The sequence below is a fragment of the Thermobia domestica genome, chromosome 13, assembly GCF_964235325.1.
Source record: "Thermobia domestica chromosome 13, izTheDome1.hap1.1, whole genome shotgun sequence".
NCBI lineage: Eukaryota > Metazoa > Arthropoda > Insecta > Zygentoma > Lepismatidae > Thermobia > Thermobia domestica.
In genome coordinates, this window is record NC_137466.1 from 89,578,835 (window position 1) to 89,845,565 (window position 266,731).

The 266,731-nt window shown below is 35.9% G+C and overlaps 1 protein-coding gene across 4 annotated transcripts; it reads left to right on the forward strand.

The window, feature by feature from the left end:
* The first annotated feature begins 65,438 nt into the window (after window positions 1-65,438).
* On the forward strand, window positions 65,439-213,116 carry LOC145668318 (uncharacterized). 4 transcript variants are annotated; one of them, XM_081736045.1, is made up of 11 exons: window positions 65,439-65,636; window positions 69,120-69,227; window positions 84,241-84,369; window positions 86,012-86,178; window positions 133,575-135,326; window positions 152,162-152,299; window positions 153,973-154,094; window positions 168,012-168,265; window positions 176,969-177,041; window positions 185,612-185,673; window positions 206,536-213,116. In XM_081736045.1, exons 3-11 carry the CDS (start codon window positions 84,276-84,278, stop codon window positions 206,760-206,762), a joined length of 2,889 nt encoding a protein of 962 aa, XP_081592171.1. In that variant the 5' UTR covers window positions 65,439-65,636; window positions 69,120-69,227; window positions 84,241-84,275; the 3' UTR covers window positions 206,763-213,116. The 4 variants fall into 4 exon arrangements, 3 of the variants coding, with proteins under 3 accessions (XP_081592171.1, XP_081592173.1, XP_081592172.1); XR_014128011.1 differs by lacking the exon at window positions 168,012-168,265 and having other exon boundaries at window positions 65,440-65,636; window positions 206,536-206,612; XM_081736046.1 differs by lacking the exon at window positions 185,612-185,673 and having other exon boundaries at window positions 65,441-65,636; window positions 206,536-206,675.
* Window positions 213,117-266,731: the final 53,615 nt, after the last annotated feature.

Genomic DNA, 266,731 nt, shown 5'->3' on the forward strand with positions numbered 1-266,731 from the left:
GTATCTTCCCGAATCGAAGGAAATATTTCTTTCTTTCTTGTTCTGTACAGTAAATGGTTAATACATATCGTAAAGTAATACCAGGGAATTTTCACACAATGCCTAAAGTTTAAAAAATCGCCAGTATGTCTGAATTCGTGTGTTGAAGGCGTCAAATTGTCGTATTTTTCACGTCATATAGTTGTTTACCAAGCAATAAAAAATAAAATTCGTTAAGCTGGGCTCAAGCGGCAATGTTCCTAAATTTTATACGTAAAATGAATGCCAAATGTCGGCTTTATTCAGTGAAACTATATAGTTATCATTTTCAACGTCTGTTTCAATAACTTGTATTTTTTTGCCGAAAAGAACAGCACAATTATTTTATGTGTCAATACACAGAAACCATTCTACAGGTTTTTTGTGTTGTTTTGCAAACTCAATATGAAGGACACTCGTTTATTCGTCAGGTTATGGGCATTCAATCCAAGGCCAAAGTCTGGCAACCATCACCTTGTTTGTTTGTCCGAACAGCGTAATGTAGGGGGAAGGTTGCTCCCAGAACCAACCACCAAAAGTGGTTTGAGAAAAAAGAAGTAAACATCCTTTGTGACAAGGAATGTATGTCAGTTGTCGCGGGGTGGGGAGAGAGGGTATAAGCCTGTTCACACAAGAAACTTTAACATTGATGAGGTAGAGGAGGGAGGGTGGGATCTTCCGCTCACTCAAAACTAGAGGTAATGATTGGCAGGTAACTATCTCCCCTTGGTTAAACATTGGAGGCGGAACAAACTGGTCTTTTCTAGCCAATCATATCGCAAGGTTGTTTGCATAGGGTGTGAGAAACTGAACTTCATTCTTTCAACATTCAGTCATGCAATGGAAGTTGGAGAAAGAACACATCAGTCTGCGTATCTGCGAATTTTGTACTGAGCAGCGCAAAGTTAAGTCTGTCATTTTAAAAACCAAGCAAACTAAACGAAAGGAGTGCACTTCGCAACAAAAAATAAATGAAAATAAATAAATATTTCTTCCTTCCCTTTCCTTTTTCCATCTCAATACTTTACGCAGTAAAACAAGCACCATTAAAAGTCATTGCTAAACATAGGAGCGTAAAGGGTGTAATCATATTCATTATTCATAATTTTCTAGTTCAAATAAGAGTGTTCAATTAGTTACGAGCTTTACAAGTAAGATCATAATTAAATTAATGGGGAAAAAGCTTGTGGGAGCTAGGGACCACGTTTTAATCCATATACTGGAGTTCTAATTATCTAAATCGTAGTTTTAATTTTAATTTGATTATAATTGTTAAAATTTCGATTCAAGAAACGTATAGGTTCATGTTTAAAGCTAGGAACAGCGTTCAAAGCCGTATCCTGAATCAAGAATCGTGTTGGATCGCTTTCAAAGCCGTATACTGAAGTACTAATTATCTAAATCGTAGTTTTAATTTTAATTTGATCTTAATTGTTAAAATTTCAAATCAATAAACGTATAGGTTCATGTTTAAAGCTAGGAACCGCGTTCAAAGCCGTATCCTCAATCAAGAATCGTGTTGGATCATGTTTAAAGCTACGAACCGCGTTCAAAGCCGTATACTGATGTTCTAATTATCTAAATCGTAGTTTTAATTTTAATTTAATTATAATTTTTAAAATTCCGATTCAAGAATCGTATAGGAGCATGTTTCAACAAGAAAGGAGGTCATTCCACTTTTCCAAAACAACCTCTATTGCACAACTAATAAAACCACTTCCCCCAGAAACCTCCCCCAAGGCCGGGGCAGCCTCCCCAAGGACGGCACGGCCATATTGACATCAAAACTACACAGTCATAAAGCAATTAAGAAAACAATAGCCCTATTGTGGTGTAGAATCCTAGACATACCTACTGTACGCCACGCGCCCTATTACGTAACTTTTCCTTATGCGCCTTATTAAGGGTTAAGGAACTAATATGTTTTATCCAAAAATACATGGTTCTGAAACCTGCAGTACTTCCGCAACAATTTTCATAGAAGTAGTTAGTGACTACTTCAGATTATATGTCCGTAATCAAACTGCCTGTACAAAAATTGTTGCGTGAGAACCTTCAGGGTCTTCAATTTTCAAAATATGGTTACTTTCCACATTTTAAATGGAATCTCCCCTAGAATTTTAGATTACCCCCCAAAACCGAGGGGACTGGATAAAACACTGATTACAAATTAACGTAGGCTTACCATATATCTTCATATAGTGAGGTTTCAATAATAGTTGGCGTTGTTTAGGAAATAAAAAAAATATCAAAGTAATAGTCTTGTATTGTTTGCAATTGTTGAACTTCAAATAAATAACCAAATCTCGCTAAATATAGCGTCATCCTTTTTTTTCAATTGTTGAAATTTAAAGTAATTAAATGTGACTTTTTCCCTCTATGAGCAAACGTACAATAATTTTTGTAATATAACAATTAGTTGAATAGAAAAAAAAATAATAATAAAAACAAGTAGAAGTGTCAGGTACGTACACCACGTCAAGGAATTTGATTTGTATAGAGTGAATGATGTTTTCTTAATTAACCCCTTGCGTTCCAGGTGTTTGTGCGTGCTGTAATACCAGGTTTTCATTTACTGTTAAAAGATTGTCTAGACCGTTATATAGAGCATAGCTATTGTGCGCGCGTGAGGAGAGTATTCACACTACTCATAAAAGCAATTATTTGCATTGTTGAAAATTTGGACTCAAAATGATGTTCTGAAGAGATTTTATGCTGCTTCAGGTTGGCAACAGTGACCAGAGATCAAAGACAAAGTTTTTTCTTTTTCCGATCTCGAAGTTGCTAATTGTTGATCGTCAAAACAAAGACATGCATGTTGTAATTGAATGCTCCCTTAGGCCTGCCATCTACTGAAACAAAATGTTTTTTCTTCTCTGTCAATCAGGTGCTATTCCCTAAGAAGAAATGGGAGGACTAACTCTTGCCTTGCATCCACTAAGAAAAAAAAATCACCATCTCCAGGACTAATACGATTCTTAATAACGGATATGTTTAATGACATCCACATAGATGTCACTAGTAAGCAAGGGGGTTAATATTGAAACCGGAAGTGGTGGTAGATTTCTACAACTTCCAGTTTTCAGCGGAGATGGATATTCCTGGGTCATTTAATTGATTGCACAAAACCACTTCTCGCTATCTATGACCGTTTTATTCTATAACGATCAACGTTAAAACCGGAAGTGATGATCTTTGCTACTTCCAGTGTGAATAGAAGGTTAACACGTTCGCTGCTGAGGACGCCCATCGGCGTCCAGTACTGAATTTGGCATATGCGCCGGACGCCTCTCGGCGCTTGTCCCTGCAGCTGATTCACTTTCCCGCCAGCGCTAGCAATACCTGCACTAGCGCTGGCGGGAAAGTGAATCAGCTGCAGGGACAAGCGCCGAGAGGCGTCCGGCGCATATGCCAAATTCAGTACTGGACGCCGATGGGCGTTTTCAGCAGCGAACGTGTTAAGGGAGAAGATAATACATATTCTTAAAACTGTCTCTCGCTATTCCTTATCGTTTTTGCTCTATCTTGTAGGGATGGCCAGAATCAGATGCTTAATTGATTATACAGAAATCCGCTTCTCATTGTCTAGTACCTCGCTATTTAATCTAGAGTTCAACGTTAAAACCGTTAAGTAGTTGATTTCTGACACTTCTAGCTAAGAAAAAGAGAATTTTGAGAGACTTTATCGATTGCAGGAAATCAGTTCTCTCTTTATGCTGCCGTTTCCCTTTCATAGTGATCAACCGAAAATAGTAATTTTTTACCATTTGTGATGGATGGATCGAGCTCAATTCTTAACTGTTGACTTTATATTCTAGCTCAAGTTGATGGTGATCCATCAGATACTTGTTACACCTTTGATATTTGTATATGTGATGGAGGCTGCATTATACACTTTAGCCGTATCGTTCACTTACAACGTTAGGCTTACTAGCTATGCCTAACTACATATAAATTTTCACGCTCCTCCTGACCCTCAACTGAGCGCACACCTCCGATATCTGTATAGGATTTTTGATTCTTCAGATACTATCTTTGGCTACATTTAGGCGAACTAAACTTTACTTATGCAATTGTCTTTGCTTGATCTTATCTGGGAGGTGTCGATCTTTTCCAAGATTGCGCCATTTGTTACACCTGTGATATTTATATATGTGATGGTGGCTGCATTATACACTTTAGCAGTATCGTTCACTTACAACTTTAGGCTTACTAGTTAGGCCCAACCACATATAAATTTTTCACATATATAACATTCCACTAAACTAATGATTGCTAAAATGTAATTTATGAATGTTTAATATAATCTATAATTCCAATTAAAAGCTGATCTAAACATATTTATAAAATATAGAACCATGAACAAATACTCAATACATTTAAGCAAAACCTACATAATCTGAATCTAAACAATCCACATAATACAATCTCATTTTTATGTTCTTTAAAACATTTTCATTTCTACATGTGTGTACTTATTGCAACACTTATTTCCCAACAATAGTAATTAAGATATTCGTCTGTCCTTGGCAGCACAGGTACAGAGTAAATATGGAATATACGTTTTCGTAAACTCCTTACAAGTGATCGTGAATCACAAGTTATGCCAATCTGAGATCACGAATAGTTAAAATGGTCACTTTCACTTATTTCTTTTTATTAATAAAATACTTCAGAGCTAGCTGATTACGGGAAACACTTTCTTTCGCTCATTCGTTGGTTCTAACTAGTCGAAATTTAAGATCGAATTTCTGTCTGTTACTCGTGCGTTTGAAGTACTAACAAGATACTTTTGTCTCATATTGCATTCTGCAAGTACAATCAGAGCTTGAAGTCCCTTACGGTACCATCTATCATTATTCAACTAAATTGTTTCATGGACTACTTTGGACTGATAAGAAATTGTTTTATGGGGAGAGACTCAAAAAGTTTGGAAATCGAAAAATAAGGACCACGCAGTATGCCTAATTAATTCATAAATACCGTCAGAAATTTGGAAATGAAATACAGACACAATGTTGATGATATACTGATATCATTTTGCAAGATGATGCATGCAGTGGGGAGCATTAAGAGCACGAATCAGTTTTCAATATGTCTTACTTGAACCTGATATAGGAGTAGAATTTGGCGGGCTATTCGTCATTGTGATTACAAACTGTGTTGATGGGGAAGTGTCGGGCTCCCTGGACCAGAATGCTCTTCAGGGAGTCCAAATTAGTGATCACTTCTTGGAAGAAATTAATTGAAGCACTAACCATAGTTCGTAGTCAAGCTGGTTCAGATCCGGGTCGCTAGATGCCAATCTGAAGTGGAGATGAAATTTGGGACGTTGACACGTAGCAAATCCTGTGTAGACTGTGCGTTCTGAGTAGGAGCAGAATACTGTTGAAAGATCCAATGTTGGTTGGGGAACACTGGAGGTTAGGTGGTGCTCAGTAGTTTCACTACACACTAGTTGGCTATGTACACGGAAGCCTTGCTCACGAAAATTGAGCTGTGTTTTATCGTTGACACTCAATCCCTACCACATGATTGATGCTGAATGATGAGTCCTATGAACCCTACAAACACGTTCGGCAGGATGATGTGTACACACGGTCATTTTGAGCATTAAAGAACTGTTCAACTGTAAACAGTTTCTCGATGGAAAAGAGAATTGTCCTATACCATTTTCGGTGTAACGCTTAAGGAGACGTTTGGCTTTCACCACGCTCTGCTGACGTAACTAACGCATGAATCAGGGAGTGATCTGTACGTTTTGTAGGCTCTGAATCTCATTTCCAGTTTGAGCCCTCGTGACATGGTCGCGAAATGGATATCTCTCGGGACATCACTGATTTAGTACTGACGGGTTTTCGTCGAATCCTTGCAGCTACGCCTTTAACTGCCTTTGGTGTCCTCACTTTGCGCGATCTGGCACTACACTGCTGTCATTAACACTTTAACAGTTCCGGTTTTATTGTAACGCTAAATGATGCGGAAAACAAATTGTTTACTGATTTGCAGGGGTTTTAGGCTAACGAAGATCCGTGACTTTGGAAGGTCCACCTTGTGTAGCGCTGTGACACGATTCTCGTTGTCGCCCCACTCCATTGTTACACATTCCCACTGCCACGTGTCTCATCGTGAAATCAACAGCTCAGGAGCCCAATTCTAACACGGGGCAGCACACACACCCAGCATGGTCAAACGGTGATCAAAGTCTATGATTTTTTTTATGAAATAACTGTTCATTTTTCAGAAAAAGCAAGAACAATCATATAATGTTTATAATGTAATAAATATATATTCATCATCAGTGGCGTAACAAGACGGGGGGCAAGGGGGCATTGCTACCCTAAAGTTCTGGTAGAAGTTATTGGGGGCTCCGAAGGTGCCTAATGATTACTTTGCCTTTTTTAAGCCGATTGAATAATGAAAAGTTTATGTACAAAAGCAGTGTTTTGTATGCACTGCCAAATCTTCGACAAAATATAGAGTGCAGTGCTTTGTATTATTATAACTAATTGAAACTTTTTCTGTTCCTTTTGTGTTGATTTTCTAGGGCACCTTTGTCACAATAAAATAAAGAAATAAAAATTACCTATATGACAATCAAGCAGCGATATAAACATTTTCTTAATCCTTTATCGCCTCTCATTATGCCTATGTACGCGCGACACAATCCTTCGATAGAATAAAAAAGGAAATAATGTTACAATGATGGAGCATTGTAAATATGTTAATTATTCCTTCGTCGCCCCCGACTGTATAGGGACGCCTTCGATAGAATAAAAAAGAAATAATATTGCACCAAGGGCGCTGTAGATACATTAATTTTTCATTTTGTTGCCCCTGATTGTATAGGGGCGCCTTCGATAGAACAAACAACGATGTAATATTGCACTAAGGGCGATGTAGATATATTATTCATTTTGTCGCCCCTGATTGTATAGGGGTGTCTTCGACAGAACAAACAAGGATGTAATATTGCACCAAGGGCGCTGTAGATATATTAATTTTTCATTTTGTTGCCCCTGATTGTATAGGGGGCGCCTTCGATAGAACAAAAAGGATGTATGCACCAAGGGCGCTGTAGATATAATAATTCCTTTTGCCTCCCCTGATTGTATAGGGGCGCCTTCGATAGAACAGAAAAGGATGTAATATTGCACCAAGTGCGCTGTAAATATATTAATTATTCCTTTCGTCACCCCTGATTGTATAGGGTCGTCTTCGATAAAACAAACAAGAATGTAATGTTGCACCAAGGGCGCTGTAGATATATTAATTATTCGTTTTGTCTCCCCTGATTGTATAGGGGCGCCTTCGATAGAACAGAAAAGGATATAATATTGCACCAAGGGCACTGTAGATATATTAATTAATTTTGTCGCCCCTGATTGTATAGGGGTTCCTTCGATAGAACAAAAAGGATGTAATATTGCACCAAGGGCGCTGTAGATATATTAATTTTTCCTTTTGTCGCCCTTGATTGTATAAGGGCGCCTTCGATAGAACAAACAAGGATGTAATATTGCACCAAGGGCGCTGTAGATATAATAATTCCTTTTGTCGCCCCTGATTGTATAAGGGCGCCTTCGATAGAACAAACAAGGATGTAATATTGCACCAAGGGCGCTGTAGATATATTAATTTTTCCTTTTGTCGCCCCTGATTGTATAGGGGCGCCTTCGATATAACAAACAAGGATCTCCTCAGGTACCGCACAGGAGACAGACCCAGAAAAGACTAGAACACTCGCAGACATCCGCGAAAAATTACCAATTCAACACCGCAGGAGAGAAATTACGCGCAACCTATTATGAATGTTTGGACAATATCATTTGCAAAATTTAGTCGATTACATCAGCCTGAACTGAAGAAGTATCGTGCAATGGAAGATGGAATTCTCGAAGGTAACTTTTCTCGCTACATTAGTGACATTTTAAAAGAATACCATGTCAATCCGGACCGACTACAACTACAGATGCAACAGTTACTTACCACTATTCCCACTTCAAAAAATCTGAGATACCTGCTTGAGAACTTTAAGAAACTCTGTAAAGAAACAAGAGAGTTTTTCCCTGGTGTTGAAAGTCCTTCGTCTATTGCTGTCATCCTGGCGACATCTGCAACAGCCGAGAGAAGTTTCTCAATGTTGCGGCATCTCAAAACTTATCTGAGGTCCACAATGACCCAGGCAAGACTGAACCATTTTGCAGTTCTCAATGCATACCCAGACAGGCTTGATTCACTGGACGTGAAGGAACTGTCTAGAGAATTCACAAATAGCTCCTACCGTGCAACTGCCATCGGAAAAGTGTGAATTCTGCTCTTTAAAGTGTGTAGTATTTGTGTCAAAATGAGCTATAGGATCACAGTGGCTAGTTATTTTTTTACATTGAACATTTAATCAAATTGAAACTTATTCCGTTCTTGTTAAATATATTAAAAGTTAAAGGTTGCGTACGCAAGGGCTCGAAATCCGGCATTTAAAAGAGTTTCTTCCACCACTTTTATGCCTGTCAAATTTTAAACTTTTTTTTTTTTTTTTTTTAATATTTAAACTTTAATGAAGAAAGTACTTTCCACCTTTGTTCCCCATTATAAGAAGAAAAAGAGACTTTATTACTGCATTCTGAAGAAAAATAAATATGAGAAGTTCAACAATCAAGAATAATCGATCACTCATAAGAAAAAGAAGGGCAAATATATTAACCCCTTGGGGACTTTTGGTACAGATCTGAACCATATCGTAGACCTTCAGAATTTGCTTTATAAATTTCTAGTAAAGCTTTTCACATCGTGTTTTTTTTCATTCATTCAAGCGGGGAAGCATCAAAGAATATGTTTCATGGGCATTTTGCAGTCACGATTGCGATGCCTGGAGGCAGTGACGTCACAAACATGAATGAAGGAAGAAAGAAAAGGTAAATTTTAGAGCTTTTTTTTAAAAAAAAAAAAAAAACTAACACATCGCTTTTAATACTAGGATCATGGTCCATACCTAGTTGTGTTCGCAATAAAGAAATGTTTCCAACTGTACCACTCACATTTCCCTATTGTGTATCAGAAGCGGGAATATCCCGCCCAAAGTGGGAAAAGGGATTATTTCAGATCTTTTTCTTTTTTTCGGGAATTCCTCCCTTCAGGAACATGTGAGTGGTACCGTTTAAAACCTACCACAATTCCAAACAAAACAAGATACAAACCATGATCGTAGGGTAAATAGTGATTTTTCAAAAGAAAAAAGTATAAATTTTTCCCCTATTGCACAATTTTAGTCAACGTGTTTAGTAAAGTAGCTACAGGTAATCCGTATTTGTCGTAGGATCATGGTTTGCATCTAATTTTGTTCGTAATGATGCAACGTTTCCAACGGCACCACTACTATTGCGCTATCATGTACTACCATGAGCAAAATAAATGACGCGTCTCATAATTTTGAAATTTTTTCAAAATATCTCTGTTTTCTTTATATGTTCGAAATTTCGGAAGGTTTCGCCAGTAGGACAGGTTAATAACAAACCCGTTTTTAATAATTGTGTTAGATATTAGCTTAAAATAAATAAATTAGAAGCAAAAAACATTAAATCTTCAGAAATCTCGAGAATTACCAACTCTGCTAAAGTGGGAAATTTTCAAGAACGCGAGGGAATTCTGCAGTTCAACACGAAGCAGCGACATCTATGTCACTGAGAGAAATGTGGATAAAATCTACAAACGAAACTTTTAACGAAATATTTCTAATATGTCTTATTTCGTGCATTATCTGCAAACTCCAAATATATGAATATATGCCAAGTATTAACGTAAAGATAGAGCAAAAAGTGGAAATTGTCTATGGAAAAGGATGAATTGGTAGCGCGACCGTAATGAAAAATCGTCTTTACCGTAGAACAGGGTCAGTTCACGTAAGGAAACAAATAGCTCAGTTAGTTAAAGCAACTAGTTTGTATGCCGAAGGTAGCGGGTTCGAATCCAGATGGAAGTGACGTTGTCATTTTTATTATTATGGTTATTTTATTTATTTTTTTATGTGGGAAAGAATAAAATTGTAGCATATGTGTAAAATTCATGACAATACCAAAAAAAGAAAAAATGTCGTTGTCGCACTTGCATTAGCATCCCTAATTTTGTTTGCAAAAAAGTTTAGTAATTATTTCCCCTGTGCTCACTGCTCACTATACGTAATGCTCGCTGGCGCGTTGTTTCCCAGTAAATGTTAATCCTAATTTGGAGAATTTTATAAAGTTTCACAATATTTCTCACTAGATAGTCTTCTATCTACTTGTTGGGATATTTTGATAACAGATTTCCCTATTAAATGTTTAATTTTCCCTAGATGTTTAATTACGGAAAAGTTTTACAATGTATTTGTATTACATTGAAATTGTTTTGAATTTACCACATGAGATAAGTAGCTCGAAGGAGGAAAACTCAAGTAATTGATATTCTACGTAAAAGCTACCTATTGTAGAATGATGATACTTCTTGCCATCAGCACATAATCTTCACGTTAGAGAGTCAGACAGAAAAAAATTCTGGTTTTTCCTCCCTATGACCACCCATCTTAAACCTCTACATTCCATTGTTCGTCTCACAAAATTTCGGTGCTCCAAAAACATTCATATAATAATAATAATAATAATAATAATAATAATAATAATAATAATAATAATAATAATAATAATAATAATAATAATCCTGAATATGCCATCCTTACATAATGTAAGGATATCTTAGTTTCTTAGTTTAAATCTTAGATATCTTAGTCTAAAGTGCTTTCTTTAGTAATTATTTGAACAACCATGTAGGAGGGGGTACGGCGTTTTATTTTGACCCTCTCATTTCAGTACCCTTCCAACAGAAAGTAATTTCTCATAAGCAGGGTAGACAAAATGAATAAGAAATATATTTACAGCATCCTCTCCCCTTTCATGATTGGAATATCACGTAGCATTTTTTTATTCTACCAAAGATGGCCCTGTGCGGTTAGGGGTAGGTAACTAAAGAAATACCTAATATATAGCGCCCCTTGATTGTAATATTACCGATTCTTTATTTGTACGAGGGAGCCTCAACAAGGTGATAAAAAGAACAGGAAAAATGTCTATTGAATCCAGTGGCGGATCCAGCACAAACTTCTGGGAGGGGGGGTAGTGAAAGATTCTTTTGATTATGTGAAGCTGTCACAAACTACCACTTAACTAAACTAAACATAATAGTGGGGTGAACTGGAACCCAGTCAGTTTAAATTGATGTAAAAGTTTAATTTTGGCTTCATATTAAAGTTTTGGTTTCAAATGAAAATTTCAGTCCCAGTGGTCAAGGATCAAATCTCGTGGAGCTCTTCAGTGTAGGCTAATACGGGCCCCTTATGAGAAAAGGCAAAAATATTAAAATGTTTCTAACGTTCGAATTTTTCGTCTATTTTAAAGAATTGTTGGACTTCGTATTAAAGTGTTGGTTCCAAATGGCAATTTCAGTCCGATGGAGAATGATCAAATCCTGGAGTCGGGGGGCTCATCAGTATAGTGTGCTACGGCTCCATTATGGGAAAAGGCAAAAATATGAAAATGCTTATAACTTTCGAATTTTTCGTCTATTTTAAAGAAATTATTGGCTTCATATTAAAGTCTTGGCTTCAAATGACAATTTCAGTCCTTGTGGACAATTATCAAATCTCGGAGGGCTTCTTTGGTGTAGGGGTTTCGGCTTCTTTATGGGACAAGATTCACGTAATTGATATTGCAAAATTGTTTTGTATACATTAGTGTAAACTTGCACCATTTGGTTAATTTTACCTCTTATATTTTGCAGATTTCAAATTCCAAGCATAGTTACTTCTCAAAGCTAAAAGGCACTTACTAGTTTCATTAAAAGGAAATGTCTTTTATGAAAAGTTGTCATGGAGTAGACGAACGAACAGGCACCCAAACATTGGTTGAATCGGACGGTTGAAACTCGTTAAGCTCACTTAAATTATTATTATTATTATTATTATTATTATTATTATTATTATTATTATTATTATTATTATTATTATTATTATTATTATTATTATATTATTATTATTATTATTATTATTATTAATAATAATAATAATAATAATAATAATAATAATAATAATAATAATAATAATAATAATAATAATAGAGCATACATGGGGTCCGTGGCTCGACTCCACTTCGCGCCAAGTGAAATTTGAGGTAGACAAATACCGTGTGCATGGGTATAGGTTTTCTTGGAATTTTCCATTTTCTTCCCACTTTCTTCATTTCATCATTTCATTCATCATCATTCTCCCTTAGCGTAGGTGCATAATCGTGCAACGTTAAACTAGATATTCTATTTAATTTTCATTTCAATAATAATAATAAACAATTAATTCAACTGAAAGAACTGTAATTTATGTTGACGGCAATTATCATAAATATGCAACCATTATAAAAACAATGCTTTGAGTAGAAAGATAATCCTTCCCAAGTGTTAACGAATGCGCACGAGATAAGACATGTCTCGAGAAAGAGACGAGACGCGCTTTGTGACATCCAAAAGAAGACGTAACAAATGTTTTGGACACAAGATAGCTTTTAAAATGTCTCGTCTTGTCTGGAATGTCTCGAAAACAAAAGTCTAAGTTTTAAAATTATTTTTAAAGATCTAATCTCTCAAAAGTAGCTCTCTGCCTTAAAATTAATAACGGCATTTGTGATTTTTTAAAAGAATAAACAATGTCTAAAGTTAATAGTTAACTTTTTGAAAAGAAGCTTCATTAAGGGTGAACCTGAAAGATGTCCAAAAACTTCGGGAGATGATTCGTGACATCAAAAGGAGACAAATAGCCCTCTTGCAGTTTTCGAGTTCAGCTTCGTTGTCGAGATACAGGGTTGCCAACTGGTCGTGTTTGAGAAACTCACTGGAAATAAATTCAACTCCAAGGATAAGCTACTACAGGTCAATTGAATTATACCATGCTGCAAGGTTAAATATTTGTTTATGAAGTGTGTACAAAATTTGCCAGTGTCCTTTCTGAGAACATCGTCGAGAAAAAGTCACCTCCAAGAATAAACTACCCCTCGTAAATTTTTCTAAGAGAAATATCTGATACTGCAATATAGGGTTGTTAATTAAATATTGATTAATGAAAAATAAACAAAATTGTTAAAACCATTTTGGAGGAAATAGCTTTTTTCGATTTTCGGCTGTTAGTAAACCACACTTATTTTAGGCGGTAGGAAAAAAATGGGAAAATCTCCTGTAGGAATACTATATAAACCCTAAGTTTAAAATTTGGTGTAGATACGTTGAACGGTATGGCCTCTAGGCGAGTGCACAGAAAAGTGTACCGAACGGACGGACCGGAAGGACGGGTATCGAAAAATCACATTTCCGGTATGTAGACGCCATAAAGTATGTAAATCCGTTGAAATCTGAATTTGATATACTATTTTCACAATCACCATATTTTCTTCTCTCTTTTGTCGCTCGAAAAAGAAAAGCCTGAGTTTACCACAAAAAGCTAGGGTGTTTACCAAAAAATATTCAATTACAGGGCCACCGCACTAAACTTTTTCAATTCAATTTCTTAACTGTGTTAGGCCGCAGTTGTTACTGAAGTGTGTATTTGGATAATACGAAAAAAAATATCGTATTCTTCAAATACATCGAATGTCAGATTATCGAATAAAAAACTTCGATTGAAGAAAATCCACACTACAAAACTAACTCACACTTTGAGCACATTTTCATTAGACATATAATAGAGCAATTAATGCAATAATTGTTTATGAAATATGAAAAAATCAAATGAGTCATTTTCGAGAAAGTCGTTCAAAAAGAACACGTCAGGAGTAACCTACCTCTTGTGAATTGTTTCGAACAATGAGTTAAGATATACTTTTGGTTATTAATGAAATATTTATTTGCGAAATTTGAACAAAATCGCCTGTCGTTCGAGAAAATTGTCGGGGAAAAAACCTTGACCCCAAAAATAAACTATCCGTTGTAATTGTTTTTCATAGAAATGACTTATACTAAAATATAGGGTTTTTAATGAAATACTTATTTATGAATTATCAATAAAATTGTCCGAGTAATTTTTGAGAAAATCGTGAGGGAAAAATAACTCCCCGAATAAACTCTCTCTTGAGGATTTTTTCAGGGCAAGCGAGTTATTCCATATTATTAAGTTTTTACTGAAATATTTATTTCTGAGTACGAACAAAATTGCTTGATTCATTTTAGAGAAAACCGTGGAGGAAAAACACCCCCAAGAATAAACTACCCCTCGTATATTTTTTTTCAGAACAAACGAGTTTTGCCATATTGTTCGGTTATTAACGAAATATGTATTTTTGAAATACGAATAAACTCTTTTGAGTCATTTTTGAGAAAATCACCCAGACAACACACTCCACCAAGAATAAACTACCCCTCGTCTTTTTTTAGGACAAACGAGTTATTTATGCCATATTGTTAAGTTATTAATGAAATATTTATTTATGAAATATGAACAAAAACACTTGAGTCCATTTTGAGAAAATCACTGAGAAAAAACTCACCCCTAAGTATAAACTACCCCTTGTAGATTTTTCTCAGATAAATGCCTTATACCACAAAATAGGGTTGCTAATTAAATATTGATTTATAAAAAAGAAAGAAAACAAGATCGTTAGAGCCAGTTATTAGAAAAAATATTTTTTCTATTTTCATCGTTCAGGAAACTACCCTTGGTTTGGGAGTAGGAGGGAAATAAAATAAACTATAGGAAATACTATGAAAATCTTAAACTAAACTTTGGTGCAGATAAGTTGAACGGTTGGCCTCTAGGCGAGTGCACAGAAAAGTGTAGCGAACGGACGGACGAACAGATGGACATGTATCAAAAAATAACTTTTTCGGTATTAGGGGCTATAATACGTGTAAATTTGTTGAAATCTCAAATTTGATTTTTGTTTTTGATCACCATACTTTCTTCTCTCATTTGTCACTTCAAAGTAAAAGGAACTCAGAGCTACAGATAAGAGACACCTACTTTTACACATAGACATTTATTGATTTAAAACTGTTTTAGTTTGTCATTTCACTTCCAATTGAAAGGTTTTACCATGACTAACGGCACACCAATGACGAGACGGAAGTTTTGAGGAAGTAAATGCATTCAGAAGTCTAGACTACATTACGCCTATCAGCCTGTTTTTACTTCTGCAATTGTTGACAGTTGTAATTTCGTCCAAACGCTACATGAAATAATTCTTGGTTGACGTCATTGTGTTACTATTTTAGTATTGTTCTCTTCAGACTTGGTTGAAGTTTTGTCCTAACGGTTATACATTTTTTCTTTCTTATTTCATCGTTACACATAAGAATAAAATGTTCCGGTGAGTGGATAAATTCGAACCTACGAACATTGAGTTTTCATTCTTCCAACACATTACCAATGGACCAAAGTTTGTCTTCACGTTAACGCACGGTTACAGGGTTTATTACCATTTAAATAAAATGGCTGGCTGTTAGAGTTTCCTGCCCAAATATTTCGATAAATAATTTTCATTGCTTCGTAGATACGTAGAGCAATGTTTAGATACACATTTTAGGATAGTGCATTTTAGTGTATATAATAAGTTCATGCCAGATAAAAGCTAGATAAGTTTTGATAAAATGTTTCATATGTAGTTCTAAATAATAGGCTTGCTGTTCGGGGTGAAGTTTCAAGGTTCAGCATTGACTAGCAGTTTTTGCTATTAATATCCCTTCTAACAATATTGGCAGTGGACAAAAGTTAGCCCGTCTTGAAGCTTTTTGCTCCTAATTTAATTATTTTACTTTATTATTTAACGAATATATTGAAAATTGTCAGCAGGCACGTATACAGTAATTTATTTCGGAAGGGGCCCGACTTCAATATTAGGATAAATTATAATAAAATTTTAAAAGATAATCCCAAAAATTAGGCTAAATTTACAGAAAAGTTGGGATTTCAGAGGGGGTCCGGACCCCCTGTACCCACCCCTAAATGCGTCCTTGTTTGTCAGTAACGTTCCTCATTTTGAAACCCTCAAAAATTTCGGATATATAAAGGGAAAAGAGTTATTTTCGATAAAATATCACTTCAAGGAGACGCGACAGTTTTATTGCACATGGTGGTATCCAACGTTCACAAGGGCAAGAATTCCTTCCCTTTTATTATTTTGCTATTGTGCTCTATCGAAAGGTTAGGTTTGTAAAATATTACTCTTACAAACAAGCGTGATTGGCAGATAGGAATACTGAACAGAACTCCACAGAAATGCATGCTGAACTTACGTTTATAGCTACTCTTTGGTGATTTGGCCTCAAGGTCAATCGAGTGGTAATTCAGTTCCGTCTCTGTTCTTGAGCCATGTTCGTATTACTTCGAACAGTTTTGCTAATGAAAAACATGCCTCGTAATATAACAGACTTCTTTCGCGTAAGAAATCGAAACTCAGTTGGTCACAGCAACTTTTGTTACCTAACCATAACGGCCTAGGGTCGTCTTCAGTAGAAAAAAAATGTTACGTGATATTCCATTCACGAAGGAGGAAAGGTTACTTTAAATATATTTCTTATTCATTTTGTCTACTCTGCTTGTCAGAAATTATATACTTTCTGTTGGGACGGTGCTGAAAAGAGAGGGGGGGGGGAATAAAACTTCGTGCCCCCTCATACATTTTAAATTTTGTTACATGGTTGCTCAAATTATTACTAAAGAAAGCACTTTAAACCAAGATATCTTAAGTTACACTATGTAAGGGTGGCATATTCAGGAATAATAATAATAATAATAATAATAATAATAAATGTCTTTGGAGAGCCGAAATTATGTGACACGAATCATTATATGTAGAGCTTTAAGATGAGTGGTCATAGGAGAGGAAAAAGCAGGGTTTTTCTCTGTCTGACCAACGTAAAGATTATGTGCTGAAGTTAAGAAGCATAATAATTCTACAATAGGTTGCGTTTACGTAGAATATCAGTTACTTTAGTTCTCCTCCTTCGGGCTACTTACCTCATGTGGTAAATTCAAAACAATTTCAATTTAAGACAAATACATGTAAGACTTTTCTGTAATCAAATATATATAGGGGAAATTATACATTTAATAGGGAAATCTGTTATCAAAGTGTCCAAAAAAGTAGATAGAAGACAATCAAGCGAGAAACATTGTGAAACTTTATAAAATTCTCCAAATTAGAATTAACATTTACTGGAAAACATTCGTTATGCACCAGTGAGCATGTAGTGAGTAGTGAACACAGGGGAAATTATTACGAAACTGTTTGCAAACAAAAATTAGAGACACTAATGCAAGTGCGAGAACGGCATTTTTTTTTGGTATCGTCATGAGTTTTACACATATGTTACAATTTGATTTTTTCCCACATAAAAAATAAAAATAACCACAGTAATAAAAATTACAACGGCACTTCCATGGGGTTCGAACCCAATACCTTCGGCATACAGACTAGTTGCTTTAACTAACTTTTTTTTTATTTGCCATTTGCAGAAGTGTTACATGAAGCTAAAACAGCTTAGGACAGATATTCAGTACATAGTATACGTAAATAATTTGAAAAATATTTGTGAGCTACATTCACAGAAAATTGTTTACAAGCAGTTTTAAGAAACATCACATATGCATATTCATTTCCATACGGATATGTGTCCATAAGATAAAAAATCGTTTGACCAATTAACCATGTGACGCTATTGTTTTTCGTGATTGGAAAAAACTTATAGTCTGGGAACAAGGCATAATTATGATCAAACTTATGTGCCGGTTCTCGGCAAATCACACTTAACAGGCGTTGTAATTAAGCCCAGATAGAAGAAGAGTGAAGACACAACGTCAATCTGTGTTCTAGCGTGTCTTCCTGATTACAGTGTTGACACATATCCGTAGGGAGTACACTAATACGTTTTAACTTAACATGAGTAGGTACGAGCTCATTTACTATCGTATACCAGACACTCACAACTGCTGATGTGAACGTGGTGTTATGAATATTGAACCAAATTCTGGACCAATTTTTTGTTGGAAATTTCATTTGGATACGCGGAACGATATTATTGCAAAGAGGTGCGTGGAAGTGTGTGGATAGAAAGCGGATATGGGAGTAGTTGGTAGGATCAGAGATAGGAACATAGGACCAACCTTGCACGCAGTGCTGAATATACACCGGGGCCTGTTTGAGTGACATCATATTAGGAGGTTTAGGTGCAGGGAGGGAAGAGATCCAACAAGAAATCCATTGGTGGGTGATTTGGTCAGTAACTTGAAATTGTTTATAATTATTAGCTAGAAAGAATGCAGTACATTTAGCTCTGACTGATATTAGGTTCAAGCCCCCACGGTCAAGGGGTAGGGTAACAGTGTCACGCTTGACACGAAAATAATGCCCTGCCCACAGAAACCAACCAATCAGGGAATTTATTTTACGAACATACAAATCACTAATGGGATATATATGAGCGGAGTACCACAATTTAGCACATAAATAACTATTGATGTACCAAATACGTTGGATTAGGTTTAAGTTGCGCAATTTGTGATTTAGACTGAGCATTCGTAATTTTTGAATGAGAGGATCCCAAATATGTTCATACTGTAAACTGTCTGAATTAGAAAACGTTATGCCCAGGATTTTCACTTTCGTAACCAGTTCAATGTTGGCAAATGGTAGGGGTATGCCTTCCATAGTCCAAGAATGAAAGGGCAACACTTTCGTTTTTTGTAAATTAAGCAGTTCGCCACTAAGAGCACTAAATTGTTGTAATTGGTCAATAATATAGTGAAATTGTTGTAGAGTGGTACAGCTAAGGCTAACATCGTCTCTGAAGGCAGTAACCGATATATTTTGCAGGTCATTCAGATCAGGTTGTATATATGCAGCTAACTTATATATTAAAGGTTCTAGTGCGAGGCCAAACAAAAACATGGAAATCGGCCAACCCTGACGAACTCCTTTCTGTAATGGAATGGGAGCAGTAGAAAAACCATTTATTTGAAGCTTAGCCGTGGCTGTGCTATAAATGTGAGTGAGAAAGTTAAGAAAAACTTCCGGAAAATTATACGCTCGTAGCACAGCAAACAGAAAGGCATGAGATAATCGATCAAATGCATTTTGAAAATCAAGGGATATCAGGTAAGCCGGTTTTCTAGTAAACGTAAAATAACCTACAACATCCCGAATCTTGGTCAGCGCTTAATAAACATTCTTATGTGGATTGAGAGCAGCCTGAAATGGACTAATTTTGTCTTGAAATATTGATTTGAGGCGTCGCACTAGAACTTTACTAAACTATTTGAGATCGGTGTTGAGCAAGGTGATTGGCCTATATTGTGTAACAGTGTTGGCATCAGAAGACTTAGGAATAAAGATCACATGACCATCATTTGAAGGAAGTGCGGAGTAGCATAGAGTTCATTATATAATGTTACCATATCCACGCCTATGATATCCCAATACTTTTGATAGAGTGCATACGGCAAACCGTCACTCCCGGGACATGAGGTAGGATTACATTGCTTAAGCGTGTGAAGTATTTCCGCTTCTGTTAGTGGTGCAGTTAATGTCTGATTATCAGCCGCTGATAATTGTGGGAGCAACAAATTTAAATAATCGTGATACCCTTGGGGAGGGTCCGTAGTGGCAGCATATAACGTTGTATAATGGTCAAAGAAAATTTTCTGAATGTCAGGGAGGGCCGTAAGTTTGGTATTATTATGATTCAGGGTGTCAATCACCTTCCCAACACGACGTTTATGTTTCGCCATATAGTGATAAAATGTAATGTGTTCATCGGGCAGACAGTCTCCGTCTGGCAGGGTATGAACATATTTGCGTACATCATTAGCATGAAGTTGTTTTATCCATGCCTTCGTTTTGTGAATTGCAATCATATTTTGCGGAGAGCTGGGCAGGATCCAAAGTTCATGCAGCGCTCTGTAAAGATACGCTAGGGTGTCACGCTGGTCTCGTTTCTTTTCAGCTCCTTGCCAGTTGAAAAAACTTCTTATTTTAGGCTTCACATATTTGACCCACCAGTCATTTAGTGTCGGGTAGTAGTGACGTTGGCGGAGCCAGTACGTCCATTTAGTTCTAAACAAACATTTCGTGTCGGCGTCGGTAAGTAATTGAGTATTCAATTTCCAAGCTGTTTTTCCATAGGTTGTAGAAACACCTAGCGCAAATTTACATGTCCAGATTACTGCGGCATGATCACTGAACGGAACTAATTTCAAATGAATATCAGTGATGGAGGATACTAGATTAGTGGTTGCCAAAATCCGGTCCAACCGACTGCTCATAGTAGAATTTTTAAAAGTGAATTGGAGATCTCGCCGGTGGTGGACCCAGACGTCCTTGAAAGGTATTGATGAAACTAGCTGCTGTAGGGCAGGTGATGGAATAAACTTTCCCGTGGTATCAATTGCTCTAGAGACAGCATTAAAATCGCCTGCAAGTATTATGTTATTCGGAACATTCGGAAATAATGGTAAGATTTCAGTAGAGTAAAACTGTTCCCGTGCTATTCGATTATTAGTGCCAGAATACGAATAAATATTAATGATCGTAATATTGTCACAAGTAATGCTAATACCCCTACCAGACGGCAAATGAATAACATTTGATACCTCTATACCTCGTTTACATAATATAGCTGTACCCCGATGCGCTGGTCCTATATTGACATATGCAATATATTGGGGTAAAAAATCAAATTCTGCAAACGCCACTTCCTGTTTTCACCATTTGCTGGAGTGAGGGAAGACACTGCACTAGAAGGCCACACGGATAAAGCACTTGTTACGTCATTCCGTTCAGTAGATACTTTTGTTTTCCTTTTCTTTGACACGTTTGCACTTTGCACTGGCTGTATCGGAGGCTCTACTACAACAGGGGGAGTCACATGTGCTTCTTGGTTAATAGACACTTCAGGCTGTTTACAGTCGGGCGAGGGGTCAGATGACAGGGTCGTTGCAGTAGTGGGAATCATCTTGGGGATAGCATGAGGGGCACTGCCCTCTTTACTCTGCTTCTCGGATACAGTTGACTGAAGAGATTCACTTTTGAGGGGCAACTGGGGAAAATTCCTCTCATCCTGTAAATTAGGAGCCGAAGGGGAGGGGGTGCTCTCTAGGACCATTGGTTGGGCAGTAGAAACCGTTGGCAATTGTAAATCGGGTGAAGAAGGGCAATAACTAGGAGTTGTCTTCATCTTACCACTGAAAAGTTCAGTCATCTTAAATGCAGTGGGAGCTGAAGTAGATATCACCTGGGGTTTAACTTTCCGTGGACACGCACTTGCGACGTGGTTCGGGGCCAGACAAATAAAGCAAGTAGGCGGTTGACCTTGATACATGACACTAGCACGACACCCACGAACCACAATTTTAGAGGGAATATGTTTCCCTAAAATCATTTGAACGAGTCTATTACCATTATAAACTGGAAATGGTAACGTACTGGACCACATTTCCTCCGAGACATGTATCACTTGTCCATAGGGGCGAAGCACTGCACTAAGTTCATCATTAGTGATTTCCATGGGGAGATCCAATATGCGTACACGGGTATATTGTATACTTGCACTGGACAACTGTACTTGACTTATTGTGCCATTTTCATGCTCAAAATTCATGGTTTCCGGGTACTGACGAAGAAAGGTGTCCACGTGATCTTGACATTTAAACTTGATGTACAAACTATAATCCTCATTATGAAGTTGAATCGCTGCAATGTCCTGAATATGTAATTGCAATTCGTTAGTTAACCAAGCCTGTATCCTGGCTACACTGGGCCTGATAGTACGCGTCATCTTGTCAAATGCAATTCGAACTGTATTTTTACGTAAAGCATTCATTGTAAGTGGTACAAAACTATCGTAGAGTGACACAACAACTAAGATTCACTAAACAAAACTATGCAGAAATCCGGGTTAGGTTCACTGACAGACACACTACTGAAATTGTATCAAACACAAAGGCCGTCAAGGCGAACGTATAACCTAGTTACAGCGGAGCTCACACACGAGGTGCACTACACCGTATCTCACAACGAACTGAACTAACTGAGCTACTTGTTTTCTTACGTGAACTGAACCTGTTCTACGGTAAAGACGATTTTTCATTACGATTGTGCTAAGAATTCGTCTTTTTCCATAGGTAATTTCCACTATTTGCTCTATCTATACGTTAATACTTAGCATAGATTCATATATTTGGAGTTCGCTGATAATGCATGTAATAAGACACATTAGAAATGTTTCGTTAAAAGTTTCGTTTGTAGATCTAATCCACATCTCTCTCACTGACATAGATGTCGCTGCTTCGTGTTGAACTGCAGAATTCCCTCGCGTTCTTGAAAATTTCCCACTTTAGCAGAGTTGGTAATTCTCGAGATTTCTGTCGATTTAATGTTTTTTGCTTCTAATTTCTTTATTTTAAGCTAATATCTAACACAAATATTAAAAACGGGTTTGTTATTAACCTGTCCTGCTGGGGAAACCTTCCGAAATTTCGAACATATAAAGAAAATGGAGATATTTTCAAAAAACTTCAGAATAAAGAGACGCGTCATTTATTTTGCTCATGGTAGTACCTGAGGAGATAAGATTCCGAGATAGTTAATTTTTGAAAATTTGAATTTCCCGCTTTTCTTTATACATTTTGAACGGAAATTTTTCCCTTCAGGTACATGATAGGGACATGCAAGTGATACGATTTAAAACGCTGGTTCATTACAAACAAAAAGGTGTAAACCATAATCCTAGAATAAATAGTCTTGGTGCTAGAGCTGATTTACTAAATTTCCCTTCCCATTTTTGGGTAATAGTTACTAATGTATTGTTATTCAATAAGCTCTAGCGTCAAGAGTGTTCATTGTAGACCATGGATCGTACCTCATTTTGTTTGTAATGAAGTAACGTTTCGAACTGTACCACTGCCGTGGCGCTAGAATGATCTGGGGGAGGAAATTCTCAAAAAGGTTATTTTTCCTGACATTTTTTTTTAATTTGAGCGGGATTTTTTCACTTCTGGTACATAATGGGGAAATTTAAATGGTACAGTTGGAAACATTCCTTCATTACAAATACAAAGAGTTACGAAATATGATCCTACGATAAGGAGTCTTGACTGACATTAGAGCTTGTTGATAGTAGATATTAGGAAAAAATAGTAAATTAATTTTAGCACCAAGACTATTTACCCCAGTATCATGGTTCATACCTCGTGTTGTTTGGAATGAAGCAAAGTTTTTTTTGTAACATTTGCATGCCCATGTTGTGTACCGGAGGGAAGAAATTCGCAGGAAATTGGGATTTTTAAAAAAAAAAAATCCTTTTTTCCGAATTTGGACAGGAATTTTATTGCCTTAGGTACATATTAGTGAAATTTACAAGTTAGGAAAACACCGTTTCATTCCGAATAAAACGGGGTATGAACCATGATTCTACGATAAAATAGTCTCGACGCAATAGCTGCTTGACTGAAAGTCTAAAATTTAACTTATAAAGTGAAAATCTCAAAAGGGTTAGTGTATAGGGTTTTCTAGTTCGAACGCGAATTGTTTGTACAGTTCTTAGAATAATGTTTAACGACAAAAAAAGGTCTAGTGAAAAGTTAGTGGTGGGAATAATAACTGTTCTGAATAATGATTTAAGGTCTCGAAAACAACTTTTTTTTTTAAAAAAAAAAACGAATATCTTTTCCATGCTTTTTTGGCTTGGGATTTATTTTTTTCAATATTTCATATTTAGCGAAGAAACAACAGTGTGTTCCAGCTTTCTTTTCCCATTAAGGTCTAACTTTAAAAAAAAATGTATTCTGAAGAAAAATAAAAGATAAGAGCCACAGCACTAAGCTTTGTTGCTCCAGTTCCTTAAACTAAATCATATTATGCTGCTGCTATTACTGAAACATTTTCTTCTGAAATATGAACAAAATTATGAAGCCTTTTCGGCTCCAATATTAGTTATTGAAGAGTATCTGAAACAATAATGTTTCTGGAACGGCAGTGATACTTTTTTCTTGTTTGTCAGTTTGACTTTAAGCAACCCGAACAAAACACATTTCAAGATGTATAAATTTCAAGAACTCGATATCATGGTTAGGCAACCAACGTGGGACTTACGAGATCCTAGTTTGTCAAAAGAGCGAAAATTTCCGTTGTCTTTCCTAAAGCCGCTTTTTTAATGAAAATAAAGCACGTCTTAAAAATCCGGCTATTTTGCATCTCTAGTCCGGTATATCAATACAAAGTGCAGTTCAATCTATGTACTGAAATATTTGAAGATTAATGTGTTGTAAAAGTAAAATAAGAAAAATGTGCCTGTAGGTGTATTGTGAGAATCTGTTGATCACTTTAGAAAAATTTTTTGTCGTTGTGATGTCTTCAGCCCATGAGTTCTGGAGAGTGAGAATGTGGGTTTAGTGCCGAACGTATACGGAACAATCGTGTCGTACTATTTAGTGATTAATTAATAGTAAACTGTAATTCATACGTATCCCGACGCAAATCAAATGAGGTCTACTAGTTTTACTAATGTACAACTCTTGTGTTGAATGAATACATTGGGTGGGTAAAGAAGGTGTCATTACTTAAGGTAGGTCTAATATTTTAATTTTTTTCAAATGTATAGCTGTTTTCGTAAATTACAATTATTTTCCCCCACACACGAAAAAAATACATAACAGTAATACTGTAAAGATCAGTGGAAATTACGCGCTGTGATGGGGGGGTGCTGTTGAGAGAGGGGCGCAACAAAAAGACTTGCCCCCTCCTATATTCGAAATGTTGTTACGCGGCTGTTCATCATAATGAATAGTTAATTTTGTAACACTTAATACCCCTCTTTCTTCAACCTTAATTAATCATATCCTACTTTGGGTTTAGGGATGCGCTCGAGTCGAGACATGTCTCGAATCTCGACTCGAATTCGAGTCGAGACACACGTTGTAAATTTCGAGACGAGTCGAGACAAATGTATTTCTCGACTCGATTTTTCGAGTCGAGTCGAGACTGCTCGTGAAAATCTCGACTCGACTCGAATGTCTCGAAAATCTTTCTATAATTTTTAATATTATTTTGAAGAAAGTATTCACTCAGAAACAGCCTTGAAACCAACTGCAGCATTTATTACTTTAGGAAATTATAGAACGCATTATTATTATTATTATTATTATTATTATTATTATTATTATTATTATTATTATTATTATTATTATTATTATTATTATTATTATTATTATTATTATTATTATTATTATTAGATATTCTGCCTTTCGGCAGGTCCTGGGACTAATGAGGATTTTTTTTACTCAATTTTAGATTTTGGCCTGGAAATGTTTCTTCCACTTTTCTCGATCTTCAGCTTCCTCTTTTAACTCCCAATATTTTCTCCTATCTTTCAAATCTTGGATCAGCCGTATTCTTCTTCTTCCTATTCCTCGCTTCCTTTCCGTCTTTCCTTCTATGGCGGTGTTAAGAAGACAATTTCTTCGTGAGATGTGTCCAATTCAATTGGCTTTTCTACGAAGAATGGTGGCTAGAAGTGTCCTTTTCTCTCCTATCCGTTTTAAAACATCTTCGTTTGTTGCTCTCTCTGTCCATTTTATCTTCTCCATCTTCCTCCAACACCACATTTCGAAGCTCTCCAAATATTTCTTCTCTAACTTCCGTAATGTCCATAATATATAATGTAACATTTGTTGTACATCACATATTATGATACTAGACTATTTTACATCGTATATTACAATAAATGGACTGCTTGGATGCCAAGAACTAGTTGAGATAGGTACCTTTCACTTCTATAGATAGGTATTTTTTAAAAGGATTTTGTAAACACTAAATCATAAAACAATAAACTACGTACAGTAGTTACAGTTTTGGTTCTCAACATAAAAGAAACTTGGATTGTCCATGAGATATTAAACTTCAACTTTCACTCCTGGAAAATTTCAATTTTGGACTTAGGCCACTTGGCATCAAAGCAGTTCACTGTAAGATAAATACACTCCTTACTTTACTCTAGTAACATAGTTGTTCAGGAACCTGGGATTTCCATCCTCTCAAATGACAGCTGAACGATTGCTTGATACATAGGAGTAATAGTGTATTAAGTTTTCGAGCTTTGGTGCGTCTCTGTATTTACACACTGATATAACTTTTAATATGAATTCATTTAGCTTTCTTTTCTTATTGACTTAACACCGACTTCTCTTTGTTATCATGGAGGTGTTCATTCGCTAGACATTGATTCTGCGCACTGCTGAAGGAGAAATGGGTTTAGTAATTTTTATTTTCCGAAATTCACGTCCGAAATGTATTTTACTTACTTACTAATCTTTTTGCAACGCTATTTGCTTTTTCTTTCTTTCTTTTCATGACAGTTCCAAATAGTTTTTTTTTTTTTTGTGCTGGGAGTATATTTTATATTCACCTAATAAAATTACGGGTTCACTTTGTAATCAGTCTTACACTTACAGAAACTATTAAGTTCACAATCAAATCGCGCTAATTGTTTAATGCATTTCAAAGGCTTTTGTTTTTATGCAGCTCATTAAGGAAAATCTATTTCATAATCGTAACATTCATTGCTTTAAATACTAAGAAACTATAAAGGTAAAGTGGACTCGACCTAGCCCCGGGGCCGCTGTGACTCAGTGGCACAGCTTTCACCCTTGGTGTGTGAAGACTCTGATTCGATCCCAGCTTTGTGGCATAGAAACACCGTGTGTGTGGACTTTCTTGTGGTTCTTTAGTTCCCTCCCACTTACTTCATTCCACCATTTCATTCATTCTCAACATCACCGTTTTCTTTAGCTTACAAAAGACTGTTTACTTGCCCACTAGTTTTATTATTGTGAACTGATCTTGGATACTTCTGTCCCTTTTTACTTTACAACTTGAGGTGGGATGAGGGTCAGGATAGATCTAATGATATACCGCTGAAAGAAATGCTTCAGTACAGTGTCGGAAGCGGTATGTATTGTTTATGTTACTTACAATGTTACTTCCCTATAAAATATAAATTCACCCTTTCTCCCCTTCCCTTATTCGAATACAGTGAACCGACTCTTTCGATGAAGAAAGATGCTAAGGGAAAATTGAACTATCTGTGTCATAAAATTTTCTTTGAAGTGCAGTCTTTTGTGTTTGTAAGGTTTTGCGAGTATGTTTTCACATCGATATGAAAAGATAGCAAGCCAAATGTTTAACCATGGACTCCTGCTGCGAAGTGACCGTGACTAAACACCTGATCTCGCTCTGCTCATTTTCTCTCGCACACGTGAAGTGGGTTTGTTGTTTCCAAAACAAATGGAAAAACAGTTATCTGGTGCTTTTGGGTATTTTCCCCGCACAGAGGCATCATCGTTATGTTTTAATGATCAGAAGAAATATCAAAACCATCCGATACACATGATACGAAAGAGCGAACAGAGGGAGGCAAATATTATAATAGACCAAGTTTTCCGCGTGGTACCGCGGGGTAACAATACTTCATATCATTTGGTGCACATCTCTATGAAGTTGTTCCCACATAAGTATAGCTTACTTATTTTCGAAATAGCTCCTTCGTGTCACAGCTGTGTTTAGTTTTGTTTCGTGCTAGGATGAAAGTTAGAAATGCAACATTTGTTTCTCAGTGAACTTATCAGGGGCGGATCCAGGGGGGGCGATCGGGGCAATCGCCCCCCCCAAAGAGGAAACTTTCTTATTTTATATATATAAATAAAACCCATCCCAAAGTTTGGAGCCCTTAAAAGTAGCAGTATGACAACCCATCGCCCCTCCCAGAAGTCGATCCTGGATCCCCCCTAGAACTTATACATATTATTAAGATGAGCGGTAATAAGCGAGGTTTAACAAAGAGTGGCTTTCAGATCTACAATTTAACGTGTAGTTGCAGTCCGTGTTGAGAATCAAACAAAATCTATGTAAGACCTGTTAACATTGAGCTCTTTTGTGGTAAAAGTGAACTTCAGAAACACACAAAAGACTTGAAACATCAAGCTAATGTAAAGGAATTGCAAAATGTACTGCATCTTTTCTGTGGCAAGGAACATGCGTGCACAGCAACACAAGAATCGTGTTAAGGCCAATATTTTTTTCTTCTTGCCGAACTTAATATCCCCTTCCACACCATAAAATAAAATATAATGTTTGTTAAAAGAAAGTACACCTAATATTTTAAAATTTTGTTTGTGATCTTATCATGCATAATTATATATAATGCCTTTCATACACCGAGAATGAATTCAACTGTACGTCATAGCACCTCTAAAGCGATATTTTTCAAACTTATTTATTGCTAGATATTGTAAATTTATGGTATCTATCTTATTGGGTGGGAAATTTTGCGTCTAATCGGAAAATTTCATGACTTCGGACAGAAATTCGCAGTTACGAAATTTGCATCATTGTCTTCTGAAAGGATGTCTAGAAAAAAAATACTATTGGAAAATAACTGAAAACACAAGATGAATTTGATAGCCAAATTTACGTCATCTTGGTGCGTCATCATTTTTCTTTAAATACTTGTATTTAGTATTCGATTAGAGTTTAGTATACGTTTTAGCATCGAGGCTATATGAGATGTGAATTTACAAATTAACTGGGATCAGAACCACAGGAGTTCCCACGGAAATCAAGCCTGGGTCTCTCGCAACAAAGACGCGTACGCTAACAATATGGACACAAGAGGGTTCAATATTTGGTACTGTGTACATAAAGTTGTGGAATTGCGCTTGTATAATGTTAGTAGTTCTACCTAGGTACTAACATAAATTTTCACAATAATCAGCTTAATAAAGTATCTTTAAAAAGAAAATGTCACTCTTTATGTTTCAGTTCCTGGTTCGACTGAAGGATGGTACAAATTCCAATAACCTTTTTTGGGATCCTACTTTATGCAGTAGATCCATCATAAACTGGGTATTTGATACAGATATAAACTAAAAACTTACAAATATAAATTTAAGTCACATTCAAATATCTTTAAACTAAAATTGAATGTATACATATGATGTGCCATTTACTAATTCATTTTTATCGTTTGTGTAAGAGTCATGTTAGTTCTTTAATACAAATAATGAAAGTAAGTGATGGCTGGTCTTTAAAATTAGTGGGAAAGATAAGTAAAGAATCTGGCATAATTTAGAAAACTCTATCGTAATTCAGGTGCGTGTTTGGCATCATTGATTGTCTCAAGTGTAGCAACCCTGACTTAAAGGTTTTGCTTCGGGAAAGATGGATTCTCTGTTATATATCAGATATATAGTCTCAAGTTGGAGCAGTATTCTCTATGACAGCGTATCTGTTGAAATAAGTTATTTCGAGTGTATGACTGGAATTAAGAACTATTTTGAGTCAGTTCGACTTGTTTCTAGTTAAGGCTACGTAAATCAATCTCCAGAAAGAGAAATAGATTACTCTTATGTTATTTCTTAGCAGGGTGGGGGGAAAATAATTTTTGTTGATTTTTTTTTATTTAAATCGATTTTTTGGATTTAAATCAAATCTTTCTCCTCGTATAATACAAGTCGCGAACTGAAGAAAAAACATTAGGAATTAGTATTAAATGCTAATTACTCCATTTAAGTGAAAGTATTGGGGTTGAATTTTGAATTATCCCCAATCGTTAATCTATATCAATCCCAAACAATGTTTTTTTAACCCTTTTAAATTATGGCTCTTTTTAAATTATAGACTTCTTTATGGTAAATTATAGACTTCCAGACAAGCAGCTACAGCATCATCCCTACTTATCCTAGGATCATGGTACATACATCACTCTCTTTAGAATAGAACAGTTTTTCAAACGGTAATATTCACATTTCCCTATCATGTCCCTGAAGCGGGAAATTTTGAGAGTAATTGGATTTTTAATTTTTTTTTTTTTAAATCTTGATCCCTCTGGACTCCCCTGTGTTAATGCACAGATCTCAAAATCAACTGGGAAATACTAAGGGGTGTACTAAATGTGTGTACGAAATTTCAAGCTTCTATCTTGAGTAGTAAGGGTGAGGAAACTATTTAACAATGAGCTAAGAACATTCCCACAATGCCCCAGATGACCCAGATGTAATATAAAAATTTCATCAGACATCCCTATTTATTGTAGGATCATGATTTGTGCATTATTCTTTTCTGAATAAAACAAATTTTCAAACAGTACCCTTCACATGTCTCTATCATGTATCTGGGGCGGGTAAATCACGAAAAAAGGAATTTTCGGTTAGAAATATCATTTTTTAAAAATTTTTACCTCTGTGGACCCCTCCCCCTGTTTTAAGGCAGAGATCTGAAACAAATCTGAAAAATACTGAGGAGTTCACTGAATAAATGTGCAAAATTTCAATCTTGTAGGTGCAAAAGTAAGCCCGCGAAAAACAATATTCCCCAAACACCCCAGATTTCCGTATAAAACAGGATCTCAGGCAACAGTTTCCTGAGACATCCCTATTTATCCTAGAAGCATAGTATGTACATCATTTTCTTCAGAATGGAACAGCCTTTCAAACGGTACCATTCCTATGTCTCCATCTGAGGTGGGAAAATCACGAAAAAAGCTATTTTTGTTAAAAATATCTTTTTTAAACATTTTTGCCCTCTGGACCTCGCTGTTTCCACGCAGAGATCTGAAAACATCTCAAATTATTAAGAGGTGCACTGAACGAGTGTCCAAAATTTCAGTCTTCTGAATGCAAAATGTAACCCGCTAAATAATAATACAATAATAATAATAATAATAATAATAATAATAATAATAATAATAATAATAATAATAATAATAATAATAATAATAATAATAATACGCATAACAAAAAATATCTTTTTAAATTTATGATATCACACACTATGCCTCAAAGGCGTGAAAGCATATGTAACCTGTTCTAAAATGCCTCTAGTCTTTAAAAAAACGAAGTAAAAAGTCTTATTGGTACTCTTTTAAATCGAATAATGAAGATTCTACCCTATCACCTAAAACTAGGTGATATAATTTAAAAGGTTAAGCATTAAGAAAAAAGTACAGCAACGTTTATCAAAATGACACTCTTTCTCAATAGCTACTGATATTTGGCAGGGGCCTATTTTTAAAAACTCAGAACTAGCTTGCGGCATGAAATACATAAATTTCGCCTAAAGTTATAAAATTAACAAAAAAATGAAATAAAATAAAATAAAATAAGAATTGGAGAGGGGATAGGACCCCTCTTAATACGTCCTATTATCTGGGAACAAACAAACAGAGGCGCACAAAAACAGATTTTTCGTCTTAAATGTCGATGGTGATTTCCCCGTTGGAATAGTTAACGATTTTAAAACCCAAACCCAATGTTACGAAAAGAATAAAGCAGGATTGCTCCGTTACCTGTTCAAAACGGGATTTTTCCTAATCATCCTCTGCATAACACTTGTTTTCATACTATACTGTACATTTGAGTCTCATTGTATTATGATTATTAACTTTCATAATTGAAATAACAGAACAAAAACGGGATTTTACTTATTTTCACTTTAAATTAATTTATTTCGTAATTCGATTAAAATCAACGATTTTTTTTTAAAAATCAAGCGATTTAAATCTTGATTTAAATCGTGATTTAAATCAGACTTATTAAAATCAATTCACCTTGTTTTTAGCAGGGAACATCTAACATTTTCACGGGTGACAGTGTCTGTTTATGGATATTGACATTTGCACGTTTATTTAAGATTGCTAGCAATACCTGGTTTCCATAGTAATGGAGCAAGTCGTAGGGATTTTAGAGTGAGAGCCTTATTTGAAAATTGAGCAAGGAGGGTCCTTGTTTACGAGGTTCAAATACTTTTTTTAACCGCAGTCTGACTACATTCAACTGAGTGCGAACTTAAAGAATACTGGACTTAGTTTTCGGTGCGAGAACTTGACGACTGTTTTTGTAGAAACTTAACCTTAAACGAAGATTCTGCTGAGGGCGCTTCACTTCTCTGGTGAGAGGAATTTTCTTATATTCAACCAACTCAATCCTATAAGTAACAGAATTAGCCTTTTTGATGGAGCGTCTGTTTATAGACCATTCCATGTTTAGGACTTTAGGTCAGACAGCTTTCTGATTAATGAAATTGTCTTTAAGATGTTGAGGGAGTTGATGTAAGAAAACACATGTCCTGCTCTCTCATGATTAAAGCACAACTTAGCTGCGTTAGAGAAAATCGGTTTGAAGTTATGGTTTTATGAAGGCTTAAGTAGGCGACTTCACTCCGGACTGAAAAGTTGGTCTGTTATTTCATGACAGTTAACTTAAAGAAACTCTTCTCAAATCAGAGTACCATTCTTAAGCACCAAAATATCCTGTATGGACTGTAGAAATGCTTTATTTATCAAAGTTTCCCTAAACGTGTGGTGTGTACTGCTCTGTGCTTGTTAATTACCCTAAACAAACTTACCGAGCCGTTCAAATTTTTTACAGGTAAAGAAATACTATCAAATATCATTGGGCGCCCCCCACCTTTCTACTGATGTCGGACGTCGTAGGCTGGGCAGACTAGTAAAACAGGACAGGCAGTGAACTGTGGCGAAACACAGTGCACTGAACACTCCCAACGATGGGTCTCCGCAACCGACGACCCATTCATGTGCGAATGTTCACCAAACGACATCGGCAACTACGACTGAAATGAACACGTAACCATCGCCACTGGACCTTGGCACAGTGGCAGAGCGCTGCATTGTCTGATGAATCCCGATACCTTCTTCATCATGACGATGGGAGGGTACCAATCCGTCGTGTTGCAAGGGAATAACTCCTTGACACCTGTACTGCGAGACGGAGACAAGCTGGCGGCGGATTAATTAAGCTCTGGGGAACATTCACGTGAGCATCCATGTATCTAGTGGAGCTTGAGCAAGGGACCATGACGTCGAGGGGTATCGCACACTGCTTGCAGACGACGTACAGCCCTTCATGACGACCATGTTTCCCAACGGTAGTGGAATTTTTTGACAAGATAATGCACCATGTCACAAGGCCAGGAGTAATGGAGTGATTCGAGGAACATAGGGGCGAGTTCCAAATGATGTGCTGGCCCTCCAACTCGCCGGATCTGAACCAAATCGAACGCATCTGGGATGTGATTGAACGTGACGTTAGAGCGCATCATCCCCTCCCCGGAATTTACGGTAATTAGGTGACCTGTGTGTGCACATCTGGTCCAATTCTCTCCAGCGACCTACCAAGGATCATTGCGTGCATGCCAAGACGAGTCGCCTTTGTTATCCGTGCCAAAGGTGGACATACTGACAATTAGGTAGATAGTCATGATGTTCTCGTTGATGTGTGCGTATATTTTAACTCGTATATTTTGTCTCGACTCGAATTTCGAGACAGGGGGCGCGGTGGCTCAGTGGTAGAGCGTTCACCTCTGGTGCTTGGGGTCCCGGGTTCGATCCCAGCCCCCGCCAAGTGAACTTTGTGGTGGACAAACACCGTGCTCGTGGGTTTTCTCGGGGTTCTCCCGTTTCCTCCCACTTTCTTCATTCCACCATTTCACTCATCTCTCATCATCACCGTCTCCTTTAGCCTAACCGGCATAACCGTGGGACGTAAAACTTAAAGATTTCATTTCATTTCATTTCGAATTTCGAGACGTCTCGACTCGAATTCGAGTCGAGTCGAGATAGAACATGTCGAGTCGAGACTCGAGTCGAGACAGAAACATATTTTCGAGTCGAGACAGGCTTAAATCTCGACTCGACTCGACTCGTGCGCATCCCTATTTGGGTTTGTTTTAGCATATCACGAAGTAATTTGCTCTCTAATATTAACTTTCACAAGCGCCTTATTCATTTCTCTGGCACATCATAAAGCAGGTATGCAATAAGCAACAAAATTTTACTCACCCAAGAGAAAAAGCTACTAGCCTATATCCCACAATAGAAATAACTTACTTACCTTCGGTATGATATTTAATACTTGCCCACACCGAGGAACCACTCGCCCCGGACGAGTGGTTATTTGGATCCCTGTCATAAAGTGTGCAAGATTCTTCACAAGAGGGGCCGCGGTGGCTCAGTGGTAGAGCGTTCACCTCTGGTGCTTGGGGTCCCGGGTTCGATCCCAGCCCCCGCCAAGTGAGCTTTGTGGTGGACAAACACCGTGTGCGTGGGTTTTCTCGGGGTTCTCCCGTTTCCTCCCACTTTCTTCATTCCACCATTTCATTCATTACTCATCATCACCGTCTCCTTTAGCCTAACCGGCATAACCGTGGGACGTAAAACTCAAAGATTTCATTTCATTCTTCACAAGAAACTTGTATTTTGTTACTTTCCTCTAGTACGTGGTACTTAAACGATTTTTCGTGTAACGCAATATCTTTTCTGTGTAGACGACGTGTCTTATCATTTTCAACATGGATTATTCTCTGCAAATGTATGTTGAATTCTACTGTACATAATGTGTCAAACATTGCGCGTTGTTTGTCTTCGTTGAATTGTCTATAACGTTTTCTTGGACACTTACAAGGCGACTGCAGTCTTTTCACAAGTGTTGTAACAACCCTGTAGTGCACATATACCTGTCCACACACTTCTAATCACATTTCTGGTATATGTTGTAGATGTCGAATTCTTTTCAGACATTTTCTTGGACTGTCGACGCTTAAGTCACTAACACTACTATCGCCCTGGATATCTGCAATACAGGGAACAAAACCTCACACAACAGTTGCCACCGCTCTGCACAAACACATATCACCCTTTACAAACCACTGCTATACACAAACTATTCTTATGGAAATCGCTCGTCTCTTCTTTCAGAGTTGTTAAATTTATTTTCTAAAATGTTATTTCTCTTTCTTTGTAGAAAGGAACCAGTATCCAACGCTAGAGAGTAGCTAAGTTTGTTGCAGAATAGAACCCGAGTCAGTATATCAGGTACCTTTCTGCACTAATGTACTTACAATTTTCTGTGTGGGAGACCGGAGTTCGACTCTCATTGGGAGCTCATATAGTTCAGATCCCATGCTAAGTTGTAGATCTGCGTCTCATATAGCCTCGCTGTTGAAGGGGGCGCTAAACTCAAAATCAGATCAAAATACAATTTCCACTGTGGATTTTCTTCGATAGAATTCCTCGATAGAATTCGCGACGACAAGAGATTTTGAACTGAATAATAACACGAATTCCCTGCTTTTAGTCGACATTTAATTTCTTCGTGAATATGATTTTCCTCTGTTAATATTGATTTCAGAAATTTAAAAGTATCCATTTCATCAAAAGTATTATCAAATATTTTAACTCTTTCATATTTTTTATCGTATTACGGTACCGACGCACTTCCATGTATTTAGTTTTATCTGCATTTATTTCTAAACCCAAGTTACTGCAAGCGTTTACTGAAACTTCTGCATTTCTTTCTATTGTTCTCCTATCATCCCCTATTAAATTTACATCATCAGCGTATGCATAACCTGGTGAACACCGTTCAGCTCTAGGCCCTGGTTGATATCTTTGATTTTTCTTATATCGTATTCCAGGGCAAAGTTAAATAATAATTGTGACAACGTATCTCCTTGTTTCAGGCCATTATCGACGTGAAAGCTCGTGGACAAAAATTTTCCTTCCCGAACTTTAATTTGGGATTCATTTAAACATATCTTAATTAATCTATTTAGCTTTCTCGGTATTCCAAATTCTGTAAAGACGTTGTACAATGTTTCTCACCTAACCGAGTCGTAAGCCTTTCTAAAATCAATAAATAGTTGATGTACCGGGGTATTGTATTTCCACTTCTTTTCGAGTATTTGGCGAATGTTAAATATTTGGTCAATAGTTGATCGATTTCGTCTAAATCCACACTGATAATCTCCAATTATTTTGTCTACGTACGGGGTCAATCTGTTCATTTGTTCTTCCTTACAGCCTTCTGTTCAGTATTCGGAGCAGATTTTATCTTCGTGAGATATGAGACTAATAGTTCTATAATCCTCACATCTCTTTGGGTTCGATTTCTTAGCCATCTGTATCATGATCGTCTTCAGGAAATATTTTGGCCACTCTCCTGTTTCATATATTTCATTGCACAGTCGAGACAATTCATTCTTGCCTTTGTTTCCCATTTTCTTAGTGAATTCGATTGCTATATTATTTATTCCGGTTGCCTTTCTATTCCTAAGCTTGGATATAACTTTCTCAAACTCATCCCGAAAATTACTAAACCCTTTATCATCCTCGCCTACTTCATTTTCCACTTCAACATCCAGAGGAAAATATTACATGGAAATTCGGTGTGGCCATAAATACTGTAGGCCTAAGTTATGAACGCAACAAATTGGATACTTTCAAATATCTAGCACCAGGCCGGTAGCCAGCCCAAAAATGTAGGGGGTCCGATTGAAGTTAAGGAGGAGGGGCGATCCAACCATATTATACATCATCACCATATTATAGTTCATTTGCAAGCATAACGAGAAAATTTTAGGGGGACCGGCTCGCCCTAGACCCCCTGGATACGGGCTTGTCTAGCGCCAACATTGGAAACTACATCCACGAAGAAATTAAATGTCAAAGGACTGTAAGAAATTAGAGATATTATTCAATCCAAACTCTTTGTTTTTACGAATTCTGTCGAATACTCGTAATTTAAAGCTTAAAAGATATAAAACTATAATTATGTATGGATACGAAACATGATTGCTTAGTTTGAGGAAAGAACGCAAACTGAAAGTATTCGAAAATAAATTATTGAGATGAATATTCCAACTTAAGAGTGACAGAAATGATGAAATTTAGACCGTGTCCAAAAGTGCAAAGTGCACACTTCGACCTACACACTTGAAGTATACAAATGGAGTGCACAATAGGAAGTGTACACTTCAAATTAACTTTTGATCCGCACTTTTTTCCAGCGCCTCATCGTGGTAGAATACAGAACATTTATATAAGAAAAGAAAGGAGAATTTCGAAAGTGAAAAAAAAAAAAATGAAATAATGTTTTTTTTTTTTAGATGATTGACTTTCCAGTTATATAAAAGATGGGTTAAATTTAGAGTTCCCCCTCCGCTTTTTATAAAAATCAGGAAAATTTACAGGAGAAATGAGGTAAGGAATGATAATTTGAAGTTTTTGCTTGATGTTTAGGAATGTAAGTTCGGCATGAGAGTTATGTTTGTTATGAGAAAAGATATATGAAAATTAGTACTATTTGCCGGATGCGGAAGCATTCGCGGAAGGTTTCAGCAGCATGGTAGTTGTAAAATATGGCGAATATGGCGAACGTGTAACGGATGCTCAAAAATAATGAAGAAAACCTTTTAAATTTTTGTGAAGCCCACGGAGTACTAAAGTTAAGTGAAATGTAACAATTTTTAGTACTTTAAGCACTGTTTTTTGTATGTTGCAAAGTCCAAGGGCACCTTCAGACTGGAGGGGCAACTCTAAACTTAAGCCTAAAAGATAAATATATCGTACATATTGACAATATGGGACAACCATAAAATGACTTTAAGAGTCCCTATCACTGCGAAATTAAAATACCGCTAATTTTACAGTAATTATGTGATATCTTCAAATAGATAAAAGGTGATCGAAAAGTGGATCAAGACCTCCCTAGACGACGTTATTTTGCATGAGGTAGCGTTATCACGAGTCGCCTAGTAGGTTTGCGTTTGCAGTTATTTAGAAACGCGAAAATAAATGCCGATTTTCTAAATGGCTGGAAATCGAAAGCAGATAAGTGAGTCTTGATAACTACGCAAGATAATATTGTCTAGGGAGGTCTTGTTCCACTTTTCGATTATCTTTTTTTTTATTTGAAGATATCACATAATTACTGCAAAATTAGCGGTATTTTAATTTCGCAGTGATGTGGCCTCTGAAGTGTTTCTTTCATGCATGCCAACAGCTTCAGTTTTGCCGTACCTTTACATATTTGTCATTTCAAATCTCTCACGCACATATTAATATGAGTGGAGCGTAAAGACAATAACTATATACATATGTTGTTATGTGCACAATAAACTGATAACAGTATAAAAACCACTAAACTATTCTCGATCTTCTATTTTATCTGACATATTTGAGAGAGGGTATATTTATTAATACACAGTGAGGAGAGTAGCACTGGTGTTTAGGGTGCTGATAACGATGTTGCGGTTGTCACTTAATTTCTTAGTCCCTAAAAGTAGCTTAGAAAATTCATTGCAAGCGAGAGCAAGCAACTTGAAAGAGTGTTAGAACACCAAAAGTACTGAGGGGAGAGCTATTTAGAATAATTTGGTGCAAAACTACTTTTGGAAATACGTAATGTATCAGATCTTAGAGTTCATATTGTGTAAAATTGCTTCCTGTTCGGAAGATTACACAACAATGACACTGCAATTGTGTTAGCTTTACTGTATTGTTTCAGTTACTGACACTGATAGTCAGGCATACTGATTGGACTATTTCTAACATATTGAGCTTATAATTAGGTTCCTTATGTGTTACTCTTTCTTTGTGAATCTATAGATTTTACACGTAAATCTTTGAAACAGTGTCTCCATAATCTTAATCTGCACCAAAAATCACCATATTCTTAATCTGATTACAAAGATAACAAGGAAAGAAGTGGTACAGTTCAACAACACGAGAACCAAAATTTACAGGAAAAAGCTATTACCGGTATGTCACTATGAAATACCAATATATAAGTAGTATGGGCCCCACTTCAGAACACTTTTTGGCCCCTGGGTCCCTGCCTCAGGACCCATGGTCCCTGGCCCGGGGTCAATGACCTAGGGGTACCATGGCCCACCCCCTAAATTTTGGCAGGGGTACATAGGACCACCCCCAGGACCCATGGTCCCTGGCCCGTGTCAATGACCTAGGGGTACTTAGGACCACCCCCTCTAGATTTTGGCAGGGGTACATAGGACCACCCCTTAAATTTTGGAAATTGCCAAATCTAAAAATTTGGTGTGGTAACCTGGGACCATAGTATGTACCTCTATTAGTATTGGGGGTCTATGTCGTTTCCTTTCATGGATAAAAAATTGCCAAAAATGTAAATTTCGGAGGTTTTTGACCTAATTTATCCCCTTTGATGAGGTATTATTACCCTATATGGTTATATGGGCATATACAGGGGTTCATTACCTTTCATAAGACATGGGTATATTGGTGCACCCCTTTAAATTTTTTGGGAGGTGTACCTTGGCCCACCCCATCAATTTTGGAAATTGCCCAATTTAAACATTTGGTACAATAGTATAGAACCCTAGTATGTATTACTATAAATTTGGGTGGTCCATCTCGTTCCCTTTTAGGGGTACAAAATTGCCAAATTTTAGTACAACCACATGTTTGGTTTTTGGTTCATTTTATTCCCTTGGATGAGATTCTATTACCTTATATAGTTATATGGGTGTATACAGGTGTTTATTTCTTATTGTAAGACATAGGTACATTTGTGCACCCTTTAAAATTTGGCAGGGGTGCCTTGGCCCACCCCTTAAATTTTGGAAATTGCCCAATTTAAACATTTGGTATAATAGTATAGAACCCTAATATAGATCACTATAAATTTGGGTGGTCTATTTCGTTCCCCTTTTAGATGTATAAAATTGCCAAAATATAAACGTAAGCAATACGTTGTACCACGTGTTTGGTTTTGACCTAATTTATTTCCTTGGATGAGGTCCTATTACCTTATATGATTATATGGTCATGTATAGGGGTCCATCCCTATTATGAAACATAAGTACATTTGTGCACCCCTTGAAATTTTTGGGAATGGTACCTTGGCCCCCCCTTAAGTTTTAGAAATTGCCAAATTTAAAACATTTGGTATCATAGTACTGGACCCTAATATATATTACTATAAATTTGGGTGGTCCACCTCGTTCCCTTTTAGGGCCATTTTGTTCAGCTTTAGGGGTGAACATGGATACAGTGGTCCACCTCGTTCCCTTTTAGGGGGCATTTTGTTCCGCTTTAGGAGTGAACACGGATACCTTGGAAGCGTCCCGAGTTTGATTCTTGGAAATGTTGAATTTAACGTCCCCGCGAAAACGGTGAGAAATGATAGGACGAAACATGAACTTACTTGACTGAGGATTGAAGCAGGGACCTCATACAGTAGAGACAAGCGCTGAGCCATCGTACACGTGTGTTGATTACTATGCAATGGTCCCGAGTTTGATTCTTGGTGCTAGTTTCAGGAAATGTTAACGTCCCCTTGAAACGATGATGAGAAATGATAGGAGGAAACATAAACTTACTTCATTGTGGATTGAAGCAGAGACCTCACACATCAGAAAAAAAACGCTGAGCCACCATGCCAACTTCAGTGCGAGCAGTTTTGCGTATGAAAAAGAACATGAACAGATTATGTTACATTACTACATATTTCTGCTCGTTGTTACGCATAGAAGCTTGTTATTGTGAAATTGCAGAATCTGCTTATACTACATCAGCATTTTTCTCAGCTGACGGACTTTTAATGCTCAACTTTACATTTATGTCAAAGACAGTTTTATAACATATCGATGAGTGTTACATTTTTCAATCAAGTTTAAGGAAAATGAATCACATTTTTTAGATGTGTTTATTTGAATGTCGTATTAAACTAACGAGTCAACGGTATGATGTCATGATCAAAATTGCGATACTAGATGTCGTAACGATTGATGTGTAAGGAGAAAAAACGTGAATAATGTCACAACCAATCAGATTGCTTCTTACATCACGTTTCGGCTCATGATACATGATGAAAGCTGTGTTTTCATTGGTTCTCCGTGATGTCATTTATTCATTTTCCTCGTTTCTGATTGGCTGATAGTGTTGTCACTTTATAGTTGAACCGTTTCAGACCTAAATAAAATTCTTAATTTCATTTTCAAATCCTACTTCCACGAAGATCTTGAATGAACGTAGGTGTACCTCTAGTGACAGCGTGACTTTACTCCGTTCCTTGAATTTGAGGTAAGTATCGACCGCGTTTTCTTAACATCAATGGAGTGCTTTTGCATGAGGATAACATTGTTATCACTGTTTTTTATTTTAGCATGAAATATTTAGCAAATGGAAGAATAACCCTCACTTACTTGACCGGGGATCGAATCAGGAATCCCACACATTAGAAGTAGGCACGAGAAATTTGTGGATTTCGGTTTAGCGTCCCTTCAGTAGTGGGGCTAGGAATACAGCTTAATGTTGAATCTGAGCGCATACTGGGTGTTGAACCCGGGCCACATCCCACACATTAGAAGTAAGCACGAGAAATTTGTTGATTTTGGTTTAGCGTCCCTTCAGCGTTAATGCTAGGAATGTTGAATGGGTTGAATCTGAGCGCATACTGGGTGTTGAACCCGGGCCAGAGGTGCGTAACGCTAACCACTTAGCTCAGTTTCTGAAAGTTACCATTAACGTAAACAAAGAAACTACGCACGAATTTGTTCCCTACAACGTGAGACGTGGACTTGCAGTTTAATGTGGGATCTGATCTCCCGCCGAGAATCGAATTCGAGTATTCCTTGTCTAACCGCTTGAAAAAAGCAAGCGCATGAGATTTTTGTTTTCGTTTCATGTTCGTCATACGTTTTAAAGTTCAGTGTCAGAGGAAAAATGCTTACTACAATGATTCTCTTAGCACGCTTAGAAAAACAATTTCATTCATTCTTTTTATCACTACAGAAACTTAGGTCATTTACATGTTGATATTGGTCCGGGTTTGACGACAATAAAACGTTTCAGTAGTAGAACTATTTGAGATAAGATAATTCTTTTAGGATTGATCGTGTAGTCATTTTGATACCATTAAACATGTTAGTGATCTCCGAATTCAATTTTAATTCGTGCTTTTTTTTCTCTTCTCGTTTTAGATATTTGTTTTCTTTGCCTATTCCTTTTTGCTTACCTTACCTTTTTTCCTATTTGAATATGGCTACTTCTGGCTTTACTGTCTTGCGAGAAATCAATAGACATTATCGGCGTTTTAATCTTGAAGGACGAATGCTGGAAATTCAAATTAATGCTCCGGCCAGTGACACCGATATTGTTGAATGGGTTCAGGCCTCCTTTCAACAGATGTTGGATTACCTATTGGAAAATGTCGACGAATTATCGATGGTTGGATTATAGATTTTATCCCATGATGAGAAGAACAAACCGTTTTATTTATCTTTTCGGCGTGCAAGTAAATTGACACTGGAAACTTTATGGGCTTCCTTTGATCGCATCCTTCAAAGTAACGATAGTTTTCTCATGAACGAATCGTTCATTGTACATTTTCATCATGTGGATGTGCCCCGTGGATTTGGAAGAATGCGTCGAGGTTTTTTATCAAACGACGAGTTACTAAAGTGCAAGAAAGGCATTCTACGAGTGAAAAACACCGACAAGAATTGCTTGGCTTATGCGATTGTGATTGCTATTGGCCTAAAGAAATATAAAGGTACAAATCAGAAACTGTACAATCAATATCGCAAACAGCGCAAGTGTGTTGTTATTCCAGACGTACATGAACTTTTGTCTCGATCATCAGTGAATTTAGATCATGGGGGATCCGTGGAAGAATTGCGACAATTGCAACGTTACTTGACAAATTATAAACTTACCGTATACACCAGTTTTTCAGGAGAAGATATTCTGTATGAAGGGCCTGGTGGCGAAGACAAGATTCCAATCAATTTAATGTGCATCAATTCTCATTATGACATCATCACGTCATTAACAGCCGTTTTTTCTACTAAGTACTATTGTGTTGCATGCCACAAAAATATGATCATCTTAATAGACACGTCAAGAACTGTTCGGCCATGAGTGAGAAATGTTTGCAGAAACCGCCATGCAGTAAGACCAACACGGAGAAGCAGTGCCCAGAATGCAATCGTGAATTTTATGGTGAAACTTGCTATACAAATCATCTGACTGTACCATACCATAAAGGCCAACCAATATGCAAGATGGTGAAACAGTGTTCCAAATGTCTACGCATTTATTCGTTTGTCCGTACAGGGGAAAGAAAGCATCATTGTACAGATTATTTTTGTAATGTGTGTCGTAAACACGTTACGTCTACCCACCAATGCTACATGAAGCCTGATACGACTCAATTAAAACCTGGAGTTCCATCAGTGTTACATGCCAAGAAGGCTATGATTGTCTTCTATGATATCGAAGCCACACAGGATACTTTCTTCGATGAAGACACATTCATTCATAAGCCCAATTTACTGGTGGCCCAACAAGTATGTTACAACTATGTTCAAGATGAAGATATACATCATCCGTGTGAAGTTTGTGGACAGCGGGAACATATTTTTCAAGATGATCCGATCAATGCCTTTCTTGCGTATTTACGTCAACCACGACCCAACATCAAACTTATTGTATCTTTGGCACATAATTCTAAGGGATATGATGGTCATTTTATTCTTAAATCTTTAGTGGAAGAACATGAATTGAAACCTACTTTGATCTTGAACGGAGCAAAAATTTTAAGCATGAAAGTGAATCACTTATCGTTTATTGACTCCTTAAATTTCATGCCAATGGCTTTAAGTAAATTATCCAAGGCATTTCATTTACCAGCGACCAAAGGATATTTCCCACACTTTTTTAATACTGCTGCAAATCAAACGTATGTGGGAAAATTACCGGACATCCATTATTATGGTGCAGATGAAATGAAAGTGGATGAACGAGAAAAATTCATGACATGGTACAACGAACACCAGAACGATACGTTTATTTTCCAAGAAGAATTGGTGAACTAATGTGTCCAGGACGTCAACGTACTTCGAATGGCTTGTATATCTTTCATGACCACTTTTGAACAAGAAACTCACGTCAATCCTTTCCTGGAGGCTATCACTTTGGCGAGTGCGTGCAATTTAGTATTTCGACGAAATTTCTTAAAACCCAATACTATTAGCATTCTTCCTGCACGAGGATACCGTCACAGAAACAATCAGTCACGGATTGCTTTGCAGTGGCTTGCCTACATGGAAGAAAAAGAGGTCCATTCAATTCTACATGCTGCGAGAGGAAAAGAAGTTTATGTTGCTGGTTTTCATCTGGACGGCTACTACAAAGATCCCGACACTAAAGAGGAACACGTGTATGAATTTGAAGGCTGTAGATTCCATGGCTGTCCTCTATGTGTCCCTACAGGCCGTGATCAGCCCATTTATGAGAACTCCGAAGAAACAATGAACTATCGCTACGAGAGAACACAGCGTAAAATGAAATTATTACGATCCATGGGATATAAAGTACATGAAATGTGGGAATGTGAATTTCGTCAAGTGTTAAAATCCAATCCAGCATTGGCCTCTTCTTTAAGCACACATCCTTATACTAATAAGACACCATTAAATCCAAGAGACAGTTTCTATGGTGGCCGTGTTAATGCCATTAAATTGTATCACGTCGCAAATGAAAATGAAGGCGAAGAAATAAAATTCTTGGATATCGTTTCCCTATATCCTTATGTGAATAAATGTGGACGGTATCCAATAGGGCATCCACGAATATATCTACAGGGAGATCCAGAAATGCCCGACATTCAAGATGTCAACGGATTGGTCAAGTTGAAGATTTTGCCTAGCAGAAATGTGTTTCATCCAGTACTTCCATTTCGCTCAAATAAGAAGTTGTTGTTTCCACTTTGTGCTGCCTGTGCCACAGCATTAAATCAAGATTCTGAATGTACACATTCGGACAGTGAACGAAGTCTAACAGGAACGTGGGTGTCCTATGAAATTCAAAAAGCCATTGAACTTGGGTATCAAGTCATTGAAATTTACGAAATTTGGGATTACGACATCACCGTATATGATCCAGAAACCAAGACTGGCGGATTATTCAGCGAATACATTAACACATTTTTGAAATCGAAGCTGGAAGCTTCTAGTTGGCCTGCCAATTGCGTCACCGAAGAAGAAAAGCAGCAGTATATTCAAGTGGTACAACAACGGGAAGGCATAACTTTGGATGCAGCAAATATAATGACAAATTCAGCACGTCGTAGTCTTGCAAAACTCTGTTTGAATGCCTTCGGGGACGACTCGCTATAAGAGACAATTTCAGCCAAACGACCATCATTAACGACCCCAAAGAACTGTATCAGAAATTAACTGCTCCAGACATAAAAGTCAACCAAATTTTACCTGTTAATGATTCGTTGTTATACCTTTATTGGCAGTATGAAGATGATGTTCCAGTACAAAATCACAATGCTAATGTTGTCCTTGGAGCATTTATAACGTGTCAAGCTCGTCTGGAACTCTACAAATATTTAGAATTGCTGCAAGAAAGAGTACTATATTTCGATACAGATTCCGTAATATTCACGCAGCGACCATCACAGCCCACAATAGAACCAGAAGTATTTCTTGGTTCAATGTCAAATGAACTGGAATCAATTGGACCAAAAGCATACATTAAAAAATTCGTGTCTGGTGGCCCAAAACAGTACGCCTTGGAAATCTACAACCCCGACACGAAATCAACCAGTTATGTATGCAAAATTCGTGGGTTTACACTCAATTATACTGCAAGTCAAAAGTTAAATTTCAATAGTCTGGAGCAAATGATCATAAATCAATCGAGTGAAAAAAATCTCCATTAGCACGCCTCACAAAATTTACAGAACCCACGATCATCATCTTGTCACAAAACCTGAAGAAAAGAAGTACAGTTTTAACTATAAAAAACGCCGATTAATGCCAGACACATACGAGACATTGCCCTATGGGTATAAAAAAGCCAGAACAGAATAACAGCCATATTTTCAGCTAATTCCACCAACATCACTTCCCAAAGACGGGGCAAAGAATCAACGCAACACGGGACATGCTTCAACGAGGCCACAGCGGAGACAAAACTCAGATGACATCACCTTGCAGAAACCAGTGGGAAAAAAAAGGTATTCAGGTACGTCACATTTGCGTTTCTTTTCTCACCTCACTCTCTCTTGATCAGTTAGTTCGATGTTAATAATCTGTTTTTCTTCTTTCACAGGAAACAAAATAAATATTATCATGCATATTCATATGTTTTATTTTCTCTTTACAGAATCTGTACCCGTCACGGACACGTCTTCCTTTGAAGAAAAAGAAATTCTGTATTCAATTTCACATGCTAAAAATAAATGTACAAAAACATGATTCTGTGTTTTATTTCACATCCTAAAATCAAATTCTTTTCATGTACTGCGATTTCAATTTCTTTTTTCTGAATCAGTTTACCGATAAAATAAAATTTCTAAAAAATGTTTTATGAAAAAAAAATCAAACTAAATTTTTGTTTCAGAACTTTTTTTTCGTGTACGAAATAAAAAAATGTGTGTACAAAATAAAATTCTGTTTCAGAAAAATTTTTGTGTACGAAAAAAAAATGTTTCAGAAAAATTTTTTGTGTACGAAAACAAAATTCTGTTTCAGAAATTTTTTTGTGTACAAAACAAAAAGTTTCAGAAAATTTTTTATGTACAAACAAAATTCTGTTTCAGAAAAAAATTTGTGTGCAAAACAAAAATCAGTTTTCGTCACGAAACTGCTCCGACTAAATGAATCGATTCATTCTGATAGTGTTGGCAACACTGGAAAATCTCGGTAAGTATCGCTCAGGCACTGAGTTACAGCGAACACAACTAGATTCGAACCAACAACCTTAAATGTCTGATTCATCTCTAAATACAGCCAACTAAACAATAAGATTATGTGTATACGTCAATGCTTAGCACTGAGTCAGCAAGGTTTTCTTCAAGGTCTAAGTCGCACACGAAGTAAAAAGATGACAACACAGATTCTTCTATCTTTCTATATGAAACATAAACGTAGTGTAAACTGCTCGCAATGAAATGTGTAATCTATTTAAATCTGCTCGTCTTCTTTTCATACGCGAAACTGTTCGCACTGAAACTAACAAAAAAAAATCGAACTCGGGACCATTACATAGTAATCAACAAACTGAACTTCTCAATGGAGTACGGTGACTCAGCTCTTATTTCTGATGCGTGAGGTCTCTGCTTCAATCCGCAAGCAAGTAAGTTTATGATGTTTTCTCATTTGATCATTTCTCATCATCGTTTCAAGGGGTACGTTAACATTTCCTGAAACTAGCACAAAGAATCGAACTCGGGACCATTGCATAGTAATCAACAAACTGAACTTCTCAATGGGGCACGGTCGCTTAGCGTTTGTCACTAATGTGTGAGGTCCATGCTTCAATCCTCAGTCAAGGAAGTTCATGTTTTCCCCCATGTCTCATCACCATCGTTTTCGCGGGGAAATTAAATTCAACATTTCCAAGAATCGAACTCGGGACGATTGCAAGGTATCCATGTTCACACCTAAAGCGGAACAAAAAATTGCCCTCTAAAAGGGAACGAGGTGGACCATTGTATCCATGTTCACCCCTAAAGCGGAACAAAATGGCCCTAAAAGGGAACGAGGTGGACCACCCAAATTTATAGTAATATATATTAGGGTCCAGTACTATGATACCAAATGTTTAAATTTGGCAATTTCTAAAACTTAAGGGGTGGGCCAAGATACCATTCCCAAAAAATTTTCAAGGGGTGCACGAATGTACCTATGTCTTATAATAGGGGATGGACCCCTATACATGACCATATAACCATATAAGATAATAAGACCACATCAAAGGGGATAAATTGGGCCAAAACCCAAACACGTGGTACAACGTATTGCTTACGTTTATATTTTGGCAATTTTATACCCCTAAAAGGGAACGAGGTAGACCACCCAAATTTATAGTGATCTATATTAGGGTTTTATACTATTATACCAAATGTTTAAATTGGGTGATTTCCAAAATTTAAGGGGTGGGTCAAGGTACTCCTCCCAAATTTTTAAAGGGGTGCACAAATATACCCATGTCTTATGAAAGGTAATGGACCCCTGTATACGCCCATATAACTATATAAGGTAATGACACCTCATCAAAGGGGATAAATTAGGTCAAAAACCCCCGAAATTTGAATTTTTGGCAATTTTTTACCCATAAAAGGGAACGACATAGACACCCAATACTAATAGAGGTACATACTATGGTCCTAGGCTACCACACCAAATTTTTAGATTTGGCAATTTCCAAAATTTAAGGGGTGGTCCTATGTACCCCTGCCAAAATCTAGAGGGGGTAATCCTAAGTACCCCTAGGTCATTGACACGGGCCAGGGACCATGGGTCCTGGGGGGGTGGTCCTATGTACCCCTGGCAAAATTTAGGGGGTGGGCCATGGTACCCCTAGGTCATTGACCCCGGGCCAGGGACCATGGGTCCTGAGGCAGGGACCCAGGGGCCAAAAAGTGTCCTGAAGTGGGGCCCATACTACTATATAAGGGTCACATATACTCAAGGTGGATAAACCTAATTAAAGTAATGTGGTAAAAATACTACTCAGCTACTTATGTAAGATTATTATCTTATAAGCCTACTTAAATGGAATAACATTGTATACATTCCGATATTTGCATGCACTTCACTACGCTTTCGGCACCCTGTATCTCTCTTGATATACACCCGCATGCTTCTCATTGCCAAAACGGTTACTGAGTTACGAAACAAATTCCCCCGTCCAAGTATGAACTTAGAAAGCTACTAACAAGTAACACTTCCCAAGTGTAACACTCCGATTTTGATCAAATTTAGCAGGTAGATACTACACATAAAATACACGAATACGTGTATTTTTATTTTCTGCGGAAAAACGGTTTTAGGGGGCAAAAGCCCCCATCCAAAATTTTGAAAGTTGAGGTCCGACCAGAAGAAGTGATCCAAAGTGAATGAAATTGTACACAGATATAAAACTTGCTTTCCGAATGAATATTCACACACAAAGATATACTATATACGTAAATTTCAACAATTTTTTGTTTAACTGTTTTCAGTATATTACCTGACCAGCGAACGAGTGCGGGCGGCCGGTTTTGAAACTAAAATGCAAGCAGCAGTGTTTCTAACCGGATTACTTGTAATCAATCTATCATAGTTCTTTTTGTCCTGTTCGTAATAAACCACTTCACGCATATACTCAAGTCAGGGGCAGATCCATGGGGCGGGGCGATTGCCCCTCCCCCAGAATGGGATATTTTTTTATTTTAAAAATAAAACCTAAGAATTTTCACCTTTGTATTATAAATGTAAAATAAAACCTAAAATAGGTAGGCCTTACTTTTTTTGTTTTACGTTGCAGAATTCAAATAAAGCAATAAATTGCAAGAAATTACATTGGCGTTCTTGCTCAAAAAAATATCCACCTTTGGAATCGCAGGTAGCCATTTCTGTTCTAGAAATTGCAGACAATAGCTACTTCTCCTTTTCTAAAGTTGCTTTACTTTTTTTTTTTTTTTTTGCAATACACTCTTCCCATGATTTAACTTCGAAACATTCAACCTGAATCCGCCCCTGGCTCAAGTTAAGACAAACAGTTTCAAAAGTTATTGAAGTTATTTGCAGAACATCTTAAGTAACAAGAAAAAAAAATACAACAAAAATACACCCTCCATATTAACTTGCGAACAAACTAGCGAGCAGCGTTTTACACGGTGCTCCTGTTTTATAATGACACCGAATAAAACGTAATAAATTTTTATACAATCTGCTTAATACACGGTAGTAGCTCACTGAATTGTCAATTGTGCTATGTTGTTCTTATATTAGTAATTTCCATTCATATATCACTATTCACAATACATCTGAATTACTGCAGGAATGGTTCACTACAACCATATAACTTACGGCGTTCTTTATTAAGCGGAAAGAGATTATGGAGAGAGCGGCTATGCATAACATCCAAACTGCAACTTTTAAAAGCCGTTGGATACACTGCAGAGTGAAACTCTCCGCTCCCCTGTCCCGCCGCGCTTGCCAAGAAACTGATGTAAACACAACAGCAGCGCCATCCTCCCAAAACTGCACTGATATCCTGGTCAGGTAATACCAAAAATTATTAAACATATTTTATTTTTATTTTTTTCCTGTTCTTGTTTATATTATACCTAATACAAAATATCGTAATCATTGTTGGTAAAACTAGATTTTTTCGATTCTTGTGTCCACTGTTGTAGTTACTAAGAGCTGGAAAATTTAGTGCGGTGACAATAGGCAATCTAGTTATACGTATGAGAGAAACGCTCTGAATTTTATGATGGCTGACTACTTTAAGACTTCCTTTATTGCTCTCTACTCAAAGCAAATTAGATTTCCATTCATCGATAACCCTAGGAATACCATCAGCTGTGACAGGCGCTGCACAGAGTACCAAAGCAAGGATGCGAATGGAAATATAATATATACTTATAAGTATGATGAAGAGGTGGTTACTCGTGTTTTTATATACACCTTGCGTGCTTATTCAATTACATGGTTCTGTGTTAATGACATGTGTGTAAAATGCATGTTGCCATATGTCAGTATCCGCACTGATTTACGATCCTTTGTACTTCATCAGGAGCCTTCCATTGAGTATGTTCCAGAAGATGCTTCCTGCGATCCAAATGCTACTGGAGATGACGAGAGCGAACGGGCCATGTTACTATGCGGCGGTGAAGAACTCGATTTCGTCAACAACATGCCTGAGCATCTAATACATTGCAGCAATTCAGTTACAACAATAGCTTCAGATGATGATAAAAGCGATGTCTCAGACAATGATGCGCTAAGTGACATCCCAGAATCAGAGCTCGATGGAATCATATTCAATTCCTCTCCTGAGAAACAGTGGTTAGATGACATCCCAGAATCAGAAATTGATGCAGTGATACGCAATTCCTTTCCTGAAACTTCAGAACATCCAAGGAAGAAAAGATCGTGGTGGCGGCGCCTACTGTGTTGCTTCACAGGAAATCGATGAACATTAAGAGGCTCTTCAAACAACTACTGAAGCCCTTGCAACAGGGTTGAACTTCAGCTTTTTACACCTTTGTGCTGTCACTGTTTGATATTTCTTTTTAAAAAAACCCTGATTGTGACTAGATGCTTTAACGCACTTTACTCTTTTGGAAAACAAAACAAAAGAAAATTTTAAATGTAGCTTCCGTGCCTTGGCACAAATTTTCTTTAAGAGAAGAGAAGAAATCTTGGAAACATTTTGATATATACTGATGATTATTTAATCACAAAAGGAAAAGAAAGCATAAAGAATGATGAACGAGAAAAGTTTCCAACTACGAAGTGGGAGTTATCAGTTTCTTCTGTTTGAAATTATTAAAAAAAAGAATTGAATCTGGTTACTAGGAAATGGTTAGAATTTCTTCATGAATATATATATGGTCTACCACATGTGGGAATGTTGTATATTATATGTTTTCTTGTACTTTGTTTTATTGTACTCTAATTGTGAAGAAACGTTGTTTCTGATTATTTAATGTATTGATGGTTTAATGTATTACGGATATTTTGTGATACGTCATCACCTGTAAACCTATGTGACTGCCCATATTGAATAGTAGTGAAGCAAGGGAACTTTTGTTTGGAAAAAATGCTTATATTTCGAAGTAATACTAGGACCTAGAGCAGAGGACAAAAAAGAGGAGAAGAAGCTGATATTGTTATGAAGTGTTGATAACTGGATAGAAGTTTTCTGGAAATGTTCATTTATCTTTCAAGAATATTTTGGAAAAGTATTGGATCGAGTTATTCTGTTAGTAGTATTTGGAATATTATTCAGATGAAGAATGAAGAAAGCAAGAAAGAAAAAGAAAGGAAAAAGGAAAAGAAAGAAAGAAAATCAATCGTTACTGCTAGACCCATACTATATTAAATGGAACATCTGTGATAAATTTGTCATAATTTTTGGTGTAAAAAAAAAATAAATAAATAAACAAAACCGTTGCTAAAATTGGCTTATTATTTATAATGCTTTTGAAACGGTAGACAAGGGCCATGTTTGAACGCCATTTTCGGTTCAGGGGAAATTGCTTGCATTGCTCAATACTGAAAAGGCTTAAAGAAAAGTACGAAGTACAGGTTTTTCAAGTTTGTATGACGTTGCTAATAACACAAAGAATAAGAGAAGCAACAGAATTTAAAGTTTCTTTAAAAAGTAAATCCTCTATTGTGAAGTGTGGCCCCAGCGCCTTGCCAAAGTGGCGCCAATGTTTTCACCACACTCCATAAATAATTAAACAATTAACGACAATTATCTTTGCCAATTACGTATAGAATATTATTTTTCTTAAAATCTTAACCTCGCGCTGATTCAGTTCCCTTCAGCTGTTTTATTTTTATATTTTTCTCTCCTGGATGAAATATTGTTTCTACTCCATCCTTCAACAGCCAGCTGACTTTGTCTGGGAAGATAACATTTTTCTTTTTAGGAGAAAAGCAATAGATTCTCACTTTGGTTGTCACAGCTTTAAATAAATAGAATAGACAGGAATACTCTGAATTTAATTTTATTTTACTCAAAGGTGAAAAGGTTATTTTTACTAGCCAGCAATATATTCTGTAACACTGACACAAAATCTCATTTCCTCGTAACAAAACCACAAGTGTTCTATTATAAATTTGATTAGTCGCTCTGTTTTTGACAGTTCTCGTAATACAAATTGTCATGGATCTTAAATTATTATTTTCACTGTACTGTATAAAGTTTGAACTTGTGAACTCTCTAAATTTTATGTGGATCATAATGTATCTAGCTAGCCATAGAGTAAATAAGATTGTCATCCTAAAATTTTACTTTCTGTAACCAGACGTGACTCTTTGTAAACATGAGATCGAATGTCAACCTAAGGATTCTGTATAAAAAATTATCTCATGTAAAGGAAACTTTCAGGAAACGCCTCTTCGTTTGCCTTGCGCAAACTCAGAACCTCAAATTCGTTTTCCAGATAATTGAAATCCAATCAGGTAACACCCAGGCTTACCCTGTATTTACCCGTCACTGCAGTAGTGCCGAGTGCAATTGATAACAACTAAACAAAACTCGAGTGCACCCTCTCGCTTGTGGAGGAACCTCCTTGAAACTTCAAGACGTGGACATACTGTCCGCCTTCTAAGGGGGAAACTTACGCCGGGACGTTGACACGCTGACTTCAAGTCTGTTGCCCGTTCCGGAGAAACTTCTAAGTTGTTGACTGGGACTCACTGTCCGTGACAGCGCCGAACCCCTAGCGGAGGTTTCTTCGAACTCCTACTCCGAAAGATACCGTTCATCTCCCGTAACGTCCATCACCGACTAGTGAAACCTTGTAGTGTCGGTACTGATTCTTAATTCCATCTTACATCATATGAAGCAAGTACTATACTACCACGGTCGCTTCATTAAGAACTTCCATCTCTTAATCTTGTACGAACAGTGCGTGTGTTATCGTCAATTCACTTATTAGTGCTAACTTCAGTTGGACAGTATTATTTGTCTAATTACGAGTATGCAGCCGATTCAGAACTTAGTTGGTGCTAACCAGACTCTGTCCATTGTTCCTCTGACTGTTTAGCTCCTAAACGCTTCCTCTTCCACAGTTCTAGTGTATTTGTGCTAATACTGATTTCCTCAACCCTCGAGACCTCATGTAGGAAGTCACTTGTGTTATATCAAGTACAGGGACTTATTCGAACCAACTAATAAAACTCCTTCTAACTCGAACTTACGTCGGTTACGTCATTTCAAATTCTCAATACTTCCTTATTCGAATATTTCATCATTCTCTTGAGACATCTATTAACGCCTCTTTCATCAACGTGCGAATGTTGTAGTCTACTGGAGAAAACAGATGACCTTTGGAGTGAAATCCCGGTGGATGTCATTCTGTCTGGCGCTGAGTTCTAACATTCGTCTCACCTCTACCCAACATATGCGATCCAGCAGAAGCAGCCTGTGCGAAGTTCCAATATTCCGAAGACTTCTAATCTTGTACGAAACCCAGCGATGGCATCATCCTGTACGATTCCTGGCCGTCGTTCGTCTGTCCTGCTCTTGTGTTTCAGCCGCTCGAAATACAAGTGAAAATTTTAACAGTAGTGTTATTGGGTGTTTTAAGTGAATGTTCTACCCGGTGTGTACCAAATGTCTACAGCAACGTCGAGGTAACACAGAGTCTTCCCATCTCGACTTGGAGTGCCTGGAGGTAGGACCACGGACCTCAGGTGGGTTACAATAGTTTAATATTTTATGTACACTCATGTCCAAAATGATTGTCGCATATATATAATTGTCTTCTTGTAAGAATATAATTTGAGAATGATTTTGCAGGGTACTTTTAATACTGATACTATGTGTATAATCGGGAAATGTATATTTGTGGTAAATTTCATAGGAAAAGAGTTAATACGAAAATTAGAATGAGTAAGACAGAATGTTGCTAAATGGACAAAAAACTTTTATTTTCGTTTTATTGTTCTTATTTACTGTTCTTTTGACATGAAATTTGCCACATACATGTCCTTGCAGATTATACACATACTGACATTATAAGAAATACCGGGTGAATTAGTTATCAAATTATATTCCTAAAACAAAATATTTATAGACCTTCGACAATAATTTTGGACATGAGTGTACCTATCACTTGCATTTCTTTTCTATCAAGTCGCTTAACTGAAAAAAGGATCACCTCCCAAGTAGTTTAGAAGTCACTTTGAAACCTTTTAATGTTTTGATATAACTCACGTGAATGTTGACAAAGCAAATCCTAATCGCTCCTCTCTTTGGTTAATTGTTGTTTATATTTAATTCCGAAGATCTCTTTTAATGCGACCGGTAATATCTTTGTTTAATGATAGCGATATAATGTATTTTGATATGATAATTGTTAAGTGACCTAAACTGGCTGATAGCAGTGGTATTCCAACTCGCCGAAGCCCACACACGAATATTAATTGTGCTTTGAGATCTAATTGGACATATTGTTTAGATGCTAATTTAGACCACCCCTAATCATTTATTCTTTTGCGTATTAACTCCACTTGTTCTAATTCTAACGAGACCACCTCATTCTAGTTATCCGTATTGCTTAGGGACCCGAATTCCGTCCCCTTTGACGAGTGGCCAATCGATAGCCTTATTTCTTGAGATGGACATCTGCGCCTTTGCGCCCTGACTCGATTGTTATTGTAATTGTGTGCTAATAAACCATCTACCACCCGAGCGGAGCTGCATAGCTCGCCCTAGCTACGGACTAACTTAAAGTCCCTAAATAAACAGCCTGTTTCAAGGCTATCCCTTATTCTTTAATATTATTATTTTGTGTATGCGAACCGCTACCTTGACGTAAATTGGTGGCCGACAGTCTCCCCGAGACTGCTCATTCTCATGTTCTTGCGCCCGACGGGCCCTGATATGATTTACGACTCTCCAGTGTGGTAGATTGTTGTGAATTGGGCTTATTATGTGATTTTTATGATCTGGCGGTATACAAATATTTGTTGTTACTGGCTATCGTTCTTGGTCGGTGTCTTAACACCCTGTTAGTGGGTCCATAATTAGTTAAGTATTCGTGTATGTTCAAATCGATACTTTGGGATTCTACCAAGGCTTACTTGGGAGCGTTAACAAACTATTCGCTATTCCTTGAATGCAAGTGATAGAAGCGGTGTTCTTACAACTTCAAAACACTGAAATTCCTACCAGTCGGCCACGAAGGTCTAGTTCCCCTTGAGACCGTTGGCGGGGACGACAATTTATTTATTATTAATTATTTATTTGTATGCCGTAATGTTAACTAACAATAACATTCTCAAAACTAACTTTCGGTAGTTAACACAAATAGAAGTAGTTTGGCAAGGGTTGATGATTATGATAAAAATAAAGAGTGCAAATTTTATAACACATTGAAATAAATTGAATATTAACAACAATTAGAAAATGCAGATATGTGAAGCTACTTCGCTATTTAAACTTCGAATCAAGGCCAAAATCAATCATTTGTTTTTTCTTTGTGATTGTTTTTTTAAAAATAGTTTATTTCGAAAAGTAAAAAGAGATATTTTAAAAATGAAGTTAAGGTCAATTTCATACTCCACCATCCTTATTTTCAAAGTTCGATTTAAAACCGAGGCAAATAGTTTTGTTTTTGTTTGTTGTCTACTGTTCTGAAGTGTAAAAAAGTTTTTTCACTCTGCGTATAGGCTCTATCTATCTATCTATCTATCTATCTATCTATCTATCTATCTATCTATCTATCTATCTATCTATCTATCTATCTATATATATATATATATATATATATATATATATATATATATATATTGAAAAGTTGGTTGCATGCCTTTCAACGTAATAATAATAATAATAATAATAATAATAATAATAATAATAATAATAATAATAATAATAAGAAGAAGAAGAAGAAGAAGAAGAAGAATATAAATAATAATAATAAAATGAGCACAATATATAGCAATTAGCTCCTAAGGTTCAGACTTCAAACCCTACACTTTTGAGTAGAACAGCATTTTCATAAAAGAATTAAAATATAAGCACGTCCCAGGATTTTTTTCGGAAGGAAAAATGAAATGAAATCTTTAAGTTTTACGTCCCACGTTTATGCTTATTAGGCTAAAGGAGAAGGTGATAATGAGAAATGAATGAAACGGTAAAATGAAGAAAGTAAGAGGAAACGAGAGAACCCCGAGAAAACCAACGATCACGGTATTTGTCCACCACATAATTCACACGGCGCGAGCTGGGATCGAACCAGGAACCTCAAGCACCGGAGGTGAACGCTCTTTCACTAAGCCACCACGCCCACTATTTTTTTCGGAAGACTCAAAGGTATTTGAGGAGGGGTTCAGATCTAATTTGAGGATAAATTATGTTAAAATTTGTAAACTTGTCCCTAGAATTAGACTAAATTTGCACAAAAATCAGCATTTCGGGGGGTCCGGACCCTCAAATTTCACCCCCTGTGTACGTCCCTGTTGAAATATCTACGTTTTATAGCCTATTCCAGACAGCAACTTAGCACTCACATGGTCCTTGGCAATTTTTAAAAAACGACTATATTTTTTGTCATATTTGGAGATAACTACTCGACGTACCTCTATACACTACATATTTATACTTCAAGATAAGATTCAATAAAAAATTTCATAATTCAAAAATATTTACCGCTTTCTTGTCTGCCACACCACACAATAAATCACACAACCAACTAAATGAAAGACACTTCATTGCTGAAAATCCATCCCACGACGTTTTAGTCTTCCCGAAACTGAAGCCGCTTGCAAAATGTTCAGATTCACAGGATCTCTTGAGCCACTGTGGTCGGAACTTCAATCTTTTCCACCTGTAATTGAGCACAAACTCGAGAGCGCGACGACTTAAGTTGCTTCTCAATGCGGAAAAAAACTAAGATTTTAGACAGAATGTTTGGTTTACTAAATTGCTTTTCTCAACGTGTCCGCAAGTAACAAAAGTGAGCGGGCTTCGATATCTAAAGAAATTTTTGCCAAAGCATACAAAGAAACAACAGCACAATAGTTTCTATAACATCTGTGTGGTCCTTCGGTAGGCTATTGTAAAATTGGTAGGAGGAAAGGGTAATTTGGACTGCACCCGTGGCCAAAATAAAAGACTCGTAGCCGGCTTGTATAGATAATTGAATGCAAATTTTATATTTAATATGTGCGTATGTGTGAAAGAGAGAGAGAGAGAGAATCTGACTTTTGCTCAGCGTCCGCTTTTCCTTATTGCTTTATTTATCTCAGGGATTCAACCCTCAACTTTCCATCTCTAATGGCCATTGAATTAGCGACAGTCAAATTTGTTGGAATTATTTTGTTGTGAGACGTCAGTCTTTTCAGAAAAAAAATCTGGTCGGTTCAGAGCCTTTATGGTTTATATTACAGTACGAAAAAGGAATGAACAAAGGGAAGCGTGAGGACATACCAGCGAACGAAAGATCCCTGAATACTATTAACTGGCTTCAAGGAGGAACAAAGATTTACAGCTCTTTCTCCAAAAAGAAAAAAGGAAAACGAAAAAAGAACTGATTTTCAATAAACCTATACATTTACTATTTGGTATTTTTTAAAGTTTCTTGTCAACCCATTTTTAAGACAGGAAAGGAAATATTCCGCTACCATTAAAAGGTGCCGGTATGCCGTACCGTTGCGTACCACCAGAAAACTCGATATATATATATATGTATCCTCCCCTTCCCCCAAGTTGCGGGGCTGAATTTGGATTTAAACGGCCGGAAGTGTCACTGTTCATCTCAGCGACCCCGAAACCTATCCATTCGACACTAATATCTGTCATTTGCCCTCTCCTCTTCCCTCAAGTTGCACCTTCAAAGTGAAATGATAAAAACCAACCATCCTGAACCACATCTATGTTGAAAATTTTATCGAGGTCCGTCTATGATTCAAGAGTTATTAACTTAGAAACATATTCACCTTCATTTTGGTTGTAATAGATAATCTGTCGCACAAGAAAACATGTATTTGTTTACATGCAGGATTTTGTACCTAAAATTTATACAAGTGTCTATATTAAAATATTAAATAACAGTAATTATATGTTTTAGTGCATGAGTATTAGTGAAATTTGCCTACTGCTCCTTCTCTTAAGAAGTAATTTGGATAGATTTACAAAACTTCATCAGATCAAAGAGCATATTAAGAACTCGGTTTCATTCAAGAGACCTATTTGATGCAATAGAAACACTTCATGTTGTAGGCTTGTATGTAACTGTAAAAGTTCTGTAATTAATGCATATCCACGAATAAACGACATAAGAGAAACAAGCGCAGACTATTAATTTTCAACTAACTGAACCTGCTCTCTCTATACAACTCATCATTCATATATGAGCCTGAATCTCCTTGTCATTCCTCATAACTGTACATGTCCCTTTACAGATACAAGTGAGGGACGCCTACATAAAAATCGGCAAGGGGTATCATAAAGGGGATTTTTAATTTTTTTTCAATATCTCACCGTTTGCAAGATTTGAGCCCATTTGTGGTTGGAATTTCTAATTCATATATGACCAGTGTTTTCCTTCTTTTGGTATCCATTATGTAATAAGTAAATAAGTTATACACAATTAATTATGTCAGTGATATACGGAGTTCATTAGGCAAAAAATAAATAAATAAAAAATATAAAAAACTCTCCAAACAATGAAGATTCATCTTAGACTGGAAAAATGGTTATCCTTCGTTTTCTTATCATTTGGCCATGAAACAAACACCTGAGAGATATACAACCCCTATATACACCTATGTGATGTTGGAATATATAACTCGTAGGGTATGATGCTTTACTTTTTCAAAAATTTCAGTACTTCTAGTGTATCACTAAAAATGTAATAAAGAACTAATGTCCATGCCTTTTTTAAAAACATTAATTAGAACTGGACAATTTACACAAAATTTGGAATCGACCAATGAAAACAGCACGTTTCTAGCACTTTTGGGTTCAAGATCTCATTGTCGAAAGGACTTGAAACAAACATATAAACTTTTCTATGGGGACAACCATATACGCGTAAATCTAGTATTTCAATATTTAGATATTAACTGGAATAGTTTAATTTTCCAGTGCTATTTTTTAATATTCGCAATATTGAAATTTTGGAACTTATATTTTTCACGCGTTTAAAAAAATGTCATTACTAGTAAAATTAACCTAATACAAACAGTTTTTATTTTTTCTATTTTTCCAATTTTTCCGGAAAGAAATCGAAAACGGTGTTTTACCAACAGGTTCAAAATTTCCGGAAATTTTACAACACTAGTTCAGACACACTTGTACTTTGCCCAGCATTAAACTTTGATGTTAGTTCCGACGCAGTTCGCTGCTGTCCTCCTGTACCAGTCTGCCCAGCCTACGACGTCCGACATATGTAATGCGGTGGGGGCGCCCAACACCTCGACGTTTGGGCGTCGTTTCCCCTTCGTTTCGACACTTGTTGAAGACAATCACCACAGCACCCCTCGAACACCTGACAAGTCCTGCAGTTTCCGAAATTCTCGTGCCGAGTGTTTCTGAGTGAGTACTTTCTTCAAAATAATATTGAAAATTATAGAAAGATTTTCGAGACATTCGAGTAGAGAAATACTTTTGTCTCGACTCGTGCGCATCCCTAATTGTGTTACTTGCAGAACAACTGATTCACCAAGACCTACCTCTGGATTACTATCATGTTTCTTCCCTGTGTACATATCATGTTCAAAGAGGTAACCAGTTTTTGAATCGCACCTACAATACATTTTGAAGCCCTTTTTTAGGTTGTTTTTTACATGTTGATTCATAATGTTATGACCATGTGTTCATCTTTGGTCTGAGTTTTAGTTGGATTCATAACATTTTGGCAATTTTTATTTTATTTAGATGAGTTAGTATAGGACTGATTTTATTAGCATGATCATACGATGCTGTTTTCTGTTTTGTAGCTGAGTTTCGGTATTAGAAAAATGTTAATGTTTCCGAATTTCTTGAAATCGATGTAGTGGCATTACCTAAGCAACATACGGAATAAGCAAATCAGGCTTACTCGACCATTAGTTTCTAATTATTGGCAAAACATGATAACTCATTAGAACGTTAATTCCAAGAAAGGCTTTCAACTCAGGACTGTTCATGATAAATGTCACATTGTGTTGTTGAGCGTATCGCACATATTCTTCAGCCATAAGTTTAAAAAAATATTAACATTTATGACCGATAAGAAAATATCAAAAAGTCTGAGAACACAGTGACTCTCTTCTACATCGAGAATAAGAATTTTTCCAAAATCGAAATTATTATCGAAGAAATGTCTAGGCTTATACTGACGTTTCCACTTGAAATAAAGGAGAACATAACTTTTATCATCTGAGGTATTTGACCATTTCTCAGTTTCCTGCTCCGCTGGGGTAGGTAGCTTGTTGCTTTCACATTCGAGCTTTGATTTGAATGAGCGATATCAGGATTTTCTATAACACAGGCCGACGTTTTTAAACTTTTGAAAAGTTAAAGAAACAGAACTCACTGATTCTGACTTATTTTAGATCCCTGAATATGAATATGATATCCATTTTACTACATTAGCTCGCATTTTTGTGTAACGCATAGTTGCCAGATTTACTATAATAGGAAAAATGAGCTATCATGAAGTGTACCGGCGAATGAGCTGTTTGCGTGCCGAAAGGGAATCAACTTCATGTCGACAGTTGGTCAACAACGACATTCAGTTTTAAAAATTCTTAAAATTAATTTATTGAATCAAACCAGTTAAAAAAAAAAACTATATATTCTGTTTGTGTATTAGCACTAAAAACTATATACGAGTATATTCCGTTAGTATAGGCCTATTAGCATTTACATACACAGAGTAATTTATTAAGTCTAATGTTTAGAGCTGCAAATAACACCATCTGCTTTACTTTTTTTCTTTTATGAAATGTTCGGTCCTCTCTCTTCGCCGACCAGCAATAGTTCCCCATCATTGCAAGGTCCCAACGTCCTTGATATCGAGTTTCCATCGTTCTTATATCCTGGTGAAACCGTTCTCCCATTTCGTCGCTTACATCTGCAAGATTTTCTGAAAAGAATTTGAGGTGGGAGTGCAGAAAGTGGATTTTTAAAGACATGCGACATCCCAGAGCTTCATATGTGACCAGAAGTTGCTGCACTAGAGCCTCGTAATTTTGAGCTTTAGTTTTCCCAAAAAAAACCTTTTACAGCTTGAACAAAAGCACGTCAGGCATTTAACTCTTTGTCGTTTAAACTCTGTTCAAACAAATCGTCATGGATAAGTTTGCGAATATCAGGTCCTGTGAAAACTCCTTTTAATTTACCATCATTTAGTTTTGGAGAACACTGTCTAAGATACTTAAATCCTTCACCTTGTTTGTCCATAGCTTTTAAGAAATTCTTTGAGGCCCAACTTAATGTGAAGAGGTGGAAGCAGCACCTTGGCTGGATCGATCAGAGGCTCATACTGGACACTGTTGGTACCGGGCTTGAATGTCTCTCTGGGGGGCCACTCATTTTGTGAAAAATGTTTTCCTATGGCTCTTGAGTCCCAAAGACACAAAAAATAACAGTACTTTGTAAGTCCACCTTGCAGACCAAGTAATATTGCAATAACTTTCAAATCTCCGCAAATTTGCCAACCATATTCTTTGCAATTAATACGATTTAAAATGAGTGCGAGATTCTGGTAAGTCTCTTTCATCAAAACAGAGTGTGCCACAGGAATAGACGGCAGCTTATTTCCATTATGAAGTAAAATTGCTTTCACACTGTACTTAGACGAATCTATGAAAAATACGCCAATCGGATGGATCATGTAGAATTTTTAATTCATTCATCAGACCATTGATGTCTGTGTATACGCAAAGGGAACCTTCCATTCTGTAGTATTCTGAAAGGGCTCGTTCCTTTTCCTGTAGTGAGTGTAAGTAGTTCCAGGAGCCAGTAAATTCCACTCTTTGAATCTAGCATTCAAAAGTTGAGTTTTTTCTTTCGAAAGTTGTAACTCTCTCACTAAATCATTCAACTCATGTTGTAGGATGAAGTGAGGCTCATCTTTTACGTGGAAAGAACTGTCTCTCGGATCTTCATCTGCAGATATTGAGTTGGTGTCCTCATCGCTTCCTGTAGGCACTGTAATATCGATAGTTTCCCAATCTTTCGGAGGAGTAGGTAAAGGTAAATTTTCTCCATGGGGCACTGGTCTGATCGTGAATTGCAAGTTTGGGTATTCGATGGCACGTTGTTTCTTCTTGTTATTTTCTGCTGTATTCGTCATACAGAAATAGCAATCATCATAATGATTCCGGGGTTCTCTCCATATCATCGGAACAGCAAATGGCACCCTTCGTTTGGTTCCTTTAAGCCAGGCAGTCAGAGTCGCATAACACATCAAACAACACACATGAGGGGCCTAGCTTTTATCTTGGTCACCGATCTTGCAGCCAAAATAAAAATAATATGCGTTCCTAACATTATCATTTATCGATCTAATCTGCGACTTAACCATAAATACGCCACAGACATAACAAAATCTGTCCGGTGAGTTTTTACATCCTCTGCAGGAAGAATTTTACATTTTGCACAGGAAAGCGAAACTTAGAGCAACAGCACAACCAATTATTCCATAAAATCACTAAAAGATACTGAAAACACAGGCAAACAGTTCTAAAAATACGGTAAAATAAAACTGAAGTGACTGACGTAAAAATTCCAAGTCAATTCTCCCGACAAAATACTTATACACTTGAGAGATTACTTACTGCAATGCATAAGAGCAAGACTGAGCCACGCAATAACGGCGCTTTTATCGCCCGCGTCATCGTGCCGTTCATTGTTGCCACATATACCCTATTTTTAAAACCGGTTTCAGTGATCTAAAAACAAACAAACAAAGGAGGGGAGGAACACAAGTGTCAAGCATTTCAATCATCCCCGTCCTCCCGGTATTCATTGTTTGTTTATATATATGCCAACAACAAGGGGGGTCCTATCTGTCGCCAACTGAGTGAAATCTAATTTATTTCTTACTCAAATAGCATTGTCATCAGACCGGTTACTTCGATGACAACTGAGCCGTCCCTACAAAATGGCAAAATTGGCAACAATGCATAAGGCCAAAATACGAGCTAATGTAGTAAAACGGCTATCAATTTCGAATTTAGCATCCTGAAATTAGTCAGAATCAGAGGTTTTCCTTTCTGTAACTAAACTGACGTCGGGCAATGTAATGTGTCGCTTCTTCAATTCGAGCAGGTGAAAATTTTATTCATTGTCACTATTCTTAGCATGTAAAACTTGAATGATTTTCCCATCTTTGACAACAAACTCACGTAATGTTGACATCCCTGAAAAGAGATTAAAAAAAAAAAAAAAAATGTGAGCTTGAGACATATTCAAGTTCAAACTGGAGATCCCGCAGAAATCCCTGTTTAAAGTAGTGTTTAGGACAAGATAAATATTATGGGAAGAGCGATGATTCCTTTTTCAATAAATGGTTTCAAAAGTAAAGGACCTAAAAAACCTAAATTATCACAGCGAGGTACTTTTGAAGTACATAGGGACACGGATGTCCCAACATACTTTTTGCTCTATAGTTTGTACATTTTTCATGAATTTGATGAAATGCCTCATAAATATATTAAACAATTATTAATAATGCTAAATACACTTACCGTAGCTAGAAAAATCTACTGGAAACCAGGGGCGGATCCAGGGGGGGCGATCGCCCCCCCAGAAGAGGAAACTTTCTTATTATATATATATATAAATAAAAGCAATTCCAAAGTTTGAAGCCCTTAAAAGTGGCAGTATGACAACCCACCGCCCCCCCCAGAATTCGGTCCTGGATCCGCCCCTGCTGGAAACCAGAAATAAATTACAGATACGAGGCCAGGAGAACACCATGGAAAGCTAGTACAGTGAAACCTCTACTAACGGACACCTCTATAAAGCGGACACCTCCCATAAAGGACATATTTTGTAATCCCCAAACACTGTAATAGGAATAACATATTGGCAAACCTCTCTAAAGCGGACACTCTCTAGTACGGACACGGACAGTCTTTCTTGTCTTTTATAGGTATTGTTTACCTCCTATTACGGACACTTTCTCTAGAAACAAGTTGAAAGGTACAGTAAAAATACATTTTAGTAACTCATACGTATGTCACCAAGGAAGAACATGAGGGTGAAGCAACATTTTGCCTCCTTAACTGTCTGTTCAGCAATCCTAAGGAAGGGTCTCTATTTCACAACACTCTTATGTCCTTTGCTTGCATTCCACTCCCACCCAACCTGTTCAGAAACAAAAGTTATTGAAAGTTGCCCACTGTTTGGGATAACACATCATTCTACTGTCCCGCTGGAATCTCTAACCAAGCAGAAGACAAGTTTGGTATTTTTGACCAAGAGTACGCATGCTGTCTTAAAAAGAAAAGAAAAAGTCATTACTGGACTGCAATTAACTCACAAATTAAAGCAACACACCGAAAACGTAGTAAGTAGCGGTAAGTGTAAAGTGCAGAGAATTATAATATCTTATTCCCGTGTTGTGCCTCGAACATAGGGAATTGGATGACGCAAGATAATGTAGGTACAATAACATTTTGGTAATATCCATAAATACGTGATTCATGCAAAAATATTTTTTTCTAATTGCATTACCTTGTTTATTAATTTACGTAAGAAAATATTGAAACCTCTCTAAGGCGGACACCTCTCTATAGCGGACAATTTTTGATTCCCCACTGCTGTCCGCTTTAGAGAGGTTTCCATTGTATGGAAAACGATGTAAAATTCAATGTTGGCTACACAATTGTTGCTATTTATCAGTTTCGTCCTTGATAATTACAAAAACGTCCTTAGGAATGATCATTTAAGTATTATAAGAGACCTGTAGTAAAAATTATAAATGGGACAAATATGTCCCATGTACGTGAAAGAGTTAAATTAAAACAAGACAAGACTCTGTTTCAAAGAGCGGAGCGAAACTTTTCGCTTTAAAAAAGGCCAATAGACTAGTTACGGAATTTGGCAGTCAGTTGTTATAATATGGCGTGTAATTGATGCAGGAAGAAAGGCAGAGGTTTTTTCAGTTTTGTTTATTGTTTGGAAAATATATTATCACGTGTATACACAGTGTTTTCAGAATATATTATAAACGCCCGACTCGGGGATAACAAATAAAATGACAAGTAAGTTATGACGTAGTGATGTAAAGCGTTTTTTTCGAAAAATATATGCTTGTTACATCGCATGTTTGATAATTATGTGGAAAAAAATAATTTTACATTATAGAATTACATGCAGGTACGTTGAAGTAAACTATTTGTATGAGAACTCAATCCTGAGAAGAATATTTTATTCTCATTTCTAGAGTGCATCAATATGTTACAGGACTAAATGAAGTCTTCGTGAGATTGAATCTTATTTCTATTGGCGGGATTTCATTTAAAGAAGTGTAGAGAAATTTCATAGAATTGTTTCCATTATTTAAAATGATTACCATTTGTTTACTTGTATATTTTTTTTATTACTGTTAATTGTCTTTGTTTATTTTCACACAACTGCATAACCTATCTGAGTGGCCGAAATGAGAAACTTACGATCTCTGTGTGCAACAAGTAGTTTTGAGTTTTATGTTAGTATTTTAGTGGTGTTTACTTCAAGTATTGGAGAACAGTACAGCATTAACAGTTGTCAGGCTCAGTTATCACATCTTTATTAATGAACCACACTGAAGGAAGCTTCAGTTTATCACAGTGCTGTTAACGAATATTGTTTTCTTTGAGTCAGTTTATGCATCGTTTAAGTGCTGAACGTGCTATATACTTTTTTTTTTTTTTTTTTTAATGTGCTGTAGGAGAGAAGCTTCGAAAGTCAGTTTCCCCGTGCAGTTTTACTATACGGATCCATAATACAAGTAGTAGTAGTAGTAGTAGTAGGAACGGATTAGAAGCCCCGCAGGGATTTGTTGGGTTCTGTCCTCGACATAAAATAGGCAAACTAAAGACTTCCCCAAATTTTTCCGTACATTTTACAATCTGTTGATTCGTATAGTAAAACTGCAAGTCTTTCCCTTCATCCAGAGCACCGTCATCGTCGCAAGAAGCTGGGACAGCTTCGTTTATCATTTGATCATCCTTCATGTTTTTTCCCGTCTCCCATAAAAAACATTCATGTTTTTTATATCTTTTTTTTTAAAGATACAGTTTAAATTTTCCGCATGAAAATTTTTATCTTAAAATTTTACCAGTTATTCTTTAACTAAAAAAAAAAAAGTAATTTCTATTTTCTGGCGTGCTGACCCACTATAAGATTCAATTTATAGTCTCTTGATGCATTTATCTTACACTCTGATATTGAGCGATGGCTCACTGCTAAAGGGCAGAGTTGAATTGAAAATGTCTTTATTTAGAAATGCCTTTATTGAAAAGGCCATAGGCTGCTTTACCACCTAACCTAAAATACCCATTTCTGGACACTGGCCTACATCCCGATTGAGTCGTGATAAAGTAATCAACCTCGTTACTAACCCGCCTTCACTCGCTATCGGTAGCTCAGTATTACTATGTAAATTGAATATTGAGCTTTTGATAATGAATGGAACCAGCCAAGCTGTTAACACATGTTCACCTATATGTGCGGGCCAACATTCCAGAATCTTCTAAAGCGTTCACCTCTGGTGCGTGGGGTCTTTGGTTCGATCCCAGCCTGCACCAAGTGAGCCTTGTGGTGAACTAACACTGTTTGCGTGGGTTATTGTAGTCGAATCTCCAGTTTCCTCCCACTTCCTTCATTCCACCAGTATCATCCATCTCATCGAGAGGGGCCTAAAGCTTTTTGGAAGGTCGAAATTCAATGTAAGGATGAACTGCATTAAAATTTGTATATCACCCCAAAAACGCTAATCATCACATGGGTTCACCAATCCATGATGCCGCATTGTCATGCATTCGTTGCTATCCATGGCAGACACTATGAACATCTCCTGTGATGTGCTTGACGAACGTACATTTGTGTGTCTCTGCACGTAGATATCTGCGGTACGTGACGTTTGGGCGCGAGTTAAATAAAAAAGTCGTTGTGTTAGGCGCTGAATACTAAGTTCGAATCAAGATATCACAAGGTGTCTACTGTAGTGGAAGTCCTTGAATTATACTGGATTTTGTTTTACATACTAGAAATATTGGAATTTCAAAATTCTAAAAACTTAATAACCAATTAAATTTTGTAAATTTAAGTTTCAACCAAAGTTAAGTGTGCTTTTTTTTGATAACTTTTCAAGCCAAAGGTAACTAGACCAGACTAAATATGATTGACTACATTACAAACATAGCCTATTCCATTAAAGAACTTAAAGCAGGCCTACTACTGTAGCTATGTAATCAGTGCGAATGTCAAACATTTTTGGTGGCGTAAACCTGACAACGCATTTTTCTTTTGGAATATGTCAAAACTAGGTCTATATAGACGCAAACAAACTTGGTGTATTTAAAATTCAGAATTTTAAAAATTTATCTAAGGGTTTTCCATAGTTATACTGGGTCTGGGCATTCGTTTGTCAAAGGATACCCACAGCAGGTCTAAACAAATGCCACAAACGAAAAAAAAAAAAAAAAGAAAAACGAACCATAGGCTTACTTTCTCAGAATAATGAATTGGTTAGGGAGCGTGCGATGGGCACAATCCACTTATTACTTTTAATGGCCAGACTAGGCCTAAGCAAACAAATGGTGTAAGCTAATTTTTAAAACTGAAACATGAACACGAAACCTGAAATTCCAAAATGTAGAAGACGGATGACCAGAGTGCCCATGTTCATACTTTGCCTGGACATTTGTCAAAAGGCGGCCATACTAGGCCTAAACCAAAGCCAGAAAAACGGAAGTACTAGCTATTATTTTTAAAATTAATATTACTTTTCAAAATATTAATAAGACGAACATTCATTGCACTTTTTTACATTCAACCGATATCGCAAACTATTTCAATAAATATTACGAACGAATATAATTATTTGTTCATTGATAAATTACTTAATATTGCAATTCAAATATGGAGTTATGTCCTTGAACTATGTGTCAATAACATTTACTTACCTGCCCAGTTCTGGCGTCTGTGTGAACACGAGCTTTACACCTTTCCGCCTTTCTTTCACATCGCCAATTTTTTTTTTTTGTTCCATCCACGCTGTCCTTGTCGAAAACATACTGAAACCCGTTGTATACTAATTTAAACCTTTCCCTTTTTGATGACACTTCCATACTTCAACATGATTTTTATTTAATTTAGATGAATAAATAAGATAAAGATAGAAAATATACAGATAAATGAGGTGAGATAAAGATAGAAGTGTAGGAAATGTATATATATCTTGATTCGCGCTTAATTCTCAGTGCCTAGCTTACTTTATATGTCGTAAATTGCGATTTTTACTATGTACCTCGCGCCCAAATGGCAGCGCCCAAACGTCCTGTCCCAGATATCTGCCACTTCGAACTTAACTGTTCCCACGCTTTCAGCTCTCAGTAACTCTGCCAGTATGCCCAATATGATATATTTTCGTAGGACCTTTTTATTTTGTTTGTGCTTATCTCGGTGTTAGGAACCACCTCCTTTATTGCTTTAATTAAATTACATCCTGTATATATAAACTTTACATGTTTTATTTTCAGGCATGTATTCAAGCTATCTGGAAACATGAAATGAATGGTATTCACCATATCTCTACGCATGGAAAAACAAAGTTAGGGGTTTAAGATCTGTTTCCTGAAAAATTCCAGGTATGTTTAAATTGAAAAGCGTTAGATTATCAAGTAGGACGGGCAACTAATACATAAGAGTATTATTATTTATTTATTTATTTTTTGGAGGCATCTCGTCTTTTTGTAGTAAAAGGGCAAGAACAAGATGAAACGAGACTTACTTATTTTTAAATCACCTTATTTTTGTGTGTGAATTTTGGAGAACCTTTAATAAGTTTCATATAAATGAAAAAGCAGTGGCTGTTACAATTTTTTTTATAGCGTTAGGGGCGGGGCGGAATCGAGAAAACTAGAGAATATTGGCGAATGAAAGGAAATGCGTCATTCCTTCCAGATGCAAAAAGTACAAACTGTGGATTGTTGGGGGGTCGCTGTGGCTCAGTGGTAGAGCGTTCACCTCTAGTGCATGGGGTCCCGTGTTCAATCCCAGCTCGTACCAAGTAAACTTGGTGGTGGACAAACACCGTGCGCCTGTGTTTTTTCTTGTACCTCCTGTTTCCTCCCACTTTCTTCGTTCCACAATTTCCTTCATTTCTGATCATCATCGTCTCCTTTAGCCTGGCTGGCATAACCGTGGGACGTAAATCTCAAAGATTTCATTTGTGGATTGTTGAGTTCTGTGTTTCCAACGAATGGTTTGTACATAGTGCTATGAAACTGGAAATTGCTGTCAGTGTCAGTGTTAACCGTACTAGAAATGTAGTAACGGCTATTTTTGTATTTTATTCCTTGAAAGTATAACTTCAATACGGCTTAAAACTATACTTAGTTCTACATTTCAATAACTAAAATCAGATCTTACTTTAGCGTATAGCCCGAAGTCGAGTATATTCCGCATTTACATTTTTACCAATTGAAAACATCTAGTGCCAAAATGTAAGTGAGGGCCAAATATGTATGTAACGTCGAGGGCATGGGTCAGTGAGGGTAATTATGAGACATATTTCACAACTTTTCCACGTTACTCAGCTTGCATTAGTTTTGAAAGCAGTTAACGTTGGCAGCAGTTTATGGTGCCAATAGAGTAACAATTTACTGCGAAGAAATTTCCTGTCATCTCATTAGTGGGTGAGTAAATGTCATATTTGTGTTGTCTCATAATTTCGCTCCAAAAGGGTAATTATGAGATACTTGTTGTCCCCAGCTCTCTGTGTGATGTTGAGGTATGAAGGGATCCAATTATGAGATAAGGAAGTCTTCGTTATTTTGTGTTTATTACATAAAGATATACAAATATTTAGCTGAGTTACAAGAAAATGACTAAGAAAGAAAGTGGAAATAGCTGCTGAGTAATTCTAACATTTTTGAGTTGACTGTACTAGGCCTATAGGCTAATAGCCTCTATTAGATAGTTCCAGGTTACAAAAGAGGCTTACGAAACAAATTCAGACAAAGTTCAAGGCTAATCACTAAAACACAACTTAGCCTACTTTTATTTCTTTGTTTTAGCGTATTGTTATGCAGCCTAGGCTATTTTCAATAAAATAATATAGGGCTATAGCTTTGAAAGTTACTAGGAAACAAGATTTTAGAACTACCTAAACTACAGAATACAGCGTTTTTGAAACTTAACATACTAAGATACAGAGACAGGTTCCAGTTATTTCTCAAATACATTAATCTAGCATGCATCTCATAATCACCTTCCGTATAAACAAAATGAGATAAAAAAGTAACTGAAACAAAAGCTCAAGGGACAAATTCAACTTAACCTATAACTTGTGACCTACCAGGCTTCCACCAACACCGATTGGTTTCACAATAGTGATATAAATGCAAGAGTAGATATAAAAGTTAATGATAGGATTTAATATTTCAAAGATTTTTTTTGAATGAGTTTGTGGAAAAAAAAAGGTACATCCAAACTTTCTAAACTGAAACTTAAAAATGTAGACAAAACATTATGAAGGATGTTACTAAATGCCCGTGCTCTTAATTTTTTATTTATTCTACAGTGGTTGAAGATCAGTGAGGGGTGTCTCATAATTACCGTCACTGACCCTATATATAGTGTTTTAATATTATTACTGTGTTTGATTTCCAATATGATTATATTTGTTCTGTTATTCAGCTTTAAAAAAAAAGTGATTTAATCTTGCTCAGAATTGAAAAAGCTAAGGAAGCTATAACTGCTCATTAAATTATGGCCATCCCTTTGAATAGTGTATTGTTTCCACTGATTTTCGTGATGATGGGTAGTGGATGGTTCCTGGCTTAGGTAGTCAATAAGGAGAATTCGCTTATGATAGGTGAACATCAACATTTATCAGAGTTTGAAAACATTTTTGAGAAAGTGTGTAAACTGGTGACAACAAAGAAAAGTGATGAGCCGCTGGAAAAACTAAAGGAGGCTCCATAAAATTACTTGTAAATGTCCATGTCACAATCAACAACTGCTAACATGCTCACAGACGCAGCACGTGAATGATATTATTGGCAGTGGAGCAAACTAAGAGGAAAAAAGGCATATGTCGAGGGTTGTTATTAAGTGAGAGATATAGGCTAATTGTTTATTTAATTTACAACAATTCATGCTTATAATATTGATGGTCTTCACGGCTTTTTAAAAATAAACTACCACAGTTTTGTCATGTTTCGATAATAGTGTGTTTAGAAATATCTTGTCAGTTTTTATAGCCAGATTACTTACAGACTGTAAAAATTATTCTAGTTGGTTTGATGGAGTATGCAAGTCGCCTAAAGTGTTCACATAACCACTGGCAGTAATTTGTTCTTTGAAAGTAATATTGTTTGTTTATTGAAACTTAGTGTATATTTTTAGCATAAAGGCTGTTGTGACTTGAACCTACAGTTTGAGGTGAAATCCGAACTTAGGAACTAGGCATTCTGGTACAATACCTCTTTGGACGTCCGCCATTCATAAACCCGGTGTGTTGTTTGAAACAAGGAGAGAGGGCTATAATACTCTCAGTCATTGGCGTCCAGTGTTTTATGTTCTCCCCACGATCTTTTTTTCGCGTTGCCAGATTGATAGCGATCAAAGGTTTCGAAATCGTAATAACCGCAGATGTTAAGGTTATGCATCTTTCATCAGATTACAGTATTAGAAACAGGCTATGCTACAAGAGGCCCCGATATTGATTTCTAATAAGACAATATTGAAATTGAAACACATTCCGGTGGTTCGGATTTCAAATTAAACTGTAAATGGCCTAGGTGCGGAAGTGAATGTTATACTTAGCAAACGACATTTGCTCCAGCTAACCACTTACTCACAATTTACCGTATTTAACAGTGAGTCGCTTTATGTTTCATTATAGGATATTGCATACTTGAATCGGTGATCACATCAGTGCTGCGAAATATATATCGGGTGTTGCAAAATAAGTGTTACAACTCTTGCGAGGTGACTCCTGCCAGTGAAACAAGAAAAAAAGTTCTCCTGAACTTTCGGCTATCGGACATAGTTTCGGATATACAAGGTGCAGAAAGCGTGGGAAAATGACTTTCTGACTCCAATAGTTCGGAAACTATCCAACGTAAAGAGAGCAGGTAAAAAATTCACTGAAGAAGTCATACCTGTTGTATTGAATTTTGCATGTTTCACAATCCTACCATGCACGCGCAAGGGATTCCCCAAAGGAACGTAGGGAGTCCCGGATAAGCTGCCAAATGAAAATTGGTCTAAATGGATATGAATTGATAGGGTTTCTACCAGGTGACAATAATTCGTTTGTATTAAGTCGATATCTAGAACAAAAACAAAATGGCGGACACCTTCATGCCCGTTGTGTGTGGTTGCATAATCGCCAGGTACGGATGCTGGCCAACAGTAACGTTCTGAGTATTAAGTGTAGCGAATTTATACTCAAATGCTCTAGAAGGACATCTGGAGTGTCGGTAGAGCACAACAGATGAAGCAGGGTGATTCACATGTGTGGAAACAATTAACGAAAAATGCCCAGAAATGCAATCATACTCAGTAAACGTGAGTTCAAAGCGTCGGAAATGTAAGGAATAGCATCAAGAACATGAAAGTTATTGCCGATTCACCAATAATATTCCATCAGTATGATGTGCACGGTTGTTTACCAATAAGGATGCAACAACTGAGGCCAAGTTGAAATTGTGCAAGGGAACTCGCAAAGAAACTGGGTAAACTAAATGAATGTCACTAGTGGGATCGCATGTTCGATATTGAAATGTGGCCAATGTGTGTGTTGATATCAACATGTACCTAATGGACAAATGTCAACATGTCCACCTACTGCTGGGACCAGGGTTGATACGTTTAAAACATGTTTAAAACGAGGGCTGTTGTTTTATTCAGTTTGTTTTAAACGTGTTTTTTTTTCGATGGTGGTTGAACATGTTTAAAACAACTAAAATATCAGATTGAGTAAGTTAATTTAATTTTCTGACAAACAACCCATCCTCCGCAGAATTTGTATATGGAGTAAATTACAAGCAGAGTTATATTCTTATTGTAACAGCAATTACTGAACGAAATTCTGCACATCAATGTGAGTATAACTAAACCAACAGAAATTCAGATGAAGTATTTCAACATTTCCTAATTTCCAAGAATAGCGGAGGTTAAACACACTATACACTATTCTAAGATCTAAATTCACAAATTCAAAACTTGGGTATTTTTTGATCACTATCATTTCCATAATAATGAAGAGTTCTCACATCATAAGCTAGAAGAAATGCTCTGACAAATACAATACAACTCATAGAAAAGAGCAGTGACTAGCCTACAAGGAGCAAATGATATCTTTTAACTAAACAGTTTTCAAGATACATCTCTATCTGCAACATAGGTAGCTAATAATGATTATTGTCTACGGCATAACAACACAATTAACTCTAGACGCCCGCCAGGGATTTTAACAAAATGGTAGACTCTCACGTTCGGGACTCTGGTGACCTCCCTAATTATCACAGAGTCATGAGTTATACACCATTGGAAAGCTTATAGACCACAAATTCCAATGAGGTAACATTCGTGAAATTCCCGCCGTATTCGTAGAAAAAGAACAGACATAAAAAATCATTAAAAATATGAAAATATTGACTTTGCGGGGCCCTGGCAACCCTTGCAGCCACCTTACGCTGACAAAATGATGAATGTGTAGGCCACATACTTGTGACAATAATGTAAGAAATGGTATTGCTGCCATTGCGTAATGAATTCGTTTTATGTAGGAAATATTAAAAAAAAATTATGCGTAGAAAACATTCATTGAATTAGACATTCTCTCCCGTCCCCCACTAGTACCACGTCCATATGCAAATCATTTTTGCTGCACACATCATGTATACGAACAAGAATTATGCTTCTAGACCACTTCCGTGAAATATATCTTGTGTTATATGGGACCGTCCCGAAAATAAATGTAAATTAACCAAATTTGACCCCCTCTTCCTCTATAAACAACAAGTACACATACAGGTTACTATCATGTACGGGACTACCTCATTGCTTCACATACCAATTTTTATGGGTGTACCACAAAGGGGGGAGGAATACCCGCCAAAACCTGATGAAAAAAATTTGATGAAAAATTAAAAAAAAACGAACTTCATCTTCCCTCTCTCGGCCGTACATACATACGCCCTATATACATAAAATGCAACTGACGGAAAGCTTCATCCCTCAAAAATACTTTGGTACAAAATCATCTTTCTAGCTTAATTAAGGACTGAGAGGAAAGATTGTTTGTTGTAAAAATAAATGTAATTTACGTCAAGAAACTTAAACTCCAAAAATTGGCTAACTTTGCCACCTCCCTGCTCCCCCATATAAGCAAGAAGTACAAATTTACAATATAACCATGTAGTGGCCTACTTCATTGCTTCACGTAACAATTTTTATGAATCTATTCCCCAAGAGGGAGAATGGCTCCCCAAAAAACTGTTGAAAAAAAAAAAAAAAAACACGATATTTACCCTCCTCCCATATACATAAAATGCACACCAGCAAAGCTGCATCTTTCAGGAATAAATTGGTACCAAAACCTTCTTCCAGCTTTAATTTGAGGTTTAAGACTGAGCCATTGAGGTTTAAATCCCTGACACAGCAGTTGCATCAATGGGCGTTTAAAGATTAAGAATGCAGACGACCACTAAAACATAACACAAAGAAACTAAACTACATATTCCGTGAACGGAGATCTGGAAAATCCCGATTTCTTTCTTCGGAAGTGAACATTTGGGCGGATCGAGATTAGGGAAGTTCCCGAAATTTGATCTAGCGGTTGAATAAAGATGGCAAGCAATACCTAAGAGTGTAAAAATGTAATATATATGCGTATTTAGATTATTGTTTTAAACAAAATAAACATTTTAAACATGTTTTTTTGTTTAAAACAAAGTACTTTGTTTTAAACGTTTAAAACGTTTTAAACCAAAAAAAAGTTTTAAACATAAAAAACGTTCTTTTTTTTTAAAAAAAAAACATGTTTTTTTTTTCCAACCCTGGCTGGGACACCGTCCCAAGTGCGAAAACTAGAAAAAATAACGTTGTACATTCTGCTGTTACATCTGGTGCACTTTTTGGTAGAACGTAACTAGAACACGATTTTATCATTGTCCCTCTTTGTTTGGGACATTGTCCCACAGTCGACACATATGAAAAGAAATTTCTTAATCCATGGTTCAAATTCTGATAGAGCGTGAAAATAACAAACTTGTATCATGTCCCACGTCTTCTGGGACATATGACGTACTTGAAATATAGGAACATACCTGCAGAAATTCGTATCCTACATACAGTGTACATACCAAGACTAAGACGAAAATGAACCAATTTGTCAGATGTAACACTACTGCTGGAACACCATACATATGGAAAATAAAACATGAGAAATAGGAAGAAACGTCTTAAAGCTCTGATTTTGTTTACAACTGTGCAGTAGGAGTAACAAAATGAAACACACAAGCATGTCGGGAGGCTGCAGAAAAGCGCTAGCCAAACAAAGTGGGTACTCCTCAAAGAAATGAATACAGAGAAAGTGAGGCTCCATCGAAGCCTCAGGGCTAGAGTGCTCGCGTGGTCGCAGTTTCCAATCCTACTGGGAGCCCACGACCTCAGATTCAAGACCCGAGTAGTTATTTTCCTATTTTTCGCACGTGGGACAGTGTCACAGCAGTAGTGGGGCATGCTGACATTTGTCCATTAGCTACATGTTATCAACACACACACATTGGCCACATTTCAATATCGATCATGCGATCCCACTAGTGACATTCATTTAGTTTACCCAGTTTCTTTGCGAGTTCCCTTGCACAATTTCAACTTGGTCTCAGTTGTTGCATCCTCATTGGTATGCAACCTTACACATCATATTGCATCGGTTTGATGAAATATTATTGGTGAATTGGCAATGACTTTCATGTTCTTGACGCTAATCCTTACATTTCCGACGCTTTGAACTCACGTTTACTGAGTATGACTGCATTTCTGGGCATTTTTCGTTAATTGTTTCCATACATGTGAATCACCCTGCTTCATCTGTTGTGCTCTAACGACACTCCAGATGTCTTTCTAGAGCATTTGAGTATAAATTCGCTACACTTGATACTCAGAACGTTACTGTTGGCCAGCATCCGTACTTGGCAATTATGCAACCACACACAACGGGCATGAAGGTGTCCGCCATTTTGTATTTGTTCCAGATATCGACTTAATACAAATGAATTATTGTTACCTGGTAGAAAGCCTATCAATTCATATCCATTTAGACCAATTTTCATTTGGCAGCTTATCCGGGACTCCCTACGTTCCTTTGGGGAATTTCTTGCGCGTGCATGGTAGGATTGTGAAACATGCAAAATTCAATACAGCAGGTATGACTTCTTCAGTGAATTTTTTACCCGCCCTCTTTACGTTGGATAGTTTCCGAACTATTGGAGTCCAAAAGTCATTTTCCCACGCTTTCTGCACCTTGTATATCCGAAACTATGTCCGATAGCCGAAAGTTCAAGAGAACTTTTTTTTTTCTTGTCTCAGTGGCAAGAGTCACCTCGCAAGAGTTGTAACACTTATTTTGCAACACCCAATATATCGAGGAAGTGTTTCGGGATGGGTTGCTACCTTTTTTAAAACACGAACTGTCGTGGGAAGCTATGCAATTGGTGGATGATGGAGCACCATGCGATATTGAAAAGCTGACTACCTGCAGAAAGAGACCAAATGAGATTCAAATGCTGGTGGGGCTGGACATGAATCCTATAGAAAGTGTTTGGTTTCTCCTACTACTAAGATTGCATAAATAGCATGCAGAGCCAGAAACAACGGCTTCTTCAGACACAATCACAAACGGTATCACCTATCACAGGTTGTGCTATATAACTTGTTGGATATGATTATGCTATGTACGGTTCAAGCATTTTTTGCCGCCAAGCTTACACCAATTACTACTCAGCATCAAGGATGATTCCTTCTGTGCATTAGCACATAGGGATAGTCACAGGCTCATTTTATTTTTCCGGTGTCTTCGTTATGTCAGAGTAGTATATTTATATTTCTGTTCTTCAGTATTTATATTTCATATATTACGGACAACATTCTGTTGACAAAACAATCCACTAACAAAATGGGTAAAAATATTTTAAAGTCGTAATCTGAAAATTGAGATTTCTATTAAATTAATTAACTTATATTAAAAAAAGAGGGGGGACACGTCTAAGGGTTGAAACTTGGTGAATGAGCACTTTTATATGAGACCTCTTTATCTAGAAAAGCTCAGTTTCTGTTCATTTGCCATCTTCAAAAATCGTTTGCTCAGCTTGGGACTTTTAACGTCAATGACGTACTTTTTCCTGCTATATTTCATTTACCATAATGGCTAATACATACTCTTGTAGCTTATAATTTGCTGGCCATTTTGGTTTTTGTTCCACATCGGTAGAACAAGTAGTGACTGAAATACCTCAGATTCGGTAACCCCTTACAACACCATCAAATGGCGCATCTTCGAAAACAAATACGTCTGCCACTAGAAACCTAAAGTTTCTAAACTTAAAATAATAGTTGTTTTGAACTAACAGCATTTTAAAGTAACTGCACATCAAAAATCAAATGTTTTAAAAATTGTCAAGCAATGATTTATTCCTTTCCTGGTCCACTTGACATGGATTTAACCCTCTCTGAAAACAGATTTATAGATAGTAATTGACCATTTATTGAAGCTAGGTGATGTGAATGGGTATCTAGTCCCATCATTAATTAATTGGTATACCAGTTTAAGAGGGATTTAAGTCCCGATAGAACTGAAACCGACACGAAAGACAAAAAAATGGGCCCTATTGTCTTTTTTTTTTTTTTTTTTTTTTTTTTTCAGATTGATAACTGCATTGAATAAAGTCTATACACAATACGGTTTCCGTGCAGCTTTAAAATGCTCCAAAACCATAGAAAAAACTATTACCCACTTTAAGAGTTCTTACACGGAACACAATGAAAAATCGGGTGTTTACGAAATAAAACGAAGTTTTCATGAAAGTGACATAGACAAAACCAAAAGAAATCTAAAGGTCTGTGTTGATTAGCATATTAAGGATTCAAAAGCGGAAAATCTAGAGTCAGGTTTGTCGAAGCATCTGAAAGAGATACAACACAAGGTAGAAGATTCAAAAATTTTATTGGGGGCCAGAAATGAAGTAGAGAAACTCGTATTTGAAATTTTATTTATTAATAATAAATAAATTTGGACAAGAGATATTTAAGTGATGAATGGGAACCAGAAATTACAAAATTCGCACAGCATAGGTAAACAACAAAAGAAATAACTGCACGAACTGGCAACGTTTCACTAAAGAACAAAAGAGCGTAAAAATTGACTCCGCCATATTGCAACTTACATCATCACCATTTGATGTGTGATCGTTGAACTCAACAGGGTGTTCCAGGACCTCTCCGTTGTGTTCCTTAATATTTTTATTTTTCTTCTTTCTGTTTTTATCCTTCATGACCAAGACTCCAGGGAGAGTCGAAAGCTCAGAAGTACGAATAATATTCAGAATTACAGAAATCTGTACGTAGAATTATCACTAGAACTCGTGAGCGTGGTTTTACATTGTCTGTAGTTGAAAATAATTGGTTAGATGGCAATGGAGCGTATAAATTGGTGAGACAGTTCAAAGAATTGTATCAGGGAAATTTCAGAAAATGTTCTGAAAAACCAGGAAATGTCAGGGAATTCTTCCCAGTAATTTTTGTTGCTACCCTCTTATTTTTCTTCAAAAACATAAATATTACTATATTTTAAAATACCACACGGTTACATTTTCCGGGAAGAAAGAAAAAGACTTTCGGTAACCTGGGAATGATTGGTTTTCGTACTTCTCATATGTCAAGTACGATTAATGCACTGATGCTTTAATACATTTTAAAAATAGATCTTAATTAGTTCGTTTGAAAATTGATCTTAATTAGTTGGTTTAAGTTTGTAGAGATTAAGTTTTAAGCTATTTATAGAGAATTAACTCGGTCGTCGGACGAACAACCAGGGTTTTTATTATTATTATTATTATTATTATTATTATTATTATTATTATTATTATTATTATTATTATTATTGAACAGAAATTGTACTATGGTAACTGTAAAATTGTTCATATTACATGTGTGATGGTTCAGAATTACGAGTTGCTAATGATATTTGATTGTATTGAGAACACATTAGATAACCTGTTTTTCCTGTAATGTAAAGAAAAAATGTGTTCTAAAAAAGAAATTATTAGAATATTGCAAATAATTAGTATTTAATACCGTAACCGTAATATAACACCTGAAACCTTAACTGTAATACACGGTCTGTGAGACCGCTACATTGATTTTTATTTATGAACCATGTATTTTTATAATTTAAGCTACAAAAAGCAACCAATATCTTTACGTTATTCTTTCTACAGTTATACAAAATGTTTAAACTTATTTTGTGAATGAGCTTCTTCAGTATATATCGTTTTTAACTAGTAATTATACATGAAGTATTATAACTCGCAAGTAATTAACGAAAGTATACACAAATGCAACAAAAATAATTAAGTATATGCTTTAAGAATTTTTGTTAATTACAAAACCATTACAAAAAGGTACAAACGCACCATTGTATGGTGGACCATTCTCATCTTTTCTCAATCGACCAAACATATACTCAGAAAGTTTACTATTATCAATAAGTAATCCGGTCTTCTCCGGTATCTCACATTCCATTTCATAATCTTTCTCATTTTTATCTACACAATCACGCACGTAACTTGAGTTTTTTCGTGTTTTTTCTTGTGAAAGTACATAATTCGGATCAGCGTCGGAGTCATCCATAAGATCACTTATTTCACTACCATTGTCACTAAGTTCTTCGTCATATAACATCAACCTGATACGATCTATAGGCACGAATCTGTTATCTCTAACTAAAACCTTTTTACTTGTACTTGGATGTTCCAGATGTCTCCAGAAAAGCATATGTAACTAAAATAATAACAAACTTACATTACTATAATAAAACTAGTCGAAATAGCGTATACGGCGTACAACGTAATATGTGGTACGAAATACCGCTGTGAAAGTGACGTATACTGTAATATCCGGTATCTGAGACCAGGAATGTTTCGAAAAGCAAACTGTAAAAATTGAGTTGCCCACTCAAACCGCGAAACAAGATTATTGTGTAGAGGGTTAAAGGGGGAGAAGCTACTGAGACGTAGAGGAAGCTAAGTGAATAAGGGTTACCGCACGATAAAAATAAATATTGTTGAAGGTCTCACAGACTGGTATTACGGTTAAGGTGTTAAAAGTGTAAAAAGTGTCTCAACCAGGGTTGGCAAAAACCATTCTTTTTATTGAAAAAACAAACAAACAAAAAAAAGTTTGTTTGGGTTTAAACCAGGTTTTTTTTTTGGTTTAAATAATTTGCTTTAGGGACATTCCATGTGAAATCAACCAATGAAATAGCAAAATCTGAGCTGACGATCTTAGATTTTTGTAAAAATTGGTGCACAGCTTTATTACAGTCGGAGATGAAAAAATCCCAAATATTACCTCTCTTCTCCTGAAAGTGTCCCCATACAGGGTGTTCAAAAATGCCAAAAAACGGCATTTTTTTCAGTTACAGTGATTATTAAGAATTGTCATAAAATGGTTAATATGTGCACTAGAGACGCGGAACAAACACCATTGAAAAGGTTAAAGATTGCTCTACAAGTTATACTATATTGAAAAAACCTGTAAAATAAAAAATAACACTTCAAAAATTGAAATTAAGATTTGAATTTTGAATTTCGCATAGAAATGTCCCTCTGAATTTGTTCAAAATTGTCCAGATTGTAGTCTCATATGTGTACTAAAACACCACAAAGTTGCATTTTGGGCACTCAATGGGATCCGATTCAAAATTCAACATAACCGAGCATTGCACAATATTGACCATGTGAATATATGGGTTCAGATCGATAACCATTTGCCTGGAGCTATTTATCTGCAGCATCAAAGGAATTTATATTCAATTTCATTTGTTTCTTGATGTATTCATTTGAATTTACACAATTATCCACCTTTTGAGTTATTTAGAGAGGTATTACGTTTCCAAACAATACTTAATACAGGTCATTATTCTTGTTAGTCAGTATGGATGTTTCTAAATTTATATTGGCTACATTGATGCATGTTATTTTTATTCCTTTGTTTCAGGATTGCTATTACAGAACATATTATGAAAGGAAGGGGTATATTTTCCTCCCTTTCACAATATTTATATCAATTGTGTTATGAAACACAGTGACACTGCTCACAATCACTTCACACACTTTCAGCACAAACAGTTAGTCAATAAATTCTTTTTCCTATTTCAATTATGCACTTCCACATATCTGTGACAGCAATCCTGAAACAAAGGAATGAAAATAACATGTATCAATGTAGCCAATATAAATTTAGAAACATCCATACTGACTAACAAGAATAATGACTTGTATTGAGTACTGTTCGGAAACGTAATACCTCTCTAAATAACTCGAAAGGTGGATAATTGTGTAAATTCAAATGATAACATCAAGCAACAAGTGAAATTGAATATAAATTCCTTTGATGCTGCAAGTAAATAACTCCAGGCAAATTGTTATCGATCTGAACCCATATATTCACATGGTCAATATCGTTCAATGCTTGGTTTATGTTGAATTTAGATTCTGATCCCATTGAGTGCCCAAAGTGTAACTTTGTGGTGTTTTAGTACACATATGAGACTACAATCTGAACAATTTTGAACAAATTCAGAGGGACATTTCTATGCGAAATTCAAAATTCAAATCTTGATTTGAATTTTTGAAGTGTTATTTTTTATTTTACAGGTTTTTTCAATATAGTACAACTTGTAGAGCTATCTTTAAGCTTTCCAATGGTGTTTGTTTCACGTCTCTAGTATACATATTAACCATTTTATGACAATTTTTAATAATCACTGTAACTGAAAAAATGTATTTTTTTTTTTTGACATTTTTGAACACCCTGTATGGAGACACTTTCATGGGGGGAGAGGTAATATTTGGGATTTTTTCATCTCCCACTGTAATAAAGCTGTACACCAATTTTTACAAAAATCTGAGGTGGTCAAGTCTGATGACTTGTTGATTTGATGTGGAATGTCCCTCTATGTATTTATATCACATATGGACAGAAATAGTTTGTTTCGTCTTGGTGTTATTATACAACAACCAGGTTATTCTGGAAGGGGTCACATAAGCCTAAAGCGGAATCCAAACCCCTTCTCGGCTTACATCCGAGAGAAATTGTCCTCCACTTGAACTCGAAACCGGGACTAATTGGCCACATGGGCAATTTGAAAATACTGCAAGTACAGAAGAACTAATTTAGTCCAAGTTAAAGAAATACAACGACTTAATTTGCATATCAGTAAGAAAAGTGAATAAAGGTACGAATTAATTGAGTCCACTTTGGCTCTGACCCATTTATACATAAATAGATACCAAAGATACTTCTGATTTCAATAAATGCCTCTCGTGGGGTTTGTATGACACCCCCCCCCCAAAAAAAAAAGAACGGCATTTCAATGTATTTTATCAACAATAAACATTATTAAAACGAAACAATATTTAGAATTTTCCTTTGATTGCAATTGCATAACAACAATAACAAACTATAAAAACCTCACGAAAGAAACATTCATAAACTTATGTAAAAAAAAAAAATAAATAAATAAATAAATAAATAAATAAAATAAAATAAAAAAAAGTTGCTTTTGTAGTATAATATTTTTGAGTAATGAATGGGGAATTTAGGTCTGAATATAATACGAATAATATACGGGAGTGAAACGTGATGACCCACAAATGTGTGTTCATTACGATTTTACGAACACTTACACTTTGACGAACATTTTTCGTTTTTTGGTTTGAACCAGTTATTTTTTTATTTTTTTTTTTTTTTAACAGCTGGTTTAATCCAGCCAACTCTGGTCTCAACTAATAATAATAATATTAACAAGTGACGGATTCTTAGATAGTGTTTTGTAACTAGTAGCTTGTTGTAAGTTACAAGAGTAATGTTATAAACGCAGCTTTTCATTAACTGAACTTTACGTAGCTTTTTTTTCTTTCTTTTAGATTTATTTATAGGATCCAAAAATTCTTCCCACCTTCTTATAAAGGACACGCTTCCTTTTTTTTAACAGCTATTATGTGTCCTGGAAACCTTAATATGCCATACTGTTATATTCCTAGTATTATTTTAGCAAGCAGTCCGTCTGCTTTCGGCAGCTAGACGTTAATGAAGAGTTTGAGATTCACATATACTTTTATATCTTATTCAGCTTTGCCATTTTTTCACGGAAAATACTGAAATCAGCAACAACGTGTCTAATTTAGGCAAGTGTTAGTTAATCTTAACAGTATGTATTAGATTGAATTTCATTTCGTACAGTGTAATTAAGCACAGTTTACAAGCTTAATAATGCAGTTAATCGTTTGTGTATGATAAAAAGTGTTACATTTTCGTTCCTTTGTTTCTTTTGACTTCCATTTACAATTTATTCTTGTGCAGATGCTGGTGAGCTGGTGTAAGTAATCTATTATACAATGGACCGTCGTGGTGGAAAGCGAAGAGATTCAGGAAATCGGAAATTACAGCCACAAGAAATTGAAGAAGAATTGTTAAATAGGGAACTGGAAGGTATGTTTTCGATTAAATAATTTAGTAGTTTCTTTATTAAGTGATCAGAGGTACTTAATTGAGAACAGACTTCTTTTAGCTTTTCTTTTAAATTTATTTATACTATCTAGAAGTAAGTATCCATCTTCCTATTCGTAAGAGCTATTTCGTGGAAAATATATCCTTTATTTTCAAATAAGTGCTTAGCTTCATTTTCGAATTACCACCGAAGTACAGTATAATATTACACCGACGGAATGCAGGACACTCTTGGCGATGCAATGGAAGAGCATTGTTTTCCATCTGTAGACAATGTATCCACCACATTGGTCATGAATTACTGTGATTACCTGCCCGAAATCCTACAGAAACTCAACAGCGACACTCAGACTGACCTTGGAGAATGACTGCATCCATGTGAGTTACTATCCCATTTTACCTAGTCAATCATGGTCCACTCGAGAACCTATTCCAAGCCACCGTTTTGCAGCTTTGTTCAGATACCCCAAAAATTCCTGAACTGTATCTTGTCTAAATCCAAAACTTCCCAGTCATTTACGACCTATTGTTTCCATTATTGGTTGTTCTTCTTTTTCATCGGTTACCATCTCCAGTCTCTTGGGAGCAGCTCAAAATTTAACGTTTTCACGCTGGTCTTGAAAATCCATTCTTCCTAGCATTGTAACTAAGAACAAAAGAACTTATCTGCGCTCGCTTCTATTTTGCCGATCACGGGAAGAACGATTATGCTTAGGGGAGTGGGAGCTGGTACATTGCATTTTAGTTACCGTTACTTCAACTGCTGTGTGCACAGTATCCTAATTTATGGATTTTACCTTCATATTTTCCATTTCCATTTCAAGGTTTTAGTCTGAACTATATATATTAGTAACTTAAAGTCTAAAATACTCGTATCTTATATAAGAAATTAGCTGTTTTTCATTGTTGAATGTTTCACATAGATTGCAGGTGATGAATCGGATGCTATTCTTTGATTTTTTTTTTTTTTTCTAATTAAAAATACTACTTTGGGGGCTCGTGTATGGTGGATCCATTTTATGTTTAATATCACTTTCCGTTAAACATTTTCGAAGTGATCATTATAAATGCTAATTGTAATTATTTTGAATCGCTTATGTCGTTCACAAAGTTTTCAGTAACAGTGACTATGATGTGGTTTGTTCAGTTAAAGAATGACGTCGGAATCCGTTTACATCTGATTAAGACTTGTTTGTTGGTCGATATTTTATGTATAGAAAAGTATTTTATGAGTATGAAAATATGAGAAACGTGAATCGAAATCAAAGGTGATACATGACAGAACTTAAACTTTGTTGTATTGGATAAGATTTTCACATGAAATTCTCTAGTCAATTAAAAATTGTCAGAATCAAAAAATTCTGTCACTCATTTCTCCGCTTCAGGGATCAGATTTGGTGAGTTTCCTCACTTTCGATTATTATTCTTATCCTAGTAATGAACCATGAGTGCCAGAGATAGGATATAAAAAATTGCTACTTCTCTTATGGTCATCATGCTTCACAATATTTTTCCTACCTGTCTCTTTGGTTTAGTGCGAGAAGAAACTAACACGAAAGCATATACGTCCCTGCTGGAAAATGCAATATGTCAGTCAGTATTATATTAATGTTTTACTCAACAGAGCATGGAATGTTGGAAGAAGGAATGACATTAGAAGACAAAAAGAGTTTGTTAGCTGTTATTAAAGAGTCCGAGGATACGGCGCAGCTGGAAGAGAAAAATAGAGCAAAGCGTCAGAAGCATGAGCAAGGTTCATCGGATGAAGTCGAAGATGTTTCACCAGTTGCGGTAAGTTTTAAGTAATATATCGCAATTACAAATCTGTCATGCAGCACAAAGTTTTTTTTTGTAGAATAAGCACCGAATTACGATTCCAGATAATGTAACCTAGACCACATGGCTTACTGGTTAAGTGCTACTACTTGTTGATATTTTAGTCTGTTTTGAATTGCATAACTTTCAGTGTAATAAGAATAAAAAGTAGAAATGTTGTGATAGGAAATAGGAAGTTGCAAACACATTATGTGATTCTTATGGACGAAAATTTTGTATTTCAGTGAAATTGACATTAAAATGGAGGTAAGTTTTTTTTTTTTTTTTTTTTAAAGAGTTAATGAAGCGTGTGATTACCTATTCATGTCTTCTGATGTGAGTTACTATAGGCCTGTACTACGTTGTCTTTTTGTTAGTGAACTTTTATTTCTGAGGAACGACTTCATCGGTTTTGAGAATGTCGAGGTGGCATGGGGATAATTGATAGCGTACGTAGATGATCTGTAAAATTTACTTGAAACCGTTCAATAAACACACGCTAATTATTTGCTGAGGAAAACCGTTATATTTTCATTAAAAATAAATATGTGTTACAGTTTCACCAACTAACTTTTTGGCTTCATCTGACAGAAGATAGTGTCTGATGAACCAAAAAGTTAGTTGGTGAAACTGTAACACGTATTTAATTTTTAATGAAAATATAACGGTTTTCCTCAGCAAATAATTAGTGTGTATTTAATTATATACAAAGCAAAGCTTCTACTTATGAAAAAAAACCGTTCAAGGCCAAAAGCCGAAACTAATAAATGCCTAAAAATATGTAAAAGTGATATGACCCCAGAAAAATAATCAAATTACCATGCCAATGTTCTGAGACAGACAGCCTAAAGTGGCTAGTTTTGAGGAGTTGCACTTAGTGGAAGCTTACGGACAGCAAAATTTTGTAGTCATAACTTTATTTATATCATAAAGCTGAAAATATAAAATTTTTAAAATCCGTGACACAATGCATCAGTCTCGAGTAACAGTATAGCTGGGCCCTAATTAAATTAAATTAAATCTTGTAGTTTAACGTCTCACGGTTATGCTCTTTAGGCGAAGGGAGACGATGATTAAAATAGGGAATGATGAAGTATTGTGGAATGAGAAAGTGGAAGGAAACGGGAGTACCGAGAAAACCCACGAACGTGATGTAGTTAACCACAAACTTATTTGGCCGGGGATCGAACCAGGGACCCCACGCACCAGAGGTAAGTGCTTTACCACTGAGCCATCGTGGCCGCCTGGGCCCTAAGTAACGTAGGATCATGGTCCATATGCCATTCCCGTCAGAAATAAAGTTCAAGAATATGCCACTCAAAGAATTGAGGGTTGCATCACTTCCCGGGAGAAATTCTGGGTATTTTTTCAAAATGTTTTAAAATTATAAGACATTTTTCGGACTTTCTTTTTTGAACATGTTCCTAATTAACTTAGAGTCAGTTTTATACGCCATTGTCTTTACCATGAAGCAGGCTTTCCTATGTTATCACATACGTATATCCTGAAAGAATAGTGTAGTAGGAAATGCGAAAGTTTTAAATTTGGCTCTAAAACATGACTTTTATCACACATGGCACCCAATCAAGCCTACTAAGAACATGAAATATTCCACAGCTATTACTGTTTGGCGTACTTCATCCCCAGAAAGATATAACGTGAGAATATGCAATTATGTGAATATCACCTGTGCTTTTGATATTATTTTTTCCTCAGAAGCTGTATCGGTCGTTGATGAAATTGATGACTTGCTGAGATTATTTTCCCAACTTGTTAAGCTAATTTGAGATAATTATAATAATGTTGTATTTTTCATCTTGAATTCCCCTGTTTAGCCCCAAGAACCAAATCAAGGGACTTTATTATTATTATTATTATTATTATTATTATTATTCCGGATAATTTCGAGAAACTTCCTCGAATATCTCATGTATTATTTGCGCCTCACTATTGGTAAGTATCTAGACCTGCATCTTTCGAAAGCTTGGTCTGGGGTAAGTATAGCTTCCTAAATGAAATGAATGTCTTGAGAAACAAAAATAAGTCCCAGATTTTAGAAAGGATAACTACCTATCCCAAGACATCCCTGTCCATCACAAAACTGTACCGTCGATGAAATCAGTTCTCAGGAAAAAAGCTTCATATCAAAAACTTATTCAAGTATAAACGAAGGAGAGGGACTAAATTTATGTATTGAAAGTTATTTAATAAAAGTGAACGAATTATCTACGGATAATTTTACTGATAATTGTATTAATAAATTGCGTAGTATTAAGCAGTGTTGCCAATTGAAAGTTATATATCAATTATGGTTCGTACTAGAAGAAATCGCGAACTAAATGTTGTGAAATGTCAGTGAATTGTTGTTCTGAGCAGAAGGAAGACTCCGTACTTACCTGTGAAGGTTGTAATACTGGTTGGCATGTCAGTTGCACCAACATTAGTAAAGAGGATTACGCATCCGGGAAAACACATAGGTTGTGTGAGAATTGCAAAATCAAAGGAGTAAGCATGATTGACATAACTAAACAGGTATCTGTAGTCAGTGATGTAGATTCTTCTAATGCTAGGAGTTAAGGAGCGAATGATACGCAAAGTGACTTAGTTGTATATAGTAATTTCTCCAACAAATCAGCGAAAAATGTTCAATAAACAGTAGAACAGTAGAACCAGAACCAGTAGAACAGAATATATTCTTTGAGCAAATCAGAGCTATTCTCGAAGAAATGAAAAGTGCAAAATCGGACATAACTAATTTAGAGACAAAAATGAATAATGTAGAAACGAAGATCAATAACGTACATACAAAAGTCAATAATATAGAGACAAAAGTTGGTAGTGTACAAACTGAAATGGAGATAGGTATTAGGGATGTTGTTACGACCCTGTTTGCGCAAGTCGTACCATTGAAATAAATAACTATTAATAAATATACGTATTATTGATTTTAGTTTTGTTTACCCCCTGAGCACTAATTATTAAAGTACGTAACATATGTACAAGGTTCGTGTTGAGAATATTTCTTGTGATCCTGGTTAACAGACAGTTTCCCCCTCCTACTCGAATTCAAGTAGTATTGCTAGTTCATACATTAAAAAATACAGCTGTAGCTGCGTGATAGTCTTATTCCAATATCTATGTTTATTGCCACGATTACAGCAACAACTATCATTCACATAAATTGTTATGCATCCAAAGCAAATGTCTCCTACTACGTACAATCTTTGATATTAAACTTTAGAATTTCACAAACTAGTAAACTTTGGTGTCACACACTTAAATCAAGTTTTATTCAATGGGTTGCGGGGATTACTGATGCATGTGGAATTGCTTTCTGCTTTCCAGATGCTTTTCCCTGAAGGAGGAAAAATACTCAATAACATAATGCTCAGCTGTGAAGCAGAGAGTCTTTCTTTGAGGAAGATCCCACGGAACCTGTTCGTTTATCCTTTTTGTACGTGTTTACTTCAGATCGAGCGAAGTTTCAGCATTAAACAGACAATTAACAAAAAAATAGGGGAACCAATTTTTCTTATCTATGACAATGGTCACACGAAGGCCTGCAGCTATAAGTGCCTTTTCGAAGGAGTATTCCGAACGACATGCTTGCCATTTCAGTGTGTGGTTACCATATCAAAATTATCGAATGTCAAGACATTTTTGAGTAAAAGCATGACTTTTCAGTGAATAATAATAATTTTTGAAAAGTTATTTTTTTTTACTTTAAAATTCTGTACATACTGTTGAAGCTATCTCGTTTTAAACGAAAAAAAAAAAAAAAAAAAAAACAACCTTCTTCAGTCTTTGTCTTGGCTCTCTCCGGTTCTAAAACAGAGCGGTGCCAAGTATCAGGTTAATTTTAATACATTAAGGCCTTATATTAGATGGCCACTTCAGTATGCTATTCACGTCGGTTTCTCTGTTCAGTTATTTTGTTGTGGAAATAAAAGTGAACACACTCTTCATTTTTACTATGGGTAAGATATCCTACTGAGCGCAGTATTATGAACTTTCAAGACAGAATATATATATATATATTGATCACCAGTTGAATTAGAGACAGCAGGACAGTTGCAGAAAGCCAGGGTTTGCCCAGCCCGAAAAAAAAACACCGTTTTTTTTTTCGGTTTGGACCCACCTGAAAAAACCCACTTTAAAACCCATCTGGGTTTTTGAGCTTTTTAGTAGTATATTAACGGTACAACTAAGGTGATCACATTGAAAGTGACTTTTATCAGATTTTGGACTTCCCTTGGGCGAATTACTAGCTTTCATGAACATTCAATGTTAGACCTTTATAAAGTTCTGAATGCACTAAATGAATAAAAAAGTTTGCCTTAGCTTGAGATAATTATAGAACAAATTAATGTATGGATTGTGTTTATAGCCTATTTGAAGTAAAATATTATTTTAAAAAATACTTTCCGTGAATAGTGTTCTCGGCGACGCCGTGGGACGTTAGCCGTCATACATTTGACGAATTTAAGACCATAGGTGCCTGTACTACCAGCAAATATGTAAATACACTAGTAAAGTAGTATTATTTCATATATTAGATGGTAACACAAGTAAAATTTGGTTTTCCAACAACAACAGTTTAGTTCAATCATTAGTTGCTACTCTTAAATAAGCATTCTGGAGAATCAACACCAGCAACAGCGTAAACATTCTTGTCAAATTTAAGAAGCTTAACGCTCGGAGTTCCGAAGACTATGTAACCCTACTATTTCAGGTGCTGAATTTAAACTTCCGTACTAGTGGAAATGTCGATGTGCAGTAAAGAAAGTTGCATTATCGGGGAAAACCCGTTATGAGAGAAGTGCTCGGGAAATTCCCGCAATTGAATGCACAAAGCATTGGAAGTGAATTCTTCAACAATAAAACTATTTATTTTAAGTTGGAAGATATTTAATTTCATTTAAGACATTTACCTTATAAAGTATGAATTATTTCTAGTTAATTGTTTTAAAATCATTTTCGAGAAAGAACCATCTTGTTAGTGCTAGGGAACTTCCCGTAATTGAACGCGCAAAGTATCGGAAGTGAACTTCAACAATAAAACCATTTACTTTACGATGGAAAATACCTGCCATATAAGATATTTTGAAACATTTATTTTATACTACGTGAAATATATCTTTGTTTTAAATTAATATATTTGGTATTCATACTGTATTTTGCGAACGTTACTGAGGCTCCTGGAATGATTCGATCTACATTTGTTCGTTTGTCTGCCACTACCACACACATTACAGGGTACAACTTTTGGTCTTTTAAGTTTAAATTTTCAGGGTATTAGCAGAAGATACATTAAATTTCCTGCATAGATTTTGGCGGCATACCAACGTAAAATTTCAAAAAGACGGCATTTTTTTTTTTTTTTTTTTCAAAAAGTGAGTATCCACGTTACAAAGCGCGATTTTCGGTCTTTTAAAAACACATTTTCAGAGAGAAGCACGAGACACTAAATTAGCTGTATATGTATATTGGCGGTGATCCAACGTAAAATTTCAAAATGGCGACCATTTTTTCAACTAGCGTGTATCCACGCTACAGGGTGCAATTTTCGGACTTTTAAGTTGAAATTTTGAGGGTAGAAGCAAGAGACATTCTAAATTTGCTGTATAGATTTTCTCGGTGATTCAATATAAAATTTCAAAATAGCGGCCATTTTTTCAAAACAGTAGTGAACAGAGAATTGTTGCAACTTGCTACAATGACAATCTTAAAATATAAAATCACATTTTAACACTTTTACTAAATATTGAAATATTTCGAAAAAAAAACAATTAAACCCGAAAATACTCGAAAAAACCCATATGGGCCCAGGTGAGTTGATTTTTTTTTTTTCAAAAATACCCGGATTTTTTCAAACCCTGCAGAAAACTCCCTGCAGCCGTCTCAGTGCAGTGTGTGATACACAAGACGAGGACCTGAGTGCATTTGACCATGGTTAAGTCGTAGGGGCCAGACGACTGGGTGACTCGATTTCGGAAGTGGCTGCGGCACTCGGATTTTCAAAAGCAACTGTGTCAAGGGTGTATCTTGAGTATCTGGCTTCCGGTAAAACCAACCCGTATGGGCAAACTGCCGCGATCAGGGGCGTGTTGACGACAGGGGTAGTCGCAGGCTGATTTGCATCCTAACAGCCGATAGACGGGCCACAGTGCGTCAGATCACGGAGAGGTTCAACGCAGAACAACAGCGCCGTGTTAGCAACCACACAATCTACAACCACCTACTCGCTTTAGGGTACAGAAGTAATCTGCCCACGGGAATACCCCTTCTAACCGGACAGCACAGGAAACAAAGTCTAGCATGCTCAGAGGAACATTGCCACTGGACCGTGGAAATGTGGGAAAAGGTTGCCTGGATAAATGAATCACGTTTCACATTGGTACATGCCGATCAACGGGTACATGCCGATCAACACGAGGGTAGTGGATAAATTGTGCCAGCAGGGAATTGTGCAGGCCGGTGGTGGTGGTTACATGGACTGAAATGGGTCCTGTAACGCGTGTGACACGGTCCTTCGTAGATGAACGCTACCGCAATCTTCTGGATGACCATGTCGTGTCATTTGCTCAGCTGCAACGTCTGGATGGTGACATCTTTCAGCAGGACAGTGCACCGGCCCACCACTCTAGGATGACAGCAGACTGGTTTGATGAGCACTCCTCTGATCTAGCAACACTTTCCTGGTCATCACGGTCATCGGACCTCAGTCTGATCGAACACATCTGGGACGCCTTCGAGCTGTGGGTTCTGTGGGAGACTTTGTAGCAGATATGGATTGAGATGCCACGACGAAACTTTAGGTACTTCGTGTAGTCCATGCGTCACTAGAGCGAATGGTGTTGCTACACGGTATTAGAGAGGTCTCTAATTCAACTAGTGATCTATGGGCCGCGGTGGCTCAGTGGTAGAGCGTTCACCTCTGGTGCATGGGGTCCTTGGTTCGATCCCAGCTCACGCCAAGTGAACTTTGTGGTGGGCAAACACTATGTGCGTGGGTTTTCTCGAGGTTCTCCCGTTTCCTCCCACTTTCTTCATTCCACCATTTCATTCATTTCTCATCATCATCGTCTCCTTTAGCTTAGCCTGCATAACCGTAGGACATGAAACTTAAAGATTTCATTTTAATTGGTGATCAGTGTGTGTATATATATTGTATGTTGAAGTATGTAATAAATTCTGTCGTTTCATTCAATACACTGTAAAACCTGCTGTAACTTTGTTTAAACAAACAAGTTCTCTTTGTAAAGGAGAAAGGTTAACACGTACTACCAATACACGTGATCCCTGGTCAGTCCTTGATGAAGGACACAGCCTTAGAAAGAAATTGCAGTACCTCAGGTCACGTTGGGATATTAAATTCACTATTTTTATATTTTCGGTGTTGGGTGAACTAGTGATGATTTCAAGGGGTGCCTGGGGAGGAAATTCTATCACTCCACTCCAAACGCTACGAAATTTTTCTAGGTGCATATCTCCGACCATGTTCAACGTGTATCAGTATTTTCTCATGCTATTTTCACCCCACTTCCCGTATAGAATGGTGGTGAAATCTATCGTAACGAGCATTAAGCCAGCCAGAATGGGCAAAATTATAGTTTTTATGAAAAGTGTTTTTAATATTAAGAAAGTCTCATTTCATCAGAAGGGGAACCATATCCGGCGAACAGTGTTATTTTAGAAGAGACTGAGTTATTCTAGGAATAAACGAGGCTAAAATCAACACAATTCATGGATGTTCCACTAACCGAGAAATTTCTCTGATGAAAAGCGTAAACAGAACATAGTAAGTGCGGAAATATGAACGCATAAAAACTAGGGTTTAGAAAGTTTACTTGATCAGTTAGACCAGGACGATAGGTTGCTCCATCCATGTTGCAGTTGATGTCCGAGGAGTTCGAGCAGCGCAGGAGTTCTACCCATTACATGAGCCTGCAGTCCATGGGATCGATAGTCTGCTAGACCTTCGAGTCCACGACGCAGTCAGCGACTCCCAAGAAGGACGATGAGCTGTTGATATCTGACTCCAGTCCCAGAAGAGTAGTGTCCCAATAACGGCAACGACTAGCCGCGAACCCAGGACACTTGAATCTGGAACCAATCAACAATCTGCACTTCATCGACGATACGAATGAGTGACAGCGTAAGAAATGAGAAGACGCTCTTCCAAGAATTCGATCCCAGCAACTCAACTTGCAACACAAAGTTAAATAAGTTAATTAGTGCTTCGTTAATGTGAGATTAAGTAATGGTTCCTGTCTAGTTTCGAAGCCTGCGGTCTGCTGGATCATTCATGTGAGTAAGTAAACTACAGATTCAGGTTCTCTAAAATTCATATTTGAGGAAAAGGGAAGTTAAGAACTCTGTTAAATTTCCGCACACATAGCCTTACATTGGCATATATAATCAAATTACTTTTAATCAATTTCGATCTAATTCTGAATTTAGCCTTCATCTATCAGAACTTAAATCCCATCAATTTTGCCTGACCCTTCAGGTTAACGAGCAGATGGTTTAATTAGTTAACTTTATTATTAATTTTAAAATTCTCCGATCTCCCAATTTCAGTATCTCTTCAATTCATCATCATCCCTTTTTGTAATAAGACCTATAAAATCCAATTTCTTATCTTTCATTCCTATATAAATGAAAACAAGGCGAAATTTTGATGCGCCGTTTTTGGGTATTAAAATAAAAGTATTAAAGAGATAATTTCTCCCAAGTAATAGATAGATACTAATTGTACTGCTACAAGGTTTCTACTGGTCAGGGAAGTGTGGAAAAACTCAGAGAAAATGGTGCAGGTCAGAAAAGCTCAGGAAAAAAGACTGAAAATCAGGAAAGTCAGGAAAATTTTATAAAATATTTTTTTTAACAGTAATTGTACACCAATTTCAGCTTAGCTAACCGTTGTATGGAACGTTGCTCAGATTTTTATGGGAGGTAAGTAGGATGTACGTATGAGCAATTGATTACTATTTGTCTCAATAGAATAAATGTTATCATACATAAATATTCACCGGGAAAGTCAGGGAAAGAGATTTCTCCACTAGGGACCTTGTACTTTTAAGAGATATATTATAACTACATACTATATAACTTATATTTTATCACAGCGTCTTGTTAGAGGTCTGTTATACTATGATTTCGTAATACTGCTGACGAGGGTGTGTCTGCACAGTCGCGCAAGTGTAGCGTGCACAGCTACATAGTAGAATCTTTCCAGTTGTAGTTATATAATCGTGCGATGATCATGATAAATGATGTGCCATTGTTGCAGATTTCTGCTATATTTGATATAAATACCAAAAATTTTTACTAACATTACGATTTAGGGGGAATACAGGGTGTTCCAAAAGTAATGGTGAAAAATGAAATCACAAATTCCTGACACCAAAACAAGAAAAAAATATGACATAATCCAAAAATGGACATGGGCAGAGCTAGACGGCTTCGTAAATGAAATGAAATGAAATCTTTGAATTTTACGTCCCACGGTTATGTCGGTTAGGCTAAAAGAGACGGTGATGAGAAATGCATGAAATGGTGGAATGAAGAAAGTGGGAGGAAACGGGAGAACCCCGAGGAAACCCACGAGCACGGTGTTTGTCCACACGGCGCGAGATAGGATCGAACCAGGGACCTCAAGCACCGGAGGTGAACGCTCTACTACTGAGCAACCGCGCCCCCTAGACAGCTTCGAATGTAGGGGGAAAAGAACTTCACACCTGCCTACCGGGATAATGATAGGAGCTAGGAAGACAGGTCAGAAATACATAAAAAATCATGTCTGCTTGACCTGTTAAACACATGTCCAAATGTTTGACATAAATGTGTAAGGGATTCCCCATATATCGTTTGAGGATTCTCGGAATGACTCCTGCACGGGTAATACCACGGAGCACTGAAGATGACAAAATATAGTACGAAGTTGCGATCCATGGATGACCAAAAAATGACGATCATAGCAAAGCGCGCCTGGGATGGTTGTACTAACGTCAGGGACAGTGTGGGTACTATAGGATATTATCCAGGGGGGATGAAGTGTTCATCCGAGAAAATTAACATGGGAAAATTCAAAAATTACTGAAAACATCCAGTTCTACAGAGGGGGATATCCAGGGAGGGGATGAAGTGTACATCCAAGAAAATTAACATGGGAAAATTCAAAACTTACTAAAAACATCCAGTTCTACAGAGGGGATTTCCCTCTCATCCTCCCTGGCAATTCGCACACTGTTCAGGGGCAATGGAAAGTGGTATACTTACAGAGATAACTAGAGTGGCTGTAGTTGAATCGGGAAGAGTCAAGAGGTGTTGGCAGAGGCAAAAATTTAATACCCATCACCTCGCGAGTATTGTGAGAAATAAGGAAGAAACAGAAAGAGTAAAGACAAAATAGAAAAAAAAGAAAGACAAAGAAGGAATAAAGGAAGGCAAAAGGAAGAAACAAAGAAAAAGAGAAGAGATGAAAGAACGACAAAAAGAAGAAAGGAAAGAAAAAAGACAATACATAACAGATACGAGAAAATACGAAATGATGATGTACTTGACAAAACTCTTCTTGTGCTTTCATAATACATACATATGGCCCACGTACCAGTAGCGTTGCCTCTCCCAAGTTTACTTTAAGGAACGTACAGAATAAAAGTTAAATTTCACTACCCTCCTTAGCTGTACAAGAGAGAATCTTTTTTCTAATCAGTGTGTTTGTCAGTGGTAGGTAGTGTTGAGTGTCTGTTCCAAATTTGAGTTTGCTGCCACAAAAGATGAGATAGAACACATCACTTCTTAGAGTGCTGGACGTCCAGATAACTTGTTATGTAGTAGTTGAGTGTTCTGTGTTTTAGGGGGGAAATGACGCACCGTTACAGTAACGAATATGCAAACATGCATTTTCTAATTTAATTTTATTTTATGGAAGAGCAAATGGAAATGCACTGGAAGCAGCACGTATGTACCGCATTCCCCAAACGAATACATCCAGAGTAGGACATTCACGAGGATTCATCAACGCCTGCGGGAACATGGAAGCTTTGGATTTGGAGAACGAACAGTATGCCAAACGTCATAACATCCGACGTAGAGGAAAGTGCTACAACGCGTGGAAGCGTCACCGGGAAGTGCAACTAGGAAAATAACGCTACAGGAACATGCTGTATCCAAGAGTACTGTGTGGCTCATCTTACATCGCAATTTATTACATTCATGTCACTTTCAACGTGTACAAGGACTTAGTGCAGCAGATTTTGCCCGAAGAGTTGCCTTTTGTGAATGAATAAGAAACCAGCTTGTAGTGCATTCGCAGTTTGTGATGAATATTTTATCAAATAAAGTCGGGTTCATCCACGACAGTCTATCCACAATACACACATTTGGTGTGACGAGAATCCCCATGCAGTGCATGAATCGCGATACCAGCAACGGTTCTCAGTGAAGGTATGGCTGGGGACAATAGATTACGTAGTGGGACCAAACATGCTACCAAGAAACTTCAATGGGTCGGGATATCTTGATTTTCTTCAGCATGATCTGCTGTATCTTCTCGAGAATATTTCTTTTCAGTAGCGGAAACCTACCCGGTGATCCACTATTATGCCCCTATTTTTATTTTACTGCTATTTTATCACGAACGATGTAATATAAATAGTTCTACCGTTATATTATGCTCTATTCTATGCCATTGCGTATCATTACGTTGCGTTATTGTTGTTTGTTGCTGGTCTAACCAGTAATTAAGTGAAGATGGCGCAGAGACTAAATGTTGCTGACCGTGCTCGAATTGCAGCGAAGATGGAAGCATGGCAGTCGCCTGTAATGGTGCAAAGATGATGGAGACGGGAGAAGGGGAAACACGCTACTCTAGACGTGAAAACAATAAAGAGACTGCATACAAATTTGTTGCGTATGGGTTCGGTTACTCACCAAAATGGTTCTGAGCTCCCAAAGAGAGTTGTCACTTAAGAGGCTAAAGCCAACGCTACTGCGGCGTTTGCGCAAAGTCCCACGAAGTCCCTGAGACAATATCATAGGGAATCTGGTTTCTCATGTGGTTCGGTCCAACGGCTAATGAAGGAGATAGACTGGAGACCATAAAAACCACATTTTGCCCACGTATTGTCACCGGAAGACTGTGATGTTAGGATGGAGTTTGCTGAATCCACATTACAATGGACGGAAGAAGAACCAGATATCTTGAGAACATTCAGTGGTCAGACAAAGCACTGTTCTATGTGGGTTGGTTTATAAATCGCCATAACTGCCATTACTGAGCCCGTAGTAACAACAGTTTTGGAGCTATAATTGAAAAATTGCAGTCACGTCTTTCGCTGACTGTGGTGTGGTATTGTTGATGACACTCTTATCAATCCTTACATTCTTCGTGAAACAATGAATGCGAAATGGCATATACATATGCTACAAACGTTTGTTTATCCCATTGTTTCAACCTGGGACGAGGTGGACAATTTGTACTTTATGCATGATGGGGAACCTCCCCATTTTGCATTGACTTCGCTAGAATGGCTTGACAATGCTTTTGCAGGTGGCGTTATTGGACGTCGCTGAAATGTTGAGTGGCTACCGAGAAGTCCAGACTTGACCTCATTGGATTTTTTTCCTCTAGGGGTATTTAAAAGAGAAAGTGTATGCCAGAAAACTGCGTGACTTGGACACTTTGAAAGCAGTCATTAATTAAGAGTGTGCGCGGGTACGAAATGACATGTTGCAACAATCTGTGAGGAACGTTGGGCCCCGACTGCAACGGTGTACTACTAAAGCTGGTGCCTACGTTGAATGAAATAGCAGGATCCATAGTACATAATAGAATTGGCAGCAAACATTTAACGTTTGTTAATGACAGAATAATAGTGAAATGAAAATACGGATATAATTGTAGATTACCCTGTATGTAGTTCATGTATGATGGAGCACCAGCTCACTTTGCTGTATCTGTCAGACGGTATCTTATGCGTTGCTATGGACAACAATGGATACGCCGCAGCGGCCATGTAGCTTGGCCTCCCAGATTCCCAGATTTGAATCCTTTGGATTTTTGTGTCTTGGGAAACCTTAAAAACGTTTACTGCTCTCCTATTGACATACTTGCCGACTTAGAAAACCACATTGAAGATGCATGTAAACAGTTACTTAACACACTGGGAGTCATGGAACGCATTCGAAACTCATTGCAGTGATGATTAGCACGTTGCATTGATATGAGAGGACAGCATTTTGAACATCTTCTGTAGGTACGTTTATTGTTAGCACACATGACCTAGTAGTTTTTAGTGCTACTCTGTGTAAGATACTACATTACAAATACAATACATCGTTGTATATTCTGCGTGTTATTTCATTACATTACACGCTTAGTTACACTTGTTTTTCTATGTACCCTCTCTGCAAGTTTCTATCTTGTATACCGCTTTCCATTGCCCTTTGAGATTATGCAACCATGTTCAGTGATTTTTCCCCCCATAGTACATGTTCGTGCGATCGTGCCATGGATAACATCTTCTTTCTGTATGGTTTCCATCTTTACTGTACCGTTTCATTACCCCTGCCGTTCAAACATTCTTTGATTCCCTGAAAGACATATGGAGAATCTCTGACGCAGTTATGTAATATGCGTTTAACAGGTCAAGCCAATATGATTTTTATGTATTTCTGAACCCGCTTCCTAGTTCCTACCATTATTCTGGTAGGCAGGTGTGAAATTCCTTTCCCCCATCTTTCGAAGCTGTCTTATCTGCGCCTCTGTCCGCTTCCGGACTTCTTTTTATTGTTTTGGTGCCAGGAATCTGCGGTTTCATTTTTCGCCATTACTTTTGAACATCCTGTATAGTAAATTATTTGGTATAAAATTCGAAGCAAAATAATGTAGAGCGCTGTAGAGTATGATTACAGGTATTCGTGACTGAATGTAAACAAATTGTATAAAGTAGGTCTATATTGATAATTTGAATATGTTACTTAGTATTTTACGGCAGTATGATGAGCAAATCTAAGAAATAATAGGCATAACAAGGTCTTTATTGCATTTAACAAATGAATGTACCAATTTAAATATAGTTCATTATATTTCGAAATAAAATGCTTTGCTAAAACTTACCCGTTATTATCATAATAAAGCAGATTATAGTAAAATACCAGAATAGACAACGTGAACGAATAATTTTACAAAATTAGAATTGTGTAATTGAAAAACAAATGTGAAGAGTAGCTTCCTCTTAAAATAGCAGCTCGACTTAGAAATGCATTTCGTACAAATTATTTCCATTTATAGAGTTGAAAATTCTAAAAGGAATGGTGTTTATGTGATCGCGATACGTTCAGTCGTTAGCGAGTAACAGAGGAAAAAAGATTTTGTGATGACGTCATACGTAGGAAGGCTGCGAGAGCAGGCTTCCCGTACACTCAATGCCAAGCATTTCTTTATGAGTGGTGCGGTATCACGTTTTAAAGTGCTATTTCCTTTTCCAGAACTGAATGCAAAGACTTAGAAATGTCATCTGCATGTAGAAAATAATAATTCCGATGATGGGCTACACAAATGTTTTAATAATTTGTTTTTTTCTGCACTTTTTCCTACAAAGCATAAGTTCGGCGTTTTACAAAAGGAACTAAAAGTTTCGAAACCAATACCATTTAAATAGATGGTGGACGAGATTGCTACAACACCTAAGTACCTTTTCTTTAATCATGGTTTCCTATTCCCAAACATAAGTATGCTCATTTTCATGTTTTGTTGCAATTTTTAATGATGACTCTATAATTTTATGCTTCAAGGTATGTACAGGAGCGTGGCATATGCAGCAAACATGAAATAACATCTTTAAAGTTTGCCAGAATACGAAAAATACTTTATCGGTTAAATTTGTTTTATTCGCATTGCTTTCTGCGGAATAACTCATGTCACCCGTTTCATCATCGACACTTGAAACAGAAAAATTAAACGATGAATCAGTGTCCTGAGGAACATTCACTGATCGTCAGTGATTCCATCTACAAGCCGGTATATGTCACTCCCCAATTCACATTGTATAGCAATTGTATTTACATTTGTATTTACATTGTATACTTGGAACAGCATTTTTTCTCAGTTTGCGGGTAAATGATTCTCCTGGCATTAGCTTTTCTTTCAATAAACATGACTGCTCGAAGTCAAACTCTTCAAGATGTTTGAAACAGACACGAGTGTTTTTATTTTTTACAAAATTTTTCCTATTGATTTTCTTTAGTCATATTTTATATATCGATCTGGTGATTTCTCACGACTTGGAAACGTTAAAAAAAAAAAAAAAAAGTCTCTCGGCTTTAACCGCACGAGAATTACAACCGAAAATACAGCACGTGTTAGGCATTTCTACCTCACTTCACAGACACAGCACGCGCTGTACTAACACGTGTTTTCTGCTTCGCGCCAGTGTTTCTTTCAGAAAAAAATGTTCCCGGAGTGCACATTTAGTATTCGGAGGGGCACATTATTTTCATACGGTACTGTTCAATTTATTATTATATTATGAACGTATTAGTTTTGTTTTGTCTCCTCCGGGAGAGGGCACTCAGAGCTCCAGGAGACAGTGCCCACCAAAAAACATGTATGAAGGAAACACTACTTAGCACAACACTACGTAATCAGTGTTTTTTTTTTTTTTTTTAAGTACTAATGATGTAAGGAAAACAAATAACAAAAACGTGCCTCAAGAATTCAACACAAAGCAAAACTGCCAACGAACCCAAAACAATCTATGTAAAATCCACTGCACTAGGTTTATCAGTTGCGCACAAATGAGTGGTTGCTGACTCACATTAAATTCCTTGCAAGCCCATGTGTGACGTCAGCGTTTGCGAATCATCAGAAACAAACGCCTATAGAAGCTGAGCGAAACGGCCTATCAAGATTTTAAAAAATACTTGTTTTTAAGTCGAAGTGTTCCTTTAATAATAATAATAATAAAAAAAATAGGTATCAAAAATAATAAAATGAAATTGCTCTAAAATTCATGTTTATAGATGTGACTACTATTTACCTCACGAGAGGGCACGATGATTCGCGATGATTTCCGAGGTAGACATTTGTATGTGTGTTTCATCCTCCAGCTAAATGACCCAAAATTCTTTAAAATTAATTAGAAAAAAGTGATAATTCGGACGTGAATGTAATAAAAACTGTTTTTCGAACACCTGTAGTGTTTTCGACGTATGTGGGTACTCAGGATGACGCAGGTAATGAATTTCTAATTTTGAATAATAAGCATCAAAACAAGAACTTATTAAGGGAGCCATTTTATAGTTTAACCTGTTTCAGTTGATTAATTATTATTACCCAATGAACGGAATTAGATGCATTCTGGAACAATTGATTTTCAATTTATGTGTTTTGAAAGAATTGGTTCGATTATGTGTTATTATGGATAAGTAACTTATTTTCGTTCCGTCACATTAATTCAAACCAACTATGAGGGGGGGGGGGCGTGTCCTAACTTATTTTGCTTCAAATGTTAGACTTATTAATGTTATTGAAATTTATAGCTAATATGCTATGGCACATTATTTAGCCTGATTATTTATATATATATCTCAGCTTGAATGAATTCACAAATTTTGATTATTGCAGAACAATAATCGAAATTTTTTCGTGAAGCTTCCGAGTAGCGTAATAATATTGGCGAATATTACTAATATATGAATGATATGCGTTGCTAATAAGGTAGATTAAACATTCAAAATACAACTTCAGACAGCTATAAATGGCGGGAAGCTAATAATAACAATTTATAGTATTTATTAAGCAAAATATTGAAAAAAGAAATAGAATGAGAAGAACATCTCGTGCTTAGTCTGGACGATGCCTATTCGTTTGTCCCTAAATATAGGGACGATGCCTGTTCTCGTAATAGTTCTGGATTAGTTACAGTAATATTTATTAAAACTACTATTGAGCATATGTACCTTCATGACGTCAGTTTTTCTTATTCTCAATAATAATCAGATTAGGTATATTATTAGGTTAGCATGGTTAGATTAGTAGGGTTATTTGTAGGTTAAGTAGAATAGTGTTATTTATTAGTGTTTCATTATTTTTGTGTTCGTAGTGAGATGGACCTTTGACTAATGGTAATAGATAGATATAGCTCTCATTAGAAAGAGAATAGGAAGTTGTTATTCCTTTTTAAAATTAATATAAACTCAATATGTAAAATAAAAATAAAAATGTGTATTTTAATAAATAGGTAAAAATGATGAATTTTCCCATGCATATGGAAATAAGGCTTTGGGTTATTATATAAGCAGTAGGGAGAAAAAGGACAAAAATATTGAAGTCTTTTGAGTTTTACGTCCCGTGGTTAGGCTAAAGGAGACGGTGATGATGAGTAATGAATGAAATGGGGGAATGAAAAAAGTGGGAGGAAACGTGAGAACCCCGAGAAAACCCACGCATACGGTATTTGTCCACCACAAAGTTCACTTGGCGGGGGCTAGACAAAAATATTGAATCTATATTTAAATTATGTTGCTGTTAATTACAATAATGATATCATTATTTAAATGGAGCATCCTAATTTGAATGACTAGCATGAAGATCTAGTCATGAGGGATCGAGCATAGATTCCAATCTATACGTTTAAAAAAATCCAGACTAAATATTTATTTCTTATCAGTTGTTAAATAACTAAATAAATAAACATTTGAGATATTATAAACCTGTATTACACTTACTATATACAATTTGAGACTCCATGAAACAAATTGTTACAATTTGTTGCTATTAAATTGACAGTAACGTTGTATATGTATACTAGTCACAAGTAAATGATGAGTTCTCGTTGATATGCAATGTATTGTCAAATCTATTGAAATTATTACTTACAATACTAACGTATGCCAACTGATTGGATCGAAATCCGGACGTTGACATACTGTACCGTAAGTCAAAAAAAGGAGAATTATAAAGAAATAATGATTAAATTAAAATAGTATCAAATCAATAACTAAAGGAACAGTGAATTCTTAAATCAAATTAAAAGAGTGAAATTAAACGAAGGATTGCAATCTCTTATTGTCATAAATGACAATATTTTATTAATGTAACAATTGATTTACAATGGTAGTATAGTGTATAGTGGATATTTTTGTAACAATATAATTATTCATCTGTGAACATTCAAAGAGTATTGAGTTCATAACCAGACATAGTATGTTAGCTTAACTGTATAACAAATAATTTTTAGATTCACTCAATGCTAAGCCAATTATAACAGAAATAAGCTGAGTGCTTAAGCATTCAGATTTTTGCCTGTCATTCTAAGAGACCTCCTAATATCATGTTATATGCAAAATAGATAGTTCAAGTTCTCTGTAATCATACTTTACCTTAGTGTATATTTCGCTTGATTTTGACCAAACATTGGTTTCTCTTGCGGTATTTGTAATTTCGTATGGATCTTTCCATTTCGATGCTGGATGCAGGATCCAGAATGCAGAATGATTTTTTTAGTTGCAAACTTTGTCATTTTATATGGACTATTGTCCTTGTTTGTCTTAATTATTTTTCCTTTTTACTTTACCAAAAGCCAATATAAAAATTTACAAAATCTTAGGAAAGTCCTAATTACATTTTCTGACAAAATATTGTTGTTATCTAATGATGTAAAAAAAAAGTATTTTTGAACTTTAATTTACCTTGAGGTTTGCTTTCGTCCTTTTCGTGATTTTATCCAAATGTTAATTACTATTGAAAAACATTGTTATTTGACTACAGGTGATTCTTGACTATTTTGCTTCTGCTTCCAACGATCTCTTAATTACAAATACTGTCCTAATGATTTTTAAAAATAATGTTATTAACGTATCCAACAGTTAAGATATTACAAAACACTTCGTTCCATTTTCACCTACCAAATTGCCATTATAATTTTTATGAATAAAAATGATGATTTTTTAAAATTCTTAGTTCATGGTTTCATTACAATACATAATTTATATCCACACAGATAATGTAATAATAACCATGTTAGCATGGGGGCAATTTAAAATGCAGTCTCATAACAAAGTTAACCATTTAATTTTAGGTAGAGCAATAATTTGTTAAGATGGATAGTTTTGATTGGATAAATAAAACTAGAGATATCAGATTAGATAATTAGCCAAAACTGGTGCTGTGGCCTTATGACAAAATCATTAATAACTGTCATATTAAATTAGGAGTTAAATTTTCATGTGAATGAAATTGGTAGTGAAGTTGAATAATAGAAGTGTGTTATCAATTCGTAACCAGCATGTACTCACCACGTTTTGATCGGAGAAGAATTAAGAGGTTGAATATTCTTCTGTGATGGTCACTTCTAAACTCTCTCGAGTTCACTACTCTTTTTGTCCACCTACCTTTTCTTGCTAGTTTTTGGTAGCGAAATTTCTTCCGCTTACAATTACATTTTATAAGAATTTCCTCATGACTCGAAGTAGGAAGTTTTGTTATTGAGTTGACACATTGCTACATAACATAAGGTATATTTCCTGTTAAAATAATGTTTTTATCTAGACATAGTTTTGAGTTGTTACGAGACTTCCGTAATTGCTCTACACATGTGAACGACCTAACAGCATCAGATTGGGAATTGAGTTTTTATTTCCATTTAAAATATGAAAATTTACTCAATATTAACATCAAGTTTGTAAAATATTATTTACCCTTTACCAATTAACTTCAGTCATATTACAATACATTTGAAAATTACAAAAAAAAAAAAAAAAAAGTTCTTTTCGAAAATAATCTGCTTATTTACAATAAAAATAAGAAATATTTATTCATATCTTATAGAATGTTAGATGTAATACAAAGGACATAATTTTTTTCTGTTGCTCTTGAGTAATAAATTGAAATCTCTTTATCGGAGTGTTGCTGCTGCAAATTCCTAGATAGTTCATAAAGCACCTGAAATAACCGGAAAAAATAATTATATAAAAATACATTAAATATACAGGGTGTTAATGAACTATACCGACAAACTGTAAGAGGTGATTCCTCACATCAAAATAAGAGAAAAAGTTTATATGGACCTATGGCGGAAAGTGCATAGTTTCAGAACTAGGGCTGTCCAAAATCGCGAAAAAGCTAAATTTCAATAGGCCCTATTTCGAATTCCAGATACTCTAGATGGCGGTTCGTATCAGCGTAAAGGAAGCCACGCATGCACAGTCCAAAAGTACATATTTCATCAATTGGCAATAGATGTAGAGGGTATTCCTTACAGGGTGTAATTCTCAGATATGTTTTTAATAGAGTTTTCAGATATACCCTGTTTTCAAGAAGGGTCGTCCAAAGTAGGCAGGAGATAAACCTTCACAACAATGGACATCCAATGCTTCGGAGGGAAGGCGGAAGTGTTAGGAACAGGCAGCTCCATGTTTCTTTCTGTTCGGAATAACGTGTGATGATATGTATTTCGTCACGATATATTTCACGTTTTCTTCACTTATAAGGGTGAAAGAAAACATTGCACCATGCGTTTCCCCGAATACGAGAGACCATGCTGCTGATGATCCTTAACACTTCCGACATCGCGCCAAAGGATTCCGTGTTCATTGCTATCAAGGCTTATCGTTTGCCTGCTTTGGACCAATCATAAAATCAAAGCATTTCTCAAAATTCGGTTGATAGCATATCTGGGAATTTTACCCTGCAGGGATTAATCTGTACACCCATTGAACATTAATGAAATATGCATTTTTAGATGCGTATGCGTGACTTCCTTTATGCTGATTAGGACCACCATCCAAAGTCTCTCGAACTCAAAATAGGGCCTCTTGAAATTTGGCTTTTTGGCGATTTTGGACAGCCCAAGCTCTGAAACTATGCTCTTTTCGCCATTGATCCATATGAACTTTTTCTCTTATTTTGATGTGAGGAATCACCTCTTACAGTTTGTTGGTATAGTTCATTAACACCGTGTATATTAATACTCAGTATTATTAATATTTCTTCAATAACTGACAGATTTTTTTCTCCAAATTAATAATCTTTTTTTTTTTTTTTTAAGTTCGTTTCTATGGTGATGAAAAGGGACAAGGTTTGGTAAGATTTAAAATAAAATTTTAATTTATTTATTACAATGTAACGGAGGAAGTTGCCAGTGTAAGAGCGGAAGTTGGTACTAACAAAATTGTATTGTCTAAACAGATAACTGATATAAAGCAAGATTTATCTAAAAAAATGACTGATTTGAACACCCAGTTATCCCGTGTATGTGCTGAGATAATATCAATAAATAATGAAGCAGCGAACGTGAAAGAGAATGTAAAAACAGACCGATAGTGGAGTTGATCAGTTAAGGTTTCTAGCGTAGAAGTAATAATTTAAAACCTACATCAAAATTGGAAATACGTTTGTGATAGGGTAAATGGTACCTTAGCTAATCATGAACGGCAAATGGAATCAGAAATAAACAAAACTACTAATCTGGAAAGAAGAATTTCTAAGTTGGAGGAGAAGGTTATGATAGAAAAGGAAATTATTGTAGAAAGTAATTCGAACTGACGCGTATCAAATAGAAATGACCGGGTAACTCGTGAAAGATCGTTGAGGGAAACACTAATATATTTTCGTTTCTGGAAAACCAAAATGTGTGGTTCTGAGGAGAACTACCAAGACAAGTTTATTCCCACACGAAATACAGCTAATTCCACTGCTACTTTCATACATAAGACAATTCCTAGTTCTACTATAGGCCCAAATACTCGAGCTGTTTTTAGTAGTAATTTTCCCAATTATTTTCAAGATCAGGATGTGTGGCAACCAAATGAGAATATTTATATGCCCATGAGGAATAGTCGGGTTTACGAAAATAGTCCCATGTTTAATAATTATGCTACTAGATTAATCAAGCTAGTTTTAGGTCTTACGTAGAAAATAGGTCTAATTTCGAAGGTTATAATGACCTTAGACCTAGTAATATACGTGAGTTTCCAAAGTTTTCAGGAACATTAGAGAAAGAATCTGCTGAAAGCTATTTACAAAATTTGAGACAAAGCCTAGAATTATTTAATATCGGTGAAAGATTAAAACTTCATATTACTCAGAAGACTTTACAAGGTCGAGCACAAGCGGGGTACAGTCCGCAGCAAAAAACCTTCAACATGAGCATGCAAGTTTATTATGAAACTACACCTAACAGCGCAGGGAATCAACATAACATCTAAGTGGCACGAATCACGCCAGAAGAAACCTCAGCGTCCTCCCCTGCACACTTATTTTGGAGCAAAAGACTTCGTCGTTTCACAATAAACTTACATGCTCATGATGCAGCTTTTTTGCTGCGGACTGTACAAGTCTTGTTAGTCTCGAATAATGACATTCCAGGATTTTGTATACCGTTTTAAGTTACGATTTTTCTCACCACAATTTGAAAGATTGAGTTTAAGTTATTTACAATCTAGAAAAGTGTGAGAGGAATAAACATGGAACATTAACGGATTTTGTATCTTTTTTACTTGATAGATATTATAAATTGGTTAGTAAACCTAATGAAAATGAAGTAATAAATTTAATTCCTGATAATCTGCCTCCAGAAGAGTCAAGATTATTAAAACTTCTAGCACCTAGAAGCGTTAGCGAATTGATCTTGTAAGATATTTGAGTTACAAATACCAGAACGATCAAATGCAGTAATAATGAAAAATGTTCGTGAAAAAAAGCTAATGTACACCGAGTTAAAGTATTACCTAATAAACATACTAAAAGAGAAATTTCAGATATTTCTTGCGAAACTGAAGGATTTATGGGAAATCTTCATAAATATGATGATGGTAATATATTTTTTAATAACAGGAATAACAGATTTTATGAGAGAAGAGAAACAGTGGGTTTTACAATGAAAATAGAGCTAGTTCATGTGATAGTGATAATTCAGGACGATATAGACAATATAATAATAATTTTAATAGAGGAGATAAGAGTTCGTGAAACAATTTTAGAAATGGAAGAACAATCCACGTGACCAGAATAGATCGTATTATGGTGCTTTTCCACCACCAATGCTTTATCTTCCCCGATTTTTCTCAAATTATGCCAATACGCTAAATCAAACTACAAGAACTGGAAGAGAAAATCAATCTGGTATGTCAGGTAAACCTAATAATCAGAATGCTGATCAAGGAAATGTATTTGATAACTGTTAAATGTAGATAAAAAAAAAAAAAAAACTTTTCGTAGAAAGATTTTGCTGAGACAACAGAACCTTTGTGTGATTTGTTACGGAAAGAAAGAATGGTCTAATGTAGTAAATTCCGAAGAGAAAAGGTATTTGGTGAACTATAAAGTGAATTGAAAAAGAGATAGACACTGACCAGTGGAAAAAATGAAGACATGAATATGATTTATACGGAGAATAGTTTCATGGTTGAATTCTTTTATAAAATGTTAAGTTGATAAAGTCTCTAATGTAGAATAAGCAGAAATTAAAGATTTAAAGTTTGTTCTAAAAAATAAACAAATAAAACATTAAAAAAATAATTTTCAACTCATAACTTACAGTTTATTCATTTACAATTTATTTTTTTTTTCTCGGAGCGAGATGAACAGGTAAGAATCCCATTTTAAAAAAAATTTCCTACAGTGTTAAGTTTCATAATGTTAGTATAATTTGTTAAGAATTTCGTGTATTAGTAACATTTATTCAATATTTCGAATTATTCGTTTATGTCAGTTAGTCATGTTTTGATTTGACTAGCTTATATGAGGGTGTAGTGATATTAATGGTCAATTTTTGTTACCTATTTGAAATACATATATTTAGGGATTTTTTCTAAATTATGTGAATTCCTATAAATTTAGTATCGTATTCTAAATATTTGATTTCTTTAATTGGGATAAATAATTTCAAAATTATTCAATCAGTAAATCCTATGATTATTAAAAATAGGCGGATTGTAGTTGTAATCTTGTATATGTTTTAATGTAGCGTTACCATGGAAACATACATGTGAACGTCTGATTTGAGAAACGTTTAGAGCTGTATTTAGAGTAGTGCAAGTGGACGCCAGTCGTATTTAATTTTCGTTCTTGAAAACATTTAGCAATCGTGCTAATTTTAGCGGAAATAAGGTATCAAACACCTGAAGTGAAATTAATAAAGCTCAAAAAGAAGTATTGAACTAAATCTGTGAGAGAAAAACCTATAAATAAAACTATTTGAGAAAATTTCTTTTAAAAATACCTTTTATTTCATCAGCAATTTTAACATGTTTAATCTGCTTGCTAATTATTAAATCTTTAGCATTACTGTAAAGGTAAACTGAATCCTTATTTTGACTTCTTCAGAATAAGTTATAACTAAAAATAACGTTTTGGCAGTTTTAACATTACAGTTCAAATTACTTTGCTGGCAGAAGAAGTTGAAATTTTGAAAGCATAGCAAAGGCAATAAATACGATTTGTGGCTAGTTTTGTTTTTTTCTCTCCTTCCAGAGAATAAAATTACTATATCCGAGCACTGCACTACATATGTAAATTATCAAAATTTTGTTATAATGGAAGAGTTTTGGTGAACAAAAATGTAATTCTGATTTTTAATTCAATGATTTCAAATTCATAGTAACATCAAAATCCTTTAAACCGGCTTTGTCCTATGAAATACTACTTATTTTGCATGTATAAACACAGCAAATTAATATCAATGGAACAGGTCAGCAAGTTAATATCAATATAACAGGTCAGTAAATTAATATCATTGAAACAGGTACAGTTCAATGGACACTTTCATATAAATGAAATCACATAATATAAAAAAAACAAACCATTGATGATTTCCATCAACCGATGTGGCATTAAAGACAGTTCAAAAGTTAACAGTCCTCGATCATTAAGACCTGAAATTAAATCAGCTCAAATATTTTCTCTCCATTTTCATAAAAAATATATATTTTAACCACATACAAACTAAGATTAATAATAGTAATCTAAAGAAAAGCAACAAACTCATAAACGATTATTACGTGCATATAACATTTGAATGAAACGACATAGTTCAAAAGCAATTTATGCAGAATGAAAAATGGATGATCAATCCAAAAGCACACGAATGTTTTTTCTTTCAGGTCTTTCCATACAGGTTACATACAAAAGAATTGCGGTCGCAGAAATCAATAATCAGTTTATCTTACCTTACGAGACGCAACCTACACGATCAACAGCACCATCTATCCCACGTTTCCTGTGCGCTATAAGCACTTAAAATTTTCATTACTTACTTTTGGGCTTTTCTAAATGGTATCGCCAACAAAACCCGACATCCTACAATTGTCAAAATCAGTTATTATAATACAGCATGAATTTCAAGCACGGTTTAGAAAAGATGTATCACACACATAAAACAGCTAGATGATCTGAATCGTCAATATCATTTACATCTAATAAAGTATTTTCTTCAAAATTAATGACGTTTAATAGCAGTCCACTTTTAACGTTTTTACTCTTAGATACGAAATTTGTAGGGTTACTTTCCAAAGAAGTCGACGAATATTCGACGAGATGTGATAACTTGTCGTACAACTTCCCAATCTGTTTCATTTCAACATCAGTACCTAACGTTAAAATTTTCTGATTCTTTTGTACAAATAGTCTTTTCGTATGGCTACTAATCAGTTTAATTTCAATGTTAGTATCTCCTGCCACAAAGTCTTCTGGTTGTTTTGCACAAATAGACATTGCACATGATTCTTCATTCCGTTCCATTTCAGTAATTTTGCCTCCTGCCGCAAGGTTGTATAGTTGTGCACAAATAGCCATTTCGCATGGTTTTTCATTTCACTATCAATAATTAACGCCGCAGAGTTTTCTGTTTGTTGTTCAGAAATAGCTGCTCCACATGACTTATAAATACATCCATTTCCCTTCAGCAGTATAACTACTTCTAGAAACTTTTCTGGTTGTTTTGCGTAAGTAGTCTCTTCCGATGACTTTCCAATCACTTTTCTTTCAATTTCAGCAAAACCTGACACAACCTTTTCTCATGTTTTGCACACATAAGTACTTCGCAAGAATTTTCATTCTGTTTCATTTTGGTGTCTTTATCTCCTGCCCGGAAGTTGTCTGGTTTCAAAGCTGGTTCTGAAGACATTCACTTTTCGTTTCAGTTTCACCACGTGGGGGTAAGATCCCATTCTATTTGTTTCAGATTGTGTAGGTTGCGCATTTTCTAGTAGACGGGAGAACGTTTCCAGTCTTTAAAGCGTCTCATTTGCCTGAAAAATAATTTTATGTAACATATTTTTCCTTAACAGTAAATTTTGTATATCTCAAATGGAAGCCAGCACAAACATGATACTGTCTACATCACGTTGTAATTACCAAAATAAATAAATTGCAATTCACAGCTTCTGAATTAGATTTATTTTATGTGGTTTGTAAATAATAAATATTTTAAATGATATTTGTTTTGCGATCTATACGATAAATGCATTTTAAAAAAATGAACAGTTGAAATAGCGCACAGAGTATTTGGCACAGTTATTCCTTTACTGTGTACATTTTACCATATTCAACAGTTTAAGCTACATATTTATTATTCCTGCGCAATTATTGAGATAGGTCAATAGCTTATTCTGATTCAAATGTTCAGGCTGTGTTGCAGTATTGAATGAATACTAAAACACAACTAGTATAGCAGTAATATTCCGTAAGTAATACCTACAAATTTGAAAGTACTTATAAACAATAAATAAAAAATAAGAAATAGTTCAGGGACATACTGAGGAAGTTAAACCTAATCATCTTAAAACGGTACAGAGAGGTCGAAAAAATATTCCATTAAAAATAATAGAGAGCAACCTACATTTACAAATTATCCCAAACTTTTGTCTTTCCACTCATACTGACACGAATTAATTTGACACTAACATACCATTATTAGGACCCTGAAAATACATACTTTTGAAAGGAAAGACTAATTTAAAAAATACAGTATTATGTCGTGCACGGTAACTAAATGTCCTTGTTGTTTTTGACGTGTCATTTGATGAAGCACCCACAGAGGGAAAAGAAAGTGGCTTATGCACCGGAAAAACTGTGGTTGGTGAGTGGCGAAACCACTGACCTGCACCAATACAGACATTCTGCGCACACAGCAATTACAACGTGTACAGTGCCGAAAAGGAAATGGGAGGTATTGAAACCGTTCACCATTTTGTGCTTTGTGATACAAGGTGGGTCTGTTAGTAGACACATCAAATCGTCGAATACGTCAGGTTTAAGATGAAGTGAACAAACTCACTACCAGACATTTGTTACAGAAGTTGCGGTAGGAATCTGAACCTTTGTAATGAACCCTGCGGTGGGCGACAACGTAAGTTGGATGACGAGGCTCTGAAGACAGTCATAAAGGAGGACAGCAGTCAAACGTGTGATATGAACTTGCCAAATGCTTCTAAGTTTCCGAAGAAACAGACTTCAGCTTTACTGCAAGTTGAACAGGTGAATACCCCATATAGTGACGGAAGTCAACAAGGATCAGTGAATTTGTCGTTGCTTTCTCTTACCACAACACTTGCGTATTTGGTAGAGTGCTTACGAGTAACAAGAAGTGGGACCAGTATGACACTTCCAAGCATACCAGACATTTGTTGTTATCACATGACCCTGTGCCTCACACCTAGAGACTGTCTCTGCACGCACAAAAGATCGTCTGGTGGACTATCGCGTTACCAACTCTTACTAGTGAGCATACCATTACTGCGGACCTGTACTCATAGTAGTTACAATGGGTGCAACGTACATTGCAGCAGGAACCAGCATTAGTTAGTCGCAAGGGTGTGTGGTACTTGCATGAGATTACAAAACACACGTGCCAAGGGCGACAGGGGATACCATTCCGCAACTTGCATGGGGGACACTGCTATCCAGCATATTGGCCGGGTCTGATTGCCCACGGATATCACCTGCTTAATTTCCAAGCCAATAAACAGAGAAGAGCCGTTGCGTGCGGATGGTGGAAAGTGCACTCCGATAAATTCCTGTAAAACCCGGGTCTACCGTGGTGCTGGACTTTGCCGCTTTCACGGATTACGGGTAAGGGTGGTTATTGTGTCAGAGTTCCATGTTACTCTAGTTAACGACAGTTATGATATTCTTATGAATTCAGTGTGGTTCTTGTAACTTCCAATCAGTAAATTTAACTTTATAATCAAAGAACGAAGAAAGGAAGACTCTCTTGAAAAGTAAAAACTGCTGACTAGTTAAAAGAGCGGAAATTGTGAGTATAATGATCTTGCTAACTATTTGTTTGTGTGTGTGTGAAAGACCTGGACAAATAAAGACGTTGACATTGGAGAGACGTAAGTAGAACCTAATCCTGTTATCAGCACACTTTAACAGACTATAGTATACATCATAGTAAAAACACGTGCATGGTTTTAATAAAAACTCTCTTAAGATGGGGATTAGGGAAAGAACATTATAGTAGGTATAATGTGACAATAAAATACGAACTGGTATAAATATTTGGTGAACTAGTAACAACTTTAACTCTTTCCTTAATTGGATTAAAAGACTTCACCAGCTTGGTTTTAAGATCTTTGATCCAACTCTTAGGATCCCTTCTAATAGTTTGGGAGTCTCCACTAGAAGACTAACATGAATCAGTCGGACGAAAGAAGACCCAAGAGTAGGTTTGGTAGTTATGAAGAGATGATTATGGCCAACTTAAATCAACGCCTGCGAACAGCAAACAAAAGAGAAGAAGTGTCAATTTCCCCCCGAACATCACGAGAAGAAGGAGAACAAGAACAAGAAAACTCAGGTGTTCAGAGTGAGGTTGACAGTTGCTCTATAGGTATGAGTAATTATCAAGAAGCACTCAAGTTTATTGATAATACACTCGACGTAGAAGGTAAAGCCAAAATAGATGAAGTTAAAGAAGAACTAACAAAATGGCTCATCTATCAATCCAGGATGGAGGGAATCATTGATCATATTAAGGAAGAAAATCTAAAGGACGAAAACGAGGAACTTAAGACTAGACTAGTCATTGCTGAGGAAAAAATAAGAAATCAAAATACTGTTTCATGCACGATTGCTGATCCCAAAACAAAAGCTTTTGCAGAGATAGTAAAAAATGGCCAAACAAAAGCCAGTCATATTTCTAAAAGGGAAGGAGAATGAGTCCATCAAATATCTTCAAACCAAGCTTGTGAAGTCTTTTAATCCAATTAAGGAAAGAGTTAAAGTTGTTTCTGTCAAGCCAGTGGGTGGATCACTGATAGTTGAAACAGAAACTAAAGAAGATATAGAAAAAATATCAAAAAATAAAAAGGTAATGGAAGGATTCAAAATTGAAGAAAAAAGAAAGAAAAGACCATTGGCCATTATATACAACGTACCGACAGAAATGAAAGACGCAGATATTGTGTCTACAATTATTGAGCAGAACTTGGAAGATAACGATGTGGAATTGGCAAAGAAAGAAGTAAAGCCGAAATTCAGAACAGGACCAAAGAATGACACCAGGTGCCATTTGGTAATTGAAGCACCCAATGAAATCTATAAGAAACTACTTCATACAAATAGGGTATATCATCTATACGAAACCCTGACAATCAAAGATTTCGTTTCAATTCCTAGATGCCTTCGTTGTCTTGATTTAGGACATACCCAAAGGTTCTGCAAGGATAACAACCAACTTGTAAACTTTGTGGACAAAAAAATCATGAACAAAAACATTGTTCGGAAAAAGGTAAACCCAAAATTTGTATACCTTGCCAAAAAAGAAAAAAAAATGTATGGCTTCCAACGAAAAGGAATGCCTAACATACAAAATGTTGTATGAAAGAGAAGTATCCCGAATTGACTATGGATAAGTGTTACTTAGAACTAATATTTAAACTACAAATTAAGATCATCTTAGAAAACTAGAGAAACAAAACAAAAATCGGGAAGACAGTCACTGGGAATCCTAAAGAAAGCTAAATATGGATGAACACGTAGATTTACGTATCAATCTGTATGAATATAGTTTTGACAACATAGAACAGTATGCTAAAAACTGTATTGATTCAAACAATAGGGAAACTTTTTCAATTTTATATTTAAATGCTAGAAGTATACGAAATAAAATTAATGAATTAGAACGACTGTTACATAGAATACATATTGTAAAAGTTATAATTATTGTTGAGACATGGTTGTATTCTGGTGAAATTGAATACTATAAGATTAATAACTATAATAAGTTCTATGTTTGTAGGGACTATAATCGTGGTGGAGGAATACTTGTTTATATCAGTAATGAATGAATTTGTAGACAATTATATATTATAGATAAAGCGTATAGTATACTAGGAATACAGATAAAATTTATGTCGAAAAATGTAATCCTTTTAAGTAAAAATTCATCCATTCTAATGGTAGGGGACTTTAATATTGACACATTAAACAGAGATTCAATAAAGAGTACTACTAGAGTACTATATATACTAATAAAGAGTATATATATATATATATATATATATATATATATATATATATATATATATATATTTAAGAGACTCCTAGAAGTAATGAAACCCACTTGCTGTCAGTTTTGGATTGATGTAAGATTCTCACGTCGAGTTTTTCCATTAAAAAAAGAAAAAAGATACTCTTTATTAGTAAAATTTTCGGTGAAATCAGAAATAAGCTTTGAAAATACACTTTCGGAATATAAAAATAATTATGAAGATAAATTACCATTACCTGGAATGTGTGCAGCTTTCCAGTAAGTTCTACACAGGAATGACGAGAGAAACTCCCCATATGAGCACTTTCAAAGCACTTGCGAGAATCACGACGCATCAATAGAATTGATATCCTATAATGCGTGCTCTAATAACATAGAAAGGAATGTTTTTGAATCGGTTTTCATTAGGACAAGAAATCCTATAATCAATGCAGACGAGGGAAAGTGGATCACCAATGGAATTATATAATCAAAGAGCTATAAAAATATTTATCAAAGATAAATTTTATTCTTCATTTATATACTAGCAGCGTTCACCCCGCTTCGCTGCGGTCACCCCGGAACGCAATAAACTTTGTTACTTAGATAATTTTTACTTTTTCGCTTTCAAGTGATATGATAAAAACCATAGAAGATTGCAGTAAATGTTAACATTATATCGCCTGTCATTTATGTTAACCGCCGAGTGACACGGTCATGCGGGTTGCATATAAATACGTTTATTTTTACCTATGAGAACTAACAAAGGATTTGTACGTTATGGACACTTGAATGGTCAATTATCTCAAGACACTGGTAATTAAAATTAAAGTGATATGATAAAAACCATCTAGGGTCCAAATCCTAATAACCCCAAAAATGAAAGAAATTGGTTCAGCCGTATTAGCGTGATGAGGGAACAAAGGATTGTGCGTTCTCTTTTATATATAAGATATATGTATATGTAAATAGGGTTTTATTTAATTTGTAAATAGTGACATGTCCCATCTTCTGGCAACAGGTGTTCTACAATCAACAAGCACCTGCAATTATTCTGTGACAAACCTCTAAGGAAAAACAAATACAAATTTCATAAACAAAAGAAACTTTTTGTACAGTTCGCGGCAATGCAAATGTCACAAGAAGTCCAAATTACTAACAAACTCTTGCGCCGTGTGCTTATGCATTCAGAAATACACGTCTCGATCGACTAACTCCCTTTTGTATTCAATCCAACTAGTCGTCCTCCTCCTCCTCTCCTTGTCTAAAACAGTCCGTGTAACGTAATATATTCTTTCCATTAATACGGAAAAAACAGGAACCAGGTTTACAAGCTTTATAGCTCTAAAACTGGCTCTTTCATTCGGTTTTTCTGAAATGCCATTTTAGAGCTTGAATAAAAAATCATCACAAAATCTTCCCATAGCTTCATAAACGCCTTTATTTGCATTCTTTCCCTTCTTCAAGGACTGCATATCATATCAAGCTAGAAAGACGCTCCTTGTGAAATCTATGGAAATTATCAATCACGGCAGTAGGTTTTGTGCTTCCCAAAGTCTGTAATGCGGATGCTGAGCTCTAAAAACTACTGAGAGAAATGAATGTTATTCAATGATTAATTTCATTTGTTTCCCAGTAATTGCAAGCAAATTTTCTAGGGGCATCACGGAGGATGTAATTTTTTCCCCTCTCTTGAGTGTGATATCAGATGTACAGTAAAAGACTAATATAAAATGTGAAACTCTTATGTCGGCGGAGAACCCCTTCCCCCGAACAAAATCTAAAATGATCCTGCTTTTGGCAATAAAAGTATAGAGTTAGGATAGCACATTGCTAGAGCACTTACGTTTGGTTTCAAGAGTCAAAGGTTTGATTCCAAGCCATGGATGTTCCTAGTGGACGACATTGAGAGAAAGTATTCAAATATGGAGACAGAAAGGAATGATTTTACATATGCAAGTTTAGAATTGGAGGGAAAAAATGATGGACAGCGTCCATATTCTGACGAAATTTGTTATTTTGTGAAACAGAAGAAGGAAAGTTTCCAAGTTGCAAAGATAACATCGGGCAGATGTCGAATTAAGGTGAACTCTTTTTAGAACATCTGATGATAGCAAAGGGAGAGAAAGATATTAAGATCTGGGAAATTAATTAATAGAATGGAATATTCCAAAAGTTTACTCGGTGGGTGCACCGTTGACAATGAACGTATACCTCTTGTAGCTTAGTAGCAGGGTGCATAATGAACTTTCCCTAGTTCAGGAACACTTTTTAAGGCAGTAAAAATTTGTTACTACTGTGTTGAGTTATATTTGACAGAACTGTCTGATAAAGTAATGCCAAATACTCAGACATAAATCACCTTTTGCGAAGTTCTGTCTCTATATTATACTATGTCGAACATTTTGATTCTGTAATAAAGTGTCCGTGGGTTTTCTCGAAGTATTCCCGTTTTCTCCCACATATCTCATTCCACCAATTCATCCATTATCATTCACTTGCTTTAATCATCCGTCTCCCTTAGCCTAAATTACATAATTGTGGGACGTTAAACTGAAAAATTTCAGTTCAGTTCAGTTCAGTTCAGTTTTTCTGTGTTAAAGATCTCGTACGGAGCCAATAATAACTCCTCCAAGTGTGTTTTAGTCTTGTGTGATCAAAAGTATTTTTGTCTTAAAGGAAGTGTGTGTTAATTAGTTATGTTGTAAGGATTACGTACAGAAAACACGTGTTCACATGCGTTACTAGCCAGAATGGATGGAAGGAAGTATTTCGAACATAACAGAAGTGCATGGAATTAGAAATATTTCAGTGTTCAGTGTCGCTCGAGATCTTTTTTAATTTTTTAAAAAGATTTTTGTGCAACACAAGTTACTAATAAATTCAAATATGAGCGATGTATTGACTGCTTGAAATGGTATTGGAAATCGTGAGACACGAAGAGTTTTTTTTTTCCAGTATATATAAATAGAAGTGTCAAACAGATAATCTAATCTAACCTAATATTCCCTGTATTTGAGTCGAGTGAAGGTTAGTACATTGAATGCAAAAGAAGGTAATGTTTCTGTAAAGTCGTGTGTAGTGTGTGGCTACACATTAATGGTAAGGGAAGGGGAGGGTTTGAAAATATCGCTTCACAGGACGACAAAAATATTTTATATATTAGAACAGTTTCTCTTTCTTTGTGCCAGGGTTGTGAAAAACACAGGGCTTTTTATTTTTAAACAAATCGCCCGCTGAATTTTAATGCAAAATTGGTTTTTATTAAATTAATACCTATATTTAAAGCCATGTTTCTACTTAAGATACTATTTAAGTGTTCATATCCAATTTTACACATTAAACTATGAAATTCCCTTGTGGGACCGCGGTGGCTTACCGCTGGCGTTGGTTTATGATTCGATCCCGGCAAGTACGCTTTGTGGTTGGCTAATACCATATATGAATGGATTTCCTAGTGGTTCTCGTTTCCTACCACTTTCGTCATTCCACCATTATCATCCACCGTCATTCCACCATTATTACCGTGTCCCTTAGCCTCGGCGCATAATTTTGAGACATGGAACTTAAAAAAGAAGAAGAAAATATTAGTGCCCCAATTCTTAGGGTATGAGTCGCAGCGGATCAGGCCTAACATCATTTGACAGCTGACAGTTTAAACTAAGTTAAAAATTCTTATAATTAGACGTAAGATATTGCACTGTGAATATGAATGAACTTTACAATTTTATTTCGATAAAGATGTATATGCTGCGTGAGCAAGATACGTTATAAAAAACAACAGCCAAAAGGTGTTTTCGATGCCCAAGATGCTTCTCGCAGAGGGTGACCAATCACAGCAAAAGTGGCTGATATTCTGGCAAAAACCGAGCAGAACGGGGATGTAAGCAGTCATGATATCACCTTTGACCTAAACATTCATCACCAGGCAGTGTTAAAACATTTGGAAAAAGCTGAAAAAAAAAAAAAAACGACATTCGGGTACCACATGATCTGACTCAAAAAGCATTTACTCGATTAAATATCTATCTGCGAAACTCCACTGACACGTAACGAACTTGAGCCGTTTTTGAAGTAGTTGATCACAAGTGATGAAAAATGGATAATCTCGATAACAATATATGAAGAAGATCGTGATCGGAGGGAAAAGAAGCTCTATCTTTTGTGGCAAAGCCTCTGACGCCGAAGGGTTATGCTATGCTTTTGGGGGGATGGAAAGGTATCGTGCATCCTAATCTGCTTCTGTCGTGCAGAATAGATTGAGACCTGTAATATCCACAATTAGCGCGAATGCAGCCAGCAATACAAAATAAATGACCGATACTTGTCAACAGAAAGGGTGTCATATACTACGCGGATAACGCCAGACCACATACATCTGTAACGACCCGTCAGAAATTGACAGGACTTGGCTGGGAGATTTTAATGCATTCACCGTGTAGACCGGACCTGGCACTGTCAGCCTATCATTTGCTTCGCTGTCTGCAAAACTCCCTGAATGGTGTTAAGTTAGTTTAAAATGAAGCCTGTGAAAACCACGTGTCACATTTCTTTTTTTCCCTTCCTAGAAACCACAGAAGTTACATAGCGGCAGGATTATAGTGTTAGCGGAAAAATGGCAGTGCATATGGAGTTCAAAGTTGTATTTTCAAATTACGATGAATATATTCTCTATTTTGACTTAGTAAGTGTTTTTTTTTTAATTAGAAAAAAAAGAAACTGATAATTTGTAAAATACAGCTAATTTAAAGTGAAATTATTTAAGCTATATAATTATCACAGCACACAGACATGACTATATTAATGACGTAAAATTAACTGTGTGACATGGAAACAAAAGTTCTTAAATTACAAAAAATACAAAAAATTCTTGAAGTTAACCATAAAATCGTAAAAGTATAATAAAAATATTAAGAATACTATTAAAAATTATTGTAGCAGACAGGTATAAGAAAAGAAATATATATATGGTGCAGTAATGAATTTTGGACCACTACACCTTACTTCACGTTCGGACCTATAACACAGCAACGGTGGAGTAACGAGCTGTATATTATGACATGACCTACATAGGTGTGCGGAATTACATTTCGTGTAAAATTTCGTCGATCTGCGGTATGTGGAAGACAAATTGTCCCTCGCACCTCTCGTTAGAAGACAAATTTCAAACAAATCACACATGTGCAAATTACTCTAGAAACTATTGATTTGTGACCCTCGGTTTATATAGGTAAAAATTAGGGATGGCCAATTCCGGAATTTTTACTTTCCGGAATCCGGAAAGTAAAATCGGAAAATTCCGGATTTCGGAAAAATTCCGGAATTCGGAAAAATTCCGGATTTCGAAAAAAATCCGGATTTCGGAAAAATTCCGGAATTCGGAAAAAATCCGGAATTCGGAAAAATTCCGGAATTCGGAAAAATTCCGGAATTCGGAAAAAATCCGGAATTCAGAAAAATTCTTTTTGTAATCCTAAGAATTTTGTTCAAATGCAAACGAACACATTTCCTTTTTGTAATCCTAAGAATGTATGATGCAAGTTAAGCTGAAACTTACATCCTAAAGTATACATCTTCCCACAGTTAATGAGATGTAGTCCAAAAGTACGATGTACTCCTAATATTTAATTTTTGTTTTACTGTGATATTGTCCAGATGTAAGACATGTATCACACTGAGATAAACAACTAAACGACATCAAATTACTTAAGGAAATTAATCCGTAATAATGGCGTCCAAGAGTAGTGATGTAAATTCTCAAGCTGTTGATAGAAACAAGATAAAGTGTGATGAAACCTGCGGTAAGTGTAAGAGAAATGTTAAAAATGGCATTTTGTGTGTATCATGTGACAAATGGTTCCATTTCAAGTGTGGAAATATCAATAATGGTGACAGAAATCATAAAATGAAGGAACAGCTCGAGTGGTTTTGCCCAACATGCACAAAACATGGTGGACCAGTAAACATTGATGCTTCTATTTGCGATACCGATAGTTCGTTAGAAATTATACGTGTTCTACAGGAAGACTTAAAACTACTAAAAATAGAAAATGAAACTTTACATCAAAGAATTAAAGCAGTAGAGCTAAACCTTGAGAAGAAAAATCCATCGAAGTTTGAGTGGTCAAAAGTAAGTACTAGACAAAGGGGGTCTATATCTCATACAGGAATGACGCCAGAGTTTCCATTAGTGTGTGAAAATAAATTTAGTGTTCTACAGAATGTTGACTGTGAAACTATGAACAACTCAAAGTGTTTGAAACAGAACGGAACCAACAGTAAAAGAAAAACAATGAATAACGCCAAACTTACAGTGAATCCGGCCTTCAGTGCGGTAGACAAGAAAATAAGTGCAAGGAATAAACCTGGAACAGAACCTCAAGTTTTTGTATATGCGGATAGCAATGGGAGGGGTATAGCTGAGCAAATGAACCTCAATCTAAAACACAAATTAAAGGCACAAGGAACCATTAAGCCTGGAGCAAAAAGTGCAGAGGTATTAAGTGGAATTAACCCCAAAATTGCAAATAAGGAGAAAAACTATGTTGTAATGTTAACCGGTACAAATGATGTGGCTTGTAACGAAGGAAATGAAGTTATTAAGAAAATTAGAGGTAAGCTTACTGAGCTAAATTACTGTAAAGTAGTGGTGGTAAATATTCCAAATAGGTATGACCTTATGGAGGAATCATGTGTAAATCAAGCTACTAAGGTCACTAACGTGAAGCTGCAATCTTTGTGTAAACACTTCAGAAATGTGAAAATGGTAGATGTGAGTAAATTTGGTAGGGAAATGTTCACAAGGCATTGTTTACATTTAAATAAAAGGGGAAAAGAATTGTTAAGTATTGAAATTTGTGATGTAATTAACAGTGATATGAGTAGTAAATCTAGGTCTCAAGCAGCGTTGCCAATACCTTGGGAAGTATCTCAAAGTAAGAAGAATATGGATGAGGGCACTTCTTTTTTAGTTCAAGAGTAAATTTAACACAGCGAGTAGGCTTACGTATCTTTCATCAAAATGTACAAGGGTTTTCCATTGGGAAACAATTAACGATGGAAATTTTGTTGACGGAAATTCTGAAAGATGTAGATATTATTTGTATAACCGAACACTGGTGTGCACAAAACAATATAGCAACTATAAATTTACCAAATTTCAAGCTAGCAAGTAGTTTCTGTCGAGAAAAGAAAACAAGGGGTGGTTCAAGCATTTTTGTAAAACATAGTTTAAAATTTAAAGAATGCACTAAGTTTAAACATATAAACGATGAAAAAAATTTTGAATGTTGTATTTTGGAGCTCCCAGTGGAAAAAATTGTAATAATCTGTATATATAGGACACCGGATAGTGAAGTTGAAATTTTTGTGCGTAACTTAGAAGTAATACTCTTACATTATAGTTGTACTAAATACAGCCCAGTAGTAGTAGGAGATCTAAATATGGATTTTTTGAAAGATATTGATGTAAAGATAAAAACATTATTGGGTACGTTTAATTTAAAACATTTAATAAATAAACCTACTAGGATAACTCCAACCAGTATATCAGCACTAGATCAGATAATTCTAAACTCTGACCACTTGAGCTCAAGGGCGCAAGTGATTAGTACCGGATTTTCTGATCATGAAGCTCAGATTGCTGAAATATGTGATAAACGCTTCTCTGTAACTCAAAAGTGTAAGAAATATAGTGTAAGAACTTTCAAAGTTACAAGGGTATTCCGTAATCAGAATATCAATTATTTCAATTATTTACTTAGTCACGAAACATGGGAAGGTGTACTTTCATTAAACAACGCAAATGATATATATAATGAATTTATAAAAATTTTTGCTTACTATTTTGATATAGCTTTTCCTAAAATGAAACTCGTGTTAAAATCCCAGAAGAAGGGACAATGGGCTACTCCTGAAGTACTAAAAGCAAGTGCTACAAACATAAATTTACATAAACTTAGTAAGGTTTTTAAAACAGGTTGTGCAAAGTCCTACTATAAACAATATAAAAAAGGTACAAGGAACTAATTAGAACGACTAAAAAGAAGTACTACCAACTTAAACTTGCTTATGCATCGAATAAAACTAAAACCATGTGGAACATTATAAATGAAGAACTAAATAGGGGCAAAGAGACACCATATGTGGATACAATAATACATGAAGGGAACAGTGTATCAAACCCAAGGGAAAAAGCAGAAATATTTAATAATTTTTTTATAAATGTTGTCGCAAAAATTATGGATGATGATAAAGTAAATAAATGTAAACAGAATGGCTACAAAGTAGTTACTGTAAATAATTTTAAACAAAGTTCAAATAAATGTGAAAAAAACAATCTTTCTACAGCCAGTATCAGAAGATGAAATAGCAAATATAATAAAATCTCTCCAAAAAAAAAAAAAAAAAAAAATCAGCTGGAATTGATGAAATCTCAGATAATTTATTGAAAAGATGTTTCAATCAGGTGACAAAGCCACTTTGTCATTTAGCAAATATATCACTTACAAATGGCGAGTATCCAGAAAAGTTAAAAATTGCAAAAGTTAAGCCATTGTTTAAAAAAGGTGAAAAGCAAAACATAAATAACTACAGACCAATATCTCTCCTACCTGTCGTTGGAAAAGTTTTGGAAAAAATTATGTATAACAGGGTAATTAATTTTTTATTGAAAGAAAATGTTATCTCAACAAAACAACATGGCTTCCTTAAAGGTCGATCTGCAAACACGGCAATATTTAATTTCATTGAGAAAGTAAGAAATATTGTAGATAAGAAAGAAAACTGTATAGGAATCTTTCTTGATTTGTCTAAAGCTTTCGATACAGTACAACACAGTTTACTTTTGAACAAACTGGAGAACTGTGGAATACGTGGTAAAGCAAGGGACTGGTTTAGTTCGTACTTAAAAAATCGTAGGCAGGTCGTAGAAATAACGCATAAGAATAATAACATTGTAGAAAGCTATTTATCAAATGAATTATATATAAAACACGGAATTCCACAAGGATCTATTCTAGGGCCATTGCTCTTCCTTTTATATATTAATGATTTTGAAAAAAGCATATCTTCGGCAGATGTTACCCTTTTCGCTGACGATACCACTCTGCTAGTGAGTGGAAAAAATGAAAAATTATTGGAACAGAATGCTAGGCAAACACTAAATGAAGTATCTCTTTGGATGAAGAACAATAATCTTTTTGTTAATGTTGAAAAATCCATTGCTATAAATTTTCATAACAAGTGCAGTAAACCAATATACCCTAACCTATATCTGAACCAAAATAAAATTAACTATACAACACACTGTTCGTTTTTAGGTCTTACTATAGATCATAACCTGACATGGGAATTTCATATAGAGTCAGTTATTAATAAATTAAATAGAATATGTTATGCACTAAGGATTATTAGAAAGAAGGTAAATTTAAAATTAGCTAAAACCTTGTACCATTCGTGTTTTAATTCTATCTTGCAATATGGTATCATGTTCTGGGGAAATTCAAGTCAGAGATTTAACGTTTTCAAAATTCAGAAGAAAGCCATAAGAATACTTTGTGATAAGAAGCCGAATTTTTCTTGTAGACATTTGTTTAAGGAGGTCAATATACTTCCTCTGGATAGTTTATATTTGTATCGTCTCTTTTTGTATTTGAAAGAACACTCATCGGCATTCGTAACAAATAAGGATGTACATAATCATAATACGCGAAATAAGAATGATTTTCATTTGTGTAATCACCGGTCAGCAATATATCAAAAAAGTGTAAGTTATGGTGGTGTTAAGTTGTACAACATGTTGCCTATTGATATAAAGTATGAAGAAAATATGAAAAGGTTCAGACAAAAGTTAAAATTATTTCTATTAGAAAATTCTTGTTATACGATTGAGGAGTACGTAAATGTCATGACAAGGTAATATTACTTTATTTTACTCTTTTTGGAAATATGACGCATGTTACACTTACTTGAGGACATTCCTCGGACTTGTAAGTTCATACAAAATAAATAAATAAATAAATGAAGATGTTATCATACGTAGTTTTCCAGAAAATCGTGAGAAACGAATTTTTGTGAAGTTAAAATATGCGTCGCTTGTTGCCAGTGTGATGCAATTGATAACTTTTGTGCTGGAATAGTCTTATTATTATTAATCGTTTATGTACTGTAAAACTAAAATATGAACCGTTAAGTAGTAGATTTTATCTGTTGTTTTTTGATATCTTCTAACAGTAATAACAAACTGCTTGTAAATACGCAATGATTATCAAGGACAATGGCATATTAATGTAAGGACTACTCTGCAGACTAGCAATCTTATATATAAAAGAGAACGCACAAATCCTTTGTTCCCTCATCACGCTAATACGGCTGAACCAATTTCTTTCATTTTTGGGGGGTTATTAGGATTTGGACCCTAGATGGTTTTTATCATATCACTTTAATTTTTAATTACCAGTGTCTTGAGATAATTGACCATTCAAGTGTCCATAACGTACAAATCCTTTGTTAGTTCATCATAGGTAAAAATAAACGTATTGATATGCAACCCGCATGACCGTGTCACTCGGCGGGTTAACATAAATGACAGGCGATATAATGTTAACATTTACTGCAATCTTCTATGGTTTTTATCATATCACTTGAAAGCGAAAAAGTAAAAATTATCTAAGTAACAAAGTTTATTGCGTTCCGGGGTGACCGCAGCGAAGCGGGGTGAACGCTGCTAGTAAACAATAACAGATAAACAATAGTTGCAAAAAAAAAAAAAATAATAATAATAATAGTATAAGTAACTAACTTGGGCATGTCAGAATGTTCGCGAGAATATAGGGACGCATTGAGACTCTAGCAAAGAGCGTTGTGTTATTATTACTCAAAGGGCCGTACGATGGAGGCATTAACGCTAATGTTAATGGCACTAATGAGCACTTACTTGCTCTAACGGTTAACCTCATTTTTTAGATGATTCTTAGAAGTGGGCGTGTTGGCATGCAGTTAGAAGACTTATATCCATTATTTAAAAAGCACACGTTATCTGTGGAGTACTAACGATTTGCGTCACTATCGAACACTAACATAGCACTAGCGACGTTTAAAGTCGAAATTAGAGTCTGACATAAGTGGCTTGTCAACTTCACGGACATTATATTTTCCTTGAATGCGAGAATTTTGCGCCCGGGAAATTTGCGCCCTACCACAAAAATAGGAAAAAATGCGCTCGCAATATATTTGCACTGGGATGTTTGCGCCCTACCCCAAAAAGAGGGGAAAATGCGCCGGCTATATATTTGCACTGGGATGTTAGCGCCCTACAATTCAACTTATTTTTTTATTGTGTAAAGTAACTTCCACTCACACTTGAACTAGGCTTGCCTCTCATCGTTTCAGTGAGTTACTCCATCCGTTATAATATTCCGAACAAATGAAAAAATACAATTTTAGTTCACTAAAGGGCAATCCATACAAATACAATTTTTCATTATACTACAAAATTTACAATAAAAGTATAAATGACTGATATATAATTATTTATTAATATAATCAAAGAGTATAATTTAATCTACAAAAGGCTGTTTGGCTCTACCCAGATATCTCTGTTCACAATCCTTGCGAGTTGTTTGGCTTTTCAGGACACAAAATATAGAAAAGAAAATGTAAAGTGAATGTAAAATTAGTTCAGTAATATTATCAAGAAAACTATGTACATTGTGTTTACTTGCTGGAATTACACTTCAAACACACAATTGCGTTCAGTCGTTCTTTCAGAAAAAATGTTCCGGGGGACACACAGTATTTTATTATTATATTGTAGACGTATTATTTTGGTCTCCTCCGAGGGGGCACTCTGAGAGCTCTGGGGAGGCCAGTGTTCCCCCAAAATCACCTCTGGAACAAGCAGTGATTGCGTTGATCCGTTGTGTTCTTTTGGCTTATATTGAAGTTTATTCTCCCCTTGTATAGCCACAATGAAAATAAATCACAAATGGCATGGTTGTTGGGGGAGGATTGTTTATGCCAGTGTTTCCCGACCGGTGTGCCGCGAATGGGCCGCTGGTGTGCACATTCATCAGGGAACTCGATTCTTATCTATTGACTCTGTACATCATGGCCAAAATTGATGGTAATCCATCAGATAGTTCTTGAGACTGTTTGTTTCACTGACGGACAGAATGAATATATGGCTATAGAGTTTTGATAAACTAAATTCGTTAATGAGTGATGATGGAACAAATATAAGAAAGGGAACCAAGAGTAGGCCTACCACCGGGAAAATTTTCGAACACAAAATTAGCCATCGAAAACCCACATGTCCTGGGTTAGAATACCATAGATGAAAACTCTACCACTGAGTCATCAATCACCCGCTTATTAGTTTTATTAATCATTATATTAATATAAATTAATGAATGCCTGCTTATGTTAATTATTGAACAATTACATTGTCTACTTCGTAAAGTCAAAAATTATAAATTTGTATTTACTGTACATACAGTGAGCGCAGAAAGTGTTCGTACACCTATGCTATTGAAACGAGAATGCCTGCGAAAAAGAAACAGAAAATTTAAGAAGTGTAATAACACACACAATATGAATAATGAAAACTAAGCTTTATGAATATATCAATAAAGAACCACAAAGACAAGTTTAATGATCAGAAAGTAAATAAATTCCGTAGAAAGTGTATAGAGTAGACGCAGAAAGTGATCGTACACCTGACGTACGAATACGAAACAAAGATACCACAACTGGGGTTCACTAGTATTCACCTGAGTATACACCTGTGTATAGCATGACGAGTAACAGAATGAGTTTAGTTGTGAATAGGAGTGAAAAAACTGCACGGTGGTCTGTCAAAATGGGAAGCAACCGAACAGAAACAAATGAGGAGAAAAGAAAAGTAATTATTAAATTGCATAAGAAGGGTAAGTCTTTGAGAAAGATAGCAAACCTTACAGACAGGCCTCGTTCAACAGTACAAACAATAATTGCGATGTACAGGGTGCGGCACGTAAAATCATCCCTTTATTAGACATCAGATGATGAACATAATCAATGATTAAACAAATTCAACACATAAAATGAAATGAAATGTTTTCAGGTGCTGAAATTGTCCTCCGCCCACTTCAGCACACTTCTGAGCATATGTGAAGAGATTCATACACTTGTCAGCTGATTACATCCTGGATGGAGGTCTTGAGTTCTTCAATTGTTTGTGGATTTGTATCATATAAGCTCTACTCTTCCCTTTAACAGACCCCACAAGTAAAAGTCACAAGTGAATAAGTCTGGTGACCGAGGAGGCAATCGCAACACGCTCGGTTATAGGATACGGCATTACCACACACTCACTCGACTTCACACAGCGAGACCTACTTCTCAACTGGCTTGGACACGTTTTACTGGCTGCAACTGCAGCTGCTTTACACGTGCACCTACACGATACGTGTCTCGACCCCGGCTTGACACGCTTTCTCTTGGTAGGAAGCTGAAAATAAGTTAATTGTCGCCAGAAACGCAATATACCATGACATTACGACGGGCCGGTTTTACGTGCCGCACCCTGTATAATGTTTCTATCACTGTGCGAAAAAAAAACAAAAAAAAACTGGAAGACCAAGAGTGTTGAGTGAACAAGATAAACGTTACATTATTAGGGAAAGAAAAAAGGTTCCGAAAAGTAGTGCTGTACAATTGGCAACGGATCTGGAAACACGCGGTGTTAAAGTATCAGCCAGTACAGTGCGGAATATTTGCAGGGTATCATGGTCGGATAGCCAGGAAAATGTTATGGGTGAACAAGAGAAATCGTATAAAGAGACTAAAGTTTGAAAAAGAGTATAAAGATAAGGGATCAGGCTTCTTTCTGGAATAGGGTCATATTTTCGGACGAAAGTAAATTTAATTTTATCGAGTCCAATGGGAGGCGTATGGTATGGCGCAAGGTGAATACAGAGATGAATCCTCAAAATCTCGTCCCTAAAGTAAAACACGGAGGAGGGTCCGTGCTCGTCTGGGGTTGTATGAGTGCCTCAGGAGTGGGTCGTCTCCACCTTATCGATGGAGTGATGATCCACAAAGTGTATATTAACATATTAAAGGAAAATCTGCATACTAGTGCGCAGAAGATGGTTCTTGAAAACAATTTATTGTTCAGCAAGACAACGACTCCAAACATACAGCGGAAAATACTCGATTGTGGCTACTCTATAATACCTTGAAACAGCTTCACACACCTCCTTAATCCCTAGACATGAACCCCATAGAACATCTATAGTCTGTTCTGGAGACAAGAATCAGAAGGCAGAGCTTCTCTACTAAAGAAGGCCTGAGAAGAGCTATTCAAGAAGAATGGGACATAATCAGTCCCGAAGCTACAGAACTACGAATTACTACTGGTGAAATCAATGCCACGAAGACTACAGACAATCATTAACGCACAGAGTAATCCCACAAAATATTAAATAACGTAATATACTTTATAAGCATTAATTCAAGCATAAGTGTACGGTGACTTTTTGCGTTTACAAAAAAGGAATTCTCTCTTTTCTTCTGAACAAAACAGCGATTGTGTTTGTTTGGCCTTTCTCTTGTATATAGAAATAAAATGTATGGATGTGTAGTCTTAATTCTGGTTATATACCGTATATATTTTCCACCTCCCGTTCTCATGCTAGCTGTTTTCAATATAAAGTATGCACGGTGTACGAACACTTTCTGCGCTCACTGTAGGTATGTTGACAATAAGCGAATGTTATTAGAATATTTGTTGAGATTTCTTTTCCTTCGCTGCCTTTCGCCTGGTTAAAAAGTAGTTTGCAGTGCTTTGGAGCAGCTGCAGGTGGGAACGCGATAATGTTTGAGACATACCGGCGACTTTTTTGTGTGTGAAAATAAGACCTTTCTCATAAAGCAGTAAATAACTGCAGTAGCAATTATCTACGTAAGTGATAAAGACATCCAACTACAAGAAACTAATACAGTATATATATTCATTATTGTGTTTCTCTTTCAACAGCTACTAGCTAGGGATGGCCAATTCCAGAATTCTTACTTTCCGGAATCCGGAAAGTAAAATCGGAAAAATTTCGGATTTCGGAAAAACTCCGATTTTTCTAAATTCCGGATTTTTTCCGAATGTCGGAATTTTTCTGAATTCCGGAATTTTTCCGAATTCCGGATTTTTCTGAATTCCGGAACTTTTCTGAATTCCGGATTTTTTCCGAATTCCGGATTTTTTCCGAATTCCGGACTTTTTCCGAATTCCGGCATTTTTCCGAAATCCGGAATTTTTCCGAAATCCGGAATTTTTCCGAATTCCGGAAAGTAAATTTTCCAATTCCGGAAAACAAAATTTCCGGAATCCGGATTCCGGAAAATTTTGGCCATCCCTAGTAAAAATGTTCGAAAGCACTTATAGAATATCCCCTTGCAAGGAATGCATTGAATTACCAGTCACCATATATATATATATATATACGGGTTGGCTGGTTTGGTTTGGCTTGGTTTAAACCAGCTGGTTTAAAAAAAACCAACTGGTTTAAACAAAAAAAAAAAAAAAAAACGAAAAACGAAAAATGCTTTAAATCGTGTGAACTTCATGGTGACGTTTCCACATATCAAACCATCCGCATTACGTTTATCTACTTTTCACCTCTTAATCAAGGGGTCCCGTGTTCAATTCTCGGTCGAACCACAACCCATCTTTCAAGTGTAAACCAAGTAGCGATTCGAGGTGTCCCTTTAAGCGAAAGTCTTCTCCGAGGTAACCTTGGTATTTCATAAGGATGTTAAGCCTAAACACGAAACGAAACCAAATTATATGTTTCTATTTGTTTTATAAAGAAGCAAGGTTGTTTAAATTATTGATAGAAATTGGCAAAATTTATGAATTGCCTACGTAGCTTCCAACATCAACTTGGATTTGACTATAATTTTATTGAATAATATCTACATGCCAAATTTGTAATTTAATACCTCAGTTTTAGCGTAGTGATTATAATACGTTGACCTTAAAAGTTTACATACAAATACATTTAAAGTAATAACAGGATTTTCCCAATGGTTAAGGCGGGAGTTTCCCGATTTATATATAATTCTGGTATAATGTTTTTACTTGTGTAACTATTTATCTTTTTGTCCTTCTGAAATGATTCTTGACAATTATATTAACAAGTAGACCTATGTAAAGATCAGTACAACGTATTTTTATCAGGAGTCCTTCGTGAGTGAGTCGGCAATCGCATTTGTGACCAATTAGTCCCGGTTCCGTGTCCAAATGGACACTTTCTCTTGAATGTAAGTCGAGAAGCGGTTTGGATTCCGCTTTAAGCTTATGTGATCCCTTCCAGCATAACCTTGTTGTTGCATAATAATACCAAGGCGAAAGAAACTCATTTCTGTTCATATCTAATATAAATACATTTAGTAAATTATTTAAACCAAAAAAACCGGGTTTAAACCAAAAAAACTGGTTTTTTGGTTTTTTCAATAAAAACCATTGTTTTTGCCAACCCTAATATATATATATAATATATATGGGACGTTACTAACTGCACATTTCTTTGAGGGTTTCTCGAAACGAAACAAAATCAGCACTATATTCAAAATGTAAAGCCATCAGCAATGAACATCTAATATACAAAAATCAGTATTTGAAGCATTTCTCCTTTAAAATAAATAAATTAATAGAACTTTATACAAACTGGTAACATTTTAAAAAAATAAAACTGTAGCAAGTTTTAAAGCATTTTCATCCGTAAGTTCCATATTTCCAAGGATCCTTAAATTAGTTGTTTAACAAACGTTGCAATGCTATTATTAAATCTGTAATAAAATGTTACTAGTAACCAGATTTATTTACGTATTTATTTATTTTTAATTTAGGTACCTTCATCATTGCTTCCGATTGAGAAGAGCTTGGTAAAGGAAATTTCAGGTCAACAGAATGGAAAATGTAATGGTAACAGTCAAGCGGCTTCTTCCGAGGACACTGGAGTACTTGATAACACTCCGGATTTAGATGTGGCTCCTGCTTCACGTGATAACTGTGGTGAAGACACACAGATGGAATGTGATAGGGAATCTGAAGCGGCCTCTCCAGTGCATGATTCGGTGCCTTTAGTTCAAATCCTTGAATCTCGGAAGAGTTTCGAGGCTACGGAAATTAATAATGATTCCGACAAAAATTTTGACGTAGCAAATGATGATGATAAAAACAGTGTAGAGTGTTTGTCGTGGTTGGAGAAGGATACAATAGAAGATAAAATAATAGCTAATGATAAGCCAAAGCGGTTTAGTGATGCGAGTAAATTGTCCCTGAAGCGCAAGCTAGAACATGTTTCGCAGGGAAAATGTCGTGAACCAGACGAATCACGAGCTGACGAAGAACAAAAGGAAGAAACTGAAAAGGATAATGCGCAGCTGAGTAGAAAGGAACCTGTTCCAAGTCCAATTAATGAAGAGAGTGACTCTCAGAGTTCCAATGCGTCATCGACGGTGGAGCAGGCTACTTCTCTTAAGATACCAGTTCGTCCGAGACGTGATCGTAAAAGAAATATTAATGTGTTTTTCCGCGACGATTCATTGGTAGAGAGGCCATTAAAACAAAGGAAGTTAAGAAGAATTCAAGAACGAAAGCCTTATTATTTTGCTCCTAAAGGAAATGATATTAAAGAATATTCCGAAATAATCCAAAAAGATATTGATCGATATTTCGAGCAGCTAAGTAGGCTTCAGAAGTTAAGCATAGAGTGTATGCAATGGGGAAATCCTATTCAGATTGGAAGATGCAATGGTACTCTTGATAAAGGAAGAAGGCGAAGAATGAATTATGATGATGATGAGGACAAAGAGTTGACAAACAAACATGAAGATGAAAGCAATAATAGCAGGTCTTGTGCCCTTGATGTCAGTGCACGGTCTAAAAGACGACACGTGAAAATGGGAAGTGTCGATAGTGAGGAGGAGGATATATTTGATTGCAAAAGACCTAAAACAGTTACCAGTGCTGAGGAAAGTGAACGTGACGTGGACTGTGTTGGTGACACCCAAGATGAGACTGATCCAAAACAAAAGGCGTTAGAATCACAACTGATAGATATAGTGAATGATTCCGATGAAGAGTTTGAACCGACATTAAGAACCGTAAGAAGAGGGCGTTTACGTAACAGAAAAGGATGGAGTGTTTCACGTGGTGCTTCCGCTACGTCCGCGCAGGCTAGTGCTAAAAAAACATTAAATGAACAAAATCAGGATAAAGTAACCATAGTTGAAGAATCTGATCCAGAAACTGAGATGAACGAAGATTATGATGCAGTGAGTGCTTCTCAAGATGCATCACAACAGTTAAGTTCTGCTTCATCTCCAAATAAAGAAATTTGTGTACCTGAATCTGACAAAAACTCTTTTGTACCTGAAAATGAAAATACAAAGTTGTCTCGTGTTATATCTGAAGCTGACGAGAGTAAATCACAAGATGTTGAAAGTGATCCATTAAGTATGCCAAGTACAAGTGCAGTTGTCAGTAGTGAAATGCGGCCGCTGAATTCAAATCGGACTCGATTAGGTCTTAATCTGAGGAAGCCAGTGGAACGCACTATTCCAATTGTGTTAGAAGATGATGATAGTTCACAACAGGTAAGAGCTTTTAGTATTATCCATTTTTTTGCACAATGTGTGTGAATTAATCAAAAAGCTACGAATGAGATAGTCGAAGTGTTAGTTATGTAAGTAAGCTTTATTTTCTGTGAATTTTAAGAAAATACAAGTATGTATATGGGTCAAACACACAAGAGCATCTATCAATGCAGATAATGATTTTTGTAAATAGCGAACCTCCCAGTTGGGACAAGTCTAGATGGGCACGAATAATGTGGAGATAATTGTGTACTTCTATTGACTTCGACACGCACCGACACTCCTGCTTCCTTTTACATGCCGGAGTTACTCAGGAAATATCCATTATACAGAGGTTGGGTAAATCCCTCAGCCGCTTTGGGGTGAAGGTTAAACGAGAGAGAAATTCTATCTCCATCAGAGATTGAACCCGAGCCGTGCGGTTAGTAGGTAAACCCTTTACGAACTATGCACACTGGGAGATGTGTTTCTCATTAGCCCTCATTTCTAAATATCTCAAAGGCTCAAGCCAGCTTCCCTATAATGGGTACCTGGGAGTATAGCAGTCAGAGTGTGGTGCTGACTGTATATACAAGCTGTCTCAAAAGTTCTGTGACATAGGGTAACTGTTATTATCAGAGTTACAAGAAAATGTAAGAAAGAAAAAAAAAAGAGTCTCCAAATATTATATTATCAATCTAAAGTAAAGGATTTTTTTTTTTTTTTTTTTTCAAATCAGACCAGCCATTTGGGCGGTACACTCTTTATGCGTGCAATGTTAAATGAAAATGCAACGTTACCATTTAGCTGAACCCACAACATAAGTGAATGAAGTTACTTTCTTTTACGATAACGTGTCGATGGCCACCCCGATTTCAAACAGTAACTTCATTTACTTATGTCGTGGATCCAGGTAAATGGCAACGTTGCGTTTTCATTGAACTTTGGGCGCATAAAGAGTGTACAGCCCAAACGGCTCGTCCGATTTAAAAATTTCCTTCACTTTAGATTAAACACATCATATTTGAAGACGGTTTCCTCTCTCACATTTTGTCGCAACTCTGATAATAACAGAGTTGCCCTATGTCAGTGGACTTGTGAGACATTCTTTGTATATACATAAGCAGGGTGAATTTTTCAATCTGTGACCGTTATCTTGAGAAATAAACATTGGAAGAAAATAAGTACGAACTGGAAAGGTGATACTTTGGAGAGGGAACTTTACGTATGTGGGTGGTGCGGGGGTAACTCAAAAATTAAATGAAAACTCCCATTTTTATTGCAGATTCGGATTCTGCGGGAGAAAATACGGAAGGTTATTCGAAACATTTTTCGATTCGTGATAGATGGCGCTATAATCAATGAAAGCTATCTTCACTGAAGTTTCGTCCGTCGCCGTTATATTAACTTCACTTCTTACTGTTACACAGTGTTGTTTCCTTGTGCTTTTTATTTATTTATTTATGTATTTCGTGTGAAAAATTCTAATATGTTACTAACATTATTCATCTGCTTTTGCTGCTATGTTTTGACTGTTTCTACTAGAATAAAATAATGCTGTGGTCATTTACAAAAAACATTTCAAATAATAGAACATGCAGATTTCATTTTTAAAAATTTACACTTTGTACGATATATTTTACTTGTACAAACTTACTGTTCTTATGCATCATACATATTTGTAAAGCAAACTGCTTTCAATACTATTGCCATATCTTTCCAATATTTGTAGCAGCATGGTAGCAGTAAGCTGATAACAGTATTCAAGTAAATGTGACGATGCTAATCAGAAGTAGTTTTTCCTTATACAGAGGGTGATCTGTTCCCATCCGAACAACTTGCACGCAGTGACACCTGTCAAATCGCGTTTCACACAACAATAAAACTGTACGCACACGTGTATGGGTCTTACCTGTTGTGTAGCAAAGTAAAAGTATTGCAATGAGCAAAGCCACCGAAAAAATCGTTTTTGAGAAGGGTACATCATGGCTCCAAACTCGTAACATTTCCTGCTAGTGTAACAGTATCAGGGCAATAGCTCAATGGTAGAATGGGCCACTGTTAATGTTACAAATTAACGTTATGCTCAGGCCTCCTCTGTAACCCACGCCACGGATGAAATCGCATCCAAAGAGTACGTTAAGGAAACTCATGAGAAGATCCGGGATATGTCAGCTTGTGAGAGTTCACTCCTACAGCATGTTATGGCTACGGTAACATGTGGCTTAATCAACAGAGAGTCGTGTGCAATCAAATACCAGTTAAGGTTGCAAACTGTCCGAAAAGCGAACTTGCATAGGTTAAGACGGCATATCACGAAGCGAAAAAGCAAGGCTATTACAAGTGCCATCTAGCTGGTGACCGCTGGAAATTTGGTATGGCATGGAGGGAGCATAGTTGTACCTAAGTAACTATGGAAAAATTCATGCTATCACCTACAGAGATGATCATGAAAAAACTATAAATTTGTACGTTAATGCAAAACTTTCATGATTGTTACTCTTGGTGTCTGTCGGTCACGAAATCAGAAAAAGGTCATGAAAGTCAAGAAAAAGTCACGGAATTTAGATCATGGATCACGATTTGTTTTATCTATACAAATATAAGTGGAACCTGGAAAATTGTGTTGTATAAAACGTTAAAATTCACTGCCAAAAATGTCTATGGTCGGCTTTAGACGCTACCAAATCGCAAGCAAAGCACCCTCTATCGCATGCATGAAAATTAGGTCTAATTCACACCCAAATTCGCTCTTGAGATTGTTGGCAACGTTTTTAGGTCATAATTGCAAGTGACTTATTAAGTGACAATGACTGTTGTCACTAATAATTATAAACTAATAAGACTGTTATAAACTAATTCAAATATCTATTAATAATCCGAATGTAAATTCGAAGTTCTTAAGTGATTTCGAAAAACTCATCAAAGGTGAAAGTACAGATACAGATGTAAAAGAACTTATTGACGTTGGTACTTGTTCCCTTCCTAAAGTACATGGCTCCTATAAAACTGCGCATATGAAGTATGAATGGAAAATTAATAATTTTCAGGAAGTGTTTACTATTTCTTCAAAGATTTTCCCTATAGGCATTCAGATTTTGTGCGTATCACAGATTCTTGTATATTCCTGTTAAAAATGTGTTCTATTAGTTGGATCGAATATTCAAAGGTAATTGGAAGATGGATCGAGATGTTGCCTTTCTTGAAGAAATATGTCAATCAGGTGTCTTCAAAACCTCCGGACACACAAAATTTCCACGTTCTGGAGTTTTTAGAGGACGACTTGCTACAAGCGAAACTTTCCTTCCTGCAATCAGTAGCATTAGAACTAGAACACTATCTGACAGATTTTCAATCGGACAAGCCTCTTTTACCATTCATGTTTGACGAACTGTATTCTGTGGTCCGCAATATTGGTAATCGCTTCTTGAAAAAGAGTGTAATGTCGTCTGTTAAAACAGCCAAACAACTGATAGCTGCGGATGTGACAAAGACAGAGAATCTTCTGGATGTTAGATCAGTGTATATTGGCTTTGGTGCAACAGCAGCTTGCGAAGGAATACAAAAACTTGGAATTCTTTATTTCAGAAAAGATTGCAGAAATTTTCTCGTTTCTTTGTTTATATCATTATTCAGAAATCACAATTGTGCAAGGTTATGGTGAGAGGACCACCATACCTTTCTCCGAATGTGGTGACAAATAGTTCTTTGAGAGAATCTCGTATTACCATGTAGCTTACGTCGAAACAGATGAAATTAAGAAAAGTTATTTATCGCTGTGTGAAAAACCACATATTCAAGAAGTATGTAAGTCGTTTAATTGGAAGAAAGACAGATTAGATGTGTATTTCTTATGAAAATTTTCAGTCATGATGTAAAACTTCTAGAATTTTCTAAACGTATACTTAACAATGCTTTAGGAAATAGTGCCGTAGAAAGAGGATTTTCTGTTAACAAAGAATGTTTAGTGGAGAACCTCTCTGAACATTCTTTGATTTCTCAACGTATAATAGGTTTTATGGTGACAAGAGAAATTATCGCGATAAGTAATCCCGAGGATCGAACCTGGTATCCACTCAACACCCATGAACAGATAGCTCCGCCAAAATTCAACCTTATAACAAGCAAGAACTATCCATACATAAATGTTGTTTCTCTGCGAGTTACGATGTTATTCAAACAAAACAAAGTTTTGTTTCATTCACCAAAACAACTACAACAACTACTATATCAAAGATTATATTAAGATGGATATGGATGAAACTTAGACTGACGAACTACGCACAAATCATGAAATTTAAGGATACGTATGAAGAAAATGCACATTCATCGGGTTTTCTGTATTTCCTCTTAAAATGTTTTTTTTTTTCTTACAACTACATACTTATGATCAATTAGGTACAAATAAGCATAGAAATTACAATAACAACTTATAATTGTTCAATTTTGTATCACCGGATTACAAGCACAGTTAATGAGTAGGCCATCGCTAGCACAGTGGATGTCAGTTCTCCCGCTCTTGCTGCTCACATCACTAAGCTCCGCCCATACATTTCGTACGCAAGCAAAAGTTCGTCTGCTATAGCACGTCTCATTGGCTGTGGCGTTCTCATGACGTAGCAGCAGTTTACATGAGAACGTGTTACAAAGGTGGTTCTCACGGTAAAGCTTGAAAAAGAACAGTAAGCCGTTGTAACAGGAAAGAAAGATAAATAAAAATTGATAACTAAAATGCACTTATAAGCTTCACTGCTATGATAAAATTGCAGCAAATAAAAATGAATGCTTCCAAATTTTGTTGGAAATAAAAATTAGTATAAATGGCTCCCGACAGGTTGAATGACAAAGTTCAGTCTTCATTCGTTTTCATTCAGAACCCTGGATCACTATAAAATGCATATATATATATATATAAACTATACATTATAAACACACCATTAGAGTTTCATTCAATTCACTTGAACATTCAAGGGTTAACAGAGTAGTGACTGCTAAAGATTAATTGAAATATTGATACACACGTCTAAAATATACCAACAACATTATATATATATATATATATATATATATATAAGACTATCACTGTATATATTCAGAAATTGTAGAACTCGTAATAACTGTTTACTCAGTCACTAACACTGTTCGTTCAATGATGCATCACTTCCGAAGTCAGTTCACTAATGTTCTAAATATGAGTCCTTGCACTTCATCCATCCATAAGTTCCTGTATCTTCTGCTCCCATTCTCTTTCCATACGAATGAGGCTAGGATTCCCACGGTGGATGGTCGGTTTTGCCCTCTTCCCTTACAGACAAAACGCTTCCCACGGTAGATGTTCTTGAAGTTCTCGATGAAGTATAAATAACACGTGGAGGCAAAAATGACGTATCTCCATTTCCTTATATTCTTGATATGTGGCTTCCAGAATAGGATGGCTTAACAAAAATATGCGTGGCCTGCTTCATACGTATTGTAGTGATAACTTAATGTTGAACTGTTAGCTTCAAAGATATACACAAAATATTATTGTCCGTGTGGATATTCTTCTGTATAATAAATATAATTGTGTGCGAAATTTTGTAATGATGAGGAAAATTGAAGTTCTTCCTTATAACTTTCTTCGAGTTCTTCGTGTAAAATAAATATATAGATGTTTATGTGATCATAGGCAGACCAATGTGACACATCATCATCATCAGCTCCCCTTTCATGGCAACAAATATGCGTAGTTCTGAATGAAAATATATGAAGAATATTGGAATATATAAGATATTAGATTGCTGATTTTGAATATATTACGAAGATATGAGTATACATAAGAACAATATAACGATGATATGCAAATAATGGATATACACTATCAATAAAATTGACAGAAGAATGGGAAAATATCGATATGAAACCGAATGATGGGATGACATATCGAAGCGTGCAAATATCCTACGGTCCGTCAAGCCGTATCCACATAGAAGTGTGGTTTGGAAGATAAACTAACCTCCCCAAATATATATATCAACTTGAAAAACCTCCCTGAAGAAATCAACGACCACGTAAGACACATTAGTAGTAAAAAGAGAAAAAAAATAAATACGAAATTCCCTTAGACGATGTAGTATCTAACAAAAAAAAAAAAAAAAAAAAAAAAAAAAATGCACACAGCATACCGTGGCAAGAAGACGTGGTCGGGACTTTGGTATATAATGCTGTAATGGTTCCCTTTTCCAAGAAAAAGACTACCTTAAATAATTATGGTTCTGGAAATGACTAGCAGTCAGCAGTTCTACACATACCAAATCCAACAAGGACTACCTCTGTCACTCGCTGGACCAAAGACCAGCCCCTTTCCTGCTTTCCTCCAGAAACCATACATTCTAATAGGAAAATTTCTCTAAAACTGTAAATAACTTCTCTTTACTAATATATCCGTTACGCAAATAATATATTATGCTATCGTCTACAAAACTAGAGTTAACCTTCACTTCACTATAGTTAACGTCACACAGCTGATTTTCTGCTTCTTCATCTTCCATGGTTTCAGAGCTACTATTAGCTTCCCTTTCAGCTCGTTCGATAATGTCACTGAAACTTTGTTCATCCATTTTTTAAAGCAATTCTAGCCACTTCTTGCGAGTTGCTGGAGTAGGTCTCCAGAGCTTCATTCGTGACACATTTTGGAATCCAAGGTATTCGCCATTCGATGGATCAATCACTTCGAAAACATTATCACTTATCTTTCTCCAGCAAACATAAGGCCCACGAAAGACATTATACAGCTTTGCTATTCGCTTATCCAACAGACTACTTAAATTGTATTGGCGAAGGAAAATAAGATCACCTTCAACTAACACTCTTCTTGGACCTTGATTTGCATTTAACTTAGCATTACGCTTTTCAATTATCTTATTTCGTCTTAAATTGGACATAATCAGTTTACCATTCCAATCGATACCTTTTTGTTCGTCTATTTCTTCATTCTTCGGCGTAATACCAAAATGAGATAACATAAATTCTTCGTATTTAACATTCAAATGTAATTCTGCTGGAGCAACTCCTAAACTAGCACTTATGGTGTAGTTTAATAAACAAGCTTGAACTACATACTCTGGCCACAGTGAATGTGATTCACGACACAACACGTAAAATACGTTCTAGATCTCTATGGAAACGTTCAATAACATTACTGGAAGCGTGGTAAGGTGTAGTGTAATGGATTCTAACGTTATATGATTCCATTGCTTGCACAAACTGTTTTCCAATAAACTGTGGTCCATTATCAACTAGAATATTTAAACACAATTCCATATGCATAAAGTATAACTCAGTAATGCATCGAGCCACTGTAGCACTAGCCTTCCGTAAAGGATAAGCCACTAAGTATCGAGAATACACATCGCACACCGTAAGAAGGTACGTTTCGCCATGTTTACCACGAGGTAACTGTCCTATGAGATCCACTGAGATCAGATATCTCACGTTCTTAGCTGGTACACTTCGCATTAAACAGTTCACAGGTTGGTTGGTTGCTTTTGTACGCATGCATACTTCACAGTCGTTAATGTACGATTTGATATCACTTCTCATGTTCTTCCAATAAAACATTCTGAATATGATGTTGAACACCTTTAGAAATCTGAAATGGCCATAATGATTATGAAAACCAATTAAAATGTGGTTTACCAAACTCGATGGAACACATAACTTTAGTCTGTCCGGAAAATCAAAATCTCGAACCATCAACAACCCATTCTCTTACGTATAGTTATTCTTCCAGTTTCTTGAACTGCTTCGAACTGAACTTTTTTTCATCACTTTCACCACGTAAATGTTTAATTATAGGTCGATAAACATCACACTCCCATTGTAATTTCGCGACAACAGCGGGGTCTAAATCATACACTTCAGACTGTATAGCTTGTATAGGGTTAGCGTTCACCATAACTTCCTCTTCAGCTGGAAACATTCGTGATAAACAATAACACAATACATTGGATTTTCCGCTGATATATATTACTTCATAGTCATACTGTTGCAATTCTAGAGCCAAGCGCATTAACTGTGCATTCCAATTGCGCATACGTTTCAAATGCGTCAAACTTTTATGATCACTATGGATATAAACTTTCGCTCCCTTGAACCAAACGTGAAACTTCCGCATACCCCACACTAAACATAAACACTCAAGTTCTATTGTAGCATAATTCTTCTCATACTTGGTTAAGGTTCGGCTAGCATATTCTAAAACACACTTTTCACCGTTCACATACTGATAAACTATAAAAACAAGTCCAAGGGCTGAAGCATCACTACGTAAAATAGTTAATCAAATTGAGGATGGTGCAACATCACTTCCATCATAATTTTCTGTTTTAACAATTCAAATGCACTCTGATGGATTTGTTCCTATTTCCACTGTTTTCTTTTTTTAAAAGTTCGTAAAGAGGCTGAGGAAGTATTGCGTGGTTTTTAATAGTGCGAGAATACTACTGTATCGCACCTAAAAATGAACGAAGCATTTTTAAATTCCTTGGCACTGGTAGGTTAGCAATAGCCTCTACAGATTTTGGATCTCGCCGAATACCCTTGGATGACACGTAGTAACCTAAGTAATTAATTTCACTAACCCACTTAACTTAGTCAGGTTAAGCGTTATATTCGCATCACTCAACAATGCTAGCACTTGATCGAGTATAGACAAAAATTCAGGAACTGTTTATGTACTAATTGCCACATTATCCACATACCGAACTAAACGCTCCTGCAAGTCTAACGGAAACACCTTATTTAGACATAATTGTAGTACGGATGATCCATTTTTCACCCCGATAACCATTCTTGTATACTCATACAAGGTTCCCTCGAATAAAAACGCTAGATATTGCATTGAATCTTCTGTAATTCCACACTGGTTATACGATGAGGTAAAATCGGGAGTACCAACCACTGTTTTACTGTTAAATTTAGGGAATAAATCAGACAACTTCTCTGAACGCAACGCTGAATTTTTACATGAACATTTAAAGCACGTCAGTCGACCACAATTCGCAACTGTTCAGATTTCTTCAGAACTACATGAATAGGTAGCAGATGACATGATGAACGGGGCCTAATGATACCCCACTTTAGTAACTTGCGTATTTCTTGTCTCTCACCTTCCTTGTATTTCTGAAGTATATCATACGGTTTAGCAATGATTGGTTCACTGGTATCAACTTCCAAATGATACTGAAAATAACGACACTTTCCTGGAAAACGCGCATGTTTCATTAATAACTCGTACAATTGAGCTTTTTCACTATCGTTGAACAACGTAGCACGAGCGACAGCGTCTTTGATTTCTTCTTCCATAAAATACAAATCTGGAGGGAATTCTTCACAATTCACTGTTAACCCATCACTTTCATACTTACATGAGTCAAAACTACTTCTGAAAACCTTTACCGTTTTCTCATAATATTTGCTAAGATCCTTTATATCGGACATAATGATAATAGGCACGAAGTTACACTTTACTTCCTATGCGTTCACAGTAACACCACCTTCACTATTTCGTTGTATGAAAGGGACCACTGCATATGCACCGTCATGTTCAACTCGTAGTTTATTATTGCGAAAATCTACAATAGTATTCAACCTTTCTGAAAGGTTAGCACCAAAAGTAACATCTTCATGAAGTTCATTCAAAACCAAAAATTCTACCAACACTTCTACATTGTCAATCTGTACCGGTAGTACTGCTTTTCCTTTAACAGCACGTTTCAGTTTTCCTAAGAAGTCGCACAACACAATATTTTCACCCTTTTGCAACCGTACATTAGAAATACACTGGGTAACATCTCGAAAAACATCATTACGAACTAAGCATAAATCACATTTCGTATCTAATAAACAAATTTTAGGCTTTTCATTCAACAAAATTTTAACACGCATAGTGTTTTGACCTAATTCACATCTAATGATTTCTTCATTCTTCTCTAATATCATTATGTCATCTTCACTTTGAATATTTTCACTATTACACAAATCCGGGAAACTAACACGATTCGAAAAACAAATAAGCTCCTCTCCCCTTGACGTACAGAGAGAGGACCCTTCTAGTTTAAAGGCACAGTTTGTTGTGAGGGACCCCGTTGTACAAACGACTGTTGCATATTCGGAAACACTGATCGCCTATTTATGTCAATAGTTGAAACGTTATTTACACCTTGTCCGCGGTTGGCATTGGCATTCTTAAAATTACTCTCATCATTCTGGTTAACCTGTTGTCCACTATTGAAAATTTCAGATTTATTTGTGCTACTATCCGCACTTTTACCTTGATCTTGGTATTGAATCTGATTATTATTTAGGCCTTGACTGAAATTTCGATTACCGTTATTATACCTGCGAAAATTTCCACTACGTTTCCTTTTGTAAAATCGTTTTCTATTGTTATCATTATTGTTCCAAAACTGAGCTTCCACCGGTTTAATTTCACAATTTTTGCCTTGGTTTACGAGAATTATCGTAAATTCCTGTTAAGTTTGATAATCCCTCGATCGATTGAACACTGGCGATAAATTGATGGATATTATTGGGAATATCTCCCATCATGGCAAGTTGGTATCTTTTAGGTAACGAACTAACAATATGTGATAATTTTATGGTTGGATCTTCGAACTCTTCCAACGGTTGTATTTGATGGTAACGTTCATTTACAAACTCAACGACACTAAAATATTTCTTGGGATCAGACGGAATACATCTTAAATTACATAAGCGGGTTGCCTTGATAGGAGATTCAAATGCTTGGCAAAATGCTATTACGAACTGCTGAAATGACGTAAACCCCTTTCCACTTAATGCAAACCACTTTTTTGCACTTCCCTTTAATATCATTAGTAATACTTTTAAATAATCACTCTGGGGAATATCCGCGAATTCCATTTGCTTGTTAAAATCTTCAAAAACTTGGCTTGCACTTTCAGCCATTAAATTATCACAAAAGGTGGTGAGTTGATTTATATATGATAGCTTCAATTTTCCTTTATAACTATTCATCACTGTAACTGTTAACACTAGGACGTGTATGCGGAGTACTTAACCTTGTATTATCCTTGCACTTTACAGTCACTTCATCACGGTCGGACGCACTACCGGAAAATTCATCACTAGATGTCCTTTCCCTTTTTACCTTAACTAAGACATCGTCTTTACCATTTCTATCATAATTACCACTCACCGCCATACAACTGAAATGCGTTTGCCTTCCTTCCCTTTTAAGCGATTAAACTTCCCTTGCTAAACTATCATAACGCTCACTATTTTGCACACACAATTCTAAACACTGTTGCGTACGTTCACTTTGTAAACAATCATTTCTTTGCAACTCCTGCAACGTAGTATCGTAGGTGTTCACAACTTGCACTAACTTAATCTCATTTACACTCGACACTTCCCTTGTTTGTTCCACTTCACGTCTTACATTATTAATCATGCGTTCGGCACAAATAGCTGATAACCTTGTACTTTGTAAACTTTCAGTTAATTTATCAACGTTTTGCTGTATATCACTATTCATACACATGTATCTTAAATCACTTGCATTGGTTTTCTCAATCAGTTCCGCACGCACTGTCATAATAGAACAATCCAAGCGTAAAACTTCACTTTCTAATTTCGTTGTAACTTCATCACGCACCTTATTAATTTCTGCTTTTACACTAGCTATTTCTCGCGTAACCAGTTCCTTACAGTCCATTATATTATTGCGACATTCATTGTTTTGTGCTTGAACTTCACTGCGCAAATCGCTTAAATCGTTGCAAATGATATCTACTCTTGAACTAAATTGACTCAGCTGTTCATTCACTTTCGCTGATTCATCTACACGCACCTCGTTCACCTTTTCACTCAAAGTATTCTCCACTATGGCAACACTATTCTTCACTTCTGCCAATGACTGCACTAATTCATTCGAAAATGACTGCTTCATTTCGGATAATTCCCTTCTTGTGTTTTCATTAGATTGCACTATTTCTTGTTTCAACTCGCGTTGTATTGATAATAGTAAGGTTCTAATATCTCCGTCGTCACTAGCCATGTTCACAGATATGAAAACACACACACGTACAGAACTCTATATCACCTTCACAAAAATCACAAGGCTCTTAGGATTCATATTTTTTTTCCTTCGAGAAGCAGTAGTGCTATAACCGGATTACAAGCACAGTTATTGAGTAGGCCATCGCTAGCACAATGGATGTCAATTCTCCCGCTCTTGTTGCTCACATCACTAAGCTCCGCCCATACATTTCGTACGCAAGCAAAAGTTCGTCTGCTATAGCACGTCTCATTGGCTGTGACGTTCTCATGACGTAGCAACAGTTTACATGAGAACGTGTTACAAAGGTGGTTCTCACGGTAAAGCTTGAGAAAGAACAATGAGCCATTGTAACAGGAAAGAAAGATAAATGAAAATTGATAACTAAAATGCACTTATAAGTTTCACTGCTATGACAAAATTGCAGCAAATAAAAATGAATGCTTCCAAATTTTGTTGGAAATAAAAATCATTATAAACGTTCCGTATATTGTGCCGTGCTATCATTGGAGGTTTGCTAAAGTATCAGTAACAAAGTCTGTAATCGTGGCTGTGAGAAATGCATCGTTGAAACGAATGGAAGCTTTGAAGCAAAAACGAGATGACGAACACGAAAGACAAAACAAAATCAAGATGGAAGCAGATTACTTTAAAGAGTTGAAGGAGAAGAAAAGGAGATTGTTACAAGAGACCAAAGAGTAAGTTGAAACACTTGAGGAGATGGAAAAAAACTCAAAAAAGGGTAAAACAATATTATCCAACTTAAAAGAGAGATAGAATCCATCAGTACAACTGTGTACAATCAGTGTGACATTTTAAAAGGATTGTTAAGGATTTGTAAATGCATGTGTATTTAGATATTTAATTTTAAGATTAGTGGATTTGTGATTGTATGCTGTTGGTTAGTTACTGAACAAAACAGACTATATACAGTGAATATACTAGAAGTGATGTGAAAAGACACCAAGTTTTTATTGTTCCAGAGATTGAAATTAGAGATATGATAAAGATAAGTGCTAAAGAATATACGTAGGTACTGTTATTAGTTTTTGAATGTTACGAAATGTTATGGTTTGGTAAAGAAAAGGTCACGAAATTTCATTTTGGAATTTTAGTAGACCCTGTTACTGGCTTTTGTTACGGAAGGAAGCTCAAGATTCGTAAGGTCGGAAAAAAAATGTCAAAATCAATTCTGCTTATTACCAATATGCCCTACCTTCAGTTTACATAGACAAAATGCCATTGTACGGTGACGACGTCCTTCGTTTAGAACTGCACACCAGAACAAAACTCAGCCAGAGCATTACTGACCTTCTACCGATGTGTAGCAACTGCAACTAGTATCCATGCTATTTTGCTCGAGGATAATCTTGTTAAAGGGTCCAGATGCTAGTCCTATGGAGTACTATACTTTTGAACGTCTCAGCTGGCTTCTTTCATCACATTGGGTTAGCACGATAATTGGCCACTTCAAAGCTTGCAAGCAGGAGCGGAACATACTTCTGGTACAGCTGGAAACGTCGGGCATTTGAAAACATACCCAGGTCTTTTAACCTTGTACAGCTAACCTTTGTTGACATTTTTGCCGAATGGAATAATTTATTTACTATGGAATGGCTAGCTGCATGTTTATTCCCTATGACATGTAGCTGTATTGTACTGTTCATGTTTTTCTCGAATTTTTGCTTATATTCGTTTCTCCATGCGAGTGGTAGTACTTGAGTTGCAGTTGACGTGGCGTGTTGTGTTCACATTTATAACCATTTTAGTTCTATTAATATTCGTTAATGTTTGAATTCTGTCTGCAGAATTAAAATAAGTCAAACGTCATATTGTTATAAAAATCTATTCTGTCATATTTAGTTTCTTCTAATATAATCAATTCAGGGACGTCATTTGGGGCTGCAAACTCTTTTCCTCCCCCTTCCCCAGAGTTTGAGAAAAATATACATTTTAATCAGTATATAATAATAACGAAACACGTAAAACACTGCTTCTTTCGAAGAGTCCCTCTCAAACAAAACGTGAAATGATGCTACTAATTCTATTCCCATCTTTCCTCTTGTATGTTCATTAAAGTCACTCATGACCTTAACATCACACACGTTATCTTCCCTTGGCTCCAACACGTCATTAGTATCTAAGATGATTATGTACAACATCCACCACATTGTTTATTGGAATTAAAATTACATTTCCAGTTTTACGTCCCAAGGTTACGCTCTTTAGGTTAAATGGAATGAATGATTATGAATGAGCTGATGGAATGAATATGTGTTAGAAAACGAGAACCTTAAGGAAACCCGTGGACCCGATGTTATCCATCACAAACTTGCGTGGCCTGGGATCGAACCATGGATCCCTTGCATCAGAGGGGAGCACTCTGCCACTGAGCCATTGTGCCCGTGATAGGACTCAAGAATAATAAGCAGTTATACCATCGGATTGTTAACTTTAAACTTACATTTCCATTCAGCTTATTTATTTATTTATTTATTTATTTATTCCCATCTGCCAGTAGTTAGGTCTGTTAACAAATCCGAACTACAATAAACACAGCTTTGTTGCCCCAAAGAATATTTCCTGGAGCGGCATACTCTTCCTTCCCTAAGGTCATGGTTTCAAAATATTTCACATGCCTGTCACAATCTTCTGGAAACAACTCTTGGACATAATAAGGCTTCTGTAATCAGTAATTTAACTCTTCCTTTAGAATAACGCATCTCCACTGTTGCTGCCTATTTTGTGGATTTCGAAGAACTTCGAATATCCCTCAATGTCGTCGCTTGTTCTTCAGACCGTAACGTTGCCGAAGGTTTAACCACAATTACTGGTAATCTTAACTTCTGTGGCGTTTTCTGCTGTTTAGCGTTCAGAAGAGTATGTTTACCATTGGCGTTCAGAAGAGTATGTTTACCATCTTGTTTCCTCCACCCCTTTGCACTTGGCTAACAGACGGCCACATCTCGTATATGCCAAAGTAATTTTAGTAGCTAGTTGACGAACTAGCTTGAAACAAAGAATATAAATACATATCTATCATGAAGCAAATAAAATAGAATACTATGTAAGTAATATAAATAATGCCATACATGCTAAAGCAACTAAGTGTCTGTATAATCTACATAACTGAGCGAGATATAAACATTGGCAAGTAGAAACTTGCTTCACATTCATCTTTTATATATCAAAGACGGTTTGGGTGAGAATTAGTCTTTACGGGAACCCGCCTAGTTATGATTCGCCGCCTTACTATGACTTAACGCGTGCTTGATAGGGCTTAGGTACAGGAACCTAGCATATCATGGTAGAAGGCGTGTACTAAATAAGACTTACCGGATTGTCCTAACGGTATGGAAGTGCCCAGTTAAGGTTGGAGGACATGGACATCGCGAATATATGTCGCACGCTAGACATATTCCTCGGAATGAAGACCAGAGGCAAGCAGAGGTGTACGTATTGGCTTCATACCAGAACTGAGATGTAGGTCTGGATGGTGAATGCGGATGCATGCTCTAGTTTCCCTCTAACCTGCATGTCTACAGAAACTCACACGGCTGTCACTTTGTTTCAGAGAGAAACGAATACCGTCGCCAAAACCACAGTCTTTAATTCTCGTTGGTACTGTGGTATCCCCGACACCATGGAAAACATTCTTTACGATGAGTAGGAATGAGAAGTAAACCTAGCAGTCACATGTTAGGTGTTCATTTACTCATATGAAAGGCCCCTTGGCTCTGATTGCAGTGGCTGTTGCCGTACTGTCAGTTAGAGCGATCCAAACGATCATTCTGTCAGGCTCTCTCCATTACGTTTCGGGGTCCTGTCTTCTGTGAGAATTCTCTGCTTCCCATGTATTGACCACCGTTGGATCACTGACACCTCACGACTCACGCGAGAGGCAATTCTGCAGAAAGTACACCCGAGCTCTTCCAGTCCCAATATACGACCACATTCGAAGTTACTTAAGTGTACGTAGACGTTCTGTGGGAACCTGGCATTACAAATACAAACTGTGATCCATATATAGCTGACAGCCATACTCATTGTGTTTCCCAATGACATACTAATACAAACTCATCCTCTACAATGGATTGTTTTTCTGGAACCTTGAAACTAATATCATCGTGCCCTATACAGACACACATTCCGTGATGTGGATTTTATTCGAATCGGACTAAGTGTACGGTGTAAGTAATGTTGCAGCTTAATTCTGTGTTGACAAATACAGTAGCTTTACTGTGTTGAACGTGGGCTTTTTTTTTTTTTTTTTTTTTTCAGTATTAGGTTTCATAAACCAATAGTATACAATAGAACAACAACCCAGACTTGACTCAAGACTCAACCTTAGTTACACACCATTAAGCAAAAAGCCCAACTTGAATAGTTTCCGTTGTCACAGCTGTCTTTATTATCATAACCTGGTACATCTACAAATAGTGTATCTACCCCCTCAGATGCCACTATTTATACACATAAATCTCTAGCCCACTTACTAAGTGCCTACTACACAATTTTCGTAATTAACAGTTTCTCAGTTCTTAATTTCAATCACAATTCGATATTCAGTTCAAAACATATAAACAAACACTAAGTTATTATTCTTTTTTTCTTCAAGTATGTTCAAGTCGAACTTTCCGCTACGGAATGTTGTTGTTTAATCCGTTTCCATCGATGTAAAATCACTGGGTTTTGATAAGTTATTTGTTTTTTTCATTATAGCGGTGCCGTATTTAAAGTATGCCAAACTGGAAATGTAAAATTGTAATATTTACAGGAAGGAAACAATGTTCAGCTGCTCGGAACCTCTCCAGATATCTTCAGCTTTGAAGAGCAGAGTGCTTCTCAAGTAGAGAAAAAGAATGAAGTAGAGTGTCCAATTTGTAACAAGATGTTTCCTGCAAACAGTATAGAGGTATATATTTCTTTTTAATTACGTCTTACGTTTGTGCCAAGTTGAATGGTGAAGTTACTCATAGTATTTTAATATGTTCAGTAAGAAATCGTTAATCGTGTCGCGGGAAGTTCTGTGTCGTATTCCATAAACCATTACTGAGATACTCGTAGTTAGTTAGTTATATCTTTAAACAAATTACTAGGGGCTATAAATGTACTTCGATAAGATCAAGTATCAGCGTGGAAGTTAGAAACTGAAGTTGATGAGGTCAGTTCGTACTGAACTACCATGAATGTGGACGACTTAGTGTGTTCCAATACAGAAGACTTGCGAACCTTGGCGTAGCTGAGAAGTAAACCGAGGGCAAAAGAGGGTCACCGAAATGTTTGTATTGATGACCGGGAAGCTCTAATTTAGTGTATGAGGTTGACATCACATGAATTTGTCGTTTCATGAAGAGTAAGTGTTAGGTACGCTTGGAAATGACAATTAATAAAGTTGTTTTTGTTAGTTTTGCTTTTTTTTCTGTCTATACCTTTCATAGATTATAGTTTTCGGCACCGTATCGGTAATTGAACATTTTTTTAGCCAATCGCAAAATGGACATTTCTGTTGTTACGTGTAGAAGTTATCAATATGATAGATTATTGTTTAACGTCTTTTTCAGCACCGAATTGCATGCAACACTTACAGCATAAAAGTAGGATCGAATCGCTACTTAGATCTGCTCTCAACGAGAATCGAACCACGCGTAAACAAAGTAAAAGGCTTAGCTGTTTGACTACAAAGGGATGCTGCAAATCAACTGAAATATGTTGTGAACGTGAAGTTCCCTATTGAATAGTTTGTATCTTTCAAGTGTCTTAATATTCTCTACCTGATTTAAAGAAAGAAAGAAAAGGTAAAATGACATGTTTCAGACAAACTCTTATAAGCTTTTCTTATATAAGTGCTTATATGAAACAGATTTCAGTGACATCTTCATTATTACAAGCGCACTATCAGAATATTTTCGTACAGGGGCGTGGTGGCCCTGTGGTAGAGTACTCACTTCTGGTGCATTGGATCCCTGGTTCGATCGTAACTGTCGCCAAGAGAGCGTTATGGTGGACAGACACCACATGCGTGGGTTTCCTTGGGGTTCTTCCATTTTCTTCATTTCATCTTATCATCACCGCCTCCCTTATTCCTGTTGCATAAACGTGGTACATAAAGAAACAAATGAACTGATGATCGTGAATTTTTAAATGCAAATAGAAGAATTCAGACATATAGCAGATGAGAATATTGAATAACATTAAGATAATTGTAGCAGTAGCTATCAGTGTAGACAAATATAAATTTAATATGTTGTGTTATGTGTCGCTCACAAGCACGTTATTGAAGTCAAGTTGAATGATAATAACTCAACTATCTGAACATGCAATTGCTGTGAATATTGATTATGATCTGCTGCTGTTTAAGTACCGAAAAATGCTACTTGTTTCGAATTGTAATTTTGAAACCTTTTGGTTGTTTGATGTGGAGTTTTAGTTGCTCTTTTCAGCACTGAAACTAGACGAGGACCTACAGTTTAATGTAGGATCCGACCCATGTGGGCTCCCACCGGGAACTAAAATCTTTTAAAATATCCATAGAAAAAATTATATTTTTGCAAACAATAAAAAATTTTAATGTTTGACATGTTTCAGGCCCATGCTTCTGAATGTGACCAATTTCCAGGGGACGATGGCTCTGGAACTGATGTAGAGGAAATCAAAGATGACTTTATGACTCAGTTATCTCAGGGAAGTGATCAAGAGACCCAGAAAAGGTAAATATATATTTCATTTTTTGTTTCTAAAATAGTTTTATCAGAAGCAAAGAATCAGTTTTTACCTATGTTTGTATTTGTATTTGTGAGATTGATTGATTGATTGATAGATTGATTGATTGATTGATTGATTGATGATGATGATTATTATTATTATTATTATTATTATTATTTAATAGCAGTCAGAGTTCGTTTCAACAAATAAAGATTTGGAAGAGATTTATGAGGATAAACGAGACCTCTCTTGCCACAACCTAATTTTTAGGTATATCGGTATAATTTTAATTATACTAGTGTCAGCATCTTGTCGCCTCGATGTGGTTTTCTAGTATAATGATTAAAATACAGAGGTTGATTCATTTATACTAAGCTGAATTTGAATGTGCCACTTACCTAAGAAATGCCGTGTCTCCACCACCGATTGTGTCTTATCTGCACAACATTTTTACTGACTAATACTCGTCATCCGAGTCTCCATTGTAAGAGACTGCGTTGCGGCTGGATCGGGTATTGCATTCCCCTATTTACAGGCTTTCCACAGGCCGGAAACGGGACGGGCTCGACGATGGGAGAGGCGCCGCTTGAGGAGTCCGAAGGCACAATAATCAATTGGGCTGGCATCTGGACTCTTGACGGATGTCAGAGAAGGGAATTGCCGAAATTCCAGTTTCCTGTTCCATATGACCATAGACCGTTCAGCGATCTTTTCGCCGTGTGGCTAGATGCCTTGTCTTTCTTGATCCAGTTAGTTCAACCTAGTTCACACCTTGTCCGTACAATGCTGGAATTTTCCTGCTGATACATTTCAGTTAGAACTGAATCTGGTAGTAAGCAGCATTGATTTTGACGTTTCGCTCCACTTTTCGGAGACGCAGTTTACCCTTTACGAAAAACGGACCACAATCATGAATTTTCTTGAGAAATTCTCTGCTCGCTGGCGGAAGAATATGCTTCGTCCATTGGCGTCAGCAGATCTGTATGTAATGTACAAAGTTTACCACAATCTATGAGGTAAATCTACACCTCGTCAAGAGTAACGACAAATTTCCACCGATTACCCGCGAGATGACGTTCATACTGCCTTCTGCAGTTCCTTCTTCGGTCAGCCAAATAACACGATTGCAAGCCGGCGTGCACTTCCCTTGCGTACGACCGAGCCATAAATCCGTTTGAATGGCGTGGTTGGAGGTCGCCTACTATGTGTAGCATTTGCTGGCCATCACATGCTGTGTGTGGGGTTTTCAGAGGTCACCATACGTCAAACTACACGCAATAGAGGTGGGTTGTTTCTAGCTGCTCGCGTAGGTGTGGACTGTTATTGTGCGCCCAGGACTGTTACACTGATGCGCGACGCCGTGAACGTAGCATCGGAAAGGCATTGGTCTACACCTGACCTCACTGCTGCACCCTCAAGGCGATGGGTTGCGCATGCTCGGTAGTTTCACATTGATTTCGGCTTAATATAAATGAATCAACCTCTGAAGTCTTGACCAGTGTGGTTCAGTTTTTCTTGTTTGTTACTTAAGAAATTCTTTACTCATTTTGGATTATGACAGTGGCGTCGCCTTGTGCATTTCGTAAGAGCACGTGAACCGCCAAATATCGTGCGCTTTTTTTGCTCCTTAAGATATTTAATAACATTTAGAATATTATTATATTATCGTTTCGTTTCCATCAGCTATCTACTACTAGAATTTTTGCTAGATATGCGCTGCACCGTTTTCAAAACTATAGCTTATATCCATCCTTATTCCTCCATTAGATCTCTCAATTAAGTATGCTGAACTATTTTTTAAAAAATGATATATTCCGTATACTCTCATATACCCTTCTTGATAGGTTTGTAGTGTTAGGTTTTCCTAAAATACTTTCTCAATACTAGTAAATCTAAGGCCTATTCGATATGGCAGCATTTTTCAGAAGATTTCTTGTAAGCAAAGTCTTATCGTTACCCTATTTTGTAGAGGATTCTGTGAGCAATTGCAAACTACTATATATCTTTTAGTGTACTGATGGATTGTGAAAGTATAGAATGAAGTTAGAATACAATCGACCAAAGTTAACTATTACCTAAAGGTGAAAACTAAGCTGTGTCGAAATTTCAAAGTTAATTTAAAACAATAAATGGCAGATATGTAGATTATGAAATGAAAATATTGTTTTGCTTTTCTCGCGTCTTATATGAAGAGAATTAGCAGTGGACCTGAATTGTATAATATATTTGTAACGTCTGATTAGAAAAGTAAAGAAGTATGAGAACTGGGATAAACACATTATAATTGTGCTGAATGTAACTAGTGTGAGCACCAGGGGCGCACCCACACAGAGAATCTATCTGGTTCGGATCTCCCCTCAAAACTTCTTAACTGGACATACGTTTAGCTATACACTTTCATAATAAAACTATAAGTGTTTAGTAAAGAAATGACTGATTTAGCCTAAAGATCTGATGTTACACTTCATCTGTACTCTTTCCTTTCTTTAAAAAGAAATCTAATTCTATATTTTTTCTTAGAATATAGATGGTCGAAACTTAACGATTAGATATCGTTTTTTAGCTGTAGAATTACATTGGATCAATCGTACATAGATGTAGTGTATTATAGTATTAAACCCCTCTCCCAAACTTCGGCCTCATCCAACAAAATTTTCTGGGTGCGCGCCTGGAAAGTACGTCAAATATTCTTTCACGATTCGTTCGCATAGTCATTTCTATTAAAATTCATAATAATCTTGTAGAAAAAAAAGTCACATTCGGTCACTTTTGATTGATTACATCAGATTTTGGGGTGTTTGAATATGCTGTATGATTCTATTAGGAGTCCGAAGATTCTAGTGGCTCTGGCGTTTTCCGTGGTTTGGTTGATTTCATGAAGTGTCCTGTCCTCATTTCTATAGTGACTAGTGGATGTCTTTGGTGGACAGGCCCCAGTTCAATTCCAGGTAGTAGAACATAAAACACATTACAGTAATCTCCTTTTTAAACTGTAAATCTCGTCTTATATAGCGTAACATCTGACGGAGAACGTAAATACAAAATAACGTCATGAAGTGTCCTGAGACAACAATGCAAAAGTACTTGGACAAAGCGTTCGTAATTAAAGGTGTGTCTGCAGCTGTCATAATAATTTGATACATTGAATGTTTCGTGTATGTTGTTAACAGTTCACAAAACTGCATCCTGGCAATTCAAATATACAAGATAGCAGACGTTTGCAGTCTAATGGAGATTCCATTTATTATATTGTCGTGAAAGTGGTGGTCTGTAGAAAGAGAATGGCACACAGCAAAAGTAATGTTGACTTCAGAAACTGAAAGTTGTTTGTACCATATTAAAGAATGTAAAAGCATTTAAAGGAGTGCCGTAGCTCAACATAGTCTCAGTGCATTAGCTATAGTATCAACATAGAAAAAAAAATATAGAAACTAAACTTCAAAAGAGTTATTGACAAGTTGATTGCCTAGAAGAAAATCGGAAGTGATTTCATATACTAATGAAATGGAGCATTTGTTATGAATGGATACTTCTAATTATATGTAACTATATGTATGGTTATTTTCAGTGATTTTTATGATTTTTCTTATTTTGAATACTGAAAGAATTCTAGAATTTAAAGTTTCTAACGGCTGTGAACTACCAAAAAATTATGTCACGAGACGCCACTAGATTATGAGTGGAATAGATAGGAAAATTGTGATTCTGGTTATTGTTGAAATTAGTCTCGTGTTAAAATGAAACCTGTGGATATTGCCTACATCGATTTCATTGAAAAGTGACCAAGTAGAGTATTTTAAAGTAAATACTATTGTAGACTGTAATATACACATCTTTATTGTCTTCTTGTTCACCTCAACCATAGGTTGGTGGGCATCATGGAAATTTTAAAACTTTTCTCTCGCTTGGGAGAGCTGTTTTATATTTTGATAAGGCTTCTTCGTAACTGCATCTCGGTATTCTATTCTTGATCTTTCTCTTCCTGGTTTTCCTTCTGACTTCCCCTCTGTCAACACGGTGATCCAATCGGAGTGCCGAATAAGATGGCCAAATATGCTGTTTCTTTTTTCCTATTATCTTCATGATCTGTTGTTCTTCATTAGCTTCCTTTAGTACGTTTTCTTGTAATACCTAATTGTAGTATCTTTATTGCAGTAACTAATTATTAGTTTGTACTTTATAATATATATATATATATATATTAAAAATTATTCTTGCAATTTAAACACTCGCACGTAAATATCTTAAGTTTCCCCATTCGTACAATATGATTTAAGAGCAATTTAAACACACGAATTTCTTACGAAATCTACATCAAATTCTTTATTAATTTCTCCCACTTATAAATAAATGAAAATAAGATGGTCAGTTAAAAAGAAATACACGAAGTATTCATACTGTCTGACCCACCTTAATTAGTGAAACATGTAGTAGGCCTTAGTTGTGGTTTTTTAAATAGTAATTGTTGCTAATACGTGTTGACCAGCAAGCTGAAGAATGGAATAATTAGTTGTGTTGTTACTTTATATATATATATATATTATTATTATTATTAAACTTTCCAATATGAATATAGTCAGAAGGGAAAGGCTTCATTTTCGAAAGGTATCAAAAAATATACACAACTCAATAGGTCTGTTTGGACTGGATTACCAAACATTTTGCAATGTAGACTTTGAGTGGAAAACTTCGTCAGTCCGTTCATACACTTGTCACCAATAGATATAAACAGCAGTAAACAGTATCATCGCTTTCTATATTTTCAGAGAAGTTACTTTTTAATTGACAAGTTTTACTCCCCTTTCTTTCTTCGGTCCATTAGCCTTCCGAAAGGCAATAACAGTAATACAAGGAAGAGTCGTAAGACTTGCAGTATTTCCACAAGCCAAACAGTAGACACACATATACACCGTGATTGACTATAGGTACAAGATGAATTTGGCCCAAAAGCTAATAGAGTAAGCAGACTGTTTAACACAGAGGCTGCCACTCAGTTAGTATTTTCAGTCAGTTTTTAGTAGCAGGGACAATAAGTGCTCAACAACGTCTCATAAATGAACTATTACTTTATGAGTTTGAACTCGGTTATAACGCTACGTCAGCAACCCAAAACGTATGTCATGCTAAGGAGGAAAGCGCTGTGAACCACAGCACAGCGACTCGTTTATTCCAGAAATTTCGTACAGGTTGTAAAAATATTGACTATCAGGTAAGGTCTGGCCGCCCCAAGGTAACAAAATTCTGAGGTCATACGACACGCCATTGCGGAAAATCCACCCACCAGTACCAGATGATTGTCAAACAACTCGGCATGTCCCAGTTCACTGTAGTCCACTGTAATATTTAGATTCTGTTAATATAACTACTTGTCACTGAAATACAGAGCAACGTGTTTCGTGAACATTCCAACATTTAGTGGAAAATATTCAATTGTACTTAGGAAAATTATTCTTCTGCTTATTCGATATTGAGTTGGCAATTCCATTTGCCATTCATTGTGATGCTTGGTAATTTCCATCACTCAATTCTTACTAGGAGTTCTGCTGATTCCATATCTGACGTATTTAAGACGTCAGTTTTGGTGAGATTATAGTCATGTCAGTAACCATCACCTGTAATAAAGTGAATCCGTATTGTAGATTTTATTGTGCTCTATAAGTCTATGTTATTTTCAACAATATGTTGCCTAAAATAATCTTAATTCTTCTTGTAGAGATAGTTTATATAATACAATAACATATCCAAATCAATTGGGTTTCCGCAGTCTTCGTAAGTTATACTTTAGATATTCACAATATTGTTCGACATTTTTGACTCAGTCTTGTCGTGTTACTGCGTACACCATTGTTGTTTCCGGTTTGTCTTCTCGCTTTCACACTTGAATCCAAATATCTTTCATGCTTATTTCGTGTAACTAATTTCTATGTACACTTAATTTTTGAAGTCGGAGGGCTCTCTTTCCTGGTCTAGTGGTTAACACGTGTCTAGTCTTTGGTGCACATGGTGCCGGGTTTTGATTCCTGCTGGGAGAGCACAAAGTTTAATTTCGCAATCATTCACTTTCATTAATCGTCCGTCTCGTTTAGCCTGAAGGTCATAAGCATGGGACGTTAAACAAAAAAAAATATGTTTTTTGAAGTTGGAGTGAGTCCAGTTTTCGATTGTCTCATCATGAATTCCTTAACAAAAGGTAACCGTTGCTAGGTGAAGATATTCTTTTCTTCATCATCATCTTCTTTCTTTCATATTTTCCCGTTATTTGTTGTGCTCAGGTTTGAAGTCCAAGGAAGTACATGGTGACTTCTATCTTAACTGTAGGTCCACGCTTCACCTATTCTAATTGTTGAGAAAGAATTTGTCCAGTTATTGTTTTATTTATTTATTTATTACAATCTCACTCACAACATTTATACATCAAATGTTTGTTTTGTTGTCTTTTGTGATTTGTTTTTTGTTTACGATATTACGGTTTATTTTTTACATAATCTCATTCATCTGACTGAAAACTTATGAATCTTTCCGTATGTTCTCCAAAACGAAACCTAACTCCTTTGTTTAGACAAAGTGAGAATTGAGAGAGAGATTTCACGTAAGAACAAAGCCATGGAGATAGATGAGAAAATAAATTTTAATAAAGCGATATTCAAAAGTAGTGCTACAGCTGCACAAGTGGTCAGTGCTCAAGGTTACCGAAGTAAAACAGCGCAGGGTCTGACCATTACTAACATGTGTATTATTGTGGAGCTATTTAAATTAAAAAGTAGCAGACTTCAGTCAAGGAAGCTTATAACAACGACAGTGAATCTCGCAATGTGCTGACTACACGTCCCAAATTTGCAATTACGACTCGCCGGTTTAAACTCTGGGACTTCGTGCCAGACAGTAAGTAAGTAAGTTAGATATAACTTCACAATGCATAGTGAAATACACGCGTGAATGGCAGTGAAACACTTTACATGCTTGCGGAGACTATTGTGGATTTTATATAGGTTGTGTGATGCGATTTAAAGTTTTACAAATATTGAAAAAGATAAATAAAGTCAATGAACATAAGAGACAAATTGAATGAGTGAGTTGAAAAAGGAACACATTCCAAAAACCTCAACTTTCAAACAATTCGATTTTCACTCATACGTTCTCGCAGACGTCAGCAAGGAGGACCTAAAATTAATGAATGCGTTCCTTGCTCCTCTCAAGCGGTGTAGGTATATATAAAGTGAATATAACCATTCCAGTTTAGCTTGCCTATTTTCTGGAATGTGTACCCTTTTCAACTCACTCATTCAATTACACTGGTTAAAAATGACAAACATCCAGAAAGAAATGGGATAGAACACCATATTCCTGTGTGTTACTGGTAGAGGAATGCACACACAATTATCAACGCAGTTGGAAGTAAATACTGACCGTTGTCCACTTTTCATAGCAACCATTTCTGACGTGCCAAAGGAAATTAGTCAAGCATTTTCGTTACCGTACTTTGCGTCAAATTGGGACAGAATGGTGGAGTCAATCCAGAACAACGTAGGCGAGTTCAGTTCATATAGTTAACGAAAGTGGGACGGGGGGAGGGATAACTTGCAACTGTGGGAAATCATGTGGTCATACGACAGAATCGCACATGTTACAGAAGGAGTGCGTGCTGCATCAGTGCTAGGGTTGTTGGTCAGACATATTGCCCGCCCAATCGTAAATAAGCCGTGGATTTCGTATGCCACAAAAACACTTGGAATAACCCATGAATTTCGTTAACAAACTTTGAAAATCTAGAAGATTTTCAAATTAGTATTAGAAAAACTTACCAGAAGAAAGTAAGAGTCGTTTTGAGGCCCAGAATATGTTGCGGAACTGTGAAATTAACCATGAAATTGAAAACTTTCAGACCATGAAAACCGTAAAATGGCGTGAATTTGTGAATTTGATTATTTAGTCTGAGTGGGAAACCCTGTCAGAGCAAGGTGCACACACGGCTTAGTTGCAGGCCAACAACATTCGTATGCACGCCTGATCCAATGCATCAGACAAACTGCCATTTTAGATCACACGCCGACCATTTCACAGATTTGGATAAATGTATCAGACATGTCACATGAAACAATCGAAAAGTGTTTGCTGGGTGCAGGAATATGGTTACGGGCGCAGCTAGCGAGAATTCCCTTCATTCTTCGCCACCACGTAGTCCACCTCCAATCGTGCTACGAAAGAAACAATGAAGGAGTGAGTGACGCAGCATTATTTTAGTGATGAGAGCGTTCTTCTCGGCGCTAGTGATTGTCGTTTGGGGATGTAGTATTGATTGGGTGAACGTCACCCAGTACAATATATACGGCATTAACACATAGGATCGTCAGTCATCATAGTGTGAGGAGCTATATAATACAATGGCCGGTCGCCTGTAACATCATTCGGCCCGTTCTGCTATCGTTCCTTCAACATCTCCAAGAGGTCCGTGTTCTCCCTCAGGCTGTTGATATTATCCAACACATTTGCATAATTTACATCAACTCAGGCCTGTCTGTCATTGACTATATGTAGAACTCAGTTGAGCGGTGTATGGTGCTATCTGCACACCGGATAACAAACCTTGAGTCACCAAGTGGAAGAAGCGTGGACGTAATTCTCTAGGATCAAATTCAACATCTGTGTGACTGTATTCATGTGAAAATACAGGCCTGAGTTACAGCTGAAGGAGAGTGCACAATGTACTGATTTGGTCTTTTGACACAGACTGTGTATTATATCTATAGGTGTAAGACCCTATGATTCATGTTGAGGTACGACCTATAGAGTCTAGTTCAAAATTTCATTCACGTGAGACCATAGTTTGCGGGAATTCGGTTTTTACTTCCTACCGCTGTGTATTTTATAAAAGATCAGTTAGATGGCTAAACTTATTTGCTTTTACGTGAAAACCGGAAGATATGTTTGTAAATTGTCGTATTGTGCAGCGAGTCTTAACGTTTGTATGACTTTACAGGGTGTATGTCGGTTACGGAGCAAGAAAAGTCATTAATTAGATTTCGGTAGAGGTGCGGCGTGGTATAATACCTGACATAATCGTGGATGTGTGACATCCGGGTTATATGGCTTTGAATGCTTGCTCTATCTTTTTTAAAAGATTATTAAGTATTTATTGTCTTAAATTTGAAAGTATACTTGTACAGAATTTAATAAAAACAAATTATAGGTACAAAGATAGTAACAGCTTGTCATAAGAATAGATAATATCTGAAAAAATAATTAAACAAATTGTAAAAAAGCTAACTCTGGATCAGTTTCCCTTTTTCTAAATGATGCTTATAAGAACAGGGATTATACTAATAATTTTGTGGGTAAGGGAACACAGTTTAAAAAAAGAAATGTGATTAGGAAAAAGGAAACTCAATCATGCTTCCCCAGATGATGGGATCGACAAGAAATTTTGGGAAGCTATAAGTTTAACACAATTCAGTGAGTTTGTATGGAAATAAATAAAAAATTGGTAGTGTAAATATTAAAAGTAAAAACTATTTTGGGATTTAGTTCTTTTTACGTTGGGACTGATAAATGTACTGGAAAAGCAACAGTACTTTAAATTTGAGAACGCTTAAAATAAATATTAGAAATGAATACGACACTATCATAGAATTTTAAAGTATTCTCAAAAATACTTGAACATTCTACGTTCTTTCTCAGCCTGGATGACTTAACTTGATAAATATGTTTGCAAGGAAAACTTAAAAAAGTCAGAGGGGGCGCGGTGGCTCAGTGGTAGAGCGTTCACCTCTGATGCTTGGGGTCCCGGGTTCGATTCCAGCCCCCACCAAGTGAACTTTGTGGTGGACAAACACCGTGCTCGTGGGTTTTCTCGGGGTTCTCCCGTTTCCTCCCACTTTATTCATTCCACCATTTCACTCATCTATCATCATCACCGTCTCCTTTAGCCTAACCGGCATACCCATGGGACGTAAAACTCAAAGATATCATTTCATTTTTCATTTGAAAAAGTCAGAGAACACTTCAAATAAAGTTCCTTTGTTTGATAAAGTTCTAGACGAAAGAAGATTGTTGTCCATAAGTATTTCTTTAAGTATAAGTTGAAAATAGCAGTATATATGCACAAGGATTAAAGGGGATGTAAAGTCAACTCAAGTGCACATGGGTTAAAACAACGGACGTACCAAATGGAAAAGGGAACTAAGTGCGTAGCTGAGTTCTTCTCACCTAAGCACAAAATAGAACAAATCTATTACCATAGGATTCGCTTATGAACGTAGTTGGTTTAATTTCTAATGATGGACCTCTCATCATAAGAGTGAAAGAATGAAGTGCACAGTACGGCAGTTAGGAAGCGAGATTCACTTTCTTTTCAATGAGGTGAGGATTGACATGGAGGTTTTTTGTAGTGGTGAATCTTACGTGTGGCTTTTGGAAACACATGCAGAAATTTTCAGCGCGGTCGGTCACAAGTGTAACGTGCGACGCGTCTAAGTTCAGGCTGGTGTGATAGCTCATCACCGTTTCAAAAATGGAACAAATAGTGAATATCTTTTTTTTTTTTTTTTTTTTTTCGCGCTTGAGGTAAACTCCAGCGTTAATATTTGAGATATTTGAAAAGATTTATAGGATCATTTGACTTTCTCACTGCCATATTTTTGAATGGCATAAGAGATTGAGTGCTGGAAGGAAATCGGTGAAAGATGATAAGTGGTTTGTCAGAATAGCAGAAATGATTGACAAAGTTCAGTATATTTTGAATGACCGAAACGCTGGTTTCTGGGTAATATCAGCCTTCAAGGAGAATAAGGAGCATTTTGCCAAATAATAACGGAGGATGTGTGCACGTTTCGTGTCCCACTCCTTAACAGACGAGGAGAAACTGGAAAGAATGAGTGGATCATTGCCCCAGCACACAACGTAGTGATTGTTCTCGAGGTTTTTTAATAATGTTTGTGTGGTACCACATCCATCTCTGTGTCCTGTAGTCACTTTCTTTTCTCCAAATTAGAAACATCAGAGTTTTTTTTTCTTTTTTTGTTCTCGATGTTTCCGCATCCGGACTTTGAACACTATTACAGTATAGAACTTTAAGAAAAGATCTACTAAATTATGCAAAGCTGTGTGTTAATAAAGAAGGTTCTTTGAATATACCAATATAAGTTAATTTTACCTATTATTCATATAGACTCATCTGGTTTCCTAATTTTCTCCGTGTTTATATATTAAATCGAATTACCAGGAACTAGTGAAAACATTGTTACCCACACTGAAAAATGTACATTATAAATGTTAAACGTTTCATCAGGGAGGGAAGGAACTAGGAAGAAAAGAGAGGATAATTAAATAGCAGAAAAGTAGCCGGAAAGCGTCCAGGTTGGTACCATGTTGGAATGCAGGGTTGGTTATACTTTTTTTTAAAAAAAACTTGATGACCAATATGAAGACTACATCCATTCATGTGACAGCTAACAAAAGCATAGTAAACATTTCTGAAAACAAAACATACGAAAGTAGTGAAACCAAAGATACAGCATTTGACATTGTATAACTCATATCACATAGAAAAACTGAGTACTGTATTAATAAATTTTTACGGAGTCTGTATCATTTTTTCATTTTTCAATTCAGCATTTTCTTCAAACTATGTTCTGTTCAGTAACTAGAAAATTCAAACCTTAATCAAAGAGATATTAAGATGCTATCATTCTTGACAGAGTATCAATCACAAACTGGTAAAACCTCTTGGTACACAAAATGTCAGCATTCAACATAATTTTTATCGGACAATCTACAATCAAAACATACATTCCTTCGATTATAAGCATTATTGCTGAAACAGTTTCTTTTCTTTTTTTCTTTTTCTTTCTTTATTTTATTTTTATTTTTTTAATCAGTCCGAGGAGATTAAGTGGAGCTCCAAATGTAGATCGGATAGTACAGTAAAGATGGGAACTTGAACGTCATTATCTTCCAGATGTAGGTTGTTCTAATGTAATATTTTAGTAGCAACTAAAGTTTGCTTTGAAATTTAGAGTATTTTTTTTTAAATCTAAGATATTATATAGACCTGAAAATTCCAACGAAAAATCAGAGAATTAAGTAACACGGTCGCTAAATAGTTAGTAGAGAATGACTTTTTAGACGATATGAAATTTAATAGTCAGAAAAGAGATCACGAAATAGTACAAAATTTCACAATAAATTTTCAGAACTACTGCTGGTACGAGGAGAATTAAAGGGACTGCAGCGAATTGTGACGATAATTTTTGAAAGTATTCCCCATTCTTACAGCTAACAATTTTTATCACTCCATTAGATGTTCAAAAGTCATTTAACAAAATAATACTAAGTTTAATTTTCTTCAAAGTTAATGAAGTGTCCTTTTAGCATCAATTTTGGTTCGGGGAAGAGAAAGAAGTCTTTAGGAGGCAAATCCGGGGAGATGGGGGACTACTACACCAGTGAACCTTTTACATCAGGAATCAGTATGTTAGAGTCACTATTGAATATGTCGTTGCATCAACATTGAGAAGGACCCAGCACCACGTTTTCCCATATTCCTTCAGAAGCTGCAGGATTCTTTTACAGTTGATTTGAATTTTAACTTCCACCATTCGGACAGTCATGTGGCGATCTGAGCTCACATATTCAGGAACTTTCTCCAGAGCTTTCTTTCTGTTGTTTAACAGCCGTGCGTCCATACCTTGAGTAATACCTAATGCCTTCTTTTCCCTCATGAAATCAATCAGACTATTCAAAAAGAGGACTATGAGACAGGGCATTATCTTAGTAAACCGTTTGGATGATTTCGTAAGTTTCCCTAATTTGTTGCAACACTTGATATTATTCTATTCCATATGCGAATCGTGATGATGACAACCAGTTTCTTTGATTATACGTCTTCAAAATTGAACAGATTTTCTTTTTAAAAATCTTTGTGTCCTTCAAAAGAGGGGAGATTTAATTACAATTTGATATGTACGGTATATTTTTGTCATTAATATTAACACCAGCAGTCCTGGAACTTTATTGTCAGACCTTATATTTCTAAAGTCTGGTAAGTACACTCATGTCCAAAATTATTGTCGTATATCTATAAATATATTGTTGTAGGAATATAATTCGATAATGAATTCGCCCGGTATTTCTTACAATGTTAGTATGTGTATAATCGGCAAAGACATGTATGTGGCAAATTCCATTTCAAAAGAGCAGTAAATAAGAACAATAAAACGAAAATAAAACTTTCTTGTCCATTTAGCAACATTTTGTTTTACTCATTCTAATTTTCGTATTTATAATTCTTTTCCCATGAAATTTACCACAAATATACATTTCCCGATTATACACATAGTATCAATATTAAAAGTACTCTGCAAAATCATTGTCAAATTATATTCTTACAAGAAGACAGTTATAGCTTTGCAGCAATCATTTTGGACATGAGTGTACCTTGGGTAACAAACATGGTCTGCTGCTCCGTGGGTTTGTAATGATTGTACTTTTTTTCTTTAAAAAAAAAATACATATGTATTGTAAAAAAGACTAGCATTCTTATAGTTCGTGATTCAGCAAGGTTATGGTGTTTATGGATACAATGTTAAATGTTATGTTTTTTTTCTTTATCATTGTATTTCTTAATCTTTGTATTTTATTCATTCTTGTTATCTGTACGTTGTGTGTTGTTTTGTGTAAAATTTTTTTGAGGAATATTGCTATGTAAACTCTTTACTCAAATATGCAATCCTGTTTAAACAGAGGTAACACAATAAGATAATCATTTTTATTATGAAGTAATTGATACCTAAATTGGAGCAGGTGATGCAAATTTGAAGATATCGTAGGCTCATCTTATGTGTGCAGTGTTGAGATCGAGAACATATGTAATTTTATTCGTTGTCATTTCGATTTACCTGTAACAATAGAATATTATGCCTTTTCAGGGTAGAAGACAATAATTCTCAGTGTTACTTATGTCATACGTTCTTACCTGAAGGTCCAACTTATCAAGATCATGTTGAGAAATGTATTTTGAGGAGAAATAGTCAGGCCGCACAAAGATTCACTGTTACGCGAAGACGTCCACTTCACACTTTAGTTTCAAATAAGTCGAGTCCTGTTATAATAGATACTACTTCAAATAAAAAATCTTCACTATTAGAGGATTTGGATAACTGTGATAGACGACCAGTACAAGGTAATTTTTTTTAATTTAAAGCACATGGAGATACTTAAATTCTCGCAGAAATTAGTATTTGTGTAGTTTAGTTATCTTCTAAGCATTGCTGATAATATATGTGTGTATAATTCAGTTCATTGCAAGTTGTTGGCAATTTTTACAACCCCTAAATCACACATTACTTTAACTTCTTCAGTATTTTATTTGTAACGTGGAATGTTCATATGAAATTCATTTTGCTTTGCAAAGTAACTAGCACACGTGAAAGAAGAAATAGTGTGTCAGGCAGTGTTTCTTTCCTTTTTTTTAATTTTATGTATTTGAAGTTATTCTTTTTCAATTTGTGAAGCAAAAAATTATCTTAAGTTCTAAAATATGTTATTACGAAACCTACACTATACTATAATGTATAAACTGAGATTCCAGGTGAATGCGCAACTGGAGCCAGAATCGAACGTGGGTGTCCTACTTACTTTACGGGTGCCTTAACTACTACTATTCCAAATCCTCTCGCAGGACATTTTCACTTTTTTTTAAATGGTTGTTTTAAATTTTTTAAATGGTTAAATTTATTTCTCAAGTACGTAGTACAAGTTATTTGCATTGATATCTAGAAGATGACAAGAAAGAGGAAGTATAAAAGCATCTTAAACGTAAAATTTAATTGATCATCTAAAACTAGAATTTGCAGGTCGTAGTTTAAAAGCTTTAATTTTAATATTTCTAGTGGGTGAATCAAAACTTGGTGCTCTTGGTTGCCAGCTATTATTCTATTACTTAAGGGAAAACGATGATTACTGCGTGTGTGTGTGTGTGATATTTTTCGGGTATTCCTTCAGTTTCTAAAATTTCCCTAAGGCACCAAAAATAAGAACAAGATATTGATAGTGGTGATCTCACTTGCGTCCGTCGTTCTGCCTCCAGATCCAAACGAAACTTTTTTGTTTCATAAAATGGTTGATGATAACATATTATCATCAATTAAAGTAAAAACATTATGCAAAAATAAAATAAAAGTAGGCAATATACAGGGGAAAGTAACCAACAAATCCACTTCAAAGGATAATCACACTTCGTTTTAAGAAATACATATTTTTAGCTATTGTAATATGCTATGTAAGAAAGTGGCAGTTTAAAATCAAACACTTTATCTTGTTAAGGGGAAAGGCTATCCAAATCCTCTTACCAACAATGTACTGTCCACTCAACGGAACTCTCTGGTGGCTAAGCGGTTAGCGTACGCGCCTTTGGCGTGAGAGACCCGGGTTCGATTCCCGGCAGGAGCTCATGTGGTTCGGATTCCACGTTAATCAGTAGGTCCACGTCTCATATAACCTCGCTGCTGAAAGGGACGCTAAACTAAAATAAATTCAACTGTCCACTCAACGTTTTAGTAAATGCGTTTCCTGATAAAGTCTCAAATAGATAAATTAGTGAGCAATAATACGAATCAAGAGTTAAACACATGCAAGATAGTTTTGAGTACAAACAATAAAATAGACAGTTATCTTAATTGCTTTCCAAAACACAAAGAGAACTAGCCGTTATATTTTATTTTCATCGGGAAGAAGGCGTAAGAGATGTTAACGTACTTAGGTAAAGGAGAGTCCAACAAAGTCAAAAAGTAGTCTAATCATATTTGTGTATAACAAAAAAAAGTCCTAAGATAAGGCATATACCAATCGATAGATCTCATTGAGCTGAACAAAATAATATGGGTGGGTATAAATCTTCATGCGTAGTTTTCGAGGAACTCTGGATACTTAAAAATGATGCTGTACGAGAACGAAGATGAAGCCGATTCTGAAATGTACTCTCATGAATCTTTTCATTATGACAAAGCCAGATGACAGTACACAATATACTTAGTGACATACAGCCTAGAATTATGACCGACTGTAAAGCTTTTAATTTTTGCTTAACTATAGTGTCATCCAAAGGGAAGACGCACGTCGAGCTGATCAAAATAATATATTTGCGGGTAAATTATCATATATAGTGTTCGAGAAATGGCGCCACGGATGTTTATATCGTAAAAAGTGTGTCGTTGGTTGCCAATAATATTTAATAATATTTCTCCAACTGCAACGTATTGTTTATTTATTTGTGTCTCTATATGTACAAAATAAACTGTATCTATTATTTATCTTCTAACGGTGATGCACATAACTTTAAAAAGAATTTATAACTTAGTCGTAGAATTGCTTGGTCATTATTTCAGATGTGTTTATTATGAATTACTTGACTTACAGTGGACGACATTGCGTTTTGGAAAGTAGTTAAGAGTTTATTTTATTTTACGTATATACATATTTATTTATTATTTTTAAAAAAAACCCGCGGTGGCGCGGGTTCGATTATCGGTGGAGGCGGGAATTACTTTCTCGTTTCAACGTAGCTCAGGAATTTACCCAGCCTCTTAGGAAACCTGGGACAAAAGCGCCCAGAGCGTCAACTGCATAACTTGTCTGAATGTGGAATCCTTTACGTTACCATTTTATTCAAAGATAAGCACATGTTCGTTCCACAACTTATGTATTGTTTCAGAGAAGAGAGTTTTTTAAACACGACTGTATTGTATTTGTCGATATAATATTATTTTTTGACTACGTTGGCATATCTAGAACGAATGTATAATTTTAGACAAAATATAATGTGATTAATAGTAGATTTTGTACTTGTTGTATCTTCTAGTTGAATTTTCTTTTCTGTTGTTTTTCTACTGTTTGATTGGTGTCATTATACCCACTATGTCAATAATTATGTATACACAAGAAAAAAAGTGATTTTAATCTGGATATCTTGGTTGCAAACAAAGCTATTTTCTTTTTGACTGATAGAGCATATGGAGTATATGTTTCAAGATTAGAGAAGTACTCACCTGGTTATATTCCTAGAAGCAGGGAAAAATTCTTGTCTTTTTGTTCCTCGTAAAAAGATACTCGTGTACGTATCCGAAATACCGGACGGTCTTTCGCTGCTTCCAGGAATTCAGTTGAGTGAGTACTTTTCTAATGCCTCCTTAATTTACGACAGGCATTATTAAGGTGTTAGTGCATTAGTTGCTTTTCCCCTCAACTTTTCATGTAATAGTCTCATATTGTCATATTTATGTTGAGTCTTGATTTCTGAAATAGGACCTTTAGGTTACAGTGTCACTTATACGTTGCAAAAAACACATTCTTGTGTAACTTCGGCAGAAGTATTCATACACCGGAGTTAAGTATATTTGTGTAATCACATTTTAAAAAGCTTCATCGTAAAATTGTTGAAGTTTTAAGGTACAATCCACTTTGAGACACATTTTAGGTGTATACAATTCTCGATACTGTTAATAACACTTTAGTTGTAAATCATTCGTGACACTGTTAATACTTTCATACTAAATCTTGATGCTTCTCAGTCCGCATACATTATTATTGTCTCAGAGAATTTCATAATAATATTTTGCCCTCGGTCAGGAAACTACTAATTTCTTCTGTTATATACTTCAGTGAGCGTAATCGTAATACTAATGATTCATCTTCTCTTTTTAAATGTAAGTGCTCTATTTTTAATTAACTTGGTGCTTTTGTCTGTAGCTTTTTCCATTGAAAAATGAATAATTAGTTAAACCCGTGTTTCAAGTTCTTATTTATACTGAAAAGAGAACTTAACATATGAAAAATTTCTTACAGAGAGTGTTGAGTAATTGAGATAATCATATAACATTACGGAAACTTGTTTCTGCTACATAAAATGTGTTTATTTTTTTCAATGGTAATTGTGAAATGTAATGAAAGCTGAGTACAATCTATCATTTTAATAAAACTAATAAAATCTTTCATTACTCATAGTTTACTACTAAGAGCGTCGGAACTTTAAAACTGTGTTTTGGCAACACTAACTGGATTGACAAAGGTAAACTGACAGTTGTATGCAGTAGTCTGTGGCAAATTATTATGAAGAGATATACAATTCAGCAGCGCATAAAAATTCTACTATAACTTCAAAAAGAATGTCAATTTCAACAGAAGTTCCCTAGACTTTTCTATCGATAAATGGTAATGTGATCTGGCCGCCCAGCTTATGTGATTTCTATCTCTGGATTATTTTGTACGAGATATCATAAGTTTCAGATCTATTTAAATAAGCCTCGAACAATTCGTGAACTAAAAGGGAAGATTGAACGTACCATTGTGAATTTACCCTACCTTCAGAATCCATTCCACCCGCCAAGGGAAATATGAACGACATTATCTTCAAAACGTAATTCCGTTGATTGCTTTTCAAAATAATAATAATAAATCATTATCACTTGTTTTCATTCTCTTTGATTTTACAGTTCTTTCTTTTTAATGCTAAATCCTATAGATAGATATAAAATTGTAATTGGATCAAAAGAGTTCCCAAGTTTTTTTTTCCTATAATTGCTTGTGCACTATTTTCATTCTGCTTTTGCTGATGATTATTTTTCCATATTTTTTAAAAAAATTTTTTACTTTTTTGTGTTAATTTCATCATTAATTTTCTTTTTTCAATCCTTTTTCCAAATATAAATTTCTCTCTTATTTATTGTTTATTCGCTCTCCTGCACTACTACCAACCTACCCACCCTATCAGGTTATCTTCCTCCATGTCCTAAGAACCTAGTAACATTGTCATGGATTTTGCATTCCAGCATGGCACTTAGCTATGTGTTTTTTATCTTCTTGTCTGTTCTTTAAGTTTTTGTTTCCTTCTGATGTGAAGGGATTTAGCGAAAGTACTTGATAATGTATTTTCTTAGTATGTGCTTGTTTTCACTATTCCCTCGTAATTCATAATACACTCTGGTGGAAATATATGTAAGAAGATCCAGTAGTAAATTCACACATCTGGACTAAAGGTTGTAGACGAGAAGCTGATGGTCCGCGATAGTGATCGCAACATTGCACTTGTGGGATATCCGGAACATGGAATACAGGATATACAAAAATATACAGTACTCACAATAAAAACACTTGTAACTGCCTCAGGAATTCACCAGTTGTTTGGTTAAATACCCAGTCATACTGACGTTGAATTTCTAGAGTATAGCAACTCATGCCCGTTGTAGATGTTAGATTAGCTCCGTAATGGTCGATCTTTGGCGAAGCCCTTCTAGCGGTCAGGATCCCCCACCATGTTCAACACGTGCTTGGTAGGACTTAGATCCGGGAATCTAGTAGGCTAGGGTAGAACTCGTATACCGATCAGGATACACTAGTTTCCGTTGTGGTATTAAGATGCTCGTTATCCTACTTAAAGATGGGATAAAACATAGTGTCCAGATAAGGTTGAAGGAAATGATTGATGACGTTACGAGTAAGTTATACGACGTGCTAGTCGTACTGAACCGATGAATGAAGACTAGAGACGAGCGGGGTCTGTAGCTTCTTCCCCCTTATATCAGAATGCCGCGTGGGTCCTGTATGGTTAGTGGCGGTACACGGTGAATCTTCCCGCAAACCTGCACGTCTAACACAACGGCCATCACTGTGTCGAAATAGAAACGAATCTTAAATTGTTAAATACCACTGTTACCCATTTGATTCGCTGCTGCCGTCTTTTCCAACAAACATTTCCGCTTAAGGTGGTGTCAGAAGTAATAAATGTGATTCGAACGCGGGAACGTAGACGTATCTCTGAACAACCATGGGTGTCACAGTCCTGTCTGTAGTTAGAGCGCCTCGAATTATCCTTATGTCCATGTGTTATCCTATGTTCGCGGGATCATTGGGAGGCATGTCTGCTGTAGGAACCCCGTCCCTCCTATCGTGTATATCTCCGACGTATCACTGACACATCACGATGTACGTGACTAGCTATTCTGCTAAATAACCATCCGACCTCTCATTGCCCAATTATTTGCCCACGTTCGAAGTTAGTTAATTGCACAATAGGTGTTTCCTGTCGTTAAAGATAGATTGTTATTCACGAGATCTACGAATGGGACTGTTATTCACGAGAACTGCAAGAGGATCTTGTTTCGTTCTTCTTTCACATCTTTCCAAAGTCCACTCTCAGTTGTTGTGCCTCTTCCCCGAAGCCCTTTTAAGCAGTCCAAATCCACAAAAGTCTATTGAACCTGGGTCTGGAGACTTAACAGTTATTTCACTCAAAGGTATGGCCTGTATTCCAGTACTCTTCTTATCCTGGTAAAATGTGAGGGATGATCTTGGAGGTTTTGATGAACTTGTTTTGATGGATATGGACTATGCTGACCTCGTTTCTGTACATATCTAATAGATCTTGCTCGTAGATCGGCCTCAGGTCCTTTCCCTGATAGTAATGTGTGTTAATTTTTCAATTCTTCTCCAGCCTTCAAATCAATTTTCCTCGAGGGCCGCGGTGGCTCAGTGGCGCGTTCACCTCTGGTGCCTGGGGTCCCGGGTTCGATCCCAGCCCCCGCCAAGTAAACTTTGTGGTGGACAAACACCGTGTACGTGGGTTTTCTCGGGGTTCTCCCGTTTCCTCCCACTTACTTCATTCCACCATTTCATTAATTTCTCATAATCACCGTCTCCTTTAGCCTAACCGGCATAACCGTAGGACGTAAAACTCAAAGATTTCATTTCATTTCAATTTTCCTCGATGACAATAGTCGATAATTACCATGGACTATTTCGAGTAAGCCACTTTACATGCTCGGACCCACTGTGTAAAGCGCTTCGCGCCTTTGTTTCTGTACATGATGGGTCGTGGTTTGTTGCAGTCGGAAAGGTACACTTACACCCCGTGTTCGAATTGGAGAAAAAGCAGAGGCGGGTATGTTTTATTACAATTTTGACCCGACATACCAGCTATCTAAATGTTGAAATACAGTGAGGATAAAATGCCTAAAAGATTACATTTCTAATTACATAATGACCCAAAACCTGGGATAGCTTCAACGTAGTTAACGCTGAAGGGGCATGGGAAGGTTTCCCACCCCGGCCCCAGCTTTGAGAAAAATAAGAATGTCCCCTTATGTTGTTATATAGAATTGTTATTAAATTATAGAGAATTATATACAAAAATGCTCAAAAACCAAGTTTTTTATATTAAGAATTTTTAAACAATTTCTCATGGGAAAACTTCCGGACCCTCTATTTGACTGAAGGGTTTTCCAGACCCCTGGAACCTCCACCCTACTCCACAGGAGAAAACTCCTAAATCCGCCAATGCTCAAATTTTCAGATTTGACTGCACCCAAAGTTCCCTTCGCACTTGTACATATAGAACAAGAAAGGCAATTTGTATGTCAGCTATGTATGTTCTTTAAATTTAGCCTCCCCTTGTGCTCTAGTAAGATAATGAGGAAGTGCAGCGAAATTCATGTCATGAGGATTACCTTCCTTATTGATAAATGAATTGTCAGTTGAAGTATGTAAGAAAGTTGGAGCTACAGTAGTAGTTTACTTACCTTCCTCACTTTACTGTTTACTGTCTTCTTCTGACATTTTTATTTATTTATTTTTTACTTTTTTTTTATTTTTACTAAAAACTCCATATTGAAAATAGTTACCTTCCATTAACGAACAATACCAGATTGAAATAAAAGCAATCGCCACGAAAATTAGGGGTATACTAATATTAGGAATACACTCACGCACACAGATAATCACCGCACACGCATTTACAGTGTTATCCAATTATTAGAAAGACCCAAAATATGTTTTGACGAAAGTATATAAGCTCCATCAATGTAATTTTGTCACATCACACAATAACCAGACACTTAAGTAAAACAACATTTCTTTTTTGATTGCATAAACTTTTTTTTCCCCTCGTAAATACCGGATCGATTGTGTATTTCTTTATCATTGTAGGCACAAAAGAAATCCCGACAAACTCATAACAATACTTTCCGATTTCAGTTTAAACGAGTCGCCTCAATACACTCCTTTTGTTTGGATTGGACCCATGGCTCATTCCTTTGTCATGTGACCTTTATCTGCAACAAACAGAACTAACACAAATTCTTTCGTAGGGATGAACTTTGTAGACACCTCATTTCACAAGCAAATATAACAAAAATGTCGGTATTAACAATTTAGAAATTATTTCTACATAAAAAATAAAATCTTTGACGTGCAAACATATTCGTCTACTACTGTATACAAAAATAGATTTATTAAAGGTACATTATCATTGACTTTCCAGTGAGAGTATGTCTTGATCACTGAAAAACCAGAGACGGTATGTCTTCGTTACTGAAAAACCAGAGACGGTATGCTATATCACCGCATACCGTCTCACTTCGATCACTGCTTACACCTCATCCAGTGAAGCGACGGACTGCTACCTATGGTTTGCCAAATACCACTCGTACAGTTTCCGAGCATTACACTTAGGTTCACGTCGGTGGCCATCGGTAAGGCAATTTAGTCATGAAGACCTTTTCAGGATTACGTTGTTATAGCAAGATGTGGTTAACAATTCCCCCCAAAAAAACATACAGACGATTCATCATATGTCTTTGAATTGATGAATTCTCTTACACAAAAACGTGTATCAGAAAATTGGGTTACTGTTAATTCGTAAACAATAGCTAATTTTTCAAAGTACTGTTGGTAATTTAGATATGGTCAATTCCGCTGTTAAGTAGTATATTCTCTAAATTTTTTAGAGGCATTTTCTGTAAGATAAGCATAAATGTTGTACAAAAGTCAGAATAGAACTAGAACATCATTCTCTGTTTATTGCATAGAATTAAAAAATATTTTCTATTTTTCACAGCGCTAGTAAAATTCACATCAGCTGAAACCTCCCCATCTCCAGTAAGGACAAGAGCACAAGCAAACCACTATAAGTAAGTAAATTAGTTCTGTTGTTGATTAAATTACTATGCAGTAAATTATTCCTGTGTATTGTGTACGTTATAAGGACTTATGCTAAACGCTGGGGTTAGTATTTGCCATGTATAAAAGTTACATGCGTGTAAGGCAGAATGAGGAAGAAGTGAGATACGAAGTTAAAGGTGGGGTTGGGAAGTGGAAAAGAAAATAGAAAGAGTGAGTCAAGAAAGTTGGCAAAAATAAACAAGCGAGTTTCCTTTCTCATTATGAAACTACTGTAGACTTTCAAATTATAAGGATGCAATATTGCAACCGGAAGTGTTATCACTTCCGGTGAAATTGTAGATTTCTATAGCTGTCAGTTTCGATAGAAGGATTAGAGCGGAGATGTTACTTTTTGTTGGGATGCTAAATCCACATCAAAAACTTGTTTCTCGCTGTTAATGATAGCTTTTGCTCTATTGAGATTTGTCTTGAAACCGGATGAACTAGTAAATTTCTACACCTTCCAGTTTCAGTAAAATGATAACAACGCAGATGGAATATGTTCTTGAGACACAGAATCCATAGTTAAAAACTGTTTCTTGCTATCTCTTACCATCTTTGTTGTACAGTGATTAATGTCGGAACTGAAAATGGTATTTTCTACCAATTTCAGTGTCAGTAGAGTGATAAGGACAGGATGGAACTTTTTTTTTTTGGATACTGAATATCCATATTAGAAAACCATTTTTTGTATCTCGAATTATGTTGTGTTCTGACACCTATTGACGGACAGATGGACGAACGAACGAACAAGTGTCGTTCTGTAAGTCTTCCAATGATTATGCATAGCTTAGGTTGGAAACTAAAAAGAGTACCTATTTATACTGTTCCACATTACAGGTGTTATTTTACAAATTTCTGAGTAATTATAATTGGCTGGCCTTGTCCTCTTTCCCCTCTAATGTTTTCTTCTGTTACTTGATAATTTGATCAGACTTACAATGTGTCCACACGTTCTTCCATCGTACCATTCAAATACAATAATTAATATGGTAGACATTGAGAAACGACGATATTAACAACGGTATAGCACCCATTCATTGAAAATCGTTACTAATCGCATTCTTCCGATCTCTTCAGCCTAATTATGCCAATTATGGATATTATTTATATCATTCCAGGCAAATGTGCCTCCTCTCGATTAAAATAATGTAACTAATTAAATGTTAATTTCCTTGATTAATTGTTGATAAATCATTTCTTCTGAAAAAAGCACCAAAGATAGTTGATACAAGGGTGTTTTTTCTTCTTTTCTTTTAGTGTTAAATTAATGTAGCGAATTAAATATTGGTTGCTAACAACTTATGTGCACAATTTCATTCGCGTTTCATTATCACCATGAAGGATTTGCATTCTTTGGAAATCACAAGGATATATCCTCTTGTCCATTATTTTTCACTTAGTCATGTAAGGTCCATGACATTTGGGCGCAGACATTTGGACGCGGCAGTTTGGGCGCAAAACCTTTTATCCAAATAGGTTTACCTACCCACATATGTTACAATGTATTTCATAACTGGAGCCCGGATGCTTAGGCATTAAAATATCGTCGCATGAGAAGTAGAGGAACGTAACTCGATTTTCGTAGATTTACAGGCAAGAGGATAAAAAGAATGAGATGTGATGTGTTTTTAATAAGATGGTAATTGAGCCACATTACAACAGATGATCGAAAGAAGAACAGATGGCGTTACGTTTAATTTACACCAAGTGGGGCTTTCAAAATTATGTCCGAACATGAAGAAAATGAAAACCGCATTTTTGGAGTTGCGTTCCTCTGGTTCTCATGTGACGATATGAAAATAGGCACTGGAAACTTCTTAAAACTTCCACAAATAATTTTGCAAATCTAAAAATAACATTTAGAACACAGCGAAGTTTCTGCATATTATGCACCAGCTGAAAAGAAATGGGAAGAAACCGTAGCAAACTATTGACTATCCGATCTCTGTACTATGCGGCTTAGTTTTAAAAGAATATTTCCTTTTAATAAAATAGGACATGTAATTTGTGTGAAAAGACATACGTTTTTCGTTAATGTTCAGCTATTTTAAAGATGTGACTATATATTCAAACTGCACTACAATACTGTGCATACTTTCATTTTCACAAAGAAATTATTAAAATGCGTGGTACAAAATATAAGAAGTGTTTACCAAGTACTGGCCGGTACCAAGAGGTCAGAAGAAATGAATAAGAACTGGTTTTGAAATAAAAGTGCTGTTTTTAATGCTTTGGGTGGTTCAAGAAGTGAGTGTTCATTGAATGCCTTTTTGTTATTCGATCTGCGCATTAGGCCGGGCAATTGATACTCTATTGTATTAATAGGAAGTTATTTCAGATTTCATAAAAATAGGCACTTTTAGGCACTAGCTATACCTTAAAATAGTAAGAATAGGACAAATACCTGTTGCAGCCTGTGACACCCCAAGACAAATTTTTGTCCTTTATGATATATGTAACGTAAAGGAACGATACGTAAGAAGAACAGCATTATTTCCTTTAAGGATATGGAATCTGTATGACAGTTTGATAGTTCTCAGTGACCAGTCAAGAACAAACAACCACGCCGAAGCAACTCATCGTGGACTGCTTTGCGCCCAAACGGCCGCGGCTAAACGTCTGCGCCCAAACATCCTGCTCCGGTCATTAAGACCCGACCACGATACTGCTAGCATTGCTAGTAGTAATTGATTTGAACTGCGTTCGACAAAATTACGTATCTGCTGGCATGTCTGAGGTGCCAGCCTCTCTCCAAAGCAATTACAGCACTGGACATTCTGCCGAACTCCCGTATAGACTCTAGTACTGTCTTACGAACACATGAATGCGTGGCGTTTTACGAGTCAGAAGACGGCGCGTGTATTCTTCCATAATTGTAATACTGTTTCTGTTTCACTATTCATAAACAATCATTAAGTAATCGTAATTTCATTTGCAAAGACGGCTGGCATGATTTAGTGCTTGAACACAATAGAAACACTATCAGGATCTGTTTACGACGATGTAACACACGCAACACACAAACGACAATACTGCTTCTCAGTTCTCCCGCACACTGGCGCGCGCTCTTGTGACTAATGAGGATCTAGTGAATGTGGATATGACGAAAGACAGGTTCACCAATTTATTGTCTCAACACTCACCGTAACATGAGTCCTCGGATGCAGGGAGCGGCTGGTCGTAGATACATCACTTGTTTGTTCTGTTATATTTTCTTGAAAGCTAGACTGTATGTTCATGACATTTTTTGATGTATTATTCATGTAAAATACGTTCCCTAAAGTATTTGGATTTTCTATTGATACATTCCGTATATGTTCTTCTTAGCGGCCAACCTTCCCGAGAGTTTTATTTTTCTCAGTTGAACTTACTTCGTTCGTAACGTCTTGTGATTCAGACATCACTATGGTACTAATCGCTAACTTCTTGTGATTCAGACATCAATATGGTACTGATCGCTATTTTCTCTCCTCTTCGTGTGATAAAACATTCAGTGAAAAATAGTAGTTTACCTTTATTCACTAATAGCAACATAAGGAAGGCGTGCCTATTGTTTACTTGGGACGAGATAAAGAAAAATATTTGGAAGATGTACAATATTCTGAATTCAGGATGTTAATTGTCGCAGTTTTGAAATGAATTACCCCAAACAGACGTTAAATTATTTTTGAAAAAAGTCAAATCTAGTTACATTTTCTTGCATCCGAAAATGGCTATATTCACCCTTTCCAGTAGAAATCATTAACCTCTCGGAATGAATTTCCCAAACCCATTTCGAAATAATTTTTCCCAGATTAGAAAGTATTTAAAGCATTTTCTCGTACGCAAGATGGAAGGTTAATCCCATTTAACGAAATTCGTTAGGCAAAATCCTTGGGCCTCCAAAAAAATAAATTTTACCAACGTATTTCATACAAAAATCGAGATCTTGTTAAATTGTTTATGTAGTAACCGAAATCGAAAGATTATTTCAGTTCGTGGAAATTGTGACGCAGATTTCCCAAAGTCACATTTAAATATTTTTTTCTAAGTCAACTCAGTTAAATTATTTTATTGTTTGCGAAGACTAGATTTGCCGCATTCCGTTTAACAATGAAGCAAAATTATTAGCTTTCAGAAACTCCCTGCAAGAAATTGGATTTTACTTGATTTATTGGAAAGTAGCAGAATAGTATTGCCGCACTTGAAAACGCACTTGAATTAGTCTCTTCTAATATCATGAACATCACTAGTCAAAATCAGGTGATTTATCTTCATTCTTTCCAATCTAAACCCATATACTGCATTTATGTTATCGAATGATAAACTCATATTTCTGAAACAGAAAGTCCACAATTACCAAATTTTGTTCCATTATGTTCGAAGTTACGTTTTCTAGTTAAAGAGAAGCGATCGGGTCATCGCTGTGGTTGTCTGAGTCGTTCACATTAAATTTGTGTAAATGTTTTGCAGATGCGTATTCTCAAGGCTGAAATAAGAAGTTCTAAGATACCAGATTTATGCCATTCTGTTCAATGGAACTAAAATTACACCCAGTGATCAAAAGAAGCGTCTCATCCCGCTTATTCCGAAATATAAACTTTCATCTCGTTATGTCCAGCAAGATGTCCGATTGGTCAAAACCGATTTGAACTCCCTTAGGGATTCCAATATTCTTTCCTAGGAAGTACTATGAGTTAAGAATAGTAAACTTGTCAAACTGTACTTCATTTTATCACATAGTTCCGAAGGTATAATAATCAGTCAAGATATTTCGCTTTTGTAGCCGCGTACCATTCGGCAGTATTTTCCGGTCCGTATCCAGTTCAACTATTTCTATACATTATCCACATTGAATTTATACGAATAAATGGCTCATATTCTGTGAAAAATAAAATCATGCCTTTACGTACAACTGTTCCAAGGAAGTTACCGAGACACCTAACTTTAAAGCTTCTCCCCTGCTCTCACCTAGTCAGGCGGAAATTTCAAATTTCGTGCAAGCAAATAAAGTGCGTATTATACAGGGCGTCCCAGGAGAAAAAGGCTATATTTTGGTAAGTGGTACTATGGGTGATTCTAAGCAAAAAAGTTCATGTGAACATGGTCCTAATCTCAACGGTTTGAGAGCTACAGGTTGTGAACCATTTTTGACTTTGTTGCGTATTGCTTACCTGTATTTACTCTACAGAGTGAGACATAACGAATTTGAAAGGTAATGGAATGACTTTTCGAACGGCATGCAACATGTGGCAGTGACAGCTTTGAAAGGAAAGCTATTGGAGGAAATTTGGGAAAGTTAGAAATTGGATGGCAACATTGATTCTCAAATATCCCTCAATAATTTCTCTTCCAAAGATACCACTGCCACATATTGCATACCGTTGGAAAGGTCATGTCATCATCTTTCAAATCCGTTATGTCTTACCTCTGTCAAATAACTACAGGGTGAGCAATATGCAATATAAAGTTAAAAATGGTTCACAACCTGTAGCTCTCAAACAGTTGAAATTAGGACCCATGTTCATATAAAATTTTTTGCTTAGAATTACCCATACTACCATTTCCCAAAATATTGATCTTTCCTTCTGGACACCCTGTGTATATTATCTCAAAAAGTCCCCTCACATAGGGTAACTCTGTTATTATCAGAGTTTCAACAAAACGTAAGAGGGGAAATCGTCTCCAGATATGATGTTTTCAATCTAAAGTGAAGGAATTTTTTAAATCGGACGAGCCGTTTGAGCTGTACACACTTTAACCCTTTTAAATTATGGCTTTTTTGAGGTATTTTGTAGACTTTCACTCAATCATCTATTGCGTCAAGACTATTTATCGTAGGATCATGGTTCATACCCCGTTTTGTTTCTAGTAAAGCAGTGCTTCCAACTGCGTCCGTAAAATTTCCCTAAAGTATACCAAATGCGGGAAATTTCCGCTCAACGTGGGAAAAAGGGATTTTCTTTTTTAAAAATCCATTTTTTATCGCGAATATCTCCCCTTTGGTATAGGATACGATCATGCAAATGCTACTAAAGAAAACTTTGCTTTACGATGAAGAGAATGAGATACAAAGGGTGGCCCTGGGATAAATAGTTTTGATGCTATAGCCGATTTACATATTTTCCCTTGATAATACCTTTTTAGTGAATTTCTATAGTATCATTATCATCATCAAGACTGTTCATTGTGGGAACATGAATTGTACCTCGGTTTCTTTGCCATGAACCAGTCTTTCAAACGGTACCACTCGCATGTCTCTAGCGTGTACCATAGTGGAGAAAATTCGCGAAAAAGGGAAATTTTTGTTAAAAAATCCCCTTTCCCCGATTTCCCTTTTTTGCGAATTTTCTCCAATGGCACATGCTAGGGACATGCGAGTGGTTCCGTTTGAAAGACTGGTTCATGCCAAAGAAAACGAGGTACGTATCATAACTTTAGAATAAATAGTGATAATACTGTAGATACTTTACTAAAGTAATTGACTAAAAATGTGTAAAAAATGAAAAAAATAAAGAAATCGAGATATTTTTGACACACGTCTGTTGACTCTAGCAACATGAGTAATACCTCATTTTCTTCAGCGTAAGGCAGCGTTTCAAATGGTACCACTCAAATTTCGCTATCGTGTACCTGTAAAGAGAAAAAATGGGGGAAAATTGATTTTTTTCTTTAAAAAATCCCCTTTTTTCCATTTTGGACGAGATTTTCCCGCGTCTGGTACACGATAGGGAAATTTGAGTGGTACATTTCGAAAGCCTGTCTCATCACGAAACCAACGAGGTACAAACCATGATTCTAGGGTAAATAGTAATGTCAGGGATTTTTTGAAAATACTTCTCAAATATACCCTTTTTTTTAAACCCATCGTCCATGTTTGTGACGTCACAGCCCCCAGACAGAGCACGCGAGGCTGTAAAATGCCCATAAAATATGTTCTATGATGCTTCCATATTTGAATGAATGCAAAAAACCCGGTCTAAAAGGCTTTACTAGAGACTTATAAAGCAAATTCCGAAGGTCGACGCCATGGCACAGGTGTTGTGCCATCATAATTTAAAAGGCGTAAGCGCCGAATGTTAAATGAAAATGCAACATTGCCATTTAGCTGGATCCACAGCCTAAGTTAATGAAGTTACTGTCGTTTACGCTAACGTGTCGATGGCCAACCCCCATGTCAAACAGCAAGTTTCAAGTCAGCATTACAACAGAAATGTTATAAGAGAAGTTCTTTTATCTCTCTTTCTACACAATTTGGGGTTAGATTTTACATTATCCTGTCTTATTAATATTCTCTACAACTTGTAAGATGTTACTACGAACTGCTTACAACCTTTGCAACAAAAAAGAAAGAAAACCTCTTAGGGGTCAAATTTTGCAAAACTCCGTCTCCTCCCCAACTTTGGAAGTAAGGAGAACATTTGTACATAAATTCAAGATCGTAGCTCCAAATGTTTTGGTAACGAATGAATCAGTATATAAAGTTGGTCGTCTAAATAACTAAAACGCCTGCAACACGAAGATGTGTAAGGTAGTGGTACTGGGGATGTGTGTCAGTGTCGGTTAGCTCTTGTTAGTATTGTATTAAGGGATCATCTATAACACGTCAGGCGATAATATAAAATGGGAGTAGTTAATGGGTTCAGTGTAGGATGGAGAAGAACCTCAGTGACAGGGATTTCCGAGCATTGAAGAGATTTGTCACCAAGGACAGCAGAGTAATGCGACAGAAGTTACTACAAAACTCGATCAGCCTATTGCGACAATCACAGTTGGACACGAGTTGCATAGCCTAACGTTTGGGCCAGGTTACAATCTTTAAACCGCTGATCACTGCCAATAACCTTTTAGCGAGATTCTACCGTGAACCATGGTAGCCACTTTGTGATGCTGTTGGCCGTAGTTTTTTAATAGTTTATGGGCTTTTTTATTTTGTAGTACTTTCTAAATATTGTCCCGTTTTGGTTCACAACTTTAATATTGTTCTTTGCCATTTCCGGTACGGGAGAATTGAGAGAGTATTGCAATGGTTCGGATTCCACCTTAAACTGTAGGACCGTTTTATATGGCTTCAGTGCTAAAAGGAGGCGCTGAATTTCAGCAAAGAAAATTTGTGTGTTTTCTTTGTTTTGAAGAATTTAAAGAATGCCATATCACAAAGACTGCCTCATAGTAATACTGGGATGAAAATTTGGAAAATAATGTGATATTAACTATTTGGTTCATACGTAAGAAACTTATAACAGTTTGTAAACCGTTGTTAATGGTGAACGAACTTCTGTTTCTGTGATCTCGTGTTCCACTAAATAGTCATTAACATTTTATTGTTGAATAACATCATATTCTTATATGAAATATCATCTGCATAATGCGTAGTACGTAACGTATGACACCAATTTATCACCCTCGTTTTGGCTTTTTTCAGTTTTTTATATTTTACTGTTGAATTTTATGTTGTTTAATGATTTTTCGTTATGATCATTATTATTAGTAGCCTAGTAGTATTATGACGTTTTAGGATAAGTGATAAGTTGACGTATTAACACATCATTTACAGGCAGTCTATAAGTGGTGCTGGGACATCAGTTAGATCCATGGAAATATCATCTAGATTTCAAGGTGAGAATTAAATGGAACCATAAATGTACAGTTGGCTCCAAAAGTGGAATCCCATTCGTTAAAATATGAAAATCTAGGATTAATTAATTTTTGCTTTGTGCTTTGTAAAACAAAATATAAAGGCAACCAAAAGTATAGTAAAATATATTTTTTATTCCTCAAGTATACAAATATTGAAAAAAAAAATCCTTATTGAGGGGATCGACTATTGTCGCCTACTGTGCATATGCGACAGTCTTTTAAGGAGAAAAACTCCAAAGATGTTTGAACCTTTAAAAGAAATGGTAATCGTGCACGACAATCATATATATCAATGAGTTTGTGGTGTACACTCCGCAGCAAAAAACCTGCAACATGAACATGTAAGTTTATTGTGAAACGAAGAAGTCTTTTACTCCAAAATAAGTGTGCAGGGGAGGACGCCGAGGTTACTCCTAGCGTGCTTCGTGCCACTTAGATGTTATGTTGATTTTCTGGGTTGTTAGGAGTAGTTTCACAATAAACTTACATGCTCATGTTGCAGGGTTTTTTGCTGCGGACTGTACAACATCGTGTCTGTGGGTTTTCTCTTGTGATTTTCCCGTTTCCTCCTTACATTTTTATTCCACAACTTGTTGCGTTATCCTTTACTTTCATTAATCATCTGTCTCCGTTAACCTCAAGGGCATAATCATGGGACGTAAAACTAGAAATTTCATTGCATTTAAAATAGAGACGTAAGTAGAGTTATATGTTTGTTTTAGCTAAAGGAGACTGTGATAAACACAAAGTGAAATACTCCGAGAAATCCTGTACTTTGTAACCCACAAGCTAAGACCAAGATTCGAACACGTACCCTGAATGTGCCATCGGAAATGATCATTTACTACAAAACTACCGTGGCTTCATGTAGAGAAACTTAAATCTATAATAAATTACATTTACAATAAGAACAGTGTATAGCTACGTATTTATCATCTTTTATGCTTAAAGAAGGTCGGTCAAGTAATGAACTTTGTGCATATTTCGATATGTATATTTGAAGTGCATTTATGTATGTTTCGGTTTCAAGAGAGGAAATGAAACAAAACTAATACATTTATTTATATATTTCATTTCAGCTACTGATTACAAAATCATCAATCAACCAACTATTTAAAATTTTTGTTATTGATTTGCCTTATAAACTGTTGATTTAAAAAAAAATACTATTTGATGAATGCAGTGATATATGGGCGAAACGGTAATACAGATTATTAATAATTAAGTGTAGATCACATACAATTAGTAGAATGATACAGTATGGCAGGCAGAAGCTCTTCACAGGCTCTTGCATTAAGGGCGTCTGTTTCAGCAAAACAGAATTGAAGTAACGCACAGACAGAATGTAGATCACTGTTGCTTTTGTTAGAGTAAACACAAATTGAGTATCCAGCTCTTCTACAATTCTGCTTTATTGTTAAAATCTGGTCTCGAGATATCCATAAAATAGCTATTATTTTCCGCGACAGTTGGTTTAATCACGCCAGTGACGGTTATACTGGCACAAAAGCACGTGTACATACATACACAAAATAGATTAAATATTGTAATACCCCGCACATGGCTCTGTTTACTAACAGCTAACACGTACTCATATTTATAAACATTAACCATGTGTGTCCTGCTACGAGTTACTACAGTAGCAGACGACAGTGACACCATCGGTCATGTGACAACGAGGGAATATTAGCACCACCGGCACATTGGAGCAGGCATAAAACCAGGATGATTTCAGCAAAGACTATCAGTTTTCGGCTGGCCATCTCCACTCGCTCAACTTGTCTGGAGCTTCGAGAGGAACCTAACCCAAAACTTTAGTTTGGTCGAAACTCTAAGCCTCCTATCCTGCTTGCTTAGTTTGCTCGGAAGTCTGTGGGACTCCTAACCTTGCGTGAAATTTGTGGCTTCAAACCTCCCTCTGCTTGCATGTAGCATTGGGGATCCTGAATCCATTACACCTAGCTGGCTCGTAGCTCTGTGGAGATCCTTCCCTATAATGCTCGGGACTTGGGATATCACTCTTCACCAAGTAGTGGTGAAATATTTATACTACAGTGATTTTGTATTACACTATTTATAAAAAGCAGACTTTTATAATAAAATTCGGTAGTGGGAGAAAAGATACCGAGTATAATTTAGCTCTACGTATCTATGCTCTACCTGTACCTGCACAAGCAAAACTTTACAATATATAAATAAATGTTTGATATTGCACATTTTTCTTTAAAATACTTGAAGCCTGTGCTCGTAAGACCAAATTTACCTTATGTTGATGTTAACCTAATCTTACGCACATTCATCAATAGGCAAGCATTATGTGCTGTACAAAACGTATTACGTGCTGAATATATTTTTTAAAACTAGAACATAGATACTATCTGGTACATTTTGTTAAGATTAACATTCACCTATAATGTATCCTGGAAATCGTAAAATTATGTTTATTCCTAATATAATTCGATAACCAATCCTGTTACCTTCGACGGCTAGATACTAATAAAGAGATTCAGCTTCACAAATATTTTTTACATTTTATTCAGTATAGTTCTTTTTCACAGCAAACACTAAAATCGACTATGAACTATTAAAATTTGAATAATCACTACACAGATTAACTCTCAACTTAATGTACCAATGTAAAAACAGTCTACGATGGTACTTTTAACATGTTTCATATAATTTGAAATGTTCCATTCCATTTCAGTTGCTTTCTTCTTCCTCCGTCTTCATCTCTGCATCAACTTAAACAAATCTGTTTATGTACAAATCTGAAAAATTGCGTTAGCTATACTCAGAAATTTAATGTCACAAAAGATTATGTTACTGAATGAAGCTGTTTATAACTAAATCTCAGTTTTTATTAATTTTTTAATTTGTCCAACATAAGATGTTTGCTCTAATGTAATACGACAACACATTTATTTCTGTATGCATTTATTTTTACTGGTACTTACGTCAATATATATATATATATATATATTGACGTAAGTACCAGTAAAAATAAATGCATACAGAAATAAATGTGTTGTCGTATATATATATCAGTGTTGGGCAAAATCAATTGAAAATAATTGCCCTGAAAATTAATTGCAATTGAATTCAATCATAAAATTTGCAATTAAATTTTCGTCAATTGTTAATTGTTCACCAGGCAATTGAAACATTTAATTGTTAATTGTCAATCGCGATAAGAGATTTTCGCATTTCGTACGAATTCTTCACGAGTTGTGTTCTATTTTGCGTTCGTATGCTTAAGTGATTTCTCCACTGATCGACACTTGTAACCGTCTCTTATCTTTTCGTTAATAGTCAGTTCGGAAACTATAGATATCGATGCGTATATCCAAATTTCGGTAACCTTTTCACCGATCTTGTTAACAAGATCATTCTCGGTATGAAGATAGATATGATCTCCATCTATGTCATGTCTCAACAAGTAGCGGCGGATATCACCATAAGTTGACAATTGCAAATTTTTCAGTTTACACGGTGCCCAAAACACTAGTTTTCTCATTGCCGCGTGTCTTTAAACGTCAATGACCCTTTGCACTAGCCATTCGTAAAATCATTTTAATAACAGGGCACAAAACAAAGTAACAACACATTTATATCTTAACAGCACACAGAAGCACAGTATCGCACAAGAAGAGTTTCCATGTGCTCACTGAGCAAATGTCGCAGTCTAACTGAGTGCAGTAGAAACACTCTGCGTGACTGGTTTTACCCAGAAACCCGCTCTTCCAGTGTTTCCAACAACGTTTTGGATAAGTTCTTGAAACTAAGTTGAAATGTCCGTACATTTAAGGAAAATCAGCTTAAATGTTAATACTGAATAGATGATCATCCATTACAAATGCCCTATTTTTACTCACCAGAAATCCTTTATGCATGCTGATGTTTCTTTCAATTATGTTCATCTGAAAAGATTGAAAGATGAGATTGTGTTTCGCACACAGCTCTTTTCAAGTACAATTGCGTACGGATATGCAGAGATATGTGGTTATTTGTTATGTCAAAAGTATGTCTCTTTCTTGTGCCTTCAGAGATGAATTTATAACTAAAGCTCCTCTGAACCTAATTTTGATCCTTATCTTTGTTTTAGTGTTAATACAACGTAGAGGAAGTTCGCCACAGTCAACTTAAGTCCAATGGTATGTTTCTTCCTTCTTCTCGGAAGTTAGAACCTTAATCGATCGAAACCAGAGTTGGTAACAATTTCAATTTGTCATGATTATGTGAAGCACGGTGACATTGATCAATTAATATTACCAGTATGTCGGTTAAATGAACTTTATTTTAGCTCATTACATTCCCTTTTTAAAACAATCTCTGCGTTTCCTACCAATTTACGAAATTTGTCTCTATGGTTAGCAAAAATGTCTGAAAATCCCTCCGTATACGGACAGGTACTTACAGTGTGTAACATTGGGCTATACCGTCATTGGGTAACTCCGTTCCTCACTATACTTCACTTCCGGATTTGTAATCAGTGTATGTTTCGCGACATCCCCTAAAAATACGGCACATTACGCATCTACTAGAACGAAAGAAGTAATTGCAAAGAATATAAACAAAGAGAAAAAAGAAACTGGCGGAAGATCTAAACAACACAAACAACATTTGCCTATTTATACATGATAAGGTGTTGAAAAAATGCTAATTTAAAAGGCACATAGCCTCTAAGAAAATACTTAATCAGAGCTTATTTAGGCATGTGAAATACTAAACATAAATGTACACGTATTATCTGTCATATAAGTTTATGCATGTTTTCCGCGGAATAGTATCTTTGCCCCTTCTATGAGAATGAGATCGGTACACATTCCTTGCTGCCACCTCGTGATTTAATTAAATGTTTTAAAGGTTTTATTAGCTCAATCCCTAACCAAATCGATAACTTAATGATCTCTCTCTCTCTTTGCAGTTAACACAAGACACTACAGAAATATCGTAAAACTTAATAGAAAAGAAAGAAAGAAAGAAAAAAAAAAAAACGTTCTTTTACAGCGTGAAGCTTACGGCTATTGCCATATATTTATAGAGTGATGACTTGTGTATCTTGCTCCGTAGCTCGTTGGATCCGTGTAGAATTCCCATTCCTGCGACCCGTGTTCGAATCTTCGTTCTAGTACTTTTTTAATTTTATTTTTTCATTGATCAGTTAGGACTCCAGTAAAAAGGAAAAATATAGTTTAAGGTATGATTCGATATTCTGCAAGTATTTATTTATATATTTATTGTCAAGTGAACAAGATGAAGCAGAATTTTACAAGCGTAAAACTGTTCTAGATTTTACTATTAATAAAAACTATGAATAAGTTTACAGCTCAAAAGTAAATTGAATTCTCTTCAATTGTAGTCCATAATTAGCTATGGTTAAGAGCGAGAAGGAGTGCGCCACAGCGTCCGGAAGATTGGTGTTCAATTTAACATGGGATCTCAACCATTTTTTAGGCAAATCATGGTTTCATTTCGTTCTTTCGCAAAAATGTCTCAATAGCTCACTCAATATGATGCATCTCATTTTAAAGGTGCAATTTGAACGCTGTGCGTGATATTTTCTTCTTATAAATACAGATAATTATAATCCAAATTCCCATAAGAAAATGATCAAAATTAGAGGGAAAAGTCTTCTGTTTTTTTACAGTAAGGAAAAGAGCTAAAAACTTCGGACTTTTTTGAGAATGGAGTACTACCTTTGTATTTGTGCGCTACTGTACTATTTTTTTTTTTTTTTTTTTTTTTTTTTTTTTTTTGCTGTTTCCAATAACATTCATTACACAATCGATGAGAAATTATATCCTTCATTATTGAATCTACAGAAATCAGAAATCAGATTTTTTCGTGTTCACGTACTTGGCCGTCTAACTGCTAGATGGCACTATAGTCATTCCTCATCCCACTTTCCTTCTCAGCGGGAGCCAGTCCTTTTGAAAACCTACTTTGAACTTCTTAACAGGGGCGGGAGAAAGGAAGTTGTGAAGAACGGAACTTCAAACACGAGGAATAGCAAAATTTATGACCTCTTTAGTTGATGGTTTCTGTTTCAGCAGTACAGTGTATTTGTAGATGGTTTCTATGAGAAGAAGTAATTTGTGTTGGTAGCGATAAAGTCAACCTTTCGACAGAGATTTGTGAAGGAGAAGCCGAACCAAAGTCTTCGTTTATCTATTCCAAGAAAGAAATGAAAACTTCCTGCAGGACTGAGAATATACATACAACAGAAAAAATAAAATACATTATTATAATCTTATTATAATAATCGAGTAGATTAATCCCCGAAATATTCTTTGTTTACCTGTCAAAAAATCAAGAATAATATAAAGCTCTTTCATCAGCTTCCATCGTACAACATACTAAACACAAACATTATATAGTGGCGGATCCAGGATATGATCAAGAGAGGAGCTAAACCATAGTTTGTCTCTTTATCCAGAGTAAACAGGATTGAAGCCCATTTTATCCAGTGTATACCTGAACGTCAAGGGGGGGGGGGGGCTATAGCCTCTATAGCCACTTTTGGATCCGCGCCTGTATGTGTATACTGTTTACAGTGCCGGATTTACGTATAAGCTAAACAAGCTATAGCTTAGGGCCCTGCTCTCTTGGGGCCGAAAAATCTAAAGAAAAACTGGATATACATTTCTAAAATATAAGAAAATTAAATAAAATAAAATGTATATATACGTAGCAACAATGCTTCCTGCTGTGTAGCCTACGTTCATGTAATTAATGGGGCTCCTTCTGCTAGTCTGCTTCCTAAATTATCTCTAGTTTGTTCATTTCTGTATGTAGGGTGCCTATGTTCATCTGGACACATAAAGGACCCCATTACCTTAAACAGCTTGGGGCCCCACGAAACCTAAATCCGACTCTATCTATTTATGCATGTTTGCTCCCTCTCTTTTCGAAGCAGTGTTTCTTTGATATTGCTTCAGATTCCGGCAGGTTTTACCAAGGAGGGAAGAGTCCTTATTCATTCCAGGCATTCAAACTAGGGACTGGACTACTTGCTTCCAACATTCTGTCCCCCATGTATCCCGGTCTGAATCAATTGCCTAAAGCCCATAAAACATTCAAATTCAAATGTAAATGTTGTTCATCAGTGTCGACACCAAAATATTTCTCAATCAATGGTAGGGATGTTTGGTATCCTCAATCTGTCTCCCTCTTATTAGCGGAGAAATACTCTATATTCGGTAGTAATTTTTATTTTTTTTTAAAAAAAAGTGCTGTTTAATGTATCGCATAGGAAACTAAATTTTTATATACCCTAGTAGTATAGAAACGCACCATACGGTACCTTACAAAATAAACATCCTATGTCAAGGATGCAAACATTAACAATAATAATAGAAAAACATACTAATAAACATTTTAAAGACATTCTTTCACTAACCCTTTCACTGTGGAAGGCGACGGAAAGAAATTTCCCTAACCTGCGAATGTCGATTATAGTCGACGTGTTAAAATTTGTCTGTATCTTGGTTTTGTTTTAGTTAACTATAGTCGCCAAAGTTTTTCTGTGTGATTTCTATTGTTTATCGAAAACAATAGAACACAAAAAATTGAACGGTACAACTTCGGTGACTATTCTCGACAAAGCCAAGATACGGTCAAACAAATTTTAACCTGTCGACTATAGTCGACATTCGCATGTTAAGGAAATTTTCTTTCTGTCGACAAAAGTCGACTTCCTCTGTGAAAGGGTTAATCAAGTCGCACTTAAAAGTAGAAAACAATTTTGGTTATGCATGACAAAAAAAAAAAAAAAAAAAAAAAAAAAAAAAAAAAAAAAAAAAAAAAAGGATGCGCTCTAATATAGGCTTACATACAGTTACTTTATAAATTCTTAAAATGACGCGCCCCATTCTTTTTATTTAGGCTTGCATAAATAAGATTATTTTTAACTTTTTAGTGCGAATTGATTAACAAAAGAATGTCTTTAAAAGGTGTTTTATCATTTTGTTTATTCGTTGGTCACATTTTCCAAATCCTAAAGTGATATGCAACCAGGGAAATAAGGGCTGGTTAAAGGCTAGTATTTATTTTAGGATAAAATAGTTGAAAATAAAAACATTAAAATTTGCTTTTAAAATAAATAGATATATTGCAAAGTATGAAAGTAAAAATGAAATATTGTATTGTCGCCGGACTTACGTCGCTCTGTGACAGTTCTTAGTTCTATGACGTCATGAAATAAGTTCAATGTATACGAACACTTATTCAATGTTTGAAACAAACACCTATTACGTCCTTGTACACTCATCTCCAAAATGATTGTCGCATATCTATAACTGTCTTCATGTAAGAATATAATGTAATACTGAATTTGCTGGGTACTTTTAATACTGATACTATGTGTATAATTGGGAAATGTATATATGGTAAATTTCATAGGAAAATATTTATAAATACGAAAATTAGAATGAGTAAATCATAATGTTGCTAAATGGACACGAAAGTTTTATTTTCGTTTTATTATTCTTATTTACTCCTCTTTTGACATGAAACTTGCATACATGTCTCTGCCGATTGTACACATACTAACATTATAAGAAATACCGGGTGAATTCGTTATCAAATAATATTCCTACAACAACATATTTATAGACATGCGACAATAATTTTGGACATGAGTGTACCTTCCTGAAGAAGGTGACACATCTTTTAATTCTATTGTTAATGAAGTGGTCTATTTCCCCAAATAAAAACCAATACCAAGCAGAGCATATGCTCCCTCCTGTCCTTCTAAGCCGGTACCCAAGGCTAAATGTAACATTGCGTCCCTTTCCTGTTGTAATAGGAAAAATTCAGGATGGTCAGCTACTGGTATCGATCCCAGGACCATTCGAATGTGAAGGCGAGACAGAGGGTAAATCTGGTGATCATATTTTGAAAAGAAAATAAAGAAATGGATTCCACTAAAAAAGAGTCACATTGCCAATACATTTCAGATCTTTGTCTGGGTTTTCTGTCTTTCAATTCCAAGTTTTTTTTTTAACCACGAAGGCCCAAAATAATTTAGAATATCGAATCTCCCGTTTTTTTTTAATATTTGCATGGTTCTTCATTTTATATCAGACTCTTCCTGCACTATTCCCGCGTTATTTACCATAGGTAGAATCCTTTGAGAAAGAGACAGGCGACAAGTGCTTTAGTTCTCTATGGTATGTTTGTGACCGTTGTAGATATTTGAGTGGCTGACGGCTGATATCATGTTGGTCCCTCTTACAATATCTCTGTATTTATTTTTTCTTCAGTTCTGTTTCTCTTTTAGCCAAAAGAAAGGAATTTCACTCCTCTGTCCCATTTACATCCGTAACCATCCCCCTCCTGCGCTGTCCAACTTTGACCACATGCAGGGGAAAACGAAGGAAAAGGAGGGGTGCCATTTGCTTTGACGGCATTTCAGCAACAACCCCATCTGTTGCCAAAATAAGGAAACACTTTGCACTGCGATATCTTCGATTTGTCAAGGTCACTTGACTCCTTCCGACTCTTAAGGAGATGGATTTCAGTTGTTTTGTGTGTGGTCAGCATATTGGTTCCCATCATCTTTCATTCTGGAACTAAATATAATTAATTTTACTTTTCGTTTAAATATGAAATACTTACCTTTAGTTCTTAACGAAACAGAGATCATAGTGCAAAATGTCACTATGGCATTACATTTCGTTATATAGAAAATGAAATAAAATAATACATTTATGCTTGAAAATGTCGAAGATAATATGACAAACATTATGAACAATTCTATAATAGTATTAAGCAATGGTTTATAATAGAATAAACTGCAATAAAATGCAAGGTACTTGAAGTTAGCAAAAATATTTGCCCTTATACGCTGAAATACAAGTTTCTTGAATAGATAGGGAAACTTCACCTTGAAATATACACAACGAATTTATTTCTCGATAGAATTTAAAACATATTAAGAATTTTAGACCTTGAAGAACGCAACAAAAGTTTGACGTCCCATGGTTATAATATTGGCGTTACAAACAAACTAAACTAGCGATAAATACAAGGAACAGCTCACTGAACCAGCTCCTGTTTTTCGGTTTTTATATAAATTAACGTATCTAACGCCGGATTTTTGGTCAAAAGATATTTTTCTCTGCATAAATTTCAGTGAGAACATGTAACGTCAACATTTCATTAGCAAATGTAGCAACTGATCAAATTGAATAATGCCAAAAATAGCCTACTTTGCCTGCGAGGACCTATTTTTTGTGGAAGTTCCTACATCATATTTTAGGTGTTTGAATATTTCGAAAGGTTTTACAGAATGCTTGTTTTTATACATATATGTTAGTTCTGTGTGGTACGAAAAAAAATGGAAGAAAATGGTCTGCGGAGCTCTTTCTAGAATGTCTGTTATTAGTTGTAGTGGTTGATTTGATTTTAGCGTCCCATTCAGCAACGAGGCTATATGAGGCATGGACTTACAGCGTAATGTGGGATCCGAAACACATGAGCTCCTGCCGAGAATCGAACTCTGTTTTTAGAAAAAAAGTATCTGATCAAAGTCAGGAAGCAGTCACACTCGTGTTTCGGTATGACCGGAGCAGACCTGGAGACGACAAAACGTCGTTATACACAAGGAGAATTTGTATGATGCTGTTAGTAAAACTTTCTGCTGGTCTAGGGTGGCTAGCGCGTGCGTTTTTGGGTTTTTTAGTCTCATGTTCGATTCCCGTTAAGTATCAATTAAAATTTTACTTTAACTAGAATTTATTTTCATTAATCATCCGTCTCCTTTAGCCTACAGGACTTAAACGTTGAAAAAAGTATATGGGAAAAAACGTTAAATACACTGCACATGCAAAAGTTAGATGCCAGTGTTTTGTAATCTATTGACAAAATAATAGAAAGACAGGAAAGAAAATCTCTTGAAAACTGAAACTGAACAATGTTTTAACATTCATGCTTAATTTGCTGCTAGCGTGACAGATTAAATTCAATGTAATATAAATATTACACACAAAATTCGTTACTCCACTGTTGATAACATGGAAAATGCTAGGTATTGTTAAACATTAAAAATAACACCTCATTTTTATATCAATAAATACATAAGACAGTAACAATACTATTAATCTATATCTACGTAGTATATAAATGAAAAATACATTATTTATCATAACGAAAAATGGCTGAACCGTTTAAAATGAATTTTATTAACATGAACATTTTATTAACACCTACCTTGGACTGGGTTGTTACGCCATTTTTATTAAATTGCGTACCCTAACAGAGGAGAGGAAGTTAAAAATTTATGCCAAAAATAGAATATCTAACGTTTGTGAGATGAAACTTGATATATAAAAAACTTATTTAAAACGAGTGTGCACGTGTCCGACCGTGTTTAGAAATTTCGGTATTAAGTGGAGAATAGGGGCAATTTGTATCATTTTTGCTTAATATTTAAGAATGATGACATCAAGGTTGTGTCTTGTCATACCGTATTTAGCATTTGGTCTAGTCGGGTTTCTATAATTCATTAACGTATACATCATAAGAGGAAGAGATGAATATAAACACCTTATTTTAAAATATGTGAGCACATCTTCCGTTGTCCTTAAAAATCCGCTTTTGAAGGGAAAAGGGGGCAAGTTCTAAATACACGGTCAATATGTAAAAGTGACATGGTGATTGTCTGTCCGATCATCACGGAAATCGAATGGACCGTTTGAAATGAATACTTGAATACATTTAGTACTTGGAAGAAAATGGTTAGCTGACGTCCACTGGGAACTTGAAAAAACTTCGATACAATTTAGAGGATGGTCAACTATGCCTAAATATAACATTTCAGGTGGAAGTGAACACGAGGAAAGAAGTAATAGCGAATTTAAGTTTAGCATTGGAAGTCATTGAAAAACAATGTAATGCGCGCAAACCACAAAAACGTAACTTTTTATAAGGTTTGAAGACATGATTAACATATTATTTATCCCAACGGATCGATTATTTCTTATCAAGTTGTAAAGAAAGGTCTTGCGTTTTTCAACCTTCAATTTCAAAAGAGCATATCTCAGTTCAAACAAACCTTTGTTAATCGAAATAAGAACTATGTTAATACACTTTTGCCAACGAGAAACAAGTGTGTTAATGCCGGTAGCGTAGAATTATTCTGGAGTGCTGGACGCGACGAAGTCGTTAAAGGTCGTTTCGGCATCGTCTCGGCTTTTGAAGTATTTCTGCGGAGGAAGTTGTCGAGATGCTTGAAAAACTGATAGTTGTTGAGCGAAAGGTCCGGCGAGTATGGTGGATGAGGCAGAGTTTCGCAGCCCAATGCGTTTAACTTTTGCAGCGTCTGTTGTGCAACATGCGGACGAGCGTTGTCGTGGAGCAAGATTGGTCCCTTTCTGTTGACCAATGACTGGCACATACGTGTACGTCGAAGCTTGTGGTGCATTTCGTCGATTTGTTGGCAGTATTTCTCCGCCGTAATCGTTTCGTGCGGATTGAGAAAGCTGTGATGGATGAGACCAGCTGCAGACCACCAAACAGTCACCATGATTTTTTGTGGATGGAGTTTCGGCTTCGGGAACTGATAAGGAGCTTCGCCGACGTCCAACCACTGCGCCGAACGTCGCCGATTATCGTAAAGGATCCACTTCTCATCACATGTCACAATCCTGTCGAGAAACAGGTCGTTCTTGTTCCGTAAAAGAAGAGAAGACGACACCTCAAAACTACGATTTCGATCATTTTCGGTCAATTCGTGCGGCACGCATCTTATTCCCAATCTCTTGCAGATGGTTGGAAATTATCATAGGTGTTACACCCAAGTCTTCAGCAAGCTCTCGAACAGTTGTGCGTGGATTGGCTTCGACTAAGGCTCTCAATTGGTCGTTGTCAACAGCGGATGGCGGACCACTGCGCTCGTCATCTTCCAGTCTCTCGTCACCGCTGCGGAATTTCTTGAACCACCATTGTGCTGTACGTTCGTTAGTAGTTCGTGGGCCAAACGCATCGTTGATATCACAAGCTGTCTGGGCAGCTTTTTGGCCTAGCTTGAACTGGAACAAGAAAATCGTGCGAATTTACCTCTTGTTCATGCTATCTTTGAAGTCCTGAAAAAAAAAAGTATTTTAAAACAAAACCAATACAACAAATAGATAGAGCAAAAAACGCGCTTTAAAATTATATATATAGGCACAATATTATAACGACACTATTTGAAAATACATCATTGAAAATAGAGGTAGCAAAAACCGCAAGAGCTTTCTTAACAACCTGATACATGTGTCTGAAGTGTTTAGTTGCGCTGTCAATTGATGCTGACTGATTGCGGCTACATTAATATTTGTTTCTTATTGAGTTTCATTATAAACTTCACTTCAATCCCTATACCTTCTCTTCGTGTTTATTTCCATCAGATTTTCTTTTCATTCAGGCATAGTTGATCATTCTCTAAATAGCGTTCAAGTTCGCCAGCTGGCGCCAGGTGACCATGTCTTACAAGGGGAAAGCAGAATTTGGTAAATGAGCTTCGGGTCCAACCTTCGCGAGGTAGTAGTTCACATTTAAAGTGATAATATTACAAGCTGGGAGAGCACAATACCCAGAAATAGTGGAGAAAAAGCGACTTAAAGATTCCTATTCGTGCATATGTGATATGACGCGTAAAATAATCAAGTGACGGCGTGGCAGAGTTAGGAACATCTGCGACCCCCGTGCAAAGGGTCCCGGGTTGGATTCCCGCTCGAGTCAACTTTTTTTATTTTTTTATTTTATTTACTTACTTATTTATTTATTTATTTATTATTATTTGCTTTAACAAAGTTAGAGCAAACTTTTATACGCAGATTTGTGACTTTAATCTATTTTGAGTTACGTGGAAATTACTCCATGGATAGCTTGTAGATTAATAGAGACCTTTCACAGTTCACAAACCAATCATCTTTCCTCAAACTGATAGTTCTAAGACTGATCAGTTGGCTCATTGGAAGTGTACCACCCCTTTCAGCTCCGAGACACATAAGGCATGCTTCTACAACTTAACTTGGGATCCTAAACTAAATGAACTCCCATCAGAAATCAATCTCTTGATAGGGTTGATTCCATAAATGTTACATTCTTTTCATTCTCACGTGAGTATTCCCAAATAGAATATGACCTTCCAGAATACATACTGTCTTTCCATTCGGTATGAACCTAGGTTATTAATCATATTCTCATTAAATAGTGAACGTGATTTCTGTTGCTTGTTTTCTTGCTATATATATTCAACTTGTGATTTTTGCTTTTGTCGTTTTACCATATAACAGTTTCTCTGCTTTCCCTGCTTGCCACACTATTCGTGTTATTTGTTGTGTAAATTGCATTTGCAAACGTAATATGTTTTGTTGTTTTACAAGGATCCACAGCTTTAAAAGTTTTTAAGGTCAGTTACATTAAACAAACTGATTTTCTCACATCTTCCATGGCTTCAAGGGGCAAAAGATACTATCCTGCGGAAAGCATGCATAAACTTATGTGGCAGATAATGCATACAGCTGCTTTTTCTTTAATATTTAAAAATTCTAAAATCACCGCTTTAGCAAAATTTCAAGGTATTTTCGACAAATCAAGCAGTTGATCTAAAGATCTAAAATTTTATGTGAGAGCTTAGTGTCACCAATGGTACTTTTTCCTCACTACTCATGATTAAGAAAAATCCAAATATACAGCGTTGTTCACAAAGTAATTTTGTAATCCAAAAAATTGTTCTCAGTGTTTGTGAGAGTTTTGCAGCTAATCCGAAACTCAATACTTTTGTAACCTTCATCAGACTAGATGACAATGTAGGACAGTGAGAAAATCCAATTCTTGGACTTCGATGCGTTATTGAGTTATGATATGAGTTGAAAGCCTTTTTCCGTAATTTTTACAACGTTCCCTTACGGTACACACATTCTTTTTATCTAATTCGAATATGAAGTTTAGTTGATTGCTTACATGAAGTTTAGTTCATACTTATTTTTGTACTCTTAAAAAGGAATTCAACCATAAATTAGACTTAAGAGTGAGCCGATTTGTTATATACATAAAAGAAAAATCACACTCGGTTAGTTTTCTGTGCATATTAGTGTTAATTGTATTGTGAACTTTGCTAAACGTGAAATCCATAAGTCCAAACATTTTCTTTTTCTTTTTTCTCTCTTTTTTTGTTGGGGGTTTGGTTATAAATAACTACATTCAAAAACTTAATCTTTTGTTACATCGAATTCTATGAGTAAAGCAATTGAAGCGAAGTGAAATATTTCAAAGTGTATGAAACGAGTGTTAAGAGTGCATCGTAGGTTGGTTTTATGTTGGTACAGCTAAACTGTGAGACTGTGTTGAGATACTTGAGATTTTAATAACTTACTCTTGATGTTAGTGTTCTTTTGTAAAAGGTACTAAATTGAATAAAATATATAATAAAAAAAAAAACTGTAATAAATATTGAACCTCCGCTACCACGTTATTATACGCAATTTAATCAAAGTGACATGATGAAATCCAGTTTGAGATAGATGCTAACATGTTTAAAATTTCATGCGAATCATTTTGGCTGTGATGCTATCACAAACAATTCTGTTACATTCCTTTATATTTGTAGTTTTATTGTTGAATGATGCAGTCTTCAGTTCTAATTCTAAATCTGTATGTGATTGAATTTCTGTTTATCTTAATTTCAAGTTATACATTGATAGTTAAACACACATTCCGCAAAGCTCAACAGGTGAGTACCAGCTGTATGTCGTGTATCAAAGTGTATTGCCTGAAGAGGGATAGATTTCCGAATGAAAACGAGGAACGCCATACATACAAGAACTGAGTAATTATGACTTCATCACACAACTACTGACCTACATAATATACGTGTCAGGTAATGTAGCAAGATCCTAGACGACTATGTAGAGGTTATAGAAAGTACATTCATTGAGTTCCCTCGTTGCTGTTACCTACTTACTGCAAATGTAAGTAATGTTCCTTCAATGTAATGTAGCAAGATCCTAGACGAATATATTCTATGTAGAGGTTATACAACGTACATTCACTGAATTCCCTCGTTGCTAAATGGTTAGTTTTTCCGTCTGCGGTGTCGGAGATCCAAGTCTGATCTCCACCTGGACTTCATGTTGTAAGAATCCCATGTTGAACTAAGGATGTAAATTTCAATTATTTATTGCGGTGTTTATTAGTAAGTGAAATAATAACTAAGCAACTTTATTCGGTGCTCAGTTCATTGATACGCGTTGGGTTTACGCCATATTTAAAGTTGTTTGGTGCGTCATGACTTCATTGCAAAGTGGGCCAGATGCAGAATCTGACTGGAAAAAATTAGTATTCCGCCTATACATGCAATATATGATCACTATACCAGTAAAATTATTACTCGGTGCCATAAGTGACCACAATATATTCAAAACAACTGAGAAACGATGAGTACGAGAAAAATAATGAGCTAAAAGATAAAAGATAAAACAACGACGAAAATAAATTATCCAAATAGAACAATAATGTACTTTACCTGCAAAGATTGAAGAGAAAAAACATCTAATCTTTTTTCAGGGGCCTAGAACTAAACATTGTAGTCTTCATTGTTGCCGTCTGCATCGTTATTGTGATCATCATAATCATCAACGTCATCGTCACCATCATCACAGTTATCACTATCGCGATCTTGGCCATGTCTTACTTCACCCTCCTGAGATGCTGCACATTTAATAGCAGGTTCTGTAAGTAACTTCCTGACATCAGGGAGGAATGAGTTCTTGTTTTTGTTTCGGGAAGGAGATTGACTTGAAATGATAGGATCGGACCTGAGGAGGAGCATGTGCAATACATCGCGAATATTCTCTTTTCGAGAAGTTTTCTTGCATGAGCTGCCCTATCTGCTCTAATGTGCTCATGTGTTGCTTCTTGAGCTTCCTCGGAGAGCATTCCGATAGGCAAGATGGCTGCCTCAATAATTCTTCCTCCATAAATTTGAATTTTATGAACAGAAACCAGCATAAAGAACCATGGATATAGACTAAGATACAGTTTGGTAGTTTCTAATGTGAATGCGTCAAATCTTTCTGCATTAATTGGAAAACTACGTGATATAGTTCGCAATATAATACCAAATCGCCAAACCAGTTCTTCATTAATTCCTGTAATCTCGGCGGATTGCGATGGATCTTGGGAAGAAACGCCGCGCCGTGTTTCCATCATTAGAATTTCCTACTGCTCCAGGTTTATGCTGATCTACAATTGGGCCCCTTTTCGTTCGGAACTCTTGAATAATTTGCTCCTTCGTTGCAGAGAATTTGACTTTGTCTTCGGGGATCCCTAACCTGCCATTTGTGAATGTCCAACCGATAAGATGTGTGAATGAGGCATTCGAAAAATCGGATCCAAGCATGTAAGGGGAAGATTCCAAATACATATCTGCTACAATCTATTGCTTTCTTTCGTAATTCAATATTGTTCATATTCTTAGGAGTAGATACATATATAGCACGTTTGAGAGAAAGTTTCTAACAGAATTGCACATCTTTCCATCCACCATCGTGAATACAAGTTCAGGGATGACAGTTATTTCCTTCTCCTGAGTCAGTACATTAGTAGGCTTTAAATTACGTATTTGCGTTTCCATTAAACGTACCTCCATTCCCGACAGTTCAGTTGTCTCTTTTTGGTACAACGATTTAACGGAAGGACAAAATCTAGGCGATGATGGTCTGGGATTTTGCCACAAAATTGTTTTGTCAGCCTCCCCATCTGATGTTGAATACAACTGTAAGGGAACGAAGGAGATAGCAAAAATATCTGAGTCACTATATACAGTGTTTGATTCATTTTCTGTTTGAACTTTCTGCTTATATACACTATGACAACTGCTTCCATCGCAACCCCACGTACACACTAATTTGATTATGTCTCCATCTCTGGTACACTGTTTAATAACATCTTCTTGTAAAGTCAGATGCCCTCAATTGTCTGATCTATTATTGCTTGTAAATGAACTTCGGCTAACATGTCAGTTACTATAATATTTTCTTCTCTGGTATAACACTAATTTTGCTTCCCGCACCACATTATACGAAGGATATATGTCACAATATTTTGCCTTTGCGCCTAGTCTGAAATTGATATACTGTCTTTTAGATAAATTGATATCTACAATAAGTGCAACGGCTTGATCCGGATAAGTGTTTGGATAGAGTTTTGGCGAATGATAAGCTTTCTCATATTTTGTTGCTCTCTTGGGTGTCGTTTGAGTAATTCCTCCTAATACAAATGCGGCATCTCTTTTTCCAGCAACTCTCAATGGCCTTTGGGTAGTCAACACCAGCTCTTGCTCAGAATGTGTAACGAGTGGTTTTACAAGGTTTTTCTTCGACTTCATTCCCGAATCTTCGAAGGGTTTACTAGGTCTGCCTAATTTGCTTGTCGAAGGTCTATGCTCTTGTCTTCGAAAGATCGTTTTCAAAGCAGTAACCACTTTATCAGAGAACTTAATATGTACTTCCAACCAATCATTATATTTCGATAAAATTCGACCAGTCATTTTATTACACAGCTTCCAACGCTTCTCGAAATCATCTTTGAAGGCACTTAGTCATTTACATACTGCGAAGAACATCCGCAGATAGGCTTTCCATTCCTAGTTGTTCGTAATATAATTATAAAGTGCTTCGTTTGATGGCTTAGAACATAGCACCTCGTACAGGCCCTTGCGCGTCACGACGAGCATGTCCGGCTCTACACCTATCTTTGAAAATAGGATAAATATAAAAATCAGGCAAGAATGGGCAGTAGATTACAACTGTATTTCAAAATACACATATCAAACTACACCATAACGAAAAATCTCGCTACAGACATGGACGTACCAGGGAAGCAAGAAAGTTCGTGCGCTTTTGAACAACTCCCGCTTCCATTTGGCTGCTGCGGCGACATCTGTCCCCGTAGCATGAAAGTTTTGACTGTTTGGGAAAGCTTATTCATTGACGCATCAGCCACGGTGAATATAACAACGCATTTGTCAGTGTAGTGTGTAAAAATCGCTCGTGATCATGTCAGTGTCAAATAAAGTTTTTAGAGCTTGTTTGCTTTACGAGTTTAAATTGGGGACAAATGGTGCAGAAGCAGCTAGAAAAATATGTGTTGCGCTCGGAGAGGGTGTAATAAGTAAATGTACAGCACAAAAATGGTTCCAGACCTTTTCAACTAGTGACGAGACCTTTCAAGATAAGCCTCGCTCTGGGAGGCCTAAATCAGTGGATATGGACCACCTGAAGGCCTCTATTGAAGATTATTCCAGTCAAACATGCGAGGAACTTGCTCACCGATTCGAGGTAAGCAGGAAATCTATTCGGGTAAGTCTGCATCAGTTGGGGAAGACCTGAAAACTGGGTCAGTGGGTCTCTCATGAGCTGACCGCTATGAGCCAAGTTCTAAGACTGAATATCTGTTCATTTTTGTTGACGAGACACAAAATCTGTCCAATTTTGGACCATATAATAACTTGTGACGAGAAGTGGGTCATGTATGACAATAAAAAACGGTCATACCATTGGCTATCACCGAATGATCCGAAGCCTTTGACTGCAAAACCGAACATCCATCAACACAAGGTTTTGCTCTGTGTTTGGTGGACTACAAACGGTATCGTGCACTACGAATTCTTGGAACGTGGTAAGACAATTACCAAAGATGTGTACTCATCACAACTGAGAATGGTAGCCACCAAACTGACCCAGAAACAGCCAGCACTAGTAAACAAAAGAGGTGTGCTCTATAACCAGGACAACGCGCGCCCTCACACCGCAAAACAGGCGCTGGAAGTAATCTCAGAACTTTGTTGGGAGCTTGTATCTCATCCTCCCTACTCCCCAGATGTCGCCCCTTCGGATTGCCATTTATTCTTGGCCATAGACAACTTTATGCGTGGCAGGCAGTTCAAGACTGAACAAGACGTCAAAAATGCAGTTGCTGAGTTTTCCGAGTCTCGGGAACAAATATTCTACAAAACTGGCATTTACAAGCTTGTTGAGCGCTGGGAGAAGGTTGTAGAAGCAAATGGAGGCTATTTTGCAGAATAAACAAACCGTTAAAACCCTGTAATTGACAGTTTTCTTCCATAGTATAAAAGCGCACGAACTTTCTTGCTTCCCTGGTACATTCTTAAATGTCAGTTTGAATTTCCAATAGCAGTTCTTTACTGCGTAATTACTTGCACTCTCTAGAGATACTTCTACAGAAAAGCAAAATAAACCAATCAAACAAAACTTAAGTCAAACAGCAAGTACATATACATACCTTTACTCATAGCTTATTTCGCGAACGTTCCTTGCCTTTTCACATGTATAATTAAACCACAAACTTTACGTTCATACCACCCTAATTCAGCACGCTACTAAGCATATAATGAACTATCAACTTTGACGTGTTACTACCACCACTATAAGTTATCTGTGTTTATTGACATATAGCAAGAAACTTCGGTTTTCAATTAACACAACTATGCTGTTCGAATGTAGATTAGACATAGTTGCCAAAACTACTTTTTCCGGTCAGATTCTGCTTCTGGCCCACAGTGCATTGCAAAGAGCCTTGAGAATTGTGTGATTTGGGGAAGGGAGGGGGAGATCTGTATTTTTTAAATATGTATTTTAAAAATTATTAAATATGATTTTTTTTAATCAGTATAAATATTTGTTTCGCTTGTATGCGATAAGATCTTGGTTTAATTCTAGGCAATGTCCAACAATAATTTTAAAAAAATAACAAAAGAAACGCAAGAAAACTGTACTTGTACGAATAGTTATTATATATAGTTTAATTAACAGCAAAAATAAATCTTTCCAGATGATCAGACAATTGACGTCCCTTCATCACCTGTGAGATGCTACATTCCAATAAGTTCGCAAAAGGACTCTTGTATTAACTACCATGATCAGTTTCCATTGAAGCGAACTATTAATTTAGGACAAACTCGGAGTGTAAAACGTAAAAAAGGAAGGAAAGGGGGAAGACGGAAGAAGATGAAATATAACAGGGTTAAAAAAGAATTTTCAAAATGCGCCGAAAATTGAATCATTCCATTAAAATAAAGAACTTTTTCAGAATGTAAATGTGTATTATAAGTGTTGTTTTTTTTCCTTTCATTATGGTGCCTTTAAATGAATTTGTATATTGAAAGATTAAAATATTTTTTATTGAGATATTTATAAGTAATAATTTTGTAAAAGTGTATAATGGATTTGTTATATATATGTCAGATACCATATAGCTATTAGTTACCATATAGGATCTCGTCTGTTTCTTTTCTTTGTAATATTTTTTTAAATTAAATGTGCTTTTGTGCAATTCAGTTGTAAAAAATAATTCTGTAGATCACTGCCGAATAAAAATGTTACATGTTAGATACATATAATAATGTTTAAAAGTAATGAGCACCCACCTTGCAGCTCTGTATTTTATTCCATAAGTAGAATTGCAGTAAAGAGATAATATATTTTTATACATAGGCTTAGTTGCAAGAGTCTTCAAAAGAGCAAATATACGTAGTTATTGCGCGTTTGAAGACTCTTGCAAGCCTATATATCAAAACATGCTATTTACGGGTTAGAGTAGAGAAATTTGGAATGAAAGGTGGTTGTTCAGCTTGAATACGCAAGTACATATTTCTGGTCTTTATAAATATAAATTCAGTTCAGAATAGAGCTCTGAAGCCAGTGACACATACATTTTCAGATGTGTAAGCTGTGCGTAACATTTTTAAACAAATGTGACTGGGAGAAGAGACAGATATATTGTTAATATTTAAAGTATGCTTGTTTGGAATATTGGTAATAGATATGAGAAATTACTGTAGATTTTTGTGTGGAATGGCTATTGCGAATGATTCTTCGATTAGCCGATGTCATTCTGGGAGTGTCATCAATACTGATACTTATTTAGCGTCAATCTTCTTTGAGCCACATTTGACAAGATGCTGTTCTGAATGTAACATTATATTTTCTGCGAAAATAGTCCTATACTTTCCGCTCGAGAACTTTTATTATGTTGTTTAGCCCATCCCTCTCTCCACACACATTGTGCCAAATTTCAATACTACAAGATTTAATTTTATATTTTTCCTTCGTTAACTGGACTACATACACTATGTGATCAAAAGTATCCGGACACCTGGCTGAAAATGAGTTACAAGTTCGTGGCGCCCTCTATCGGTACTGCTGGAATTCAATATGGTGTTGGCCCACCCTTGGCCTTGATGACAGCTTCCACTTTCGCAGGCATACTTTCAATCAGGTGCTGGAAGGTTTCTTGGGGAATGGCAGCCCATTCTTCACGGAGTGCTGAACTGAGGAGAGGTATCGATGTAGGTCGGTGAGGCCTGGCACGAAGTCGGCGTTCCAAAACATCTTAAAGGTGTTCTATAGGATTCAAGTCAGGACTCTGTGCAGGCCAGTCCATTACAGGGATGTTATGGTCGTGTAACCACTCCGCCACAGGCCGTGCAGTATGAACAGGTGCTCGATCGTGTTGAAAGATGCAATCGCTCTTCAACAGTGGGAAGCAAGAAGGTGCTTAAAACATCAATGTAGGCCTGCGCTGTGAGAGTGCCACGCAGAAACAGCAAGGGGTGCAAGCCCTTTCCAAGAAAAACACAACCACATCATAACACTACCACCTCCGAATTTTACTGTTGGCACTACACATGCTGACAGATGACGTTCACCGGGCATTCGCCCTACCTACACCCTGCCATCGGATCACTATGTTGTGTACCGTGATTCGTCACTCCACACAACGTTTTTCCACTGTTCAATCGTCCAATGTTTACGCTCCTTACACCAAGCGAGGCGTCTTTTGGCATTTACCTGCGTGATGTGTGGTTTATGAGCAACCGCTCGGCCATGAAATCCAAGTTTTCTCACCTCATGCCTAACTGTCATAGTACTTGGAGTTTATCCCGATGCAGTTTGAAATTCCTGTGTGATAGTCTGGATAGATGTCTGCCTATTACACTTTGCGACCCTCTTCAACTGTCGACGGTCTCTGTCAGTCAATAGACGAGGTGGGTCTGTACGCTTTTGTGCTGTACGTGTCCCTTCACGTTTCCACTTCACTATCACATCAGACACAGTGGACCTAGGGATGTGTAAGAGTATGGAAATCTCGCGTACAGACTTCTGACACAAGTGACACCAATCACCTGACCACGTTCGAAGTCCGTAAGTTCCGCGGAGCGCCCCATTCTGCTTTCTAACGATGTCTAATGACCACTGAGGTCGCTGATAATGAGTGCCTGGCAGTAGGTGGCAGCACAATGCACCTAATATGAAAAACGTATGTTTTGGGGGGTGTCCGGACACTTTTGATCACATAGTTTATATGGGAACGGGTTTGGTTGGAGTTCGATTACTGATGAGGACATGCAATTTGGATCCTACTTGAAACTGTGTAAATGATCCTACATAACACTCATGCTGAAACGACCTTAAAACTATGGTTAATTGAACAGAAGAGAATACCTGCAACATCGAAATCTTTGTTTTTTTTTTTTGTTTTTTTTTCTTTCTTTCTTAAAAGTGAAATTCTTCACACGCAAATAATATTCTTCATTGTCCGTGCATAATTTCAGAGCGTGACGAGAGTATTGTTCCAAGATTTATTTATTTATTGTTCCACCAATAACCTGGATTCTTCAATTAATTGTTCCAATTTTTCACGACTTTCACTTTGAACGAAATAAAAGAAACATCAAAATAAAAATTCTAATGAATTCCTAATAGATTGAATCGTGTCGTTTGATTTTTATAGGAGTCACTTTTACTGAGATACATAGTTCTGAAAATGGGAGAGATTCAATACCAATAATGTAAACCAAATGTACCTGAAGCGGAAGAGGACCAAAATGAAAAAAGAATTCTAGAAATTCTAGTAGATTGAAATGTGGATAGTTCAAATAATGAAGAAAATTATTTTCGTTTGTTTTCGGAAACAATTAATAGTTAGTAACAGTAAACACATAATTAGGAAAATAGTTACTTCAATAGTAACATGGTCGATCATCAGGTTGAACAGTGAATTGGCAAAGCTTTTTGTTCATTATTTATACAATACGGGAATCGTCACAATGAAATTTATCAGCCTCTTGAGGGAAAATTGTGACAAACATATGGCTTTTGAATTTACAATTATTCTGAATTTTATGTTACTTGGTGTACTAGAATACTAAATTTCAGCAGATTTGCTATATTGGATCAAGAGCGCAAACATGAATGTAATTGCTTTTTAGAGTGCTTCTCTGGCGGGAAAATTTTAGTCACCAAAATTTAACAGAAACAGATCTGGTGCTTCGTTTGGTTATATTATGTATGAAGTTTGAGTTAGCAAGATTTTTGGAGGATTTTTTTTTCCAGTAAATTCCTTGTTCAAGGACATGTACAGCATATAACATTCAAGAACTCGTGGTAAGTGTAATCGTTAACGTAAGTTTACCCACAACTCGCTAATGAAGCATCTATCTGAGAATCTTACTCATTACTGTGTATTGCATGTATAACACGAAGTTTTAGAGTGTCAATTCTTCATTGCTTAAGTAACACGATATATATTAATGGTAACAGATAGGCAGAATGTTATCATATTGTAAACTCATTCTTACACTTAACCACATTGCTGAAACCTTGCAGCACAATTATGCCTAGATTGTCGCCTACAGTACAGGATACTTGTGTTATTAAATCTTGTGTCCGTGTATTCCATTACTTGTAATAAAATAAATACGAAGAATGACTAAAAAGTTTTGAGCCTTCAGGGAACTAAGAGGCACAGATGTAATTGTGCCTTCATCTTAATCTCCTAATCATTTTAATGCCTTCAGCATAATCCTTGTCCATCAACGCACTTGTTCTGCGGTATTGAAGTGTCCTTATTCCAGTAGAAACAAATATTTAAGTTGTGATCACAATAACTCCTCCATGTCTGTAATAACATCAGTATCGATTGTAGACCGTCGTTCAGTTAGAACCTTTTTAAATTCGGGAACGAATGGAAGTCTGAGGGAATAAAATCTAGTGAATAGAATAGCTAAGGAGCAACTTCAAATACGCATTCATGAATAATTGCTATGGCAACGGTGGAGGTATGATCTGAGTGTGTGCACATGTGAGAAATATTGTCGTGGTGGTAGAGAACTACTCTGACCATCATATGTAGCTATTTGGTCTTGAATTTAAGTTCTGATTTTTTCTTCACTATTTTAGCGTAATATCTTTCTGTAATGGTGTGACCCTTTGAAGGTAATCAATCAATATCACCCTTTGGGAATCCCAAAAAACTGGTACCTTACCTTGCCAGCGGGAGGGGGAGACCTTTGTTTTATTAGGAGGATGCAGGGTGCTTCCATTGGACTGTTGTTAGTTATGGGCTGATTGTGATGAACCTAGCATTCGTCCATTGTAATGAATCGTGACAGAAAGTAGTCCATATCACGTCCAAACAGTTTCAAATTTTTCAGTGATGTGGTGTCCCAAGTGCTCTTTTGTTCAAGAGTCAGAAGACGTGGGACCCATCGAGCTGAAACTTTGGAAAACCAAGTTCATGTGTCAGAGTGTGATCTGCTTCTCCTGTGGTATGTCCAGGCTGTGTACTATCTGATGAGTTGACAATCGCCGATCTTGTATGATCATGTCAAGTACGAGAGTAGTATTTTCGTTGATGGTCTCGTTGATCTTAGTTCATTTTCAACTCTTCTTGAATCCATCGTGCAGGGGCAGATTCAACTCTGAGATCCGACTCACTTCAGGGCCTGTTAAAGACAAAATAAATTTCTTAGAACCATGAAATTGGTACACATTACCCAAAAGTTGCACTATTATGAAGCATATGTTTTTTCTGTTCTGGTTTGTTTCTGTGTTAGGCTCAAAAAATTTCAGTCATCCTCGTATAAAAAAAGAATGATAAAAGCTGCGTGAAGTTAGTAATCTTGAGAATTCTGTAATTGACTTGTTTTGTATGGAAGTGACTACTTACTTGTATTTGAAAGTACTTGTTTGCACTTTATAGAAATACATATTTCATCAAAAGCTATAATACAAAACTAAATTTAATATTAATATTACTTTCATTTTCGTAAGACTGGTACGTAAGTATGAATATTGAAAGAAGATACTATTTTTCGTAGCTTTAAGTGTCATATAACAGTATTTGTTCTTCCAGTGTGAAAGAAAAGCCTTCAGTTGAAAGTTAAAAAGAGAGAAAACAGTATTTGAAAAGGTTCGAATACCGGAGAGGAATTGATCTCTTCCATTAATTTTTATTTTTCATGTACTTGATTCATATTTGAGGAGTACAGTTGTACGGATTAAAATACAAACTGAGACATGTTAGATGGCAGCCACCTTCTTTTTCCTCACTATAGGCAATATTCACTTGACACTTAAACTACACTAAACCTTAAAAATACTCATATTTAAATTTAAAATTCAGTTTCGTAATTTGTGGCATATGAAAACATGCTAATATCAGTAATATTATTTATTGAATCAGTGTTGACATCATTTTATATTTTGTGTTTTATTTTAATCATACAACCGTATTTATAAATCTCTCCTAAACTTGTTCCCTATGTGTTATCCAACCAGGGAACACACACGATTCGCTTAAAAACGATATGAATAAACCATGCATATGAAGCCCCCTACTTGCCAAATACCTAGGTGAATACAGAATTCAGGTGTGTCAAAGCTGTTTTGACGTTAAAGCTGGTCTATATATATATATATATATATATATATATATATATATAAACGTTACATAATTAATAAACAGTTCTGAAATAGTATAAAATTTTTGTTTAGTTGAGTGAAGTATCACAAGCTATGACAATCTATTATTGTATAATTTTCTTCACACATACAACTACTTGCACTCGTCCATTTATGTTAAAACTTCCAAGTGTTGACAGTAAACAACTGAAAATGGCAAGTCTTCTTTGTGGATTATGAATTGCAGTTGTTTGTATCGAGTTTGTTTCTGGCCGCTAGAGTGCACATTGTTTTTGTTGTATGTTCTAAGAGAACGAGGATTTCGGGGGATTGGCCCATACCTATTTTCGTCTTCATCGTGATATGTTCTACAAGTAAGAATAATTTTCGTTTTCTGTAGTTTAAATTGCTTTTTCATGTCACAGGTTACTTACAAAAGATGGCACAATTTGCTTCCCCTATCACATTGGATGAGCTTCGACGTGCCTCCAGGTTTTGACTACACCTAAGGGATGAGATTCATTATACTTGTAGCTATCTCCCTTAACGCCAGGGGAGATTTATAAATACGGGCATTTATTACTTAAGCTGAATTGATCGTTGTGTAGTACATTTATGTGATGTTAATGACGAGCAGGTTTGAATAAAAGTATATTTTTAATGATATTACGTATGTGTTTCATTTCAATTAACGAAAACTGAACTTATTCGTCAATATGAAATGTTACTTGAAAATATTTTCGGCTATTACGTCGTAATTAATTTCTAAGTGTTGGAGCCAATACTCTGTAAGGGCTAAGGTTTGTGCTTCGTTGTAATCACAAGAAAAAAAATCTGTAAAACTTCATTAACCTTAACGCCCATTAGCGAAAGATCCTTGTCAAAAAATAATGCAGTGTGAGTCAGAAGCTTTGTGATACACAAATATATTTCTCGGAATATCTGTTATATATCGCGATAATGGTAAATTAATTTTTCTGCAATTGAAATTATGCATATGTCTACAGCGACAAGCAAAAGTAACTCCTCCCTAAGTGCTTTAATTGCATTACTTGGGATCCAGATTATTTGCAGTTTCTAAAACGCCTGGGCAGATGCCACCCAACTTACACGTAACTTTTCTCCGCACTGACAGCAGTTGGTAGACCTGAGTCAATCTTTATGCAAGTAAAATTATAAGTAGACGACGCACGAAACATTTCTCCATTCTGAGATGAATCTCTATGGTTCAGAGCGTGTTGTCCAATGAACACCATATATTAATCTCAATATTGCTGTGTATGGTCAAAGAAATAAAAACACTGACCACGCATGAATTAGAAAATGCGTGGTACACGGAAATATCAAATCTAGAACAACTGCTGGAATTAAGTTTGTAAATGATTGTTTTCATTGACAGACTTCCAATTCTCCTCATTCCAACATCTTTTCCTTTCTGGAGAGGAGATGATCTGGGTATGTATTGAAATTGAAACATTTGAAAAAGTTTCAACCTGGCCGGGATTTGAACCCGTGTCCGCCGAATAGAAGGTCAATGCGCTAACCTCTTACCTACCTCGCCACTTCAGCTTTCATTCAAACTTTTAGCTAGTTAAAATCGTTGCATGTAAGACTATAAACAATATACTAATAATCGTATAAGGAAACGTTCCTTATGTGAGTGTCACAATGATTTACTCAACGTTTCCTTCTTTAACTCAAAAACAACTTATATAGACTTCGTCAATGTGGAAAATATCACAAAACGTTCTTCAAGTTGTGGCTACCTCATCGTTTTTAATGATACTATTTTTTTCACTCTAACTTGTAATTTCCAAAGAAGAAAAGACGGCAGATATTATTTTCTCATTCTTGGAATTGTATCAACACGTGTAGAAAGAGGAAGTTCTTTTTGTATCTTCCGTAACTACTAGTTTATTTTTTATCCTTGTATGAGGAATTTGTGGCAGATTACTGACAACTGTAAGCTGAAGCCCATTGGGAGTTCGAATCCCTCTGAAGAGCAAGGTCGTAATTTTAACTGCCCTCAATATTTCTTTGTGTCCCTGTCCTGGAATAGACTGAATTAGTGTGTCACATCCGTTTCGTTGCCATGGTGATCGTAATTTTATTTTCTAAACAACGGGCTAAGAACCTAAGTACAAAGCGAAAACAGTAACGTGTTAACTTCTGGATTGCAAACTAAAGTAAAAGAAACACTTGTACATGTTTAAAAAGATTCCAATGAATGAAACTACAAAATCATAGAAAAAGCAAGCGATTAGGTAAATAATATGTTAAAATATGACAAGCGTTGAAAGTGAAATGTTTCTCCTAATATCAAAGATTTTGTGATTTATACATTTGGAAGGTACGTTTGATGTCAAAATATACTTAGCTTATTTATTATCGGATATTAAATTTAAATCTGGAAAATATTTATTTAGTACTATTTGTATCACACATTACATTTCAAACGTGTAGGTCTGCAGTGCTGAACCATTCATAAATGGATGTTTTCTTGTTGTACTGTTAAAATATATCTTTTATAATAAGTACAAAATATAAGGAAATATCCGATGCATGTTAACCGATCAGAAATTGGTCCAGATTGAAAATTCTTAGAATATATATATGGTTACAAGCTTCTTCTTCTTTTTTTTGATTGATTGATTGCTTGTTTCTTTATTTTGTAGCCACTGTAACTATGCACTCATATTTTAAAGGGTGGGTGTAAAATATCTAAATGCGTCAATATAATTAACATTATTTTCAAAATATACATTTTTCCTTGTAGACCAATCGTATATTTGTTCTATTTTCATTGTGCTAACAGCTCATCAGTCTGTACCTTAGAGTGTTTACATTGCGTATAGTTGATTTTTTTCATTGTGCATTACATGGTAACGGCGCAAGCATTAAGCAATTTCTGTGTCATCAGATTACCTAGAGATGTCGCCCCTGTAGAGAAATGTTCCTTATATGTTACTTTGTTAATTACTAGATTTCACTTGTAAATTTTCTAAATAGTGGACCCATATTCTTAATCTGTATCTTTTCCTGCCAAGTTTACTTTGTCTCAAAATATTCTAAAATTACTATTAACTCTGCTCTTATTAACAGTATACTTTATAGTATTCCTATCGCTTCATGCATTTGTTTAGAAAAAAAGTGGCGATCACCATGGTAACGAAGAGGAAATGGCGACATCACTATTTCAGTCTATAAGTCGAAAGAACTTAAGGTGCTAGTGACGAACAATACCACCCTTGGGGAGAACGTTAAAAAAATGGCAAAGCATGAAACTCGTATGGCAGAAACCCGGGTTCGAATCCTATCGTGGCAATTTTTTCCTGAAAGAACAACCTGAAACTCAAGCCATTGGCTTTTACAACCCAAGGAAACCCAAAATAGTTTTGAAATAAATAACCTTTGTATTAATGATGCCCATTATGGGAAAACGTTAAAACAATGATATTTTCAAATTTGCCACTTTTGCATATAGATTAAAACAGAGTAAAGTTTTAAATTCAGACTTGGCAAAAAGATGCCTTGCTGCATAAGTAGTGAACTACTCAGACCCACAGAAAAAATAGCGAATCGAACTCCACTCTGGTGAAACCATCCGTCTGTTGCAAGAGATATGCCCAATAACTGGTCTCGATCGGGGTGCGTCTGCTACACTCCCGCAAGAGATCCAGCCTCGATTCGGCACTGAAATATCTGCTCAATACAACAGCTATTGGCCAACTCAGAAACAGAAAATCATGCACAAAGTAAGAGAGAGGTGAAAAACTAAAAACACTCAAAACATGCATTAAGCTAACTAGCAAAGCTAGAAAAGCACATCACCATGAAGAGGGTGAGTAAGAGGGAGGAAAAATCTGCAAAAACACCTCTTACACACTAGCCGTCAGAAGAAAGAAATGGGTATTCTAGCTCTAGACAGGTACTAAGATCGGACGGCTATCCTCTGAAGAAAAGGGCATAATCCAGAAATGTATTAGCAAAAGGATTTCTTAGGAAAGAGATACTGGGTGGGGGAAGGAGGTTAGGATGATGATAGGAATACCTTCATTTCGACGTCTGGGCTCAAAAGCTGATACTCCTCGATGATCAAGACCGATGTCCACAGGCTCGGCTCCATGCTCTCTCAATGGCTCTGGTGGTCCGCTGGTCTCGGGTTGATGAAATTCTCTCTGGTGAATCAGGCTCTCGTCCACTGGCCAGATGCAGCAGCCATCGGCCAGTTCGCAATCCACCTTCGACAGCAACTCCAACTCCGGTAGCAACTTCGACCGCAACCTCCCCAAGCGGAAGTCTTCGGTCCTATTTAAGGTCGGGCTCAGGGTTCGGCGACTATTAAAGGTAAGCCTAGAAGCGAGTCCCAGACGTCACGGGAGGTGTGCATTGAGGTAATGGGAGGAATCAGGAAAGTCTCATACATTTATTTACAAAAGGCGAAACAATTACATAAAAACATAACACATTTGCAGAGTGCTGATTCAGCAAAACACTGACAGTCGGTTACTAGATCTTCAGAGAATCAGTCCACATGTTGCTCGTTTCTTACAATATAAAAACATAATAATATTGCAAAGGTCTCTGTCCTTTCCCGAAATACACTCAATCGCAATAAACACAAGCAGCACAGACAAAATTAGACAACCCACATCATTGTTCGCTGATGAATTTGATATCTACAAAATCAATCAATCAATAATAGATCAATCACTGTCAGTCTTTAATGTGGGCGACGGCACAAACTCACAGATTCCTTTACAATATTGACAACTTTTAAAATTGAGACAACTACTAAACCTCAGGTTTTGTTATTTAACTTTTATAAAAACGTTGACACGTTTTTGAAAGTGATTTTTGGAAGGACACTCCTTTCGTTTTTCAATTGTTGGCCGCAACATGATGCTCAACTGGACAAGTGGCTCGATGGATTCAAAACAACGTTAAGCATCCTTGACCTAGAAAGAGACCATATTCAATTACATTTTTTAGTTTTATATACAGGGTGGTAGGTAACTCCACCGACAAACTTTGGGAGGTGATTCCTTATATGAAATGAAAGAAAAAAGTTCTTATAAACGTAGGTCGAAAAACGTCTCGTTTCGGAGTTACGAACCGCCGAAAATTCGAAAAATCATGTTTCGAAACGCCTTGCCTTAGAAACTATAGGACCTATAACAAGCGGTTTAAGGAATTATACAGGAACTAGTATGCGATCTATCTAAATACCCATGTTTTACCATCCTCCGTTATCGGCGAAACGAACGCGTTATTAGTACTTAAAGGAGTATCCCTATACCTCAATTTCCTTTTTAAAGTTCGTTTCGCCGATAACGGAGGATGGTAAAACATGGATATTTAGATAGCTCGCATACTAGTTCCTTTGTAATTCCTTAAACCGCTTTGGATTGATCCTGTAGTTTCTAAGGCAGAGCGTTTCGAAACGTAAATTTTCGAATTTTCGGCGGTTCATAACTCTGTAAGGAGACGTTTTTCGTCCCATATTTATTAGAACTTTTTTCTTTCATTTCATATAAGGAATCGCCTCCCAAAGTTTGTCGGTGGAGTTACCTACCACCCTGTATATATTTGGTCTAGGAATTAATTCGTGCGGTTGGTACGCACACATTGAAGCTGTAGTACAAACACAAAATACATAAATACCTTAAGAAAAATATTGTCCATCGCTAGCCACCACTTTCGCCCATCTGTCAGGCAATGTACGGATTCCGTGGCGAAAGAAGTCCCCATCCTTGGAAGCGATCCAGTCAGAGACCCATGTTTCGATATCTTCTGAAGAAGTAAACCGCTGTCCAATCAAATCGTTGTTCATGCAATCGAACAAGTAGTAGTCCGAAGGAGTAACGTCTGGTGAATACGGCGGGTGGGGTAAAACTTCCCATCCGACATTTTCTAAATAGGTTTTGACCGGTTTTGCGACATGTGGGCGAGCGTTATCATGTTGAACAATAAGTTTATCATGTCTGTTCTCCCATTCTGGTCGTGTTCTGGCCAGAGCTTGCTTCAAACGCATTAATTGTCGTCGATAACGTTCTCCATTCATAGTTTCACCCGGTTGCAGCAGCTCATAGTACACCACACCTTTCATATCCCACCATATGCACAGCATAACCTTTGCACAGTGAATATCTCGTTCACCTGGTTTCACCCAGGCCTTTTTCGTTTAGGGTTCTCGTAATGGATCCACTTCTCATCACCCGTAATAATTCGATGCAGAAATCCCTTTCTGCTCTGTCGTTGAAGCAGCAATTCGCAAATAGTTTTTCGTCTTTCAATTCATGTGGAACCCAATGTGACATCTTTTGAATCATTCCCATGGCTTTCAAGCGTTTGGAGACTGTTTGATCAACGCCTAATGCTGCTGCAAGTTGTTCCTGCGTTTGACACGAATCCTGCTCGAGCAATGCTGTCAATTCTTCGTCTTGAAATTTTTTTGGCTGTCCAGCTCGCTCTTGGTCTGTCAAGCCGAAATCACCACTTCTAAACCGTGCAAACCACTTCTGACACGTTCGCTCAGCTAGAGCATGGTCACCATACACTTCCACCAAAATACGATGACTTTCAGTCGCACTTTTCTGCATGTTAAAGTAATGCAGCAGGACACCCCGCAAAAACATTTTATCAGGTACAAATTGCGCCATGTTCACTTCACTACAAACTGGTGTTGTTGACGCTTTAATCCACTGCCCTATACTACGAACGATACGCGATGACAGGGGTTTGCAACACATGTGTGGATACACGGAACTGTGGGACGCTCCGTTCGTTGCGCCATCTCTTGTCCACCCGCACGAATTAATTCCTAGACCAAATATATAAGCGCGGATCCAGTGTACGGTCAAGGCTAGTAGACCTGAACGGTTAGATGTCGTAAACCGTAATTTTCGGTTTGTAATACAAACCGATTTTCAAACGGGTAAGCGAAACCAAACCGAATCGAAAAATGGTTCTATTTTCTATTGACTATTAACATGTTCTTCCAAACTAACATGTAACACTTCCCAAGTATAACACTGATTTTAATAAAATTTAACAGGTAGATACTACATGTGAAATAAACGAATACGAGCTTTTTATTTTCTGCGGAAAAACGGTTTTGGGGACAAAAGCTCCCACAAAATTTTGGAAGTTTACGCCCGAAAGGCAAGAAGAACTGGACCGAAGTGAGTGAAATTGTGCACAGATATTGTAGACGTAAAATAAGGATATTCGTGTTTCGTATTTTCCTGGAAAAAACGTTGGGAGGGCATGGACTCCTCGAAACCTTTGATCACGAAATATCAAAAATGCTACTAACAGTATTCAGAAGTTCCTAAACGACTTGAAGAATTGCAACGAAACTTTATATAGGGACAATACGCAAAAAATAAACAAATACAGTTTCTTATTTTCTGCTGAAAAACGGTTTTAGGGAGCAAAAGCCCCCACACAAAATTTTAAAATTTGTTGCCCGAAAGGCAGATTTTGTAGACGTCAAATAAGGGAATTTGTGTTTCGTATTTTCCTATAAAAAACGTTTGGGTGGGAACGGACCCCTCCAAACCGTTGATTACGAAATAGGAAATATTTCCGTAGATGCGCAAAAAGCAGTGGACCGAATGAATGGAATTGTGTGTGGATATTAGTAGTAGTAGAAAATGGATCGATCTGGAACAACCTAGGCCAACCTAGGACAACTCACAAGCCCCTCGGAAATTGACCACCGTACACCGTGAGCCCACGGTCTTTTACGACCTCCATTTTAGGGGTGAATTTATTCCCTTTTATGAGCACTTTTTAGGGGGTGTATTCGTTCTTTTTTACGAGCACATTTTAGGGGGTGAACTCGTTCCCTTTTATGAGCATATTTTCCAACCCCTATTTGAACATAGCAGAAATTACACTGAGACTATGAACATACAGCAGAACAGATAATACATAAGAATACGTTTTCTTTTACGAGCACATTTTAAGGGGTGAACTCAAAACAGATAATACATAAGAATACGTAACACAGAAGGGTGTATTCATTCTCTTTTATGACCACTTGTTAGGGGGTGAACTCGTTCCCTTTTATGAGCATATTTTTCAACCCCTATTTTAACATAGCAGAGAAGTGTACTCGTTTCCAACCCCTATTTTAATGTAACATAGCAGGGCTTATTTTCTTTTACGGGGGGTAGCAACACCCCCAACCCTCCTCCTTTCTCATCCAGGGCTTGGGACCGGCAATGGCGGAGTTTAAAAAAATAACATCATCATACTCTCATAAATGAATAAAGCATAATATCATTAGCATCAATCGTAGTGAGTGAGAATTTGTTTAAAAAATCGTGCAGTGAATACCCAGATGCACGACATGCTAGATATAGAAAACAGTAATGTCCACAAAATTGAGATAAATCACCTTGAATACGTCTATTATTCCATGTATAATACAGACAGTTTCGTTTTCAAAACCTTATATGATGTTGTATATAGGGAGGTATACCATAGCTATCGAAATACTCTCCCACACACATATTAGATATATAAACAGCAACCCAATGTTCACCAGGCTTATCACTAGAATCAGTGTTTATAATTATGGCGGCTGGAAATGTATGAATAAACAAAGGTAACTCATCAGCAGCATATACACCAATAAAATGATCTTTAGGCAAATTTTGTTGTAATGCTTCATAAAGCTCAATTGTATTTAACATTTTTTTTTCTTTAATTAATATATATTTTTCTCTGGAAATCAATTTCTAATTCTGAAGAGAATTCACCATAAATAATTGTTGTTACAGGAGATGGCAGTGCTTCTTTAAAATGAACCTCTAAACGTACACTTCCTTGCCGTTGTGGACTAGTATGAAATGCAGCACTTGCGCTTGAATCAGGAGTTAAATCAAACACCAGTAGAGTATAACCATTAGGATATTCGGCGAGTGAAATATTATTACCTTGATTAGAATAATAAATACCTGAACCTGTAAATAACGTAGAATATGCTTGTACATATAGCTTATTATCAAAATCTGGTTGTAAAGGTTTGAAGGGCATTGGATTTCCATCAACATACAATGTAAAAAATGACATACTAAAATGTTGAAAATTGAATGGATTTGTTTGATAAGTACCATTGAAAGCAGTATTAGTAACAAAACCAATAATAATACGTTTAGGCACTATGCCTGAAAACAGATCTGGAAGTGTACTATCCATAATTCCTTGTGGCAGAGTTTCTGTCTTCACCTGCACTTTTGTTATAGGATATTTTATTATAAATTTAGGATTTTGTAATACTTTATTTTGTGCTATTTTAACTGCTGGTGATACATCAACCTTTTTCACAAGCAATGTTGCATCTGTAATTACAACTTTTCCATCAGCATCTGCGTCACCCATTAGACAAAATGTAGGTTTAGCTGGAATTAGTTTAATACGCAATTGTACACCATTCAGTAAAAATTTCTCCTGATTCAAAATATCAGCATGAATATAACCCAATAATTCAAATGACTGACTTAAAGCAGTGAGAAGAAAACGTTGTTTAAATCCTACATTAGCATCGGCCACACTGTCCATATGCCCTGCAGTATCTTTAAACCACATTGATGTTTGAAGATGCGTTGTTTTAGCTTCAGCATTATAATTTAGTAGTTTTTCAATATACGATCGATATGGATATGTATGTGAAGAGTAGGAAATAAGTTGATTATTTAAATATAATTGCACTTCACTGAACATTGCATTGAGAAAATCATTTACAGGGCCGATTTTCTTATCGGCAGAAGTTAAATTAGAACCATCTGATTTAGTAATTTTACCTTTAACATATAACATTATGTGCGGTAAGTCAATATAGTCATCCCCATGACCGGGGACTACAAATTCTATTGGTGCATTATCAGTTATCGAAGCCACAGGCTTATATGGAACTATTTTATTACCTATAATACTGGTTTGAGTGGGTAAACCAGCAAATAAATCTAATTCTGATTTCATACACTCACACTGCATTTTTCTTACTATTAATATTCACACATGGTAAAATTTACAATACCATATTACGTCTACGAAAATGTAATTTTACACATACACTGCCATATTGGAAAGAAAGTGGATTACCTGTACTATCTCTTAAATCAATAATAATTTGATCAAATTGTTTACGTTGCACAGTGACATAATGAGGATTATCAAAAATAAGTACATTATTAATACCATGCTCTGTAATATTTGTATTTATAATACGTAACAATGGAGCTACGGTGTCACCCACCATTTGTGGTTCTACAATATCACTGTAAATATACATAAGTGTAGGTAGCGCTTTTTGTAAATCAGGTGGATAACGAGCATGATGAACAACTGCAATATCTTCTTGTTGAATATGATCAAAACCTAGTATTCTGGCTAGTTCAGGAGATAGGCGTACTTGTATATGCTTCTCTTGATCTTTTATTACTCTATTAACCTCAATTCGTTTCACTGATGCTTTGACTTTTAATTGTAAATTTAATATATCACTTTTATGATTAATTTGAGATAGAATATCATCAACATGATAATAGTGGCCTGGTAAGATTTGAGTTATGTTCCAGTTTTTTGTATTCATGAGACGATAATAAATATTATTTGTATATTTGGAAACATTCTGAAATGAACTTGTATAATGTACTTCAACAACAGCTGTTTCCCACACTCCCTTCTCCAGTACAATAGGTTGATATAATTTAGTAGTATAACAAGCAAGAGTATTTTGAGGAAAATATTTCATAGAACTATTGCTAGGAAGTGTGAGATAAAAACTATCACTTTGCTCCATAATTAATCAATCAAAAATATCTTTGGATCTTTTTATCCGTTTCACACCACCTCCACTAAAATGAACTTTCTTTCTTTTTCTTCTTCCAGATCCTTCCAACACCTGATTTAATTTATTTTGAGCTTTATTTTTTTAAATTTGTTTTAGCTTCTTGCCATCGATCATGCAAAGACTCTTCAATAGGTCTATTATTATCTAGTATATCTCCTGCTACATTAATTCCTGTACGTATCAATTCTTTACCAACAGTTTTTGCACCTTGTTTTAATAAAGGAAATACAGTACGAAATAAACCTCCTTGAAAACTACCAATGCCATAACCTTCTTGATATGCTGTACCTCTATACACGTTATAATTACCTCCTGCTTGATGTATGTAATAATTAAGGTAGGGCTCATTCATCTTTCTATATACTTAAAAATATCAATAGATTACAATAGAATATTATTATTATTGCTTATAAGTACACCATTTGCGTTTACGGGGTGGAGGACCATCCTCTTCGTCTTCTTCGTCTTCTGTTAGTTTTCTAATATAATCTATTCGTTGAGGATTACCAATGTACTCTAATGCCCTGTTGCACCAACCGAAGATTAAGATCGGATAAGATAATCCATTGATTATTTTTATCTTTGGATAAGAATCTTACATCGTTGCACCAACAGTTTGTGAGAAAGGATTAACTTATCCACGAGTAATCGGAAGCTGTATAAAACTATGACGTTTATGACATGACGTCATGCGATATCATGCATTTGATTGGCTAAAACTGCAGTAACAACTGAAAACTGATTCGCGTAACATGTGGTAACTTTTGTACTAGATATGGGAAGAAAGCGGATGAAGTTGACTGCTCAGGAAGGCAAATATGTTTTAATGCTTTTGGACAAACATATCCTTTAACAAATAATAATAATAATAGTCATATCAAATACTAAAAAGAAGCTGTTTCTGCTATTCCAAAATATATATATTTGGATAAGCGGAATGGCGTGGAAGATCAGCCGGCGAGAGCTCATGTAGTTCGAATCTTACATTAAGCTGTAGGACCGCATCTTATATAGCCTCGCTGCTGAAAGGGATGCTAAACTCCAAACCAAATCAAAAATAGATATCTAGGGGCCAAATATTAAATTTTTTTAAAAAAATAGAATAGCTTTGTTCTAGCAGAGCAAACTTCTTTATCCGGCTGTTAAGAGACATTTTCAAGTAAGGGTGGGTAGTTCATGTTTCTTAATTTTTTACTACAAACTACGCTAAGCTTCACAGAAATACCGTCTTGTTTAAAATCCAACGTTCGGTATTTGCACTGAAGTATAGGATAGGATAGGGAAAAGTAGAGAATATTAGGGTAGAATACGGTAGCGTAGGGTAAGTTAAATTACGTTAGCTCAATGCTTTGCCATTTTTCTCAAATGTAGGGTAGGGTAGAGTAGGTTAGGTTACGTTAGCTCAATGTTTAACCACTATTTTAAAAAATAGGGCAGAAAAATGAAATGAAATCTTTAAGTTTAACGTCCCACGTTTATGCTATTTAGGCTAAGGAAGACAAGTGAATGATAGAAAAATTGGTAGAATGAGAATTGGAGGAAACAGGAGTACCCTGAGAAAACCCACGGACACGATCTTGTCCAAAACAAATTTACTTGGCCTGCAATCGTACAAGGTAACCCACGCCCCAGAGGTAAGCGCTCCAAATGTAGGGTAGAGTAAGTTATGTTACGTTACGTAGGTTACCTTACAATCAATATTTAGGCCATTATTTTGAAGTGTAGGGCAGAGTAGGAAAGGTTAACTCATCATATTGCCGTGTCTCACCATCATACTGTATTTAACAGTTATATGAGTATGTGGGGGAATAATGGGGACATCAACAATGAGGTTATATGTCCCCGTCTCGCCCCCCACGACTCTGTTCGGACCACCTTTTTAAAATTCAAATTTTGATATATATTTACATCTACATCGCCTCGCCAGTTCCGCTGAAAAAAAAAAAAGATTTAAGTTTACATTTGCGTCGCCAGTTGGTTATACTTCATTCCAGAAAGTAGCATTGGTGTACGTAAATATGGTCATCTTTATAAAGTAAAGTTTATTTTAGTAGTTGACTGTCGGGTTTGCATAATGTTACTAATTGGCGATGCGGTGCAGATTTACGTATGGATCCAGCACAAATTTCTTGCATATATATACTTCTTTTTCAGTAAATCGACTTTTTGTATCTTAAATAATCATTCTTGGGCGAGGACTTGTATTCCCTTGTACAGATTCATTTTAGGGGAAATTCAGTGTATGTATACGATAAGAACTATTGCGCAAAAGACACTAACCAACTCTTGCTAGATGGTCGCTAAAAGCATGAATGCTATCTAAACAAGTTACGGTAGGAGCGCAGAGGAGTGACCCGATCGGTAGCGAGGGTGTGCGTTAGAGAAGGTGGGTATAGATATAAACGAGGGTAGTGCAAACACTATATATGGCATCAAATTACCTTACATGTTGAATAATGAATTTGTTCGTTACTAAAAACGTTATAGGTAATATCCCGATTTTTTTTGCTTGTATATTTGTGTTCCAAATTAAGGGTTAAGTGCTGTATCGCCGGACCAGTTTTAGGAAATTTACCATTATTGAAAGTCATGTGATGGGAAAAGTTGAAGTTAAGGAAGTGTCTGTTGTTGGTTGTTTTCGATGTAAGCGGCATTACATATGTGGACGGAAGAGACTATTTGGCGGATAGGTACACTTGCTATGATTTAGTGGCAAATAAGGTAGTGTGGAAATGATGCGTATGTGTCAAAGTTCAGACACTCATATTTGAGTTTTATCGAATTATATCCTAACTAAATGTGTGTTAACCAACCTAACCTGCTAGGTCGCCACTATGACAATGTGTTTCTGCAAACAGTGCAGATAGTTATTAGTATGCACCTATGACAAGTGAAATTGAAACTCATATCATTACCAAAATTCACATGTTTTCACTACCCTCGCTTGCGCGCGTACACGCCGCACCGCGCCCGCTCCTTTCGGATACACTTCTGAGCTATCGTGTGGGTCCTCTAGCTTCGCCCTGCCCCGACTGGGTAGGTAGCATTTGTATAAGCAGTAGTAGTAGTAGTAAGAGTAGGAGTAGGAACGGGTGAGAAGGGTTCTGTTCTTGACATAAAATGGGCACGCTGCTGAATCATCGAACCTTCCGCGTCTTGCAAATAGTACCCACTGCCACATATCTTTTCTCGTATTAAACATAACTTTACTGCCAAAGTTACATACCTAAACAACGCATAAAAACTCCAAATCATCATTTCTTACCGCATTTCTGTAAATTTTCCTAATTTTTATATTAAAAAACTGAGGGGTAACTCTAAACTTAACACTAACCTAATATGTTATCTAATCTAATCTAACGAAATGTATTTTTTGTTTCGATTTTCGTGTAATCCGGCGATACAGCACAAATGCTCAAATTAACATAACACATTACTAAAGTAAATTTCATAATTATGTGAACCTCTTAAGCTCAGACATTTGTCGTTGCGCAGCATGAATTAGCACATTATCATATACTATGATTAATAGCTACCTTATAGGAAAGTCCACGGGGAAGGTTCTAGATTACTGGTCCCCCATGTAGGTTAGTAGCTGGGTTGATTTCTTTCTGTACTAAAGTTTATACATTTAATTTACACAGTACTTCCGAGCGAGCGTTAGCGAGTGAAGGCGGGTTATAGCCCCGCACGGCACGTTGATTTCTGTCTTTATTACTGATCAATGGGAAGGAGGACCAGTAATCTAGAACCTTGTCCGCGAATAACAGGTTCGACTTTCATTAATATATTTTTACGTAGCTATGTATATGGGATGTGTTCAGGTAAGAGGAAAACATATTTCGATTAGTAACACATTAGTCTGTTAAAATATTATTACAAATTTGTTCTGTAAATTTTACAAATCTATGGATCCGTGCAGTAAATGTGCACCGGAAATTCTAATGAAAATTTGCTTACATTTTTTAAAAATATATGCACATCAAGTATAGGGGCACGATTATTGGTAGAAGCACGATGCAGCAATCAATAATTTTTATTGTAAAATTTCCAGAACATGCTAGCAGATTTAATGTAAGGATGGGAGAAATTCTAGTTTATGACATACAAAGTTAATGTTCCAATTTTCTGCTTCGGTTTATTACTTTTCTTTTCACATTTATTTCTGCACTATTTAATATACAAGGGCATATTCAATCCAAATAAACCAAAATTGTAAAGATTTAAAATGCCAATAGACCTGTTAAATGAACGAATGTTGTAGTGTATACCATAAAATATAATTGACCCCAAGAGAGTGTCTTGCAGCAAGGTCGAATCTTATAATTACCTTAAATGTGAGGTAAATTTAACCTACTATGTCCAACTCCACTAGGTAGCCACTAAAAACTACACTTCTTCAATTCACAAACTATAATAAATAGGTCAATGAATATAATGAATTAGTGCAAGTATGCTACTTTAATCGGTCCATTGTAGTAATGACAGATATTTATTGATACAAATATCACTTTCTTGCTTTAGGAACAATTGAAATAAGCACAGTAACACCATTTATATCCACATAACCACATAAATAACCACATAAACAGCCAAATTATTCATATAATCTTCTGCAAGCAATCCTGCAACAAAACAGAGTACTTCGACAGGTGAAAACGATTACAAAATGCATCATCGTTGAAGTACCCAAAAGGATTTTCCCTGTCTCGTTATTCTTGTAGGTCGGATAGCATATTCTATCTGTTCTAGCACTTCAGATTCATCTAAAATATCCAATTTTTTTGCAAGTATATTCACTCTACTCACAGCTGATCACGACGTTATCAAGGATTAAACTCCCGTTTTCGATGGCTAATCTTAATTCGACGATTTGGCAATATAATCTTCAGATCAGTGTTGGTGCAACACATTATCCTCACTTCGATTATTAACTCTAGTTTAATCCCTATCCACAGAATAATCCTCGCTTGGTGCAACCGAGCATAAGGGTATATTGGCTTTTGCTAATAATGTAGCAAAAGGTTTCCAGCCGGCAACTGAAATATTTTTCTTACGACATCTAACAAAATCGGATATCAAATCCACTATATTTGCACCTGGAATTAATTTATTATTAATATTCACATTTCCATTATCGTCCCATTGAATATTTGGATTTTGTTTCAATTTACGTAATAAAGGTCTCGCTTTACGTTTACAAATTTCAGGGAGAGTAGATATTATTTCATCATCATCCTCCTCCTCCTCCTCGTCCTCTTGTTCTTCTTCCTCCGTAGTAGTAGTAGTTGTTGGTGTTGTTGTAACTGCTGCCGGTTTTTGAATTATATTTAAATATTTTTGTAAGACTTCTCTATATTTTGTCCATTTTTCTTCTGCATTTAAACTTGTATTATTTAAAATTTCTTTCATTTCTTTTTATAAGACAATAATGAGTGTTGCAATTTTCTTCACAATACAGTAAATCTATACGTTTAAATACAGATGTGTTTTCGCTTATACGTAACGGAAAAATAGTTTCATTATCATAATCAATGCCATATATCTTAATAGAAATTTGTTCCTTAGTAAATACGGAATTATACATATGTTCATGTATATGTATAATTATAATTTGCTTATGTGTTCTATTTCGACTGGAAATTTTATATTCGTTTTTTCAAATAACGGTAATAAAGTATTAATATATTGTATGTAATTATTTACACGATTTGGTTGTTCTTTTACTGGATGCAACGCAGCTAGAATACTATACATAAAACATCTATTATCGTTATTTTGAATATTTATAACACATTTTTTGGATAAAATCCATTGAGATAATTTTATAAAAGAAGAAGCTGACAGAGGATCATATTTACTGATTTTAATTTCTAAGTGATGGTTTGGTTCAGAACATAAAGACCACCCTGATTTCTTAATTGCTCTATTTTCTTGTTCAACTAAAATTTTATTAAATAGTTTTTCTATTATAGAATTCACATCTGTACTCGGTAAAATTATTTCGTTACCACTATTTACAAAGAATCTACATGTTTCTAAATCTACTGGTTTTACAAAAGTTGTAGCCAAAGAAAAATTTACTTTAAACGATGTCTTAGTTTGTTCTTGTTTTAATATATCTAAACAGTCTTTTCTTTTATTATTTAAAAAACATCCACTATCCTCATTTAAAACAGTATCACATTTTAAAATGATTTTTTTCAAATTATTATTAAATATAGTATCAGTTGGTGAATTGATAGTATTTGATTTAACCTTTTTTGTTGCCATTTTTTAAAAATAACTCAGTGTTACTATAATAATTTTGAACTGAGTTTTTATAATATAATATTATTATTATAAAATGTCTTACCTAAAAAAGAAAACAAAACCACACTAATAATATAAACGCACACACACACAAAATATCTGAACTTTACGCTTCAAACACCAAACAGGAAGTAATTACAAAAAAACATGTCGGTCAGTCTTTTATACCTGTGTGATCGCATTACGTCATATTGCGCAATAGGTATTAGTCATGCTCGGGGATTCCCCTCTTTTTTATATACCTTTGTGATTGATTACATTACGTTCAGGGATTCCTTTTTTTTCAATCCTATCGTTGAATGACAAGTTATTGTCTGTTAAAGAGAAAACTAGCTCAATGTTTTTTAAATCCGGATGAATGTCGTAATGAGAATTATCCACATATGGCGGAAGTTATTATGTAACTGATAACAAAACACGGAAGTTTCGCATTCCTCTGCAATCTTTAAATAATCTTTGTTATGTTCAAATATAGGTTAGAACAAGTTCACTCCTTAAATGATTATATTTACTATAGAGGGTTAGAACGAGTTTACCCCTTAAAAATGGACTATGCTCAAATAGGGGTTGAAAAATAAGCCAACTGCTATGTTACATTAGAACGAGTACACCCTTAAAAGGGAACGTACTCTCTGCTATGTTGAAATAGGGGTGGACTCCAAAACGAATACACCCCTATTCTCTGCTATGTTCATTATGTTCAAATAGGGGTGGAATACACCCCCGTAGTCTTATGTATTCTTTGCTATCTTCAATTAAGGGTTGGAAAATAAGTCATACTCTTTTACTAGTTCTGCTATGTTAAAATAAGGGTTGAAAACGAATACACCCTTGCTGTGTGTTCACCACCCCTATTCTCTGCTATGTTCATTATGTTAAAATAGGGGTTGGAAACGAGTACACTTCTATTCTCTGCTATGTTCAAATAGGGGTGGAATACACCCCCCCGTAGTCTTACGTAATTTCTGCTATGTTAAAATAAGGGTTGGAAACGAGTTCACCCTATCTGCTATGTTTCGTAGTCTCTGTCTGATGCGCTATGTTCAATTAAGGGTTGAAAAAGTAATCATAAAAGAGAATGAGTACACCCTTAATAATGGACTATGTTTAATCTTCGGTGGAACGAATACACCCTCATTATTGTCTTAGTTTTATGTAATTTCTACTATGTTCAAATAGGGGTTGGAATACACCCCCCGTAGTCTTATGTAATTTCTACTATGTTCAAATAGGGGTTGGAAAAATAGGCCAACTACTATGTTAAGAGAATGAGTACACTCTTTAAAATGGACTATGTTTAATCTTCGCTATATTTCTGCTATGTTAAAATAAGGGTTGGAAAATATGCTCATAAAAGGGAACAAATTCACCCCTAAATGGAGGTCGTAAAAGACCATGGGTTCAAATAGGGGTTGGAAAATATACCATACTCTAAATAAGGGTGGAACGAGTCTTATGTATCTGCTGTGTGTTCATAATCCCAGTGTAATTTCTGCTATGTTCAAATAGGGGTAGAAAAATATGCTCATAAAAGGGAACGAGTTCACCCTCTAAAATGTGCTCGTAAAAGAGAACGAATACACCCCCTAAAAAGTGCTCATAAAAGGGAACAAATTCACCCCTAAAATGGAGGTCGTAAAAGACCGTGGGCTCACGGTGTACGGTGGTCAATTTCCCAGGGGCTTGTGAGTTGTCCTAGGTTGGCCTAGGTTGTTCCAGATCGATCCATTTTCTACTACTGATATTGTATATTTAAAATAAAACAGTTCATGTTTCCCAAGTCTCGCCATCGGATTTGCTTCAAATTTGGCTCATTAACAGGATAAAGAAAATTAATTGACCCATGTTTTTGTTTATGCGGAAAAACATTGTAAGGGTTAAAGACGCCTCCCGAAATAGTATAAAATACGATATAGTTTTATGCTTACTGTTGATGCGCCAAATTTGAAGCAAATCGGATGGGGGCACTTGTGACACACGTATTCCTTTATATATACAATATCTATGCACAATTTCATTCGCTCCGGTTCACTCCTTCCTGCGCTTCTACGGTAATATTTACTTCTTTCGGAGAGGGCCTTGGTTCCAACAGTTTTGCCGCACAAACTAAAAATACTTCTTCGGTTATTTTTTTTTTAATTTTGTATTGTCTCTAAACACAGTTTCGTTGCAATTCTCCATGTCATTTAGTCACTTCTGACATACTGTTATTAGCAATTTTGATATTTCGAGATCAAAGGTTTGGAGCGTTCCGTGCTCCACCCAAACGTTTTTTCCAGGAAAATATGAAACACGTATTCCCCCATTTCATGTCTACAATATCTGCGCACAATTTCATTCACTTTGGTCCACTTCTTCTTGCCTTTGAAGCGCCCTTTCAAAATTTTGTGTGGGGTTTTTGGCTCCGAAAACCATTTTTGCGAAGAAAAGAAAATACCCGTATTCGTTCATTTTTTGCGTATTGTCCCTATACGAAGTTTCGTTATAATTATTCATGTCCTTTAGTCACTTCTGACATACTGTTATTAGCACTTTTGATATTTCGTGATCAAAGATTTGGAAAGAGCCGTGCCCAACCAAACTGTTTCTACCAGAAAAATACGAAACACATATTCCCTCGTTTCACGTCTACAATATCTGTGCACAGTTTCATTTACTTTGGTCCACTTCTTCTTGCCGGGGCTTTTGCCCCCTAAGACCGTTTTTCCGCAGAAAATAAACACGTATTCGTTTATTTCATATGTAGTAACTACCTGCCAAATTTTATCAAAATCGGAGTGTTACACTTGGGAAGTGTTACATCCCATACAGCACAATGTACGTACAGTACCCGTATAGTACACGCACAATTTCACAGATGCGTCACCTGTATAAATGCACGCCTATACATGTGATGCACACATGCGTCACAGGTCCTATTGAACATCTTCACGTGCGCAGCACATGTGCAATGCACAGGTCGTGCACAGGTGATTTACACGTAGCACGTACGCAATTAATATGTAGTGCACAGGCGATTTACATGTAGGGCAGAGGTGATTTACACTTAGCGCAGAGGTAATGTAAAGGCATATTCGAGATACAACGAAAAAAAGAGAGTTTATATATTTGGTGCCTTATGCTGCAACACCAAAGATTCGTTCGTTCATAGCTAGTCATAATGACTAGCACCCATTTAGAGGGTTATGCCCTCTCTTAGGGAAGAGTGCTGCATAAATGGAGGATTTAAGGGATTGTGTGATGGTCTCATAGAAGTTCTTTATTACATTATAGTAATTGCTAAGGTCTTAAGGATCTTTCCGATCCTTAACATTTGGTAGGATATTAACGAGGAAATTGCAGTTAGTGTAGAATTGTACAGAATTGGAACAGTAGAAATATGGAAAGAATAATGGATATCTAGTGATAAAGTCTATCATACTTGTACATTGTGAATAATGAGCATGAGCGATGAGGTGAGGTGTGCTATCACATCACAACACAGAAGTGTTAGTCAGGTAGATGAAGTTATCTTCTCGCCTAGGGGCTGCTCTAGGCTTCAATGTAGATAATGGGAGCCCTGTTAGTAGCAGATGGATTCAGCGTGCAAATGATGGAAATATGAGTGGAAGATGATCATAAACTTGATAGCCTGTCAGGAGCTCCTGGTCTAAGGCGTCAGGGGGTAGAGTGTAGCAGTAGAGCGTATAGAGTAACGATAGCGGTGGAGGGTAATATCGAGATGGAGAAGGATGGAGAGCTAAGTGGTGCATAGTATTTAGAAGTAAATGGTGTTGGGTTTTATAACGAGAGCATATGTATGCGAGACGTAAAGTTTCAAGATGAAACTGAAGTGTAGGAAACTGAATTCGGTTGTACAAGTCTGCTGTAAGACTAGGCAGTTTGACTCGATATGCAATGCGGAAAGCATGTCGTTCAAACACTAATAACTTTTCGTAAGTTGTGCGGGTGGCCGTAATCCATGCAACGTTTCCGTAAGTCAGCATAGGGCGTAAAAAGGCCTTGTATGTATTCAGAATTGTGTTCGGTTTTAGTCCCAAGGACGTTCCAGTGAGCCTTTTTAATAAGTTAAGTCTATTGTATGCTTTCTTTGTGACTGAAGATGTTGTTTCCAAGTGAGATGTTTATCGAATGTGAGTCCCAAGTAAGTCACAGTTGAACGTGCATGGATGGGAGTTTGGTCTACTTCTAGTGAAAGGCAGTTAGGATTTCTACGGACTCTTGATGTTCTTTCCGGAGGAATGAAGACAATGACCTGTGTTTTTGTGGCGTTGATCGTTAGCTGCCATTTTCTGCACCACCGAAGAAAATTGTTAATTGCTAACTGTAGAGCAGTGTTAATGGATTGTATACTAGATCCTAAGGCAAGAGAGGCAGTGTCGTCGGCATATTGAAAGAGGTGAATTTTATCAGGAAGTGGAGGGTATATCGGCAACATAGAAAAGATAGAGAAGTGGTGACAGAGCCGATCCTTGAGGTACTCCGCAGTGAAGGAAAATAGGATGGGAGAGGCAGTTATTTATTGAAACATATGACAGACGGCCGATTAAAAAGTTGTATATCAATCTTATATATGGGCCAGGAAATCGAAGATGAATTAATTTGTATATAAGTGCGATGTGCCATACCCTGTCAAATGCTTTCTCGAGGTCAAATCATACAAGACATGATGGTTTGGCCGAATCATAGTGTTGTGTAACCATGGTGGTTAAGCGAAGTAGTTGATCGTTGATCGAATAACCTGGGCGAAATCCATTTTGGTGTATCGGAAGTATCTGGCGCCTTTCTATGTATGCATGCAGACGTCTTACTATAATACGTCTAGTATTTTACTAAAAATAGACGTTAATTGAATTGGGCGGTAGGATGGCAGGAGGTTTCTTTGGTTTTGGAAACTAACGTCTTAGAGGTTTTCCAGGTGACAGGAAAATAGCCAGTGCGTAGAATGAAAGTAAAAATCGTGGCTAACAAAGTAAGTAACATAAGAGGGCTTTCTTTTATATGACGATAGGTTATTGAATCAAAGCCAGGTGCACTATTCCTTTTGTTGCGAACAACTGTACTGATATCTTGCAGTGTGATTGGCTCTGTTAGAGGTTCATTTTGTGGAATAGTATGAAGGATATGAGGCTGTAATGAAGGAGAAGATGGATTGACTGTGTCGGCTGGATGTCTATATGAAAATGTGTGACTGAGTGGTGTGAAGATGTCTTGAAGGAAATCAGCAAAAGCATCAGCTTTGGCGGAGTCTGTCTGTATAAGTAAGTCATCATTTAATAGTGGATATGGTGTTTTAGTATATTTTCCGCAAAGAGCATTGAAACGTTTCCAGTACTTTCTAGGATGAGTGACGTCAGAGAGAGAATTGCAGGTTTTAACCCAACACCGTAGTTTGTAAGCACAGATGTAATTCTTGACCATCCTCTGAAGTTGCCGGTGAAGACGGAGTGATTCTGGATTTTTTGTACGTTGATAGTCACGATAAAACTGTCGAGAGCGAGTGATAAATGTGAAATATTCTGGTGGCAATGTTGGTCGATAAGGCGTTGATGTAGTTACTGGTATGTAAAGTGAACTAGCTTCTTGGATTGAAGTTGTAATGGTATGAATGCCATGATACAGTTCGTCCTCTGGTGTAGGAGGTTGCAAAGGCTCTACTGCTGCCGATAGATATGTTCTGTATTGTTTCCAGTTGGCTTTGTCAAAACGGACGCTAGTTCTTTGAAATTCTGTAGATTGAGACGTATGATGAGTACTGAGTTGTAATTTGATCGGAACATGGTCACTTCCTAATGGATCGAGAACATCAATATGGATTTGTGAAACGAGATTAGCAGAAGTAATGACAATATCTGTTGTGTTTTGTGATACAGGCCTAGTGGGTTTTGGAAGATCATGAATGATACCAGTCGTGTGAGTTGCGACAAAGGTTTGAAAGATAGATCTGTCTCGTTCTGATCTGCTGTGCATGTTGAAGTCGGCCATAATTATGAATCTCTTATAATTATCGGAAATGTGTTGCACGAATGCAGTAGGTAGCGGCTTTCCAGGTCTGATATAAACTATAGCAACGGTTATGGCTATATTACGGAAGTATAAAGTAATGATGAGATATTCAGGAAGATCTGGCAGCCTACAGAAGTGTCGACGTGATGGAATACGTGGAGAAAATCCCACGGCTGTTCCTCCATTTGCGCGCCTCCTAGGAAGGATGCTATCCTGTCGAATTAGTGTATATCCAGAAAAATGACAAGTGATGGAGGGAGTGAGAAAGGTTTCGTTAAGGATAAACACTGCAGCTCTTTCTTCCAATAACAGCGCTTCGAATAAAGCTTTATTCTGGCGAATGGATCTAATATTGAGAAATATAAAGACTATATCCATGATCAGTAGGTTAGACAGTAGTTTCCAAAGCTGCTGTGTGAAAATAGACATTTTGACCAGAATAAGTAGCATGAAATGTAACATGGAATATTTCTTTTGCTGCGTGGGTGATTTGTTTTAAGACATGCGAACGATGAAATGGTTGAATATTTTGAAGAGTAAGCGTTAGAAAGGCAAGCATATTGCGCACTGTTATAGAAGAGTCCAGTGATTATAGTCCAGAAGAGTCCAGAATAGTTATATATACGTAGTGGTGCCACGTACTCGGGGTGAGCTTCGGTAGGGGCAGGTTTGCCCTTGCACTTGTAACTATATGTCGGATGTTGTTCATGGCAAATGTAGCAATTCGGTGGTTGTAGTAGATTTGGACATGAACGAGTGGAGTGATCACTAGAACAGTAGCTGCAGACAGTGGTATTTGGGCATGTCGCGGTAGAGTGTTGATTATATGTCTGGTATTTTTCGCATCGAAGTGGTAGGGGTGCTGGTGACCGTGAAGGTTCAACTCTGTGTCTTCTGTTATAAATGTGTGCCCCATTAGTCAGAAGAGAATCAATGGTGGTTTGAGGAGTTAGTACTCGAACAATGTACGTGGGGCCTGCAGCATTTCTAATTCGTATAACCTTCTGGAGTGTGTGTCCTTCGTAGGTAAGTTCCTGCTGAATCTCTTCATCGCTATAAGAAGGATCAACACCGCGAATCACCACGGAAAGGAGAGGAGGACGGCGAGGTGGTGGTATTTGCTTGCGTTGAGATGGATTGAGGTTAGTAAGTTTAGCATCTCTGCCGAAGGTATCTATAGGTAATTTGTTCCTTATAGTTCTGAGCAAGTTTGCATCTTCTGTTTTAAAAATAAAGCCATTCCTAATCTTGACTATTTCTTTGAGTGAGGCACGAGGAAGGTACTTGCGCAGTTGTAGAGCAACTTTTTTCTCAGTCGAGAAAAGTGAATCGAAATTTGTCAATAGAAATGAGTAAATTGATTGAGATAAAGCTGGAGCCGCAGTAGAATCTGTTTCCATGTCCGTAGGATTGTCCACTCTATCTGGTGTAGTATGTGCTTTCTTTGCAGGTGGTGAGAATTGCAAGCGGTTAGAATAACTTTGCTTGCTTGAAGAGCGGGAAGCCACAGACGCAATAGAGCTTTGAGATGAGCTTCTGGTACGACCAGAAGTGGTTTGTGACTGTACCTTGCGTTTTTCCACCTTAGTGGAGCAACCAGGAGGACCAGGGATGATACTTGGTAGAGTGCGTTTGCCATGATCGATGCCATTGTCCGCCATAGTGAAAACCGCCTGGTGGGCTAAGCCAAATAAACCGTAAACCCAAGAGGAATAGCAAAATCGTCAATAGGTTATATATATATATATATATATATATATATATATATATATATATATATATATATATATATATATATATATATATATATATATATGTATATATACATATAGAAACAGAGGGCGCTTACACTTGTAGATATCTTCTGAAATCTCTCTGACGATAGACCAGCAATATTCAGCAAGATACTTTCAGTCCATTTTCCACTGTAACGCTTTTCAAATGTGACAATGTCCTGTTGAAACCGTTATCCGTGTTCATCACTTACTACGCCGAAGTTTTAAGGGAAAAAGTCAAGATGTGAGTGCAAAAAGTGTAATTTTAATGATATGTTGCATCCCATGAGTTGAAAACTCCGCATCATGCTACTAATAATAGCTTCATAATTTTCAGCTTTTACATTCCAAGAAATCTTCAACATACCGGTTTAAATAACAGTCAAGTTAATTTCTCAATTTCAGAGAGTTTAGTTTAAAAGTCTTCATCCTGCATGACTGTTTTAATCTGTGGACCAACAAATACTCATCCTTAAGTTCGGGGATTTCTTCGTAAGGAGCGTGAAAGCAATACCTTCTCTATTTAGTGCTTTAATAAAAATCGTCATCAACCCAAGTTTGATATGTAATGGTGGCAAAAATACATCTTGAGGGTTCACAATTGGTTTACGAGATGTTCCTTGTGCAAGGAATGAAATCTTGTCTTTGAGGGCGTAATGGTTTACTTTGTCACGGTGTCCCACTCACATTAAGAGAAACAACATTACTTGGGGGTCCCTGTTGCATTCCTGTGAGAATTCCAATAACTTTCAAGTCAGTAGTACCTGACAAGATTTTAAACAATAATGGCTTGCCGCCGCTGTGTATATTTTATTACATGTTTCTGTGATCTTTTCGATGGCGCCATTACTGTCTGACCGTAGTGCGAGTTCCCTTTATACTTTTACCGCTTGCTTTATATATTTTATTACGTATGTGTGATTTTTCGCTGTAGCCCTTATTGTCGGAATCCATTGGGACTTCCTTTTATATTTTCCCGCTTGCGTTGTATATTTTAATACGTATGTGTGATATTTCTGCTAGCGCCATTATTGTTGGAATCCATTGCGACTTCCCTTTATACTTTTACCGCTTATTTTGTATAGCTTATTACGTATGTGTGATTTTTCCGCTGGCGCCCTTACTGTTTGGTTATGCTGCGACTTTCCCTAATACTTTTATTGCCTGCGTTGTATATTTTATTATGTATGTGTGACATTTTCGCTGGCGCCCGTACTGTCTGGTTATGCTGCGACTTTCCTTTATATTTTTTTCCGCCCGTCCACTTTGTATATTACCGCCTGTCCATTAACCGTATTGTATTGAACGTTAGCTTTTGCACTGGCGCAATTATTGTTGCGAGTTTTAGCCCACCCTCTTTGTATATATGCCGCTCGGTAGCCGTGGACGCTAATGGTATTTTTCTTTTATAGATACCGGCACACCTTGTATATTTATCCAATATTTTAACTTAAGGAAGAAGAGAAAGTTTACTTACCTTTGATGAGACGCCCGATATTTGTTGTTTATTTCCTGGTTGTGGCTGGTGGTTCATTGATGTTGACAATTTTCTTTATGACGTAGAAGAACTTGTTGAGCGAACCGAAAGCAAACAAATATTGCGATACCGCCGTTGTGTTTTCGGTTGTAGGAATATTTATAACCTCGGTTGACTATTTGATTCAGGCTATTTTTTTGAATTTAATAAAATAATAATTAATTAGCTGAATATATAAATTTGATATTGTAATTTTATGAAAAACATGATTATTGTGCACTTATGTATTGAAGAATTTTTTAAAAAAGTACGAGAAACTATACATTATTGGAGTGGGGATATTTTTATGGCACTTACACGTACACTATCCGAAACTAGCTATGTTTACAAGCTAATGTTGTATGTTGGTATTTTTATGTTGCTTTTTTTCCGGAAGCATAGCTTATTTGACACTGATTACAGGTACAGCATTTGATTGTAGGATATTTGTTGCACCTTGCAAGTTAGAACTATATTCTTTTACACATTTGGATTGATAATACAGTTTTAATTGGAATTTTTTGTTATTACTATTTATTATTATTATTATTATTATTATTATTATTATTATTATTATTATTATTATTATTATTTGAAATATGAAAATAAGTATTACCTTACGTAAATAGACTTGGAACTTGGGCTCTGAATTAATACTCCGTTATGTTAGGATATATATGACTGGAAGAGAGTTAGTTTTGTATGTTGCAGGAAATTATTATAAGTATGTGAATGCGTTTTTGTATATGAAATTGGATATAGAAATAACAGTACATAACATGTAGATGCGATCGTTTTTTATTGCATGCCCCTATTATTTAAATGTGAAATTGCACGTTACAATTATTTGATATGTATAATACACTTATTATTTTGTTACTAATTGCGGAGGCCATATGATTTTAGTTTACTTTTGGATTGTAATATTTAGATTTTAATGTTTAGTGTGTGTATCCTATTAGGTATGTAATTGGCAAGATCGAACAAACAATTTGAAAATGTGTAGAAGTCTTGTTTACCAACCTAATTTTGAACTGTTTAGATTTTCATATTACATATATATAAGAATAGACATTCCATACATAGGTTGAAACTGAAATTGTATTTTAGATATTTTGGAGGGTGGATTTTAAGGATACCCATTTAGATACTTATTCTTTTATTTAGGGTGATGCATTTTATTTACAATATTAATGCATAGACATTCAAGATATAAGACCCGAATTTAATAATTTTATTACTAATTTAATACAGCTTGTATTCAAAATAATGGTGAGATTATGGACTGTCAAGTCAAGCGTGAATTTTACTAATTAAACTATATTTACTACGTATGGCATTAATTTTACTAGAACTTGCAATGGTTTTAAGCTGTTTTGTTTGCATGAAATTAATATTAGCGGTTTGATTTACATTGGAGTTACTTGAATTATGCTTTGAGGTTAGATTTTTTTCTTTATAATGGGAAACTTTATAGTTGAATTTACTTAGAAATCCTGTTGCAGCGTTTGAATGGTATATACGTTTATAGCATGATGGTTATTGTTTTTGTAGGTGAAATGAATATCTGTTTACTGAATGAAGATATGATTACAGAAATATTTGATTTTGATAGTATTATTAGGAATTGAACTAAACATTTTACGCTCCAGAGGTTACAATCGAACACTAAATAATTTTAAGTTTATCGTTCTACGATTATACATGTTAAGGTAACTTGTATTAGAACACTTTGTGGTGACGTTCCCTTTTAAGATGAATGAAACGATGGAATGAGAATGTAGGAGGAAACGGTAGAACCATGAGAAAATTTTATATGTATGATGTTTGTCCATTACAAACATACATGGTCCAGAATTGAATCAAGAGTATTGACGATACTAACTACGAGGTGTGTTCACTATAAGTAAGAATAGAGGGTATTCCATTATTTGAAGCGAATTTAATGGGAAATTGTTGAGGGGTAAAAGTTATTCACTTTATGTGATAGATAGTGTTGCAGAACTATTTATATATTATGTGGACTTACAATGAATACAGTACTGGGACTATTGATTTAGGCGAAGATTATAGTTGATGCCTTTTATAGGGAGTTTTTTAGTTTAAGCTTGCTGAGGACTGTATTATTATACTTTGAAGGAAATATACTACGGATATTTAATTTTGTACTTACAAGTGAGCTTGATTCACAAGCCTTCTGGTTTACACTTGGATGTGGTAGCTGATTATTTATTTTCTATGTTGCACAACAATATTTTAATGTATATGGTTTTATTTGTCTCAATTTATGTACATTTAAATTACTGACAGAATCATTATAGGTAAAAATTGTTTTTGTCTTGAAATTTTATGTTAAGTGTTTTGTTTACCCTAAAAAAATATTTTCTACGGAGTATATGTGAATTTGATTATATCTAAGACTAGAATATATTGTTATTGACAGAGTATTGACATAGGTTTAATTGAAGTTGGGAATCAAAGATTCACAAATTGTCATGTGATGCATATATGGCACATTGATATTTAGTATAGTGTAGATATACTTAAATTTACAATGCGCGATAATATTAGAATTTCATATATTATGTATTGTGGTACCCTACAGAACCAACATATGAAGATTTGGATGATTACACTTTATATTTTGCTGAACTAGCCCTAGATCCTTTACGAGATTAGTTTTGTATAGAGATGCAGATTAACTACACGCTATTACTGTATGATGATGAAAATGATTGATACTTTATTGTTTGGATATTAGATATATGGTTTTTAGAAAGAATTCACGGAAACTTGTGTCCATTAAGATTTTGGAATTTCAGATTGCAAGATAGAACTTTGTTTGATGTTATTTGGTTTATTTATGGATGTTGATTTAAATTTGTTGAATTATAATTACACTATTCAAACTTGAAACTTGTTTACTGTATTATATTTATGTGACATTACCAGATATAACTACAAATTAGTTTGTTATATTACATTAGACCATATTAGAAACTATTTATCAGAATTGGTAACTATATTTGAAATAAGATTGAAGACCAAGAACTATGCTTGAATTTGGCGATGAATAATATTTACTTATTATACTGATTAGAACTTTAATTATGTGTTATGGTACCACCAATAATGTAATACTTTACTGTTCACATATTGCATACATTTTAGGATAAATTAGTTTTTATGACTATTTGTAGATATTACAGTAAGATTAGAATTTATTTTATATTGAAATATGACACAATATTAAGTATGAACTATTGATAACTAATACTAACTACGGTTTACTAGGAACACAAGCTCACACTATACTTTGTAGGTTTGAAATTACTAGTCTTTTAAGAAGTAGATGGTTACTATGTTTTAAGAGCAAGGACAATTGATTTGTACAATAGTGACAGCTATTATACTGGATTGGAGATACTCTATTTATATAAGTTTAATTTATTAGTATTGCAATTAGCAGATAGAAGTACATTATTTATAAATATTGATGATAACGACTCTTTTAATTATCTATAAATGGTATGTTTATTATTGTTATTTAGATTTGTTTAACTGGAATCAACTAAAGTAACAGTTTTAACTATGACCAATATTATGATCCACTGGAGAATGTTTTTGAGTTGATATCAGTGAAAATGTACAGTAGAGACTTATTATATCCTTGGAATTGTAGTTTTTACTAAGAAATACTATGATTATGAATTATTATGATCTTGAGAGATATATTGATATGTATTGCTTTAATAATAAGAATTAATTGATTTAGAATATTAGGATTGACAGATGATTCCTGAAATATTGTTATTTATTTATTTATTTTGGATACAAAGCACCACAGCTAAATAACAAGTATTATCCTCTTGAACTACTAAGCACATAATTGACAGATTGCCACATAGTACTTTATAACATAAATGCATAGCAATTACATGTAATGCTAACTGAAGAGTGCACTATCGACATTTACTTAATAGATAGCCAGACCACCACAAATAGTGACAACCATTGTTTTGTTTAAAGCTATTTAAATATAATTGACAGATGGATATGTTTTGCTTTTATAATAAGATATATTTGGTTTACATTTATGGAGACACTTTTGTTTTTGGTATTAGTCACTTATTTTAGATATGAGGCAGCGCAACTAACGACAGCTATTATTTTATTTGAAGTATTAAATACGCGAATGTTACCATGATTTTTTTTGTTATAAGATGTATTTGCTTTACATTAAAGTTGGATATTTTGATTATTACAATACTGAAATCTATATATGTTAGATAGAGGGAAATACAACTAGCGACATCTATTAACTTATTTGCCAGTTTGAATGCCAGTTTGATTTGTTTTCTTTTCATTATAAGATATATTAGGTTTACATTTAAGGATTGATATTTGATTAGTATGATATCAATACTACTCATGTTAGATAGAAGGTAGCACAACTAGCGACATTGTTGGCTTATTTGAGTTATTAACTGCATGAATGTCAGATTGAATTGTTTTACTTCAAATATTCATTTATTAAACCATAAATATTTTTAAAATGATTGTATAGTAACATGGTATATTGACGCTAAATACGACTCAGTATACGACATTACCATGTACTACTTTGTATTTAAATTATTAGATTTGAATGACAGACTAGGACGTTTTGCTGTTATACTAAAAGACTAATTATTTGAATATTTATTCATTCAATTAATAAATACTAATGGATATGCATTATATTTTCTTTTACATAACTTTATATTTCAATCATTTTGCTGCTTATATTAACTTGTTATTGTAGACAGTTTCTTTTGTTAAAGAAATTTGATAAGATAAATATAATTGTATAAACAGTTAAATTGAAATTATATATTTATAGCCTACATATTGAATAAGTACTGGTTTGAATTACGAGTTGATGATGAAGAGTTGAACAAACACACTATGAATTTTATATTTGTATATCGGTAAGCATAACATTAAGGATAACTTTCTATGAATATGGAATAATTTTCTTGTACTGAAGAACACTGTATCCTTATTGAACAGAAATTTTCAAATACATGAAGTTTAAAGAATCATAAGAAATATTTACAATAAAAACTAAAACGATGAGACCTGACATTATGATGTGGAGATATATCAGGAGAATATGATGGATAAGAAAATAGCAATTTTTACTTATGAAGACTCTTTATATATTTTTTTGTTTAATACTGACATCAAGTATTTTATTTCAGATTGATTACAGACAAAAAAACTATATACTATTTTTACTACTGATGAATTATATGATAATTTAATTGTATTATAGATTATGACACTTACAGTATTAAGTGCTTTGAAGGTTTGAAATCCTCCCAAGGCAATGTTTGTGAATAGATGAATGTTATGTCCATTTATAAATGTTATAATCAGGGGATCATCACATTATGGGATTTGTTCATAGTTTCAGCACATACAAAGAATAATTTAATTATTAGTAACTATAAGCGCTTGTTGATCTTAGGTGACAGTTTGACACTATAATGACTTTAACAATTGCATAGAATTGTTTTTATTATAATGATCCCTTTATTTTCTGCAAGATATGTTTTATGTTACGTTTGTTGATTTTATCTCTTCAGTATAGTGACAAATGTTTTAACTGTATTGTGATATTTGAATGAAAATGATAAAATGATAACAACCAATTTGTTTATTATTAGAGGTTCATTTTGCCGAAGAGTATGAAGGATATGAGGGTGTAATGAAGGAGAAGATGGATTGATTGTGTCGGCTGGATGTCTATAGAAATATGTGGGAGTGAGTGGTGTGAAGATGTTTTGAAGGAAATCAACAAAAGCATCAACTTTGGAGTAGTCTCTTTATATAGGTAAGGCGTCATTTGATAGTTGATATACTGTTTTACTATGTTTTTCGCAAAGAGCATTGAAATGTTTTCAATACTTGTTATGACGAGTGACGTTAGAGAGTATTATAGATTTTAATTCAACACCATAGCTTGTAACCACAGATCTAATTTTTGACCATTCTCTGAAGTTGTTGGTGATGACGGAGTAATTTTGGATTTTTTTTTTTTTTTTTTTTTTGTATGTTGACAGTTACGCTAAAATTGTCGAGAGCGAGTGATAAATGCGAGATATTTTATTGGCAATGTTGGTCGATAAGGCGTTGATGTAGTTACTGGTATGTAAAGTGTACTAGTTTTTTGGATTGAAGATGTATTGGTATGAATGTTATGATATAGTGTGTCCATTGATGTACGGTTGTAATGGGTCTACTGCTGCCGATAAAGGTGTTTTGTATTGTTTACAGTTGAATTTGTTAACGGATGCTAGTTCTTTGAAATTTTGTAGATTGAGTCGTATGATGAGTACTAAGTTGTAATTTGATCGGAAGAGGCTCACTTTCTAATGGATCGAGAACATTAATTTGGGTTTATGAAATGTGCTTAGCGAAGTAATGACAATATCAGGTATGCTTTGTGATACAGGCCTAGTGGGTTTGGAAGAGTTTGATTGATACCAGGTATGTAAGTTATGACAAAGGTTTGAAAGGTAGATTTGTCTTTTTTTGATTTGCTGTGCATGTTGAACTTGGTCATAATTATGAATTTCTTATAATTATCGGAAATGTGTTGCACGATTACAGTAGGTAGCAGGTTTACAGGTTTGATATAAATTGTACCAACGATCATAGTTATATTACGGAAATATAAAATAATGGTGAGATATTCAGGAAGATTTGGCAGCCTACAAAAGCGGCGGTGTGATGGAATACGTGGAGAAAATTCCACAACTGTTTATCCATTTGTGCGTCTCCTAGAAAGGTGCTAACTTGTAGAATTAATGTATATCCAGAAAAATTACATATGATGGAGGAAGTGAGAAAGGTTTCGTTAAGGATAAACACTACAGCTCTTTCTTCCACTAACAGCGCTTCGAATAAAGCTTTATTCTGATGAATGGATCTAATATTGAGAAATATAAAGACTATATCCATGATTAGTAGGTTAGACAGTAGTTTTCAAAGGTACTGTAAGAAAATAGATATTTTGACCATAATAAGTAGTATGAAATGTAACATGGAATATTTTTTGCTGCGTGGGTGATTTGTTTTAAGGCATGTGAACGATGAATTGGTTGAATATTTTGAAGAGTATGCGTTAGAAAGACCACAATATATTGCGTACTGTTATAGAAGCATCCAGTGATTGTAGAACGTTTGCAGAATAGTTGTATATACGTAGTGGTACCACCGCCTACTTAGGGTGAACTTTGGTATGGATGGATTTGACTTTACACTTGTAACTATATGACGGGTGTTGTTTATGGCAAGTGTAACAATTTGGGGGTGTAGATTGGGATATGAATGACTGGAGTGATCACCAGATCAATAGCTGCAAACAGAAGTATTTGGGCATATTGCGGTAGAGTGTTGATTATATGTACAGCATTTTTTGCATTGAAGTGTTAGGGTGTTGGTGACCGTGAAAGTTTAACTTTGTTTTGTTATAAATGTATGCCCCACTAGTTAGAAGAGAATCATTAGTAGTTTGAGAAGGTGTTAGTACTTGAATAATGTACGTGGGACATATGACATTTCTAATTCGTATAACCTTTAGGAGTGTGTATTCTTTGTAGGTAAGTTTTTCCTGAATTTTTTTTTATTATTGGTATAAGGATTAGCACCCCGATACATCACGGAAAGGAGAGGAGGACGACTAGGTGGTGGTATTTGCTTGCCTTGAGATGCATTGTGGTTAGTAAGTTTAACATTTTTTTTTTTTTTTTTTTGTTGAAGGTTTCTATATGTACTTTGTTTTTTATAGTGCTGATCAAGTTTGTATTTTCTGTTTTGAAAATAAAGCCGTTCTTAGTTTTGACTATTTCTTTGAGTGACGCACGAGGAAGGTACATGTACAGTCTTGTTTCTCAGTTGAGAAACGTGAATCGAAACGGGTCAACACAAACGATTACATTGATTGAGATAAAGTTTGAGGTAAAGTTGGAGCCACAGTAGAATTTATTTCCATGTCCATAGTGTTGTTCACTATATTTGGTGTAGCGTGTGCTTTCTTTGCAGCTGGTGAGAACTGCAAGCGGTTAGAATAAGTTTACATGATTGAAGAGCGGGAATCCACAGACATAACAGAGCTTCTGGAACGACCAGATAGGGTTTGTGATTGCACATGCATTTTTTTTTCCACTTTAGTGAAATGGTTGATTTCTGTCATTTATGGTTTGAAAAGGACAAAGTTTCAGATGCCACTTAACGTTGACACTGAATGCATTTGAGAAACCGTTTCGCGCTATCGATTACCATTTCTGCCTTGGGGTGATCAATATTGAAAAATGAAGTGGCAGTGGATTTTAACCACTTCTGGTTATATATAGATGTGAGGTACTTGTGAAAGTGATATCTGTTCTTGGAACACTTAATCGATTCAAAAGAAAAACCTGCTAATCAGAATCTATTTATCATTTGTTGCTCTATAGTGGTCACTGTTGAAATCATAAGTGGTTGATTCCTACCACTTCCCATTTGAATAGAGAATCAAAGAAGGAGATGGAATCTGCTCCTGGGACTCTGAAATGGCTTCAAAATCCACTTCTCGTTACCTTTTACCTTTTTATACTGACACAGGTTTGCTAGTCTTAAAATAAAAGAAAAAGGAGAAGGAAAATATAGAAGGAAATTTATCGCAGAGAGGGTTTTTCTTTGTATTCGCAGAGAACGTGAGAATTCAGAGAGAAATTTTAAAAATATGAAGACAAATGAATATTTGGGAGAAAAATACAGAAGAATGTGGCTTTCTGATAAGACAATATAAGCGTAAAACTTTAAAAATTTGAAGAATGACATGAAATCTTTCAGTTCAACGTCCGACGATTATGTCCCCTTAGCCTAAGGGAGACGATATTGAAGGCAAGTGAATGATGGTGTAGTGGTAGTGTAGAGGGGAAACCAGAGAAAACCCACGCACACAATGTTGTCCACCAAAAACTTACTTGAGCGGGGATCGAACCGAGAACCCGAAGCGCTCTATCACTGATCCACTGTATCCCTTAAGGTTGGTTTAAAGGGACAAGTTTTGCCGATAGATAGCACTACAATCTTCGTATCTCTTCCATGTATTTTTACCTTTCACGAAAATTTACAATTTCTCTTACAAATTTCAACCTAGAGACTTTAAATTTTTAGAGAATGAACTTCATAACCTATTAAAGAGAACAATCCGTGCCGATTTTTTTTTTTTTATTTAGAATTTTCTTCATTGTTGAAATGGACTGGTTGTTGAAATGGATACAAGGTTTGGGTATCCATAAATAGTAAGAAAGGAAATAGTATCGGCGACCCACTTGATTATTTTTTTCCTTTTTCTTTCACTTTTGTCCTTTCCCCCAACATAATGTTAGCTACGAATGAGAGCGTAAATAATTGGTGCAGACTTGTACAATCCGCGGCAAAAAAACCTGCAACACGAGGATGTAAGTTTATTGTGAAACTACGCCTAACAGCACAGGGAATGAACATAACGTCTAAGTGGAACGAATCACGCCAAGATAAGCATCGTTCTCCTCCCGTGCACACTTATTTTGGAGCAAAATACTTCGTCATTTCACAATAAACTTATATGCTCATGTTGCAGGTTTTTTGCCGCGGATTGTACATTACAGAGTTGGCTTCCTAGCCACGAGGTCACAAGGTCGTTACGAGTATGGCTATCCAGCCATAGAATCGAACCCGCACTTTTCAAGTTTGTCACCCCAGTTCAGAATTATTAAGGTAACGTAAAACTTAACGTCTCAAGTTGGCTTTCCAGCCGTAGGATTTAAAAATCGAAAGGTAACGAAAAATGACGTTACAGGCAACTATGCTGTATATAGTATATGGATAGTTCTTTTTGAAGGAATTGAGAGCCCTCGGAACCTCTAGCCCTACTAGTCTTCGCGACACGTGGTAGTGATTTATGAGCGCTTCAGGCAAAAAAAAAAAAAAAAAAAAAAACAATGTCGCCTCTGATCCTTTCTTTCTAATTTTCTTTCTTTTTTTCCTTTTTTTCAAAAACTTGTTTTGGGCAGCTTTGCCCTTTTGTCGGCTGTCTATAGAAATAGCAGTCATACTCCCTGAAATTGTTGATTCTCGGTTGGGACAGTCACTTCCTCTCCGTCGTGAACCTCAGTATTAGATTCGACAAACAAAATTAACTCGAAGACAGTAAATGTAAAAAGACAACAGGAGCAGTAGTTTGTATTAAAAATTTGGAACGAACAAAAATATTGTATCTAAATAACGTATTTGTGTTAAATGTACTTTATCATAATAAGAAGTTCTATATTGTTCTCGTATAAGATGCTATAAATGCTCTACTTTGTAATAAAACTAAAAGTAATGTCTGAAAGATGGTATTAAACTTGGCAAAAATTGGTTTTGTGGGGTCAATCTAATAATTTCATACATACAATATTTTTATTCAATTTTCAGACATTAGTGTATTGGTAATATACAAAGTGTACAGTACATGTAATCAGTGTACAATATTAAGATATTTTATTGATAATTGCTTTTTGGATGAGTTAACTTCAAGCATATAATCATTCTATTCTTTTCTATAATGTAATTAATATTAATGTGTACACAGAGTATAAATGTTGTTTGACAATAGTAAGGTATTTTGTTGGGAAAAAATGCTTTTTGTAGGATCACAAGGTCTCGGTTTTTGTAGGATCGTTTTAATTTCAAATATATAGTTTCGTTTTCATAAACTAATTAATATAAATGTATCAACAGTATAAATGTCGTTAGTGTTAGAAATGTAGTGAAATATTTCGTTGATAATTGTTTTTTTTTTTTTTAAAAAAAAAAGAATCATTTGAATTTTAACCTTATAAGGTAAACGCGCCGGATTTCGACAGGTTAAGGACCTTTTTCAAAATCAATTGCCTATTGTGGCCATAATATTGGTCGGTGTTGGCCCATTTTTTTCCTTGAAATGTGCAGTCTCTACTAATACTAAAAGTCACTTCAAAGCTCAAATGCTAATGTTAAATTTTTTTATGAAACTGGAACTCGCCAATGGAACCCGAATTCGACACACTACACCTGGTTTCGACAGTTGCGGTATCTGAATTCGACACCTTCAATTATATCCATGTAAAACATTAAGTCGGCATTATTAGTAGTAGTAATCTCTTCTCAGCTTTAAATATTGTTTTATTATGCAGAAATTGTCAGACGGGCAAAAGAACACAACTTAAATTTTCTGAACTGAGTAGTTACTTCGACGATCCTCGATTCGACATGCAGGAACCTGATTTCGACATTCCATATCGAACTGAGGTTACAACTATCGGAGAATTATGCAACAAATAGCTTTATGAAATACTTTGAACACACTTGTACGTTTAGATATTCAGTTAAAATTATATTTGCACTACTGAGTATGAATTCGACAACTTTGTCGAAATCCGGTTCACGTTACAAATAAAGGCTCGTGTTTTCGACAACCCCCCGTCATGTTACATCACAACCTTTGTCCTCACAGAAGGAAACAAAACGCACTGATTGAAACTCCTTTACAACATTAAAGTACCACTATTTGCTTGAAGCAAACCTAACTTTAATAAAAGTCTTAAGAAAATAACCTGCCGCCTTATGATTTTCTTAAGATTATGTGTTTTTTCTCGAAGAGTGTATCACACACACAACAATGTCCTTCTTTTCTCCATGCGTATGACTCATCTACTGTAACCGCACTTTTGACACGAGAAAAGACACTCCCATAATGTTGCCACTTCTTTTCACGATCGCAGAGATGACATCTTACGCTTATTTCACAACATTTAAGCACAGGTATGTCGAATTCGGGTGCCTGTCGAATTCAGGCGCATTTACCTTAGTCATTCAATGGGGTTTCATAGTCTAATGATTAGAGCGTTCGACTCCTGATCGCCTGGTTCTAGGTTCGATTCGCTGCTAGAATACTCAAATTATTGGCGTCTGCCCATCGCCGTGAGGGAAGCTGGGTAGCCATGTGATTAAAAGACATGACAGTCTATATAATTAATATAAATATATACACAGTACAAATGTTGTTTGATAGTAGTGTGGTATTTCGTTGATAATTTATTTTTGTAAGATGTATACTATTTTTATAGTGGTAGAATGTCTGTATACTATTTATAAGATGTAGACCTATACATTTCTTTGTATAGACTTTTATAATGTATAATGAATTTTTATAATCAAGAGCGAAAGTTTAAAACCTTAGAATGGGCGAATCTTGCCACAAAAGCGAGATGTACCCGTAGAAAGATTAATAATAATAATAATAATAATAATAATAATAATAATAATAATAATAATAATAATAATAATAATAATAATAATAATAATAATAAGAGAAGGAATGAAGACGTACTAAAGGAAGCTAGTAAAGGACGACAGATCATGAAGATAATAGGAAAGAGAAGAAAGAGCATGCTTACCTATCTTATTCGACACTCAGATCGGACACCATGTTGATAGAGGAAAAGGCAGAAGAAAAACCAGGAAGTGGAAGACCAAGGATAGAAAAATCTATAAGTTTTACGTCCTACAGTTATGCCTGGTAGATTAAAGGAGCTAGTGATGTTGAGAAATGAAGGAAATGGTGGAATGCAGAAAGTGGAAGGAAACGGGAGAACCCCGAGAAAACCCCTACACATGGTGTTTGTCCTCCACAAAGTTTACTTGGTGTGAGCTGAGATCGAAATAAGAACGCCATGCATTAGAGGTGAACGCTCTACCACTGAGCCACCGCGGCCCGACCAAGGATAAATGCAGTACCGAAGAAGAGACCTTATCAAATTATAAAACAGCTCTCCCAGGGGAGAGAAAAGTTTTAAAATTTCCTTCTTGCCCATCAACCTATGATTGAAGCGAGGAAGATTATTATTATTATTATTATTATTATTATTATTATTATTATTATTATTATTATTATTATTATTATTATTATTATTATTATTATATCGAGAATGTACTTCTGGGTTTCCTCCTAAAAAAAATACACACACTATTTCCAACTATGGTTATCTTACTTTTTACAAATTTGTCTATTCAATATTGGTTTAAATAGTAGTTTTCAAGCTACGAGTTCTTTGACTAACTGAATAGTGCACGCCCCTTCTGGCTCACTCGCCACTATTTAACATTAAATTTCAGATGTCGCGATATATTTGCATAAGTTTATTATTTCTAAAATAAACATTACGTACAAAGTCTATTCAAATTGATATCAAGTTTTTCTAACATGTGTATATTACGCATATCTTTCTTAATTTGCATTCCTCACATTACCCCAGAGAACGAACAAATTTTAGAGTTCTGGTTTGAACTTCTCTTACAATAATAAGCAAATACACGATGAACAAATTTACCATTATTGACGATGCGGAGGGGAGGAGATTTTCTGGACTAGGAAGGAATGTGTGCGGGTGCAGAGCAGAGGTCTGCACGGGCCGGAATTTTCAGCCCGGGCCCGTCCCGTGAATTTACAATGTGAGGCCCGACCCCAGTCCGAAATATGTCTTAGTATTTAGGCACGAGCCCGGACTGAGCTCTGTGATAATCAAATGAGCCCGAAATAAGTCCGAATTACAGAAACTTAATTATTAATGCAAAATTGTATTTTTATTTACAGTAATTCGAGGCTTGATTTTGCAGTTGTGTTTTAAAAGTCCTCCAGAAAGAAAGGTGCAATTTGTATCGTTTTACACAATATTTACAAAGTTAAGCCAGAAAAAGTCCGAGAAATGTGGTTGTATATTTAAAAATTCACAGCCCGAACGCAGGGGCGTCATTTAGGGGGCAGGGAGGGGCATTTGCCCCTCTGAGTTCGAGATTTATATAGATTTTATCAATAGAATAGTAGTATGTCAGTGAAAAACGCGAAATTTTACATATATCAAGGGGTCTTGCCTCCCCAAGCCAAATCTGAAATGACGCTACTGCCCGAACCCCTCCCGGCCCGAAGTGATGCATGCTTTGTAGGCCCGAGCACGTGCAGACCTCTAGTGCAGAGGCGTTTCAAGTGGTGGGCGACTGCTCACGGCCTTGCATCTTTAGGGACCTCGCAAAGACCAACGAGCCTAAAACGATTTGGCACTCACTTTTGTCGATGCAACAATAGAAACAAATATGAATTCGGACTTATTTACAGAAAAACAATACATAAGGCTTCAAACTATCTTTTCATCTATTCGTATATATTAGATCGCTAGCATACGCGACAGGCGGCGAGTTTATTTTAAGATTGCAATAATGAATGTGTAAGTCTTTATCGTTGAGATTAATTGTTTTCGATAAATTTTATTATAATTAGCAATTTTTAAAAAGGGGGGTAAGAAGGACTCGTAAACCTTACTCGCCTTGCTGTGCAGATGGTATGGTCAAAATCAATACTGGATAGTGAAAGTGTAAGTGTAAAGGCTAATATGAAACAGAGAAACAAAAGAGAACTTCTTCAGAAGGGAATTGTAAGGGGAGGGGATGAGAGTACAATGCTGTGACACTTGAAGTGCGTCTTGATCTGTATACTTCAACAAACTTTTCTTATTAGATTACGCAATTTCTAATTTCTTACTCCGATTATTCAAAGTATTCGAATGTTCTCGGAGGGAGTGACCGCCCCTCCCTTTATTCCATCCGTGGTGTCATTCAGTTTTGCTTTTTGCTACTAATTCAAAATGCTTTCCGAAACAAGTTGTCTTCTTGTGACTGCAGGGGGTGGAAGAAACAAACAAACCGTGAAAGGAAGAAAGAAGTGGTTTTGGGCTCTTCCAGTCCAGACCATTCTAACCACTGAGAAGTGAGAATCACAACATGATTTTTTTGGTAAGAGCGTCCTTTTAAAAACAGCTAACAAGCAAACAGATGGTCAGCCCTCTCTCCTCTGCAGCATACTTTTTATTCCCTGTTGCCAAACTTACTGAAGAATATATTGCAATTAATCTAACGCATGTAACGTAAATTGGAGACCGTGGTTGGATTTATATGGGTCTTGTGTATTTGTATTAAAAATTTCAAATCATTACCTGCAATACTTTGTTAGAAATTACCATATTAAATTTTACATGTTATCAAATGGAGAGTTAGAAATCTAAGCGAAGAGGTATCAGATCTCCTTAAAGGAGAATTAAGTGAAATACAAAATGACTTGATTGAATGCTTGTTGTGTTTTGAACAATATAATTATAAAGACGAAATTTTACAGAGCTTGTTTCAGTACAAGTAGACGAAACAGCATATATTTCTTGTGAAGCACAGATAATGCGATAGTCCATCGTTCCCACCCGATCACGCCCAATTGAAACAATTAGTTGCATTACAGCGAATTAGATCAGCTCGGATTGAATAAGTGCTGTCGGTGGACGTCTACAATTACGTGAAATTCATGTGAATTTGTCTTTTCGTGTTTCTGTAGTAAAATATTTATGTGCAGTGGCGTATTTACGATTTTGTTTCGGGGGAGTCTTGGCTAATTTGGTACCTGGAAATGTGAAAATTTTGCAAGATATTTAATTTACTTTAATATATTAAATACAATTTCGGGGGGTCTTAAGCCCAGAATCCCCCTTTAAATACGCCACTGTTTATGTCTATCGATAATTTGCTTATTATTATTATTATTATTATTATTATTATTATTATTATTATTATTATTATTATTATTATTATTATTATTATTATTATTATTATTATTATTTTACATTGGGCCTACCCTCTTAAAACTATCACCCTTCGCCACTGCTTATATTGCAATTGAACGTGTGCACGCTTTATGGTAATTTTCGATATATCTAATACAGTCTCGCTACGTTCTGTACTTCAGTTATATACTATGGTATTTTTTGCAGAATTTTCTTCAAAGAATTGTAATTTTTTACCCTATTTTACCCATTAATTGACAATCGACATTTCCATTTCACTATTTCATCTTTTTTGCCGAGGAATTTGGAGAAGACTCCCGCTATACAATTTTCTGGGGGGAAAATTCCCTCCTGGAAAATTTCTGAGGGGTATGCGTCGCACTCATGCCCCCGGCGGGCACGCCCGTGTTGCTCTTATTTTATATAAATTCCCAGGAGTCTTCAGTAAATTAGCAATACTTCAAAATCGTGTCCGTCAGTTTCTCGGGGTACTCCCGTTTCCTCCCACTTTCTCATTCTGCTAATTCCTCCATCATTACTCAATTGCTTTAACCATCGTCTCCCTTAGCCGAAAGGGCGTAAACGTAGAACGTTAAACTAAAAGATTTGACTTTTCAAATATAAGTAGTGGAAATGAATGTGAACTCTCCTCCTTAGATATGAAAATAAAGAAGTCGGAAGGAGGAGAGTTTATTACATCCTGGTACCAAAAAGAGTGTGCAACGGGAGTATATTGCCACAAACGAAGTGATGTGGATGAGGGTACAAAGAAGAATTTCATAAAAAGCATGGAAGAAAGAATAGGAGACCTAAACACAAATGAAAACCAGAGGAAAACAGATTTAAAGAAGTTCTGGACACAACTAAGGAGAAATTGATACAACGAAGAGGATAGGGTCACAAGAGACATAGCAAGAGAGAGAAAGAAAGAGGAAGAAGACAAGAACAAAAAATGGTTTGGGATAGAAAGCCTAGGAAAAGAAACAGAGAAGATAAAGAGAATGCTTCAGAAAACAGGAATTAGGACGTACAGGAAAGGAGGAAGTAGAATAATTGAACTAGTCAGAAGAACCAAGAGAAAAGCAATAGCGAACAAGGACCAAAGGGGAGTAATATATAGAGTAGGATGCGCGGAGTGTAACAAAATTTACATAGGAGAAACAAAAAAGAAAATTCAAGAAAGGATTAAACAGCACCAGGATGATGTAAGATTGAAAAGGGACAACAATGCGATATACAAGCGTCAGAAAGAGACAAACCACAGGATAGGGTGGGAAGGAGCAGAGGTCATAGAAGTAGAGAACAGAACTTTGGTGAGAAAATGGAAGGAAGTCAGGGAGATTGTGAAGGCAGGAGACAAGGTGATGAATTGGAATGCAGGATTCTCGATAAATAAAGAGTGGGAGAACATTCTGCTTAAAGAAGAAGAAATGAAAAGGAAGAAGAAAGAAAGAGAAAAAAATAACAAGGAAAATAAGGATAATTAGAGGACAGAATGCATCCAGGAAAAAGTAAACTTTTAATTGGACACGTGTGCAGCTAAAAAGTGAAAGCCACACAAGTTTTACTTTTTAATGAAGTGGCGGAGCCTAATTAAAAGTTGATCTCCGGAGAGAATATATAAGTGATGACCAACTCCTAAGCAGCCAGGAGTGGAAGTCTGATGAAGACACAGTTATTGTGTTGAAACTGTTACGTGATACTGCTTTTTTTCTTTTTTTTTTTTTTTTTTTACATATTATCACATAGCCTTGCTCAGTGTGTTATTGTGTATTAGTACAAAATGGAAACATGGCCTGATAGAATAGTTATGTTTATTTCATTTATTTATTTAGGAATAATTTGCAATTCAAGGTCTAATTCTGAGGTAATTTAACTTATTTTGTTTCTGAAATTCAGGGGTTTTCACTCCACATATACGAAAATTAACTATTATGTAATTTAGTTTTCGAAAGAGCAGAGAAATAGTACAAAATATCGCATCATCATCCAGAATCTAATCAAGGTCTGAATTCGAGATTTTTACTTCCTGATGAAAACCTCTGAGAGAATAAAATTGTAATATTTTTGGAAGGTGCATCTCGATATCTTAACACTTTTGCGTTTTCCTCTTTACAGTATATATCAGCTCAATGCCACGATCTTTCTTCTCGCCACGAACGTAGATTTTCGAAAACAGCCCCTAAAGTCGACAATCGTAACTTATTGTTTCATAAAATTATTTGAGTAAATTGTTCGTGCTCCTTACACTTGATGTGATAGTCTTCTTTAATGAACATAGGGCATACATAGGGGATAGTTTCAAGAATAGCAGGCTTGAATTGAAGGTAATAATTCCGTCAGCATGAGTCTTTCGTGGCATACCGTAGTTAGTCCATAGGGATGCTCAGCGTTTTTTGCCTTTTTTACAGAAGCACGGGGAGCACCCTCGTGGCTATGTGGATAACCTTTGGTGTGGGAGACCTAGGTTCAATTCCCGGCGGCAGTTGATGTAGTTCGAATCTCACATGAAACTTGTTCCACTCTTATATAGCCTCACTGGTGAAAGGGACTCTAAACTCAAACCAATTCAATTCAGGAGCACGGTTTAATCCCAGTGTGAATACCTCCAGTTCACGCCTTAGCGAGCCTTAGTGTTTTATATATAGGGTGTTTCAAAACATCGACAACGTTTGGGAGGTGATTCCCGACACCAAGATAAGACAATAAAGTATAGACCAACCTGGGTGCACAAATGCTTCCTTTCGGAGTTATAGGCTGCCGAAAACGAAAAAATGAACTTTAAAGGATTATAGCTCCAAAAGTATGTGACCTACTGTACTCGGGTCAAGAACGGTTCGCTATCCGCTCATGTTCTAACTAATAATAATATGTTCGCTATCCAAAAATACATGTTTCAAAATCCTAGTTACTCATGAAGCAAATTTTACAGAGGCAGTTTGGCTATGGGCATGTAACTTGAAGTACTCTCTACTAGGGGTGTTCGGAATTGAGATTTCAATTCCGGAATTCGGAATGTCGATAATTCCGGAATTTTTCGGAATTCCGTTTTTCGGAATCTCGGAATTTCGGAATTTTCGGAATCTCGGAATTCCGGAATTTTCGGAATCTCGGAATTCCGGAATTTTCGGAATCTCGGAATTCCGGAATTTTCGGAATCTCGGAATTCCGGAATTTCGAAATTCCGAGATCCCGGAATTCCGAAAATTCCGGAATTCCGATCTTCAGAAATTTCCGATGGAGTTTAAAAATTCCGGAATTCCGACCTTCCGAAATTTAGTATCGTGTTCTGGATTCCGGAATTCCGATCTTCCGAAATTTCAGATCTTGTTTCGAGATTCCGGAATTCCGATCTTCCGAAATTTCAGATCGTGTTCCAAGATTCCGGAATTCCGAACTTCCGATATTTGCGATAAAGTTCCGGAATTCCGATTTTCCGAAATCTAATCTATTAGAGGCTTTATATTTTAGTATAGATATGTCGGAAATACCAACTGAAAATGTTCGTTGTGTAACAACAGTAGTGCCAATATTGTAAAGGCCATTGTTGACTTGAGTGATTTCCAACATTTGAGCTGTTTCGGTCATACTTTAAATATTGGAGTGAACAAAGCCCTTGAGCTACATCCAGTCAATGAAGTTATTAGGTAACTTCGTAAACTTACTTGTTAGACAAATTACGAGTCACAGCAGCAAAGTGAGACGTGCGCTGCAAGAAGAGCAAGATGCATTAGGCCTCCCGCGCAAAGTACTTCCGTCATGCACGCCAACAAGGTGGTGGTCTACTCTTCCTTTGATACAGATAGCTTTAACAAATCAAGAAGCAATAGCAAAATTTCTGTCCCGAACAAAACATAAAAACCTTATCCTTCAGAACAAAGAAATAGAATTATTAAATATGATGATGACCCTATTATCGCCCTTACAAATGCTTTGTGACAGTATGTCAGCTGAAACATCGGTTACAGCGTCGGGCATATGGCCATTATATGAACAAATCTTAAAAGATTTTCAAATCGAAGAATCTCAACAGATAGAAGATACATCACAACAAGACGAAGCAAGTACACAGGAAACACATTTTTCGCTCACTCAAAGAAATTGAAAGAAGCATGAAAATGGAAATTTTATCTCCGTTGCAATCCCGATACGAGGAGGATGAAGAAAGCAGAATACCGTTGAAAATGTGTACATTCTTAGATCCCAGGTTTAAAGATCATTTGGGTAAAGATACTGAGATAATAAAAGGTAGAGTACTGAATGAGTTGAGATTTATTCCAGCAGGAAGTCCTAAAAGACATGATCGAGGGAATGTTGGTACTAAAGGATTTGACAGTTACCTAAAACGAAGGAAATTTGGTGACAGGAACGATAAAGAAGACAGTCAAATAGAAGAATTAAACCGATACCTAAGTCTTGGGGATGCAGATTTGGAGGAAGAGAAACTTGTTTGGTGGAATAGCCATTCCCACCATCTTCCAAGATTAACAAAATTAGCGAGAAAATATTTGTGTATTCCTGCTACGAGCGTGCCAAGTGAGAGAGTTTTCAACTGTGGTGGCAATGTAGTGACAGATTATAGAGCATCTCTTACCGCTGAGCATGCTGAACAGTTAATATTTCTGTCCATGAACAAAGCTATTGTCCCAAAATAATTTTAAAATGCTATTTAATATAAGCTAAATGTTCTCATTGTTTCACATTATTGACTTAGTATAACAGGGGATTCATAAATCAACACCTGACTTTTAAAGGTGCGATAAATTTAACTCTTTTAGGATTTCCCCTTTCTCAGGTAAATTTTATACTTTATACTTTATTTTATACTTTTACAGCTACTGCTTCCTTACTATTTATCGTAGGATCATGGTTCATACCTCGTTTTCTGTTTTAGGATAAAGCATACTTTCCAACGGTACCACTCGATTGTGCGTATTATACACCGGAAACGGAAAAAGCGGGAGACTTTTCGAAAAAAAATCGAAATTTTTGCGCCCCTCTGGCCCAAGCCTGGGTTCACGTAGGGATCTGAAATATTATTTTATAAAATACGTTGTTGTGTTCATAATACGTGTGCAAAATTTCAATCTTGTATCTTGAAAACTAAGGTCAGGAGAAATTTTTGAAAGTCTGAAGGTAATCCATTCTTCTCGTGTATATATATATATATATATATATATATATATATACTATACTTCAAAAATATACTGTTTATTATTACTTGACCAACAGTCATGGTTCAAACGCCATTTTCTTCAGTATAATGAGCCCTTTCCAACTGTACCACTCACATGTTCGTATCATACACCTGAACCGTAAAATTCGGGAAAAACCCGCAATTTTTTTTTTTTTTTGAAAAATCCAGCCAAAACACTTTGCCCCTCGGAACCGGACCTGCGTTTATGTAGAGATCTGAAGCTTTTTTCTTATGTATATACATAATACGTGTGCAAAAGTTCAATCTTGTATCTTGAAAACAAAGGGCGGAAAAAATTGTTGAAAGTCTGAATTTAGGCCCTATATAGGCCTATATTTACACACACACACACACACACACATATATATATATATATATATATATATATATATATATATATATATATATATATATATATATATATATATATATTGTGCAACAGTCATGGCTCATTTTCTTTGGTATATCGAGCCCTTTCCAACGGTACGATTTACATGTCCGTATCATACACCTGAACCGGAAAAATCGGGGAAAACCGGAAATTTTTCATTAAAAAATCGCCCTCTCGGAACACTTGCTTCCCTCGGCCCCAGGCCCGGTTTCACGTAGGGATCTCAAAAAATATATATATTCAGAAGAAATTTGCAGAGGTACACATAATTCATATGTAAAGTTTCAATCTGATATCTTGAAAAATAAAGACGTGATTTTTTTTAACTTGCCTTAAGAAAAAAGGAAAAACGCCCCTCCGCCCCCACTTGGCGCCGCCAAGTTGATCATCCGGTTCCAAAACGCATCTGGGGTGTTCTTAGGGCCATCATTGACTTGACCAATAAGAAAACGGCTTAAATACTTATTATAGAACCTAAATAAACGGTCAAAGGCGATACTACGCCATAGTAACAGAAGTCGCTATAAATCTTAAAAGAGTTAAGCTACTGAGAAAGGTATAGTTACTAGTGTCATAACTGTATAGATGTATCTACATATTGTTAAAATAACATTTTCTTAGGTTTCATAACGTTAATAATACAAAAATGTTTCAACTAATACATTATTTGAACAAATGTTTCAATTGATATAGTTCATAAGATTCATAATATTTCGTATTTAAAATGTCGTTTGTACAGTATAACATTCCCTTAGTTTTCTAATGTTACATGTTAAATATGTGTAATGTATATTATTATTATTATGTTATTTGTATAAAATTTCCTTATGCTTAATAGTGATAAGTAGTTTTTATTTTAATTTGTAGTTAACGTACATTTTCATTCTATCTTTTATGTATATCCAAGTAAAATAACCAGACTGAAAAATGCTATTTGAATTTATTTTTATTTTCAAAAGTAGAATTTTGTAGTAGAACTAATTTACACATACAATCAGATTTAATGGCAACCATCAAATATATACGATATTATTTCGTTCTATAACTGAGTACCATGTTCCGAAAAGCATTAAACAAAGTGTACAATGATAGTATTGGATTTGAGGTAATGCATTTTTTTTTTTTTACCTTTTTGTAAATTAATTGTAATAATGTATATTTGAATCAATAATGATAGTATTGGATTTGAGGTAATGCATATTTTTTAGTTTTTGTAAATTAATTGTAATAATGTATATTCTAATCAATGGAAATTTATACGAAATTTAAGTAGCATTGACCAATATCTTTAAACAAAATAAGGTTTTTTTTGTTTGTTTATTTGTTTTATTGATCATATGAACAGGTAGATTATAAGGGTAACAGTCCGCTACTATGTAAAGCTGTACGATTATGATAGTTTTTTTTTTTTTAATGTAGAAACTAAAATTAAAGGTTTCTTTAAATTAAATTAAAGAAACATGAGAGGATTAAAATTCTACTGATATGGCATTTCATTATTACTTTGTGTTGAAACCTAGATTGTCTATTTCTCCACTGTTTTTACAAATATTAATTACAATTATTATAAATATATGAATGTTTCTTATATTCTATTTTCAATTCTCCATTAATTTAGATTTATTATATTTTTATTTCTTCTTTATAGTAATACAAAATACATTTAACACTAAGGAAAGTTTATTTTTTATGTATTAAAAAAAGATAGCATGGCATAACAGTTAATGTTTGTGTGTAATAGCATTATGCAAGGCTTACATTATGAAAAACTATTTACTATCAGCTAGTTACGGAATCAACTATGTATGTGAGCTCCGAACCACGTTTTTATTGAAAAGTTTCCATTTTCCAAATACAAGAAATTAAAAACTAAGAAAGTTATGAGGGAGAAGAACTACATGCTTTATCTTATGAAAATGTATGTATGTATGTTTGTTCCAACATAACTCTGGAACGCCCGAAGCAATTTCAATTAAACTTCGCAATTTCAATTATTAAATTAAACATATAACTTTACAACCTGGAAACAAGAGAGACCCCCTAGCTTCCCAAGGAGGCGAGTTGAAAGAGCTTTAAATGCAAAAATAATGAGAAACGACCGGTATTACTGTCGAATTCATAGTTATTTTAGGTCGCTGAGTTGAACATTGACACTCGATGTCGTTTAAATTTCAGTTAAGCCCTCAAGACCCCCTAACACCCCTATGGTTGGAGTGGCAAGAGGTGTCATGTAAAAATAACCGGAAACTACCGATATTAGTGTCGAATCCATAGTTTTCGTGGTAAACCGTGTAAACAATCGTTGAAATGTGTATCGTAAGGGGAATTGGGGGTTCAATTATTTTCATAAACTTACTCTGATCGTGCGAAGAACGAGCATTTCAGCTGCGTTTTGAAAACCTGGCTTCTAAACATCAAGGAGTACGAGGGTGGAATAATAGCAGAGGAATGTCAGTTTAAGTGTGCAAGTAAATATGTGGGTAACGAACATGGAACTCGCAACTTATGTATTCACCGTGGTTCTAAATTTTCCATTTTCTTTATGTCATTTTGAAGCCAGACAGGGAAGGAACTAGTTGATACTCTTTCCGTATTGCACTGGTGGCCCAGCTAGCAACCATGTATAAATGTCCTAGAACCTGCCTTTGGGGAACATTAAAAAGACAAGAACCAATAAATGAAGTGTTTAAATTTTGTTCAATGAGTACCATGGCTAAGAACTTTCCGCTCCGCAAAAGGACGGAGTATAGCCACCACTGACAACGTGTGAAAGGAAGTAAGTTTCATCATTATATCTGCCTGAGTTGATGTCTATCTCATAGTCATGTTATTTGAAGATTCCAGTTTCTGAACTTTTGTAATTATGAAATCAAGGAACTCTAAAATTTCAAAATCCAGTTACTTGGTTCTACAATTTCGATTGCCATGACTCAGAAATTTCAACATTCCGAGATTCTGATAGAAATTCCGGAATTACGAGTTTTCGAAATTCCGAAATTTCGGACTGAAGTTCCGGAATTCCGAGATTCATGCATTCCGAAATTTCGGAACGAAGTTCCGGAATTCCGAAATTCCGAGATTCCGCAATTCCGAGATTTCGAATTTTTCGGAGTGAACTTACAGAATTCCGGAATTCCAAAATTCCGAGATTCCGGAATTCCAAAATTCCGAGATTCCGGAATTCCAAAATTCCGAGATTCCGGAATTCCAAAATTCCGAGATTCCGGAATTCCAAAATTCCGAGATTCCGGAATTCCGAAATTCCGGAATTCCGTAATCTCGGAATTCCGGAATGAGAAAATTTTTAATTCCGATTCCGGAATTAAGATTTTCATTCCGAAATATTCCGGAATCCGGAACACCCCTACTCTCTACCTACCTTTGTAAAAAATGTTGCGGAAATACTGCAGGATTCTGAAACTTAGATATCTGATAGGACAAGTACTAGTTCCTAAGTGGTCTTGACCTGATTACGGTAGATCCCATAATTTTGGAGCTATGGACCTTTAAAGTTCATTTTTTCATGTTTTCGGCAACCTATAACTCTGAAAGGAAGTACTTGTGCATCCAGGTTGGTCTATACTTTTTGTCTTATCTTGGTGTCAGGAATCACCTTCCAAACGTTTTCGGTGTTGATTCGAAACACCCTGTAAGTATTATATATATATACGTTTGTATGTGTTTTTCAAGAGAGAGAGGTTTAGTTTTAATAATAATAATACTTACATCTTTATCTGAAATATTGACTTTAGATATTTCTTCGTTGTTTCTCGATTGCTGTTTTTGCATACTTTCTTCGCCAAAATTAACACCACTACTTTCTTTTTTCGTTCCAGCACTTTTCTCAAACATTTTTTTTTTTTTGTATATTTCTCTGAATTAATATCTTGTTTACATTTTCCCCGTCGTTTTTTGGTTTCTTTGAACATTTTCTTAACGAAATTAACACAATTGTCCTTCCTCTTTAACCACTTTTGTAAAACGTTTTCCGACATTTTGCAATTGCAAACTAAGTTCTCATTTCGACACCCGAACAGATATAACTCAAGCAAATCTTCTGAAGGCTCTAACTGATCAAACATCAGATATTCCTGTAACATAGATAGTCACATGCTATAAGGTTTTACTATTGTTTTCCATCCTCTCCTGATAAAAATTTTTCCTTAAAAAAAATCATTTAAATGAAACCAAAACAACAAAGTAAACTCTTTATTTTTACTCCTCCTTTCTTTTTCTTTTTTGTCTTGTAGGTGAAGAAAACTAGCTACTGAGCATTTATAGAAATCAATTGATCACCGCTTTCTTTGATGCCAATTGCGGTTAAAAATGAGTGGTATTAAACCGAGGTTTCCTTTTATAGTTAATCCTATTGAGAACGGCGGCAAATGATACAAAATAGACAATGACAGGTCACGTGTTTTGGTATTTTTATGGAGGTAAATGATTTCTTGGGCTCAAATATGTCCATTCCCTTTTAACTCTTAAACTAAGGTAAAGATTAATTCTTTCGGAACCTCCTTTTATGATTAGAAAACAATGATTCTTTTCAGTATTACCTACCCCAATCTGCAAACGTGGACTTTAGATCAAAGAAGACACATGAAAACTGTGGTCATTGCTATGACAAATAGAACAATAACTTCAAAGTCACAATATGCATACCCTAACAACACAATTACATAGCAGGCATATGACTATCATGATCCTTCAGATACATGGGAATATGTCCAATACTCGTATGTGCCTCATGTACCTCTGAGAGAGAAATCACATAGATAGCAAGTGATAGTCACAGTCTATGTCCGCCCCTAGGCACATGCCTGACGTGTACCTGGGGAACGTGCCTAGTATGTTCTGTGTTCCCCATGCTGTAAGATGAATTTAGAATGTGGAAGATGAATTTAGAACACCTAAATGGCGCATGCCTAGCACATCTTGTACTGTTAGGGTATCTGAAACAGTATGCATCTAAAGAACGTACCTAGAACATGACAGATATATGTCCCAAGTGACAACATAAAAAACAAATGACTGTTAGAGTGCGAAACTGAACCAGGCATATAAATGCTATATTTGTGGTACATAGTTGCAAATATCAATTAGGTGTAACAACTATCTAAAATTGTAGGTAGCTGAAGTACACACTTAGCACATGAATATCATATATGCCAAGTGTCGGGTACCTAAAAAGTAGCTGGGACACCTAAATGGCACATGCCTAGCACATTTTGTGCTGTTAGGGTATAGACCCTCCTCGCCTCTTTCTTCCTTTTGGACAACAGGGAGTCTTGGAAAACTCGACTTCTATATTCCCCAAAAATGCAAACATTTTCAAAGAATAAAGACCACGTTGGCGAACACAGCTTGTCTAGGAACTATTTAGTGATATATTTTGTTTTGAAATAGAGTACATGACAGTCAATTGTTATTTGTTCGATAAAAAATTACAAACATCAAAGTACACTGTCAGAACTCTTTGCGAGGGATCCGGCCCTTTTGCACCCATCCCTTCCCTAAGCCACTGTTACTAGGTTATTTCAGCAAGTGAGAATTCTACATGTGAGCGTCACTTTCAAATGGGAGTTCCACCAATTTATTTCAGCCGTGTTGAGATATATTTCATGATGTTTCTCTGTAGCCTGTTTGAAAAAGACAGAACTTTTCCCCACTTTTAAAAAATAATAGTTACAAATTTGATTCTATAACTATTGCTATTAACCAAGCTATTGCCGACCCTACTATTTCTATATTTTTTTACAATATGAAATGTATATTGATTCCTATTAATTAAGAAATTCTAAAAAGCATGTTATTTTAATTTGAAAGGGTAGACATCATCTCAATGTCTCATAGCACTCTTATATGCTTTTACTACTATATAAAATAATAATTGTAACTTCTGTGAAATAGTCCCCATTGTTAATATATTTTTAATCACTTTAACATTCTCAAGGATGGTCGAAAGACCAAAATGTATGTATAGACATGATTATGATAATAGAACCTAATGTTAAGACACTAAAAGCATGGAATTAGACACTTAAAAAAATCTAAAATCTAAGTCGAAATAATACTCGCAAACATTCAAAAACTAAAATGAGTCATAAATAGTGTTCAACTAGTCTAGAAGTATTGATGTTTGCATAAGACATAGAGAAAGAAATTAGAATATTTTCCATCTATATCAAATAAAATTCACAACATTATGACAGCAGCACAAAGATGGAAGTCCAAAGAAAGAAATTATTGGTCACTTTCAACCGAGTAGATACAATACATTTTGCCAAGTCACAATTAATCATTAATTAAGGAATTGCATACGATAAAAGCCATTTTTCAAGTTTCAATTGATAAATCATATATTTGATCATACAACACACTTTTTAAATCTGAAAACAATCTTCCTATTTCTACGGACATTCTCTGGACATACTTAAAACACACAAGAATATGTGGATCAAATTTACGAGTACTTATTACTTTCTCACCTTTGACCACTTGTTAAAATATTTCTAATTG

Coding starts and splice junctions, on each gene's coding strand:
- LOC145668318 (XM_081736045.1), top strand. CDS start 84,276: ATGGACCGTCGTGGTGGAAAGCGAAGAGATTCAGGAAATCGGAAATTA. Junction 135,327..152,161: donor ATGATGATAGTTCACAACAG/GTAAGAGCTTTT, acceptor TAATATTTACAG/GAAGGAAACAATGTTCAGCT. Junction 152,300..153,972: donor TTCCTGCAAACAGTATAGAG/GTATATATTTCT, acceptor GACATGTTTCAG/GCCCATGCTTCTGAATGTGA.